At 39.8% G+C, this 288,358-nt stretch overlaps 8 protein-coding genes across 24 annotated transcripts; 5 read left to right on the top strand and 3 right to left on the bottom strand.

The window, feature by feature from the left end:
- The first annotated feature begins 78,468 nt into the window (after window positions 1-78,468).
- On the top strand, window positions 78,469-195,345 carry fynb (FYN proto-oncogene, Src family tyrosine kinase b). 6 transcript variants are annotated; one of them, XM_079831503.1, is made up of 14 exons: window positions 78,469-78,720; window positions 107,923-107,985; window positions 157,244-157,518; window positions 160,582-160,678; window positions 166,276-166,374; window positions 167,692-167,795; window positions 169,021-169,170; window positions 172,057-172,221; window positions 174,227-174,382; window positions 177,649-177,828; window positions 179,252-179,328; window positions 185,193-185,346; window positions 191,361-191,492; window positions 193,748-195,345. In XM_079831503.1, the coding sequence occupies exons 3-14, from the start codon at window positions 157,254-157,256 to the stop codon at window positions 193,954-193,956; spliced, it is 1,788 nt and encodes a 595-aa protein (XP_079687629.1). In that variant the 5' UTR covers window positions 78,469-78,720; window positions 107,923-107,985; window positions 157,244-157,253; the 3' UTR covers window positions 193,957-195,345. The 6 variants fall into 6 exon arrangements, with proteins under 6 accessions (XP_079687629.1, XP_079687626.1, XP_079687624.1 ...); XM_079831500.1 differs by lacking the exon at window positions 172,057-172,221; XM_079831498.1 differs by lacking the exon at window positions 174,227-174,382.
- A 6,642-nt stretch (window positions 195,346-201,987) lies between these two features.
- Window positions 201,988-208,716, top strand: ndufaf4 (NADH:ubiquinone oxidoreductase complex assembly factor 4). Its single transcript, XM_079831270.1, has 3 exons — window positions 201,988-202,170; window positions 203,332-203,426; window positions 208,316-208,716. The coding sequence occupies exons 1-3, from the start codon at window positions 202,035-202,037 to the stop codon at window positions 208,622-208,624; spliced, it is 540 nt and encodes a 179-aa protein (XP_079687396.1). The 5' UTR covers window positions 201,988-202,034; the 3' UTR covers window positions 208,625-208,716.
- Window positions 208,717-210,959: 2,243 nt separating this feature from the next.
- On the top strand, window positions 210,960-216,898 carry gpr63 (G protein-coupled receptor 63). The gene is made up of 2 exons (XM_079830303.1): window positions 210,960-211,422; window positions 215,053-216,898. The coding sequence occupies exon 2, from the start codon at window positions 215,139-215,141 to the stop codon at window positions 216,372-216,374; it is 1,236 nt and encodes a 411-aa protein (XP_079686429.1). The 5' UTR covers window positions 210,960-211,422; window positions 215,053-215,138; the 3' UTR covers window positions 216,375-216,898.
- Window positions 216,899-236,996: 20,098 nt separating this feature from the next.
- On the bottom strand, window positions 236,997-239,098 carry LOC307134587 (uncharacterized protein). Its single transcript, XM_079830446.1, has 5 exons — window positions 239,021-239,098; window positions 238,720-238,839; window positions 237,924-238,019; window positions 237,426-237,542; window positions 236,997-237,300 (listed from the first exon to the last, which is right to left on the bottom strand). The coding sequence occupies exons 1-5, from the start codon at window positions 239,049-239,051 to the stop codon at window positions 237,215-237,217; spliced, it is 450 nt and encodes a 149-aa protein (XP_079686572.1). The 5' UTR covers window positions 239,052-239,098; the 3' UTR covers window positions 236,997-237,214.
- Window positions 239,099-239,297: 199 nt separating this feature from the next.
- Window positions 239,298-242,116, bottom strand: LOC307134755 (E3 ubiquitin/ISG15 ligase TRIM25-like; the record flags this gene model as incomplete). The annotated part of the gene is made up of 5 exons (XM_079830752.1): window positions 239,298-239,354; window positions 239,448-239,603; window positions 240,949-241,182; window positions 241,331-241,426; window positions 241,538-242,116. The coding sequence occupies 5 exons, from the start codon at window positions 242,114-242,116 to the stop codon at window positions 239,298-239,300; spliced, it is 1,122 nt and encodes a 373-aa protein (XP_079686878.1).
- A 4,454-nt stretch (window positions 242,117-246,570) lies between these two features.
- Window positions 246,571-260,603, bottom strand: LOC307135229 (uncharacterized protein). Of its 2 annotated transcripts, XM_079831489.1 has the most exons (17): window positions 260,347-260,603; window positions 259,523-260,182; window positions 259,316-259,411; window positions 258,932-259,165; window positions 258,639-258,798; window positions 258,413-258,544; window positions 258,122-258,217; window positions 257,908-258,033; window positions 257,703-257,813; window positions 257,350-257,469; window positions 257,111-257,206; window positions 248,150-248,251; window positions 247,936-248,055; window positions 247,696-247,791; window positions 247,488-247,616; window positions 247,240-247,329; window positions 246,571-247,146 (listed from the first exon to the last, which is right to left on the bottom strand). In XM_079831489.1, the coding sequence occupies exons 2-17, from the start codon at window positions 260,099-260,101 to the stop codon at window positions 247,121-247,123; spliced, it is 2,313 nt and encodes a 770-aa protein (XP_079687615.1). In that variant the 5' UTR covers window positions 260,102-260,182; window positions 260,347-260,603; the 3' UTR covers window positions 246,571-247,120. The 2 variants fall into 2 exon arrangements, with proteins under 2 accessions (XP_079687615.1, XP_079687616.1); XM_079831490.1 differs by lacking the exon at window positions 248,150-248,251.
- A 2,683-nt stretch (window positions 260,604-263,286) lies between these two features.
- On the top strand, window positions 263,287-268,486 carry cdca4 (cell division cycle associated 4). Of its 11 annotated transcripts, XM_079832121.1 has the most exons (6): window positions 263,297-263,393; window positions 263,643-263,788; window positions 263,901-264,010; window positions 264,996-265,020; window positions 265,477-265,563; window positions 266,255-268,486. In XM_079832121.1, the coding sequence occupies exon 6, from the start codon at window positions 266,262-266,264 to the stop codon at window positions 267,126-267,128; it is 867 nt and encodes a 288-aa protein (XP_079688247.1). In that variant the 5' UTR covers window positions 263,297-263,393; window positions 263,643-263,788; window positions 263,901-264,010; window positions 264,996-265,020; window positions 265,477-265,563; window positions 266,255-266,261; the 3' UTR covers window positions 267,129-268,486. The 11 variants fall into 11 exon arrangements, with proteins under 11 accessions (XP_079688248.1, XP_079688247.1, XP_079688241.1 ...); XM_079832115.1 differs by lacking the exon at window positions 263,901-264,010; XM_079832120.1 differs by lacking the exon at window positions 265,477-265,563.
- Window positions 268,487-269,348: 862 nt separating this feature from the next.
- On the top strand, window positions 269,349-281,293 carry LOC307134543 (cell division cycle-associated protein 4). The gene is made up of 2 exons (XM_079830353.1): window positions 269,349-269,862; window positions 279,415-281,293. Exons 1-2 carry the CDS (start codon window positions 269,714-269,716, stop codon window positions 280,112-280,114), a joined length of 849 nt encoding a protein of 282 aa, XP_079686479.1. The 5' UTR covers window positions 269,349-269,713; the 3' UTR covers window positions 280,115-281,293.
- Window positions 281,294-288,358: the final 7,065 nt, after the last annotated feature.

Here is a 288,358-nt window from a genome sequence, read left to right as displayed (position 1 = left end):
AATTAACTTTCAGCAGGAAAGTTACTAACACTTGTAATGTTTAGTGTTATGTTAATTATAGACACTAGGGGGCAGAAACGTAGTTAAGACAACGAGGAAGTTAGTTAACTGTGTTGAAATGCATGTGTGAATTGCGGTGATTCTAACATGGCAAACCAGACATTACCTGCTTTTCCCCAATTCGTTGTGCATGAGGATCACAGCTCTGTGGGCAGGCCCGGATTGGCTAATCGGGAGCACCGGGAAAATTCCCAGTGGGCCGGTCTGTTTTTTTAGCCACGAGGGCCGTTGTTGTCATGGCACTGGGTTGAAATATGGATGCTGTCCCTAGGCTGCCTGCACTCACAGCAGCCCCACTTTTTTATTTATTATTTTTACCGCAGTCCAACTCTTTTTATTTATTATTTTATCGCAGTCCAACTATTTTTATTTATTATGTTACCGCAGTCCCACTCTTTTTTAATTTAATATTTTCCGCAGAGTGCAGCATGCAGGTTAATGATGACGGGATTATCTTTTGACTCCCTGGCCCCGCCCCCAACACAGCACCTTGCAAGTTGATCAAAATAAAAAAAGTACGATAAAAATGGATGATAGGAAGCACAAAGGCGGCGCTGAAAAGAACAGAATAAAAAAGAAAAAAGCTTTGGAAACTGACGCGGCCAAATGTTGTAAACTGAGCACATTTTTCCTAAAAAAACGAATGAAGACGACGAGGACGGTAAGTAAGCTAACGTTAATGTAGTTATAGGAGCAGTGCAAGATGCTAGCGACCGTATCAAACTTTTTCTTGTAGCTCTTCAGCAGCAGCCGCCTCTAGCCCTGTTTGCTGCTAAAAGTGAAGAGCAAGGCCAAATCACTTTACCAAGCTCCAGTCATGAGCCCGACACAACAGAATGGGCAGGTAGGATTGTCATTCAGAAGAACTAATAGTAACGAAGAGCCCTGCTCAATGAAAAATGCCCTGAGATAATTAATGATACCTGATGATTCAGCAATAAACTGACTTGACTTGATTTGAAAGCTTTGTAAAAAAGGGATATTTGTGCTGAGAAATAAATGTTACAAATTTAATTTAGTGTCAGAAAGAGAGCCAGCCAGGACCCAGCTGTGAAGAGACTTATGCTCTCACTGTGAAAGACACAGGTAAGCTAAGCTGCTATTGTATACCATAGTGTGTGAATAAGCAAACATTATCACTGAAAAAATGCTTTTCTTACTTGTTTCCAGTTCAAATATCTAAATATTCTTAATTCAAGATACATTTACTAGACAAGTGAAATGGCATAAGAAATTATGTCTTGTTTTCTGAAAAAAAAAGCCTAAAAATTAAGGTATTTTTTGTTTTGTTTTTTGCTTAAAACAAGCTAAATCTAAAACAATTGTTTTTCTTACCCCATTGGCAGATAATATAGCTTGTTTTAAGCAAAAAAATCACTTAATTTGGAGGTGTTTTTTCATACTTGTTTAGTAAAATGCATTTCGAAGTAAGATGTTTTTTTTTATATATATATATTTGGACTGGAACGAGACAAAAATACTGAGTAAGAGAAGCATTTTTTTTTTCACATTAGTTACAATATAACAACTTTCTATGCCCGAGTGTTACTAGTGACCCATTATGTTTTAATCAAACGATAGTTAATATACAAAGCCCACGATTGAAAGGAATAGGATAAAAGTAATATGAATTAATAATATGAACATTATATTTTGCCATTTGGAATTTTTTAATTTTTAATTTGCTTTGATTTAATTTAATTTAATTTGAACGTGCTTTCCGTGTCAAATATGTTAAAGATTACAATATGCGTTTATTGTGATTAAATACAGGTGCGCTCGAGTCTAGGGATACAGAAGGAAGTGTGAAAGGGAGAGCAGAGTCGCCTCAGGGACAGAGAGCAGAGTCAACAACTCAGCAGCAGAACCCAGAACCACAAGCTAGAAACAAGGCAGATAAAGATGATTCTGTTGATAGTTTTGATTACTTTGCCCGACCTCAGTCACAAGATATACATACATTTTTTTCTTATCATCCTCAACAAATCCCAAATGTTCCTATACCAAAGGTTTTCAATAGCAAAGATGGAACAAACCGCAAGTGGCTAACTTACTGTGAAAAAAACCAATCTCTCTACTGTTCAGTTTGTTTGGCATTTGCACCTTTGGTAAGTGATGGCCCTTTCATAAAGGGAGGCATGAAAGACTGGAAACACATTCACCAAAGGATAGTGGAACATGAAAAAAGTAAGACACACAGAGATAGTGCAGATGCTTACTTTCTGAAAATACAAAAGGCAGATGTGAAAAGCCTGTTGACTGGCAACCAAATGTCATTACGTGCTGAGCAAGTGAAAAAGAAATGGCAGGTGATGGAGCGTATAGTGGATGTTGTTAAAGTCATAGGAAAATGTGGCCTTAGCTACAGGGGAGATAAAGAAGAGGGAGCCTTTAGCTTAGAAAACATTGCTGTTAATCATGGTAACGTCCTGGAGTTGATTCTTCTCTTGAGTAGATATGACATTTGCCTCCAACAGCATGTTAACACTTGCATTGAAAACAGCAAAAAGCAGCATGAAACTGGTGCAAAAGGCAGAGGCACTCTAGTTACTCTGCTGTCAAAAGAGACAATAAATAAAGTTGTGGATGTCATTAGCCAACTGATAAAAGTGACTATAGCAGAAGAAGTGAGACAAGCTGGCATGTTTTCTGTTCAAATTGACAAAACCCAAGATATCACCTCCAAAGAGCAGTGTTCAATCATACTTCGATATGTAACAGATGTCATCCACGAAAGACTGATTGCTATGGTGGACTGTGAGTCATCTACTGGCCAGAATTTTTTAGAGCTTCTGGAAAAAGTGCTACTGAACCTTAATATTGACATTGGCACATGTGTGGGCAACTCAACAGATGGTGCAGCTAAAATGCAGGGTCAGTTTAGGGGGTTTTCTACACTTCTCTCTGAGCATTCCCCCAATCAGGTTCATATTTGGTGTTATGCACATCTTTTGAATCTTGTACTGGCAGAGACAACAGGCAGTGTTGTGGAAAGTGCGTCTCTGTTTTCACTGCTCAACGATGTAGCAGTTTTTTTAAGAGAGTCATACAAGCGCATGCAGAAGTGGGAGGAGAAGAGTCAGGACAAGCATCACAGACGACTGTGCCCAATTGGGCCAACTAGGTGGTGGGCTAAGGATCAGGCACAAAGTAAAGCTCCTCCTTGAACTGCCACCTTAACGTGGTGGAGGGGTTTGAGTACCCGAATGAACCTAGGAGCTATGTTGTCCGGGGCTATATGCCCCTGGTAGGGTCTCCCAAGGCAAACAGGTCCTAGGGGACGGGTCAGACTAAGAGCAGTTCAAAAACCCCTTATGACGACAAGGAAAACGAGGACCGTGACGTCGCCCGGTACGGCGCAGCCGGGGCCCCACCCTGGAGCCAGGCCTGGGGTTGGGGCTCGTATGCGAGCGCCTGGTGGCCGGGCCTTCCCCCACGGGGTCCGGCCGGGCTCAGCCCGAAGGAGCGACGTGGGGACACCTTCCCGTGGGCCCACCACTCACAGGAGGGACCGTAAGGGGCCGGTGCGGAGAAGATCGGGCAGCAGTCGAAGGCAGGAGCCTAGACAACCCGATCCCTGGACACGGAAACTGGCTCTTGGGACATGGAATGTCACCTCACTGGCGGGGAAGGAGCCTGAGATTGTGCGTGAGGTTGAGAGGTTCCGACTAGAGATAGTCGGAATCACCTCTACGCACGACTTGGGCTCTGGAACCACACTCCTCGAGAGAGGATGGACTCTTCACCACTCTGGAGTTGCCCATGGTGAGAGGCGGTCGGGCTGGTGTGGATTTGCTTATAGCCCCCCAGCTCTGCCGCCATGTGTTGGAGTTTACCCCAGTGAACGAGAGGGTCGTTTCCCTGCGGCTTCGGCTCAGGGATAGGTCTCTCACTGTTGTTTGTGCCTACGGGCCGAACGGCAGTGCAGAGTACCCGGCCTTTTTGGTGTCCCTGGGAGGGGTGCTGGAAAGTGCTCCGACTGGGGACTCCGTCGTTCTACTGGGGGACTTCAACGCCCACGTGGGCAATGACAGTGACACCTGGAGGGGCGTGATTGGGAGGAACGGCCCTCCTGATCTGAACCCGAGTGGTGTTCAGTTATTGGACTTCTGTGCTAGTCACGGTTTGTCCATAACGAACACCATGTTCAGGCATAAGAGTGTCCATCAGTGCACATGGCACCAGGACACTCTAGGTCGTAGGTCAATGATCGACTTTGTGGTCGTTTCATCTGACCTGCGGCCGTATGTCTTGGACACTCGGGTGAAGAGAGGGGCGGAGCTGTCAACTGATCACCACCTGGTGGTGAGTTGGATCCGATGGCGGGGGAGGAAGCTGGACAGACCCGGTAGACCGAAGCGTACTGTAAGGGTCTGCTGGGAACGTTTGGCCGAGCCCCCTGTCAGAGAGATCTTCAACTCCCACCTCCGGCAGAACTTCGACCGGATCCCGAGGGAGGCTGGAGATATTGAGTCCGAATGGACCATGTTCTCCACCTCCATTGTCAAAGCTGCCGCTCGGAGCTGTGGCCGTAAGGTCTCCGGTGCATGTCGAGGCGGCAATCCCCGAACTCGGTGGTGGACACCGGAAGTAAGGGATGCCGTCAAGCTGAAGAAGGAGTCCTATCGGGCCTGGTTGGCTTGTGGGACTCCTGAGGCAGCTGACATGTACCGGCAGGCTAAGCGGACTGCAGCCCGGGTGGTTGTGGAGGCAAAAACTCGGGCCTGGGAGGAGTTCGGTGAGGCCATGGAAAAGGACTATCGGCTGGCCTCGAAGAGATTCTGGCAAACCGTCCGGCGCCTCAGGAGGGGGAAGCAGTGCCCTACCAACGCTGTTTACAGTGGCGATGGGCGGCTGTTGACCTCAACTGGGGATATCGTCGGACGGTGGAAGGAATACTTTGAGGATCTCCTCAATCCCGCCATCACGCCTTCCATTGAGGAAGCAGAGGCTGGGGGCTCAGAGGAGGACTCGTCCATCACCCGGACTGAAGTCACCGAGGTGGTCAAGAAACTCCTCGGTGGCAAGGCACCGGGGGTGGATGAGATCCGCCCTGAGTACCTCAAGTCTCTGTATGTTGTGGGGCTGTCTTGGATGACACGCCTCTGCAACATCGTGTGGCGGTCGGGGACAGTGCCTCTGGGATGGCAGACCGGGGTGGTGGTCCCTCTTTTTAAGAAGGGGGACCGGAGGGTGTGTTCCAACTACAGGGGGATCACACTTCTCAGCCTCCCTATGCCAGGGTACTGGAAAGTCTATGCCAGGGTACTGGAGAGGAGAATTCGGCCGATAGTAGAACCTCGGATTCAGGAGGAACAGTCTGGTTTTCGTCCGGGCCATGGTACACTGGACCAGCTCTATACCCTCTACAGGGTGCTGGAGGGTTCATGGGAGTTTGCCCAACCAGTCCACATGTGTTTTGTGGATTTGGAGAAGGCATTCGACTGTGTCCCTCGCGGCATCCTGTGGAGGGTGCTCGGGGAGTATGGGGTCCGGGGTCCTTTGCTAAGGGCTGTCCGGTCCCTGTACGACCAAAGCAGGAGTTTGGTCCGCATTGCCGGCAGTAAGTCAGACTTGTTCCCGGTGCATGTTGGACTCCGGCAGGGCTGCCCTTTGTCGCCGGTTCTGTTCATAATTTTTATGGACAGAATTTCTAGGCGCAGCCAGGGGCCGGAGGGTGTCAGGTTTGGGGACCACGCGGTTTCGTCTCTGCTCTTTGCGGATGACGTTGTTGTGTTGGCCCCTTCTAACCAGGACCTTCAGCATGCACTGGGACGGTTTGCAGCCGAGTGTGAAGCGGCTGGGATGAGGATCAGCACCTCCAAATCCGAGGCCATGGTCCTCAGTCGGAAAAGGGTGGTTTGCCCTCTTCAGGTTGGTGGAGAGTTCCTGCCTCAAGTGGAGGAGTTCAAGTATCTAGGGGTCTTGTTCACGAGTGAGGGGAGGATGGAACGGGAGATTGACAAACGGATCGGTGCAGCTTCTGCAGTAATGCGGTCGATGTACCGGTCTGTTGTGGTGAAGAAAGAGCTAAGCCGTAAGGCGAAGCTCTCGATTTACCGGTCAATCAACGTTCCTACTCTCACCTATGGTCATGAGCTTTGGGTCATGACCGAAAGGACAAGATCCCGGATACAGGCGGCCGAAATGAGTTTTCTCCGCAGGGTGGCTGGGCGCTCCCTTAGAGATAGGGTGAGGAGCTCAGTCACTCGGGAGGAACTCGGAGTAGAGCCGCTGCTCCTCCACATCGAGAGGGGTCAGTTGAGGTGGCTCGGGCATCTGTTCCGGATGCCTCCTGAGCGCCTTCCCGGGAAGGTGTTTCGGGCATGTCCAACCGGGAGGAGGCCCCGGGGAAGACCTAGGACATGCTGGAGGGACTATGTCTTCCGGCTGGCCTGGGAACGCCTCGGTGTCCCCCCGGAAGAGCTGGAGGAAGTGTCTAGGGAGAGGGAAGTCTGGGGATCTCTGCTTAGACTGCTGCCCCCGCGACCCGGCCCTGGATAAAGCGGAAGAAGATGGATGGATGGATGGATGGATAGGTGGTGGGCTAAGGATCAGGCACAAAGTAAAGTGTTTGGGTGCTTCGGGAATCCTCAGGAAGGCTTGTTTTTTGAAGTGCTCATGACTTTAGACAATATTTTACATGACAGTACACAAAAGCCAACTGTGAGGGCCAAGGCAAAAGGATTCATAGAAGGCTTTTTGAAGTATGAGACAGTGGTCACTGCTCAACTCTTCCTTCGCATTTTTGAGCATACATCCCCCCTTTCAAAATACTTGCAGTCAAAGGGAATGGATATCATCACAGCTCAGCGTCTGGTTGAGGGGACAGAGGAGGGTCTCAGAAAGTGTGCTAGGGACTTTGAAGGAGTTAAGTGTGCAGCTGATGAGTTTGTGTGGGCTAATAGAAAGTTGCAAGAGGAGGAAGAGTGTGAGCATGTAGTGCAGGCTGCCTTTTCTGAGAGAAGGATCAGAAAAAAGAAAAGAATGCCAGCGCGAGCTTGCAGAAGATGAGCATTTAGCATCAGCTGATACTGACTTTGAGGTAAAAATACACAATGTCATTGTAGACACAGTAATAGGCAGTATCCAAAGGAGGTTTTCTGCTAATGCAAAACTTTGCTCCTATTTTGCCTGTTTAGACCCTAGAAACTTTGCTCATGTGAGGAAAAATGGACTCCCCAGCTCAGCTCTGGAAGAAATAAGCAAATGTCTGCTTAAGTTTGATGACAGGGCTACAGTTGGCACATTATGTGGTGAACTGTACAGTCTTGCATCTCAGTGGGACAGACTAAAGATGTCCCCTCTGGAGGGTTACATTGTCAGGACAGCTAGTGAAATCCCACAAGGAGGTGATGAGGATCCTTCCATGGAACAGCAGGATGTAGATCTAGAGAGCAAATCTTGTTCCTCCTGTAAAAACTGTGTCATTTGTGTTCATCTCATTCTCTCTCAGTACAATCTACTAACTGATGCCTACCATGTGATTGGACTCGCCTAAAAGTTGCTATTAACACTGTCCATCACACAAGTAGCCTGTGAGAGAAGCTTCTCAACAGTGAAATTCATAAAAAACAGGCTCAGAAGCACTTTAACCCAGAAGAACTTTGAGGCATTCATGCTCATGTGCACTGAGAAAGAAATTCTCATGTCTTTGGACAATGACACTGTGATAGATAAAGTTGCAGAGACCAGTGCTCTCCTCAGGCGTTTATTAATGTTTTAGGGTTGTCCATGTTTCCTTGAAGCTAAACGTATGCAGAGGAAAAAGAGATGAAACAATCATTAGAAAGTTATACTGTAAAAAAAAATCAGATAACAGTGCAATACTTAATGTTCTCACATTTGAAGTTGTAAAGCAGCTGTTTCGTTGAAAAAGAGATGCTCCTGTCATTAGAAAGTGCAATACATTTTATTTTAATCTTTATTTTTTATATATATTTATTTTTGTTCGATATATTTTTTATTTATTTTTTTCATTTCAATGTATGGATATTTATGAATACTTATTCTTAAAGAAAATAGATTCTGATACTGTACTGTGATTTACTGTTCTGGTAAATCTTCACTGTGAAAGAAAAAAACTTAGGCTACTGTTTTTGCACTGAATTGGAAATTGATATTTTTCAAAAATACAAAGAATTACAAGGCTGTAGAGAACAGTGCGTCTATTGCAGACTTTTATTCTGAGGTTTTAATTACATTTTTTTAATATAGTCAGTCGTGAACTAAAGTGGGCCGGTCTAAGGCATGAAACTCCAGGGCTGAAAATGAGTCCCAATCCGGCCCTGTCTGTGGGTGTAAGATGGAAAAAATGGCTACAACGATTTGAGAATTTTCTACTGGCCATGGACATCAAAGATGACACGAGGAAACGGGCAATGCTCCTACACTACGCTGGAGATGAAGTTCAGGATTTATTTGACACGCTGTCTGAAACAGGCCAGGCTAAAGACTACGCTGTTGCGTTTAACAAACTCAATGAATATTTTGCTCCGAAAATAAACATTGCATATGAGACGTACATTTTCAGAGAGGCTACTCAGAAAGCTGGAGAATCGCTTGATGCGTATCATACGAGGCTGAGTGTTGAGTGCCTCGTAAATAAACCATATCAAACTCAGTGACTGTAACTCAGTATTCTTTATTATTCCTCCACATGTCAAGTACTTCTTCACTTCTCTTTTTCGTTCTTTTCACTCTCCCACCAGAGCTCCCTCTAGTGGCTTACTCTAGAACACCACATATCCCTTTCTCTTAAGAATAAACATACCATAGCAACTTTGTCTTGTTACTAGTAACAGTAAAGATAACATTTTAACATTTTCCTTTATAGCCTTTTTATAATTACTCCCAACAGTAAGACTTGGAAGCGCAATAAACTTGGGCTGGAGACATTCTGGGACTGGGAGGCGGCTGGTCCAACGCACCACACAACCATCCAGGAGTGAAAGTTCATGGCGTATTTGAAAATATGGCCATAATGCACGATCCAGTGCTTTTACACACTTTGGCCATTTTGAAATGAGTAGTCTGCGCAGCTTGGCTTGAACAGGACAAGAATCGCATGCTGCTTTGAACTCAGAGCTGGTAATTGTAGTGAGCGTAGAAGTGAGTGCTACAACTTCAACATCATGTTCCAGACTAGGTTCAGTACTAGGCAGTGGTAAGCGAGATAAACAGTCTGCAGTCACATTGTCACACCCTGGCTTATACTGAATGTCATACGTAAATGCCATCAGCCTAGCTGACCATCTGGCTATGCGCATACCTGCTCTGCCTTGACCCTTAGACGTCAAAAGAGTGGTCAGTGGGCTGTGATCTGTCCGCAGTATGAAGTGTCATCCCCACAGGTAGGTCCTCCATCTCTCTGTGGCCCAAACACATGCTAGCGCTTCTTTTTCTACCGTGGAGTACTTCCTTTCTGCTGCTGTAAGAGTGCGTGAGGCAAATGCCACTGTTTTCTCTGTGTTGTCTGCATGCAGCTGTGTAAGAACACCTCCAATTCCATAGTCTGAGGCGTCTGTGGTCACGATAATGGTTAGTTCTGGATTGAAAAGTGTGAGGGCAGCACTATTCACAATCAGTCTCTTTACAGTCTCAAAGCTCTCCTGAGCCTCAGGTGACCACATGAATGGAACAGAACCTCGTAAAAGCATGCGCAGTGGCTCCACCACTGTAGCAAAGTTTGGTATGAACTTAGAATACCATGATGTAAGCCCCAGAAATGAACGAAGACTGACCACGTCAGCCGGGGGTGGAGCATCTGCCACTGCAGAGACATGAGCAGCATCAGGCCGCAATCCCTTCCCAGACAGCGTGTGGCCCAGAAATGACAGTTCTGGCTGCCTAAAGTGACACTTTACTGTGTTCAGTTTCAGTCCTGCCTTTTCAATTCGCTGCAGCACGGATTGCAGGGTATCATCAAGTTCCTCGAGTGTTGCTCCTGCGACCATGATGTTGTCTAAGTAGCAATGAACTCCAGACTGACCTTTAAGGATTTCAGACATCATCCTCTGGAAGCAGCTTGGAGCTGAGGTCAGTCCATACAGAACCCTTTTGAAGCGAAATAACCCATCATGCGTTATAAACGCAGTCAAGTTTCGACTGTCCTCATGCAACACAACCTGATGGTAAGCACTTTGGAGGTCTAATGTGGAAAACATTCTGGCTCCACTCAGGCTTGCGAACATCTCCATATGCGGAAGAGGGAAGCTGTCCACTACGATGGCTTTATTAGGCTCACGTAAATCGACACAAATGAGATTGACGCTTTTTTTCTGGTGACCACTATTGGGGAGACCCACTCAGATGCATCCACAGGCTCGATTACATCCTGTTGTACAAGCTTCTGTAATTCCTTGGACACCTCATCATGTATTGAGAAAGGTAAGTGCCTGAGTTTCTGCTGAACGGGCTGAACCTCAGACCGCATCTTGACACGATGTACAAATCCTCTTGCACATCCCAGTCTGTTTTCAGAGCTTGCAGCCACAGACGAGACAGGATTTACACAATGGGCTGTATTAATCTGGCCATCACATAATTGTAAACACAGTCCAGTAAAAAGGTCTCTGCCCAGCACAGCTGACCCTTTTTGTACGATGTACAGGTCTGCAGTAGTGCAATGGTCACCATATGAAATGCTGGCTGGCATGCATCCTTTGACTTCAATTGCATCGCCCCCAAAACTAACTAGACTGAGTTTCGGGGATGAGAGGGGTGCTTGATTGAACAATGCAGTGTAAATGGATGTTGGTAATATAGACACAGCCGTTCCAGTATCTTCCATTAGCTGAATGTCCTGTTTTTGTCCTGTGCTTACACTTATTTGTACTGTACACATTATTTTGCCACAGTCACGAGAGGAATGTTCCACATTTAACACAATTACTTCAGGCACTGTAATTTCACTCACCCGTTTGTTTCCACGACATGCCTTAGCATAATGTCCTTTTTTGTTACAGTTCCTGCATACCGCATCCTTAGCAGATCATCCAGGAAAATTAGCTGCGTGCTGCTCGGATCCACAGCGGTAGCAGGTAAGTGAACGGGTGGATTTGTGAGGTCCGCGCATCGCGCTGGCTTTGCTTTTGCTCCGTCGGGGCTTGTTGTATTGTTGAACTGCTTGTACTGAGTTGTCCTATTCCGTTTCAATTTGCCGCACGACCGTCACAGCTTTCTTAAGGTCGAGTGGTACTTCCAGCAGCAACCGTTCTCTGATGCGTGCTGAATTAGTCTTTTCAACCAGCTGGTCACGTATCATCTCGTCCTCCATAGCGCCGAATTCGCAGGTGGCAACGAGTTCACGCAGGGCAGCAACATATTGTGGTCTCGCCCGCACGTTGACTCCGTTGGCGGAAGCGGTAACGCTCAGCCACCACATTAACTTTAGGGACAAAAAAGTCCTGCATTGCACTCAAAGCAGAAGCGTACATATCATCTCCCTGTTGGCTCACATTTAGGGTGTAGAAGAGTCTTTGCCCCTCGGCTCCAAGGCAGTGTATTAGAAGTGGCCGCTTCATAGCAGTAGATAGTTCTTCTCCCAGAGCCAGCAAGAAATTGTTGAAAGTTTTAATCCATGCTTTGAACGGAATCGGCGGTTCTCCCGGTGTTTGCAGGAACGGGGTGGGTTGGCTCAAACTAAAAGCCATCCTCGTCGCCAATATGTTGAGTGCCTCGTAAATAAACCGTATCAAACTCAGTGACTGTAACTCAGTATTCTTTATTATTCCTCCACATGTCAAGTACTTCTTCACTTCTCTTTTTCATTCGTTTCACTCTCCCACCAGGGCTCCCTCTAGTGGCTTACTCTAGAACACCACACTGAGACAATTAGCCGCAACGTGCCAATTCACTGATATTGACAGAGAGATCAAGACCATGATTATTCAAACGTGTACATAGAGTAAACTTCAGCGTCAAGCACTTCAGAATCCTGATATGACTTTAACTGATTTGTTAGCGATGGGACGAGCCATGGAGGTGGCAGAGGTGCAAGCTGCAGGCATAGACCAAAAACAAAAAAACTGTGCTGAAAATTCCCAATATGTAATGGCTGTATCCAGTGCAAGAAATTTTGTCAAGAAAACATGTTTTAACTTATCTTCAGGGGAGATCATGCCCAGCAAAAGGTAAAATATGCCATGCATGTGGAAAACAAGAGCATTTTGCCAAGTGTTGCCATTCAAAGCCACGGGGAGGCGCCAAACCCAAACGACAACTTCATTTGGTTCAAGCTGAGCCAGCTGTTACATCTGAAGAGGCATACCTCTACACAATTTCAGATGTTAAAAAAACAAAAACTCCTCACACAGACATTCAAATCAGAGGCAGAAAAATCAGAGCAATGATTGATACAGGAGCAAGTGTCAACATTGTAGATGAAGACTCTGTGTGATCCACCTGTCCTAAGTAAAACAGATGTGACTTTTTTTGCATATGCTTCACAGACGCCTCTACCTGTCCTGGGAAAATTCACGGACATACTTGAAACAAAGTCAAAATTTCTGACAACAACTTTTTACGTTCTTAAAGGGTTAGTTCACCCAAAAATGAAAATTCTGTCATTAATTACTCACCCTCATGTCGTTCGACACCCGTAAGACCTCCATTCACCTTCGGAACACAAATGAAGATATTTTTGTTGAAAGCTGATGGCTGAGAAAGGCTTCAGATAGGCCTCCATTGGCATTCAGGACATTTACACTCACAAGACTCATAAAAGGCACTTAAAACGTCGTTACAAAGTCCATCTCACCACAGTGGCTCTACAATAATTTTACGAAGCGACGACAATAGTTTTTGTGCGCAAAAAAAAATCTAAATAACGCCTTTATCCAACTTGTTCTTGTCTTCTGTGTAGGCCTCCACGACGCATGCGCGAGAATATGACGCAGATCCGGCGCTCGGACACATGACCCAGAAGCGATTTGTTTAAAAGCAGAGGAAGACGTGCGTATCTAAGCTGTTGAATTCTACATTGATTGTGCTTTAGGCCTCGGCATAGTGCTCAAAATCGGGCTAAAGTGCGCATTTCATGGATTCCCAAACGCCGGCGCTACGTCATATTCTCGCGCATGCGTCGTGGAGGAACACACGGAAGACAAGAAGAGGTTGAATAAAGTCGTTATTATGATTTTTTTTTGCACACAAAAACTATTGTCGTCGCTTCGTAAAATTATTGTAGAGCCACTGTGGTGAGATGGACTTTGTAACAACGTTTTAAGTGCCTTTTATGGGTCTTGTGAGTGTAAATGTACTGAATGCCAATGGAGGCCTATCTGAAGCCTTTCTCAGCCATCAGCTTTCAACAAAAATATCTTCATTTGTGTTCCGAAGATGAACGGAGGTCTTACGGGTGTCGAACGACATGAGGGTGAGTAATTAATGACAGAATTTTCATTTTTGGGTGAACTAACCCTTTAAGGGAGGAAGTACCACATTGCTTAGCTATGATACTGCTTCTCAGCTAGGTCTTATCAAGGTGGTGAACAGAGTGCAGTCCAAACAAGACGTGAACATGCAAACTCCTCAGGTGCCTATTCACATTTCCCACAACACACCCAATGTGACCTGCCTTCTTGCTGAGCATGACAACCTTTTCCAAGGTGTTTATTGACTTCACATCAATAAATCTATCACACCTGTTAGTCAGATGCATCGTAGGGTCCCCTTTCACATCAGAAAACTTATAGAGACTGAGCTTACACGATTGGAACAGCTCGACATTATTGAAAAGGTGGATGGCCCAACGCCATGGGTGTCCCCTATTGTTGCAGTGCCAAAACCAAAGGATCCTGATGCTGTTAGGATCTGTGTGGATATGCGCTTACCAAATAAAGCCATTGAAAGAGAAAGACATTTGACTCCTACGGTTGATGATGTAATTCATGCGTTAAATGGAGCCAGGTACTTCTCCAAACTTGACTTAAACTGTGGGTACCATCAGTTGGAACTAGAACCAACCTCAAGATACATTTACACTTTTTCCACTCATGTAGACCTTAGACGCTACAAGCGACTTAACTTTGGTATATCCTCTGCCGCTGAACTTTTTCAGCATGTCATACGGCAAGTCCTAGATGGAATCCCAGGGGTAATCAATCGGAGCGATGATATCCTGGTGTTAGGCAAAACACTGCTGGAGCATGATGAAGCTTTGAGAAACACATTCCACAGACTAAAGGAAAAAAATGTGATACTGAACAAGGCAAAGTGTGTGTATAGGCAGACATCACTGGATTTTTTTGGATATACATTCTCTAATGGAGGCTTCTCACCTGACTCTACAAAGCTCAAAGCACTGCAAGAGGCTGCTCCACCCAAAAATGTCAATGAATTGCGGAGTTTACTTGGCATGGCAAACTACAGTGCGCGCTTCAAAGATTTTGCCTCCATTACGCAGCCACTCCGTGAACTCACAAAAAAGTAGGGATGCACCGAATCCAGGATTCGGGTTCGGATTCGGCAGAAAATTTGGCTTTTTGACGGGGTTCGGTTTCTGCCGAACCTCAGAATTTTTTTCCACCGAACCCGAACCCTAGGTTTGCACTATGCGCGCTCCGCTGGTCGAACGTAATGACGCCGCCGTTGAAAGTGAAAATGAAACTCATGAACAGAAAACGTGGCAGTAGCTACTTTAAGTCAAAAGAAGGCGATTGAAGTCGAGCTACATGTTCAATTTGCAATGCCGATTTGTCTCGTGGTGGCAAGGACCCTAAACAACAGCCGCTGTTAAAACATTTGCGTATGAAACATTTCCGAGAGAATACGAGTTGAGCATGAAGGAATCTACAGACAGTCAAAATGTATTTTATTTTACCGTGCAAACAGCCGCATATAGATCAGATAAAATATAAATAAAAAGATTAAAATACATAGGCCTACACTAAATATTTTTCACTAAAATAATTACCAAATTAAGATGACAAAACGAAAATACACTGAATCCATAAGCTATGAAGAACCGGAATCGTTTTTTTTTTTTTTTTTTTTTTAAATAAAAATAGAAGGCCTAGGCTACCTCAATCCACACCTTGTATGTTTTTTGTTTGTTTGTTTGTTTTTAAGTAACATGTCTAAGTGATGTGGGTTAGTCTGGAGCACAGCCTGTTGACAGTTAAACCCGCGGCAGAAAACAACCTCAAAACTTCTGTCTCCGCAGCGCGCGAGCCTCAGCTGACAGCGCGTGCGCTCGCCTCCTGCGCTCTACGTTGTGTTCTTCTTTTAAACGACAGAGGACGACTCAGGGTATTTTTTCAATAAACCATCAGGAAACAGCAGCGAGAAGAACATACGCGACAATGTTTACTTTGGTAAACTTGACCAAAACCACACTATTAAAAGCCTTAAACAAGGCTTCAGATGGACCTGGCGTAACGCCTGGTATAACGCCTCGCTAGAGCGGCCAGCCTCGGGAAGCACCGTTCATTTGCTTTCCACCAGTCAGGAGCTTCTACTACTGCTGTATTTTTCTGTCGAAACGGTCCCACACAGTTAGCTTTTCCATTGCTTCATTTTGCGAGATATATCTTGTTTGTGGTTGCACATGTCGACGCGCTCCGTGAGTGAACAAATAACGCTATAGGCCTGCAGCATATTTTTCTTAACCATGCATCAAAAACAAACAAACAAAAAAGCGTTAAAAACTTTAAACAGTTTAACTGGTAGTATTAATCTGTCAAAGTTCTTACTTTCGGTTAACGGTTTAATGGTCAATAGCATCCCAACACTGCTGTGGACGTTGTTAACTTCATTAATGTGTTTACTGTGATAATGGACTGAGGATGGGAGAAGGATTCGGTATTCGGTTTCGGATTCGGCTGAATCTTAACCAGTGGATTCGGTATTCAGCCGAACCCCAAAAATCTGGATTCGGTGCATCCCTACAAAAAAGCACACAATCTGGACATGGTCGAAAACTCATCAAGATGCATTCCAGGAGCTAAAGCAAAGTCTCGGCAGTGACACTGTCATGAGTTATTTTGACCCTAAAAAACGGACTGAGCTAGTCGTGGATGCAAGTCCAGTTGGCTTAGGGGTAGTGTTAGCCCAAAGAGACTCTCCTCATGAACCAGCTCAGGTGGTGAGCTATGCAAGCCGTGCGCTTTCTGCTACTGAACAAAAATATTCCCAAACTGAACGCGAGGCCACGCGAGGCTTTGGCCATTGTCTGGGGATGTGAACATTTTCATATGTATCTCTATGGAGCACAGTTTACTCTTGTAACCGATCACAAACCCCTTGAATGGATTTTCAACAATCCAAAATCAAAGCCACCTGCTAGGATAGAAAGGTGGGGTCTCCGGGTGCAATCATAAAATTTCATCGTTAAGTATAAATCAGGAAAGGATAATCCTGCAGACTACATGTCTCGCCATCCCCTACAATATATTTCTACCTCACACTCAAATGCAGCTGATAAGTGTGCTGAGGATTATGTAAATGTCCTTGCTGCCAGTGCTGTGCCAAAGGCCATGACGCTACAGGACATACAAATCGCCACAAAGAAAGATCAGACTCTCTCTAAAGTTGCAGAACTCAAACATGGTGGGTGGGAGGATGCTGTAAAACAGTCAATGGATGAGAACATTGACAGACCTGCCTTTATCTCTTTGTACAAGATACGAAGTGAGTTATCTGTTACAACAACAGGGGATGTGGTGCTAAGAGGGACAAAGATAGTGGTGCCAGTGTCCTTACAAAAAAAAGCTGTTTCCCTTGCACATGAAGGACACCAAGGGATAGTGAAAACTAAACAACTGATCCGTGAAAAAGTATGGTTTCCTGGTAATGACAGACCAGCTGAGAGAATGATAGAAACCTGCATTCCATGTCAAGCTGTTGTGCCTACTAATAACAGAGAACCACTGGAAATGTCTGAGCTGCCATTCAAACCTTGGGATAAAGTTGGAGTTGATTTCTGTGGCCCATTTCCCTCAGAAAATTACCTCCTTGTCGTGATTGATGAATATTCCAGGTATCCTGAGGTTGAGATTGTTCAGTCCACATCAGCTAAAAGCACCATTCCTAAATAAGATAAGATTTTCTGATCTTTTGGTGTGCCTTCGGAAGTAAAAACAGACAATGGCCCACCTTTTAATGGACATGATTTTGCTGATTTTTCCTCATATTTAGGGTTCAAACACAAGAAAATCACCCCACTTTGGCCGCAACCAAATGCGGAAGCAGAGCGGTTTATGCGGATGCTGGAGAAAGCCATTCAAGCAGCTCATGTGGACAATTTACCATGGAAGCAAGTTTTGTACACTTTCCTTCGCAATTATCGTGCCACCCCACATTGTTCGACAAAAAAGTCACCTGCTGAAGTTTTGTTTGGAAGGCCCATACGCACAAAGCTACCTGAGCTTTCTCCGGAACGACCAAGCTGTGATGACATGTTTCGCCGTATAGATGCTGCAGCAAAAGGAAAAATGAAATGGCATGCAGATACGTTCTGCCAGTGAACGACGCCTTGTAGTGCGTTACCAGAGAGGCTTGAAATCGCTGTCACAGACCTTTTCCTGGACCGCCCCCACTTGGTGGAATGACCTGCCTATCTCAATTCGTGCGGCCGAGTCTGTAGCCATTTTCAAAAAACATCTAAAGACACATCTCTTCCAGCAGCACCTGACCAATCAAGAATAGCACTTATCATTCTATTCATTTTCTGTCTGTCTAATTTATTTAGAAATAAATAAAATAAATTAATTCATCTGTTCTGTGCTAGATTAACTGAGACTTGTTACAGCACTTGCATATTGTTGCCCTAGACTGTTCTAGTGGCTTCTATTGCCCTCATTTGTAAGTCACTTTGGATAAAAGCGTCTGCTAAAATGACTAAATGTAAATGTAAATGTAGGAAACATGACACCAAACCTTCAAACTTAAAGGTGGATGACATTGTTCTGTGTCGACGACAGAAGAGTGGAAAGCTCTGTTCAGCTTTTGAACCTCAGCCATACAAGGTGATTTCTGTAAAAGGATAAATGATCACAGCAGTCTCTGGCATTCGTAAGATCACAAGAAATTCGTCATACTTCAAAGTTTTGTGTTCCTCAAAAATTCACACAGAAGGAAAAGAAGAGGGAAGTAAAATGGATGATGGCTGGGAATTAAACATTCCAGGTCAAACCAAAAAAGTAACACCAGCAACATCGCTTTCATCAGCAGCTGGTCTACAATCACAAACTTCAGAGGTCAGGAGATATCCCCAAAGAGAGCACAGGGGACCTCCAAGAAGACTAGCAGATTATGAAATCCACAGTATATAGATTGAGGAACTTTTGGACACTTAGTAAAATGTTCATTGTTCACTGTTAATGTTTAGTTGGTTCGTATGGAAATATCTGAAGGTGAAGAGGGTTGTAATGTTTAGTGTTATGTTAATTATAGACACTAGGGAGCAGAAACGTAGTTAAGGGTTTGGGAAGAGACAACAAGGAAGTTAGTTAACTGTGTTGAAATGCATGTGTGAATTGCGGTGATTCTACTGGAGAAATAAAAATGTGTTTATTCATATACTGGCCTTGAGTGTGATAAAGACAAGAACATTATAACACTCAGTGGTGGAGGAAGTACTGAATCTCTGTACTTAAGTATAAGTACAAATACCCAGAGATATATTTACTTTAGTAAAAGTAGAAGTACCACAATGACAACCCTACTTAAGTAAAAAGTACCTGATTTTAAATGTACTTTAAGTATTAAAAGTAAAAGTACTTGCATAAAAATTTATTCTCTTAATGTCTATATTCTAATAAAATAATAATAATAAAAAAAAAACATTATGGGCTGTGGAATTTTAACTAAGTTAGTTTTGGGTTAATGTAATTGTGCTTACCATCTGAGGCCCAGTTTACATCCTGACTTACACTTCTGGTTATCTATCAGTTATCTGCAAAGTTAAATATCATTATTCTGAAGAAATATTCTCACAGTAGTGTTCAGTGTACAGCTTTGACATATTTATATCTGCATATTTATGATATTTTTACCTTTTATAAAGGGCATTTTTCCCCTAATCTTATTAAATATAGGATATGCTTCAGCTTTCCTTTTATATTCTTAAATTTTATCAATACATTAAATTAGAATAAGACAATATAAGGCTGTTACCAATCAAATTAAATCATTTACACTGGAAAAATTACAACTTAATTAAATTATGTTATGAGATTGTTTTAAATATTTTTTTGAATACAAATAAGAAATGTTGGAAAGAATGTTCTAACATGAAACTAAACTGCAGGTATTAATGAGTGAATCATTGAGTCGATTCGTTCAAACGGCTGATTCGATCAAGAATGAGGCAGTCGTTTATGAACAAAACACTGAATCATTCAGTGACCCTCTGTTGCTGTCAATATATTGCATCTGAAATGTAAGTAACTATTTGTTAATTAATTGTTTATGGACCTGTCAGTGTCATATGAAATCAGTGACACATTTTAAGTCATGATGGCATTCAGGAAAACAGCACTCTTGGTCGTTTGATGTTTTTAACTGTATTATATGTTAGAAATATAAAAACTCCACATTTTGAATCGTTACTGCAGTGTGTGACTGAGTTTCTCTGTGTGAGCGGCGCTGATTTGTTTCCATTTCTCCTCATGAGGTTGCGCGAGCCTCAACAGCGCAACCTTACCGTCAGTTCATTACAAGAGGACACGCATTAATGTCGAGCCCTGAAACTGATCAGAAAATGTAACGGAACGTTGTAAAAATGTAGTAGAGTAGAATGTATAATAATTGCTGCAAAATGTAACAAAGTAAATGTAAAAAGTATGCACTATTGATTCCACTTAAGTAAAGTACAGATACATGAAAAATGGACTGAAGTAAAGTAACGACTCGGTTATTGACATGAGAGAAGGGAACGAGTATTGCGTACATTCGCAGGGGGAACTCCTGTTTCCTCGAGAATTGAAGCAAACATTTTATCCTTAAAATTATCCATGTAAAACGCAGTGCAGCTGCACAGCAGACCAAGCAGAACGTCTGGACGCGCTGATTGGCTGTGCTGCGGCAACTGCATGAACCTATGGCGAGGCGACAGAGCAGGAAGGACCAATGAGGCGGCAGTAATGTTCCCGCCTTGAAAGTCCACCTGAATTAGCATAGCGAGACTGTAAAAGACCCTGTTACACCATAGGTACTCAGTTTACCGATCAACTGAAGCGACACACTGAGCGAGCACAAGCACGGCCAGCTGCGCAATACTCGTTCCCTTCTCTCAGGGAACCGAGGTTACGCAGGGGGACCCATGTAAAACGCTGTGCGTGCTGGATCTCGACACATTAGGGCATGTAGACACTACAGCCCCATATAGCGAGAATGAAAAAAACCCTTGAAACCGTCCTTAGAAGGCTCCGAAAAGGGTTATCATAAATAGATAAGTAGGCCGGATATGATCGGGCCCTTATATGAATGTATAATAAAACCAGAGTCGGGCTTATGGAAATTGTAATGTTTTGTGAGTACATGGGTGTGTTTCACAGTATGTTATATGGAGAGAATGCCTGATTGCAAAGCAGGAACCTCCAGATTATAGAATCTGATAAAAGTGGACGGAGAGGCCCAGCCTGCCGCCACACAGATATCATCCAGTGATATGCCACTAGACCAGGCCCATGAAGAGGCCATGCCTCTCATGGAGTGAGCTCTGATGCCTATAGGGCAGATGAGGCCCTTAGACTGATAAACCAATGAGATAGCGTCTACTATCCATCTCGATAATCTCTGCTTCGTGACCGAACTTCCTTTAGGTGCGGCCAACCGAAACAAACAAAGAGCTGTTCTGACTGCCTGAAAGCTGCAGAACGCTCTATGTATAATCTGAGCACTCTTACTTGGCAGAGTAAGCTTGCGTCTTTTTTGCCTTCCGTTGGAGGTAGCGCTGACAGCGTAATGACCTGTGCTCACTAATTGAAAGTGCGTGAAGGTCACCTACTCTCTTTACGGACGCTAAAGCCAGTAAAAAAGCAACTTTAAGTGAAAGGTGCTTTAAGCATACTGACTGTAGCGGTTCGAATGGTGCTTCTTTCATAGCCTGTAAGACTGTGGAAAGATCCCATATCGGAACTGAAGGGGGGCGAGGCGGGTTGAGCCTTCTAGCTCCTTTAAGGAAACGTGTAATGAGCTCACATTTCCCCAGGGACTGACCTGTCACCTGGATGTGATGCGCCGCTATCGCAGCCACATATACTTTGAGCGTGGAGGGGGAACGACCCGCGTCCAAGAGCTCTTGTAAGAAGAGAAGCACTTCTGAAACCTCACGATTGTGGGTTTGTGTTCTGTGCCCTGCACCAGTCCGCGAAGACTGACCATTTTAAAGCATAGAGCCGCCTGGTCGTGGGGGCTCTAGCCTGTGATATGGTATTTAACACTTTTTCTGGGTCTGGGATGCCAGATCCTCCCCTTCGCTTGCGTGAGGAGATCCTTCCTCAGCGGTATTGGCCATGGGGCTGTTTCCAGCATCTGAGTCAGCTCTGGGTACCAAGTCTGACTTCGCCACAGCGGGGCTATCAGCAGTATAGCGCATTTCTCCTCCCTTATTCTCTTGATCACTTGCGGTCGTGGGCCAGTGCATCCCTGTGTTTGGAGAAGTATATTGGGCAATGAGTATTGTCTTCTGAGGCGAACAGGTCTATTTTCGCCACGCCGAAGATACTCCATATTAGCTGAATCGTTTGAGGGTGAAGCGACCATTCCCATGGGGGAACGTTGTCCCTGGATAATATATCCGGCCCCTGATTAAGGATACCTGGCACATGAGCTGCTCTTAGCGAGCTCAGGTTTCGCCTTGCCCATTAGAGAAGGTTATCTGCCATGGAATGCAGACTGTATGATCTAAGGCCACCCTGGCGGTTTATGTAAGACACCACTGCCATGTTGTCCGTACGGACCAGAACATGGTGGGGCCTTTTAACCGCGGGAGGAAGTCTCTCAGCGCTAAAATGACCGCTTTCATCTCTAGACAGTTTATGTGCAGCCTTTTCTCTGAAAGTGCCCAACGGCCGGAGAGTGGCTCGACCTGGTGCAGGGCGCCCCAACCTAGGTTGGATGCATCTGTCGAGACTACTTTCCACCTCGTGATAGAGCCTGTGTTCACGCCCGACTGGTACCAGTCGGAAATATGCATCTTTCAGATCCACTGTGAAAAACCAATCCCCCGGGCGAATATGCACGAGGATTCATTTCATGGTCACCATTCTAAATGTGCACTTCATTAGTGCTCTGTTCAGCTGTCTGAGATCCAATATGGGTCTGAGTCCGCCATCCTTTTTTGGGATAAGGAAGTAACGGCTGTAGAAACCAGATTCGCTTTGCGGCGAATGCACAGCTTCTATTGCTCACTTCTCCAGCAGCCTCATAACCTCGGCGCGAAGCACGTAACTCACGCTGCTTCTCACCGATGTCTCTACCAGAGCGCAAAAGCGCGGGGGTCTGCGAGTGAACTGCAATGAGTAGCCTCATTTTATGACATTTAACACCCATACTGATATGCCTGGGATGGCCTGCCATGCCTGTAGGCTCGCAGCTAGAGGTTGAATTATGTTCAGGGATGGGCCGCTTTGTAAAAGGGGGCCTGAGACTTGATTGTGTTGTGTCTGTGACCAACTAGTGGTATTGAAAATGCACACTGTGTGGTGGGCGCGTGCATGACATTCATGGCGCTCGTAGCGCGGGACAGCGGGGGCTGTGTGTGTATACTGTGTAGTTGGCACATTGCCTACATAGAAAACACTCTTTTCGTGCTTTACGCTTGTGTGCAGGCGAGCGCGCTTTGAAACGGGCTCGTTGGCTGCGTATAGTTTGACTCCAGTCACCTGGTCATGGGGAACTGAGAGACTGATGTAGGGAGAGAGTGGTGGCGGTCCGGCCGCGGCGGGACTTAGCCACCCTCTCTTTCTCATGGCCGTTAGGATGGCTTTGGTGGTTCGGGGGTCGGCACAGTCTTGGGCCGAAGACCCCGTTGTTCTGGCCGTCTGTTGCGGCTGGCTGAGCGAGAGCGCTGCCTGTTCCTGGAGGCTGAGCGGGGCCGCACATTCGCCGGCGCTGCCTTTGACTGCTGGGCAGTCGGAGGCTTTGCCTGGCGGTTCGAAGCGGAGTTGGACCTCTTCGGGAGGAAGTGATTCATAGCTTGTGAAGCCTTTTGCGCCTCAGTAAACCGCTCCGCGAATCCCATAACAGCGGGACCAAACAGGCCGGAAGCTGTGATGGGGGCGTCCAGGAAGGTGGTTTTGTCTACCTTCTTCATGTCAGTTAAGTTTAGCCAGAGATGGCGCTCAAGCACGGTCAGGCTAGCAATGGACTTTCCGATCACCTGGGCAGTAGCTTTGGTCGCTCGCAGGGCTAGAAGGCGCTCCGTGGCGCTGCGAAGATCCGTCAAAGCTTCCGGGTCCGGGATATACTCGTCCAACGAGCGGAGGATACTCGTCCAACGTATGCTCGACTGGCGAAGACTGGTGCGGCAAGGATTAGATGGATGTGCCGCCATCCTCTGGAGGAGAGCAGACAAAGGTGGGCGGCAACGGCCACTTCGAGCGGGGGAACGCCCTTGTAGCATTTTTCCTTCGCGCCGTCCACTGAGGAGAGCGCTGGGGAAAAGAAGGACTTGATGCGAGCAGAATATGAAGCCTTCCAAGCCTTCGTCAGTTCGTCGTGAACTTCAGGGAAGAAGGGGGCAGGCTTTAGAGGAGAAGAATGGCGACGACCTTGGAGAAACCATTCGTCCATTGTGCTCCGCACGGGCTCCTGAGGCTGAGACCACTCGAGCCCGAGGTCTGCCACCGCTCTCGTGAGCACGCAGTCCAGTTCCGCGTCCACGCTAGCCCTGATGCTCGTGGCGGGCTGCGTCGAAGCTGAGGGCTCTGAGACAGAGCCCGACCAGGTGCTGCTAGATGCTGTCTGCGAAGCGCTGTCATCGCCCTCATCTTCCTCTTCCCGTTGTGGTCCGCCAAAAGGAGACCACACAGGCTGCAGCGAGGGAGGGGCGTTGTTCCTTCTGTGTGAACGTAACAGGAGGCGGCGGTACAAGCGGGGACTGACCCGACGTGCAGAGTCCTTTGCTGAAACGGGTGAAAAACATCCTACTGTGTCGGATGCGGGTGCGGATCGGGTCGGACAAGGGAGAAACACGGGTCTAAACACAGTTTTTAAACAGTCACGTGCAAACGAATATAGGCCTATCTATAAACAATATATGCAGGTATATTGTAGATGTGTTCCTAAAAATACAAAAATATGCCTTGCCTGTATTCCAAGTTGATAAAATAATTTCAAATCCATATCAGTTCATCTGTGGCCGCGCGGCGCGCGCGTGCCCTCACAGAAGAATCACAACCGTGCGCGCGCTCTGCCTGCACTGCAGCCGTCAAGATGAATCATGAGGAGTTTAAGAAAAGATAGCCGCAAATGTGGAACTTCATCGCTGAGGAAGCACGCAGATAACTGTGGTAACAAACCAAGCACACGCAGTTCAATCGAACAGTATTTGTGTTATATTTCCTGAGTTTGGTCTCTTAATAACACTGTCTTAGTAGGCCTACATTAAGCCACGTTAAGTGTTTTTTAATAATGGTTTTCTATGGTAGGAAAACGTTTAACGTGTAATTATACGCGTTGCGTTCATATTCTGGGCTCATCTGATTTTCTGTACATAGTATACGTTATTAGTATTATGTTTACTGAGTTTGGTCTCTTAATAACAGTAGCTACATTAAGCCACGTTAAGCTCCCGGCAGAAGTTATCTTTGTGTTAATGGTCGTGTAATAACTTCTGTATGCTGGCAATAAACATTTTTGTAAGTGTGTCAATAATGTGATATGCTAAACTGATTTTATTGCGGGTGCGGGTCGGGTGTCGGTTCTATTTTAAGCGGGTCGGGTCGGGTGCGGATTTTAATTAGTGCTGTTGTCGGAAAACGGGTCGGATGCGGGTTTAAGCACTGCGGGTACGGGCGGGTGCGGGTTTTCAAAAACGGACCCGTGCAGGACTCTGCCGACGTGTTCCCGCTAGGCTGTTCAGATTGTCTCTGGTCGTGGCGCTCTTTCTGCGCAGTCCAGACGAGAGAGCAGTCGGAGAGGGATCGTTGCTGAAGATGGCAAGCCAAGCCCGCAGGGTCTGCAATGCCATCTCGTCACACTCTGGGCAGCCGCCCTGGGAGAGTGCAGCGAGGGCGTGTTCTCGGCCGAGACACGCCACGCAGATGATGTGCCGATCCCCACCGGGAGGTTTTCTGCACGTTGCGCACGAGGAATGAGGCATTTGAAACAAAGCTCGTAGAGATAAAAAGGATATAGTAACGGCGGATAGCGCAGCTGGAATGACGGCGTCTGAAGGCGGATGATTCCGACGTCCTCAGAAAGTGCACGGGTTCCGCTGAGGTGCTCTTTCGACGGCGGCTTCAGGTCCAGAGATCAGCGAAGTGAAGAGTCGCTGAAGGAGATTTAAACTGAGTACCTATGGCGTGACAGGGTCTTTTATAGTCTCGCTATGCCAATTCAGGTGGACTTTCAAGGCGGGAACATTGCTGCAGCCTCGTTGGTCCTTCCTGCTCTGTCGCCTCGCCATAGGTTCATGCAGTTGCCGTAGCACAGCCAATCAGCGCGTCCAGACGCTCTGCTAGGTCTGCTGTGCAGCTGCTCTGCATTTTACATGGATAATTTTAAGGATAACATTTTTGCTTCAATTCTCGAGGAAACAGGAGTTCCCCCTGCGTATGTACACAATATGAGTGATTCTCTCGAAAGGGAACAAAGTATTTGTACTTTGTTACATTCCACCACTGCTAAAACTGATATCAGACATGGAATTGTTTTCCTCAAAACGATCACCATTAGATGTCATAACACGCGCTCGATGAGTTCATCAACTCTGGGCATAGGATAAGCATCAAAACGTGAGATTTCATTTAATTTTCTAAAATCATTACAAAATCTTATACTGCCATCAGGCTTGGGGACCAGAACAATTGGGCTTGACCACGCACTGTTGAACTCCTCAATGATGTTCAAGTCTAACATCTTCCTTACTTCCTCACGGATTGCTTCTCTTATGGCTTCTGGGATGCGATAGGGCTTCAGTCGCACTTTTTTTCCAGGTTCTGTGACTATGTCATGGTACACCACTGTGTTCTGACCTGGAAGTAGAGAGAATACATCTGAATCACTGCATGAAAAGTGGGATTTTCGACCCCGTAAACGCCTGTATACTCCCGGAAATCTCCCTAATTTTCGGCAGTTTTCGACAATTTAGAGGCAGCGAACGTCGCGTTTTTCTGTGCCACAAATTGTCGTAAACGAACCATGACGTAGGTGGAGAGCCCCCCGCTGAGAGACCACGCGGAGGTGCGACGCCTCTAATTTGCATATGAATAGCAGCGAAACCAGAGAGTCAACGGCCAGACTTGAATTTACTCACTCACTATTGGCTGAAGCCACTACATTTAAAAAAAAAAAATCCCTCGTCATTGGTTGGCAGATCACTGCAAACCAATCATTATTGGTCCCCCTGGCTCATTATAAATGTAAACCCCAATAATAATAATAAATATATAATTTATGTTGTAATAATTTGTTTTATATTAATGTTATTGTGCTATGAAGTATTCATACCATCAAGGAATATATGGGAAAATTATACGGACCGTGCCGTTTATCCAAAGAAAGAGCTTCATTTATAAACACACAGCTGTTCATTCAAAGAAAGGGCTTCATTTATAAAACACAGCTTTTTATTCAAAGAAAGAGCTTTATTGTTAAAAACACAACTGTGTACAGTGCAGCAGTAATGTCTCGTAATGTAATGTAAAGTTCGGCGTGCTCCGGGCTGCGAGAGGGCGGTGGCCGCACAATCCATCCAGACACCCCGTAAACAAAGCCGTCTTCCTCGTCAGACATGAGTTCAATGGTCGCGCACTTCCAAATGTCCACCTCATCCAGCACACTCTCGCTTCCAGCAACTGTAATACAATCCATAAAGACAATAAGCAACCTGAAAAATACTCACATTGACAGTGGATCTAAAACGGATCTAATATAATAAATCTTACCCTTTTTCTTCTTGATCGACTCCGAGCTAAACTTCGCAGTTTCCGCCTGCGATGTAAGTTCAGGTTGTTTGTATCTGAAGCTCCGGCGTGTCGATTCATAATACGTCTTACAGGCAGCTGGAAAACAATTACATGAGACTGGTATTAATAAAAACAGTCACGGTAAAATTAAACAAGGAATGAGAAACACATTAGAAGTTACTTACACACAGTTTCGTCGTGATCAGCGGTTAAATCTGGACTCGCGGAAATCGCTCCAAGCAGATAAGAGCTCACGGCTTCGTTATGAGGCGAGGATAGTCTGTGTAAACAAAATGTGCAGTTTTAAGCTCGGATCTATTAACACATCCATTTCCTTATACAGCTGAATAAAAGCATATTCTTTAAATCGTACGTTACATTACGTGTAACATGCTGTGGTTCATAGCTTCTGCAGTTTGCCTCAGAGTTGTGAAGACGAAGACAGCCTCCTGAAAATTAGTCCAAAAATTTGGTCGCGTCCATGCAGAGATTGAGTTGAAGACGGAGTCCTGTCATTGTTTATCACGAAAAAGGAAAGCAGCAAAAAACATAGGAAATGTTAAAAAAAAAAAGTTTAAAGCTCGTCTTCTACGCGTCATGGCCATGATCTCGACCTCGCACGTGATTGGTCTAGGGCTCTACTATGGAACGCGCCCGGGGCCAAATCTCTTTATACGAAACGCGTGACTTATGCCTGTTTCAACACGCCCTGTTTTCCGCGTCAACGCAGCAATTTTTTTATGTGTTTCTTTTGTATGTGTAGACACGCACATTCTGGTCGTGTAACAGGCATACACACACAGTCGACGCACAGTTTTAACATGTTAAGAAGACACATTTGAACGTGTTTCTTAACGCGCACATTCTGTAGGCTACATGTCGAAGTGTAATATATATATATATATTTTTTAAAGCAGACTTACCTTTTAGATGTAGCCTAGGCTACATACATATTCATATAATATATTAATTAATTGCTTAACTGACTACTGTGCTAGAGTAAAGTAGCCTAATGTTACAATGTATATTAAGTAAATGCTTAATATTATACAATTATTATAATTTATCTATATGGGTTATTGTTTGTTGTATAGTTTGTTTATACTGTTCTGTCTCTGTTTTGTTTCCAGGAACATCTGATGAGTGCTATAATAAAATGACTTCATTATATTTAAAATATGTTTTGATATACATTTTATTTATATTATTGATATTTTATTTACCCATAAACGTGTCTCTAGGAAGCCATAAGCTATAGAGACAAGAATAACTTTTGCCATTTAAATGCCACATTAATTTACTGAGGACCCATACAGCCAATGATCATGTGTGAAAACACTTATACATAAATTGATCACTTAGAAATCAAAACTTAGGTTTGAGAAAGAAAGAATATGCATACAACAAAATATATTGTTTCATAGCAGCTTCAGTAACAAGTTCAAAACAAATTCTGCTGTAAACCGGCTCTAACAAGCCAATATAGTGTCAATATTCAGCTCAAGTGACTTCAGTGTTGATTCAGTTCAGTTGATTTCAGTTCAACTGTAAAATTCCTCAGTTGTGCATATTTGTGTGTAGTTAGATATATGCAAAAACAACATTTTTGGAAGAGTTAAAATAGTTTTGCACAAAGTGTTGCTTTTGCAAGAGATGTCTGATGTTTTGCATGTTGTGTGTTTTGTGTGTTACAAGAAATGGAGCCATATTTTCAGAAATTGTGTGTAAGCAATTAGATAAAACTGTAAATGAATCCAGTTTATTTTAGTTCAGGACTCATAGTCCAGGTGTTAGTAATCTGTGCTTAATCTTTGTTCCAGGCAACAATTTTTTAACTCGCGATTTACTAGATTAGGCCTACTCTTGGCATAATTTAAACCCTGTCCAGGAAACCACCTCTTGAAAATCTTTATTGATAATTCATAAAATGTGGTGTGAGCTCAATTTAAATGACAATTACAGAAAAACACAATCTGACTTAACTATAAACACACAAACTTGTACTTTTCACATTTATGATTAATAGCCATTTAAAAAATCATTCACAGTGCAGGGTGGAAAAATTAATTTTGATATGTAAACTGTATGCTTTACTTGATTTATTTGTGTGCTTTGGTTCATTGTCTTGTTGCATCACATAACCTCTCTAAAGGTTGAAGACATGAACTGCTGTCCTGTATTTTTTTTTTTTTTACATAACATTGGTTATTGCTAATGACATACAGAGTAATTAATCTACACTGTGAGCCCGGACAAGTTGAATCTACTTAAAAAATTGGAGCAAACTGGTTGCCCTAAAAATTTAGTAATGTGAACTAAAACGAGTACATTTAACTTAAATTTAAGTTAACATTTTAACTTAAACTTTAAACTTGTTTTAGTTAAAAAAAATTCAGAACCTAGATAAAACTCCCCCTGCTGCTACTCTGATTTGCATTTGTGTAGCTCACAGCATGTTCATTTACATGATAAAGCCTCCCCTAGAATTAAGGGGAGGGGGGATCATGGGGGGACAACTGCCAAGCAAGGCCCACGTCAATTTCCGTCAATTTACGGCAGTTTTCGGTGTTGCCTGCAAATTGCCTTGCACAGTCGTAAACCTGAAGTTTCACGGCAATCTACAGTGCCACATACTGACGAAAATCCCACTTTTCATGCAGTGAATGTTGGCTTACCAACTCCCGGAGGTCTTGTTTCTGGTTTGGGGTCAGTTGAGCTCCCATTTCCATTTCCATGGGTACTTGGGAGGAGACCTTGGATGACAGGGTGGAGAGGAGACATCGTTGTGGCTCACACCACTTCTTGAGTAAATTCACAGGATACGTCTGGAGGACCTTGCGCCGACCGGGCTGCCTCACCTTATAGTTCACTGGACCTACTCGCTCAACCACTTCATATGGCCCATGCCACTTGGCATGAAACTTGCAAAACCATGACCTTTTCTCATGGTTGAAACTCTCTTAGTTGGGCTCCCCTGTTGTAGATTCGTGCTTGGGCCTCTTGAGCCTGTTTCATGTGCTCTCTAACAATTGTCCATACCTGAGTCATTCGCTGGTGCATCTGCTCCACATGTTCAACCACAGAGCGATGTGGCGATGGTTGGTTCTCCGAGACCTCTTTGGCAATATCCATCAACCCCCTGGGGCTTCGTCCGTAGAGAAGTTCAAATGGCGAAAATCCAGTGGAGCTCTTTGGAACTTCCCTAATAGAGAACAGAACATAGGGCAGCAACTGATCCCAGTTTTTCCCATCCACCTCAATCAGTTTCCTCAACATTTGCTTTAAGGTCTGATTAAACCTCTCAACCAACCTGTCTGTTTGAGGATGATAAACAGAGGTACGAATCTGGCTCACCTTTAACAGTTTACACATTTCTTTCAGGACTTTGGACATGAAACAGGTACACTGGTCAGTTAGAACCTCCTCTGCAATGCCCACTCGGCTAAAAAGTTGGAACGTCTCTCTGGCCACTGCTTTAGCAGTTGCTGACCGCAGGGGTATGGCCTCTGGATAACGCGTGGCATAATCCAGGATTACCAGAATGTATCGGTGGCCCTTGCTAGATTTAGGCAGTGGCCCCAGGATGTCCATTGCAATTCTGTGAAAGGGGACATCGATAATGGGTAAAGGAATCAATGGGTTGCGATAGTTTAACTTGGGGCTGGTCTTCTGGCAGGTTGCACAATGTCTGCATAAATCTTCAACTGCACGCTTTACCCCTGGCTAGTAAAACCTCCTCAGTATTCATTCATATGTCTTTTCTGTACCCAGGTGGGCACCCAGGAGGTGGGAGTGAGCCAAGTACAAAACACGGGAGATATAGGGTTTAGGTACCAACAGCTGTTCAACAACCTCAACTTCAATCTTAATGACCCGGTACAGTAAGGTATTTTTCACAGCAAAATGAGGATAGGTTAGTTCACTTACCCCCTCTAGTAACTACTCGTCAGCCACCTTGATGCTTCTCCAAGCCTGTTCGAGGTTAGGGTCTTGTAGCGGAGCGGTTGCAAATTTCCCTGGCCGGTCACTATCTATAACTTCTGCTTTGGGGAACTCAGAAAAGGCTTCACTAGTGGTGGGATTCTCTGCTTCATTTTCTGATTGGCCATTTAATTCTTTTTCTGGGTTTACTGATTCACGCTCTGATTCCAGGTCTGAGGGTGCTGCAAAAGCCCGGAGGAGCTGGGGTTTCTTGGAGCTTGGCTTTACTTGACTTTTAGGCCTTCCCGGGGGTTTTCGGTTGACTAGCGGCCAGTATCGCTCATACACTGGGCAGTCCCTACCTACCAAGACGGGTACTGGCAGGCTGTCGAGAACCCCAGCTTTGAAAGTGCATACTCCTCTGGGAGTGACCATCTCTACCTGGGGTAGCTTTTCTGATCTCCATGAATGCAAGACACCACAATGGGGGGACCTTTCTGGCCCAGTGCAAATTCTGGATGAACTAAGGTAACCATACTTCCCGAATCTAGTAGGGCTTCTGTGTCTCGATTGGCCAGTCTCACAGGGATGCGGGGAGCCGTTGACGCCTGACGCATCCAACAGGTTGTTCCATAGTGGCAAGCCTTACTACCCGAGTCTGTTCCATAGTGGCAAGCCTTACTACCCGAGTCTGCTGAGGGCATGGATTCTTCTTTTCCCGGGCAGCTCCAGGAGAGGTGACCTTCCTATCCACATAAGTAACACCTTCGTGGGCTCTGGTTGCTGAGGGGCTGCCAGGGAGATGGGTTCTGGCGCTGGGCTGGCATGACTGACCTTGTCACTTGAAAATCATTCTGGTTCTTCAAAGGCCCCCCTCCTCTGGTGCTGGGGCGGCCCATTTTGGGCGGATCTTGACGATTAACTTTCATTACCTTCACTGTCACTTGGTGGTTTTCCAACAGCGCTATCAGAGTCGCAACATCAGTGGGGCTTGTTTGTGCAGCATAGGGCATGGCCTCAGCTGGCAGGGAACGGATGCAACGGTCTAACACTATTCTGTCCACCCACGTGGGGCCTTCCCCGGAACTGAGCCAGGCCTTAGTCAGTCGGGTCAAGGTAGCTATCTGCGGTCTCACTGGCTGGGTTGGATCAAAAGACCATGCATGAAAACGTTGGGCCCGAGCATAATGCCCATAATGGGTCAAGATGGCCTTCTTTAACTTCCCATAATCAGCTGCATCTCTAACAGCCAGATCTTGACAGGGCCTCTGGGCCTCGCCAGTCAAAAAAGGTGCCAACAGTGCACCCCAATCTTCTTCAGGCCACTTCTCTCTGGTTGCTGTTCTTTCAAATACCTCCAAGTAAGCTTCCACATCATCCTCTGGAGTCTGCTTAGTGAGGACCCGCCCTGGGTCTAGCGGGTCTCTGGGTTTGGACATGACTTGACACATGGTCGTGACTGCCTCCCGAAGGACACTTAGCTCCTCCCTCTGTTTGGCCTGACTGGTCAACAAGGCCTTAATTTCCTCTTCCATTTTGTCCTTCTCTGGGTCTAGTTCTGTGGCAACTCAAGCACTGGCCGCTATGCCCGCATCCTCCACCATCTGTGACACGTCCCCAGTGCATGGAGAGGTTCAAGCTGCCACAAAACACAACCAAAAGAGAGGCAGGAGCAGGGTTAACATAAATGGGGTTTTATTTAACCAAGAATTGAGGAAGGCAAAAAGGAATCTAAACTGGAACTTAGGTTCTTCCCAGTCTGGGGTATCCGTAACAGTCGTGTTCTCCTCGTTTGCTTGAACCCTAGGCCACCTTGAAGGAGAAAGGCAGAACAAAGATCAATGTTGGTAAAGCAGAGGTTATAAGTTTAACCGTGTCCTTCTTCTCTTCAGAATGTCTCACTGTAGGCCTCCCTTTGCTTCTGCGCCCGTCACAAAGTTCCCAGATTTATGCAGACATCCATTAGGCCATTATTGGCTAAAGCTCTGAGTGATTCCATGCTTAGAGTGTGAACAGGTGGAAATACTCACAGTTGATGACTTTTCCTAGTTTGGACCTACTTCTTTGTTCCTTGGCTCCTTTCTCCACCATTGGTTTGCCACAATATGCTTAGGTTTTCTCCCGAATGCAATTTTTGTTCAAGTGGTGCGATCTGGATCTGTTGGCTACAGTTTTTTCAACCATAAACAAAATGTTCAAATGGTGTAATCATAAAGCTCAGTGGTCAGACTCTCCCAAGCATCATTTATAAACCATGACTGACGTCGGCGCTTCAGACCCCACTCATGTGTGTAGCTGCGGTATCTCTTTCGGCAGTATTCTCGAACCTCCCGACGACAACGCAAGCAACCATAGTCTGACATTCACCCCTGGACCATCGGACCTCCACAAAGACTGGGAATCGAAATTCGAAAATGACTGGGGGGGTCCGGCTAACATCATCAACCCCTCCAATGACTGGCTGGATAAATTGGGCTCGGACCTCGGATCACAAAACCTGACTTACCTCCCCGCTGCTAAAGCCAGTTGCGATGCTACAGACGGATGTTTCAGCGACATTGGATTCAAAATCATAAAAGCAGCGACCGTGGTGCGACTGTGGTGCTGCTGCAACATCTCATCAGCGACAAGCTTAAGGACGAATGCGAGAGGTGTGCGATTAACCATCCTAGCCAGCTGCAACATTCCTGTCTGTTTGAACCCTCCCAACTTCTTCGACACACACTTTGACGAGCCCTTTGTTCATTACATCTTCACTATTCTCCTAAACCACTGCGGGTTAAAATCTCATCCCCAGCGTATTCAAGGAACAGTCGGGACTATTCTGCACAAATTAAAAGACGAACCATTCATCGCTGCCAAGCTAGAAGAAATCAGGGCGAAACTTCTGGACAAACCCTGCAAGGAAATAGTCTACGACGTCGTTGATCTCTGGGAAGGTCTTTCAATTGTGAATGGCGAGTGATCAAGACCCCTCCAGCATGGGTGTGGCCTGTTGCCTAAAGAGCTGTATGGAATTCATGTTTAAAGACCATTACAGACTCCAGATGACCCGTCTGATGCACAAGATTATTGCGGATGCATCCAACCCCGAAATTCCAGGTAGCGCCGACACTACGCGTGAAGTAAATCTCAAGAAAAATAGGGTGTTAATAAGAGGACTGGCTAATTCATGGGACGAATTGACGGACAAATGTGTTGATGGTACCGATCCACCCGATGTAACTATAAACGAGGTTCTAGATATGATGTTTGAATCACACAGTGAGATTGGAATCACAGATATGTTGTGTACGTGTACCTATGTAGCGGATGAATGTTCGGAGCTGATGATGAGTACAAACGATTATGATTCTAATGATGAGGATGACTCTGCCAAAATTGTCGAAATGATTAACATCATTTACAAAATTGTCGTGATGTATATTGATTATATCCTCGACAAAAGCTTGATGGCCTGCCGTGATTTTCTTTTCTGGTTAGACTTTCATTGATGTCATTATTATTTTTTTTACTATCCATGTTACTTAGACTGTAACGACATTATATCCATTTTTTTACTTACTTTGTGTCCTGTAAAGTCATTTTTACTTAGATTTTGTTATATTAACATCATTATATCCATTTTACTTAGATTGTGTTGTATTAACGTCATTATATCCATTTTACTTAGCGTGTTTATCCTGTAAATTCATTATATCCATTTTTAACTTAATATGTATGTATCCTGTAGCCTTTTTTAATAAAAGATTGATTTAGACCACTTGTACTCATTATTCTTTTTCAGCGGTTGAAACGACAGCATGTCGGAGCTCATGAAAAAGACTTATTAACCACCAGCCAACCAGCCAATCTTTAGGGGGTAAAAAAAGATTAAAAGACGCCATCTTAAAAGATAGTCCGTCTAAGCGATAAAGAGGTTTCAGAATGGCTGGCTGGTGAGGATGCTTACACATTACACAAAACATCATCCCATAAAATACAAACGAAATAGAGTGGTTGTGTACGGGGTCGATACGCAGTTCCAGGCCGATCTTGTCGACATGATTGCCTACACCAAGGATAATGACGGCAATAAATATCTGCTGACATGCATAGACGTATTTAGCAAGTACTCGTGGGTTTGTGTGTTGAAAAATAAGAGCGGCTTTGAGGTTACTAAAGCGTTCGAGTCTATACTCGAAGAGGGTCGTGTGCCTCAGAAATTGCAGACGGATCAGGGAAAGGAATTTTTTAACAAACATTTTCAAGATGTGATGAAAAAGCTTGTTTTAGTGAAATGGTTAGGATGGCCTTCAAAATGTAATAGTTATGTAGATAAAAAAAACTCTGTTGGACTTGCAATCTCCTTAAAACGCACCGACGTTAACGGGTGAGATCCTAAGAGCGAAGGACCGTCATGGATGACTACGGATTCTACATCACATTACCGTGCAATGCGTCGTCGTCGATTTACCCTGAAAATCGCATATCCAGCTATACAACCAGGTTAGCTAAAGCCATAGACTTGAAAGGACAATGGGAAGTCGGACTCGCCCGAAATCGAATACCCTAGAAGTTGGTATAACTTTAATGAAGACGGATATTTCATCCTAAACACTCCCCCCGGACCCTCGGATAGCGAAACCCCCAAAGATGCAGAACTGCATAAAAAAGACTTATCACAGGGTTTTGTATCCACAAAATTATACATAAGCGGCGGGTACTACGCCAACATTCGAGCGATCCTCCGTGCTATAAATCAACTTCTCGCACCCTCGGCCTTATTGAATCATGATGAATTAAAAAACTAAGTGTTTCTGGTCGCGAAACCCAACGTTTCGGTCCTCTTCCAAGGGAGACTAGCCACTATTTTAGGAATGATACCAAATGATGCTCTCGGACGGTCAAACTACCGTAAAGAAGCTGATTTTACTACGAGCGTCATCACGTACGCTCCTCATCAATCCGATATCAACACTGGGTTCTACACAATGTACGTTTACATGGACATCATCCAATATCAAGCGGTCGGTGACTCGCACGTGCCCCTCTTGAGATGTGTACATATAACAGGTAAAGGCAACGACGCGGTCATTGCTAGATACGACAACCCCCGTTACGCATCGATCAACAAGGATCACATCAGCAGCATCGTCATAGAGTTGAAGGACGATCAAAACCGCAAAGTACCATTTTCTTACGGGAAAGTCATCGTAAAACTACACTTTAAACCAAAAATATATCTCTTCTCCTACTCTAGGGTTAGCGGGTCTTTTCAGAGGTCTGTTCAGGATGGCCATACCTCTGTTAAAAAGAGGATTTAGCATCGCGAAACCTCACCTTAAATCGGCGGCTAAAAATATAGTATCCAACGTTGTCTCAAACGTATTGACGCGTTCCCATAATGATAAAGCTCAAGACGGGTCCGGGCTGATGGTCATGCCCCGTAAGAGGATGTCTAAACCACCGGGTGTGAGGAGGCATGGTCAATGGATAGCGCAGAAGAAGAAGAAGAAAACAGCGAGCGGATCAAACAAGCACTCACTCATACGTAGAAAGCATAAGAAGTCTGTTAGTCGAAACGTGTCGACCAAGAAAGCCGCAAAATCCATATTCTAACATGGCGTTACTGCATCGTATGTCGGGAGAATGCATCAAGTCCGAGTTATTTACGGTCCCGCTGATACTATTGAGAAAAACGACTATTAGTAGTAGCCCCATTATCGGCCATATCGGACTCTGCTCCATTGGAATTTTTCATCGCAGGCAACGGCGATGATTTTATGGATCTCAATGACACAATGCTCTATCTACGGGTGAAAATCATGAAACCTAACGGAGACGTGATTGCACATCCTGCGAAGGTAGGTCTGATCCACTACCACTATATTTTCACAAGACGACGTGACCCTAGGCGATCGCCTGATATCTCAAAGTTCGAACACCTATCCTTATCGTTGCATCATTGAGAGTCTGATTAACTACGGTAAAGATATGCTGGAATCTATTTTCACCTCCGGCCGGTTTCACAAGGACACGGCGTGTCATATGGATGTCCATGACCCCGCAGGCCATAACGCGGGTCTGTTGAAGAGATCGGGCTACACCAGCGAAAGTAAGTAGGTGGAACTGCTCGTACCCATACACAGCGGTATATACTTCCACGAGAAACTTTTGATAAATGGGGTTGATATTAAGATACGACTTATTAGAGCAAAAGATGAATTCTGTCTGATGAGGTCCGACGATGTGGCTTACAAATTAAATATAGTGGCTGCATCCCTATTTGTCAAGAAAGTTACTGTATCACCGCTGGTGAGACTGGCTCACGCCCAGGCGTTACTCTCGACAATGGCCATGTACCCCATCGATAGGGTCAGTCTAAAATCGCTCTCCATACCGGCAGGCTCTTGCGTTTTGAATCAAGAAAATCTGTTTTTAGGAACGCTATGGTAGACAACGACGCATTCACTGGCTCCTACACAAAAAATCCATTCGCATTTTGTCACTTTGATTTGGAATTCTTGGCGATTTACATCAACGGTGTACAGTACCCCTCCAAGCCTCTACAAACTAATTTCGAAGCTGGTTTGGCAGTACGGGAATATGATCAGTTGGTGATGGCAACCGGGAGACACCTTAAAGACCAACCGCTCTGTATGGGCAGGAATGATTTTCTGAACGGATAACACGCTTTACGCATTTAACCTCACCCCCGACGAAGAGTGCGGTCAACATATTTCCCTCCTCAAGTCCGGCAATATCAGAGTCGTAGCTCGTTTCAGACAACTGCTGTCGAATACCATTAATTTAATCCTTTACGCTGTATTTGACTCCATCGTTGAAGTGTCTAACCGCCGTCAAGTACTGATAGACTACTATTGAGATGAACACGCTGCAACTCACGGCTATCATGGATAAAATTACATGCAGGATGTTAAGCGCCAATTCACACAGCAATAAAATGAATTTGTCGGACGGCGATTGTAAAATAAGACGTCGTTGTTTAGGAGTTGCTTTATGTAGCAGTTTTAACACCGGCAGATGTTTACAAAGTCAGGCGGACATGGTGATTTTATCACTTTCTTCCTCTTTTTTTAGGGATATAAACCACTTGACGGTCGGAAAGCAATCTGTTCTGAGGCGGTACTGCTCAGGAGTTTTTGCTTTATAGTCTATCATTATGTAACCAAAAGGCTGGTTGACCGCATTGTGATAACACTCCATAAAGTATTTTGTGTTTCCGGGGTAAATTTGGCGTCCCAGCATTGCTACTTGATTGACGTCCCGAGGATTTTTAAACAGAATCATATATATTGGCATTTAAGCTGATGGTTCGGCTGGATTTACCCTGTACAAATAAATTTTGCACTATATAAATAGTGCTGAGATTACGGTGGTGCACGTACTGCGTAAGAACCCTTTGAAGTTCCAAATTAGCGCTAGCTTGCTGCATCAAATCATCCACGATGAGAAGATTTGGTTTAGTGACAGGTAGCAAATAAAAAATAGCAATCATTCAGACTCTCTGGTATTCCTTGCACAAATTTAATGTCATACAATTTAAGTACATCGTCGTACAAAGGCTGCCAACAATCATACAACCAAACAATGTTTTCAATTTTCTTGGAAATTAAATTTAAACCTTTTTCCAACAAAAGTTTTACAAAATAAGACTTTCCAGAATTGGACGGTCCGCTGATAACGCAGCTAAATGGAAATTGAAGTCTGAAATCAAAATCGGAAACATCCAGCGACCCTCTGTGCATCAACATCATCTGATCGGTAGCCATAAGGAAGCGTGGTGAAATCGGGCAAAAGTCTGCGTTTATTATACACCACATTAAACCTTTTAACGACTGATTTGTTGTGCAACGTGAGAGCCTTTTTATTCCTCACAATGTTTTCCGTGTGAGCCAGGATGTATTTGGTGCTATCGTGGGACGTCACATAACTGTCAACCAGACCAATCAGGGATTCCAGACGGATGGATTGGGAATTTTTAGCATTCAGCGTTATGCCCTTAGCTTTCATGCACACTTTACCTTTGGCCGTACGATAGCCGTAAGATTTTGGGCCGCTAGAACAAAACTCTGTAATAAAATCCCCATAGTCTATTTCGCTCGTCAGCTCACCCAAATGATCCCCGAGAGGCGGCTCCCAGTCGCCGTCCCTAGACACGAATACGACGCTGTATGTGTCCGAGTATAGCTGACGGTCGCCGAGTCTGTCCATCAATTTGTACAATTCCTGTCGGGTGTGCACCGTGGTGAATGCGCCTATAAACACGTTAAAGTCGCAAGCCTTACAAACATCCTCTTTAAGGGGTTTATGCTGGACGAGCGCAGCGTCGTCTGAGACTAATGAGAAATACGCCAACGTGTCGGTACCAAAAACGATTCTGGTGAAATCTTCGGGGTCATTCACCAGAGTTGTTTGAGGTAAGTTCTGTCTTAAAGAGAATCGGCCCCACAAACTATTCAGAATTAATTTAGTGATTGCCCTCTGGGCGGCGTTGTACTTGATCTTTTCGGGGTCGAGTTGAATCCCCTCTTTTTCAAAATACTCACGAATGTAAGTCTCTTTCTCAGCGTCCGTGACAACATTCGACGGGTACCCCGACGCTTGTTGTTTCAAACGCAAAAACGTTTTTACGTATCCGACAAAAAAAAAAACGTGTCTGACCACTGCGGAAAATGCCAAACCTCGTCAATCTTGGCTACCACATAACCCTTCTCGATGGCTTTTAAAAGCTCTATAGACACCCAACACCCTGACAGAGATCTTTCCTCATCCGTGTGGGTACAGCTTGCGTTCTGGCTTTGATCGTGAGCGCAGGTTCTACATAACAGGAACATCAGTTTTCCTTGGCATCTGTAAGGGAGAACTGGGTGCAGTAATTTGCGGGGAGGGTACACGGTCATAATCGGTCATAAATTCTATCACAGAGGGATCTGTCTTTTTCATGTCGTTCCATTCGCATTTCCAAAGAACCTCGATTTGCAAACCGTACGCGTTATGCAGAATTTCAACCTTATCGTCAAACTGTCTCCTGAGAACCCCATAGAGTACTCCCGACAAGGGGTGCGTCTGATGGGGTTCAAAGCGACAACAGTGTCCGTGGAAGATGCACCCCGCGTATTCTAAGCCGTGTCTCACACCGTCCTGCTCGTAGTAGCCGACTAAAAAGTACTTACCGATCAATACTTCGCCATGGTTTACAGCATGGTGAACGTCCATGTTACGACTTTTTTACATACTCGAGCCATTCGATCGAACCGCTTGAGTAGGACTTATTCTGATGGACGTACGCTTTGTTATGAGAGCAAGCGTGTTTCTGTCGAGATAATGTGTTTTGAAGACCCCCATCGAACAGCCGGCGAGCGTCGTGAACCCAAAAGGGTCAAGTTTGTTGCATTCTATGAACGCCTCACGGTATTTCATGCAACCTTCGCGTAATAAAACGAAGTCGTTAACGCCTTACGCGTACAGTTCTTTCCTGAAGTCAAACCACTCGCCCTCAACCGTGCTGTACCACGCATCAAACTTTCCGCTGTCTTTATCCGACATGTTATCGTAGTTGTAGAACTTTTTGTCGGGGTATGGTCCGACATAGTTCTCGTTTTCCACCCTGTTGAATAGATGGGGGAAATAGCCTTTTCCAATCGTTGTGGTTAAGTCTAACGCCGCGGGCATTTTGGCAAGGGCCGTTGGAAAAAATGAGTAACTATCGATATATCGTTGGGCAAACGATTCGTCATACATGAAAATTATTTTACAGCCTTGCATTATGATCTCAATCGCAATCCCGGCTTTGCAAAAATACTCGAGAATTAGAAAGGCATCAAATCTGGAGGCGTAATGAGCTATGAAGCAGTAGCCATTATATCGGGGTTGTCTGAAGCGGTTGATTAGCTTAGCGATGCAGTCGGTACCCTCCGCCGTAAATTTCTTCCCTTTGAATGTGATTGCGCAAACAAAATCAGCCACATGCCTACCGTTTTCGCAACGCGTTTCAAAATCATAGAAAATGTATTTCTCACATATTTCCTTAGGCTCTAAGGGTCGTATGAAGCATTGGTGCGATCCCTCGTCCACCAGACATTCTCGGCAATGGATGCATTTGCATATGTGTTTTGTTTTCTTGCCACCCGCTTTAACGTTGTAACGTCTGTCGCATAGTTTACAGTATTTTATAATAGCACAGGAGGGGTATTCCTGACCGGGAGGCAGGTTTTTTTATGCATTTCGAAGCAATAGCTCGATTTACAGTAATGCAAACAATCGGGGCAATGTATGATTCTTATAGGGAACCTATGACATTCAACGTCAAAACAGACATTGCAGACGTGCTTACATCGATGGTTTCTGCGGTTGGTGTAACTCTTGTAACAAAATTGACAGACGTATGGCGAGCCTAAGAACCCGGTCAGACTCATTATCATGTAGTAATGATCATTATGCAGATACAGGAACACCGTTTTGGGACGGGGTTCGTCACAATTTTTGTACGTTTCTAAGACCATGGCATTCGATCTGTGAAATACAACGATTTTAATGCCTAGCCTTCAAACGATGCTATGTTGCTAAGAGCGATTCGGTCTTGGATTGAGAAGCCGACGCTGTTTTGGATGGTGGTAGCCAGTTTTTCTAACTCACTATCGAGTAGTTGGGGGTTAAGAAAACGAGCGAGACAAATAGAGAAACACAAATGATTTGAAAAATGTATGGGGCAAAATAAACTGGTCTTTTTTCTTTTGACTACCTGATCGACGGTCAGATCTGTAAGTTTACGTCGACCACCTCCTTGTCTGTTCATGGCTACGGTAGCGTCGATCTCGAAGACGTCGTCCGATAATAACCGATCGTTGCTCTGTAAAACTCGTTCAAATTGATCCATAAGCGGATCCACGTCGTAATCATTACCGGGTGTTAAAACACCGCTGATGGGTGTTTGTAGAGTGGGTGCCGACATGGTCATATTGATCACGGGGCTCACCGCCACTCACCGCCGTTGCTAGCATCACTGACTCCACCTCGCTCCATTTTTTTAGGAGGTTAAGGTGGTATATTTGATGCGCTCCGCTCCTATCCGACCGAATTACCTCATAATCGAGATCTCCCACTCGCCGTGTGACCACAAACGGCCCTTGCCACTTGGCGAGTAATTTTGAGCTGGAAGTTGGGAGTAATATAAGCACTTTATCTCCCGGTGCAAATTCGCGGAGTTTAGTTCCCCTGTCATAAAGCCGGCTTTGTTTGTCCTGAGCCTGTAACAAATTCTCCATAGATCGCCGCCCCAATGTGTGGAGTTTTGTTCTCAGGTCCATGACATACTGAATTTCGTTTTTTGCTGGCGAAGGTCCGTCCTCCCAAGCTTCTCTAAGAACGTCTAACACCCCGCGGGGCTGACGTCCATAGAGGAGCTCGAACGGGGAAAACCCCGTGGAGGCTTGCGGGACCTCGCGCACGGCAAACAACAGGGGATCCAACCATCTATCCCAATTTTTGGCATCTTCCTGTACAAACTTTCGAATCATTGTCTTCAACGTGCGATTAAATCGTTCCACCAAGCCGTCCGTTTGTGGGTAATAAACGCTGGTGCGAATCGATTTAATGCCCAATAATTCATAAAGTTCGCGTAGTGTACGTGACATAAACGCCGTGCCCTGATCAGTGAGGATCTCTTTCGGGATCCCCACTCGGGAGATTAAGCGAAACAACGCATCCGCAACACTTTTAGCCGAAATGCTGTGGAGGGCAATTGCTTCGGGATATCGTGTTGCATAATCCACCAGGACTAATGCAAAACGATGCCCTCGTGCAGATCGTTCTAATGGTCCGATGAGGTCCATACCAATTCTCTCGAAGGGGACCTGCATCAATGGAAGAGGGCGCAATGGCGCTTTTGGTACGGCCGGCGGATTTACCAGCTGACATTCACGACACGACACGCACCACCTGCGCACATTCTCGTGAATGCCCGGCCAAAAGAACCGGACCATTAAACGATTCAGTCCTGGGAGCCGGAACCGGCCTGTAAAGAGATGGGGAAGAAACAGAAGGGGTGGGGAGAGAGAGTGAAGCCGCCGGAAGGGATTCGCCGACCCCCGGGCACGCCACCAGCTGGTCCTCCGCCAGTTCGATGGCCTTCGTCAGCGATGCCGGCCGGTGGCACTGGACCCACCGCGCGGTTTCCCTGGGCAGCCGCGCAATGAACTGATCCAGCACCACTCGTTCTATGATCTGGTCGACGTCGCTCTGGTCGGCCATCAGCCATCTGCGGCAATCATCGGAGCTGCTGGGCCATCACGAAGGGCCGGCCGCTCTCCCCCAAGGTCAGCGATCGGAACCGCTGACGATGTTGTTCGGGGGAAAGACCGACCCGTTGGAGGATGGCCCGTCGAAGGTCGTCATATACCAAGAGGTTCTGGACTGGCAGTTGCTGGGCGGCGATCTGTGCCTCTCCTGACAGCAGCGGGATGAGTCGAACTGGCCAGTCCGATCGCTGCCACCCACACGCTTCAGCGGACCGTTCAAAGAGGTCCAGGAAAGCCTCCGGATCGTCCTGCGGTCCCATCTTGCTGAGCTGCATGTGGGTGGCCTGGGCCGGGGTCGATGGTGTTCCCCCGGCCGGAACCTCCCGGTCTATCCAGCTCCGGATCAGCTCGCGGTCCTGCTGCTGGGTCAGGAGGAGCGCCTGGAACCGCCGCTCCTGCTCCTCTCTAACCTCCAGCATCGTCTGGTGGTGTTCCTGGTGCAGGCCCGCGAGTGACTGGATTATCTCCGCAAATGGCGTACCTGACGTGGACGGGACTTGCATGGTGGCGGCTCTGGTCTTCTTCCTTCCCGGGTTTCGGCACCAGTGTAGTGAGGTTCGTGGGATGGTAAGGAAGAAGACAAAGGGGTCGGCTTACTGGGACTCGTAACTGGGTTTTAATAACTCAATTCTCTCAGGTTACAACACTGTGCACATCGCACAAACAAAAGTAACTCATAAATTCTCAGTATCAATCGTCGGTTTTCTTTCCAGCAGTTCCTCTCTGCTCTGTGGCCAGCCGAGTCCCAGTGTGTCACTCCGTCTCCAGCTCTCTCTCCTTCTCTCTCGTTTCCTCCTGCTCTATGTACTTTCTCCACGCCAATTACTGCAACAAGAGACAGGTGTTCATCATTTGTGCTTGATCCACTTACGTGCCGCTCGTCCTCTGACTCTCTCTCCCGTCACAGACTTTGCTAAACCACGCCCCCCTCGCCACAACAACCATAAAAGTTTAATGGATTACATCTATATTAAATTTACTCCGCTGTTCCATCTATGATGTCGAGAATAAGATGATGAAACATGAGTACCAATTCACGATGGTATTCGGTGTTTGACCCGTGTTTGTGCTCATCCAAGAACTCTGTTCCCAAGCAATGCGTTGAGGCATATTCCAGCTTGTCTCGTCTTCGGGGCTACTACCCGACCCTGCTGTGTGTAGAAATATATCACAAAATCTTAATGGTATGACTCAATTTGAGTTTAAATAAAAATAATGTAGATAGACTTACCATAAAGAAATAGACTGTCAAGACTCGTCGCAGGACTGTTCAGTGGCGTTGGACAAAGAGTTTTCCTCTCAGGACTGCTCTCGGGACTGATTGCCGGGGTAAAACAAATTGTTTTTCTCTCAGGACCGGCCAGTGAGGTGGAACAATCCGTTTTTTTAGCCTTCTTTCTCAAAGGCTCCCCGCATGGTCCGGGTTCTGGTCTAAAATAAGTTCATTTTTATAATTTATAAAAGAATAGAAAAAAGTCCTCACACGCATCGATGACATCTAAATATCATCGTCACTTTCAATATTCGAACCTGGGGATCAAAAAATCCTGTTATGAATGGAAACGATTGTGAGTCGTTTTATATGCTTGTTTGATGACACGCCTACAGACAGACGCTGAAAAAATAAATGACCAATCCTAAAATAAATATTATTTTCAGAATGTTATATCACCCCGGTGTGCTAGGGGGCACAATTTCGCCATAACAGGATGTAGTTTTAACTCCGGGACACCAGGTGGCGCCGGAGAGCTGGTTGGTTCCCATATGAGTAGCATGCTGTGTTTAAGACAGAGGCTAAAACAAGCTATTATGTTTTTAAAATAACCTGCCAATATATCAAAAACAGATCGATATGAATGATTAAAACACCGATAGCTCAATGGTTAAAACAATAATGCCGATTTTAGTTATAGTTGATAAAACACACCAATACCACATTGCATGTTTAAAGCATCATTGCATAACATCATAGCATTAAATATAGATAAAAATACACACGTTTTACTTTTTCTGATAAATGCCTGAATACTACATTTTTAGTTTTTTACGATATGCATCGCTTTAAAGTTTTAAATTAGGATGTGGAAATGTTACATGTGTGTAAAAACTTTCTTCAAATGTTAGAAAAAACTTTCTTTAATAAAAAATCACCATGATGATCGCCATGTTTACTATTCACGTTTCACGCTTTTAAAGTTTAAAGCGCATAGTTTTGAACAGTTTAAACTTTTTTATATTTTTTTTAAAGTAAAACACTATTAAAGCAACTATAATTTTTTTTAAAGTTATTTAATTATTTTGCCAACATTTAAATCTATGTGTGTGTGTGTGTGTGTGTGTATGTGTTTGTGTGTGTGTGTGTGTGTGTGTGTGTGTGTGTGTGTGTGTGTGTGTGTGTGTGTGTGTGTGTGTGTGTGTGTGTGTGTGTGTGTGTGTGTGTGTGTGTCATTTGTTGAATTATTTTACCGTTATATTAAATCTGTATGGACTGGGGTGTATTCTTCTGCGCCGAGGGGAGCGTAAGGGGGGCGGAGTCTGGGGGGGGTTTACGCACAGCTCCCCAGAGTCCATTCATGTTTCATCGTCAGAGAGAAAGGATGCATTTGCTTCTTTCCTTAACTCTATAAACATTTAACTGATAGCAATTTTTTGCAATCAAAAACAACAAGGTCAAAGGTCATTCTGACCTATACCGGAAGCCCCCCCCCCCCTAACCCGGAAGGCCCGCCCTAAATGTCAAAGGTCAAAGCCATTAATCATTTTGGCACATGGCGTAGCATAAGTACTACTTAAATGTACGAGAGTCTGGTAGAACCAGGCTATAGCCGCACAGCCGCTCTGTCAGATCTGTGTTGGGTTTTGCTCAATATGATAAGTGGCAAATCAGAGGGTTTGCTGCATACATCTAAATATCATAGTATAAAATACTATGTTGAGGACGCAAGATAATTTAATAATTATAATATGACTGCATGGTGAACCTTACTCATATTTAAACAACTATCGCTTTGTGTTGTTGGTCAGATAAAATGAGAGAGAAAAGTAAAACGGACATTAGATCCTTTTTCAGAGCACCAAAACGCCAAATAAGTACAAAATGTTTTTTGTGGCACACATATCCTTTAAAGTATGATTTTGGCTGTATTATTTGTGTCCCCTTCAAAAATTGCTCTTGAGAAATTTTATGTTTATTGTCCCCCCCAACTGTTAGATTAAATGTACCCCCTTGACCCAGTGGTTTCGTGGATGGTGCAGTTGTAAGCAAGTTAGAGATTTAAGTACTTGTGGCCATTTGTGTCACATGTCTGTCCTGTCTCGTGTTGCACATGTGGTGTTTTGTTATTTTGGGCCATGTGCTCCTATCTGCAGTCTTGACCCCACCCTCCTTGTCATCTAATTAGTGATTAATTTGCCCCACCTGTTGTCCTCGTTACCTGCCTTGTTTGTCTCCTATTTAATCTCCTTCCGTTTTCTGTCCTGTGCTGGTACTTTGTCCATGTTACGTTGTCTTTCGTCTCCTGTTGTTCACGTGTTCCTGGTATTCTGTTCTAAGTTGGTTTTTGTTATTTCTTAGTTATATGTTTACCCCTCGTGGGTTTTGTTTTGTTATCATGTTTATTTTCTATCAATAAATCATCCATTTTCTGCACTTGAGTCCTCAACCAGTTTCTCCTAATTTAAAACGTGACATAACGTACCAGCCATATGAGGACTCAGCAGAATAGTGATGTGGAAATGAAGCCTCATGAAGCAGTGAGGCTTTACCCTGACTGTTTCGGGAAAAGATTCAAAGCTTCGAGAGTGTCAAGAACAGCGCCATCTGGTGCTTATTTAAAATAAAGCAGGCAGAAGTCTGTGGAAGAACCTCTGTCAGATGAAGCAACCACAACACACTCCATCGTTTCAATGCTATGTGTACAAATAAAAGCTTTATATGTTTGTGTTTAATGTGTCCAGTAAATAAATTAATTTACCCATTAAAGTGTGTCAATAAAATATAATATGAGCTTATATGATTCAATAAGATGTAACGTAGGCCTACTCTCTCTCCACACACACACACACACACACACACACACACACACACACACACACACACACACAAAATAAGGACATTGTGTGATAGGATCATCTGTAATTAAATGTGCTTATGACACTTGGCAGTGATAGTGCTTGTGTAACAGTAGGAATGACAGTAAGGCAAATATTTTACCAAAATACAAAGACACAACTCCAACAAAAAAAAAATTATAAATAGTGACAAATAAATGTTTATCTAAATGTAATATATTATTTAACTTTCAAAGTACAGCACTCTCCTCACAAAACCATCAACCAGACTGAGGCAACAAGGACTTGTTAAGTAAGATCTGGGGGTTCGAAGCTTCTGACACGCAAAGTGAAACGCGCACGTGATTGGACAGAAAGTGAGGCTTCATTTGTCATCGGTCACGTGACTCTAGGAAACCAATACACACCCCGATACGGAGCTTCACTTCAAAATGTGTCGCATGCGCGATACGCGCATCGACGCTTCAGTGTCATACGTAACATCACTACAGCAGAAGAAGGACTCAACTTTGACGGGTCCAAGTCGTAGGGTCCCGAGTCCGGTGGTCCCAGTTCCGATGGTCCCAGTTCCGGTGGTCCCTGTTCCGGTGGTCCCGAGTCTGGTGGTCCCAGTTTTCACATTGTTGGGGCCAGTTGTGGGCCCACAGCAAGCCCCTTAAGGGCCTGCGTGGGCCCATTGCGGGTTGCCCACTGTGGGTCCAGATACCGGTGTGAAATGTGGGGCACGTGTGGGGCCATAGTGGGTCAGCCCAAAGTGTGGGCTGGCCCACACTAAGTAGAGTGGGCCCCAGTTGATGCCATTTGTGGGCCCACAGCAAGCCCACACTTTGGGCAAAGTGTGGGTATTCTGTGGGCAATGCACAGATGTGTCAGAATAGACCTGTAGCCATATCAAACAACAAGATTAGTTTGGTTCTACTTTGCATTTGCCACAATACACACACAACAAATTCACTTGTTGAAAGTAGAACAAATCAATTATAAATCATGTTTCAAATAATTTAAATTATTCACAGTCATGTAAAAAATTTAAATATACAATATATTAACATTCAAAAGTTTGGGGTCAGTAATATTTTTTAAATACTTTTGAAAGAAGTCCTTTCTGCTCATCAAGGCTGCATTTATTTGATAAAAAGAAAATACATTAAAGAGTGTAATATTATTGCAACTTAAAATAACGGTTTTCTGTTTTAATATATTTTACAAAGTAACTATTTTTCGAGTAACTATGTAAAAGTCTTTACTGTCACTTTGATCAATTTCATACATCCTTGCAAAGAATTCTCTCTCTCAAAACAATAAAAAGAATTATAAAACAGAAAAATGACCAATTATAACCACATCACAACACATTAAGTGGATTATGAATTCTCTAATAAAATATATCAATCCCCTCGGATACCAGTAGATCTTTGCCTCATCTCCAGTCTCCTGGTTCTTCCGCTACTTCCACCATCCCAGTCTCTTGCGTTATGGAGCCATGATTTAACAGGAGTTTCCCCTTCAGATGCTCCGGCCTGGCCACTTTTTGTGCCAGCATCTAAAGTGAAGGGGAAAAAAAGAATTGTTAAAATGATTAAAATGTTAACATTAAAAAAACTTAGGCTGTGTTGTTGAGAGCGAAATATAAAGATAGCAAACAAATTGAGGGCATAATGAACTGAGAACAATATACTAAAATTGTCAACACAATGTAAAGAAATTGTCAACTTAAGCTTGGTATAAAATCCACAAGAACAAAGAAATTAGTTCGTTTTCTCGAGGTGGCAAGAACAAGAACAAAGTTCGTTATGATCAGGACATTCCATACTTCACGAGAAAAGCAGAACGCAGAAAAGCAGAATGCCGAACTGGTATCGTTTCTCCGCATTCCACGTCGACTTAAAATTTCTGACCAATCACACAATAGTTCTCGACGCGAGAACTTTTTTCTTTGCTCTTGCGGAGTATGTATCAAGCTTTATACTCACCCTAATGTAATTCCAAACCTACAAGATTTCTTCTGTGGAAGATGATATTTTGAAAAAAAAATATAATAATAAATATTGCCCATACAATAAAAACATAATTGGATCCCATTGACTTTTTATTGTATTGGCTAGACGAAACATTATTCAAAAATATATTTTGCATTCCACAGAAAAAAGAAAGTAATACAGGTTTGGAACAACATGAAAAACTATCCCTTTAATGTCTTTATTAAGAAATCATTGATGACTTTAACTTGCAGCATGAATATGCAAGTTTTATTAAAATCAATGCAAACACTTAGAATGTGTCTGACAAAAATGTGAACATCAAAAATGTACTTACACAGCAAAAGATGCCGTGACCTCTGCCCGAGTGGCCTTTGGGGTTTATTTAGCTGTGGTTGACACACAATCACAAAGGAGAAAAAGAGAGAGGACAACTGATTAGTCAAATGTTGCATGAATCTATACAAATTAAAACTGTATTAATTTTTCAGGGGTTCTCAACTCTGGCCGTCGAAGTGCACCATCTTGCAGAGTTTATGTCAAGACCTGATCAATCTAACCTGCTTGTGACTTTCTATTCACTTAACCAAAAGAGCTCGATTAGCTTGTTCAGGTGTGCTGGACCAGGGTTGGTGCTAAAATCTGCAGGACAGTGGTCCTCGAGGGTTATGATGTTCTGAGCATGACAATTCAGAGATCCAGATGGAGTACGTTTACATGGACAACAATACTCCGATATTAACCTGATTTAGACCATACTCTGATTAAGAAACTACCATGTAAACAGCGATTTCCAATTACCTTAATCCGGTTAAAGTCATACTCGAAGTAAACACAAATCGAATTAAGACATGTGGAGTATGCCTATTTTAGTCGCATTATCAGAGAGCATTACAGACATGTACACACCTTAATCACACTATTATCGTTGTGTAGGAGTTTGTCACATTTTGAGATGACGCGCAGAGGGGAGGGGCTTTGGGGGCTCGAGCCCCTGCCCTTTTTAACAATTAATCAAAAGTGCCCCTCTCAACCATCATCAATAATATTGTGGCCAATAAAACAGAATTTGAATTATAATTAATATAACAACGTGTACAAAACAGTAACAAAGCGCTCAAATGTCGGAAAATTCCAGATTATTTTTCAAGTATATCTGTCAGTCTGAAATGTCGTTGCCATGATGTGTTGCTATGGTGCGTGTCTTGCTTGACTGCTCATTCTGACACTGCCTCCCCTATATTTTTTTTATTTTTTATATTTTTATTATTCTGCTCATTGTAAAATACAATAAGTTTGTATCTGTAATCCCATATTCATAATTGTGATTCATAATTCATAAACTGTCTGCTTACAACAGTGGTCGGGAACCTCTAGGCTTGAGAGCCATATGGGTCATTCAGTGATTTTTATACTTTTTAATGTTATATATATATATATATATATATAAATATATATATATATATATATATATATATATATATATATATATATATATATATATATATATATATATATATATATATATATAACATTAAAAAGTATAAAAATCACTGTTTTTTTATAAAGGAACACTGTCCATGATTGCGCTATGATTGGATGTCGGACAGCATAGTGTGGCGTGGGGACGTAATGACGTGCCATTAATCAAGCTATGTTCGATAACATGTAAAATGGGAACATAAACAGAATATTCTCAAAAGCAACTCATGTAAACACCTTAATCAGAATATAGTCTTATTCAGAATAAGGTCAATAATTACTGCTGTCCATGTAAACGTAGTCAGTGACTGCTAGATCGGTCACTTACAACAGTGGTGTCCAGTCCTGGTCATGGAGGACCAACAGCTGCAGAGTTTAGCTCCAGCCTGCCTGTAGTTTCTGCTGATCCTGAAGACCTTGATCAACCGGTTCAGGTCTGCTTAACTGGGACTGGAGCTCAATTCTGCAATCAGGACTAGATGGCAATAAATACTGGAAAGAGAGAGGACAAACAACATTTAATGGTATAAATCCAGTTTAAAACTTTTATTCATAAATATGTACAACAACATATGAGAATGTACGACACCACTGTACAGATAAATACAGTATGTTATTAAGCAATATGTTTATGAAAATACAGTTATATGGTGCAAAGAAAGTTTGTCGTCTATGACAAATCTACAATGCAAAAACTGGGAACGTGTCAACAAGAAGAATACTTACAGAGCAGAACCAATGATCTGATTACACACAAGGGAAAGAGAGAAAACAAACAAGAATTAATATAGCAGTCAAATATTGCTCTGTACGAGTGAACGTGCTGATGAACTGTATTCAAGAGAAATGATTACATTCATATTTAGCCAGAATATTATTTAATAGCCTAATTGTTTTATTTGCGCTAAAGTTGTATCTTTTCATAATTAATTAAATATTACAGACAGGTGATTTCATTTGACAGTTATCAATCATGTTCTCGGATAATATATAACGTTAGGCCAATGAGTCCTCTCTCCGCTCTTTTTACTCTCTCTCCCCGTGCACGCGCCAGTTTGTCTCTGTGTGTGTGTGTGTGTGTGTGTGTGTGTGTGTGTGAGAGAGACACAACGCGTACAAAGTAATAATTGTACAATCTGTTATTTTTAGGTCACGTTAACATGATAGCAATATGACCGTAACTTTATAAAAATACAAATCACATGTAACGTTAGGCTATGTAAATAAGTTATATGGTTTGCCGTCTGAACTGTCAGCACGCAGTGTTTGTCTATCAATTATGGCATAATCATATGTAATGAGGTTTAATAAGAGTGTGTAACTTGTGTATTGTTTACGCTGCATGAATCCTCGTTTACGTCGCTTTTTAAATCTTTAAAACACAACCATGACTGACTCAGCCCCCTGGCCATATGACTAAAGTTAACTTAACTCGTTTGTAACGTTAGTTCGCTAAAATAGCAACTGTAAAACAACAAATAAATCAAATTAACACCAAAAATGGACGTAAAACATTTCAAGGTAATGAATTCAAGCAGTTTTAAAGTATATGTTACCATTAAAATGGCCTAGTTGACCGTAATAACCGTTCCCTTTCGTTCAGTCACTACGACGTAACGTTAGTGACTAACGAATGGGGGTTTCGCTTAGAAGCCTATCATCTTCGAACTTAGAGAAAAAGCCCAATGGCGTGCCAATGCCATGGGGCATGCGGAATTTGCATACGTAACTCCGCCTCACCGCGTGAGTATAAGGAAGTACGTGGCAATATCGCATTATGTTTCTGCTTTCGGAGCCAAGAGTACCCTACCTCTTCACTCCTGCAGGCTTCTGAGACTCTGTCAGCTTATTCGAGACGAGCAGCTTTCCAGGCGGTGTTGGTGTGACGGCGCGTTCCAGTGATCGCATACTTCCTGCCTGCTGATCTGCGCAGTGGTCCGTTTGACAGCTGGTGTGTGTTTCCCTGGGCGCTTCGGCATCGACTGCAAAGTTTCCTCTCATAAAAGAGCTTGCGCGTGGCACGTCCTTTTCAGGATGTTTCGCCCGTGCACTTCTGGGTGCAGTAGATCTCTTCTGCCTTTCGACGGGCACGAGCGCTGCGTGAGGGTTCCCTCATGGTGGCCCCACAGTGGAAAACTACTGGTTGCCCACAGTAAACCCTCATTGGGGCTCAAAAGTGCAAAACTGCAATGGGCCCCGCATGAGCTAACCCACTGGGGGCCCGTGTGGGTTTTCTGTGGGCAAGCCCACAGTGGGTTGCCCGCACTAAACCCTCATTGGGGACCAAATGGGCAAATCCACTATGGGCCCTGCAAGGGCTAACCCACTAGGGGCCCGTATGGGTTTTCTGTGGGCAAGCCCACAGTGGGTTGCCCACACTAAACCCTCATTGGGGACCAAATGGGCAAATCCACTCTGGGCCCCGCAAGGGCTAACCCACTAGGGGCCCGTATGGGTTTTCTGTGGGCAAGCCCACAGTGGGTTGCCCACACTAAACCCTCATTGGGGACCAAATGGGCAAATCCACTATGGGCCCCGCAAGGGCTAACCCACTAGGGGCCCCTGTGGGTTTTCTGTGGGCAAGCCCACAGTGGGTTGCCCACACTAAACCCTCATTGGGGCCCAAACGGGCAAATCCACTATGGGCCCCACATGGGCTAACCCTCTGGGGGCCCGTGGGGTTTTCTGTGGGCACGCCCATCTGTGAGCTTGCCCACAGTAATCCCACATAGGCCCCCAAAGGGTTTCCCCTTGCCCACACTGTCCCACAGAAAACCCACACTTACCCACAGTGAGCCCACACTTGCGTGTTTGCTGGGTCTGGATCTCTGAATTGTCATGCTCAGAACATAATATCGCAGCTCTGGCCCTCGAGGACCACTGTCCTGCAGATTTTAGCACCAACCCTGGTCCAGCACACCTGAACAAGCTAATTGAGCTCTTTTGGTTCAGTGAATAGAAAGTCACAAGCAGGTTAGATTGATCAGGTCTTGACATAAACTCTGCAAGATGGTGCACTTCGACGGCCAGAGTTGAGAACCCCTGAAATATTTATACAGTTTTAATTTGTATAGATTTATGCAATATTTGACTAATATTCAGTTGTCTTCTCTCTTTTACTCCTTTGTGATTGTGTGTCAACCACAGCTAAATAAACCCTAAGGCCACTCGGGCACAGGTCACTGCATCTTTTGCTGTGTAAGTACATTTTTGAATGTCAGACACATTCTAAGTGTTTGCATTTATTTTAATAAAACTTGCAGAATCATGCTGCAAGTTAAAGTCATCAATGATTTCTTAATAAAGACATTAAAGGTCCCATGGCATGGCATTTTTCTATTATTTTATAATGTTTCCTGAGGTGTACTTATATTGTTAGTATGATTTTTACATCATAAAATGTCATAATTTAGAAATAAAAGGCATTTTTTCTATACTGCTGTTTGTCCTGTGGCTGAATGCCCTTTTTCAAGAGGCGTGTCTGCTGTGAGACTTCAGTAAAAACGCCCACTGTTGTGATTGGCTGACATCTTTGCATTTGAAATGAGCGGAGGGGGCGTGGTTTAACGAGGTCTACGACGCACAAGCTGCTGCCAGAGAGACGGATGAACCTGAGTTCACTTCACATCAGTTCTCAGCACGTCTCAGTTCAGTGAACTGTTGTAGTTACTAGAATATACTTCAGGTTATTAGTTTATTTCTAGTCGGAGGGGCTGTCACTCATGTCAGAAAGTTAGTAACTCTAGTAAATTATGGATCAGCGCTGACTCGAGACACGAACCGTTTAGAACGATTCAGTCCGATTTGGTGAACTGGTTCGGTTCACTAAAAAGAACCGATTCAAAAGAATGTTTTATTCACGAACCGGACATCACGGAGACGGAGCGATTGCTAACAAAGTTATTTATAGTAACTACTGAGTTGTGAGAGCGCTGTCTGTCAGCGCGAGTTTTTTGTGTTTGTATCTGAGAGTTCTGAATAAACACGAGTCCCAGTCACGCCGAGTCTGTCTTCATCATTATTCTACCAACTTTGTAACACATGCAATGTACCATTACAGCGAGATGAACGAGTTAGTAAGTGTTGATTATAGCATTATTTTTAGATATGTTCCAATCACATGAAAATCACAGTGACGTGCATTGAGTACACAGCGCAAACAAAGACATAACAGCAGTAATCGAATGTAATCCAGTTTATTGTGGGGATAGCTGGCTAGCCTAGCCGGATACGCTTACCCCCCTTCTGCTTAATCTCATGCCGCATTTGGTGCCTCCGCTGTGGGCCAGATGCAGTACTGGGGGTCGGGATGTTGAAGGCCGACCGATCAGTGCAGCCCGAGCCTCGGCATGCGTGACGTTGATCTCTAAAGAGATGTGAGTCTGCCGATGTTGAGCAGAAACTCATGACTGTATGCACATTGTAGAACAGATAGACGCGACGAGGACGTACAAAAACACTGACTCACAAGATAGAAAACACCGTTCTGTCGGGAGAGAGAGAAGCTGCAGTGTGTGCACGAATAATAAATAATTAGCTACACATAAGAAATCACTGATCACAGATCAGAAGGAACTTAAAAAACACTTCTGTTTTCATTTGTACATCCAAACACTGAGAAACTGCCAGCATTCACTCGTTCACAAGCCATGATCTCTCGAGCGCCTGCTTGGGTGTGCCAGATTCTCTGGGCGGAGGAAAGGGAGGTAACCGTTCCTGTGTGGACGTCAAAACAGGAGACTTCAGGATTGGCTAGTCTGGATTGTAATTTTCTCAAAGGCAGAGAAAGACAGCCAGAACTCAGTTTTACACCAATCAACATTTCTATCCACTTGGGGACAATATTCAGGCTAGGGGATCTCATATTAATGTTGAAATACCTCATAAAATGAAAATTTCATGCCATGGGACCTTAACCATGCCAAGGGATAGTTCTTCATGTTTTTCCAAACCTGTATTACTTACTTTTTTCTGTGGAATGCAAAATATATTTTTTGAATTTACATTTATGCATTTGGCAGACTTACAGTGCCCTCATACAGGGACAATCCCCCTGGAGCAACATGGAGTAAAGTGTCTTGCTCAAGGACACACTGGTGGTGACCGCTGGGATTGAACCAGCAACCCTCTGCATATCAGTTTCATGGTTAACCCACTGGACCACCATCTCCATCTATAATGTTTTGTCTGTCTTGTCAATACAATAAAAAGTCAGTGGGATCCATTGATGTTTTTATTGTAAGGACAATTCATTTATTAATTTTTTTCCAAAATATCATCTTCCACAGAAGAAATCTTGGAAGTTTGGAATGACATGAGGGTGAGTATAAAGCTTGATACATACTCCGCAAGAGCAAAGAAAAAAGTTCTTGCTTCGAGAACTATTGTGTGATTGGTCAGAAATGAAAAGTGGGCGGGGTGAACACGGAGAAACGACACCTGTTTGGCACCTGCTTTTCTTGTGAAGTATGGAATGTCCAGGCCATAATGAACTTTATTCTTGTTCTTGCCACCTCGAGAAAACTAACTCATTTCTTTGTTCTTGCGGAGTTTGTACCAAGCTTGAGTTGACAATTTCTTTCTTTAAATTGTGTTGACAATTTTAGTATATTGTTCTCAGTTGATTATGCCCTCAATTTGTTTGCTCTCTTTATCTTTCCCTCTCAACAACACAGCCTAAATTTGTTTTTAATATTAAAAAAACAACAACACCAGGAACTATTTTAAGAAAAAAACTGTTTTTTTAATGTTAACATTTTAATCATTTTAACATTTTATTATAATTTTTTTCCCTTCACTTTAGATGCTGGCACAAAAAGTGGCCAGGCCGGAGCATCTGAAGGGGAAACTCCTGTTAAATCATGGCTCCATAACGCAAGAGACCGGGATGGTGGAAGTAGCGGAAGAACCAGGACACTGGAGATAAGGCAAAGATCTACTGGTATCCGAGGGGATTGATATATTTTATTGGATAATTCCTATTCCACTTAATGTGTTGTGATGTGGTTATAATTGGTCATTTTTCTGTTTTATAAACAATTTTTTTTATTGTTTTGAGAGAGAGAATTTTTTGCAAGGTTGTATGAAATTGATCAAAGTGACAGTAAAGACTTTTACATAGTTACTCGAATAGTTAAATAGTTACTTTGTAAAATATATTAAAACAGAAAACAGTTATTTTAAGTTGCAATAATATTACACTCTTTAATGTATTTTCTTTTTATCAAATAAATGCAGCCTTGATGAGCAGAAAGGACTTCTTTCAAAAGCATTTAAAAAATCTTACTGACCCCAAACTTTTGAATGTTAATATATTGCATATTTTAATTTTTTACATGACTGTGAATAAATGAAATTATTTGAAACATGATTTATAATTGATTTGTTCTACTTTCAACAAGTGAATTTGTTGTGTGTGTATTGTGGCAAATGCAAAGTAGAACCAAGCTAATCTTGTTGTTTGTTATGGCTACAGGTCTATTCTGACACATCTGTGCATTGCCCACATTATGCCCACACTTTTTCCAGTGTACCCACAGAATACCCACACTTTGCCCATCAACTGGGGCCCACTCTACTTAGTGTGGGCCAGCCCACACTTTGGGCCCCACGTGCCCCGCATTTCACGCCGGTATCTGGGCCCACAGTGGGCAACCCGCAATGGGCCCACGCTTGTCCCTAAGGGGCTTACTGTGGGCCCACACTGTGGGCTGTCCCACTTGGGCCCCACCTGGGTCCCATAGTGTGGGGCCCACACGTGCCCCGCATTTCACGCCGGTATCTGGGCCCACAGTGGGCAGCCCGCATCGTTATAAGCTAATCTGTTTTTAGAGATAAAACTCTTTACATTCGATTTTCATGAAAACGCATCCCAGAGAACGATCTACTCGGTAACCATGTGTTAATTACCCCTAGGTTCATTTTTCACCGGAGTTGTCCTTTAAAGCTGTAGTGCTATTGGAAACCAGCTTGTTCTTATAGCTGAAGTGTTATAGGAAACACGCTTGTTCTTAAACCGTAGTGCTATTGGAAACACACTCGTCTTAAAGGGTTAGTTCACCCAAAAATGAAAATTCTGTCATTAATTACTCACCCTCATGTCGTTCAACACCCGTAAGACCTCCATTCATATTCGGTAGCGCCAGCGTTCGGGAATCCATGAAATGCACACTTAAGCCCCATTTTGAGAACTACGCTGAGACCTAAAGCACAATCAATGTAGAATCCAACAGCTTAGACACGCACGTCTTCCTCTGCTTGTAAATAAATCCCTTCTGGGTCATGTGTCCAAGCGCCGGATCTGCGTCATATTCTCGCGCATGCGTCGTGGAGGCACACACGGAAGACAATAACAAGCTGGATAAAGGTGTTATTTTGATTTTTTTTTCGCACAAAAACTATTGTCGTCGCATCGTAAAATTATTGTAGAGCCACTGTGGTGAGATGGACTTTGTAACGATGTTTTAAGTGCCTTTTATGGGTCTTGGGAGTATTAATGTACTGAATGCCAATGGAGGCCTATCTGAAGCCTTTCTCAGCCATCAGCTTTCAACAAAAATATCTTCATTTGTGTTCCGAATATGAACGGAGGTCTTACGGGTGTCGAACGACATGAGGGTGAGTAATTAATGACAGAATTTTTATTTTTGGGTGAACTAACCCTTTAAGCTGTAGTGCTATTGGAAACATGCTCATTCTTAAAGGTCCCATGGCATGGCATTTTTCTAATTTTTTATAATGTTTCCTGAGGTGTACTTATATTGTTAGTATGATTTTTACATCAAAAAATTTCATAATTTAGAAATAAAAGGCATTTTTTCTATAGCCTACTGTTATTACCCCTCTGGCTTGAATGCTCTGTTTCAAGGGGCGTTTCTGCTGTGAGACTTCAGTGAAAACGCCCACTTTTATGATTGGCTGACATCTTTGCATTTGAAATGAGTGTTAGATTATGTTGCGGAGGGGGCGTTTAACGAGGCACTGCATGCACTGGAGAGAGAGAGACTGACTGGGCACTAGTGAACCACAGACAGCTGGAGGAAGTTTTATTGTAACAGACTTCATTGTAATATATCTTATAATTTGTTATTATGATTGGCTGACATCTTTGCATTTGAAATGAGTGTTAGATTATGTTGCGGAGGGGGCGTTTAACGAGGCACTGCATGCACTGGAGAGAGAGAGACTGACTGGGCACTAGTGAACCACAGACAGCTGGAGGAAGTTTTATTGTAACAGACTTCATTGTAATATATCTTATAATTTGTTTTTGTGTACATTTTTGACATTTATGTGCGTTTAAATAGGTTTTAGGTCTGTATTATCTGTGTAAATAAGTAGGTACTTTTATTTTGATGGGTCTTGCAGTCTACGGAGCGATATGAAAAAAGAGGGAGCGCTCTTGAGAGCTTGCGGTTCATCATTCAGTGGGTTTAAGCAGATTTAAAGTTTACAGTTTGTTTAGCACCCCCCGAAAAGACAATAGGTGTGTATGTGCTTGTTTACTGTCATTTGTAATGAGTATGTTTGTGTATTTCGCTGTATTGTTTGTTATTGATAATGCTATGGAGAGTTTGTGTACGAGGTGTTTATGCGCACTTCTTTGTTTTTTGTTCAGCTCTTCAATAAACTCTGTTGTATTGTAGTTATTAATACGAAGCCAGGCACAGCAGATGAACGGTTACATGTTTTCTTTATTTCTCGTCATTAACACACACGCACACACCTCGTGCTCATCCTTCTTTTTCTACTCTCCTTTTTTCGTATTTCCCTCTTCATACCTACTTCCCCCTAGTGGTCTCAGTAAGTATTACACTGCATCACAGGACACCACATCTTCCCCATTACGTAAAACAATTTCACGTATTACCAATTAACGCAACAATTCTAGATTTCCAATCTGAACAAATAAACGTAAGCTTTCGTCTTATTACAACTAAGTTCCTTTACAGTAGTTAACAACTGTAATTACATCCGTTCACATCTTCATTCATAATTCCAACAGAATTACGGAATCATAACATGACTATATTCAATCTCCCTCTGCGCTATACAGTCAGTAATTCAAACCACTGCATGCTCTTATTTAGTCTCATAATCTTTCAACCAAAAAGGTGGTTTGCACTGTCGAACCGAACGTCTTTCTGTGCTCTGTTCAGTGTTGGGAACATTTGCAACTGAAGCCTCAACAGCAGTCTGATCTGAGGTCGGCTTCAAGACCTCTGGAACCAAAGACAAGTGAGAAGAGTGCCACAGTCTTCCATCTGACAATCTGTAAGTGCTTGGGCCCACTTGCTTCTCTATTTCCACTGGCTGTGTGAACTTTGAATGTCCTTTGGGAACATGCGTTGGTTTGCGTACACGCACTCTATTCCCCACCTGAAATGTAGGCACTCGAGCCCCACGTTTCGCATCAGAGTATTGCTTCATTTTGTTTTGACGAATTGACACTCGTTGTCTGACTTCCTGGTCCCGTGTGTAGCTGGAGTGAGATGTGAACACAGTAAGTTTGGTTCTCATTTTCCTACCGTACAACAGTTCAAATGGTGAAACACCAGTCATTGCATGTGGAGTAGAACGATACGTTTGCAAAAAGTCCAAGACTGCTTGTTTCCACGGTTGCTTTTGCAAAATGGCCATTTGCACACAGTCCTTAAGAACCTTATTGAATCTTTCCACAGCCCCATTGGCCGCAGGATGGTATACAGAAGTTCTGATGTGTGCAATGTTTCGTTCGTCCAAGAAAGCGGTAAAGGCTGAAGAAATAAGTTGTGGTCCATTATCTGTTACCAGACATTCAGGGTTTCCATGCCTACTGAAAACAGAATTCAGGAATCCAATGACTACAGGTGTTGTAATGGAAGGCGTAAACGCAACTTCAGGCCATTTTGAGTAATAGTCAGTCAACGTAATAGCATATCTACAGTCATGAGCAGCTGTCTCAAAAGGTCCTACTATGTCCAAACCCAACTTCAACCATGGACCGTCAGGAAGAGGCACCGGCTGTAATGGAGAAGCATTAGTCTTTGCTGTCCTGTCTGACTCCTGGCACAACGAACATGCTGCAATCTGAGTTTGAACCATAGCGTCGATTCCTGGAAACCAATACAGCTCACGCAACCGCTGCTTGGTCCTTACTATGCCCTGATGATTCTCATGTGCTAAAGTAACCATGGTTCTGCGCAATGTCACTGGCACCACCAATCTTGAACCCCGGAACACTAGATTGTTCGTCACACAAAGTTCATGTCTCATTTTGAAGTACGGTTGCAGCGGGGAATCCAGAGCTTTTGCTGAAGCTGGCCAACCCCTTTCAATCTGATCACGCAGGGCAGAAATCTCTGAACATGCCATAGAAGCAGACTCAAACTCCTTTGGCGTAACTGACGTAAGAGACATTGACAGCAACGCAACTAACTCAGGTTCTGCGTCCGAGTCCATGTCTGTGGTAGATGGCAAGGGCAGTCTTGAAAGACAATCAGCTGTACAGTTCAACGAACCTGCACGATAGACCACGTCATAATTAAAGCATAACAGGCGCGCAGCCCATCTAGCTATGCGCATTCCCGCCCTGTCTGCTCCTTTCGTACAGAGAAGTGTCGTTAGTGCCTGATGGTCAGTTCGTAGTGTAAACTTACGCCCCCAAAGGTAGGTCCTCCACTTCTCCACCGCCCACACGCATGCCAAAGCCTCTTTCTCCACTGTTGCATACTTCCTTTCAGTCTGAGTTAAGGATCTGGAGGCAAAAGCGACTGTCCGCTCTGTGTTGTCTGGGTGAATCTGGGTGAACACTGCACCAAGACCATAATCTGATGCATCGGTAGAGATAATGGATGGTAAATTAGGGTCGTACAATGCTAATGCTGAACTTGCAACCAACAATTGCTTCACAGTGACAAAGCAGTTCTCCGTTTCCTCACTCCACTGAAATGGTCCCTCTTGGCGGATACATGCACGTAAGGGTTCAACTACGGTAGCATAATTGGGTATAAATTTATTATACCATGACAGCATACCCAGGAACGAACGTAGGGTTGGCGCATCCTTAGGAGCTGGAGCTTGTACAATTGCTTGTAAGTGCTCCGTATCTGGCTGAATTCCTTGAGCTGTAACCAAGTGTCCCAAAAAGCGCAGGCTCTTTTGCCTAATTTGACACTTTTGTTCGTTCAGCCTTAAACCAGCCTGCTTTAGTCGGCTCAGTACAGTGTTCAGCGCAACATCGTGTTCCGCTTCTGTGCATCCAAAGCAAATGACATCATCGAGGTAGTTCTGCACGTTTGGTACACCTTTGAGTATGCACTCCATCATCTTTTGGAATGCCGACGGTGCTGAAGCCAAACCGTATGGTACCCTGCAAAACCGGAACAGTCCTTCATGCGTGATAAACGCTGTCAAATCACGGCTCTCAGGATGTAAAGGCACTTGATGATACGCACTCTCAAGATCGATTGTGGAGAAAACTGTAGATCCAGCTAAAGCAGTCAATAATTCCTCCATGTGAGGCAGGGGGTAACTGTCTATTATTACAGCTTTATTTGGTTCCCTGAGATCTACACACATTCTTATGCCACCAGTCTTTTTCATTGTAACCACAATCGGTGACACCCATGGAGATGCATCTATTCGCTCTATAACTCCAGCAGAAAGTAATCTGTCCAACTCAGTGGACACGGCTTTTCTCACAGAAAAGGGAAGGCGTCGTAATTTCTGTCTTACTGGCATGGCTGAAGCTGACACTTTGACTTTATGCATAAACCCCGCAACACATCCAACTGAGGGTGAATCCACTTGAGTAGAAAGCTGCAACACTGGTTCCGAAGAGCAAGATGTGGAGGTTGTAGCAGGATCTGGCAGTATTGTATCTCCTTTAATGCACAGTTTAAGAGCTGTTATGAGATCCATGCCCATTAATGCAGTTCCTTTATCCACCACATAGAAGTTCACTGAGCATTCGCGGCAGTCTTTTACTACGGTTGCGTGCAAGCAGCCGATCACATGAATTGGAGTACGCGAATAAGTGACTAAACATGCTACAGGTGGCTGTAAAGGTACTTCCCCGAAGTAATCATCATACATGCTCTTTGGCAGAACTGAGACAGAAGCACCAGTATCAACAGTCAGTGTAACAGGCCTCCGAACCGCGCCAGCTTCGACTTGAACAGTACAATGGAGTTTAGCGCTTACATCCCTATCTTGTAATAACAGTAGCGTGTACTCAGGCATTACTACTTCGTGCACTGTGTGAGTTTGCGTCGATCTACAGACACGTGCAAAATGTCCTTTTTTCTTGCAATTTTTACAGGTTACCTTGGCTGCTGGACATTCAACCGCATTTGCAAGATGTTTATCTGATCCGCAGCGAAAGCAGGTACGTGAAGTCACCGTCCGAGGCGATGTGAATGAAGCAGTGGAGCGCGCGCCAGCCGTTCTATTTTTAGATCCCCCAGCGCCGCGTCCATGTACTTTTGCGTTTCTTTGCACATTCACAGTCTGAACGGAAAAGTTTGTTATTGCTTTAGCATACTCTCCAGCAGATTCGACTTGTTGTGCAATTGTAATAGCATCCGCTAATGTTAACTTATCATGCAGCAAAAGTTTCTCTCTGATACGCGGATTAGTGACGCATTCCACCAGCTGGTCACGAATCATATCATCTTCATTTGTAAACTCACAGGTAGACGAAAGTTCTCTCAGTGCAGCAACATACTGGATTATAGGCTCACCAGCTTGTTGAGTTCTTTTCCGGAATGTGTGTCTCTCCATAACCACGTTCAACTTGGGTGTAAAATGAGCATGTAAAGCAGTAATAGCAGCGGCCATTGTATCGCCCGTTTCTGGTAAAGTGTAGAATATTCTCTGCCCCTCCGTGCCCAGGCAATGTAACAGAAGGGCTCTTTTCCTGGCTTCCGACCATTCCTGTCCTTCAACGTCGATCACTAGAAGATAATTCTGGAACATCCGCTCCCATGTCTTTAAGGGAATCGCAGGATCGCCCGGAGCAGGTAAGAAGAAGTTAGGAAATGGTGCAGACGATGCCATCTTTCAGCAATAGTGGGTCGCCTCGTCGCCAATTTGTTGTATTGTAGTTATTAATACGAAGCCAGGCACAGCAGATGAACGGTTACATGTTTTCTTTATTTCTCGTCATTAACACACACGCACACACCTCGTGCTCATCCTTCTTTTTCTACTCTCCTTTTTTCGTATTTCCCTCTTCATACCTACTTCCCCCTAGTGGTCTCAGTAAGTATTACACTGCATCACAGGACACCACAAACTCCTGAAACATCAGTAAAGTCTAGCCATCATTCGGACAGGGTCCTCTACATTTATTGTAACGTACTGAGTTGTTGAGAGCGCTGTGCTGTCAGCGCGAGCTTATTTGTATCTGAGAGTTCTGAATAAACAGTCCCAGTCACGTCGACTCTCTGTCTTCCACATTTTTGACACATGTAATGTACCATTACAGCCGTCGAGATGAACGAATCGTCAAAGTGTGGATTATAGCATTATTTTATGATCTATTCCTATCACATGAAAAGCTGCAGTGATGAGCATAGAGTACAGACAGTCTGTTGATCACGTGAATGCAGTGATCTCCTCATTGCAGCGCGTTTTCTCTCACAAAATGCTTTCACCACAACTAACAACAAACACGACATGGACATGAATACAGTAAGCTTAATTAATTTTCAATGGGAGCCCGGTGGCGAGCTCCGGCGAGAGCGGCGCGGCGTGTCTTGGACGATTTGGGCGTCGAGGAGAGTTGAAATCAGGTCAACTTTATGGTAATGAGCTATGACGCGGTTCGGCGGCAACTGGCGGCAATATGGTCCCCAAGTGGCTAGAAAATTTGATGGGTGTAAACCGAGTTCTGGCTGTCTTTCTCTGCCTTTGAGAAAATGAGAGCTCAGACGAGCGATCTGGAATCTTGCCTGTTATGTCGTCATACCAGGAAAGGTTACCTCCCCTTCCTCTGCTTTGCCCGCCCAGAGAATTCAGAGAAAATGGATTCAGTTTATCAGTCGCGATGTCAGCACAGGCTTTACAAACAGACTTTACGATATGGATTCGACAGCACTGCGACAAACAGTGAGTAACAGAGTTCATTAATGCCTGATCTGTGTTTTCTGATGTGTAGCTAATTATTCAAGTTCATTCAGACTTTCTTTCTAGATCATTTAATGATCGCCGTCTTGATGCCCTAAGCGTAATGCATCAGTGAATCAAGCCAGTGACTAAAACGATTGTTTCTGTTAGTAGCATGAAACAAATCCAACAACATAATTTAACACTCATTTCAAATGCAAAGATGTCAGCCAATCACAACAGTGGGCGTTTTCACTGAAGTCTCACAGCAGACACGCCCCTTGAAACAGGGCATTCAGACAGAGGGGTAATAACACCTTTTATTTCTAAATTATGACATTTTTTGATGTAAAAATCATACTAACAATATAAGTACCTCAGGAAACATTATAAAATAATAGAAAAATGCCATGCCATGTGACCTTTAAAACTACACTGTGTAACTTTTTTAGTCTATTCTTAGCTAAAAACACTTAGTTCTTTCAAAAATATATGTGCTCATTAATGTATATTTACTTCTTTCAAGTAATAAAGTATTCTCGTAAGTTTATAATATGCCATTGAAAATACATAAGGTAATGGGATCCAACGGTGGTTGCCATGTTGCCCCTCCATCTTGAAAGTGCATTAGCCAAAGAGGGACATACCCGTAAATTCAAGCTTTGCTTTTCGTGTTTTAACCGGTTTTAATACTCGATGGCACTGTACAAAATTCTCTGCCTCGCGCATGTGCGCGTCAACTTGTTCAGACTTGTCTTGTGCATGTGTAGAGAGTTTTCATCTCAGCAGCGTCCAGTAACAGAGTTATACGGAGTTTTCCTGGCTTGTTTATTCCTCAAAAGTCTGTTTTTCCTTGTGTGGTATTTTTGTGCGTTAATAACTCCGTAAGTAATAATAGTTATTGTCATTGTAGATGTGTTTCAGAGTGTGTCATCGCGTAATTCAGTTGATGTCACCTCAGAAGTATTTTTGTGTCAACATACAATAGCGTAATGCTCACCTATTTGAATAATCATTCAGTTATTTTGTTATCAACAATGTTTATTTGTTTATAGAAAATATTTGCTTGTAATGTATGTTGATGGAAATATGTATCAGGTCTGATCGGCATATTAACAATTGTTAAACAGAGCGCACTGCAGTGCTAACGTTAAAGCGCCGCACACACTTTTGTAATCCGACACCGCTTGTTAGCAGCGGCAGCTCCGCTCCTTTTAATGCAGCTGCCTTTAGCGCCTATATATGGTACAATAAGCTCTGGTTTACGGTTACATTATACAAATGTAACTTATAAGTATAGTTATACAGTTCTTAACTGTGTATGTATATTTACCATCCTTATTTGTTCTCTCACAGAAACCACATTTATGTACATATCCACGCAAACCTGTTTATGCCTTGCAATTGGATGACTGAATAAACATTACTATCATCAAAGTTCACTCTGGATTAGCTGCAGTTCTTTCTAGCCGAATAATTAGGCCAGTTGAGTTCCAACCATCCCACTGCGCACAGAATATCCCACAGGCACCGTGTCGAATGTGGACGAGGTCGAACTGGAAGCCATGTTAATCTTGGACTAAATCGGCCACCGTAGGAGTTAAAACGAAATCGGAATTGAGAGGAACAGAAACTAAAATTCACTGGATGGTCATATACCTTTTCACCACTAGATGGGGGAAAATATCACACAGTGTAGCTTTAAGCTGTAGTGCTAAACAAAACTCGCTTGTTCTTAAAGCTGAAGTGTTATCGGAAACACGCTTGTTCTTAAGCCGTATTGCTATTGGAAACACGCTTGTTCTTAAAGCGTAGTGCTATTGGAAACAAGCTTGTTCTTAAAGCGTAGTGCTATTGGAAACAAGCTTGTTCTTAAAGCGTAGTGCTTTTAGAAACATGCTTGTTCTTAAGCTGTAGTACTATTGGAATTGCTTATTTGCTATAGTTACTGTAAGAAACATGCTCCTCTTAATTAGTCAAGCTCGCATCAGCTGACTGATTACGTCTACCTATAGGAATACGATGCGTATCACAGCATGCATATAAGCTCCTTCAGTATCATCAGCTGCCTATCGCATTCTCCGGAGCTAATTACCCAGATAGCAATGAGTCGGCGGACCACCGGCGGTGATCCGGCGGCAGTAGAAGCGTCAGAATTGCGTAATCGCAAACATGTTTGACGGCGCACCGCCGGCGGCAGCCGCTTTTTAAAAGCGGCAGCCGGCTTCCTACAGCCTTCGTTCCGCCGCCGGCCCGCAGGCAAACCGCCGTTCCGCCGCCTTTATACCAAACGGCGGCCCGTCGGAGGCAAACGCTATTTTCGAGCGATCTGCCTCCGCTTATTGTGTAATAAATAATATATATATATTTATTTATTATTCATATATTTGTAACATGCAGTTTATGAAGGATAATGATTGAACAAACCAGACAAATTCCCATTTGGCGTTTTAATTCCACATTTTAAAGTACAGTCAATGATACAAGATAATATAAATGAAATATAAATAAGATGAAATATAACAGAAAAATAAATAAGCTTAAATAGGCCTATAAATAACAAAATATAAATGAAATATAAATAAGATGAAATATAACAGAAAAATAAATAAGCTTAAATAGGCCTATAAATAACAAAATATAAATGAAATATAAATAAGATGAAATATAACAGAACAATAAATAAGCTTAAATAGGCCTATAAATAACAAAAAAAAAATTTTACTAAAGAAAAAGTAATTTAAAAAGAAGTAATTTCCACAGTGAACAGTGTGGATTGAGTGTAGCCTGATACTTCTGGCTTCTTTAGGATGATACTGGGAATACTTTTAGGGTTCCAGTTGTCAGTGATGCTGGGGTGTCAGTAGTCAGCCTAGGTGTAAGAGGTCGGCTGTGGGTCCCTCTCGGCTGTGCGGCGTCTTTTTCCACCTTCACGGTCCGATGCTCCTTTCAGGTAACGCATAACGTTAACCTGGACCGCCTCATCAGTGGCATCCTGGGTTGCCGGGTTCTTCCGGATGGCTCCTGTAGAAAATACAGATCTGTCATTCCATTTGAATGGCATAAGGCCACAAACATCTACTTAAATATACAACAAATTTATATATATTACTTTGAATAATGGTCTTCAGGAACATGTCTCTAAAACATGCTTTATCCCCTACACCAGTCCAGGTTGTATTAATGGAAAGGTGATTAGAGAAGATACTCTGAAGCATTCGCCACACGGTTGTCTTTAGGTCCCTCCCACATTTTATTGCCAAAAACCGAAGCTGAAAATACAAAAAAGTGTTACAAATTACATATCTCTGAAGCTTCATACATAAATATAAAAATGTGACAGGCTGTGGATTCAGACTGTAGAATATGCAGTGTACAATCTTAAATTTTACTTTTTAGATTACCCTACAGCATTATAAACAAAACCAGCACACTTAGAAATCGTTCCTGGAGCTCTTTATCCTGCCTCATACTGTTGTCAAGCAACGCCAAATCTTCCTGGGTGTCTAGGGGGAGTAACAGACCCCCTGGCAGGGATAACTCTCCAACAGACACATTGGCACTGAAATGTTGCAGCATAGTGTCCATTTTGTTGTCCATGCTACGCACAACATCGCCAAACTCTCCAAGACGTCGCAGCATTAGGGTCTGATCTGCACCTACAGGGGTTCACAGAATAAAAGAATAAAGCAGTCAGTCCTGGTCCCTCAACTACTAAACTATGACATTTACATCTAGGTCTACTACATGTACAGGTGGCCCCAGTGGGAATTAAACCAACAACCACAGGTGTTGTTTGCAAGTTGTACCTGATTGCCCAGTACGAGCAAACGTCGTCAACATAGTCCCAATTTGCTTCACCTGCTCTTGAAGTGAGCCGCTGCCATCCGAAGCTACAAAATGAAAGGCATTTGGTAATTTTGGACCTATATCACAGTCAAAAAAGTCAAATTTAAGAAAGAGTGCATGTTCTCACCTGCTCGTGCATTGCCTTCCCTCAGGGCTTGGATCTCCTCCCTCAGGGCTTGGTTCTCCTCCCTCAGGGCTTGGATCTCATCCTGGGGTCTCTGGTAATCTACAAAAAAAAAAATAATAATAATAATAAATTATAATTATAATAATAATAATAATAATAATAATAATAATAATAATAATAATAATAATAATATATATATATATATATATATATATAAAACAACTAAAAGGCACGATTTTCCATACTGTTAAAATGTGTACATACCTCCAGCGTTTTCACCCTTATGCTGCCAGGGTAAATTTGCTGCTGGGGGTGTAAAGCTTAGTACTTGACAAGCTGGGGGAGCAAACATAACAGCTTTAATTTCACTGCATATATTGGATATTCAGTAATGAAACAATAATTGAACTGTGCAAAGCTAATGGAATGTACAACACACCTCGACACCTTTCATCCAGAAACGGCTGGGGAGAGTAACCCATCAAGTGTCCTAATGAAAAACAGATTATGGATCAAAGGATTCCTCATCTTAAATACAAGCAATAGTTTCAAAGACAAAAAACATCACTTACTTGTACTCAAACTCTTGGGTCTGTGAAGTGGAGTCTGGGTTACTGGGGAGAAACCTGGTTCAGAGAAAGAGGAAACAGAAATTTGAAAATCTAACAACGGGTATAGTTTAGTGGCAGATCTCAAATCAAGCATCACAGCAATACATACTACATACCAACGCTGAAGTCTACAGATGGCTCAACATTTTCGGAAATTGATGCAACTTCTGGAGCATCGGGCAGCACTGAAACCGTGTTACTCGGAACAATGTTTTCACAGCTCAAAAGAGGTTGCCGAAACGACAGCACTGCTGGTGCATCAGGAAGACTAGACTCCTCTTCATCAGAAGAGGCTTGGGGTCTGTACTTGGAATTTGATATTCTCTTTCGCTTTCCCTTCTTCTCATCGTCTGTCGTTTCAATGCTGGAACCTGTTTGGAAGCGCACCAAATATCTCTTCGCCTCTTGCCAAGATTCTAGAGCAGGGAATAATGAATGAAAGAGTCAGTTATCCACCATAAACTGACAAAGCAATTACACAGATGAAATGCAGGAAAAACAAATGCACAAGTCAGATCCATTTACCTGCTCCCTTCATGAACTTAAAGTTATGTTTCTCCCAGGTGCTGTGTGGAGGCGTGCAGCGGATGGCTAAATTGTTGCCTTTTTCTTTTTTGCGGAGGTTGAATGGGGGCCAATAGCACATGCCCTCACTGAGCCACACTTGCGGAACCACTGCAAATGGCAGATCCTCCTCATCAATAAACTGAACAATGGCAAACAGCATCTAAAATAGAAGAAAAATTAGCATAAAGTCTACATTTTGATTAATTTCCAGGCAAAATCAATAACATTAAAATTCTCACCCCTTCAAAAAAGCAGTAATTTTTTATGAGTGGATCAACGGAAAACCAGCCTTTCCATCCGGACAAGGAAGAAGATAATATTTCTTCTGCACATTTGCTGTATGCGTAAAGCGGAGTGTATCTGATAGGCCCGATAAATGAAAAATGCCTAGCTTGGAGGATTCCACAGGGTAAGTAAAGAAATCGACCATGTTCCGGAACCTCTTGTAGATGACAAGTGTTGTCCATTTCATCCACGACGACATTCTGTATAACAACTATGTCCTTATTTTCCAACAGGACACAATTGTCTCCCTCTAAACGTTTCACAACAAAGTCTTGAAAGTAACACTCCTCATACTGCTTTTTCACAGAAAGACCGTTGAGGAGTGGTCCATGGTTGTGCTCTCTCAAGGACCTTGTTTTGGAAATGTTTGTTCTTCTGTGCTGACTTCTCTCCGACAATCGGCGAACAACCTGCTCCAATGGTTGTGTAGGCTTGCGCAACAGTTTCTTCAGGCGCCCAAGGAAGTTTTCAAATGGGAAGCATGAGATGTTATCAAGGACACCATACTTTTTGGCATCTTGGCTGAGGTGCACTAATCCATGCATGTTGTATGTCACATGTTCTTTCCCATAAAGCTTGCTGCAGTGATCAACAAAGAGAACCAATATTCTGTGTGCATAGTCTGCTAGGTCAGCACACAGGGACACATTCAGTAGGATGGTGATGCCAACTGAAAGCAGCATGAAGTTGTTGTACACTTGAATTGGTACAAGGCCTTTTAAGCTGACTGGTCCAGTGTACAAGAGGAACTGCCTGAATTCTGTAGCTTTCCAACGCTCAACATCTTCCATGGATCGTTGCTTCCTGTTGAACTCGCACGGAACATGAGGTGTGAAGGTCAGAAGTACTCTGGAGAGCTCTTTTACCATGCTGGGCGAAAATCTTGTCAGCCCCCGTCCCTTTAGCCAAAGATGCAACAACTTTCTTGTCACTCCAAGGCATACCAGATGCATATAATCCAGTGGGAACTGGGTGACCAAACCAACAGACAACGATGCCAATGGCGTTTCTCCACACTGATGACTGTCATCAGAAAGTTCGTCACGGACTGCATTGTCTAATCTTAGAGTAGCATCTGTTTGAGGAAAGGTCATCCTGTTCTCATAGTGGACCCCCTTTTGAACACACTTGTCACACCCATAATATCCACTGTGACCTTTCACATTTCTAACAAGTGCACGAGCAGGGGCGTCACAGATGAATGTTGATATTTTGAAAGGAAGTGCTCTCCCTTCAAACAGAACTCCTTCCGCTTCAAGTCGCTGTGCCTCTTCAACAAAAGGATTCAAAAAGTGAAGGCTGGTTGGCTTCTTCTTCCCATAATAGAGACCAATGACAAATGGAAGTTTGTTTTGCTGGACATTACCCACGTATTGCTCAATTAAACCAAGAACTGGACAGAACTGGGCATTTGAGCTTTTGAAAAGTGGAAGTCCATCAACATTAACTTGCATTGAAACTGACGTCAACTTCTGCAATTCAGGAGACACTAACAACTGCAATAGTACTCCACTTTCAATTCCAGAGTGATGGTACACACCACCTGAGAGTTCTGTTGTTTTAACACAAGTCACTGTTCTCAGAAGGGTTCTTGGGTCTTTAGGAAGGGTTGGATGATCCTTGGACAAAATGGTTAAAAGCTTACCAAGTGCCACATGGGGGATCATGTTGTTAATAGCCCACCCTGCCAGTTGTGTCCTTAGGCAATCATCTTCACTATCTTCTGTGCTTGAGGAAAATTCACCAGATTCATATACCTCATCAACAGTAAAATGTATTCATTCGGTGTAGTGATTCAAGTAAACTGCATTATCCTCAAACATAAAAAGTACAGCAGTTCAGAGAAATAACTCATAAATCACCGTAAATGCTAAGACGAACAGTAGCAACACAGCACGTTAGCTAACACTTGTTAGCCACTGTAACTACATTGTGAACTGACCTAGCAGCATGCTTGTTCGGACTAACAAAATCATTTAAATAACCTATATACATCATTCTGTTTTGTTAGAAAACACCAAAAGTTATACTTAGTCTTTCTATGTGTAAAGCTTTGGCTACCTACCGTAGCTAGTTACATTTCTAACATGTACTAGCAACATTGCTTAACCTCAGTGTGTAACATTTCTCTAAGGCAAAACAGCGCGTGTTACTGCTAGCCACTCTTGCTACTGGACAAGCAGCATGTTATTTTTTCTAAGAAAACACCAAACGTTAAACTTAAGTCTTTCTAGATGTAAAGCTTTGGCTAACTTACCTACAGTAGCTAGATACATTTTAACATGATTGAACTCAGTGTGTAAAAAAGGCGAAACAGCACGTGTTAGCTAACACTGCATTGTACACTAGACTAGCAGCGTGCGTGTCGGAACAAACAAATTAAAACAACCTACCGGTATATACATCATTCTGTTTAGTTAGAAAACAACAAGTTATTCTGATCACTCTTTGTCGTAAAGATTTCGCTATCTACTGCTGGGTCTACATTACCACATAAGGGGCAGAATTGTCCATACAAGAAGTTCAGGGACTTGTTACGTATTCGACCAAAACTAACTTAAAACACATACTGTACTCACACTCGTATAAACATATGTATCTTAGAAGAAGGGGAAAAAAAACTCAATGCCTGGAAGAAACTATGTAGCTTCTTCAGAAAGTTAATAGTAACATTAACAATAGGCAACTATGTAAACAAGCCTACTTTAGCTTGACCAACGTTAGTTGGGCAAGAAAATAGATGACTAAGATAAACTAAAAACTATGTAAAAAAATGAACATAATATTGCGTTACACAAAAAGGAAACATGTACTTACTTAAACGCTCGTAGTCGATGATATTTTCTGATCTTCTCTCTTCAAATACTAAAACCATGTGATGAGTGGACGGCCGCTGTTGGTGAATCTGTTTCATATGTGAACTCACGCAGGGTAACTTCTTCCGGTTTGTCTTCCGTCTTTTTTAGGTATACTGCCCCTCTCGGCCGGTGGAGGTACTTCTCTTTTTGTTTTTATTTAAATTAGTACATTTATAGACAAGTACAATACAAAAAGTACAATGAGAGAAAAATAAAAATAATAAAGCATTGTGGTACAGTTCCGAATATGTAGAACAAAGAATAACAACAACAAATGTAACACTGTATATAAAATAAATAATAAAAATAAGAATTCTGAGATAGAAAATACTTTATAATATTAAGGCAGTCACATGAAATTGAAAAGCTTTCAGGTTTCTGTTTTTGTAAGCTTTTTGTTTTGCGACCTCATGTTTGAAAGGGTTTCAAAGTATATTGTAAAAATAAGCTTTATAAAAGGTAATATTAGAGGGCTTCTTTTGAGTTATTCTTGTCTTATGAATGTAGAATTTTTCCTAAATAATTAATAATATATTTTTGTTTTTCAGAAAAATATGGGTTTTGAAAAAGTAAAATGTCATGAAGTTCTAAGTTCTAATTTTTTTTATGTCTATTTTAAAGTCAGTCCAAAAAGAAATAGAAAAAGGGCAATACAAAAATAAAAGTGTTCAATATCCTAAAATGAACTTTCAAACTTTCTTAACCCTCCTATTATGCTAAAAAAAAAAAAAAAAAAAAAAAAAGTATTACATCCATTATGGGTCAAATTGACCAACACTGTTTAAACACACTCGACATGCAAATAATCAAGTGAAAATTTAAATGTAATTTCCTAAACCTAACCTTATCATGGAATCAAGAGTCAAGAATCTGTTATAAACCCTAATGGCTTTGGAGCAAAAAAAAACTAATATTTGATATAATTCACATATAGGCTATTATGATTTTATAATCGCTTCAAATGTGAGAACTAGTTAAAATGCTGTCAGTTCCACTCTATTTCCCAACAAGCCAAACCAACGTGGATGGTCGATTTTGAGAGTAGAAATCCTTGTATTTCAAAGCGGCTTGCCGCCAGCCGACCGCGGTCCATTAGGCGGAGGCAACCGCCAGAGAAAATGAAGCAGGCGGCCCGCCGGCTAGTCGGCCGCGGCATCTCGCAAGAAATGGGAGTGACGTATTCGGCGGCAAACGTTTCATCACCGCCAGCGGGACGCACCTATAGCCGACAGCTTAGGGCCGGCGGCAAAAAGAAGCCGTGCCGATATTTTTTGCTATCTGGGTTAGGCCTACCCTCCTCCATCCCCAGCTCGTCCAGTCGTCAGTCAGGATTTGGCATTCTGATTCCCCCTAAATCAGACTAATTTCGCGAATTAGGTTGTACATTTTAACATTGACATTAATGACATCTGCAATACATCGTTGCTTCTGTTCTGTTTACCCTAAGGGGGGGTTATCACTGCTCTCCCTGCTATCCATAGGCTACATGGATGCGCAGGGAGTTCTTGCCCAGAACAGAACCATACCACCAATCTAAACGATATGTTAATTGTCTATCACTTTGACATTAGTGATCCTGACTGAACCATGGTTATTATAGTTAAACCATGGTAACCACAAATTAACCATGGTTTTGCAACTCTAACCATAGTTTTGTCACATGTCTGTCTTGTTTAGCACATGTGGTGTTTTTGTTATTTTCTGTGTCATGTGCGCTCCTGTCTTTTGTCTTGACCCCACCCCTCTTGTTATCTTGTTAAAAATGCCAAGACTTATCCCACAACTATTTACAGAAACTATTACACTGGGATGACTGAGTTGATATGTTAAAGCTGTTTCTGCAGACACTTCAACATTTTTTGTATAAAATATAGAGGTCGACCTATTCATCGGTTCTGCCGATTAATCGGCACCGAAAGCTGATTGGTGGTACAAAATCACTTATACCTTGTGTTGTTTATATTGACACGTGAGGCTGCACGCTGCACAGAGAGCGCTGACACATCAGATGCGCATTTAAAACACAGACAGCGAAACGGTATGAATACAGAACACTACAGTACTTGTTGCCAAATCATTATAAAGTAATTAATTTATTGACTAGATGATGGATTAGCAGTATGTACTGTATGTACTTTGTCGTCGAGGCTGAGAGGACGCTAACATTAGTTAAAATAATGTGACAAAAACACACGCAAGTCTGACCCAAATGTTGCATATATAAAACTAGTGACGTTAGAAAGCAAACTATATCGTCACGCAGCCAACAGAATTATAAAACAATCAAAAACGCATTCAATTTCAATACTTTATTTGTTATTTTGATTAGATAATTGTCAAGTGTTCTAAAAAAGAATGACTGTTTGGATTTATATGAAATGGTAACACTTTACAATAAGATTCCATTTGTAACATTAACTAAGGTTAATAAATGCCGTGGAAGTATTGTTCATTGTTAGTATGTTAATTTCAACATTAAATTGAGTTATAATTTTATTTTTATCTGTTAACCTTGTTTAATGCACTATGAACTAATATGAATGATCAAGCTACAATTGTATTGCTCAAATATTAATACATGCGGTAAAAATGTATATTCATTATGCATAGTTGATGTAAGCTAATGCATCCTTGAAATTTACACACGTTTCTAGGTTATAGCTAAAGAAACACATTTGACCTCTAATATTTTAATTTAAATAATTTTCTGTTGAATTTGTTCTGTTAGAACTTGTCATTTTAATATATTTATATATGTATTTAATTTAGCACATTTTCATGTTTCAGTACTTTTTAATTTTTTTTTATTTCTTGTAATAAAGTTCAGCCCTGTTTTACTTCACTGTAAAAAAAAAAAAATTTGGAAAAATTGTGACAATTGATCATTACATTTTGGCCCAATAAATGACTTCCAAATAATTATCCCAATGCAAAAAGATGCATTGTACTAATCATAGCTTAAGGTCTTAACTCAAAATTAAAATTGTATATTCACCAAACATATTTAATTGTGCTCAGTCAATCTATGAAGTCGAAATGAAAAATCCATGTTGGCTGAACAAGTCCTACGTCCGAAAAACGGTATAGGCATGCACAAAATGCGCTTGAAAAAAACCGTTCGTGTGGCGATTTCAAATGCGGAGCGCGGGAGCGGCAGCGCGAGTGGAGCCGAACCAGCAGGTGCTGAAGACCGAAACAGACATTCCCAAGAGAATAGAGAGATATTCATCACACAAAGACGTTGGTGAGTATTTAGCACTGAAATTATTCTCCAGAGTTTTGCTTTATGACCCGGTATGAAGTTTAAAAGACATTTTGTAGAATCACGAGTTCATGCATTCATTGGTTTCATGCGTGTGTTCTCGTTTACTCTAAGGGTAGCCAATAGTTTTATTTTCCTCATGTCTTATATGTCTAAAATGATATGATTGAACACGGTGCCGGAGATTGCATTTGGCGTCGGCCTCTCTCAGGGCTTAAGTTATTGCCTTTTAATATCAAACACATCAAGCTCGATTTTCTTATTCATCCATTAATTCGTCTCATCCTCATTATATAATGAAGTAACTTCTGTTCTGTCATTTGCCAGATGTGATGCAGGGAAACTTTGCCATTAATGTTAGTTTTTATTTTTATTTGCAGGTTTTTAGCTTGCAGTGCTGTGTTTTCTTTACCACATTAAGACATGCAGAAGACTTCTTGAATATTCAGAGTTTTCCTTATTGAAAATAAGGTCTTTTCACCAAATATCCTGTGTTGGAATTTACTTGTTAATAAAGTAATGTGATAAAATGTCAACCCTGTTGTCTGTGTTAATTTTGCTTAAAATATTTATGTTTTTAGTCATTTTTGTCTTTTGGGACAGTGAGAAATAAACAATTGTTACTACAATTTAAAATATTTAATTGGACCAACCTCACAGTTTCACTGTAAAACATTTCTCCAATTCAAAATTTTTTAGTGAGCGATCACATCTAAATTGTTTTGTTGGCCAAATTGAAAAATTTAGATGTGCTATAGAAAATTTTTAATTGGAGAGGCCTGACATTTTTTACAGTGTTGGTAAATTACATTTTTCCATTGGCTCAACATATTATTTCTAATTGAGCCCATGTTAACAGGCTGTTGCCACAATTGATAAAATTACATTTACAGAATTTCACTTGGGCCAATTGAAAATTTTAGATGTGACCAGTCACTAGAAAATTTTGAGTTGGGAAGATTATACATTTTTTACAGTGTTCGAGTGTTATTGTTTTTTGTTGTTTTGTTCACAATGAGCAGGAAATAGGGGTCTTCAGAATTAAAGATGACCATGATATTGCCTGATTCGTTCAGAATTATAAAAAATACTAATGTAGTTGACGCAAAGTGAGGACAACTTTTGTTAGGCATTTTTAAATGGAAAAAAATATATAATTAAAGATTTTTTTTTGTGCATTTTTTGATATATTACAGATCTCTGAATTTCAATGTAAAGTTTTTTGTGTTTTTTTGTGTTTTTTTGCATTTGCATTTTAAACACTTTGCTTGGCAGTTTTACATTGTGACCTCATGCCGAGGACAGGTTAAATGACATGAATTTTCCAAGTATACAATGTATTTAAAATAATACTAAGGAAATGATTTATAAATAAAAACAATGAATATCCAGATTTTCTGTAGATGTAACTTTCTATGTAAAAGTTTTGTTTTTTGTTTTTTTACATAAAGAGGGATTTTATGTGTATGACATGTTTTGTCCCTTATCTCAAAAGTGATTTTTTTTTAAATAGCCCACTTAAAGTGTTTATTACAAATAAATTACTAAATGGTAAAACGGAATAAATGTAAATGAACAATTTGCGTTGCACTTACAATCCTGTGAAAACAGGGGGTGCTGCAACACCCTAATTCCCGCGCCCCTGCAGTTTATTCATCAGTGCATTAGCAGATATGCTTGGATTTTGTCTCACAAGGAGGATTACAGGAGAGGAGGTCACCTCATTTGATGCAGATCGTTTCCGATCCACAATTCTTTGTAAATTATTTTAACACTTCCCAACTGACACGAAAACCATCAGTCATAAAACCGACTCATGTGTCAGTTAGTCGCCGGCGTGTTCGGTTCAGCCCTTCACCTACCCCCGGGTGGGGGCTGATTGACAGCTTTATCGGCCAATGAAATGATCAAGCTCATGTTGAAAGCGATCCAGAGCATTCTTTTGGCTGAAGGAGCTGTCCATCAAAACGCAGCGCCATTGAGGTTCATTATGCTCATGCTGCCGCTGCGCCATCGTCATCAGCCAGCCGCTTGGAGCAGTGAATAATATCCTGCTGAAAACGCTATTTACTCGCCGATCCCTGGTCGTCTGTTATTCTTTACACCATCACGGAAGTATTTGTGATTGGGTTCTGTACCATGGAAAACATAAAAAGAGGAGTTTAGGCTATCATCTGGGTAAGTGCATTATTTGTATTGGTTATTGTAGTTCATTCGAAATGGAAGCGTGCTCAACATCCTTTGCATTTCAATACACGCCCTCATTCTCTACATAAATGTACATATTGTTAATGAGTCTATGTAATGGGATTTGCACCAATGATGCTGCAGTTGTGATTTTTTTTTTTGTTGTTGCGTGCAGTGATTTGTAACTGCAGACACAATGTTGCCTTGATTCTTTTATTTTTAGATGCGACCGATAGTTTGCACACTCCTGACTTCAGTTATTCTGCTGTGTCGGCATAAACCTGCAGTCCGCATCCTTCACTTCAGCTCAAACCCTCTCCTGCTATTCAAAATTTGTTTATCAACGTCTACTGTGTTGCTGTTGCTTAAACTGCGTTAACTAGGTCATCCTTATATCTTTGAGTAATGTTTCTTAATTAAATGTTCTTGTTTGTGTGTGATATACACATACATACATACACACACTCACTCACTGTGCCTAATTGTGAGTGATATTGTTTCTATACAGCCGTTAAATAATCAAGAAGTTATTATTTAGTAACTTACATTTTAGACAGTATTGACAGATACTTTATATCAAGTGTTGCATGATTTCTAGCAGTGGTCTTTCACTCCTGAGTGAAATAAGTGCTTTTGAGCTAATCAAATAATTGATTCAAGGATTTATAATATCCCTGTCTGGAATGCCACGAACACAAGCAGTGATACAAATGGTGAAAAGTCACAGCTAGTGCTGTCGAATTGTGACATTCACATGTGTGTTATATAGCCCACAGTTGCTATAAACAAAAATATTTGATGACTCATTTTGCATTAATGGGTGTATTCAAATTTGTGTCGTTAAATGCTCCCTGTCCCTCCCCTAATGTCCCCTGCTCAAATTCTCATTCAGCTCTATGGCAGTTACTCAGTATGCAATTTCTATTCTTCCGTCTTTGCTCATGGGCACTTTGGATACAGATTTCTGAGCTAATCACCTGAGCTGTAAATGCCATTTGACTCATTCTGTAACCACAAAATTATTTCCATTCTATATGTGATGTTGAAAGCAGTGTTTTTCTTTAAACATCAATTCAACTGTGATATTGCTACTCAAGACTAAGTCTCCTGAATCCATATGATAGATTTGTATGAGGAACATTCTTAGGTCATTATGCAATAAAAAGCATCCATCATACACTATGTATTGGCAAAAGTTTTGGGACATGAACTTTAACCTCTACGGGTCTGCACAGTTTTGGGGCCCTTTGGAAGTTTTGATATGCTCTGACATTTGTGTTTTTTTTTCAGTCGCTTGTAAACATATTAATGGCAAATGTGTAATTGCACTGTATTCAGCACAAACTGGGCTACCATAATATGTGAGCAACATGTATTTTGAGAAAATAACGTGCATGGTTTTAAAAAACAATTTAAGACACTGAAATAAGGCCACAAAACACACAATGAATGTGTGTCCACAATACTTTTGACTAATGGGTGTTGTTGCCTAGAGTTTTTGCTTCAAAATTATGTGAGACTCATTGAGCCTACTAGGGATGCTCATTTCGGTAATTTTTTAAAGTGTCTGTGACCCGTTAGAAAGACAAAACATTTTTTTTCCACAGGTTTATTTTACAGTGCAAGCAGCAGAATACAGAACAGCTCAAAAACAGAACCTGGATTCACATTATCAAATTCCCACGCACCTGCAGCGTTTTTGACAACAGAGAAAAACTGAATAAAATAATATAAATAGAAAGCATAACATAAATTAGGTCTACACTAAATATTTTTCACTTAAATAATTAACATTAAGATGACAAAACGAAAATACACTGAATCCGTTTGAAGCTTTGAAGAACCAGAATTTTTTTTTTTCCATCAGACTAAGTTTTTTCGTTAAATAAAAATGGCCTTGGGAAGCGCCTTTCATTTGCTTTTCACACCAGTCAAGAGCTTGTACTACTGCTGTATTTTAATACTGCGTAACATATTTCGCAAGTAACTTCTTTGCCCTTTCTGTCGAAATGGTCTCACACAGTAGGCCTACTTCTTTTCCATTGCTTCATTTTGTGAAATATGTCTGTTCAGGCATGTGTGGTTGCACGTGTCTGTCGACATGTCCCATGAGTAAACGGAAAAAAATGTTGTGGTATTAGTCGGGTCAACGGAACGGAACACATACCGCAGCCACAGGTGGTCCGCTTTGTCTTTTCTGTAGTCACTACCGATGGGATGGCCGTATCCTTAAGCCCACGTTTCATGATCCGTGTGGCAAATTCCATTTTTTTCAAAATAGTCGTCCTCGGTTAAATGTTCGGAGCAAACCTGATGGTAGGCTACTTGATGATGGCTACAGGTGTGTTTGGATCCATATCCAGAGCAAGCAGCTGCGGTAAGTACTTCCTTTATGTTTTTAGATGACTAGCCTCCTGTAACAGTGCCATTAGCTATATCTAATGTAACGTTAGTGACACTATTAAATGAATAGGGTGGTCACTACTGTATTGCAGTTGTTCCCGTGCTCCATGTATCCCCTGTAATGTTAGTGTTGTGTTGTCACGAACGTGCTCTGACTGTCACAGTAACAAATGAGCGGCGCTAGAGGTAATTCGGCGTCTTGTCTATCAGCTTCCAAAGTTTGTAACTCCTTGTCTGTGTATTCTGGCTCAAAACTATATGGTTCTGGATTTTGGTTTGATACAAAGTCAAAATCCTCTGACAATTCCTCAAAGTCAGCCATGCAACAGTCACGCTCGCTACTATCTTCCTAGTCATGTTGGTTTTGTTGACAGACGTAACAGTGGGGCTTCTCTGGTCCTGCGAGCAAATCACTCCGCAGAAGTAGAGCAGTGCTGCGCCTTCTGAGAATACAGTCCCCAGTGTGTAAACGTTTATAATATGGCTGTGTCTCATGTAACCTTGTTATTTGTACACGCTGTGACTATACACATCACAACATGTCAATAGGAAAATGTTGGTGTTATTTTTAGGGATGCACCGAAATGAAAATTCTTGGCCGAAACCGAAAACCGAAAAAGAGGAAACCAAGGCCGAAAGCCGAAAGCCGAAACACCGAAAGAAATTATGCCAATTATTAGTACCATTGCATTTATGGCCATGACTGTGTACTAACTTTACTAAAATCAAGGCATTGCAATTGCATACATTAATATTAAAGTTTCAAAGAATAAATCAATTACAAGTTATGCCAATATTTATTTAGCACATTGCAACAATGCACAGTATAAAATAAAATTCAAACTAAAATGTTTAACTTGACCCCACTCATTTGTACATTAAATAATAATGTACAGGCCTACAGAAAGGTTTTAAAATTAAATGTTCTCTCATAAAAACAAAGTGCATTTAGGTCTAGTGCATTTAAAAATTTTCTCTGTAGGACTACTACAAGAAAGTGCATTCAGAACAAGTGCAACTGCTTAAAGATACAACTATTTTCTCTGTAGGCCTTCAACATAATAGTGTATCAAAGCAAAGACTGCCATAGTCCATATTAACTGAATAGGGGTGTTGCGGTGCTCAAAACTGACGGTTCGGTACAGCAGTTTTACAAAATGGCTTTTTATTTATTTTTATTGGTTAACTGGAAAAAAATGTATCTGTCCTTAAATTATTTAAATATAAGTAAAAGTTAATTGAATATATTGCTCTAAACTATATAGGGAGCCCTTACTTGCAAATTGATATTAAAGGTTAAAAACAGAGCCCAAACTATTAGCCTAAATTCAGTTGCTATGTATTTTTAGGTCTAATAATCAACACTCAAATAACATAGTACACAAACATGTACACTTCACATAAGGCAGTTTTTGCAATAACTTCTAAATCTAATTATAAAATATTTTTTTATCTAATTCGTTGATGAAATATAATCATTTATACACAGTGTCTGTCCTTTTATTTAAACATACATGAAATAATCAAGATATCATTAACAGGTTAAGTAGAATATAATGAATATAACGGCTAATATAGGTCATATGTTTAGTGAAAGAGTTGATTTTTCTAGTGAACTAACAGCTGTGGACATTGAGGTGCCTGAGGTAAATGTGATGCTACATGACTGTTTAGTTTACAGCAGTTATATTGAGGGCTTTCTGCCGTTGAAACACTGACTGAGCGATTACATCACATGATACGTGACAGTAAGTTGTAATGTATCCTCAACACACCTTAGATGTTCATTCATGTTTATTCTTAAGGAAGAGATGATCGATCGCGCTCACAGATGATCGTGTTCACGCGCGCGCGCCGCCGCCAGATTGAAGTGTGTTCCGCGCTTAAAACATGCCCACTGTTAAAGATTGCGTTCGGTTTCACAGTGAAGTCTGGTCCTTTTCTCATCGAGAACATGAGCTCTCGCTGTCAGTGCTTGTGCATGGAGTAGACGTGGGTGTTTCTTAGGGCTGTAAACGAATATTCTAAATTCGAATATATATTCGAATAGTTTTTAAAAAACGAATTTCGAAGGTGAAAATTAATATTCGAATAAATAAAAAAATGGGGGGAAAAAACGCCCGCGATAGTAGAGGCATGGCTGTCTGCTTTGCGAGTGGGCGCTAGCGCGCCAGAAGCCTTGTGTACTTTGGCCTGTCTCCGCAGCGCGAGCCTCCGCTGACTGCGCGCGCTCCTCCCCAAACGCCGCATTCACACGGGGCTTCGGCGTCAACGCTTGACGGAGGGCGTGGCTGAAGCTTGGTGCTGACGCGACCGTCATAGTGACAACAGCTAATCACATTACTTGCCGCTTGGACCACAACACAACACAAAAAAAGCGCCTTTTTTTACTATTAGACTATTTTGTGTATGAAAACTGATCACTTTAATATTTGATTCCTCATTTGGCTGGGGGATAGCGCCTATTTGAACCACACATGATATGATATGCTGCCTGTCATTCAATGATAAACAGAGTACACGGACGGAATACAAGCATGATACACTCCAGATTCTCCAACCGTCTCTGCCACCTCCTTCCAGGCCTGGTCTCTCCAGTTTGTGTCCCGGTATGTAAATAATGATTGGTAGTAAAGGACCGGGTGATTATCCACCGCAATTATTAGCTTTTCCTCCATTTTAGATCGTTCTTTACTCTTCATTCACTCTTCATTCACCGGTGTTTTAAACGAACGCGATTGGCTAGCGTCTGCTCTAGGATATTTGCATAGGGTGATCTGATTGGATGACGCCTGCGTTGGCGCTTGAAAAGTTGAGAAATCTTCAACTTTTGCCGCTTGCAACGCGAGTGAAGCACCGCGACGGAACCCACAATTCAGTTCGGCAACGCATGACGTCACCCATTCAAAGTAAACGAGAAGCGTTGACGCCGACGCCCCGTGTGAATGCGGCGAGGCGTTTATACTTGACGAGGCGTTTATACTTGACGTGCTCGCCGTTGTGCTTTTCTTTGAAACGACAGATGGCGACTCGGAGTAATTGTTCTATAAACTATCAGGAAAAGCGTCGAGAAGAAGTGGGCTAATGTACACAGGTGACGATATTTATTTTAGTACACTTCAACGAAAACCACACCACAAAAGAATCATGTAAAACAGATAAAAATAAACCTTGATATTACTTGTGACATGAGAACAAAATGTATGTAGAAATGTAACGTTAACTTATACAACTCAATTTATGATATCTAAATGTTTCCTAATTTCACTAAACACTTTAGTGAGTTTTCACTTAGTTTCGTGAACTTTTCTTTATTAAACGAGCTTTTTTATGCTTTTGTAGGCTCGTTTTGTACATATAAGCAACTAATTTGTATGTGCAAACTGGACCACCCTTACTTTACATCGCCCGCCACAAGCTCTCTGTCTGCAACACACGCGAGGCCATAACGGAGAAATTAATTTTGTTCATTTGTAAGGACATGAGAGCGATCAGTGTCGTGGATGGGGCAGGCTGGAGTTCTGTCAAGCAATGGAACAGGTACTGACTGAATATATATTGCATGAATGAAGGATAAATGCACTGCTTCCACTGGTTTGATTATTTACCGTTTCATGTCAAGAAAAAGTTCCATGTTTACCACAGAACAGCTCGCTCGGAGCGTTCAATAATATGCTGTAAAACTTATATTAATATTTGTTTCAATCACTGAATGAAGCCTGCTATATTTGGGACAAGAGTCGCGACCTTAAATTGCTTGCACAAAACTCTTGATCAGCTCTCAAAATGTGTTTGTTCATTTAAGCCGTTATGAGCAGAGAGCATGAGGGCGAGAGAGAGTGAGGTCTGCGGTCTTTACCCATTAGTTGATTTACTTGTTTTTGTGTAGGTAATACGTTGTCAAATATGTTTAAACTTAAATAGACTACCTATATAAGTAGTTATGTGTCTTTGTATTCATTTGTCCTTTTATTGACGTAATGCGCGTCATTGATAAAATGCGCAACCAGATGTTCGAATAGTTCGAATATTCGTGCTTTTTTTAGAGGGAATATTCGAACGTCAATTTTGAGCAATTTTGACAGCCCTAGTGTTTCTCAGATATACTGAAACACGTCCACACCGCAGACATGTTGCTTCAGACAAGCACGTTCAGGTCGCGGTTTCTGTTTGCGTCATCACAACATTTCGGCCATGTTGTTTCGGTGATAAAAGTCTTTCGGCCGAAAACCGAAAATGCCCTGCCGAATATTCGGTGCATCCCTAGTTATTTTGTAACTTATTGAGCAGTAAGCTAGCTGGAGCCATATACCTCCAGTCTTTGTGCTAAGCTAGGCTAACGGTGGGTGCGTCAGACAGAGTTATGGGATGCACGGAGATGAGACTGGTATGTATGGACTTATCTAACTCTGGGGGATACAGTGAATAAGCTAAAGTCCCAAAAAAGTGGAGTGTTCCTTTAAGCTTACAAAAGCTATTCAATTAAGAGCAGAGAGTAATGTCGTTGTCTTTTGTTGTTTGACATTAAATAGACAGCAGTAAAGGCTACTGCCCCTTTAAGACCTAATGCTCGGATATGCGTCGTCTTTCTCGACTGTATAAAGTTCCCTTAAGGCATATACAGACTGTCTGCTAGAATACTCATCAAGATGGACATGTTGACATACTTTTTGCGTGAGTTTGTCCGTTCAAGAGCAAGACTTGAAAGGGAACTCAATATTTGCACGCTGTGAGACGTGTGCGCGCTTTTGGATAAGTGCACAGAGACGAAGGGTGTGTCTCAATCAGTTCCCTGGTTCAGTAGTCAGGGCACTGATCGGGACATAAGTCAATGGGCTGACTCCCTGATCAGTGCCCTGACTACTAAACCAGGGAACTGATTGAGACCAAACGACAGAGCCAAATTTTCTCACAGTGCGCGCGACTTCTCATTTGCGTCTTCTGGCACTACACCCGGGTGATGACGGCGAAAATGACTGGTCATATTCGAACATACGGCATGCAATGAACAAAGTTTACAAAGAGAGAATTATTTGAAAAATTTGAACAAAAAAAAAATATTTTAAGGACTTTTACACGGCACCCCTGCTCTCGTCAGACGGCACCCCGGTTGGGAAACACTGGCATAAGCTACTGTCTGTGTACTGCCACCTGCTTGACTGGAGGTGTAGCAACCCAAATGCAAGCCACTTCACAGACACAGATCGTTGGCGTGTTCTGAGTAGGGATGAACCGATACCACTTATTTTTCAGACCAAGTACAAGTACTTACATTTGGGTACTTGCCGATACAGAGTACTGATACGAGTACTTAATGATGCCATTACAGTTCTTATAACAATGTTTTATTTTCATCAGATGTTTTTCACTTTCTGACTGTAACAAAGTAAATACACAAATTGATGCTGTTGCTGACATTTTAACATTCAACTTGTTGTTTTCCTAAACAAACATGGCATTGCTGCCCATTTCACATAAATGTAACCTGTAACATTCAGTGGATTCCAGTACCACACAAAAGTAGCAGAACAACTGAATTAAATTGTTATCATAGCCATACAGCCCTTTTCGGAAAAGTGAGAGGCAGGTTCTTTTTGATGAAAAGAAGCTTCTCTGCATTATAAGCTATGAGCCTGTTTCTGTTTTCATCTACAATGTGTGACACTGAGCTAACTTACGGCCATTTCACACCGCAAGCGTGAGCGGCGCGTATTTTTTTCGGTGCCCATGTTAATCAATGAATGCATTCACACCGGGAACAGGAGCAGCGCGTGAGCGTCAAGCAGGAGCATCGCGTGAGCAGCAGTGAAGCGGGGGTTTCGGCATCGAGCCTATTTTTGCTGCTCTGCTGACGCTCAATTAAAGTGAAAGCACACGTTTGATGACAAAATAAATATGATTTCACACAAAAAGTGCTCAATGCACACAAGAAGCATGTGTAGTGTGTTTTAACAAGAACTGGAGTATGTCAGAAAAGAAAATGAAGAATAAAATATATTTGTAGAACATTTACCCCTTTTAAATTGTTTTAATTATTCAGTTTGTGTGAAAGTATAGTGTGTGTACTGTATTAGAGCTGGGTGATATGGACAAAAAGTAATATCCCGATATATTTAGGCTGAATATCGATATACGATATATATCCCGATATTTTTTCCGCAAAGTGAGAGCAAATGTTCACAAGTAGTTTTATTGAACAGTTGCAAAATCAAATGAATAAATAGTAAACAGGTTTCTTCACCTGGTTCATAATTAAATGCTCAGCTGTTCAAATAACAATAAAATGTAAAAAAAAAAAAAAATACTGTATAACAATAGGACAGGAGTACCTTTTTTGAAATCAAAGCTCCATAAGGTGCACATTTAAATAAAAAAAATATCTTAAAAATAGCCTATAAAATAAAATAGGCCAATCTTTTTCCGAAATAAATATATTTATATGAGAAAAGTACAATATCAAAAATTATAAATGGCTTATTAAAATCCAATAACAGATTTTATTCTCCTTTCTAACAAATCCACAGATGCAAATAACGAACATTACAAAAGAATATGACAAACCCTAGTAACTTAAGGGCAGCATTTACATATAAAGAAAGAACAAAATAAAGTGCTCCGTTTAAGAATTTTTTTTTAAACATCAGCTTGAGATTACCTTTTCCTTTTTGTTAACTCAATTTCTTATCTGAACAGTCTCAACCAGTTGCACAAGAAACAGATTATCGACTCAATAAACATTTTCCCTCTCTTTTTTTACTTTGATAAACAGTAATGCTGTCTAATTTTCAGTGTACATTTGTGGCAGTGCTTCTCGTGCAAAGTAGTTGCGACTGGGAAGCTCATATCTCGGGTCCATAGTTTTCAGTAACTTTTGGAATCCGACTTGTTCCACAGTTGCAACGGGGACCATATCTTTAGCAATGTGATAGGACACTGCTTTAGTTATAGTACACCACTTGACACTTTTCTTTTCATAAGGCACATTGCGGGAAAATTAAGTTTGCAGTGAGCTTTTTTTCGGGGCTGGAGCTTTTTCGATGGCTTGCGGCTGTGGCTTCTGCAGCACGCAGTTTCAAAGACTCTTCGTACTGCAGTTTGTGCCACTGTTTTAGGTGGTGAAAAAGATTTGTAGTGCTTCCACCCCTGGCTGTAACTTGTTTATTGCATTCCCTACAAATAACATGATGTTGTTGCTCATCTGATACTTTGAATCCGAACCATCTCCAAATTTTATTCTTTTTTTTTTTGCTTTTTCTTTTACAAACCAATTCCTCCGCGTGCTTCGCAGACGTAGTTGCTTCCTCCATGTTTGTTGAAGAGTGGCTCTGTGCCTGCCCCCTCCCCCCCTCGAAGAGGAGGGGCGGTGGCGCGGGGAGCAGCACAAATTTGAACTATATCGATATATGCGATATGGTCTAATTCCATATCGCGTCTAAAAATATATTGATATATTTTTTTATATCGATATATCGCCCAGCCCTATACTGTGTGTATATATATATATATATATATATATATAACTTAAGATAGCCAGCAAAGATGATATATAAACATTAGTTTGGTTTATTATGTAGGCTACACAGACAGGTCTAGGCTCTAGCACTACCCAAATCAAGTCGGCGGAGTTTGCGGTCTTGTAAACGTATTGAAGTTAAGTATGAATTAAACCACATGATTGGAGCTGTTTTCTTGGGTGTGTTTATCGTTTACCATTTACATGCGAATGTTGTAGTAGGCTAGCCTACGCCTCCCCATGTTAACAAAGTTTCAAGACTATCAAGTTTTATAAATGACCAACTTCTACTCTAACCTCTAGCACTAATATATATATATATATATATATAATTAGCAATAATAATAAGTATTATTAGTCATAATATATAAGTACAAAATGATATATATACAGTGAGGGAAATAAGTATTTGAACACCCTGCTATTTTGCAAGTTCTCCCACTTAGAAATCATGGAGGGATCTGAAATTGTCATCGAAGGTGCATGTCCACTGTGAGAGACGTAATCTAAAAAAAAAAAATCCAGAAATCACAATGTATGATTTTTTTAACTATTTATTTGTATGATACAGCTGCAAATAAGTATTTGAACACCTCTCTATCAGCTAGAATTCTGACCCTCAAAGACCTGTTAGTCTGCCTTTAAAATGTCCACCTCCACTCCATTTATTATCCTAAATTAGATGCACCTGTTTGAGGTCATTAGCTGCATAAAGACACCTGTCCACCCCACACAATCAGTAAGAATCCAACTACTAACATGGCCAAGACCAAAGAGCTGTCCAAAGACAATAGAGACAAAATTGTACACCTCCACAAGGCTGGAAAGGGCTACGGGGAAATTGCCAAGCAACTTGGTGAAAAAAGGTCCACTGTTGGAGCAATCATTCGAAAATGGAAGAAGCTAAACATGACTGTCAATCCCCCTCAGACTGGGGCTCCATGCAAGATCTCACCTCGTGAGAGGAGCCCAGAACTACACGGGAGGAGCTGGTCAATGACCTGAAAAGAGCTGGGACCACCGTTTCCAAGGTTACTGTTGGTAATACACGAAGACATCATGGTTTGAAATCATGCATGGCACGGAAGGTTCCCCTGCTTAAACCAGCACATGTCCTGGCCCGTCTTAAGTTTGCCAATGACCATTTGGATGAACCAGAGGAGTCATGGGAGAAAGTCATGTGGTCTGATGAGATCAAAATATAACTTTTTGGTCATAATTCCACTAAACGTGTTTGGAGGAAGAAGAATGATGAGTACCTTCCCAAGAACACCATCCCTACTGTGAAGCATGGGGGTGGTAGCATCATGCTTTGGGGGTGTTTTTCTGCACATGGGACAGGGTGACTGCACCGTATTAAGAAGAGGATGACCGGGGCCATGTATTGCGAGATTTTGGGTAATAACCTCCTTCCCTCAGTCAGAGCATTGAAAATGGGTCGAGGCTGGGTCTTCCAACATGACGATGACCCGAAGCACACAGCCAGAATAACCAAGGAGTGGCTCTGTAAGAAACATATCAAGGTTCTGGCGTGGCCTAGCCAGTCTCCAGACCAAAACCCAATAGAGAATCTTTGGAGGGAGCTCAAACTCCGTGTTTCTCAGCGACAGGCCAGAAACCTGACTGATCTAGAGAAGATCTGTGTGGAGGAGTGGGCCAAAATCCCTCCTGTAGTGTGTGCAAACCTGGTGAAAAACTACAGGGAACATTTGACCTCTGTAATTGCAAACAAAGACTACTGTACCAAATATTAACATTGATTTTCTCAGGTGTTCAAATACTTATTTGCAGCTGTATCATACAAATAAATAGTTAAAAATCATACTTTGTGATTTCTGGAATTTTTTTTTTAGATTATGTCTCTCACAGTGGACATGCACCTACAATGACAATTTCAGATCCCCTCCATGATTTCTAAGTGGGAGAACTTGCAAAATAGCAGGGTGTTCAAATACTTATTTTTCTCACTGTATATACACTCCCCTAAAGGATTATTAGGAACACCTGTTCAATTTCTTATTAATGCAATTATCTAATCAACCAATCACATGGCAGTTGATTCAATGTATTTAGGGGTGTGGTCCTGGTAGTGCTGGGCGGTATACCGGTTCATACCGAATACCGGTTTTTATTTTTTTATGATATGAATTTTGATGATACCGCAATACCGGTATATGCAACATTCGGAACGCGGCGCAGCGCGTCATTGTTTGAGAGGGGACCCATTTCATTGATGCACTGTAGTAGGAGCAGTCAGAGCACAGAGATCGCATTACAGCACAGCCTATGGCTGTATCCTACTCTCATTCACTATTCCCTACGTTATCACTTTATTTGAAGGAGTGAATGAAAAATGGCGTGAAGTCGGACAACAGTTGTGTGTACATCGGGTGTACACTGGTTATTGCGGTGCAATGGGATAGAATGAGTGCACTCAATAACGTCCACTAAGGTTTTGGACATCACTACAAAGCGCTGTGCCCTCCAAATAATGCTATATTTGAGGCTATGGGAGCGATGTCGGATTCAGCCCTTGATTATAGTTGAAAATTCAAACTACACGCGGCGCGCGAGAGAGAGCGGTTTCTGCACGGAGCGCTACGATGAGTTTAACAACGCTCACCACATGGATCATATAGCACTGGTATAGACCGGAGCGAGCGCGTTTACATTTTTTATGGACTTATTTCATAAACTCTAGTGCTCTAGACATGAACCAGAAGCGTGTATGCGCGCATATTTCATCACGTCTTATTAAAATGAAATGTATGCACTGATTACACTAGGTGCGTTTACATGGAGCACTGTAATCGGTTTAAAAGTCCAATCCGAATAAAAATACTCCATATAAACACCTCAATCGGAATAAAAATGGCCAAACCGAATGAAATTGTAATCGGTTTGAGAGGGGTGGGATAAACCTTTTCATGAACCGATCAAACGAAAAATTCCACCATGTAAACGATCTGATCCGATTACTTTGAGTGCACGTCTTTCTGTGACGTGATATACAGCGCGCGCCTCCTCAACTGAAGAGCGCGCGCCGCGCTCACACCAGTCTAATGTTGACAAGAAAGGAAAGTAAATTTTTCTGAGGTATTAAACTTTTTATTTCGTAACATGTTATGAACATGATGTTGGAATAATGACACAGACATAGCCTGGCTACAGCATCTCATCTTGGCAGCGTTTGTCTGAGGCTTCAACTGCGCCTGACAGAATACATTTTTTTTCTGAGGTGATTCTTACACTTTACGACAAATAATAAATAGCTTTTATAAAACTCTACAAGTCCTGGTGGCCGTTGAGAGCTGCCATTTCAACGGGGAACATTCAAGCTGCTCTCTGTTTCTCGTTAGTTAAGTTAGCTATAAAAAAAAATTGAATCAACAACTGCTTCAAATTGGTTAAGTAACATTACCCACAGTCTACTTTAATTACTTTTGTTAATATTTATACCTTTGTGATTATGGTATCTTTCCTTAATCATCTGAAATATATATGTTTAGTACTACTAGTAATGATGCTGAGCACGTCTTTAATGCTTCATTCATGTTTCACCGTATATCCTATGTTTTTATTAATAATTTGAGTGCATTTTATTGTTAATTTTGTGTTTTTCAAAATAAATGAATTGAATTAATTTTTGATTCCGCATTCATCATTCACAGCTGTTGAAATAGCCATTGTATAGGACATAAATTAGGTTAAACTACTGCATGTCCGCCTACAGAAAAATAAATAAATATAAAAATTACCAACACAGAACTATTGATCCACGATACGTAACGAATCTGAGGCGGCAGACAAACTGTGTGCGCATGTCACAAAATGATTCCTACTGAAAGTCAGCACATGTAAACACCAGATCGGTTTAGATAACGTCTCATGTAAACAGTCCACCGAATCTTTCAATCAGAATGATTTTAATCGGAATGACAAAAAAGTGTGCATGTAAACGTGGCTACTGATAACCTATGTCTGAACACGAACGCGCTGACACGATGGATTATTCAAAAGACAATGTTGTAAGTTAATAAATAAACTGACAATTCAAAGAAGAATGGGCCAAAAAGTAACTGCGTTATTCTTTCTGTGTTAAACTGATGTGTGTCATTCGTTCAGAGAGTCCTCTTAAATGTATTGCAAATATCCACGTTTCTCCTCGTTTTGTCAGTTTGTTGTTATATAGGGTTAGATTTTTAAAATGCTTAAGGTGCCCTCAACTCAACTTTTAATATTCAGGTGTCTGTAAGTATAATTCTGAGCGTGTTGCATGTCTGTGTTTTATTGGTTGTTGTCTCTCCACAGCATCATTTTGTAAACCTGTAAACCTGTATTAACTCTAGTGTGGAATTTTTCTACAATATTCACTCATCATGACAGTAAAACAGGGTATTCTAGTCAATCCCCTGCAGTATTTCCTCTCTTAATCAGTAGAAAATGTGATTAACACCCTGTCATGCATAGGGGAAAAAATACCGTCATATACCTTGAAACCGATATAATTTAGAAAAATACTGTGATATAAATTTTTGTTCATACCGCCCAGCACTAGGTCCTGGTCAAGACAATCTCCTGAACTCCAAACTGAATGTCAGAATGGGAAAGAAAGGTGATTTAAGCAATTTTGAGCGTGGCATGGTTGTTGGTGCCAGACGGGCCGGTCTGAGTATTTCACAATCTGCTCAGTTAATGGGATTTTCACGCACAACCATTTCTAGGGTTTACAAAGAATGGTGTGAAAAGGGAAAAACATCCAGTATGCGGCAGTCCTGTGGGCGAAAATGCCTTGTTGATGCTAGAGGTCAGGGGAGAATGGGCCGACTGATTCAAGCTGATAGAAGAGCAACTTTGACTGAAATAACCACTCGTTACAACCGAGGTATGCAGCAAAGCATTTGTGAAGCCACAACACGCACAACCTTGAGGCGGATGGGCTACAACAGCAGAAGACCCCACCGGGTACCACTCATCTCCACTACAAATAGGAAAAAGAGGCTACAATTTGCACAAGCTCACCAAAATTGGACAGTTGAAGACTGGAAAAATGTTGCCTGGTCTGATGAGTCTTGATTTCTGTTGAAACATTCAGATGGTAGAGTCAGAATTTGGCGTAAACAGAATGAGAACATGGATCCATCATGCCTTGTTACCACCGTGCTGGCTGGTGGTGGTGGTGTAATGGTGTGGGGGATGTTTTCTTGGCACACTTTAGGCCCCTTAGTGCCAATTGGGCATCGTTTAAATGCCACGGCCTACCTGAGCATTGTTTCTGACCATGTCCATCCCTTTATGACCACCATGTACCCATCCTTTGATGGCTACTTCCAGCAGGATAATGCACCATGTCACAAAGCTCGAATCATTTCAAATTGGTTTCTTAAACATGACAATGAGTTCACTGTACTAAAATGGCCCCCACAGTCACCAGATCTCAACCCAATAGAGCATCTTTGGGATGTGGTGGAACGGGAGCTTCGTGCCCTGGATGTGCATCCAACAAATCTCCATCAACTGCAAGATGCTATCCTATCAATATGGGCCAACATTTCTAAAGAATGCTTTCAGCACCTTGTTGAATCAATGCCACGTAGAATTAAGGCAGTTCTGAAGGCGAAAGGGGGTCAAACACAGTATTTTTAGTAAAACAAATAATAATCGCTTCTTTTGCAAATTGCAATTTTAATCAGAATTAATCGCAATTAGCAAAATATTCTCAAATCGCAAATATTTTCCCCAAATCGTGCAGCCCTACTGACAATATAATGTTTCATTTAACAATTGGGACTTTTATTTAATTTTATTTCTCAACCATTCTCTCAAGAAGAGGATACAGTCTGTCCATTCTCTCCCTGCTCTTTCTTTCTTTTTTATCTAGCTTTTTTCTGCATTTTCTTTAAATACAATATTATTAAAACTAATTTAATGATACAAACTAATATTAAAACAATTGCAATTATGGGAACAATGGCAATATTATCTCCCTTTTTGGCAAAATATCATTCAGAGTAAAAAAAACATGGTCATTCAGCATAACACATTTTTATGTCAAAATGTAACAATATAATTTTATTCTAACCTGTAATTATAAATATATATAAAAGTATATGTGATCATGCTAAATTATTATATTTTAAATTATTTCCACTTCCTTAAAAAAACGTATTGCTGACAAATGGGTAAAACTTAATGGCTTGAAGGATATTAGCAAAGTTAATTAACATTTGAGAACTGCACTGTAATCCTTAAATAGTTTAACATGTCATCAAATGATTCCTGTTTTATATGTGCCTAACAAGATTTTCTGACATAAATCTTGATGAAATAAAAGATTGTACTGCATGTTAGCTTGCAGGACTCCTGAAAATTTTCACATTTTGCCACCTTTTTTCCTGCAAGTAGTAGTAGTAGTAGTAGTGCCATCCCAAAGTCATGCCATTGGTTGAGCCAGTGTTGCAGTGTTTTGAGCCACAGTGTTTACACTTCTCAGAGAAATCATCCTACAAATGATTTATTGTAGTTGCCCTTGCATATTAAGTTGGGAAAGGAGAATTGTTTTTTTTTAACCTCATAATATTACACCCTTCACCAAGTGTGCAGAAGGAAAGAGTCTACCAATTATAAATACAGACCTGCAAACTCATTCAACAGTGGTTGAAGCAAATTCTACAAATTCTGTCATTATTTACTCACCCTCATGTTTATCCAAACTGGTGTTTACTTTATTATTATTGTATTATTATTATTAAAGCTACACTGTGTGATATTTTCCCCCATCTAGTGGTGAAAAGGTATATGACCATCCAGTGAATATTAGTTTCTGTTCCTCTCAATTCCGATTTCGTTTTAACTCCTACGGTGGCCGATTTAGTCCAAGATTAACATGGCTTCCAGTTCGACCTCGTCCACATTCGACACAGTGCCATCGAGTGTTAAAACGCGAAAGGCGAAGCTTGAATTTACGGGTATGTCCCTCTTTGGCTAATGTACTTTCAAGATGGAGGGGCAACATGGAGACCCGCATTCGAACCCCTCACCCTTATGTATTTTCAATGTCATATTATGAACTTACGAGAATACTTTATTACTTGAAAGAAGTAAATATTCATTAATGAGCACATATATTTTTGAAAGAACTAAGTGTTTTTAGCTAAGAATAAGCTAAATAAGTTACACAGTGTAGCTTTAAGGAACAGACTGAAATTTAGGTTGTTAGTCAATACAATCTTACCAGTTAAAAACAAAATTATTTTTGGTTGCACTAAAATCTTATCTTATCGCAATATAATTGAAAAATCATGCTGCAGATGAGCTGAACTACTGGTGAACTACTTGCAAGACAAAAGTCATATCAACGTGAAATGGCATTCTCAATGCAATTAACTTCCATGATGTGGTGTATATTTAGCTGGAAATGCTATAAGACTTGACCACCAGGATTTGATTGGATTCATTTCCATGTGTAGAAAATGTCATCTTTTGATCCAGCTGTTCTTTCAGACCCTGTAATTGACCAGTGGAAAGTCTAGAGTGGTTCGGAATTATAATTTTTTTTGTCTCAGCTGCCCCACTTCCAGCCTCTGCTGATGTCATCACTTATCACCACGGTCCACGTGCACTGCTCTGCCCTTGCATAGGGAGCGTATGCCTGTTCTTTGAGAGAGACCATCAGCTAATCCATAGAGACACTTAACAATTGGCCACTTTGTTGCCTTAAAGGAGCTGTATGTAGGACTGTGGCCAAAACTGGTACTGCAATCACTTTCAAATTACTGTTGAGCGGTGTATCCCCTCTCCCCCTCCCCCTGACTCGAGGTTACCAGATAGGCTGCAGGATCCAGCAGGAACGTAGGCTGCTACAAGGAGCTTTCAATGGCAAGTGACAAGGTTTTTTTTCTTTCTGTAAATTATGTTTATGCTTCAAGAGTGATGTTTTGTGAAGTAATTATGAATCGCAAAAATTTACTAATGGCGATTAGTAGGCTTGCTACGATAGTCGGTGTTGCCGGTGTTACCGGTGTTCAGACTCAACACCGCTTACATCACTTGCCCACCGTGGCACCGCCCCACCGTCGTTTTTTTGTTTTTTATCCTAATTAAATAATTTAGTTCAGTTAGAGAACAGACAATACAAATTAAAACTGAACGTGTCTGCTTAATAAAGCATGACCCGATCGTGAGTCTCGGAAGGAGTCATTCATCAGATTTAAGAGTGAGGAGCTGAGATGATCGCGGAAGATTTGGTTTCAAAGCGAAACGTAAAAGCGCCTATTTAAGGGAGTTTGTCATTTGTTTTGTTTTTGTGTTTTTCATATAAAATAATAGGCTAATGAACCCACAATTCAAGCAACCCGCCACCGAATTGGCGCTAATTCAAAACCGAAAGTAAAATGTGCACGGCCGCACAGAGCGCGCATTGTTTACTTTCGAGTCCGACACTCTGGGATGACGTAATTTGTCACACGTCGATTAACCGGTGGGAAAATTTCCTCATCGTCACATCCCTAGCGATTAGCCAAATATAATCGTAAATATGAACGCTCGTATGTGACAGTACATACCCACGTAAAAAAAAAAAACTATAGTAAAATTACAGCAAAGCTAAATAACATTTGCAATGGTCATACAGGTCAACTTGCAGCATGTTCTGTCCACTATATATGCAAAGAACGAATGAGGAATAATTTTTACAGAGGTAACGTTAGGCTACTGTCTCAAATACGTTTTCACATTGCCATAATAGGCGTGCTAATGTTGTTTTCCTCAGCGTCCCAGCATAATGACAGAGAAACGGGCTCTGATAATGCATTACTAATGTTAGCAATGACGACTCGCCGTTTTTATTTACCAAACAATTCCTTAACGTTACCTTTTCAATTCAATGACCCACCTCCTCCATCTGCGCTAACCTAACGTTACTTTGCACGAACATGCATAACTTTGTTCGACTGTCATGAATATTTGAAATGTTCATTTACATTAAAGGTGAACTATGTAGGATTTTTGCAGTAAAATATCCAGAAACCACTAGGCCAGTGTTATATATTTTGTTCAGTTGAGTACTTAGAATATCCCAAATGTTTCCAACTATTTGTAAATCGTGAGAAATTGCTATTTTAACCAAGGAGCCGGGACGTGTGAGCTATGCGTGTGAGGGAGTCGATTGCGTCATATCTGCGTCACCCTCGGTTTCCGGTTTTATTCAGTGAAACACTTTACTCTCACTGCAGTGTGAACAAGTGTCATAGCAGCCGCAGAGAGAACGTCATAACTTCCTTTTCAACACACTCAGATATATCTAATACGATAAACAGAGTTGCGTTACCTCACTCATGACTGGAAAAGAGGAAGTTGCGCCGGCAACCGTGTCATAATAAAAGTCCCGCCGGCAACTATGCCATAATAACAGTCCCGCTCTTCAATCGCTCCTGCGGCCTTGCTCAGCTCCACAACACTCGGCCCTGCTCTGCTTCACTACAGTAATGTTAATAATCGCATCCATGAACATGATTTCTGCCCGAGTCCTATCCTGATTGTTTTCCACCGGCTGTGAGCTGAAGACCACATGTCCCAAGATTCTGCGCTCAAACGTGGCGTCATCAAACTACGCCTTTGTTTTGAACAGGCGACCTCTAGTGGACGGAAAAGTTACATCGTGTAGCTTTAAGTACAAGTTAGCCAAACATAGATGAACCTTACCTGTCCAGGAGAAAATTAGCAACGTTGGCATCAGTCTTCAAATTATTCTCAGTTTTCAGCCGTCTCCGTCTTTCAAAGGCATCTCTTATACAAATCCTTGTTTTATTTTGGACACGGTCACAACGTTTTTCTGATTCATAACGAGGTCGTTTAGGTTTCATAAAGTTAGACATTGTTTATCCAAAAAGTTTGCAGCTGCAGCTGTGGTAACTAGAGCAGAGCTGGCAACCCGAATGCAGAAACACTACGGACTTCGTGATTGGTAGATAGGTGGAGGGTGGCGCTTCAGGCCAAAACACATGTCAACATCAACATCAGTTGAGGGCTGCAACTTCACTTTTAAAATGACAATATCTTGGCCGGACAACCGTTGTCAGTGATAAGTATTTGAAATTAACATGATTTCTTAATGTCTAGTGACATATCATGGCCATTTTATGATTAATTGAAATACATTTCTTACATACAGTTCCTTTAAGCTAGAAACATACTTTACAGAAGTATGCAAATGCAGACGTGAAATGTTTGGCCAGGGCATATTAAGTGTGCCGTCCCATTGACCGTATTTAACATTTCTTCTTGCATTGTCAGATGTTGTTTTTCAAGCAGTTCGATATAGACATGAAGGTGTATTTAGCTTTAACTACCTTACCTTTCTCAGCAAGATTGCTGAGTGAGCAAGAGTGTATTGTGAGTTTTAATGCCATGGTGTGTCTGCAAACAAGTTGTGTAATAATTCATGACATCATTTTCTGAAGAAGTTCAGTAGCTCTGTGTAAAAATACCATGCGGCCAGCCGGCCACATATGTTCCTATTCTGGGAAATTTCCTGTGAAATTTACACCAGCAATGCATGTTCAAATGAAGTGATCAAATTAACTTCTTGATCAAAATACATTTTATGTAAACAGTCAGTTTAAAGTAGTGATTCACGATCATGATTTTACATGGCCGATTCCGATACCGATTTTTTTCAAGAAAACTGTCCGATTCCGATACCGATTTCCGATTTTTTTTTTTACACAATAAAGTAATGAAAGTGTACATGAACAAGATGTTTGTTTGGTATTTAACAGGCTAAATTGGCTTTTGGCTAATGAAAACAAGTCCGCAATCTGAAATTAACAGGAAATTTAATTGGAAATGAAAAGGCTGAAAGGTGAAATTAAAGGCAACAACTGCATATTCTGCAATCCAAACAAAGATGTTCCTTAAATCAGCATTTGTTTTTAAATTCAGTGTAAAGAAAAAAAGTCTTTACCATTGAAATTCAATAAAACCAAAGTATATTATTGTTCCAAAATGTTAAATCAAATAATGTTTAGTGCAACGAAAAAAACTAAGATGCTACAGCAGGTGCTTTTTAAATCAAATTAAGTCAATGTAATTTTAAGGTAAAATAAAAGGTAACACTTCAGAATAATGGTCTTTAGTTAACATTAGTTAATGTATTAACTAACATGAACTAACTATGAGCAGTACATTTGTTACTGTATTTGTTCATCTTTGTTAACGTTAGTTAATATAAATCCAGCTGTTCATGGTTTGTTCATGTTAGTTCACAGTGCATTAACTAATGTTAACAAGATTTTAATAATGCAGTTATCTCTCATTAGTAAATGTTGAAATTAACATTAACAAAGATTAATACACGCTTTATAAGTGCAGTTCATTATTAGTTAATATTAACTAATGTAGTTAACTAATGTTAACTAATGACCATTATTCTAAAGTGTTACCAAATATAAATGATCATCCTATAGGCTACAGAACTGATAGTATTTCATTTCTAAAGTGCAGCATGTTCTTCTTTAGGCTACAAAAAGAAGTATTTCGGCTTTGTCACAAGTTAGTCTGTTTCGTTCTCATCCGATCCAATACGTGAGGATCTGAGCTGAACAAACGCTCACGATCTACACTTGTGCAGGGCGCTGAGAGGTAAGCTTGCGCAGGAAAGCGGCTCTTCATTCCCTTCAGCGGATCTTGTCTCTTCCCTCAGTTCTCCAGTTTCCGTTTGTAACACACAAGTGACATGTTCGCGAATGATTGCAATATAGGCGTATGTGCATGCGGGCGCACTTCCGGATAAATCGGCAGAAAAATACAAAGAAAACCGGCCGGTTCCGTTTTTTTGCCGGTCAACCGGTGCATCCCTAGTTTAAAGTAAACTAGTGGGGAATTTTTTTTGTAATGTAACAAGCTACTGGATCTGTGTATTAGGCCTTGCAGTTTACAAACAGACCTGCTTATTTATATTGTGTTATTAATAGGGCTGGGCAAATTAACGCGTTAACGCGGGCGATTAATTTTTTCATCTTAACGCATTAAAAATATTTAACGCAAATAACGCAGCGTCCGTTTTTATATCCATTTTTGCTTAGCGTTACATGATTGTTTTAAGTTCACTTAAATTAAAAGTTGTTTTTTAAAGCCTAATAAATGTTGAAATTGGGAGCTTTCAGTTATACTGTAATGTAATGTCATTAATGTTTCATAGAGACTTTAGTATCAGTGATACTGGCCTTCATTCATAAAAAGATGGCAATACAACACATATTTAAAATATGCTGTCTTTAAATTGTTTATACATTAATTTGGAGAATAACTGAAATTATTACAATATCAAAATATTAAAATATTAAAAACTTGCGATTAATCGCGATTAATTACAGAAAATTTTTTGATTAATTAGTAAAAAAAAATTAATCGATGCCCAGCACTAGTTATTAATTAAACAACGTTAACAAGAAATAAGAAAACATTACTTTTCTAGAAAAATACTTTAATGCTTTCCTTTTAATTATTTAATTTGTTAATGTGTACATAATGATATTTAACTGCATGGAACAACTAAAGTTGTTACCCTCAATAAGTTTGACTTTGTAATTTGTTCAGAATTAATTTTTTAAATATCTACTTGAGGTTTGTCGGGTGTAAAATTTGTTTGTTGAACAAATTTTAAAACTTGAAACTCTTTATGTGCTGCATGGTTACATACACACATCCACACATTTGATGGCCAAATATGATAGCCGTTTAGGGTGTTCCTTGTGTCTGGATTAAATTAGACGGTCTGGAGGCGAAATATATAGCGCATGTCTTGGTGGGGAGCTTAGCCTACTAAACTCAAAATATTAAAAAGGAGATAGATTTGCCACTCTGTCTTTAGTGATATGGTGTGTAGGGCTGTCACGATTATGAAATTTGGCTGACGATTAATTGTCCAATAAATAATTGCGATTATGACGATTAATTGTCTGTTTTAGGGCTTTGGCGATTAATTGCCTGTTTTAGGGCTTTGTCGATTAATTGTCATACAAATTGTTGTGATTATTTAATTGAATCCCTTGTAAGTTGTCACTTGCAATAACACATTAATACACTTAAAGCCTTTAAATATTAAAGTAATTTAATCAATGAAAAATATGTATTTTTCAGAAATGTGTACATTTAAAGAAACAATGTAAATGTATATGAAAGTATAAATAATAGAAACAATCACCATAAATTTACCATAACACATAAAGGACTGTCAATATCTCATACCAAACTAAAGTAAAATATAAATATATTTTACAACTTTGAAAATTCTGTAAATAACAGAAACAATGAATCACAAATATAAACTATGACCATAACAGAACAGGCCATAAAAATCAAATTATGAAATAAAAACAATCATGCTCCTTAATGGCTTGGTAGATTACGGGAAAGAAACACTAGCATGTTGACTTTTTCTGGCTTAAGACAGCATCTAACTGGGGTGACAATGTTGCCAGCTGTACTGAACATTCTTTCAGAAGCAGTACTTGTTGCACATATGCACATGTAGGCTACTTTCTCGCCAACTTGGAAATTAAAGGAAACCTATGTATGACACCCCAATTCGCTATGCCATTTTGGAGTGCTATCAAGACGCATAATCGCTTTTTAACGTGTTTATCAACGCCGTTTCATTCTATCCCCCTACACTGCCCCTACCCATCACACACACACACACACACACACACACACACACACACACACACACACACTTAAACCTAAGCCCCTAAACCTACCCATCACAAGAAACATTCTGCACTTTTACATTTTCAAAAAAAAAAACATAATTTAGTATGTTTATAAATCCATTTACATTCACGCGGAATCACACGGCGTAGACATACACGCGGAGATGATGGTTCGTTTCGGCGTACACATACAAGCGGAATCACACTGCGTAGACATACACGTGGAGATTATGGTTTGTTTCGGCGTACACATACACGCGGAATCACACTGCGTAGACATACACGTGGAGATTATGGTTTGTTTCGGCGTACACATACACGCGGAATCACACAGCGTAGACATACACGCGGATAGCTCAAAATGCGTACAGATAACACGCCATTTGGCTTTAGAAAGTTAAGCAAAGCCATGATGTCATGTTGATTGGCGTTGTCGTTTTCGGCTTTGAAACTAAATCCATCTTTGTTGAATAACTGGGCTGCTCTAACTCAGGATGGAGAAATCAACAGGGCAATATAATTTGAACGTAATGCTCAGCGTAATGAATTCAGAGGGAGACCGGTAGAAGTAGAGTGCTGCAGGTACGTCGTTCATGAACGAATGATTCTTAATATGACTCGGGACTACCGAGTTGTCTCAGAGAGTGATCCGTTCATTTTGTTGGCCGCGCGTGTGCGCAAAATCCCATAGGTTCTGTACATGAAACAGAAAATGTTAGTTCATCCCTCGAGTTCGGGTTGAGTCTTTCGTTCTTCCTGTCAGTCCTATGCTGTCAGAACCGGAAAGAGAAATTATTAGTTCATCTTTCGAGGTTCGCATTCCGCGGGGTCCGAGTCTTTCGTTCTTCCTGTTATGCTGAAATGACTCAAATTTTTTTTTTTTTCATTTTGCTGAACGAGATTCAAAGATCCGAGTCTGTAAAATGATCCGAACTTCCCGCTACTAACTACAGGGCCCCCTTGTGTCTTCTAATAGTGGGCAATAATAACGATCACCTGTAATGACCGCGATTAGACCAATTAATCGCGATCAAACGATTATTTTTATAATCGTGACAGGTCTAATGGTGTGTCATTATAACAGACTTTGTGTGTTTGTGGCTGATTGCGATTGCTGTCTGGGGAGCAGACTTTCTAGAGGAATTAAATTAGCTGGAACAGTTTGATCCTCACAGTCCTCATGGCCAAAACTGAATCACACAAACACAGCCACATTTGGTCTCTTATCAAACACCCTTTTTACCTAAACCATTGACTTGTTTGGGTTTGGGTACAAAACATAAACATGTAATGATCTTATAGGATTGCCAAAATCGCACAGTCTGTATCAGGCATTAGGAAGGTAGTTGTGAGCATGCAGAACTCAAGAAGCATACACATTTTGAGTGAATTCTGACTAACTTAGGCACGTCTGATTGACCATTGGATTAAAGCAATCAACAGACATGTCTGTGAAGGCAACAGCACTTTAAAAAAAAAATCATGTTGTAAATAAAAAACTTTGACAAATATACATTTGGAGCATTTAAAAATTGCTGCCTATCAGAGGCTACCGAATTGATCTAGTACTCTATAATATTGGTACTGGAGGTAAGCTGGTATCTTTTGACAAGACTACTTGTAGCGTTTATTTATAATTTTTTACATGTGAGTCTTTTGCTCACTTTTGTCCTCTCTTCTGCCAAAAAGGTGGCAAAATGTCCAATCTGTTACAAATTTCTTAGATTCATTACAAAAAAATGGGGGCATAAGTATTGATATACACAGAAAATGCACCTTAAACTAGTCTGAGGTTGTCAGCTGCTTTTACACTGGTCAGATTGTTCTAGTTCGATAGTTTTAGAAGAGTTTTGGTAACTGGTCAAGCTCTGAGATTCTGTCAAGTTTTGTGGACATAACCAAAACACAGAATAGCCAGGGAGTTTTCAAAAAGGTCTTTATTAACAAGCACACTTGTGTTGCATTATTTTCGCTCTCTCGTTAGTGCTGGTTTGTCTACTCTCTTATGAATCGATAATGCATTCACCAAAAAAAAAGATGGCTGCATATATTTGCTAGCTGGTAAGTAAAGACCAGTAATAATTTCCTTTTCTCAAACTGTTTAGGCACATACACTCTTCTGCATTATATCAGTTGCTAACACAACATAACGTGGAATACATAAACCAATTTGAGAGTTCCTTGATGTTCTGTTTGTTCTGATGTTCATTATAGTTAAAAGGCAAGATATCTGTTTGAAATAGTTCTAAGTAAATATTACGATCAACACTGCACAAACATAAGTTAACTACACTAACTAATAGAATTGATTATTCGAAACAAAGGCCAATTTAAAATTGACATTTTTCATTTATGGTTTCTGCTTTCATCAGATTTTGAAAAATGTCTGTTTCAACCAAGAATTTCAGTTCAAGAATTTTGGTGCATTACAGGAATTAATGAAATCCTCTATTCCTGTTGAGCTCTGCTACGTCAAGTATTTACATTGTACAGACTCAAACAAAAGACATCTGTATGTCTCTGGAGGTTTTTGGTGCATAATTCATGTTGTGAATTGTCTTGCTGTGTTTTAGATCATTCATACATGTGCATATGTGTTGTTTGCAGGCAACAGTGCAGCTTTGTGCCTTCAGCAGTGAATATCCCGCCATGCCACTATCAGTCAGTAAATAACATTCATTTGAATCTGAGATTTTTTTTTTTTTGCTCTCTCTCCTGTTGCCTATGGTCTGAGCTGCCCTCTCTCTGACATATAAAGAGTGTGTGTGTGACGTGTGTGTGTTTGTTTATATTACATTGTGGGGACCAAATGTCCCCACAAGGATAGTAAAACCTGAGATCACCTACATTGTGGGGACCAGCCAGCGGTCCCCATAATGTAAATAGATTCATAAACATACTAAATTATGTTTTTTGAAAATGTAAAAATGCAGAATGTCTCCTGTGATGGGTAGGTTTAGGGGTAGGGGCAGTGTAGGGGGATAGAATGTACAGTATGTATGGTATAAAAACAATAACGCCTATGGCGAGTCCCCAGAAGGATAGCGCACCAGACGTGTGGGTGGGTGGGTGGACTGGTAATCCCTACGTTATGGGGACAAAATGTCCCCACAAAGATGGCAATATCCGAAATCCTCGTCCTTGTGGGGACATTTGCTGGTCCCCATGAGGAAAACATCTTATAAATCAGACTCAGTGATGTTTTTTGAAAATGTAAAAATGCAGAATGTCTCCTGTGATGGGTAGGTTTAGGGGAAGGGGCAGTGTAGGGGGATAGAATATACAGTTTATACAGTATAAAAACCATTACACCTATGGAAAGTCCCCATAAAACATGAAAACCCCACGTGTGTGTGTGTGTGTGTGTGAATGTTGACACCCTCAGGACTGCATCTTCACGAGAACCCCACATGTTGATAGAGATGGGGAGAGAAGAACAAATTGAGGATTGAAAAAGAGAGTAGTGTATGCTTGGGAGCTCACTAGACCTAGAATGAGGAAGACTGAACATGTAGAGTGAATAAATGACATACATCCTGACACATACTAGTGTAATTGTGATTTTGAATTTTAATCTCTCTCTATCCTATCTATCTGTCTGTCTGTCTGTCTGTCTGTCCGTCCGTTCGTTCAGACACTGATTTAAGAAGGATGTGTAGGTGGGTTTTAAAGGGTTTCCAATTTTATTTACCATGTACTAAAATAATTAAAAATAATTCAGGTCAGGTTTTGAGTCATGTATTTGAGTCTAGTTTCTGTTATCCCAATACCAACTTATTTCTATTTGCATTACTTGTAGTTTTCGTATTAGTCCAATGCACATACTCACAAACAGTCCTTGTGTAACCGGCAGAAAATGAAAGGTTTTCTTTTCTGTGAGCCATACAGAGCGATCGCTTCCTTTAGTTTACATCTAAGCTGTTCTAAAAATACAACTCAACCCTCAATTATAGATTTCCCTCTGCCTTCTCTACACATACAATGTCTGGGTGAAGATCTCTGAACCTCAAGGTTGTTTTTGGTATCTGTTTTGTGACAAAATGGATATTAAGACGGCACACCAACATATTTTCTTTAACTTTTTTAAAAAAGAATGTGATGTGTGAACACGAGGGACATGCTGTCTGGTTACAATGAGGCTGGGTCTGAATTCATTCGGAGCCTAGCAGCCTTCTTCAGTGTACCTTATTTTTTTATTTATACACAACAGGGAGTATTATCAGGTGTTCATAATCAAACAATCCACAGATTGTTCAACCCCATCTTAAAACAAATAATAATTGGAACAGTAACACAGAGGCCCATTGCAGGAATTTAGTTGAACAAACTCTGAGTTTCAGAGTAGGTTTAGAGTTGAAAAAAACACACAAACCAACCTGGTTTAGATCAGGTTCAGCAGGCTCACAACACCTGGTATAAACATTCTCTGTCAACTCAGAGTTTGATCCAGAGTTTGTGATAAACAACCAATCACACAGAACATGATTGATTGATGTCAGTTTGATTGAGAAAGCAGCACAATTCACTTCTCTGCTGAAGATTAAGAGATCGTTATAAAAAAAATATAATGAATTTAAATGCATTTTTCAAGGCTGAAAGAAACACTGCTGCTGCCGCGAGAGTTTTAAAAGGCAGCTGGAAAAAAAATATATATATTTATTTAGTTTAATATTAATTGCAAATTAATATAATAATTTAATAATATAATAATAATAATAAATTAAATTAAATTAAATAAATTATACACAATTATAATTCATATATTATGTAATAAATAATTTGCTGCAAAATATGTGCAATTTTGTCTCTAAAGCCACTCCCCCTGTATCTCTTGCTCCAAATTACAGCAATTTAGTGAAAAAAATGTATGGCATCAGATACATGTCACTTTACTCACAGCTGATTGGTACCATTTTGGTTTGCGATCTCTAACCCAGAATAAAACCTGCTCTAGGTTTAACAGGTTAGTCATGTTGCTTAAGTTACCACGGCAATGAGAACCGCTAAAAACCAATCCACCTTCTCAATTTTCAACTTCAAAATCATCCGATATCGTTGTTTTACCTTTTTTTGCTAAAGGGCATTTGTATTAGTCTTCGCACGAGCGCTTGTAAACATGGGGGCGGTACTTCTGCCTACGTCTGGCAGGACTTTTCCTACGAGAGAGAGCATGTTAGAGGCTATACCCATAGGTGCACCCTTGGGTTGATGATAAGTTAATTTGAAAATTGTAAACATTTTATATATCGTGCAGCCCTACAGATTTTCAAAAGTCTAGATATAGTTGACTAGGACTGTGTTTATTTGCGATGTGTTTGACTCTGTCTGGTGAGGACCATCGTGATGTAATCTGTCACTAAAAATAGCAGCTGAATACTATTGAGTACGGGGATGTAGAAAGGTTGTTTGTGATTAAACTGCCCCAAAGTGATTGAAATGTGTCTCTTATTATTTTTTGGCAGTTCTTCACAAAAGTTCCATAATCCAGATCAAAGCGGTCCATAAAGCTGTTTATCACATTATACATGTAATATTAATCTGTTTTTCTCTTTCTTTTTCTCTCAGGATTCTCTTTTGAACGCAAAGAAATGTGGAGGAAATAAGGATTGTGCTGTGCTCTAAATACAGGTGTGTAAAACACTGTGTATTTTTAGGTGTGAAAGGCTTTAGGCAGGCGCACATGAATCTACACCCACAGAACTCACTTAAGATCTACACAAAATTTCAAAACCCAACATTTATAACTAGAGGGAGAACTTTAATTTTACCCATAATCAAACTGTTGTGCATTTTTGTGGGGCTCCAAAGAATAGGACTCAACGAAACAATACTACTGTGTGTTTAAATGGAAATAATGGTAATCACGAAAAGAAAGTTTATTTTATTTAATTTTTATTTTTTTGTTGCTTACTCAACTTTTTACTTAACAGCCATTTTTACTCACATGAGAAATGTATAGTGTCCTAAACCGTTAACAACTGTAACCAACTAACCAAGGCTATTCGTAACCATTTGTTTTGGCGAATTGATGGTTAAAATCATACAATCTTATTTGTATGTTTCCGTACAATTTGCAGTTTAGGCATTGGTTTGGGGTGGAGCTTCATGCTTAATTTTTTCCTAAAAATTTTATTTCAATATGAATCACATCATATGAATTGATATGAAATTGTAAAATAGTTGTATTCTCACGAGATCAGGTTGGCATAAACATGTTAAAATGTATTTTTTGACCACTTATATCTTCTAAAACAACTAGTAATATAAGAATAATTAGTACTTGTGGTTGTTGTCATTAGAATATTCATAATGTGTATTACTGTTTATTGTAGTCCAACAATTTATTATTATAAGTTAACATAAATTCTGCATATTGATTATCACACACTTACACTAAAATAAATGGCCCACAAATTGGTTCTATATTCCCATTCCATGCTTGTTCATGTATTAAATATTTTGGCTAAATGGTTATGTGTAGTACTTAGCTCTGTTTACACAGTTCACCATGTTTCAATCTGTTCCACATAGTTCCACATAATTCCACAGATTTCCCCAAAATCAGCAAAGAAAATGGGCAAAAATTTGTTTGTAGGGCAGTAAAGGTCTATTGTATGTCGTCATTAAGATCATTAAGCATCATTTAGTAAACATGTGTGATATAATGTTGGATAGAGTTCAGTGTAGGGTGTGTCTTCTCTGTGGAAAGAAAACATGAATGTGTGTATGTGAAGTCATATGAACTGTGCTGAAAACTGTTTAAAAGGGGTGTGTGTGCATTTGACTGTGAGAGAGTATATGTGTTTTTGTGAGGTAATTTGGGCTAGCTAAGACATACTGAAGTGATTAGACGTGTGTGTGTGTGTGTGTGTGTGTGTGTGTGTGTGTGTGTGTGTGTGTGTGTGTGTGTGTGTGTTTGTGTGTGTGTGTGTGTGTGTGTGTGTGTGTGTCTGTGTCTGTGTCTGTGTGTGTCTGTGTCTGTGTCTGTGTCTGTGTCTGTGTCTGTGTGTGTGTGTGTGTCTGTGTCTGTGTCTGTGTCTGTGTCTGTGTCTGTGTCTGTGTCTGTGTCTGTGTCTGTGTCTGTGTCTGTGTCTGTGTCTGTGTCTGTGTGTGTGTGTGTGTGTGTGTGTGTGTGTGTGTGTGTGTGTGTGTGTGTGTGTGTGTGTGTGTGTGTGTGTGTGTGTGTGTGTGTGTGTGTGTGTGTGTGTGTGTGTGTGTGTGTGTGTTTGACCTTTCAGTGAGTCACGTGTTCCATACGTTATAATAGTGGAGCTGCTTACTACTGTCCTATGCCCCTTGGGTCTCTCTCTTTTGGTCTTGTTTTTCTTTTTTTCTTGTCTAAGAAGAGAAACACACTGGTCAGCGTTTTAAACCCAGGGCCTGCTGGGTAGTGTCTGTGGGTAGCTGCACATCAAAGATATTTGGAGTGGGCATCTCAGCAGGCCTGACACTCCTACTGAATAATAAAGAGAACCCAGGGCCTACTTGCATTAAACCAGACCTCTGGCTCCAATAAGCACATTCTGAATGAGTATTATCAGTATAAGTTTCAGTAAGAGCTTTATTGCCAAGTGTGCTTGCACACACAAGGAATTTTTCTTGGTGCTGAAGCTTCCAGTGCACATATACAATACAAACACAACAAGAACATAGTAATACAAATTCTATATGGGGGGTGGTATTTAACTGTTCAAGGGGGAAATGGCCTGTGGGAAAAAACTGTTCCTGTGCCTAGATGTTCTAGTGGCCAGTGATCGGAGTCGCCGTCCTGATGGTAACAGTTCAAACAGGCGGTGCCCAGGGTGAGCGGAGTCTGTGATGATTTATGCTCTAGAGCTAGATGAAGATTGAAACAGCATCATGTAGGAATGAGAACCGTAAGGAATTCAACAGTTCTGGTTCTGTGCTGGTTCAGTGTAATTTCTGTGCCAAAATTGTCAATGAAGACAAAGCTCTGATGAAATGAAATGGAGCAGAAGGAACAGGCGCTGACTCAAAAGGCAACTTTTAACCCTTAAGCTGGGGCCACACTAAAATAGTTTTGAACCTTGACCTTTTCTTCAGCAGAGCGATGACATCTCAGATCATTACCAAGTATTGTGCATACTTAATTTAGCAAAGGCTGCAAAGCCACCCCCTCGTTTCAAATATGGCAGGACTATCACCGCTGCCACTAGAGATTGCTTTGTAAATAATCTTCCTCATCAGTTTCATCTCCTCAGCATCCCAGATAGCTTAGAAGAACTCAATGTTGCAGCAGAAACTGTTGACTCTCTTTTCGAGCACTTTAGACACAGTTGCTCCTCTGCGCTTAAAGAAGATTAAAGAAAATAGTCCAACGCCGTGGTACAACGAGCACACCCGGGCCCTTAAAACAGCAGCCATTTCGTGGAAAGAGAGCATGATCGGATACAGAAAGGCGGTAAAAACTGCTAGATCTGCTTATTTCTCGACTCTCTCTTAGAAGAAAACAAACACAACCCTAGGTATTTATTTAATACAGTGGCTAAATTAACAGGAAATAAAGCTTCAACTTCTGATGTTTGTAAACAGCTCAGCAGTAATGACTTTATGAACTTCTTTACTTGCAAGATTGATAATATTAGGAAAAAAATTATAACCATGCAGCCGTCTACTACAGTATCACATCAGACAGAGCATTGTAGTGTCACTGAGGAAAAATTCCACTCATTCACTGCTATAGGAGATAAATAATTGGCTAAACTCGTTAAATCATCTAAATCAACAACATGTATGCTCGACCCTATACCGACTAAGCTACTAAAAGAGATGCTTCCAGAGGTCATAGATCCTCTTCTTAATATCATTAATTCATCCTTGTCATTAGGATATGTACCTATCATACTTAACTGACCGTTATCAGTTTGTAGCAGTAAATTAAGAGATGTCACACCGAATAAGTTCAGTAATGAGTACCGTAACGCTCAGTGCTAGGACCGTTGCATTTCACCCTGTACATGCTACCCTTGGGAGATATCATTAAGAAGCATGGCGTTAGTTTTCATTGTTATGCTGACGATACTCAGCTCTATATTTCTTCACGCCCTGATGAAACTTACCAATTAACAAGATTAACGGAATGCATAGCTGATATAAATAATTGTATGACCAGTAATTTCCTGCAACTTAATTCAGAGAAAATCTTAATTTTTAATTATTGGACCAAAAAAAACTCCACAAGTAGTAACCTAGAATACTGTCTAACACTTGATGGCTGCTCTGTCAAGTCCTCGTCGTCAGTTAGGAAACTGGGTGTGCTCTTTGGTACCAATCTCTCATTTGAAAGCCACGTTTCTAGCATCTGTAAAACTGCATTCTACCATCTTAACCCCTAGGAGTCTGAGCTGTTTTGGGACCCTTTAGAAGTTTTGACATGCTCTTACATTTGTGCTTTTTTCAGTTGCTTATAAACACATTAATGGCAAAAGTGTAATTACACTGTATTCAGCACAAACTGGGCTACCATAATATGTGAGCAACATGTAGGTACATGCTTGTATTTTTGAGAGAAAAATGTTTATGCAAGGTTTTTTAAAAATCCCAAAAAATTGTTTTAAAGAACTCAAAACACACAATAGATATGTGTTCACAAGACTTTTGACCAATGGCTGTTATTGCCAAGAGTTTTTGCTTCAAACTGATGTGAGAATCATTGAGCCTATTCATTCACATAAAACAATATATTCATATACAATTTGTAAGACCGTTTTTCTTCACAAAGCCCGTATGCGAGGAGGTGTGATAGCTAATGAATAATGCTGGAATCTCACCTGAGAGGACAAAAGAACATTATAACCCGCATAATGAATGAGCTTCTGACTGAGAGAGCAAAAAAATGCTCTTCTTATTTAGTTGAAATTATACTTATCTAGTAAATGCATCTTGATTTAAGAATGTTTAAATATTTAGACTAGAAACAAGACAAAAATTTAAAAAAGCATTTTTTAATTTTTTTTTTACTATTTTTTTGTTTTTAAAAGTTCTCATGCAAACATTTTTTTAATAATAAATAATTAAAATTAAGATACAATTTATACAAAACGAAATTCACTTTAAAGAAAGCTATTCACTTTCTACAAAACAAAAAATCACTTTCTACAAAACAAAACAAACTTTGATATTAAACAAAAAAAAATACCATTAGGCTATAACATTTAAACATCAATATGAAGCAAAATACGTTTGACTGATACTATATTTATAGCATCTGAGCAGACATGTGCGAATAAAAGCTTTATTGATGTGACACTATAAGCTCTTTTACAATAAACACATTATAATCTGTCCAAAACAATCCAAATAAATCTTGTCTAAACAGTCTTGCGTGTATGACATTTAATGTTGCTGCAGGATTCATATTTAAACAGTCTTTTTGCATTTAATATTCACAGATGCTAACAGAATAAACTTACAATCAGTTGCTCTTAGAAATGAACAGCTTTTCATGAGGAGAATAAATCCAGGATTACTGCTAAACACTTTTCAAAAGATGTAGCTGAAGTAATGTTACAGCGCTTCACTATATGTGTTTGTATGAGTTGATGTGTGGGCGTTGATGCGGGGAACATCAGTATTTGAATCTGAAAGAGCGCACTTTGTGTTCGGATCATTTTACTGACTCGGATCTTTGAATCTCGTTCAGCAAAATGAACAAATCTTTTTTCAAGTCATTTCGTTCATTTCAGCAGAATCTAATTAAAACGTTACATGCTACATTTTTCAACACATTTAGTACTTTTGGAATAAAAAATAAACTATAAGCTAATGCAGTCATGGCCAAACTTTGAGAAATAAATTATTAATGAATTGCTTAAATTGCTTCAGTCTATGTATGCAGTCTGTTAGTTCACCTCACCTCCCGATCCAAATCGTGCTTTCCTTTGTCACTTCATATTTAAACACGTCTGTTCCCTGGAAAGTTTAGTTCACCTCTCTTCGGGTATGAGCCGTTAGTTCCGTCATCATGTCTGATCTGGGCCGTGACAGCCTCATGTAATACATGCGTCCGGAAACAGAATTGATTAGTTCACCAGTCTCGAGTCTTCGGGTTTTAGTCATTCGTTCATCAAGTCCCAGACCCATATGCAATATGCAGTCACCGGAAACAGAAAAGATTAGTTCATCTCTCGAGTCGTTTGTTCAAGTCCCCATAGGCTGAATGCAAAAACACAAATGATTAGTTCATCTCCCGAGTCTTCTCGTTCAAGTCGTTCGTTCTTTTTTCACGTGACCGCTTTCGTGTTCAGTGTCTCGCAACATATACAATATTACAGTCGTATTATTGACTGCATGTTGTAATATATTTATTATTATAAAGTCATCAGAAGATATGTGCAATAAACATTTGTTATGCCTATCCGTTCTGAACAACCCAATGTGTCCAGGCTTCATAGGAAAATCAACTAGCTAAAAAACCTGAACTAAACAAACATAAAAAAAACTACTCACTTGTTTGTAAAGAATTGTGAATTAACCATAGACTGTAAAGGAATTAACTAATTTCTGTATCCAACACCGCTGTCACGTGACAAAAGAACGAGACTCGAGAGATGAACTGTTTCTGCATTCAACCAATGGGGACTTGAACGAACGATTTGAACGAGAAGACTCGAGAGATGTACTAATTTTTCTGTTTCCGGTGACTGCATAACCTTGCCTATGGGCTGGGACTTGATGAACGAATTACTCGAAACTGGTGAACTGATCAATTCTGTTTCCTTTACAGAGCATATGGGATGTTGCGCATGCATAGTCAACACAAAATGAACGAATCGCTCTCTGAGACAACCCGTTGTTCTCGAGTCATATTAAAGATTCGTTCAAAATGAACGAATCGTTCATGAACGACACATCACTAGTGTGGGCGTGGTCACATTAGCGGATAATGAAGTGTCTCGCGGGTGACTGACATCAATCTCTTTTCACACAGATTACATAAACACAGAATATTTGTTTTCGATTTGGTTTACATTGTTTAAAACCTGACATTTCAGCGTTTCTTTAGACATATGTCTAATGTTTGTGAGACAAGTATTCACTAAGCTATAGGTCCTTTTCTGAAGACTATCTGAATGAATGTCTTTGACAGAGAGGCTGCAGATTGCGCATCATGTTTGTTTTCTTTATTTAGCAAAAAGCTAAACATTTTGTTTTTATTGTGACTGTACACAAAAAAAATAGAAACTTAACAGATTATGATGTATAACACTTGCCTGAATGATAAAAACGACAGAGTTAATTGAGTCACTTGGGCACTGATAAGAAAAAAAGAGAGCCGGTTAAAAATATATCTAAATTACGGCACATGCTTTCAATGCAAAATGCTGAACAGTTAGTTCATGCATTCATGACCTCACGGCTAGATTATTGTAATGCTCTACTGGGTGGTTGCCCTGCTCGCTTAATAAACAAACTCCAGCTGGTCCAAAACACAGCAGCTCGAGTTCTTACTAGAACCAGGAAGTATGACCATATTAGCCTGGTTCTGTCAACACTGTACTCGCTCCCTATTAAACATTGTATAAGTTTTAAAATCTTGTTTCGTTTCACGTGATAATCTCCAGAGCGTGTGCACGTTTGTCATCTGGGTTCCCCCCACACAACAGGATTTCTGATCAACATGTTGAAGATTTACGATTTGAGATTGGGACGGCTCCAACGTTCTTCCGAGCAGATTCAGTCACACTTAACACACTTCACACCACAGGAAAATCTGATAAGATGATCTGTAGAACCATTCAAATAATCAGGAATTTACCTAGGATTGTCGCAAGGGGAGAAATCGGCCCAAAATCGCCCCGATTATCTTATGGTCACCATAAAATGGTGTGTACCCAGCATTAAAAATGCAACATTCTGGGTGGTATGCTGCAAGAGACAAAAACTGCAAGAGACAATGCAATAGATAAGGTGTGTCTGAATGTCTCTGTGAAAGACTCAACTTTTCTAAAAGGGGTTTAACAACTAAAGCTCAGCATGATGTCATCTCACTAATTAAAGTCGGCATGAAAATGGAAGTTTTCTTCCCTATCGTGACGTGTATCCGAGGGAGTGGATTTTGTCCATGGGGAATTGATAGATATTTGGATTGTTGTGGTTTGCTATTGCTGTGATCTTATGTGAGTGACAGGTTGTCCTGTCCTTAGCCAATATTACAAGAGCACATTAATTTGAAAAAATTATAACAAATACTGTACAATAAATAAATACTCAAATTTTGCATTTAAAAAAAAGAAAAAGAATTGTCAATATTGATTTCATGGTGACTTGAAAAATACTACTACAGCCTTTATTAATATTACCTAATGTTAATTTTTACATTTACTTATACATTAAAGGGTTAGTTCACCCAAAAATGAAAATTCTATCATTAATTACTTACCCTCATGTCGTTCGACACCCGTAAGACCTCCGTTCGTCTTCGTAACACAAATGAAGATATTTTAGTTGAAATCCGATGGCTCTGAAAGGCCTCCATTGGCACAATGCACGGTTCACTCTCAAGACCCTTAAAAGGTACTAAAGACGTCGTTACAGAGTCCATCTCACTACAGTGGTTCTAATATAACTTTATGAATCGGCGAGAATAGTTTTTGTGCGCAAAAAAACTAAATAACGACCTATATAGTGATGATGATTTCAAAACACGGCCTCATGAAGCTTCGAAGCATTATGAATCAGTGAGTTGAATCATGATTCGGATCGCGTGTCAAACCGCCAAACTGCTGAAATTTGGCGATCCAAACTGCTCATTCGACTCACTGATTCATAACGCTTCGAAGCTTCATGAGGCCGTGTTTTGAAATCGTCATCACTATATAGGTCGTTATTTAGGGTTTTTTGCACACAAAAACTATTCTCGCCGATTCATAAAGTTATTTTAGAACCACTGTATTGAGATGGACGTCTTTAGTACCTTTTAAGGGTCTTGAGAGTGTCCCGTGCCATTGTGCCAATGGAGGCCTTTCAGAGCCATCAGATTTCAACTAAAATATCTTCATTTGTGTTCCGAAGACGAACGGAGGTCTTACGGGTGTCGAACGACATGAGGGTAAGTAATTAATGACATAATTTTCATTTTTGGGTGAACTAACCCTTTAAGATAAAAGTTGTAGCTGTTAACATTTCTTAATGAACTGTGAACCAACATGAACAGTTTTAATAAGTAACATTAACAAAGGTTAATAAATGCTGTAAAAAAATGTATTGCTCATTGTTAGCTCATATTTGTTAACAAATGAGACCTTATGTGACCTTAAGTGCTATCAATTTATAACATTTTAAACCGATCACATTTCTAAGACAGAACAAAAGATTATGTAGGTTTATCTGTTAGCAGTATTTCAGAAGAGTTAAAGGATGTTGGTAACCTTTTTCTTGGATTTGGCCGTGGGTTTGACACCAGCACATGTGCATGCATCACCCCAAATAAACTCACCCTGCCAACTCATACCTTCCACCATAACAACCCACATGACCTACATGAACACCCACCTTCAAAATATCACAGACGTTCCTTTTAACCCACACAGTCTCAGTGGAGCTGCAGTTTCGTTGTGTATAATTAAGAGCGAAGCCTTTAAATCGAGTGCAGTCTGTCACGTTCTGCGCTGTGGCATCTCTAAAGAGGTTTATGGGGCAGCATTAATACCTTTTAATGGGCAGATGAGGATTGGATAGGCCCAGCTGTTCCTGTTCTATTGTTCCCAGTCAGAGCTGTGACACACATTGTGTAGCACTCGGAGGACACATGGTTCTTGTTGGCGTCTTCACACACCACAGAGTTCATTCAGATAGAATTCAGCCTTACAAAGATCCTTTATCTGGCTGTTGGCACTTGCACACCTAAAACCACAGCTGAACATTCCTCTAATTCTAAATCAATACACACACACACAAACAAATCATGATGCAGGGGTGAGATATAATGGTCAAGTAATCTTTAAAAGTTTTTTTTTGTTTTGTTTTTGGTCAGTGTTATGAGAGGAGAATTCATGTTTCACATCAAAATTGCATTTTAAGTTGTTTTGTCACATTACTTTTAAGCACACAACTCTGTCTCATTCAAAATGATTTACTGTATATATTACACTAATGAAAATTAGATTTTGTTCTCATTACAGTAGGCTGCTGATGGTTTCTTCACGCAAAATATACATTTATTATTTTTAATTGAGTTTAACCCTCCTCCGGTCTTCGGGGTCTTTTCTGATCCCAAAAGGACGTTTGCTCAAATAAAAATGCTCAAATGCTCAAATTGTTGTAGTTGCTTCTATTGCTCTCATTTGTAAGTCGCTTTGGATAAAAGCGTCTGCTAAATGACTAAATGTAAATGTAAATGTAAAAAAATAAAAAAGTAAAGACCAACTGATAAATAAAAATTTGCGATTTTCTACACCTATATAGCTAGGAACTACTTTCTCATTCCTGCATAATAGTCGCGGATCTTCGCGCCCATACCATGGCTGCAGCAGCGCAATGATTTTACAGTGCCTGAAAGTAACCCCCAGCTAGGTAACTTTCAATGTGACTGGCACTAAGTTCGTGTAGTTGCAGAGAAAGTTTCAGGCTTGCAGCCGACAAATTGTGTTGTGGATTTACGTGTGATTAGCCATGGTTCTGTGTGTTGTAAAGGGCTGTGATAGTAAGTCAAAGGTGTATACTACCACCATGTTTCACAGAAAACCAACGAATCATTGCGCCGCTGCAGCCATGGTACGGCCGCGAAGATCCGCGACTATTACGCAGGAATGAGAAAGTAGTCCCATATAGGTGTAGAAAATCGCAACTTTTCATTTTCAGTTGGTCTTAGCACACGATGTAACTGTAGAAGAGTCACGTTTTAAATAAGAAAAATATTGAAAGTGTCTTTGGTCATTTTTTGAATGAGATGCTAATGGACTGTTTAGAATCAATGATGTATGCTAAGCTATGTTAAAAGTGCTACCGCCAGATACAAAGATCGGCTGAATGGATTCAAAAACGGTAAAACTCAACTATTTAACTCTAGGGGACTTGTAAAATGAGCCTATTTTCAAAAAAAGTGGAGTGTTCCTTTAAGCTTACAATGCTTTTTTTAGGGACTTGGAGACAGTTATTCACGCCTTCATTTCCTCAAGGCTTGATTACTGCAATGCCTTGTGCTGGAATCAGTCAGTCATCGCTCTCACGATTACAGATTATCCAAAATGCTGCAGCTCGTTTCCTGACTGGGACAAAAAAGAGGGAACACATTTCACCTATTCAGGCTTCTCTCTATTGGCTTGATACAAAGAATTGATTTTAAGGTTTTTAATTGTGTTTAAAGCTTTACATGGACTCGCCCCTATTTACATATCAGAACTTTTAAGTATTTTTTCTCCACAAAGATCACTTAGATTAAATGTCCTGAAATCACGTTTGAAAACTAAAGGAGACAGGTCTTTTTCAGTCTATGCTCCAAAACTTTGGAACACACTACTTTTAACAATTTGAGCTTCTACTACATTAAGTGTTTTTAAAGCATCACTTAACCTACCTTTTTTCACAGATGTTCATGTAACTTGGTTTTACTTTTGTATGCATCTCTTTAATGCCAGGGGCTGCAGTTTTTGAGACGCAACAGGTTATGATTTTGTTTTTTATTATTTTATGATTATTTATTTTTCATGTTGTGTTTTATTATATGTGTAATGTGTTCTACTGAAGCACTTTGGTCAACATTCGTGTTGCCCGCTTGGAAGCGGTGGGCCAGAGCGCGGTTTGGTTGGGCTCAAGCGGGGTTCACGTGCAGTGTGAGCGCTAACCGTGCCAGAGCACAGTACAGCTGTGCGCTACTGTCATCATTATGACCGCAAAACCCAAACTATTACTACTTGGATACACTTTTCGGTTAAATCCAAGTATATCTAGTTTTATAACGGACCTGGTTCTCACCTTAATGATGAACAGAAATTGTAGTTTTTGAGTAAAGGCTGCAAATTCCTCCTTAAAAGTCAACTGTCTCCGTAATAATCTTCTGATACGTGCAGTGCAGTCATGTGAAAATCGCTGCGTGGCCTAAATGAGAAATCTATTAGGAAGAAAAGTGCTTTCACTAATAGACTGCCTGTCTTATATATATATATATATATATATATATTAGTGCTGTCAGTTAAACGCGTTATTAACGGCGTTAACGCAAACCTATTTTAACGGCGTCAATTTTTTTATCGCGAGATTAACGTTCTTTTTGGTCTAACAAACTTTGTAGTTTTTTCACATGCTGTTGCAACAACTAGTAACGTTAGAAAAACTACAACACCACTCCGGATGTAGCTAGACCGGAAACAAAACATCAGGCACGCTGCGGCTGCCCGTCTCGTTTGGGCCATTAAAAGAGTAGACGTGGATGGCAAGCGTGAGACGCCGAAATGAGAAACGTATTAAGCCATGGTTTAACTCAGGGGTCTTCAACTAAAAGTGCTTGTCTTGAGCGCTGCTTTCTGCTCTGATGGTGCGTAGCCTACACACCAGACGCGAATGAAGCGTTTTGCGCGAGTGATTTAAGTCAATGCAAAGACGCAAATAGACATTCTGCGGCGCGGATTAAGCGGCGTGCATGTCGCGTCATTCGCGTCCGGTGTGAGCGCACCATCAGTCTCTTCTTCACTGCATGCTTGACCGCGCGTCTGGGTCTGAACGTAGTAACAGAGAGCATTGCAACGTTAACTGTTTCATTATGTCAAAAGGCTTCGCGGTCCGGATGGACGCATCTCGCGGTCCGGATTCGGTCCGGAGTCCGCTAGTTGGCGACCCCTGGTTTAACTGCACTATAGGCGGAGTCCTAGTTTACCTTGCATGTGCACTTTGTAATTTTATTTTGTATCACCCTGTTTTGATCCCTTAGAAAGGGCTGTTGAAGGGGCTGTTTGTGCAACAAAGTATTTGTTTCACCCTTTTATTGATGGGCAGTGTTACATTGTGTGAGATTATTTGCTCCAAGTGAGAATGTTGGTGTGAAATCGAACACTAAAGTATGCCAATGTTGTTTTCAATAAAACAAACATTTGAACAAAGCAAGCCGATCCACTTTTCTATGTTGATAAGAGCATTAAAATAAGAAAAAATAATGGGACAAAAAGAAATCAAGGGACATTTAGAATAAATAAAAATGTGCGATTAATTGTGATTAATTGTGAGTTAACTATGACATTAATGCGATTAATCGCGATTAAATATTTTAATCGTTTGACAGCACTAATATATATATATATATATATATATATATATATATATATTATATTATATTATATTATATTATATTATATTATATTATATTATATTATATTATATTATATAATATTATATAATATAATATAATATAATATAATATAATATAATATAATATATTATTTTTTATTTATTTATTTATTTTAATCCCTGGCCTTCCAGCTAAATCTTTAAGCTGGCTACAGTACATAAAAAATATGCTGCTCGTGTTCTAACTCATACCTCTCATTGAGAACACATTACACCAGTGCTTTCACAGTTACAGTGGCTTCTCATTAATGCTAGAATTGATTTTAAAATTCAAATTTGTACATATTAAGCATTACATGGGACAGCACCAGCGTATCTTTGTGATCTTATTAGTCTATATACTCTTTCACATTCTCTCCATTCAGCCAACACTTTTTTTACTTCATCAACCTTCATGTAAACTTAAGACCATGGGGGAAAGAGCTTTTTCATTTAAAGCCCCCAAGTTATGGAATGCACTTCCCTTCAATATTAGAAATGCTTCAACTTTGGTACATTTTAAAAAGTTGATTAAGACGCATTTATTCAATGTTGTTTTTAATGAATCTATTGTTTAGTTGTTTTACTAGTTGTTGTGTTTTATTTATCACTGTAGTGCTTTGGGTTTAAGAAAAGGTCATTACAAACAAAATGCATTATTATTATTATTATTATTATTATTATTATTATTAGTAGTAGTAGTAGTAGTAGTAGTAGTAGTAGTAGTAGTAGTAGTAGTAGTAGTAGTAGTAGTAGTAGTAGTAGTAGTAGTAGTAGTAGTAGTATTTAAATAGTATTGCCTTATGTTGAACTTTTATTCTTGTATTAAGCAGTACATTAAAGGAACACTCCACCGTTTGTAGAAATAGGGCTTATTCAACTTCTTTCCTGCATTTAGATATGTGGGTAAATGCATTTTTGTCTCAGTGCATGCATTGTTTTAGTTTGGCAGGGTCGCCGAGCTTAGCTTAGCATAATGAATGGAATCCTATGTTGCCAGCTAGCATGTCCCGAGTAAAAGTGATCCAAAAAAAACCCAAAAACCCACCTAATTACTTCTTGTGGCCTGCGTATTCACAACGAGTACAAATAGCGATGCAGATTAAGATTAGGTGATTTCTTAGGCAGATATTGATTTGGGACTATATTATGGGGAATCACAGGCGAAGCTCTGCTACTCTGCTTATCAAACAAAGACAATGATTTATCTCTCATCCACCCGCAAATAATATGAATGTTATTTTATATTACTTGGCCCGCCCGATCGTTGGATATACGCGCGCCAATGTTGCAGACAGCGTGATCAAAACTTCCATGATTGTAATTTCCTTCAAATATCATACAACGTACATCAAGAAAGGAATGTTATTTCACTATTTAAGATGATAAGTATTGGTAGCCCGTCTGGAAAACACATAGCCCTGGGACGTTGGACTTTGCGAGCCCTGTGACAGTGGTAAGTTATGTTTAGTTAGACATGTACACAATGTAACATTCTATTTGATCTGTATCAATGCAATACTCTCACTATCAATACTATCAATATAAAAAAAACATTTTACTCACATTAGTGTAATGCTTCATTCATTCATATAATCTTATCATGTCTGCAAATCCAGTCTCTTGTTTACAAACAAATCTGTGGTTAAATGAACATACGTGCAATGTCTTCCCCACGTGAGCTGGATATTCATTAAAAATAAAGTTCAACCACACATTTCCAATATTAGAATCCGAAGGAAGCTTATGCAGCGACTGTGCTCTTCCACAACCAGGCACAGCGCAATATCTTGCTATCTTCGGCATGTTTATTGCTTGGTAGCGCGATCAGTTTAGCTCCACAAGTCGGTGGGCGGGGCTACAGAATCAGGCGTACATATTTATCTGTTGAGGCGGCGTTTCAGCATACGATGATGTCAAGGGTCGATATATTCTGAGATCGAGTGTTTTTTGGGCCTGGTGTCAATAAAAGCTTTTATTTGACTAACAAGGAAGTTTTTAGCTCCGAAGTTAAGAAGTTAAGAAAATAAGAGCAGTTAAGAATAATTTCAGACCTATATCTTTTCTTCCTTTCGTTGCAAAGCTGCTTGAAAAAGCTCATCTCTCTGCTAACAATCTTCCTGGTCCCTTTCAATCTGTCTTTCGGTCAGGCCACAGTACTGAAACAGCGTTGGTAAAAATGACTAATGACTTGCTAATGTCTGCTGATTCTGGTTGTCTTACTGTTCTCATCATGCTTGACTTAAAGGAGAACTTCGGTGAATTTTTAAGTTAATCTTGATCTTTATACCTTTGTGAGTACTGTCTATAGAAAAAAAAACGAACCGGTTTGGTTCCTCCCCCCTGGACTATTTACATTTTACCGGCTACAACTGAGTTCCCATGGGACTTCAGCGCGAGACTACAGCTTGCCATCTTAAACATTATTTCGGTGAGTTTAAACAATGGCTAAGTTGCTAAACGCATCTCGTTGTCATGTAAGGGCCCTGTTCATGTTGGACAGACATTTTAATTGCATTTTGTGTCTGTTAAGAGGCACAAAGACACTCTTTATGTATATGCCCCCATAGCTGCCGTGTTAGCTGAGTGGGAGCTCTGGGCATTAACTGTAACAGCTCCGTATTGCAAGCACCACGTGTTTTTTTTTTATATAGACAGTACTCACAAAGGTATAACGATCAAGATTAACTTAAAAATTCACCGGAGTTCTCCTGTAACAGCTGCCTTTGACACTATATATCATCATATACTTACCTCTCAGCTATCAGCTATCGGCATCACTGTAGTGCTTTATCTTGGTTTATATCATATCTCACTGATAGACAATTTCTTATCACTATTCATAACTTAAAATTTTCTCTGTGTTCTCTCTCTCAGGGTGTTCCTCAAGGCTCTGTTCTTGGACCACTTTTGTTCAATATTTATCTGTTACCTCTTGGTCATATTATCCATAGTCATGGTCTCAGCTATCATTGTTATTCTGATGACTAGCAAATGTACATATCAGCCCGCTCAGTCGCTGCTCTTCCCCTGGACTCATTGAATACCTGTATTGCTGACATTAAAATCTGGTTACATAGAAACTTCTTTAAATTTAATAACGATAAAACTGAGGTTACTGTTTTTGGTCCACCATCCCTTTTGAAAAAGTCTGAATTGAGTCTACCTATAATTCCATCTCACATTGTTAAAAATCTGGGTGTAACATTTTACTCTTCGCTTGCTTGTCAAGCTCATATAAGTTCTATTACCAAGACTGCATTCTACCACCTTCGTAATATTGCCCCACTGCGACCTGCTCTCAGCACTAAAGATACAGAAACTGTAATTAATGCTTTAATAACTTCTCGTCTCGACTACTGTAATTCACTTCTTATTGGGCTGCTGCTAGAACAATCACTAGACTACAATATGTACAAAATTCTGCTGTCAGAGTCATCAATCAAGTCAAGAAATCTGATCACATTACACCTTTGCTCTATAATCTACATTATCTACCTGTTTCTGTCCGCATTCCATGGGCGTCGGAATCATTCTATGTGGGTGGGACAAGACCCACCCACTTTTTACGATCAATGATATCGGACCCACTCACTTTTATCGTCTCTAACATTCAGCACATGTCTGTTTACCTACCCCTAATCGATAAACACTTATTATTAAACACATATTAGACACTTTATTTCCACTTTTCTAATATTTTCTTAATTTGTATTGAAAATAAATGCCTTTCCGATTTGATATGTGATGGGAAAACGGAGAAGATTTAGTTGGACGAAAGCCGAAATCGAAAAGCGGGTCGATTTGTGTCAAAACTAGATGCTGTGCGTCTTACCCCTACACTACTGCCGCTCTCAATGATATGGCGATTTCCGTAATTTTGTCTTTCCGAACTATACGTTTAGCAAGTAAAGCGGTATATTTGTACTTAATGTAATTGGCATCTACCCCAGTAAAAAAATTCTGAGGACCCACACACATTTTTTTTGCTTCCGATGCCCATGCCGCATTCAGTATAAAATTATATTCAATCAATCAATCAATCAATCAATCAATCAATCAATCAATCAATCAATCAATCAATCAATCAATCAATCAATCAATCAATCAATCAATCAATCAATCAATCAATCAATCAATCAATCAATCAATCAATCAATCAATCAATCTTTATTTGTAGAGCACCTTCCAACAACCAAAAGGAGGACCAAGGTGCTTTACATTTAAAACAGGAGAACATTTGCAGTATAAAATATATATATAAATACGTTAAAGAATAGCCAAAGGAAAATGACACAATAATACACAAAGCAAGGCTAAAAATCTGAAAGTGACACAGTGCTACTACAGTGTGTTAAAAGCCAGTCTAAATAAGTGCGTCTTTAACCTGGACTTGAACAGGGCCAGGTCTGTGAGAACACGCAGGTCTACAGGTAAAGTGTTCCAGAGTTTAGGAGCAGCAACAGCAAATGAACGATCGCCCCACTGCTTGTACCGGGACCTCAGAACAACTAGTCTCATCTGATCAGCCAATCGGAGGGCTCTGCTGGGACGGTGGACACCGTTAAAATTTCAGATAAATAAAGTGCCGCAAGGCCATTAAGAGCGTAAAAGCTGCAGTAGGTAACTTTTTTAAAAATGTATTGTTTGCATATTTGTTAAACCTGTCATTATGACAGTAGAATATGAGACAGACAATCTGTGAAAAAATCAAGCTCCTCTGTAGGGCTGTGTTGAAAAAATCGATTCACCAATTCTGAATCGATTTTCATATTAATTTCTAAAGATCGATCCGTAACTCAGAGGATCGATTTAATAATAGGCCTACATTTTCCCCGTGAATTTTTATTTGCCGCGTCATTGAATTCACGCATTCGCGCGAGGTGGAAGGACATTAAAACAACGAACATGTGATCTTTGAAAACTCCAGAAACGCTAAAAGCTGCGATCTGGCAGATTGTGGTTTCTCTTGATTTCAGGCGTTTATCCTCCGAAGCCGTACAGGGTGCGTCCCTGCCGCTTCAGCGCGTACACAACATCCATGGCGGTGATGGTCTTTCTCTTGGCGTGCTCGGTGTAGGTCACGGCATCGCGGATCACGTTCTCCAGGAACACCTTCAACACTCCGTGGGTCTCCTCGTAGATCAGACCGGAGATACGCTTGACACCGCCGCGGCGAGCCAGACGACGGATGGCGGGTCTGGTGATTCCCTGGATGTTATTGCGCAAAACTTTACGGTGACGCTTAGCGCCTCCTTTACCTTTGCGATCTTAATGTCAATTCTTAATGTCATTTTTAATAATACATCAGGTTCGCGTCTAAATAATTGGTCTACTGCTGCTGATATACCTCTGCGTCCTCTGTCGTCTACACCAGTGCAAGTTTGTGAAAGCAGTTGTATCAACACTCTGGAAGGGGGATTGTTCTTTGCATCCATCAATACTCCATTAATTTGCAGTTGAATGTCTATAATAATAGTATCAATATGTTGCATAACTACAGTCCAGTAATTCAGGTAACAGCTGGAAAAAAATGCTTTCTTAAAAAACACTTATCTAAATCTCGAAGATCAGATCGGATCGAATCGGATCGAATCGAATTATGATAATCGATTCAAGATCTTGAGAATCGGAATCTAATTGATTCTTGAAATTTGAATCGAAACCCAGCCCTACTCCTCTGGCTCCTCCCAGTGGTCCTATTGTCATTTGCAGAAATACACCGGTAAGAAACAACCAATCAGAGCCAGGAGGAGTGTCTTAGCAGTGTCAATCAAGCTTGTGTGCGCGCTGATCACACCCCTCTCATGCACAGCGCATACAGGCGTTCAAATTCAAGATTACCGGTGTGCCGCAGCTTCGCTTATGGCGGACAAACAATCCAAACTGCCAATTCCTCGAGTGGCACCTGTTCATAAAATAAAGACGGGTAAACGGAAAAAGACAAAAAGAAAGAATTAGATAGAGCCCGAAATAAAACGATGGTAAATATCGGAGCGGCTTTTCTGAGGTGGAGGGAGCTACGTGTCCTGAAAGGATTAAAAACTGATGCAGAGTTAGCCAGAATTCTGCTTGACAAGTAACTCGGAGTCCATTGACTCTGTGTCAAAACTCTAGCCGCATAACATACAGATAAAATGTAACGCACTGTGAACTATTGAAAGCTACTAATTCACTGGCTTGTCATGTTACTGAAATAATGTACTAGCAAACCTTATTTAGCATTACATATCGATAGAATAATTACTTGCATACTGTAACGTTAGTTACCGTTATATTATCTTACTAGCTATTTATTACTTATAGAAATAGTGCAACTTCATATAGTTACTAGTGTTGTTTTCATCAACGAAAAGTATGACTAAATATAGTCGTCAACGAACCTTTATAACGTGACGAAAACGAGACGAGACGCAACCTAAATGCTGGTCATGTGACGATGACGAATAAAAACGAGACTAAATGTGGTTCACATAATAAAAACTATGCTAAAATGTCTCTTCATTTTCGTTGACGAAAATGAGACGAGGCGAAAAGTCGCGTTTTTATTATTATTTTGCAGTATTTCTGTGCGTCTCATTCAGGGGCTGCATCAGGTCTCACTGCGCAGACGCAGGCGACATCACTCTCTTCAAGCCCGACTCGCGCGGCATTTTAGAAGATTTAGCTCCGGTGAGTGAACGAGACTGATGGGCGGGCAGTCGGGGTTCGTAAGCACTATTCGGACGGTAATTGTTTGTCCAGCGGTCGTAAGGTGTCTTTATCATTTACAGGGGCTAGTTAGTTATTTTATTGTCGTCTTAATCCAGAATATCAGTGTTTTTCTCCCACCACCCGTGTAAAAATCTCCGGCCGAATGACCTAACTTACTGTTTGACAAACACCAAGGTCGTGTGGTGCCGTCTGAATCCACATCTCTGAGTTTTCAATAATATATAACTTCAGAATTCATGGTTTATATCCTTTTTGGCCACTGCAGAGTACCGTGTGGTTGTGCTTCGCTGTTATTTGGATGCATTTGAAAGATCTAGACTTGTATTACTGAAATATTGACAAGTATTTACAAGAGCAAGATATTTCATCACCGCTCAAAAAAAGAAAGAAAAGCACGTAAACATTTGAAATGTGCCGTTATAACTGCAGCAATTAGATATGATAAAATAATCGCAGCATCATGATTACCTCTTAAGCGAATAAGAGGCTGTATTCACTTATTTCCGCTCATTTCCATGTGGAATAAAATTACATCCTTTATTTTGAGATAAAATACAAGACAGAAAAACATTTTAACTATAATGTGGGTCTAATTTTAAACAGATTTAAAGAATTAAATAATAATTTGGATATAATTTTCCTATTATTAATTTAAATTAAATATGCATTTATTCTTATTAAGACATTTGGAAAAACTTTTATTACATTGAAGTGGAAAATAAAATGGGTGTTGTGGAAAAAGATGGGGAGAAATGTGGCCACAAAAATCACAGGAAAAAACACCACGAACTTTAAGAGACATCTCAATGTTTTTATTTATTTTATTTAAATGTATGTGTGTGTACTTCTAACATGTTTAGTTGGTAAAATAAATATGTTGTAACTTCAAATCCGAGTGTCTTCCGTGTCTGGAATGGATGTATTCTTGAGTCTATAAGGTAACAATAATATAATAAGATAACATTGTTTGAAATGGGTTTGAAAAGAAGATTTTGGTTTTGTCTATAATATGTACTTATACTATATTGACTGGGTTAAATAGAATTGCATTACTAAAAAGAGACTAAAATACAATTTTCATTGACTAAAACTTGACTAAAACTTGACTAAAATGTCATCAGTTATCGTCGACTAAAACTAGACGAAAATAGTCATAGATAATTCTGACTAAAATAAGACTAAAATGCTCAGACTTTTAGTCGACTAAAACTTGACTAGACTAAAAAGAGTATGACTATGACTAAAACTAATAAAAACTAAAACTAATAAAAACTAAAATGACAGCTTGACACAAAGACTAGACTAAAACTAAAATTAAAACAGGCCGCCAAAAACAACACTAATAGTTACATTACATGTATTGCAAAATACGTAATGTTTTGAGGACCAAGTTTGTAGTCAAAAGTATGGGCAGGCCATAGTCAATGTAAATCATATTGTTGATGTTTCATCCGTACCAGTGAATGTGCCATAACTGTTTATCCGCTGTCATCGGTGGCCTGCTTGCTTACTAGCCTGCACGTTCAGCAGAGAGCAAGGGGGAGTGACCTGTGAGTTGTGCTTGTTCAAATTTTCTGGCTAAGTCAACGTTTTCTAAAAACTCCCTACTGCAGCTTTAAAGGCAGACATTAAATTTTTTAAATCAACACGGTAACGAACTGGGAGCCAGTGGAGGGAACAGAGAACTGGGCTGATGTGGCTGTGTCTGGGTGTGTTGGTTAAAAGGCGAGCAGCTGCATTTTGTACCAGTTGGAGACGATGGAGTGAGGACTGTGTGATGCCAATATAGAGTGGATTTCAGTAATCAATGCGTGAGCTGATAAAAGTGTGAATTGCCTTTTACAGATCACTGCGGCACAGGAAGGGCTTCACTTTGGCTAAAAGTCACAGCTGGAAAAAGCTTGTTTTAACTACAGCATTAATTTGTTTGTTAAAATTCAGATCTCTGTCAAAAATTACCCCCAGATTCTTTACAGCCTCACTGACTTGAGTGGTTGTGTTTGGTGTTGTATTGTGGTGGAAAACCGAGGAACCAAAAATAATGTATTCCATTTTACTCTCATTCATATGAAGAAAGTTTTGTGATAGTCATTGTTATATATCAGACAGGCAGCTATGCAGGGAGTCTAGAGCTGAACCATCATTTGGAAGCATGGGCATATAGACCTGGAGGTCGTCTGCGTATAGGTGGAAGGAAAGATTGTGCTTAGCAGTAATGGAACCAAGAGGCAGCATGTACGGTGAAAAGAGAACAGGGCCAAGAATGGATCCTTGTGGCACTCCAGATGACAGAGGAGCAGCGGACAGCGAAAAGTCCTCGACCATAACAGCAAACCTCCTGTTGTTCAAGTAGGAGCAGAACCACTGCAGGACTGAGCCCTGGAGGCCGACCTGTTGAGCAAGGCAGACAATAAGGACCGAGTGATCCACAGTGTCAAAAGCTGCTGTCGGATCCAGCATCACCAATAGAACAGATTTTTTGCATTCAAGGGATAAAAGGATGTCGTTTTGGACTTTCAGCAGCGCAGACTCAGTGCTATCTCCTGACCTAAAACCAGACTGAAACTGAGTTATTTTCTTAAAAAGGCTGTAACAGAGATAAAACAACTTTTTCTAAAAAATTTGATAAAAATGGTAAGTGAGAGACGGGTATAAAATTAGATACACTGTAAAAAATGTAAGGCCTCCAATTAAACATTTTCTAGTGAGCGATCACATCTAAATTTTTCAATTGGCCAAATTGAATTTCTGTGAATTGATAAAAATTTAATTTACAGAAATTCAGTTTGGCCAGCTAAAAAATGTAGATGTGATCGGTCACTAGAAAATTTTGCCCAAAAGACAAAAATGACTAAAAACATAGCCTAAATATATTAAGCAAAATACAGAACACAGACAGCAGGGTTGACATTTTATCACATTGCTTTATTAACAAGTAAATTCCAACACAGGATATTTGGTGAAAATACCTTATTTTCAATAAGGAAAACTCTGAATACATTCAATAAGTCTTCTGCATAACAGGATGTCTTAATGTGTTGAAGAAAACGCGGCACTGGATAGGCTAGAAACCTGCAAATAAAAATAAAAACCAACATTAATGACAAAGTTCCCCTGCATCACATCTGGCAAATGACAGAACAGAAATTACTTCATTATATAATGAGGATGAGACGAATGAATGGATGAATAAGAAAATCACGAGCTTGACGTGTTTGATATTAAAAGGCAATAACTCGAGCCCTGAAAGAGGGCGACTCCAAATGCAATCTAACGGCACCGGGTCGCATGGCACACATATCACACAAATGACTTAATTTACCTATTACCTATTGTTTTAGACATACAAGACATGAGGAAAATAAAACTATTGGCTACAATTAGAGTAAACGAGGTAAACGAGAACCCACGCATGAAACCAATAAATGCATGAACTCGTGATTCTACAAAATGTCTTTTAAACTTCATACTGGGTCATAAAGCAAAACTCTGGAGAATAATTTCAGTGCTAAATACTCACCAACTTCTTTGTGAGACTGAGATGAATATCTCTATTCTCTTGGGAATGTCTGTTTCGGTATTCAGCACCTGCTGGTTCGGCTCCCGCGCTCCGCATTTGAAATCTCCACACGAACGGTTTTCTTCAAACGCATTTTGCGCATGCGTATACCGTTTTTCGGATGTAGGACTTCCTCAGAAAGGCGTGAAAGAGACACGGGCTCGAACAGTTCAAACACTGCAGGGGGGACAGGGGGAGGGTCAGTGTAAAAGGTAGGCTACTGTTCATATTCTGCCTAACAGAGGACACTTTCTCAACAAAATAATTCCGAACGTTTTCACAGGTGGATTCTGACACTTTTTTTCAGGACATTGCAAGGTAGTTTTATTACAGACTGTATTGTGTTAAATAATGTCCTAGGGCGATTGCAGCTTTTAAATGATTATTGTTAACTTTTAAATGTCTTCAGGGACTTGCTCCCCATTATTTACCTGAACTTCTGCACTATTATTCTCCTCCTCGTTCTCTCCGGTCATCTGACTTAAAACTGCTTACTTTAATCATTTCCGTCTTTCAACTATGGGTGGTAGATCATTCAGTGCTGTGGCACCCTCTTACTCTGCGTGACACTGCTACTTAGGGGTGTAACGGTACACGTATTCGTACCGAACCATTTCGGTACGGGGCTTTCGGTTCGGTGCGCATGTGTACCGAATGGTTCCGAGTGCAATCTTTAACAGTTAACAGTCGGCTTGTTTTAAGCGTTGAACACACTTCACGAAGTCCCACACGAACATATAAAGTATTTAGTCCATTTTATCACAAAATTTAAACGATAAATGCCGTTTTGGCGCTCTTTAATGTGATGTGACTGTATAGGTGCTGTATAGACGCATCAGTTCAACTTCAAGCAGCTGCACGCGAGTGAACGCAATCATCTCTTCCTAAAGAATAAACATAAATTAATACATCTGAAGGTATGTTGTGGATACATTACAACTTACTGAAAAGTATCATATGTCGTGTTATTGCTCAATCTGTGTTTCAACCGCGGAAAGACAATAAAACAGCTTGTAAACATGTCACGTAGCATCACATTTACCTCAGAAGTCATTCAGTGTCCACAGCTGTTAGTTCACTAGTGAAATGAACTCTTTCGCTAAATATATGCACTATATTAGCCGTTATATTCATTACTACTTAGCCTGTAAGTGATGTCTTGTTTATTTATTGTAGGCCTGTTTAAAGGGTAACTAAACCCCTGCTCAGAGCTTAACTCCACCCACTGGCAAATTTTGAAAAATGCTGGAAAAGTGGGCAGAGCCCAGCGGAGACAGAGGGGACGAACCGAGGGCGGGGCTGAGCGGAGGGTGTGCACCTGAGACCCGCAGTGACGGATTGATTGACAGCTGTCAGATTCGCGAGTCGCAAAGATGGAGAATGACTGGAGTGACGCCAGCTTTGCAACAGAGCGGTAATTTCTCCTACCTTCATCTGAAGTGGAGGAGGGTGGATTGTCTGTAGACACAAACCCGGAGCCTTATCAATGCGAGCCACTGGCTCAAACTGCGTTAACTCCCGATGCAGACGATGCTAGTGAAGCAGCCGCGCAAGAGAACTGACCTAATCTATCTGCGTCCGCGGCAACCACTTGTGTGTCAGGGTTTGAAAGCGCGTCTCATGTATGAAAATTATCTGTACACATGACGAGCGGCAATAATATCGCAAGAAAAGCCTGACGTGTACTGACAACTGCATTATTTAACCGTATTTTCTTCAATACAATGTTAAAGCAAGTGTCAAGTCAGTTTCATTCATAATGTTTTTACTTCATGTAATATGACAGTTCATACTGGAGTGAAGCCGTTCTCATCATGTGATTAGGGGAAACATTTCTGAGGGCGTGGGGAGCTTGTGCTATGGGCGCGGGGAGCTTGTGCTAGGGGCACGGATAGTGAGCCGTTGGAGGTACCATCCTACGTCACAATGTACCACAATGTCCAATAGGAAAATTCAACTGCAGTAGCCACCGTTCAACCTTAAGAGGGCAGCACTTTGGCGGTTTTACACCATATTTTATAGAATTAAAACACTTTATACTCAAATGTCAAAACATTTACTTGAATCAATGAACAGCATTAATAAAGCCCCATTATTACAGATCATTAACTAAAAAAGTTGATTTAGGGTTTAGTTACCCTTTAAATAAATCTGTCATGAAAATGACAGCCGCTGTGTATGATTATATTTCAACAACGAATTGGAAAAAAACACACACACACACACACACGCATACTATATATATAATATAATATAATATATATATATATATATATATACTCACCTAAAGGATTATTAGGAACACCTGTTCAATTTCTCATTAATGAGCAGCTTTGACTGAAATAACCACTCGTTACAACCGAGGTATGCAGCAAAGCATTTGTGAAGCCACAACACGCACAACCTTGCAGCGGATGGGCTACAACAGCAGAAGACCCCACCGGGTACCACTCATCTCCACTACAAAGAGGAAAAAGAGGCTACAATTTGCACGAGCTCACCAAAATTGGACAGTTGAAGACTGGAAAAATGTTGCCTGGTCTGATGAGTCTCGATTTCTGTTGAGACATTCAGATGGTAGAGTCAGAATTTGGCGTAAACAGAATGAGAACATGGATCCATCATGCCTTTTTACCACTGTGCAGGCTGGTGGTGGTGGTGTAATGGTGTGGGGGATGTTTTCTTGGCACACTTTAGGCCCCTTAGTGCCAATTGGGCATCGTTTAAATGCCACGGCCTACCTGAGCATTGTTTCTGACCATGTCCATCCCTTTATGACCACCATGTACCCATCCTCTGATGGCTACTTCCAGCAGGATAATGCACCATGTCACAAAGCTCGAATCATTTCAAATTGGTTTCTTGAACATGACAATGAGTTCACTGTACTAAAATGGCCCCCACAGTCACCAGATCTCAACCCAATAGAGCATCTTTTGGATGTGGTGGAACGGGAGCTTCGTGCCCTGGATGTGCATCCCACAAATCTCCATCAACTGCAAGATGCTATCCTATCAATATGGGCCAACATTTCTAAAGAATGCTTTCAGCACCTTGTTGAATCAATGCCACGTAGAATTAAAGCAGCTCTGAAGGCGAAAGAGGGTCAAACACAGTATTAAGCCCTATTCGCACGGGATTAGTATTATCTGGGTACCTCTGGTGATTTGTAATAATTGCAGAGAATGTCTGTGATCTTAATCCCGTGCGAATCGGCCATGTCTGTAATATGTAAAGTAAAAATTCCCCCGCAAATGACCTACCATATTTCGCCAAACACTGAGGTCCTGTGATAATATTAGTCCTGTGCAAATCGGCATCTCTGTGATTTGGCCGGGATTAGGCGGAGCGTATATTATTTTTGCAAGGTTTTTGTTTCCTGTGCCGTGCGGCCGCACGGATTATACTTTCACTTTAGAATTAGCACCAATTTGGGAGTAAATTGCTTGAATGGTGTGTTTAATATTATTCTTAATGAAAAACACAAAAACAGAAAAGGACAAAGACAAACTCGCTTAAATGGGCGCTTTTACATTTAGGTTTGAAACTGAATCTTCCGCCATATATTGTTATTATTGCTCAATTCAGTTTTTAATTGTTGCGTCTGTTCTCTAACTGAAATTATTTGTATTACTATAAAACAATCAAAATTTATATCGATTCGACTGTTTATAATTTCATACAGCTATATCTATAACGAAAAAACATTTACAAGTCTTGACATCATATCCGGGAGATAAGTCAGTAAATTAGAGTAAAATCACAAGCTTGCTTATTCCGTGCGAATGCGCCACACAAAATTCAGATGTGGGGGAGTAATTTCTAATTCACACGAGGTCCCCAGATAATACTAATCCCGTGCAAATAGGGCTTTTGTATGGTGTTCCTAATAATCCTTTAGGTGAGTGTATGTTCTATATTGATTCTGTGTATGTGTTATTTTCTTGTACAGCGACCTTAAGCTTGGGAAAAGCGCTATATAAATAAAAAATATTATTATTGTTATTAAAAATGTTAAAAGAGGAAACAAGTCTTTTTTTTTTTTTCTATGTTTAACCACAGCGCCAACCATGGAACATTTCATTTGACCTTGAGGCTGCATTTCTCAGATCAGTGGTTGGTGGTAAAGATTAAGGCCAGAGACGTGGGTGGGGGTAATCAGTAGTAACCAAACCGTAGTATCTCAGAAGCTATGTTCTATTCTTACATTTTGAAATAACCAGCTAAGCAGATGCCTTTCATATACCTGTGGGTAGACTTTTAGGTTGATGCATATAGCAGAGAATATAATGAGCACATGACTGTTACTTATGTGACTTGCTTGACGTTGAAAATAGTTATTAAACGCAATAACTTGCAAAAAACAACTCCTTGCAGTCTCGTGCTGTCTGTTGTCTGACACGCACACGGAAAAGTGCACATAAGCCGTTCTTTTTTTCGTGCCTTGTTACACACTCGAACTGTCAAATACACACTCAGTTATGTCTTGATGAGTATTCGTGTAAACACAGTCGGTTATGCTTTAAGTGAAAGATATCAGTTGGGGAAAGAAATTGATTTTACACACTTAAAGCAATATCGTATCGCAAATATCGCATTATTTAACAAGGATATCGCATATCGCATTTTTCTTCAATATCGCACAGCCCTAGCACTCATCACCTTTCTTAATGCTACTGCAGAATTCAGTTAGATCTGTTAGAGCGGATATTTTACTTTGGATGTACAGTAGAGTAATGACCTAACACACTAGAATTGTTTATTATATAAAATTTAACCACAGGCCTGTTTACACTGACAACAATTTTATCAGTTTTCCTTCTGGTTTTCCTTCTGCTGCTTTTATTGCATTACTGGTGGGCTGCACAACTGGCTTTAGCCTTTGAAATCACACATGTATTCCCAGTAATAATATGATTTCATTCTAATTTGACTTGGAATTAATTTCTTGTCTCCAAAAATATTAACATTCTAGAAGGGGAAATGTTTGTGTATTAATTACATCAGTGCGTAATACATATCCCCCGAAGGTTTATGCTAGTCTCAGACTAAAGTGCATGTTTGAGCTGTTTTAACTGAAAACAACTTGCACTGACATATCTTAAAAATATATCAGTGCCATTGATTTGTCTCAAGATACACACCAGTATTGTTTTTGTTTTAAATAAAAGGCACGTTTATAAAAGATATATAAATGTCCTAATTGAACTAATGCCTAATCCTGGCTTAATCTAAGCCCAGTCTGTGAAACCAGGCCCATATATTTAACGTAATATTGCAGTTTTCCACCGTTGCATTCTTGCATCAAAAATTATATCACTGTGAAATTGTTTGCAATTACACTCTCACATTTGTAAAGCAAAATGTTCTAGTTTTGTTATGTGTCAGCGATACCAAGATAGATGCATGTGCAAGCACAATTGCAGAGGCATCAAAACAAAAGCCCCAAGGTTTTTGTGCATGCAACTTGGATGCAGTGACCACATATGCATACGCACATTGAAGGGTCTTGTTTCCTGAGAAGTTCTACTTCAACTGATGTTGTGATTTGAACAGTGCTCAGATGAAGTTTGTGGTGAAGTCACATGTACACTATTGTTCAATAGTTTGGGGTCTGTAAGATTTGTTTGATGCTGTTGAAAACGCTCTAAAAGCAGTAATATTGTGAAATATTACAATTCAAAATAACTTTTATATGAATATATAATTTATTTGTGATTAAAAGCTGAATTTTCAGCATCATTACTCCAGACTTAAGTGTTGGATTAAAATCATTCTAATATGCTGATTTGATGCCCAAGAAACATTTCTTCTTATCAATGTTGAAAACCCTTGTGCTGTTTCAGATTTTTGTGGGAACCATGATACATTATTTACCATGATTTTTGATGAATAGAAAGTTCCAAATAACATTTATTTGAAATCGTAATGTTTTGAAAAAAGATTTAACTGATATTGTATATGCCATATGTTTGGTCAGTAACTGCAGAGGAACGGCTAAGTCAAAAAGGCGATTGGCTCCTTTGACTAAAATTCAGACCATGAGCTTTGCTTATTTTTTGCTAGTTACTTACTTACTTAAACTTTGTCGCCAGAGGGGACATTTTTTTCCAAAGAACTGCACTTGTTTAACACACACAACCAAACCACTTTTTTTTAATTGTAGTTTTTCCACAAGTGGTCCGTCACCTCGCCCTGGACTATATTAGATTATATTAGATTCAACTTTGTCATTACACAAGTACAGGTACAAGGCAACGAAATGCAGTTTAGGTCTAACCAGAAGTGCAATAGCAGCAAGTGCAGGATATACAATGGCTGAATAAGTGCAGGACATGGATATGAACTGAATATATATAAATATATAGAGAGAGAGATGGTTATTACTATGAACATAAACATAATTTACAGGTGAATATGTACAGTGAATAAATATACAGATGGCTATTACTATAAACTGAATTTTACAGATAAAGGTATACAATGATATGTTAGGCTAAGATGAGGAATATAGCAGTGGATTAAGGTAGTGCAATAAATGATGGACAGAAGCTATCCGAAAAAAGTGTAAAAGTGCAGTGGAAAGTGATTGCATATTACCGTTAGAAGTAATACGGTGCAAAATGCATATGTAAACAGTTGGTACTGTAAATAACAGTCGGCAGTGCAAATGAGCATAATCCAGTTAAGGTATGGTAGTACAAGATGCATAAGTAAACAGTTGTTACTGTAATAAACAGTCGGTAGTGCAAATTGACATTCCAGTAGTGCAAATAACAAGTGAAGGCAGATGTGAGGTGGGAGAGGAGAGTTAGCAGTATATGAGGGAAGTGGATCAACAGGGGTTCGAGTTCAATAAAGAGACAGCTCTGGGGAAAAACTGTTCTTTAGTCTGCTGGTTCTGGTCCTGAGGCACCTGAAACGCCTGCCGGAGGGCAGGAGAGAAAACAGTGTGTGGGCTGGGTGAGAGGAGTCCTTCAGGATGCTGCGAGCTCGATGCAGACAGTGTTTCCTCTGGATGTGCTCGATGGCAGGTAGTGGAATCCCTGTGATGCGCTGGGCAGTTTTCACCACCCGCTGCAGTGCCTTGCGCTCCGCAACAGAGCAGCTCCCATACCATACTGCGACACAGTTGGTCAGGATGCTTTCTATTGCGCAGCGATAGAAGTTCACCAGGATAGCCGATTCTTCCTCAGTGTCCTCAGGAAGAAAAGGCGCTGGTGAGCCTTCTTGACCAGGCTGGAGGTGTAGGTGTATATGGGTGAATGTATCTGCATCTCCATATTGACCCTTTACAGTGATTTAATAGGTTGAGTACTTTTTTCTCATGAACTTGTATCGTATGTACGTACTTCAATTTTAAGTGATTCGTTGTGGACCATTTGAACTGGTTCACTTAAATTAATCAAACTTACCATTTTAAGTAATATTTGCTATTAAAACTTACTTAACAGGCACTATTAAAACATTTGTCTTAACACTGATACTTGCAAGATAAGGAAAGATTGTACAAGTCTAATGACACTGGCTTTAGGAAACTTTATAACAAAATAAAAAGCACATTAAAATCATTGATATTCACAATGTTGCATCATAATATTATATCACCAGCAAAATCAATCGGAATATATTATGAATATGTGCTCCCCACACATACACATTTAATGAGAGAATAGACTGTTCTCTCACACTGTCGCTATTGTGCCGTGCGGAGGAATCTGGTCTCCTAGCAACTGTGCGGGTTTGTCTGATGGGTCTCCAGAGCCCGTTTCTGACTGGCAGGTGTGTCACTGGAAATCCCTCATCACACATAAACACACATCAACTAAGAATCTTTTAGTTGTCAGGTTTTCTTTGAGTAGAATTAAGCATGATCACATCTACAGACATATAATTTCATGAATCCTTTCAATTTGTTGAATTTTGTGTGTGTGCGTGCAAAAATGTTATGTCTGTGCATATTTCTGTAGTCCAGGTATTTTCTGCGTTGTGGGGAAGAAATGTTCCCCCAAGGAAAGTAAAACCTGCAATTTTGGACAAAATTCAGTCCCCATGAGGAAAACTACTTTTAAACCATACTGAACAATGTTTTCTGAAACGGTTAGATTTAGGGGATGGAATATATCCAAGTCATCTCAATGGCAATAAGTGTCCTAATCAACCTGAATTCACCCTATATGTTGTCTCTAAATATATTTATAATATACCAGGAGAGAGCTATCAGTTAGCATTTTCATTCATCTCTATGGCAGTTGCTTGGCTGGTGCAGGAACCCCGAAAGTACACTGAAACAAATCAGTTGAGTTGAGAGAACTCCAAAACTTGAGGCAACCAGCTTTAGGAAATTTGAGTATACTGAACTTATGGAGAAACATTTTATAAACTTAACAATGAACTATTTCCCCGCCAAACACTGAATTTTCCATGTTTTCACTGTTAGACGCTAGGGGGGTGCTATTGCGCATCTTCTGAATGAGAACAGAGTGTCCTGATCAAAACACAGATGAACAAGACACAAAAAAATAAGCGATTGCATGTAAGCAGATGCACATGTAAAATAACGTCATCATCAACATTAAACATCATATAAATCAAAACTATCTAATGTTACTGAATGAAATGTCATCCCAGGACGAGCTACAGGACTGTGCAGGCATCAGGGGTGTTGATGGACTCGCTCTACTCCATCTGTGTTTTATCATCGTTCTGAATCTGATCTGGATGTAGTCTTGGACAAAAACTTGATTTTCTCAGCTTTTTGTTCAAAATGTTGCTTTTTTTATGAAACTTACCCATATTCAAGTGTTGATAAAAAAAGGAATGCACTAAGCTAGAATTTCTTTTTTGTTGAAAAGCAGAGGGTCTATTCTTCCTTTTGATATATTGCATGTTCAGATATTCGTACAAAAAAAAATATTCTATGGGCCATTACATTTTAGTGAAAATGATCAAAAACCCTGGCGGTGTCTGGCAACGTAAAAAAAAAAAACGCTGGCAGGGAAAGAGTTAAGGTTGGTCTGTGCTTTCATCAAACATAAAACTAAGAAAAGAAGTTCTACAAACTCAACTTTTTTCTTGAGAATTTGAAGCTTTGAACAGAGCATATCTGCTGATTATTTATTGCCATCCTCATTAGTCTTTCTGACTAGTTAACGGTTAAGACTTTAATGTCCTGGTATTTGTTTAAAGAGGCCTTGGCTGCTCCTGCTGCCCTCGTAGGAGAAACACCTCTGATGGAAAGTTTGTGTGGTTGTGTGTTGCTTTGTCATTGTCATTTCTCAGGTTAACCACATCCTCTGAAGCTAAAACTACATACATGCACACAATCATAGCAGCACTGCAAACAACGGTGTTGAGTGTTACAGCAGAGCAAAACACTGATCACCACACCCACTGACTTCTAGTTTCTTCTTCATGTGACTAGTGTAGCTTTATAACTAGTGCCATTGTCTGAAAAGTTATAAGGAAATCCTTACAAAGCTTGCCTTTCTGTATGATCTGAAACCTTCACCCACACAGAAGAGTCTCTCAGCAGATTCACAGCTACTTCTTAGCCTTGTTTGGTCAGTTTAATATACTAACATTCATTGCCATTCCTCCATGGGTGTAATTTTTCACATTTCACGTTTTGTTAGTCATATTCCAGCAGGAGTAACACGACCATCTTTTATTGTTTAGAAATAACAGTTCCTTATCCTGCGTCTTCCTGGTTACTTTACTTTGAATGAACAGGCCTTTACTTTGAATGACCAAGTTTTTGAACACAGAATCGGCATCATTATGTGTGTTTGACTTTGGCTGCAGCTGGATTTAACCAAAATCTGAAATTATGTCAACGCAGGGTAAAATTAGTTCCGCTACAGCTCTGCACCTATTATATTAATATACTCTTTTCTTAAAATATGCTGCTTACCTTTTATGTTTTGACTGTTTTACTTTTCAGCTTTGTTGAGTTCTGAAACTTTTTTCATAGTGCATCCAAAATTTAATTCCTTATGGTATGGTTTCTTTTCAAGCACATCTCCATTGGACATAGGGGTGTAAATTTAGATTGTGTCGGGGGAGTTGACAACACTTGTAATTTTAATGGTAAAACCTGAGGATTACTAGCTTATACCTATTGATTTAATTCATTCTCATGAAGTCTTTATTTAAAAAAAAATCCATATCTTGGAAACAAATGAGAATTAATTTGGTCAGAAGATGAGGCAACCCAGTTAAACTCTTCAAGAAGTCAACTTTCTAATGGCTTGCTTATAGTCGATACTGCACATTAAACTAGGAATAAGGAAAGTGTTATAAATTAGCATTAAAAAATCACTTCACCTCTAAGATGTTTGCATAACCTATAGCCTTTGTGTATTGGGTTACTAGAGCTTAAGGAAACTGTGAAAATCCAAGCGTTAATCTGAACAATGCCAAACTTCCTTTTTCCTCACAACAAAAGCACAAATGCACATGAATTGATGATGATGTGGCATCATGTGCTTGAGGGTCATGTGGTGACCTACATGTATAATCACTACCACATGTTCAACCTTACATGTGTGAACATCAATCAATATCTCTGGCCTAAAAATTAAGCTTTCATTGATCTGTATGTGCAGAGTTTAATTGATTTTGGAGTATGGAATGACTCGTATGTTGTCCATATGTAAGACTGATTTTGTTGTTGTAACAGTCTTGTTCTGTTTTGGTTTTGTTTTCATTCTGTTCCTGTTAGATGTATTGATTAAAGACTGCTTTGTTGTATTTCCTGCGCCCTGTGATTGCAGCCACCCATTGCTGACAGTTGTCTCAGACACATTTCAGGAATGATAAAAGCCAAAATCTTCCGTTTTTGATGGCTTCTGTGATGTGCTCACTCATTGCCTAGTTGTTGGTGGAAGGAATGTTATTTATATTGGGATGCAGTGCTACAGAGTTACTTATATACGATGTCTAATGAAGATGTGGATTGAATAATGAAAATGTTCACACTAGTTATGCAACATGAATATTGTGGTATTTTAGAGTTCCCTTCACGTTACGATCATAATATAAAATGTTACTTGAGCTTGCTCTGAAGAATGAGCCAAAGTCCACAAATTCGACTTTCACCTAGCAATGACAGACCCGAGACACTCCAACGTTTAATGCAGAGATAAAGATTTGAGAAGCTACTGTGCATATGGAAAAGAAGATTGTGTCAGAGGAAGTTCCCTTTGTTTCTATCTTTAAACTTTGACTAACAGCAAAACAGTCAGTTCACAGTGGATACAGCTTCACTATAAAGACAAGGTCATCCCTTATTTGCTTCACTTCCCATCACTTATGTCCTCATTTAATCTTAGAGGGCCACTGTTTATTTTCGGAATCCATAATGGCCCCCATTGCTGGACATTGAAAATGCAGCTGCGATCAGGTAAGATCAGGGATTTCTTCTTCTTCTTGTGCCGTAGATGATGTCAGTGGTCCTTGATCAGTCTACTATCTGATGTTCCTAAAAATTATAAAGTTAAATCTGCCCCACACATATCACATATTTTTCACACTAATTTTAGATTGAAATTAAAATGTTTAACATACGACTATTTTAGTTAATTAACAATAAAAGCATAACATGGGAACATTACATTTTTTTTATGTTCTCATGATATTTTTTTCTTCATTCATGAATATTTCTCTATATGTGAAACATGGATAATTCTTGAATCAGTTATAGGGCATGGAATATGTTTTTTTTTCCCTTCAGTTTCCCTATGTGTCCCTGTTGGATGTATTGATTTAAAGACTGCTTTGTTGTATTATTTTTTTATTATTATTATTATTATTATTATTATTATTATTATTATTATTATTATTATTATTATTATTGATTATAAAACATGTCACATTTTGATTTAGCATGGTTTGATGTGTATTACTGCCTGGCAAAAATTAAGAAATTGCTTTTGATGTGGAACAATGATTTTGATATTTGAAAACCTGGGTGAAGAATCAATGTCTATCTATCTAATTGTACATATCTCATTACCTGGTATGCATCTGAAACAGAAATTGAACAATTAATTATAATAACAATTAATTATAACAAAATATGAAATCTAGCTCATGGATAATTTGTTTTTATAATTAAAATTTTTAGTCTGTAAAAGTCTATGTTTGCATTCAGCTTCAGCTTTAACTCAATCAAATTCAGAACAGCGCTAATGTAAGAAGGCCAGTTTGATTACATCAGAGATTCATTCCAGTGTGTGCTGAAGAGTGCCATTTTGGTGATGTACAAGAGTCGTACAGTAAGCATGTGAGATTCAGTTATATTGATACACCTAGAAACATTTTTAGTTGCACCCTTACAAATTTTGGTCGCATGTGCAACTAAATTGGTCGCACTCTAGAGCCCTATATTGGCATGACATGCATAGGTACATAATGCCAAAGCATGCCACAAAGCAAAACAAAAAACAAACAAGAACATGCATAACATTCATTCATTCATTCATTCATTATACACACATATTAATTATATTATTAATGCAGATGTGTTCACTCAGTACATCTTAGTTTGTGGCATTCATAAATATGATGTGCTACCAAAGAGGAAGCAGGTCCTTCACCAAGTAAGACTTTCAGTTTGTCATGTTCATGGAGTGACTGGAACTCAGGAATAATCTGCTGTATTTGACTGTACAGTAGAGCCCTGCGCGGGACTGTTTTCTTCATCCCGCTCCCGCCCGCACCCGCCGAATTTCTGACCATTACCGCCCGCTCCCACAACGTATGTGTTACACTCCCGCCCGCTCCCGCAATATGTATGTCCACTCCCGCCCGCACCCGCAAAACTCTGAGAATTTATTCCCGCACAATAATAGAGATGCATTGATTTTGTGTCTTCTCCCGTCCCGCAGGGGAAAAAAAACATGTTATTTGTATTGATATTATTAAAGAGATTCATGGGGTTGTTTGTTTCGTTTCCCTGGCCTGCATGTAAAAAAAAAAAAAAGACAAATACATTCAAATATAATTTAGTTTTTATCAAAAACTTTGCACATAAAAATAGACTGCTTTGCAAAACAGAAAAACAGATTGAGAAACAAAAAACAGATCCCAATTCGTCGGTCAGTTCCGACGTACGTCGAACGTGACCGACTGAAAGGAAACCTGAGAAAACATGCTTCAACAGAACGTAATGTGAACACAAAATAGCAAACGGACATTTAGAAACAATCAATTTCCACTCACTAAACTTCTATGTATTGTTTGTCAAAAACACCAAACAGTCAACTTGACCTGCAGGGAGTGCTGAGCGTTTTTGGTGAGGTATGATCAAGTAGCTATGTATTTGCCAGCTGCGCAATATGTGGATAACGTTATACCGCATGATTTTGCCTACCAAAACAATTGAGAAACTTCTCCAAACGTCAGACTTTCCTTGCTTAGCTTTTGTGCTGTAAATACCTCGTTTGAGGTTCTTTTCTACATCATCTATTGACATCTTCTCCATCATATCGTCAGGCAACCTCCCTATCCCGCCGATTCCCGCGGTGTTTTTTTTAGCCGCCCATTCCCGCCCGCAGCAAAATTCAAACCGCCCGCTCCCGCGAGATTTGCGTTGGGTCCCGCGGGACCCGGCGGGACTCAATCCCAATGCAGCCCTCTACTGTACAGTGAGTCTCTTAAGGGTGTGTATTTGTCACAGTGGAGGAAGTGTGCATCCGTCTCAACTGCTCGTGATCTACATTCGTTACAGATTTTTTTCTTCTTTAGGTAACCACGTCTTATGTCGTCCTCTTTCTATGGCCAACATTTGGTCACTTTGGTCTGTACTCGATTAATAACTGTCTGTGTGTTGGATTCCTGACTGAGATGGTCAGCCAGACTGTACTTTCTATTTAGTCCCAGATAACACTGGAGACAACTTTGCTCTTTGGTTTGTTCTTTCCAATGCTGCATGTTATGCTCCAATGCTCCACCTCGGTATGGGTTCGGTACAGCAGGGGAGAAAACACTAAACCTAAAATTGCCTTTTATTTATTTTATTAAAAAAATTGTGTTTGTCCTTAAAGCTTCAATCCGTAACGTTTTGCGCTCTAGCGGTTAATAAAGAGAACTGCAAGCATCTTGCGGAAGAACATTGCAGCCGGAGCTACTTCTCTCTGTTTATGTCTATGGCGAGTCACGCAGGGACTGTGCTCCTCCGCAGCGGTTCCTACCAGACCTGTTTGAAATAGTCCCAATATAAACACTTATTATAAGTGTACCATAAGGATTCGGGGTAAGATAAAAACACGGTTTCATGTTGTACATTCTCATTATTTAATTTTTGTGAATCTTGAACACAAAAAAAAGTTACGGACAGCAGCTTTAAATAAATTCAATTATATCTAAAAGTTTCTTAAAGATAATGGCGTAAACTTAAGAGAGCCCTTACTTGCACATTACTATAATATTAACTGAGTGTCTATTCACACCGAGGGCCCTATTTTAACGATCTGAAACGCAAGTGTCAAAGCGTGAAGCGCAAGTAACTTTGTGGGCGGGTCTCGGCGCTGTTGCTATTTTCCCGGCGGGATAAATGGCTCTTGCGCCCGGCGCAAATCTAAAATGGGTTGGTCTGAAGTAGCTTCATTATTCATAGGTGTGGTTTGGGCGTAACGTGAATAAACCAATCCGAGCGTCATCCAACATTCCCTTTAAAAGCAGGTGCGCAAGTTCCATTATGGATTGCTATTATTATGGCGTATTTACCAGGCGCACGCCAGGAGCGGTTCACAGCCGAGGAGACTGATGTTCTTGTAAGAGCAGTGAAAGACAGAGAAGTGAAGTTGTAATGTTGTACATTATGGTAAAGGTGATTTCACAGTCTTTTTTTTTTCAGTCTTTCAGTTTTTTCAGTTTTTCAGTCGATTTTTTTTCCTGGTTCTTGACGGACAAACCAATTTGTCAGATGTCCTTATATACATAAATGTCTTGCCACTATTGGGCAAACAGGTCTTATCCTTAATTATTACAATTAGCCTGAATCATTTGTAAGCTAGATTTATGCCTATTTTTTTCACATCTTCGTGGCACACCACAATGATTTCCGTCATCTCATGTGTTAATATTTTTTTAGTGTAACAATTTATGATTTGCAAAAATAACTGTTGCATCTGTGTAGATTACATGAGCAAAGTGTATGCGCGTTGTGCACGCTATACATTATGGTCAAGCATGCGCCCTTAAAATAGCATAATGAACAACGCGCAACGCGCCACTGACTTTAGACTAGGTTTTTTCTGGTCAGTGGCGCAATTGTTTAATGGAACAGCAAAATAGCACCAGGGATTGTTTGCGCCGGAACACGCCTCCTTTTTTGCGCTGAACCGCCCAGGTAGCGCAAGTTCATTCACTAGTTTAGCGACGTGCTTCTGTGGAGGGAAAAGCGCGCTTTGCGTGGGTGCAAAATAGGAATGACACATGCGTCGGTGTACAAAGTCAATTGCGCTGGGTGCAAGATAGGGCCCCAAGTGCGAATAGCATGCCTTGTTGGCAAGTGCTATTCGCACTAGCTCTGCCTAACGATGCCTTGTTGGGCCAAACAAGATAAAAAACAGCTTGCGTATTTTAACGTCTTCAGTGGTGCAATCAGTAAAGCGTAAGGCTTAAAGATCTAGGTTTTGACGCGATCAACCCGGGTTCGAATCTGCCCTTTGCAGAGCTTGCTCTTATCCCTTTTCCCATCACAGATCACATCAGAAAGCCATTTACTTTCAATAAAAATTAAGAAAATGTTCTAAAAGTGGAAATAAAGTGCCTAACGAAATGTTATTATTGCATCCTGTTAATGTACAACAATGAGGTGCAAAGTAAGTATCTGTCAAAATAAAGTGTAAATTGCATGTAATTTCTATTTACACATATTGTAAAGAACTGCTACTGTTATATGGTGTAAATAGAATATATCACTATTTTCACTTAGTATGCTATTTCACTTAGTAAATAGCATCTACAGCTATTTGCACTTAGTGTAAATTGCAATCTAGTTGCTATTAACACTTGCCTAATATTAAAGGTTAATAACAGAGCCCAAACTATTAGCCTAAATTCAGTTGCTAATTATTTTCATATATAATAACATGTAAACTTCACGGAAGGCAGTTTTTGCATTTAACTTAAAAATAATGTTTTTACTACAATTTGTTGTTGAAATATACACAGTGGCTGCCATTTTCATGACCGATTTATTTAAACATGCATTAAATAATCAAGACATCACTAACATGTTAAGTAGAATGTAATTAATATACAGGCTAATATATTGCATATATTTAGCAAAACAGTTAATTTCTCTAGTGAACTAACAAGCTGTGGACACTGAATGACTTGAGGCTTGAGGTAAATGTAATGCAATGTGACATTGTTTACAAGCTGTTTTATTGACGTCTTTCCGCCGTTGAAACATTGATTGAGCGATTACACGATGATACGTTTCAGTAAGTTGTAATGTATCCTCTCAACATACCTTCAGATGTTAATTAATGTTTATTCTTTGACTAGGAAGAGATCACCGTTCTGCCGCTTGAACTGTTAACTGTTAAAGATTGTATTCGGTATAGCTCGGTACACACATGCACCGTACCAGAAGTCCTGTACCGAAACAGTTCGGTACGAATACATGTACCGTAACACCCCTACTGCATATATGTCTCTTTCTCTTTATTCATAATTTCTTTAATTCTTTCAAGTTTTCCAGGGGCATTAAATGCTTTGTTCATCAGTTCTGACACCATTACACAAAGATGACTTTTCTGAGCACTCAATTCTTGTGTTTTAGTGCTTTAAAATGAAGACTGTCTTCAGAACTAGATTTTAAGTGAATCCATAACTTTAAAGCTCTTTTTTTAATCTCTTTTTTCTTCTCTTTTCTCTCTTTAACGTGTAACGTGTATTTTATGTTTTAGTTTCGTTTTCACTTTGTTTGCTCTGTTCCTGTTCTCCTTAGTTCCTAGTTAGTTTCCCTGTTTGTTAATTTGTTTCCATAGTTTCTGATTCTGGAGGAGTTGTGCCTGGCCTTTGGAAATTATTTAGATGAATTGGAGTAAGTTATTTTCTTGATTCTCACGTCCCCTTTGGTTCAGCCCCTCAGCTCTTCCTCTCACACCACTCCACTGTGTGGATTCACCTCGAGTCACTCTAGTGTCGCCCAGGCAAGTAAATCCCCCTGCTCCTCCTCCAGCCACTGTTCCTGTAACTCCACCTTGGTCCGTCGGCCTGTCGGCTTAGCCTTGGCTTCTTCCTCCCTCTGCTCCTCCAAATACCATCGTCACGGCTCCACCAGGCTTCCTTATCTTCTGAGCCATTTGCTGCGCTTCGTTTCTCCATCCCATCGGGTCCATCTGGCTCAGATTTCTCTCCGACTCCACCTCGAAAGTTTAGGTTTTAGCATGCAATCCATAAAGAAATGTCAAATTTAGATTTAGGTTGTGGTTATCGTCATGGCCGATACATCGGCCTACACGTTTTTCTTTGTGTTGTAAGCGTGACAGCGTTGAGAACCCCAGTGCCTGAGATCAGATTCACAGTAGTGGCATTTCTCCATCTTCATTCCGAAAATATGCATTTATGTGATTTAAAGCTGCAGTCCGTATGTTTTTGGATTACAATCAACGAAACAATTGAATGATTAATAATAATAATCAATAATCAGTATATCGACTTATCACACAATATATGGACCTTACCACGGTAAGTTTTGATGACGCAATATATTGCCCATTGTGTTTAGATGCGTATTTGTTTACATAAATGAATTTGAGAAATATTTTAGCCTATCGTGCTGCCTCTGTCATCTAGTCTGCTCTTTGTGTCTGAGGCAGGGCTCAGGGAGCTCCTCCACAAACAGAACAGACAAGGAAACTGAGCCCATGAGATTACCTGCATCTGTCCTTCATTAGATCAAGGCATATATTTGTGTAAAACATTTTGCCAGCAGTTGTCAGAAGATAAAAGATATCTTTGTCATAGTATCCTTTCAATGTTTAAGGTGATTTCCAGTGACTAGCGTCAGCGCTGTTCAATGCATTGAATCAATGCCATTGATCTCTATGATGTAAAAAAAAATCATCTTCAGCGTTACCCAGGTGATGTGTTGATCGATTGAGCCTTTTAAAGCAGCGCTCAAACTTAAATTAATTTCGACACCTGAATTAAGTTCAACACTTATAAATGAATCAGCATTTAAGCATATTATGAACAATTTAATGATGACTCACTCATAAAGACAGTCCTCTGTCGCCATATGCTGGCGTAACAATGTAATTGTACTGAATGACAGCCCATCTAGTGAGCACAGAGACGTGCCAGTGCTGATACTTCTGAAATTTCAGCACTTTTGGAAAGCCTCTTGTCCAGTCATATTCGAGAGTCAGAACTAACTTTTATAAATATAAAAATAGCCCAATAAGCTTATTTATAAAGCAAAAAAAAAATAGTAATAATTATTATTATTATAATATGATGATGATATCGCATATCGTGATATTGAACCACTCAAAATCACTGCAAGGGAAATTCCTTTACCGCGACAGCCCTACTCATATAAGTTATTACTGCAACACTCCACATCTCTCTCTCACCTCTCTCTGTCTTTTTGTCTGTCTCTCTCTCTCTCTCTCTCTCTCTCTTCCTAAAATATAAAATTTTCCTCAGTCTCTGCAGGCTCTGCTGTCTTTTTTCATCTGCCCTTTCTTCTCTTCATTTCTCTTGCATCTCTTTTCTCATCTCTTATTACAATCGTTCTCTTAATAAAGCAGTTCACTTGTCTTCTGCAGAAACTCAATATTCTCAATTCTCGTTTTGTCTCCATCCCTCACATCTTATACTCTCCACTGTTCTTCTCCTATCTCTTCTTGCCTTTCTCCTCTCTTCTTATCTTGTCACCTCACGTATCTCATTCACTAACGTGTGTAACCCATGATTCCATATAAATTATTTTGGCTGAAAATAGGGTGTCAAAGTATTAACATTTCAGAAGTAAATACTAATACCACAAAAATTTCTCAATTCTTTATACTAATTTATATGCAACAGAAAAACTTAACTCAATTCTTAATTAAACAAGTTTTCAAGTAATTAATTATTAAAGAAACTATAATAAAATGAAAACAAAGACAGAGCACAACCAATCGAATGATTTTGTATGCTTCCATGTGAAATTTAGTTTTTCAGCCTAGATCAAGTTTAATCGATTATGATTATTCCAATCATAGAAAATCACACAGAAAGAATGAATCAGTTATCAGACAAAATAATAATAATGCATAATCTTTGTTGGCTTCTGTGTGTTGGCAAACAGTGGTTCGTTTTGCAAGTTACATTTGGTGTCATCGACACTTTGCAACTTTATTACAGTTTTTCTAAATTGTTTTCTCAATCGTTTTCTCTCACAACACTAAACGCATCCAAATCCTCAAACTACATTCACAAAACCCCTGACTCTTCTGGCAAAATCAAACAATTGCCTCAAAACTATTTCACCTTCTTTCATTAGACACTACATCAAAAAAATTGAGAATACAGCATCCAGAACATGAGGTTACAGAAACAAAAATGTATATTGCATGCAGTAAAAACATTTTTTGCAGTTATGTAAAGTATAGTAATCAAAAGCTAGATATGGTGAATATATATTGTATACTGTGTACTGCAAGTACAGTATTGAATATTGTATGATAATGAACACTTCAACACTTTTACTGTAAAAATACAGCAGTCTAAATGCAAAAGGTCAAATAAAACACTAAATGAAAAGTATGTTACAGTACTCTAAACTCAAAGTTGTGCAACTGCAAAATCAAGGTCAGTGAGAGATTGATTCTGCCTCATCATCATGTCTTTGTGCTAGCTCCAGCCTGAGTCAAGTCAAGTCTTTATTTTTAAAGTGCTTTTATACAGTACAGATTGTTTGATGAAAATGATGATCAGTGATGCAAATTCTGCTATACATTTCGGCTGCACAGCAACAACAGAAAATAGTGTGATTGTTTAGCTGAAGTCAGTTCAGTGTGGATTCAGTTCCGTTGTAAAGATCATTCATTATTAAATTAGTTTTTCATCTATAAAGCAGGTCTGCCATCTCTTACACATACTCTTCCTCATCTCCCTCTCAGACGGTTTCCCTCTATTGCTGGTATCAACATTCAGTGCACCTATGTCACCTGTGTCACCGTTTGTACAGTTGTACAGATGCTTAATCACATCATTAGAAATAAGTGTGAACAATTTTGAGTTGTTGTGTGTAAACGATGACAACAGTGTTTTAGTTGTGTAACTTTTGCCTCTTGTGTTTAGTGTTTTGTGACTCAAATGTATCACAGTGTGAAATGTGTTTTAGTGAGTGAGAATGTTTAGAGTTTAGCAAAAAAGAGTGCATGAGATTTGCAAACACTGTCTAAATGCATGAACTTGTTTAAGGTTTTGCAGAAAGAGTGCTTTATTTAAAATTGGTTTAGGCTATTAAGAATTTGGTTCAGAGAATGGGGGTTAGTGTTTTAGCAATTCAAACTGTAAGATTCAGATTTAAGTAGCTTTATAAGCATAATGCAGTGATTTACATTGCAAAAGCATTTTAAAGTAAGGTTAGTCCATGCAGGTTTTTTTTTTTTTTTTTTTTTTTTTTTTTTGTCACACAATGAGCTTTTTACAATAGATTTCCTGCAACATAGGCTCATTGGAAAAACATGCCTCTAACTACATTTTTCAAAACTGTACCTATACATAAAATACACTGCAGTTTCCAGTTGAAATAAACACTAATGGCAGTAAAACAGCAACTACTTCTATTCCTTTTCACACAAATTATGACTACAGAGGTAGATTATTGATTAATAATTTTTATTTTTGTGCAGTTGCACAATACTATGTTATGATTTGTAAACAATTATATTTTGATTTTTGCATTACATAACCAGCTCCATATGTATGGCTTCTCTGACATAGTAAACTTGCTCTGTAGCTCACCTGGTACAGTGTTGCACTTGCAATGCGGAGCGCTCGGGTACAAGAGCACAAAGACCTCGAAAAGCAAATGCATGTCTATCTGACGTTTGCTTTTTACAATAGTTAGGTTTATGTTAGGGTTTAGTATAAGTGTTGTTATTTTCAAACTTGATAGAGCATTTATCTTTTTAACGCCACTTATCCGACATAACATTTCCGAACTGCCACAATACATACAACAACCACCGTAATAAAACTTTTCCAGATTTGCGTTTATCTGTTTTGGATGTAACTGAACATGCTTTTAGCGCCACTTACTGGACATTATGAAACGTGCAAGAAGCAACAAAATATCATACAGAACAGCAAAATGCCACCGTCAAGTTTTTCCAATGAGCCTGGTTTGAATTTCCTGTGATCAACATTCTGTACCTTCAGTAAATCCTGTGGAGAGCTTTGGGTTCATGTTTGCAGTAAGCTGCTGTTGTTGTGTTCTTTATGGGCATTCTTGAGCTGTAAATGAGAGGATATGGGCTGAACCCGAGTTAACGCCACTGACAGCCTGCAGGTGGTTTTGCTTAAGGGCAAGAAAGCCATAAATTATACCTGGCAGATGTAAACAAATATAAAAGATATGGAAAGAGAGCTTTGTTGATTAGCAGAAGAGTGAAACGACAAGAGACATACTCGTAGGTAGGCCTGTCACGATAACAAATTTTGCTGGACGATAAATTGGCCAAGAAATTGTTGCGATAAACGATAATATTGTCGTTCTGAGACCATTTTCATCTAAAATAATGATAATTGCATAATAATGCAGATACACCTTTTCAAAGACCAATACACTTTTATTTCTAAAGACTATTTAATACTGAAAACGGAAAGCATTTTAAATATCCACAATAAATGAACAAAACAACCAAAACAAAAAAAGCAATGGACTCTCAGTCTGTTAATAAACAAATGCACTTGAATAAACAGCTGGGAAAACTGCAACGGATGATTGTGTTTTAGGTAGTGCTGGGAATCAATAAAAAAAAAAAAACTAATTAATCACATTTTTTTCTGTAATTAATCACGATTAATACGTTTTTAATGTTTTGATATTGTAATAATTTCAGTTACTCTCCAAATTAATGTAGAAAACAATTTATTGACAGCATTTTTTAAATATGTGTTATATTGTCAATATGTTGTTTTTATGAATGAAGGCCAGTATCACTGATACTAATGTCTCTATGAAACATTAATGACGTTACATTACAGTATAACTGAAAGCTACCAATTTCAACATTTATTAGGCTTTAAAAAAACATCTTTTAATTTATGTGAACTTAAAACAATCTTTACATAACCCCATTATAAAAATATTATTTTACATGTGCCTTCACTGTTAGACATATACAGGAATGTAATAGTTATCAAACACCTTTCTTAACGGCATAAATAATACATGAAATCTAGATTAATCATCATTAAAGCTACAATTTTCTCTGTTCCCGTTGTTCTTTGATGAACATTAATGACAGGCATCATCAATGCTACTGTCACTTTAAGATCGGCCGCGGATCTCACGCGCTGTCCCGTGCATCTCATTTCCTCACAACTCTTTAAGTTCATTTAAGACGTTATTTAACTAATTTAAAGGTCCCATGGCATGAAATTGTCATTTTATGAGGTTTTTCAACATTAATATGAGTTCCCCTAGCCTGAATATTGTCCCCAAGTGGCTAGAAATTTTGATGGGTGTAAACCTGAGTTCTGGCTGTCTTTCTCTGCCTTTGAGAAAATGACAGGCCAGACTAGCCAATCTTGAAGTCTCCTGTTATGAAGTCATAACAAGAACGGTTACCTCCCTTTCCTCCGCCCAGAGAATTTGGTACGCCCATGCAAGCGCTATATTTGTCCTCGAGAGATCATGGCTTGTGAATGCTGGCAGTTTCTCAGTGTTTGGATGTATAAATGAAAACAGAAGTCTTTTTTCAGTTCCTTCTGATCTGTGATCAGTGATTTCTGATGTGTAGCTAATTATTCAAGTTCACACAGAACTTTATTATTCGTGCACACGCTGCGGCTTCTCTCTCTCCCGACAGAACGGTGTTTTCGTGTTTTCTATCCTATGAGTCAGTGTTTTTGTACGTCCTCATCGCGTCTATCTGTTCTACAATGTGCATACAGTCATGAGTTTCTGCTCAACATCGGCAGACTCACATCTCTTTAGAGATAAACCTCACGCACGCCGAGGCTCGGGCTGCACTGGCCGGTCGGCCTTCAACATCACCGACCCCCAGTACTGCATCTGGCCCACAGCGGAGGCACCAAATGCGGCACGAGATTAAGCAGACGGGGGGTAAGCGTGAGGGTATCCGGCTAGGCTAGCCAGCTATCCCCACAATAAACTGGATTACATTTGACTACTGCTGTTGTATCTTTGTTTGCGCTGTGTACTCACTGACGCTTTTCATATGATAGGAAAATATCTAAAAATGATGCTATAATCGACACTTACTCGTAACTCGTTCATCTTGATAGTTGTAATGGTACATTGCATATGTTACAAAGTTGGTAGAATAAGGAGGAAGATGGGCTCGGCGTGACTGGGACTCGTGTTTATTCAGAACTCTCAGATACAAACAAAATAAACTCGCGCTGACAGACAGCGCTGTCACAAATCAGTAGTTACTATAAATAACTTTGTTAGCAATCTCTCCGTCTCTGGTCTGTGATGTCCAGTTCGCGAACGAATCATTCTTTTGAACCGGTTCTTATTAGTGAACCGAACCAGTTCACCAAATCGGACTGAATCGTTCTAAACGGTTCACGTCTCCAGTCAGCGCTGATCCATAATTTACTAGAGTTACTAACTTTCTGACATGAGTGACAGCCCCTCCGACTAGAAATAAACGAATAACCTGTAGTATATGCTAGTAACTACAACAGTTCACTGAACTGAGATGTGCTGAGAACTGATGAGAAGTGAACTCCGGTCCATCCGTCTCTCTGGCAGCAGGCTCGTGCCTGCTCGTGCCTGGTAGACCTCGTTAAACCACGCCCCCTCCGCTACAAGATTTGATACTCTTTCAAATGCAAAGATGTCAGCCAATCACAACAGTGGCCGTTTTTACTGAAGTCTCACAGCAGACACGCCTCTTGAAACAGGGCATTCAGCCACAGGGCAAACATCAGTATAGAAAAAATGCCTTTTATTTCTAAATTGTGACATTTTATGATGTAAAAATCATACTAACAATATAAGTACACTTCAGGAAACATTATAAAATAATAGAAAAATGCCATGCCATGGGACCTTTAAGACTCCTAATATGAGTATACTCAAAATTATCTGTGTTGTTGTTATTGTTTGTACATGAGCAAAAGAGAACTCGATGTGAGCAGGAGACGGACTGTACGTCGAGTGTGTGTGTGTGTGTGTGTGTGTCAGTGTCCCTCCATTAGCTGACATGAGACGCAGCCACACAAACACACACACACACAGACAGGACATTGACAAACGACACATTCTCTTGTCTTGTCGCGCTTAGAAGCATTTACATGTATAAGAGCGTGATCATATAATGTAATGCTCTGCAAAAATGGATATAAAAACAGACGCTGGAAATTATCACGGCCGGAAAAATTATCGAGCTCATTTTTTTTATTGTGCGATTAATTTATTTATTGACTATCGCGACAGGCCTACTCGTAGGTGTAAGAGTGTGTCATCCACTGGCAGTGCTGAGTGCTAGTCTGCTCACTGACACACAGCAGAGGTCCATCTAAGAGAGATGGAAAGGAAAAAAAGAGCGAGAGTTGCTGGTCTGGATGTTCCTTTCATAAACAGGGAAAAAGTGACCCAGCGAGTTTGTCTTGTGCTATCTTCCATTGAGGGACTTTTGGAGACATAACTGCAGATGAGCAGCTCCTGGCATAGCTAAGAACACTGAGATCCATGTGTTCTCACTTTTGGCACAGTTATTGAAATTCAGAGTGTTGCCAAAGCAGTGAAGAACATCAGTTAAATTAAAAACAATTTAAATAATTTCTTTGCTGATCTCAATCCAATACAAATCTAGATAACAGGAAGAATGGCTTTTATATACAAACACATTATCATCCCTTTATTTCTCTCTTTCAAACCCATGCACTGATTTTTTTTTTAGCCATCTTGATCACAAAAACAACAGTACAGACTGTCCTTAAAAAATCAACTTTAATTTCTGTCTATTTGGATGGAGTTTAAAGTGTGTGAGTGTTCGTTATTACACTGAGCACTTAATCTAGAATAAGGATTTATCCAATAAATGTGACTTTTCTGTATGTTTGTAGAGAACAGTTTACTATAGTAGTATTAATGCTATATTTGGTCACTTCATTTCATTAATATATTATCTGCAAGTAAAAAAAATGTAAACACTACAATTTTAAGATTTAAAGTACACTTCAAGTTCATATTTAACAAAATTAGGCGCACTTCTTCACAAGGGTCTTCTTGCTCTTTGTTTCACTGTGAGGGCCTTCTGGAAGAGGGATATAAGATCTTGAAGTTTCCTGATGGGAGTTTATTGTCCGTCAGACAGTTCAGCTGTTGTGCTGTTGATGGATCATGGGCAGAACTTCCGAGTTCAGTAAAATCGTGCACTGATGAACGGAAGAACACACTCACACACACACATTATCTGCTTGTGTCTCGAGCTGGATGGCGCCTTGCATGGCTGACACCGCCGTCGATGTATGAATGAGTGAGTGAATGGGTGAATATGAGGCAATATGTAAGGCGCTTTGGATGGCCATGGGTCTGTTGAAAGCGCTATATAAAATGCAGTCCATTTGCCATATAGTGCTTAAGTGAGTGAATTTCCTGCACCCGACAAAACAAGCTTGACAAAAAAAGAAAGTTAGTTTATACTTAATTATTTGTGGGGGGGGTTAGATAATCACTATGCAAAAAGAAATTCTTCCTCTGTGCTATATTATATATTTCATAACACTGTACCTGCAGATAATATCATTTTAATGTAATTAAAGGTTGCTAGACTACACTTTAATGCTTAAGTACACATGCTTTGCACTTTGTAATAATATCAAATTAAAAGTTTTACTTATCTTTTGTCTTAGTTTAAAAATGTACTACTTATTTTTAAGTGTACACTAATATACTAAAGCACATGTAAAGTACTTGTAAGGGGTTTAAGCGCATAATTTCCAAGGATCAGCATTCTCCCCTTAAAGTGATCGGGCAGACCAAACCGTAAGTGGTAGAGACAATCGGCCTGATGGTGGCACTACAGCGATCAATGTATGCAATGGCTCATAACTCCTAAACTGTTTGTTGCAGGTGATTTTTCCTAATCTCTCTCTGTCTTCATATCATAGATCATAAAGGATGGGCTGTGTGCAATGTAAGGACAAAGAGACTGCTAAGTTAACAGAGGACCGGGACACCAGCTTGTCTCAGAGCGGAGTAGGTTATCGATATGGCGTCGACCCCACACCACAGCATGACCCCAGCTTCAGTGGGGTCACTGGGGTCACTGCCATTCCCAACTACAACAACTTCAATGTCACTGGGGTCACGGCAGGCGTAACTGTCTTTGGAGGGTTCAACACATCAACACACCAAGGAACGCTCCGCACGCGAGGAGGGACAGGTATACACACTTCATTAGAATGAAAATGTGTCTGACACACTTTTCATACAATTCCACAACTGCCCAAACCTCATTGTTTGAGTCAATGTTGCTATTTCTATGTGCGCTCACACCAGATTTGACTAAATCATGCTTCATTCGAGCGTGAAATTCACTACACAACAGATGCAAATTCGCGTCGTGGGAGGGGCTTCTGCCAGCCAGCTCGTCTCGTTGCGAAATGGCTGACATGGATTGTTTTAAAATACGGCGAATAAGCTCAATTTGCCGGCTTTAACTAGCTTGTAGTCTCAATAGGGTGAATTCAGGGTGATTGGGACACTTTTTCCAAGTCATCTCAATGGCAAAAAGTGCCCCAATCACCCTGAAATCACCCTATGTATAGCTCAAATTGAGTAAAGAACGTTTTTTACAACTTACCAGATTGTCTGACTTCCTCACTCACTTTCTTCCAAGCAAGATCCTTTTTATTCCTGTTTCTATAAAGTATGAAGATGTATCGTACAGCTCCGGGTATTCACATATGATTTTGTCCTTGTTGTTGTCATTACTAGAGCAAGCTCCTGATTGGTTAACGCGGAGAAAATATCCGCCAAAGTTCCGATTTTTCAACTCAAACGCTCAATTCGCGCCATGTCATTTGCCCCACCTCATTTGCGCGAATCGCGCCGCAGAATGTCTATTTGCGTCTTTGCATTGACTTAACATGTAAATCACTCACGCAAAAACGCTTAATTCACATCTGGTGTGAACGCACCATTAGGCTGCTCAAATAAAGTGCAGTGTTTTCATCACACCGTAGTCTTTTTAGGGAAGTTAACATAGAAATTGCTTTGTTCTTATCAAAGTTACTCAATTATGGGCTCTCTATTGACATCTGTTGTTAAAATTTTTTGTCTGCCTCCGTAGTTGCCAAACTTCCTCTAAATGGGGAGGCTGCAGACCTGGAGCAGGCAGATATACGGCCCTGACAGTTTTACGCCCCTGTTGTTCCTGACGTGGCCAATAGGGGGATATACGGCAAAATAGCATCATTAAATCAAGGCTTGAAACTTACACAATAAGTTATAATGTCCATATACGTTGACGAATTGCGTGGTTTTTGTGAATTTAAATATAGATGTTGCATTAATAAATCAGATAGACAGTGTAACGGCTGTACGACTTGTGCGGACTTGAGCAAGCGTTAATAGCAGAGGAGAAAACCCGCGTAATTAAAACAAAATAAAGTTATTGTGTCACGAAATGTAGTTTTAAGAGTTTTTCAGGCAAGAATGTAGTTGTAGCTGCGACTAAGCTCAAGTCTGTGGCTTATTTATAAAGATAGCGCTTAATTTGATCTGACGTTTTTGGAGTTGTGAGATCCAGGCAATCTCTGGGTGCTCAGCGATCATTAACCCCCGCCGAGAGCAGTCTTACCTCGGCTAGTCTTTCTGACGATTGCCGCTGGCTCTGATGTCTCTGTAGTGTAGTGGTTAAACATGAGAATACCTAGTTGTCTTTTTCTTCTCAGATGGCTAAATGGCCCTTGGAATTTTAGAAAGGGGTGAATTGTGTATATTCACTTACGGTGAAAATAACTAGACTACAGTAGATCATATCCTCCTGGGACCCAGGAATAGACTTTTGTTCACTGTTGTGGACATTGCGCAACGCAAAATATTCATTAACTGGAAAATTGAGTAATCATTTTTCAAAAGTGATTTCCATCATTTGACTGATAAAAAAAAATTGTATTTACCTGCTTTAGAAACATTCCAGCAAACACTGCTTATAGTAATTAGAAGTAAAAATGTGAGACAGTCCCTTTTTAAAGCATTCGTTTGAAAACAAACTTGGAAAGAGATGTGAGGATTTAGGGAGAAAAGCGAGAGATTCTCAGTTCATTTCATTGAATCATTCATGTGATAAATCGTAAAGTAAATTGGGAGAGCGGAACACAAATGCGCAGTATGTTGTTTTTTGTTGTCTTCATATAGTTACTGTGGAATACAAAGAAAATAATCAGGAGGAAATGAATGCAGCGACTGAGAAGAGCTCTTGTTGCCATAGATATTCTTGTGATCATGTCACATTAAAATACCAAGCGTTACATTATTCTTCTTCTGATATCTGAAAATAAAATATGAAGAAAATTGACTGCCAATTCAGTCAAACTGATGGATAAGGATTATGTGTATTGCAACCTTATAATTTAAAATTATTCGTTTCAGTCTTTTTGAGTGGAACTTCCTCAAACTGGAATAATTCCCATAATTCAAAACACAGAAAGCTCATCAGGAAAAAGATAGATAGTGGAAAAAGTGGTTCTTTTAAAGAACTGTTCTATGGCCAAAAGAAATATAGGATGGGACACATCAAATACTTTATCAATGACTTTATCCTTTCAAATCTAGTGTGACCTCTGATTGGTTATGAGATGGCCAAGATGTATAAAGACCTTTTTAAAGATGGTTCATCGCTTATGGTGTATGGCCTCAGACTGCCAACTGTTGAATGTGAGCCCATTGAGGTTGATTGTTTTACATTCCTGTCTTACTGAGTATGTACTTAATGACAGATGTAAGGTTTGGGTTCCATCTAATGAAGGGCTTGGTTTGCTTGTGTCCCATTACTCTGGTTCTGTGTCATGACCAAAATTCTCAAATCTTGTGGGAATCATTTGAGGCAAAGTGAAATCAAAATGACAATAGTGAAGATGACTTTGCACTGCCAGACCAGGCAAAAGTTCCCCATCCCGATTCCACACAGCATTGTTTATAATATCCCATTGGGAGAGGTGTAGCTTTCGGCTCATCCCTCTAGACCAGACATCATTCTATTGTTTATCAGTGGACTGGTAGACCAAAATGGCTTTTTCTTTCTGTTGTTGTCCATTTCCAGGATAAAAAGTATGCTTTAATTTATTCTTAATCCTCATAGTGCTGATGTGTTCTCTCTCTCTCTCTCTCTCTCTCTCTCTCTCTCTCTCTCTCTCTCTCTCTCTCTCTCTCTCTCTCTCTCTCTCTCTCTCTCTCTCTCTCTCTCTCTCTCTCTCTCTCTCTCTCTCTCTCTCTCTCTCAGGTGTGACTCTATTTGTTGCTCTCTATGATTATGAGGCTCGTACCGAAGATGATCTTAGCTTCAGGAAAGGAGAGAAGTTTCAAATCATTAACAGCACGTAAGTCTAAAACCTGAACCATAAGCTATGTTCGGAATTAAATACCAGTTCATTACTTAAATGATTTAAACTGAATCATGTTAAAGTCCCTTAAGCCAGTTCACTCTCTATTTAAGTAACATCCCCAGGCAATAATTTTCAGCCATGCAAGAACAAATTCTACTGTATGCACTTGAATGGAGAAACACAGAAATCCACCCCAAAGCCCACCCCTAAACAAAACCATTTGTGGGGTCATAATATGTATGAATGAAATCATATGAATTTAAGTGTTACATTTAAAATGGTTATGAACTGCAATGAGAGTGTGTTGATTAAATAAATGTTTAGGCAGGTCCAGATAACATGCATACGCTTTATTGAAAAAAACAAACAGACGATTGGCTCTTTTAACTGTAAATTAGGACTTCTATTCCAACAGCCAGCTAATCGAGTGTAATTCATACGCATGTATACGGTATATTATCGCCCTCCTCTTTACACAAATTTGATATATGAAGTATGTTCAACTTTTTCCGCATACATGCAGAATACTCGTGTAGGGTAATGTATGCTATTACTACACTGTAATAAAAATCAGGTCTCCAATTAAAAAAGTTCTAGTGACTGATCACATCTAAAAAAATTTGTTGGCCAAATTTAATTTCTGTGAATTAAATTGCAGTGAATTTTTTTTACAGTTTATATAGCATATCTCCAATGCTTGTATCGTTGCAAAATGTCAATGTTTTATTGCCCAGTTCTAATCTGCTAAATGCAACTATAAGGCTTAAAGATATTAAGATATTATTAAAATCAACATCATGATTTTGTGTAAAGCTGCTTTTAAAACAAAATGTATTGTGAAAGTTGCTATACAAATAAAGTTGACTTGACTTGACTTGATAATTTCTTCCATTAAAGGGGTCCTATTATGCTTTTCCAGATTTTCAAATTTAGTTAGTGTGTAATGTTGCTGTTTGGGCATAAAAAATATCTACAAAGGTTACAAACCAACTAACCAATCACAGCACATTTCGTATTTCGGAAGAAATAGCTTAATCGAAATCGGCGTGTTCGAGGCAGACTGGGGATAGAGGTGCTGTAATAATGTAAAATATGCGAACAATCAATCAAGCATGAAAACATATTCTACAGCCTAAAAACAAAATCAAGACTTAAAAGGGCATAATAGGACCCCTTTAATAGATATAGAGTCGACTGGATTTACACATGTACAATGTTGTGTAAAATCTCTTAAACAGTTTCAAATAATGGTTTGCTACATTGTCACATGACTTTATTACAATGTATGTACCATGTAGGAAATAAATATTGTTTTTATTGGCACCCAATCAAGTAATAAGTTGTAATAGGGATGTAAAAAAATCATGGCTGAAATTACTTCTATTCAACACACTGGATATGAAAGGTCAAGTTGGGTGCATTGCATTGTGGAAAACTAGATTCATGTGCTCTGTTGTGTACTTCACATTAAAATAAATTGCACACTTTATATACTTTATAATGTACAAAATGGACATTTAGCACTTAGCCATACTGCATTCATACGTTATGGTTATATTAATGGTTATATTTACTTCATTGTTTTAATTCTACCTCCTTGAATTCAAAGGTAGGCATCAAGCAAGTTGGTAATGCTGGGTACACACTAAAGCCGGGGACACACCTAACGACTGTTTGGCCGATTATGAATGGAATTTGGCTGCTACGACTGATCAAGCTCAAATGCGCCAAATCAGGGACAGTTGCATTCAGTCTGTGTTTACAGTCGTTGTGAAAAATCATGCAGTGTGATGCAGTTAGAATTTAACCAGCTGTTGCCAGTCGTCCTCACAAAGATTTTATTAAACATGTTTAATATTTGCGACTGGCGCAGAAGGAGATGCGTTCCCTGTCAAACATAATTCTTGTAATTTTATCAAGCACAATCTTTTTGATGTTTCTTTTGTATCAATTCATAATTTAACATTGCACGTTAACTGTTTTAGGCTATTCCTTTTGTGCTGCACACGGAAAAAGTGAAACTGTATTCTGTAAAGATTCAGAATAAGCAGTGATTTCTCATTTTAAAAATAGAATAGAGGGAGTTTTTACACTGGCAGTTTAGTTCAGAACAGGGCATGGTTTGCATGAAAAATTGGTAATGTAAAAGCTGGGAGCGCACCAGGGTACCGAACCCGAGACTGCCTGGAGGAGGTGCTCTGAGTTCGGTTGCACTCGAACTGGGCCGCAATTCACGTGAACAGTGTGAGAAACACGGACTCGGATGCTCTTGTTCAGAAAAGTAACCTGTGCATTCATTTTAGCCGATTATAATGTATTTAGTTCAATAAAACACATGTTAAGGGATGATAGTGTTGATGATTTACCTTGGATACGAGCGAGAGCGAGCCTGCAGTGTATTTGCGCATTGCGAGTGCAATCAGGGCAACAAATGAATGGCAACCCACTGTCTCCTCACAAGTCCCTTTGCAAGCAAGCAGCAGAAAGCCGTCTTCATCCAACACACATCACATGCAGTAAACCCAAATGTAATTTACTCAGCTGTGCATAATAGCACCAAATTCCAAATAATAAGATATTGACCCGCATTTTCTATCATGCCCTGTGCATGTTTGTGATTATGTAAGATGCACGCAAATGCACCAGGGGTTCAATAGAATCAAGTTGACCAGCGCTGCGGGGTAAAACTATCACGCTCGGACTTGGACTGCAGCAAACGTGCCCAGTGTAAAAACGCCCTTTTCTTTTATTTCAACTTGGAGTCTAAAAAAAGTTAAACAGAAAAAAATGGTAGCTTATATAGGCTATATAAAGTCACTTGTTAATGTTAATCATTGATAGTCTAATGTTAAATTAAAAAGTCTAACGAATAAAAATAAAAAAAATCACAAAATATATCTAATATATCTGATTAAATATGATGCGGAAATACAGTTATTTGAATATCTCTTCAGTTCTCCAAAAGAGTTTGTGTTGCCAATCCCGTTAAATGGTTCTGGCAGCGGTGTACACTTACTGTAGACTGATAAAATGAAAATAAAAATATAAAAATAACATTTTGAATGACATCTATTTCAGAATAAATAAAGCAGTATTTTTTTTCGTTATAACCGGTAACTCTGGAAACAGAACAGAAAAATTGCTTTTTTGCTCATACGAACCAATTTGTTTTTAATTCCTTGCGAATAACAGTCTAGCCTACATTATTGCTTGATTTATAGGTTTAAAAAATAGCACAACAAAATTTTGTAATTAATGAATCAGGAAAAGCATAATGAAATGTGTCTGCTCAGACAATAACGGCAAAAAGAAAACTAAAAAAACAGGGCTTTATGATTTATGTTTAATGTTTCATTAAAGAAATAAAGAAATAAAAAACACCAGTGTTGTTGGCAGGGTTTTCCCTTTTTTCTTTTTTTTACTGCACAAATGGAACTGCAAATAAGTAGTGGCGGCTGTCTGTTGACATCCATGTTTGTTTCGGTATGTCACGTTGTGACTCACTTATCGTTAAGTGTGTTGTGTGGACTTAAAATCTGCTCCAGTCGAAGGGAACAGTCTTTAAGTGTGTTAAGTTCAGTCTTAGAATGTTTCAGCTAGTCGTGATTTTGGGTCGATTTCTCCCCTTCCGACAATCCTAGGTAAAGTCCCAATTATCTTAATGGTTCTACAGATTATTTTATCAGATTTTCCTGTGGTGTGAGGTGTGTTAAGAGTGACTGAATTTGCTCGGAAGAACGTCAATGGTGCCCCGATCACGAATCCTAAATATCCAACATGGGGGGGACCCCGAGGACAAGCGCGCACACGCGCTCTAGAGATTATCAAGTGAAACGAAACAATACCCAATCAGAAAGCAAGCTGATGACAGACTCACCTCCAACTCGCGCTGTAACATGTAAAGTCCATCTTCACACTGTCTACTCTCCATGACTTCATCTAAACATAGCCTATTCCTGTTACTTCGCTCTTGTGATGAATGAAATCTGACTCCTGCTGCGTTTGTCCCATGACTTTCGTTCGCCTCACTCACACTTTATTGATAAGACACGTTCAGTTTTTAATTGTAGTGTTTATTGTCTAACTGACAAAATTATTGTATTATTATGAAGATCCAAATGACGGTGGGGGCGGTGTAGGGAGTGGCCTCGTAGGGCAGCGAAGCAAGTGCATTCTGTGAGTTGTTGTCTTTCGTCCATATGAGACAAAAATCAATTTTCTAGAAGGCACCAAATTCAAAAATAATTTCACATTTCTACTACATAAATGACACAGTTTAAATACACATTAATCTTCCCAGTGCTGAAGTACCCCTTTAAGTTAGAAGCCTGTATTATTGCATTGTTTACATTGCCAAAATATTTTACAGTAGAGCACCATCTGCTGGCGGTAATGTAACCTACACTGCTTAGTGTAGGAGGTCTTCTCCAGCCATGCTATTACTATAATAATAGCGTGTGTGTGTGTGTGTGTGTGTGTGTGTGTGTGTGTGTGTGTGTGTGTGTGTGTGTGTGTGTGTGTGTGTGTGTGTGTGTGTGTGTGTGTGTGTGTGTGTGTGTGTGTGTGTGTGTGTGTGTGTGTGTGTGTGTGTGTGTGTGTGTGTGTGTGTGTGTGTGTGTGTGTGTGTGTGTGTGTGTGTGTGTGTGTGTGTGTGTGCGTGCGCGTGCGTGCGTGTCGCTGGGGAGGTGGACATAATGATTGAGAAAGATGAGAGAGGCTTTTCTTGGAAATTAAGTTTTGTGTGAAGAGCACAGGCTATTTGAGAGAGGAAGAGATTGGTTAGTGGAGAGGGGTATTACATGAAGGGCATGTTAAAGAGAGTAGGGCGTTATCGAATAAATGGGACATTCACAGAAGTACAGACCAGCTGTATAGGCAGATCGTTTTTCCACTCTGTTCCCACTGTGAAAGAGTGCGTGTTGTGGATGTGGTTGTTTACTTGTGGGGATTTTGCTTTGAACGTTTTGTAGGGGACAGATGTGAGGCAATGACAGATCCTGTACACTGTGATAGAGAGGCCATTGTAAATATTCAAGGAAAAGAGGAATGGTCTTTTCAAATACAAACAATCTCTCTCTACTTCAGAGCGATTTCTCTAGCACTCCAACTGAAAAGGCCAGCAGTGATCTCTTCCTTTCTTATGATGTTTCTATTTATTGATCCATCTAAGCAAAGGAAGAAAAGAAACATTAGTAATACCTGCCTCTGGCCTTTCGGTCTTTCACACAACAACCTGTTTCTGTTTGTGTGAAGAGATAGAAGTATAGTGTGTGTTGAGTTTGACATTGTAGTAAGACATGAATGACGGATGACTGAATAAATGCCTTAACAGATGGATGGTTAGATGGAAGAACAAACTGAAGACTGGATGATTTGGATAGATGAACAAGCAGATAAATGGTTGCTAGATGGATGGATGAATGAACGGACAGATTAATGAATGGATACATTGGATGAACAGATGGATGAACATATGGAAGAACAGATTCATGGACAAGTCTGCTAAAAAAAAAAAAATTGTTAGTCTCGCCATGACAAGAAAATAATCTGTGTGTATGTGTGTTTTCTCTGTCTTTGTCTCTTTATGTCAGTGAGGGTGATTGGTGGGACGCCCGCTCTCTCACTACAGGAGGAACCGGCTACATTCCCAGCAATTACGTCGCCCCTGTGGACTCAATCCAGGCTGAGGAGTAAGTGTGTGTGTGTGCGTGTGTGTGCGCGTGTGTGTGCGCGTGTGCGTGCGCGTGTGCGTGCGCGTGCGTGTGTGTGTGTGTGTGTCTGTGTGCGCGCGTGTGTGTGTGAGTGTGTGTGTGTGTGAGAGAGAGAGAGAGAGAGAGAGAGAGGGGGAGAAATACACTTGATCTGAACAAACCGGCTGTGTTAAGGGTGGGGGTAAAGTGATGTCATTGTGATGACTCCTACTTTAACCTAGAGTCCCCTCAGTAGGATGCTTGACAAACCTCAGCTCACTGTAAATAAATCCAGAGACAGTTGCAGTACAGGGTGGTGCTTTAATGTTATTGCTAGGCAACATTTGTGTTGTTGTTGTTGTTTGAGACAAAATACACTTCCCAAAAACTGGCCCATGTAATACCATTGTATCAAGCTCAACCGTATCTGAAGCATAAAGGCAGGGCTTTTTAGGCATAGGTGAACTAGGTGGTTTTCAAGGGCACCACCTGCTGAATTGGGCACCAGTAAGCGTCTCAATCAAACCCTCAATTTTAGCTAAAATTCACCACATGCTAAGAACATTTGAGTAGTAAAATTATTTAGAAAGACGACAATAAGAAATCCAAGTATTTAGTGTATGAAGTTATATTTATAAAAAATGAATGACACCAACAAGTGTTGGGTTGGTATATATCAGTAATATACCAACATCTTTCTCATGAAATATTTTAAATCATATAATTATCATAATCCAATGCACCATCTTAGCTGTATTATATCTCATAGATTACTATTGGAATGGCAGAATGCCTTTGAAATTCCACTGAGCAACAGTAAATGTGATTGCATCTTGAGTTATACCAAAAGTGACACCACATGAAGTTTAAAAAATAAAATAAAAATCCTGTCAATTCCCCTTTTTTGTTGTTTTAACAACCTTGTAGTCAACCTTGTAGTCATCAACTTAAGGGTTAATGGTTAATGATGTAAATAAAAAAAAACAGACTGACGTCAGAAACTGGCTCTGTCTAACACACTTAACTTTAACCAGAGGGAGATGTTTGAGTGATGCAAGTTTGCAGATGTTTTCAGAATTTTTCTAATGTCATTTGTTCTTTTTTTTAAATTAAGTTTACATATGTTCCTAGATAAACATTCTCTTAATTTTGACATTATGAATAACATAAATAGAGTAACATGTCCAGAAAGAATGCATTCAATCTGTCATATAAACAGAAATATCCAAACAGTCCTGAGTTGTTCAACAGTATTAAGATGATTAAAAATGTACAATTCTGATATTTGAATATCTGAAATTATGAATCCTCTTTCAGCTGGTATTTTGGAAAGTTGGGGCGTAAGGATGCAGAGAGGCAGCTTCTTTCAACAGGGAACCCGCGTGGAACCTACCTGATCCGTGAGAGTGAAACCACTAAAGGTAATAAACAGCACTTGCTTATTGCACACCATATACTGGGTTATGCAAATGTTCACTGAGATTTCATGAAGAATTAAAAAATTCTTCTAAAAAATGAGTCACCCTCATATCTCAAAGTTTTTTTTCCCCCTTTCCATATTTTGAAGGTCTATGGGGCCCAGTGTTTAAACATTCTTCAAAAAATCTTCTTTTTGTGTTCTTCACAAGAAATAAATACATAAAGGTTTGCACAACATGTCGATGAGTCAATTAATTCAGAATATTTATTTTTGGGTGAACTATCAATTTAACATTTCTGGTTTCTTAACAGTTCTATCTACAGTTGTTTTTAGTACTAAAATAATGTTTTTTAACAAAGAAGAAACAATTTCATTGACAAATGATGAGATAATTTCATAAAAAAGGATTTAAAACAATTCCTTTTTAGAGGTGGCATGAATGCAATCCAATAATTGATGTTAACTATGTGTTATACAAAATGTGGTAACATATTTCATCAATTAATATTCATAAAATACTTTTTAAAGAAGCCACTGAATAAGTAGAGCATGGAAACCCCCTCACTTCCATGAAACATTATGATGTAATCGAGGCAGTCTCCCTACAATCTAAAACCACTTAAATGGGTGTATAAATGTGCATGTTTTGCAATAAACATAACATATATTATTTCTATGTACATAAGCATCTTTATATTAATAGTTTTTAAATTAAATTATATCATTCACAATGCTTCATAGGATTGTAGTTATTTTCCTCATTAAAGTACTGATTTTCAACTGCTTAAAATTAAAGTTTGTAATGTTTTAATTCACCTCATAGCTGATTGGTTTAGTTTATGGCTTATAACGCTTTTTATTAAAGACTTTTTTTATCATTCCTACTGGAAAATTATTGGGGACTTCCAGATACTTCTGGAATCAAGGCTGCTAAAAAAGTGGGGTGGCACTTTACACTCTATTCTGTCCACATCGTTAGAAGAATGAATGTGCGAGAATAATTTACGGAACATCATTCTATTACAGTACTCTTTGAACAATGGAAAATAATTGGTTCTCTGTTCTCAACCGTAAATGTGCTACACAACAAAATGTCTTACTCAACACAATATTCTTCGTTATACAACACCATCTTCTGCACTGTACATTACTACACAATTTTTTTTATTACACTGCACAAAATTACTGCACCACAGCAATGCTTCTGTTGTGTGTCTGTTTGGCAGGTGCCTTCTCTTTGTCTATCCGGGACTGGGACGATGTGAAGGGGGACCACGTGAAACATTATAAAATCCGTAAACTGGACAGTGGAGGATATTACATCACCACTAGAGCTCAGTTTGAGACCCTTCAACAGCTGGTCCAGCATTACACGGGTAACACGCATGCAATAGACATGCTTCTCATTCCACAGACCCAATACACAGAAGCTCTGACATAGACACAGATCATTCTGACACAGAGTTATTGTAGGTAATTATTTTTTAACTCAAGATCATTGTTAGATGCCTGTTAGAGTTGCAAAGTCATGGTTATATCCCATAATGCCATTCACAGTGCTTTTGCAGCTCCCACGGAAAACCTCAACTGAATAGCGCTCACTCTCTCTCAATAGGATGTACTTTGTTTGTCTATGCTCCAGTTAACATATTGTCCGTTAATGCATCTAGAATGAGTCGTATGGATTTTAGATAGCTTGTACATTTTGCTTCTTACATGACCTCCCATATTGAGCCCAGAGAACAAACACACAGATACTCATAATAATACATTCATCAGGATGACCTTAACTGTGTGTCAGTGTCACTTGCTCTGTTGATGCTACGCTAAGATGGCTGTTTGCTTTAGCTTAACACTTCCTCATTGTTGACCGGCTTCAGATTCAGCAGTAGAGCCTTGTGTTTGTCTTGGTAATGCGCCCTGTTACAGCAGTGCATTTAAAACCAGACTCTGGAGTCTGTTTCACATTTGCTTCGGTTGCTTGGTTTAAACCTTAGCACTATTCCACCACCTTACTCTTGTCCCCTAGGATTTAGATTTAAACTAGATTTAAACTAGTTTTAAACAGCGCTGACAAACAGGAGAAACACTGTGCACAATGATACAGTCAGAAGGCTTTTCAATCTACAAAACACCATCATTTACCATGCATTTACTGTAGTAATACTAACTGCACCATGGTATTGTGGCAGAAATGTTGGATATTCATATTGAATTTTATTATATCATTAATGTAGACATGTATACATGTATTAAAGGAGTAATGGAATATAATTACAGTATTTTTTGTGATTTAAGCTATAGCGTTTGTGCATTTATATTAAATGTATTTTGCTACAGTTTTTTCATACAAATACCATAGAAACCATATAGTTACATTTTACCATGGTATTGCTATATGTATGGTTTTAATTGTGGTTATCTTGATATAAATGTATGCTACTATGAAAGACAAATGGTTAATTTTAATAAAACTCAAACAGTCAGAATATTTAAAATGTACCATATAAAAATGAGGTTGTTATAATTTTTACAGATGTTACTGTTTACATATGCATCCAAACTCAAGCTACTACTACGATCAACTCAAGCTACTGTCAAATGTGCACAAAAACATATAATATTATTAATATTGCTGCCTGCACTGCAAATTGTGCCGAAGATACATGCCATCAAATACAGGCAACATAAATGAACTAAGAAATTATTTATTCTATTAAGATATTTATTTTGCAAAGGAAAAATGGCTGAATAAAATGTAAAAAAAATCAGTTTGTGAAGTAATTTAAAACCACAATTAACGATATGGTTTCTACAACATCTCAAAAATGCATCTCGAGACCCTCGCATTCCACGCTGGACTTTTTTAAAAACAATTCCTGAGTGTTTTTAGACGTAAAGACGCAATCTGTGTGAACTTTAAACCTTACACTGCAAACAAAATGAAAATTCTGTCATCAATTACAAACCCTCATGTCATTTCAAACCCATAAGACTTTCATTCATCTTTGAAACACAAATGAAAAGATTTTTAATAAAATGTCCATTACACTAAAAGTTTAACACTTCAGAAAGTTCATAAATATATTGTAGCGGTTTAATCTATGCCTTATGAACAGACATGATCGTTTCATATAATAAACTGTTTTAATGCATACATAATGTGTAAAAAAATTAATGTAAAAAATGTATATGTTTTATTCACCTATAAACAAAACATTGAACAACACATACATACATTAAAGCACATCAAAGATGGCAAACAGAAGCTCAAATGTGCTTGCTTGATGCATAGGAACTATGAGATTTGTTCTCATGTGTCACACATGTAATTACTTTTACGAATAATAAGGTTTTGGACTTTCAATGGAGAGATAGAAATTCAATTTAAAATATCTTTTGTGTTTTGAAGATGAATGAAAATCTTTTGGCTTTGGAACAGCATGAGGATATTGATGACAGAATTTTAATTTTGGGGTGAACTAAACCTTTATGTAATGCATTATACTATAATAGGATAATTATATGAAAAAACATTAAACCCAAAGCATTAAATCAAAGTGCTTTCCAAACAAACTTTCAAACTCGAAGTCTGCACCAAAAAAAAAAGTGTGAAAACACTCTAGCCCGGAGATCCAGTGAACCCGATGTCGTCATCACACTTTTATTGCCATGTGTGAGAGGATCATGGTGTTGATGGCTGATGAGGCCGGATACATGCTCGGGTTCCTCAAGCTCAAAGCAGATGGTACTCAATGACCGATTCCTGAAATGATGTGCCTATTAGTGCAAGTATTCTGTTATCTCCGCTTTACAGTCCGGAGTAAACTTTACCTTTGTTAAATTTCAAAACAAGTCCAGTTGGCATGCCCAAAACTTTTGCCAATCATCAAGGGGCAAACAGCTCAAAAGACGCTATAAGACAGTTCAGACCGAATGTTTGATTGATAATCATCACAGTTTTTTTCAATCAGTTACCAAGGTTAGTTGTTGTAGTTTTTGTTTTCAAGTTCATGTAGAAAAATGTATTTGTCGCACAGTAAAGAGTATTTTTCATTGAAGAGCGTTCAGTACCATTCAATGTTTCATACACAAGTGCATAGGCCACTGGAAAAAAAAGCAACATGGCTCACAAGCTACACTTATTGCACTCTGTTTGCAGGTGTCATGCTGAAACTCTGTACTGCTTACTTCTGTGCTTCTGATGCTTTTTTCTCTCTCTGGCATTGTATATGTTTCTATGTGTCTGTGTATGTGCTCAGAGCGGGCAGCAGGGCTTTGCTGTCGCTTGGTCGTCCCTTGCCACAAAGGGATGCCAAGGCTCACTGACCTATCTGTCAAAACCAAAGATGTTTGGGAGATTCCACGGGAGTCACTGCAACTCATAAAGCGTTTGGGCAACGGCCAGTTCGGGGAGGTTTGGATGGGTATGGCCCCTCCCACTGTGTTTAGCAACAACCGACCAGAGAGGGAGATGGAGTGAGGTCAAAGTGAGTGCGGAGTCACTTTACAAATGTCTGGATATGCAAGCTAATTTATTTACCGATCGTCCTGGTTCAATACATGTTCAGCTCTAGCGAAAGCATTTGTGCCAACTCATCCTTCTGGCTTTTTAAAAAATACACAGTGAAAGTAAACTGGGCCAGTGTTCTGGAATGTTTAAAATTCCAGAGTTGAATGTTTTATTTTTGTCATTTTACAATTTATTATATTTACAATTCATCATGTGCCCTCATAATCTTTGATCAAAAACTTTAACTTTCCCTCCCCCTTGCAACGACATCTCTGATGACGAGGGCAGAACAGTAACCCCTCTCCTCCAGCATCCTGTCACTCACATGAGATCACAGCAATTAGCAAGCAACAACAATCCAATTCATTCCTGTTAGACAAAATCCCGCCCAACATTTTTTTTTTTTTTCAGCCAAGAAGCTTTTTCACTTAGAAATACATCATAGTAGAGAAGTAAAGGGGAGTACAATTTTCTTTTCATGTCGAATTTAACACTTAGGCCCTGTTCACACCTGGTATTAAGATGCATATTGGTCGATCAGATCACAAGTATGCGATGCTAAGTACAGGTTTAAACAGGGTCTAAAACGTTTTTTAGCTTGTCCACTTTCGGCCACTTCCAGAGGTAGTCAAAAAACGCATTTTGACCGGATTGCTTTAGTAGTGTAGACACTCATGTGGTCGAATGTGTTCGAACAGCCACGAAAGACCGCCTACTGACCTAATGTGTAAACATTAAAGGGTTAGTTCACCCAAAAATGAACATTCTGTCATTAATTACTTACCCTCATGTCGTTCGACACCCGTAAGACCTCTGTTCATCTTCGGAACACAAATGAAGATATTTTAGTTGAAATCCGATCGCTCAGAAAGGCCTCCATTGGCACAATGCACTTTACACTCTCAAGACCCATAAAAGGTACTAAAGACGTCGTTACAAAGTCCATCTCACTACAGTGGTTCTACAATAACTTTATAAAGTGACGAGAATAGTTTTTGTGCGCAAAAAAACCCTAAATAACGACTTATATCATGATGACCGATTTCAAAACAAGGCATCATGAAGCTTCGAAGCGTTATGAATCAGTGAGTCGATTCAGCGGTTTGAATCGCCAAAGTCACGCGATTTCAGCAGTTTGGATTTACGCGATCCGAATCATGATTCGACTCGCTGATTCATAACGCTTTGAAGCTTCATGATGCATTATTTTGAAATCGGTCATCACTATATAAGTCGTTATTTAGTTTTTTTTTGCGCACAAAAACTATTCTCGTCGCTTTATAAAGTTATTGCAGAACCACTGTAGTGAGATGGACTTTGTAACGACGTCTTTAGTACCTTTTATGGGTCTTGAGAGTGAACCGTGCATTGTGCCAATGGAGGCCTTTCTGAGCGATCGGATTTCAACTAAAATATCATTTCTGTTCCGAAGATGAACAGAGGTCTTACGGGTGTCGAACGACATGATGGTAAGTAATTAATGACAGAATTTTCATTTTTGGGTGAACTAACCCTTTAAGTAAATGTGCCATCAGGCGGGATGTAAACTTTGTCAGCTGGAGACCCAAGTTTGGTTTAAAGAGGAAAAACTTACCAAGCAGAATTCTCTCACCATTCCTGATTTCTAACATGCACTCACAGCATTCGGCTTGGTTATGTAGCTATCAGAGCAGAAAGGGCGGGATTTGTAAGTAAGTGCCAACATCAAAACACTAATGTTTTCGTTAAAGCTGAAGTTATGTTTAACCTAAAATAAGAATAAATTCTGAAAGGATTGTATATATTACATCCATCTCTGGAATATTCAGACATCATGAAGTGAGCGACCCTCTCAGAACAATATAGCCACACTCCTTCTCTCTCATTGCATGTTTCCCCGCCGTCCTCCTTGTTAACCCCTCTACTCCTCCCCTCTATAGAGAGTGCAGATGGTTTGTGCTATAAATTAACGGGTGTATGCATAGACTACACCCCTGATACGGTGGGACTTAGCCATGATTCCTGGGAAATCACACGCGAGTCTCTGATGCTGGACATGAAGCTGGGGGCCGGGTGTTTCGCTGATGTTTGGTGTGGTAAGACAGTTGCCTCCTCTCCCACATTCTCTGACCTCCCTAAGGTTTGAATTTTATTTGGGAGAAGCATTTTCATCTAATCCAGTCATATTGGTTGCTCACCTCAGTCCTATGACAATCTTCGAGAGTCCATCAACCTTTTCCACCCTTCTAATAATAGCAGTTCAACAAAATTGCTTTTAATGTTTTTATTTTTATTTTAAAGAATCATAGCTTATTTTTAGTGCTGTTAATCGGTAAAAATGTTTTTACTAATTAATCACATTTTTTTCTGTAATAAATCATGATTAATCGCAATTAAAAAACATTGGAGTTTTTAATATTTTGATACTGTAATAATTTCAGTTACTCTCCAAATTAATGAAGAAACAATTTAAAGACAGCATATTTTAAATATTTGTTGTAATGGCATCTTTTTATGAATGAAGGCCAGTATCACTGAAACATTAATGACGTTACATTACAGTATAACTGAAAGCTACCAATTTTTTTTTTTTTAATGCTTTAAAAAAATAACAACTTTTAATTTAATTGAACTTAAAACAATCTTTACATAAACCCATTATAATAAAAGTTATATTTACCCATGGCCTTCCCTGTTAGACAGTCTACACAGAAATTGAATAAAGTTATCAACACCTTTCTTAACTGCATAAATAATAAATGAAATATAGATTAATCATCATTAAAGCTACAATTTTCTCTGTTCCCGTTGTTCTTTGATGAACATTAATGACAGGCATCATCAATGCTACTATCACTTTAAGATTGGCCGCTGCCGAACACGACGCGGATCTGATGCGCTGTCAAGCTGTCATATAATGTAACGCTGGGAAAAAATGGATATAAAAACGGATGCTGCGTTAATTGCGTTAAATATTTGTAATGCGTTAAACTGAAAAAATATATCGCCCGCGTTAATGCGCTAATTTGCCCAGCACTACTTATTTTACATAACATTGATTTTTTTTAATTGCTTTCAAACTCCAGAAAGGGCAAAAAGTACTGTAGAAGTACTGTATATGTCCTAAGTCCCAAGGTTCTTTTTGGGTGGGGTTTTTTTTTTTAATCCTGTCTGAAATTTGAAACCTTTGGAGATGGTTTATTTCAAAATTCGGTTTGGAATAGCATGAGAGTGAGCAAACAATTACATAATTTTCATTTTCGGGTAAACTATTCCCTTAACTTAATTAATTAATTAATTAGTCCAAAGCGATTTGCATCAAGTCTTGTGATCTCATCTTTTTACGGAGCCCCTAAAGGGGCATGGTAATGGAAAATATATATTGCAATGCTTTTGCATTCCCTCACAAAGTGTTTGCGTGAGAAACTTTGCGAGCGAACGCAAAAGCATTGGCATATGTTTTATCCTCCCATCTCATATTTTTTCCATCACCATGTCCCTTTAGGGGCTTCCGTAATTAAATTAGATTTTTCACAAGAACAAATTTTACATGAGACAAACAATAGCTAATTTTGTACACACACACACACATTTTACACATACCGATTAATTTGGATAATTATTGTAAGAGCTTCGGTGATACTTCTACATGTGGTTATCATGTCATTGAATGGAGGTAAGAATAAGAACAGTAAGTATCAAATTGAGTCATAGGTGTTTATTATGACTAATGCCCCAGGAGAGTTTTGTCTACTGTTCCACTTTTAATCACAAGCAATCTTGTTTAATCTCTTACTTTCCCTATAACTTCCCTGTAGATGTGCATCCCAAAATATATCCTGAATCTGCCTATTATTATTATTGCCTTTAGGACACTGCTGGCATTTCGTTTTTAATGAGCAGAGTCACACAGATCAGTGGATTAAAAAAAAAAAAAAAAAGTACCACATTTGATGTAATCAGACCGTTTCAGTACCATCTTGACATTGCCTGCAATGGATAAAAAAAAAAAAAACAAGTACCACATTTGATGTAATCAGACCGTTTCAGTACCATCTTGACATTGCCTGCAAGTAAACACAAGATCATGTTTGTTACATTGTCTTCTGTAATGTGAAGTATTTCAAGTTGTGCTGGGCCAGGTGGGATTTTTCAGATGTCTCTATTAAACCAGGATAGGAGGAAGCATTTTAATGTCTAATTACAAACTTGACATTTAGAAATAGAATATCCACCATTGCAGTGTCATTTAAAGGCAAGCAGATTCCAGTATTGTGGAATTAACAATAACCACTTGTCCACCGTCGGGCCAAATGGTTCAAGTTGTATTTCCACTTGAGCCTGGAACGGCACAGCATGATTACAAACCGTTCTCTGTTCGGAATTCTCCACACAGTTGTCTAACCGTGCTGGCCGAGATATGAAACCATATCTGGATCAGCACGGAATGGAACGTTTAAGCAACTAGAGCAGTTTGGCCCAATGTTAGAAAAGCGGCTGATGTTGTTTTCTGTCTGTTGAATTCCCTACTATGTCCTGCAGAAAAACAGCCACAAAACACAAGTACAGTATAATCTGTAATCTATTTTCTATTGACCAGCAGTAGTTCTGATCACTTTATAAATCACTATTTTTGTTGTGTTATGAAGTAAAATTACCTAAGCGTCTTAAAAATAAGATAATATACTTTAGATTGCATAAGCAATATATTAAGATATTTTTACAAAATATATCTTCAAATATGTTTATTGATTTAATATTAAATGTAACAACATAATTTTATTTATATATATAACCATTTTAAAATTAAATCGGTTAGAACCTTGTATAAAGTAGGTTAGAACAATGAACCAAATTCAATATAGAGTTTATTCTCTGAAAAGAAGTCTTATAATCTTACACTATTTTGCTTCTCAATAATTTTTTTTCAAATATAGTATTTTTCTCATTTTAATGCTTAGATATTTTTACTGGAAAACAAGAAAAAAAACCTGCTTATATTACGAAAATGTTTTTTGGAGCGTTAGACCATACAGTCAAGCACACTTTCAGCAAATTGCCTTCAGCACACATTTGGCTGCAGTTGCGTTGTTGTTACCTGATCTGTATAATTCCTCATTTAAAAATGCTAAAACAACACAGAAAGTGACTACAAATGAACAATGCTATACATTGATTCTTAGTGAATTCCCCCATGAGTGTACTTGTGTGATAATGGCTGTTTTAATTGCAAAATGATTTTGCATGAACAAGAGGATTTTAAATATTTTCTGAGCGCATGAAAGTCATTTTGTGGCATGCTGTTCTGCTAGGCGCTTTGTGCTGTTGTACTGACAGTTGACTGTGTGTTTTTTGCTGTCAGGCACATGGAATGGCAACACTAAAGTGGCTGTGAAGACCCTCAAGCCCGGAACCATGTCTCCAGAGTCCTTCCTTGAGGAAGCGCAGATCATGAAGAAATTACGACACGATAAACTAGTGCAGCTCTATGCTGTCGTTTCTGAGGAGCCCATCTACATTGTCACTGAGTATATGGGCAAAGGTCAGCAGTTGTTCTCATTGTAAAAGTGAAGAGAATCCCTTAACCAGAGGACAGACATAGAATGTATCTATTTTAGCAGCACTGGTGGGTTTTGTAGGCCTGACAAAAAAATCCAATTAAAGATAAATCAGGATTGAAGGTTGATGTCCTAACCTCAAAAATTGTCACTTGAGGACTTGGACAGAAAGAAAAAGAAATTATAGTGGCCTACATTTAAAGGAACACTCCACTTTTCTACTTTCTCATTCCTGCGTAATAGTCGCGGATCTTCGTGGCCGTACCATGGCTGCAGTGGCACAATGATTCGTTGGTATTCTGTGAAACATGGTGGTAGTATACACCTTCGACTTACTATCACAGCCCTTTACAACACACAGAACCATGGCTAATCACACAGGTAAATCCACAACACAATTTGTCGGCTGCAAGCCTGAAACTTTCTCTGCAACTACACAAACTTAGTGCCGGTCACATTGAAAGTTACCTAGCTGGGGGTTACTTTCAGGCACTGTAAATCATTGCGCTGCTGCAGCCATGGTACTGCCGCGAAGATCCACGACTATTACGCAGGAATGAGAAAGTAGTTCCTAGCCATATAGGTGTAGAAAATCGCAACTTTTAATTTATCAGTTGGTCTTAGCACACGATGTAACTGTAGAAGAGTCAGGTTTTAAATAGGAAAAATATTGAAAGTGTCTTTGGTCATTTTTTGAATGAGATTCTAATGGACTGATCAGAATCAATGATGTATGCTAAGCTATGCTAAAAGTGCTACCGCCAGATACAAAGATCGGCTGAATGGATTCAAAAACGGTAAAACTCAACTATTTAACTCTAGGGGACTTGTAAAACGAGCCTATTTTCAAAAAAAGTGGAGTGTTCCTTTAATTTGAAGAGCTGTAATGGAGGAAACAGACATTTAACCTAATACTGCAGGAAAACCTAATGGACAGTGGATGGAAAAATTACTGAACTCCACGTTATTCAGCATCAAAAACATAATTTAGTTGAGAGCATAATCCACCCTCTCTCTCTCTCTCTTTTTTTAGTTCTAAATGTAAATGGACACTTATGATTGGCTAATCTCTCTATAATGTTATTGTCATTCATCAGCTAAGTCACTGCTTACTAAGAGGTGTTGATATGTAAAGGAACTGCTCATGGTTAAATGTTAATGTGCTCATGGTTGTAAAATCATGCCGTTTAGTTTCAATAAAGGGTATGGGGGGCCTGTGGAAAGAGCTTTATTTTTTTACATTAGAAAATGTTAACAGCACATCAGACACTTTTATTTCAGAACAACAAGGGATTGTGATTTTAATTACAGTTTATAAATGATTATGCTGGCATGTGTATACATGATCTTGTAGCAGAAATGTCTCTTGTATCCGTGAAGCTAACATGTGCATGTGTCATGTTTTAGGAAGCCTTCTAGATTTCCTGAAGGATGGGGAGGGACGGGGGCTGAAACTGCCCAACCTCGTCGACATGGCTGCCCAGGTACAACAACATCACTCTCTGTATAAATAGGCCTTCTAAGGAATTTCTCAGGTTAAATACAAATGAAACCTCATCTACAATGGTCCAGAAAGTATTTGGACACACTTAAAAATCACTGAATGTTAGGAATGCACCAAAATCTAAATTCTGGGCCGAAACAGAAAATTTAGGATGCACTTGGCCGAAATCCGAAACAGAAAATAAATGATCAATTAATTATTCAAACTTATTTTATAAACTCATTTTGTTGGTGAAAACATTTAAACGACAATATATTGTAATAACTTTACATTTATACATTAAAGAATGACATCACTAACAGTTTAAGTAAAAATATAATGAATATGTAATACAGTGCATATACAGGGAGTGCAGAATTATTAGGCACGTTGATTTTCTGATCATATTTTTTTTCCAGGCACATTTGACCAATTCCAAACCACAGTAATCCTAATAACTACTATTGATTTAGTATTTAATAATGTATAAGTGATATATAATTGTTCATGAAGGCTGGAAATGAAAATCACCTTATATTCAGGTGTGCAGAATTATTAGGCATGTTTTCTTTTACAGATAAATTGAGCCAAAAAAGAGATTTAACTCAGACTGAAAAGTCAAAAAGTATTAAATGCCCATGAGAAGGATGCAATACTAATGCAATACTAGACATTGCAGTTAAGGCGTGACCATTGGACAGTGAAATGCTCGTTGGGTCAGCAGGATCTGACAAAAACAGGTGGTGAAGAAAAGACACCTGTTAACTGCAAAAGAATTAAGAATTAAGGTGAAGAATTAAGGGTGAAACCATCAGGAACCCTTTAGACTCCAGCGCCACCATTTTCCAAAGCTGAACCTACCTGGAGTCTCCAGAAGTGCAAGGTGTCAGGATCTCAGAGACTTCAGTTAGGTAAAGAATCCTAAAAAATGACCCCCACTAAATAAGAATCATAAGCTGAAGTGTTGTAAAATACATGAAGCCTGCTTCTTTATAGGTTTTATAGGTTGAGAGTGACTCTTGAAGGACCAGCACCACATCCTCTTGCACCACTGTTTAAAGAATTCATCTTCCAGAATCTGGCAGTACGTTTTGGGAGTTCATTTTAGTCCATCCTGAAGTCCGTTTTTGCAGAGATGGACTAAAAATGAACTCCCAAAACGTACTGCCAGATTCTGGAAGATGAATTCTTCAAACAGTGGTACTAGAGGATGTGGTGCTGGTCCTTCAAGAGTCACTCTCAACCTATCTGTCCATAAAGCCTATAAAAAAACCTTCTTCATGTATTTTACAACACTTCAGCTTGTGATTCTTATCTAGTGGGGGTCATTTTTTAGGATTGTTTACCTAACTGAAGTCTCTGAGATCCTGACACCTTGCACTTCTGGAGACTCCAGGTAGGTTGCAGCTCTGGAAAATGGTGGCGCTGGAGACTAAAGGGTTCCTGATGGTTTCACCCTTAATTCTTCACCTTAATTCTTAATTCTTTTGCAGTTAACAGGTGTCTTTTCTTCACCACCTGTTTTTGTCAGATCCTGCTGACCCAACGAGCATTTCACTGTCCAATGGTCACGCCTTAACTGCAATGTCTAGTATTGCATTAGTATTGCATCCTTCTCATGGGCATTTAATACTTTTTGACTTTTCAGTCTGAGTTAAATCTCTTTTTTGGCTCAATTTATCTGTAAAAGAAAACATGCCTAATAATTCTGCACACCTGAATATAAGGTGATTTTCATTTCCAGCCTTCATGAACAATTATATATCACTTATACATTATTAAATACTAAATCAATAGTAGTTATTAGGATTACTGTGGTTTGGAATTGGTCAAATGTGCCTGGAAAAAAAATATGATCAGAAAATCAACGTGCCTAATAATTCTGCACTCCGTGTATTTAGCAAAATACTTTTTCTCTAGTTATTATTTCTAGCTAACCGAGTTTGACATTGAATAGTTTTAATCAGGTACATGTAACGTTAAGTGACATTTTGTAGCCTACAAGCTGTTTTAATGACTTCTTTTCCCAAGTTGTAATGTATCTTTATGATTCCGATTCTTATCGATTCCTAATTTCAAGTCCAGTAAGGTATAAATAAATAAAAATATCATTCACATTTATTCTAAGTCTTATTGCAAAACATTTCATTGTAGCTAAATATATAATACCATGAACAAAAATCAACAAGCTAAAGAACACTTACACAAGAAACTTTTGCCTATGGTTTAAAAAAGACAGAGCTTTGGATATGTGTGCAGCACAGAAAACAATGTGCGGGTCTAGCGCTTGAGTTGTTTGAAGTCATATTAGATTGCACACAAAAGTAAAAGATAAGTGGAACTGAAATTTTTATTTTATAACAAGTATCCGATTCCTGACCTTAAGTATTCGATTCCAAAGCTAGTTGTCACCCATGTGTATTTTGTGTTGTACAAGTACTAAAGAGGGGATGAGATGATTGGTTCATTTACGCTTGATCCGTGCTGAGGCTTGAACAAAGGTGACTACACTGACATGTCACAATGTATGAAAGAGCACCAAAACAACATTTATTCTTTGAAATTCGTAATTAATTAGACAGAATTGAGACTTTGCTATTAAAAGTAACAAAGCACAAAGCCTTTTGCGATTGTAGTGTGCCTGCCATCCAATAAATGTTTAGTGATGTTTTGTTCATGCATCAACAGAAAACAGCACAAACTAAAAGATTTTAGCTTTTAGAAACCATATCATTACTGATTAAAATGGAGAAATTAATATTGTCAATCCAGAGCTAGTCCACACAGCTGACAGGTTTAAAGGGGGTCGTATAATGCCCCTTTTTACAAGATGTAAAATAAGTCTCTGATGTCCCCAGAGTGTGTATGTGAATTTTTAGCTCAAAATACCCCACAGATAATTTTTATAGCATGTTAAACTCACTGTTTGAGGCTGAGCAAAATGTGCCGTTTTTTTGTGTCCCTTTAAATGCAAATGACCTGTTGCTGGCCCCCTTTCAAGAAGAGGGCGGAGCTTCAAGAGCAGCTCCAATTACCTCAAGCAGACTTTCACTGAAAATGTCAGAAACTGTTCAGCCTTTTATGTTCAAACCAGAGTCAGACAATGAGGGAGAGACTCAAGAAGAAGTGACAACATGTAGAATGCAACAGGGTGTTTCTGAATGTTTAGTTGATGAATTTAATTAGCTGATGTGGTGTTTACTATATTGAAGTCATTAATTAGCATATTCTGTCATGATAATCTATACATCGCTCCTGTGGGAACTGTTGTAAAATGCCTTCAGAGCCAGAGAATATATGCTGCATTAAGATAGAACAGCTACAGTTTAGTTGAATTATGATTATATAACATGTTGTCATCTTGCTAGTATGACATGCATGTTACGTACTGTATTGCAATAAATGGGAAGAGATTGATGCGACAGCTTGAGCAGACTCCCAAATGTGCTCTATTACAACACTTCCTCTTCTCAACGTGGCCTTTGTTGTGTGTTCCCGGGGGCAGGGTTTATGTAAATTTTAGGGTTAGTGATGCAACTAACCCATGAATAAGCTTGTGTCCCTACCAGCCGTTGGTTGTAGTCCTTAAAGCAATTTCTTTAAAAGAAAATGTCTTCCTTTGAGCTTTGTAACTTTGCAGGTGTTGTTTATGCTCAAACAGCAACATTACACACTAACTAAAGTTAAAAAAGTGCAATAATAATCAACCACCCCTTTAACTGTTGTTTTGTGCACAAAATAGTCACTTAACACAATGAAAACGTGTCATCAGAGAAGCGCTAATTAAACGTCTTCTACTGTTAGATTTCGGCCCTCCAAAACCAATTCGGCCCGAAACCGAAAATAGCTGTTTCGGCCAAAAATGTTTGTTAGCTGAAATTTTGGTGCATCCCTACTGAATTTCATTGCATTTGATAAGAAAACAGCTAACCACCATGTATTTCAAAGCATCAAGCAAAACCATTCACAGATAAAAAAATATATACTGTACTTTAAATGATGCAAGAATAGGTGTACTGCATAAAATACTTTTTGGGGCCACTGTAGATCAATTATGTAACAAATACAGCAGGATGAAAATAACTGCTTTGGGTCAGTCTGAAAAGAATCTGTCCAGGCCCCTGTTGTGTTCATGAAGTTATATCATTTCTATGCAGGTACTGTATCAGTACTGTAATACGCAGAAGGCTTTCTTTCTTAGTTTGGCATATACAGGTGCTGGTCATATAATTAGAATATCATCAAAAAGTTGATTCATTTCACTAATTCCATTCAAAAATTTAAACTTGTATATTATATTCATTCATTACACACAGACTGATATTTCAAATGTTTATTTCTTTTAATTTTGATGATTATAACTGACAACTAAGGAAAACCCTAAATTCAGTATCTCAGAAAATTAGAATATTACTTAAGACCAATACAAAGAAAGGATTTTTAGAAATCTTGGCCAACTGAAAAGTATGAACATGTACAGCACTCAATACTTAGCTCCTTTTGCCTGAATTACTGCAGCAATGCGGCGTGGCATGGAGTCGATCAGTCTGTGGCACTGCTCAGGTGTTATGAGAGCCCAGGTTACTCTGATAGTGGCCTTCAGCTCTTATTGTTGGGTTTGGCATATCGCATCTTCCTCTTCACAATACCCCATAGATTTTCTATGGGGTAAAGGTCAAGCGAGTTTGCTGGCCAATTAAGAACAGGGATACCATGGTCCTTAAACCAGGTACTGGTTGATTTGGCACTGTGTGCAGGTGCCAAGTCCTGTTGGAAAATGAAATCTGCATCTCCATAAAGTTGGTCAGCAGCAGGAAGCATGAAGTGCTCTAAAACTTCCTGGTATACGGCTGCGTTAACCTTGGACCTCAGAAAACACAGTGGACCAACACCAGCAGATGACATGGCACCCCAAACCATCTCTGAGTGTGGAAACTTTACACTGGACCTCAAGCAACATGGATTGTGTGCCTCTCCTCTCTTCCTCCAGACTCTGGGACCCTGATTTCCAAAGGAAATGCAAAATGTACTTTCATCAGAGAGCATAACTTTGGACCACTCAGCAGCAGTCCAGTCCTTTTTGTCTTTAGACCAGGCGAGACGCTTCTGACGCTGTCTGTTGTTCAAGAATGGCTTGACATAAGGAATGCGACAGCTGAAACCCATGTCTTGCATACGCCTGTGCGTAGTGGTTCTTGAAGCACTGACTCCAGCTGTAGTCCACTCTTTGTGACTCTCCCCCACATTTTTGAATGGGTTTTGTTTCACAATCCTCTCCAGGGTGCGGTTATCCCTATTGCTGGTACACTTTTTTCTACCACATCATTTCCTTCCCTTTGCCTGTCTATTTATGTGCTTGGACACAGAGCTCTGTGGACAGCCAGCCTCTTTTGCAATGACCTTCTGTGTCTTGCCCTCCTTGTGCAAGGTGTCAATGGTCGTCTTTTGGACAACTGTCAAGTCAGCAGTCTTCCCCATGATTGTGTAGTCTACATAACTAGACTGAGAGACCATTTAAAGGCCTTTGCAGGTGTTTCGAGTTAATTAGCTGATAGAGTGTGGCACCAGGTGTCTTCAATATTGAACCTTTTCGCAATATTCTAATTTTCTGAGATACTGAATTTGGGATTTTCCTTAGTTGTCAGTTATAATCATCAAAATTAAAAGAAATAAACATTTGAAATATACCAGTCTGTGTGTAATGAATGAATATACTATACAAGTTTCACTTTTTGAATGGAATTAGTTAAATAAATCAACTTTTTGATGATATTCTAATTATATGACCAGCACCTGTAGTAACCTCAGCATAAGGAGGATTTGACTTTGCTCAGCAGATTTCAATGTAAGTGTTTGTATATTCAGGTGGCTGCAGGCATGGCCTATATCGAGCGGATGAACTACATTCACAGAGATTTGCGCTCTGCTAACATTCTGGTTGGCGATAACCTTGTGTGTAAGATCGCTGATTTTGGCCTGGCCAGACTCATTGAAGACAATGAATACACTGCCCGACAAGGTAAGAGACACTTGCCACAAAGCACATTTATCCACTGTAAACAAATTAACATATTTCAACTTAACTTAAATTCATTTCCTGCCTTTTTAAGTATATTCAAATTGGCCGTACAAGTCATTTCAACTTAAATTATATTGAACTGACTTTAAAAAAAATCAAGTCAAACTTTGCTTAAATTATTTTTGATGAGTTAAAGTAATGTAAAATCATAAGCTGCCATTACTTATTGATCATATTTTTACAGTGTTCACAGACCATTTAGAAACATGCGTATACTTATTGTTTTGGATGCTGGTCCCCAAGCATGGGGGAACTAATTCTTGAAGAGAATTGTCATTGTCATTGTCATTTCCCCTCATGTTGTTCCAAACCCAACTTATTTAACAGAACACAAAAGTAGATTTTTGAATATATTATTTATAATTATCTAAATACCCTGAAGACATACAATAGCTTAGTTCAGTGTTTCTCAACTCCAGTCCTTGGGACACTGTCTCCCCAGAAAAGTTAAGCTGTAATTTGAATAAATTCCCTCCCACATTTTTGGCCTCTAGTAGATAAAGAGACTTTTCTCATTGACAGACCGCTTATCCTATTTCTGTGGTGCAGAAAGATAGCAGCCAAAGAGGTTGTGGCAGAGCAGGGAGCTCGGGAAAAGTCTGAAAAAGTTACCTGAAAGGTCACAATTTATTCTCAATAAGAAGGGCAAACGGAAGGAAGACCTGGGACAATCCTATGAAGCTGACATGAACATGAAAAGTTTGACGTGCACTGAACCTCTGCCACCCAACTCCTATTGTTGGTGCCAGAATCTGCCTCTTCTCAAAACAAATAGTTTCAATTTATTTACAAATTAATAAATTTTATAGAGCAAAAGAGGTCATATCTTACATGTAAAGATATCATTTTGAGGCACAGTGGGCAGGGATGTAGCTACGTGGTGGCCACCCCTGACTGAAGCTTGAAACAATGGAAAAGTAGCACTGTGGAATGTAAAAACCCATTAGAGTTTAGCCCAACAAAATGATCAAATATACTGTATTATACATAGATATAGACGCTCACTCACCGTATATATTTTCTCAAATATACACATTTCCTGTGATAGCATAAATATATATGCATCCATTTGTACTCTGCAGTGAAAATATAAATGAACATGCTGTTGCATTTTAAATTACTCTTAAGACTTTTATTTTGCAGTGTTGTATTATAGTGATTGGTTATAGGCTACTGAAGGAGCTCTATTGGTTACACTTACAGTATGGATGGGTTGCGTTTGTGTCTGAGACTCAATGTCTATGGAAGATAATTAATGCCACACAAAAATGCAATCATTACATAGGAACAATGATCGCGTGGAAAGCCATGCAACACGTTAAAACAGCAGCACAGTAACAAACACTCATTGAGACCTGTTAAATGTGTCTCTCAACTACTGTATGTATGGTCTCTCAGTTTGAAGCATCTTTCATATGAAAGCTGTAGTAAACTCGGAAGTGGAGACCGGGAGACTTGGTTGAATCTTCAGCAGGATACTTTATTGAGAATGTGCTGTTGCAACAGGGTCTGCAGTCATCAAGTCCAACTAAGGCAGTGATACATTGTAGTTTATATAGATTTTAGATCAAAGCACCTGGGTGAAGACCTTAAACAAAGCATGCAATTAAAGTATACAGTTATAGGAACCCATCCCAGACTCTAGAGCAGAGATGGGAACTTCCAGTCCTGGAGGGCCACAGTCCTGCAGAGTTTAGCTCCAACCCTAATCAAACACACCTGAACCCGCTAATCCTCTTCAGGATTACTTAAGACCATAGGCTTTTAATCAGGGTTGGAGTTAAACTCTGCAGGACACGACGAGTTTGCCCATCATTGATCTAGAGCAGGGGTATCTAACCCTGCTCCTAGAGGGCTACCGTCCTGCAGATTTCAGTTCCAACTCTGCTCCAACACACCTGTCTGTAATTATCTAGCACCCTGAACACAGGTTTTCAGGTGTATTTGATTGAGGTTGGAGCTAAAATCTGCAGGGTGGTAGCTCTCCAGGACCAGGGTTGGACACCCCTGCTCTAGAGTATCACGAGTCCTAATCCAATCAGCATAACTATTCAAAGAATGAGACAGGGGCTCCAAGAGCCATTAAAGACAAAAAGTGAGATTCTCAGTAATCTGGCTCATTTGATTTACAATAAAGAGAACAGGAACTGGCAGAAACCTCTTGCGGGAAACTTTGCCTAACAGAATCATTCATCCATCCATCCATCTTCTTCCGCTTTATCCAGGGCCGGGTCGCGGGGGCAGCAGTCTAAGCAGAGATGCCCAGACTTCCCTCTCCCTAGACACTTCCTCTAGCTCTTCTGGGGGTACACCGAGGCGTTCCCAGGCCAGCCGGAAGACATAGTCCCTCCAGCGTGTCCTAGGTCTTCCCCGGGGCCTCCTCCCGGTTGGACATGCCCGAAACACCTTCCCGGGAAGGCGTTCAGGAGGCATCCGGAACAGATGCCCGAGCCACCTCAGCTGACCCCTCTCGATGTGGAGGAGCAGCGGCTCTACTCCGAGTTCCTCCCGAGTGACTGAGCTTCTCACCCTATCTCTAAGGGAGCGCCCAGCCACCCTGCGGAGAAAACTCATTTCGCCGCCTGTATCCGGGATCTTGTCCTTTCGGTCATGACCCAAAGCTCATGACCATAGGTGAGAGTAGGAACGTAGATTGACCGGTAAATCGAGAGCTTCGCCTTACGGCTTAGCTCTTTCTTCACCACAACAGACCGGTACATCGACCGCATTACTGCAGAAGCTGCACCGATCCGTCTGTCAATCTCCCGTTCCATCCTCCCCTCACTCGTGAACAAGACCCCTAGATACTTGAACTCCTCCACTTGAGGCAGGAACTCTCCACCAACCTGAAGAGGGCAAACCACCCTCGGATTTGGAGGTGCTGATCCTCATCCCAGCCGCTTCACACTCGGCTGCAAACCGTCCCAGTGCATGCTGAAGGTCCCGGTTAGAAGGGGCCAACACGACAACGTCATCCGCAAAGAGCAGAGACGAAACCGCGTGGTCCCCAAACCTGACACCCTCCGGCCCCTGGCTGCGCCTAGAAATTCTGTCCATAAAAATTATGAACAGAACCGGCGACAAAGGGCAGCCCTGCCGGAGTCCAACATGCACCGGGAACAAGTCTGACTTACTGCCGGCAATGCGGACCAAACTCCTGCTTTGGTCGTACAGGGACCGGACAGCCCTTAGCAAAGGACCCCGGACCCCATACTCCCCGAATACCCTCCACAGGATGCCGCGAGGGACACAGTCGAATGCCTTCTCCAAATCCACAAAACACATGTGGACTGGTTGGGCAAACTCCCATGAACCCTCCAGCACCCTGTAGAGGGTATAGAGCTGGTCCAGTGTTCCATGACCGGGACGAAAACCAGACTGTTCCTCCTGAATCCGAGGTTCTACTATCGGCCGTATTCTCCTCTCCAGTACCCTGGCATAGACTTTCCCGGGGAGGCTGAGAAGTGTGATCCCCCTGTAGTTGGAACACACCCTCCGGTCCCCCTTCTTAAAAAGAGGGACCACCACCCCGGTCTGCCATCCCAGAGGCACTGTCCCCGAGACTTGAGGTACTCAGGACGGATCTCATCCACCCCCGGTGCCTTGCCACCGAGGAGTTTCTTGACCACCTCGGTGACTTCAGCTTGGGTGATGGACGAGTCCTCCTCTGAGCCCCCAGCCTCTGCTTCCTCAATGGAAGGCGTGATGGCGGGATTGAGGAGATCCTCGAAGTATTCCTTCCACCGTCCGACGACATCCCCAGTTGAGGTCAACAGCCGCCCATCGCCACTGTAAACAGCGTTGGTAGGGCACTGCTTCCCCCTCCTGAGGCGCCGGACGGTTCGCCAGAATCTCTTCGAGGCCAGCCGATAGTCCTTTTCCATGGCCTCACCGAACTCCTCCCAGGCCCGAGTTTTTGCCTCCACAACCACCCGGGCTGCAGTCCGCTTAGCCTGCCGGTACATGTCAGCTGCCTCAGGAGTCCCACAAGCCAACCAGGCCCGATAGGACTCCTTCTTCAGCTTGACGGCATCCCTTACTTCCGGTGTCCACCACCGGGTTCGGGGATTGCCGCCTCGACATGCACCGGAGACCTTACGGCCACAGCTCCGAGCGGCCGCTTTGACAATGGAGGTGGAGAACATGGTCCATTCGGACTCAATATCTCCAGCCTCCCTCGGGATCCGGTCGAAGTTCTGCCGGAGGTAGGAGTTGAAGATCTCTCTGACAGGAGACTCGGCCAAACGTTCCCAGCAGACCCTCACAGTACGTTTGGGTCTGCCGGGTCTGTCCAGCTTCCTCCCCCGCCATCGGATCCAACTCACCACCAGGTGGTGATCAGTTGACAGCTCCGCCCCTCTCTTTATCCGAGTGTCCAAGACATACGGCCGCAGGTCAGATGAAACGACCACAAAGTCGATCTTTGACCTACGACCTAGAGTGTCCTGGTGCCATGTGCACTGATGGACACTCTTATGCCTGAACATGGTGTTCGTTATGGACAAACCGTAACTAGCACAGAAGTCCAATAACTGAACACCACTCGGGTTCAGATCAGGGGGGCCGTTCCTCCCAATCACGCCCCTCCAGGTGTCACTGTCATTGCCCACGTGGGCGTTGAAGTCCCCCAGTAGAACGACGGAGTCCCCAGTCGGAGCACTTTCCAGCACCCCTCCCAGGGACACCAAGAAGGCCGGGTACTCTGCACTGCCGTTCGGCCCGTAGGCACAAACGACAGTGAGAGACCTATCCCTGAGCCGAAGCCGCAGGGAAACGACCCTCTCGTTCACCGGGGTGAACTCCAACACATGGCGGCAGAGCTGGGGGGCTATAAGCAAACCTACACCAGCCCGCCGCCTCTCACCATGGGCAACTCCGGAGTGGTGAAGAGTCCATCCTCTCTCGAGGAGTGTGGTTCCAGAGCCCAAGCCGTGCGTAGAGGTGATTCCGACTATCTCTAGTCGGAACCTCTCAACCTCACGCACGATCTCAGGCTCCTTCCCCGCCAGTGAGGTGACATTCCATGTCCCAAGAGCCAGTTTCCGTGTCCAGGGATCGGGTTGTCTAGGCTCCTGCCTTCGACTGCTGCCCGATCTTCTTTGCACCGGCCCCTTACGGTCCCTCCTGTGGGTGGTGGGCCCACGGGAAGGTGTCCCCACGTCGCTCCTTTGGGCTGAGCCCGGCCGGACCCCGTGGGGGAAGGCCCGGCCACCAGGCGCTCGCATACGAGCCCCAATCCCAGGCCTGGCTCCAGGGTGGGGCCCCGGCTGCGCCGTACCGGGCGATGTCACGGTCCTCTTTTTTTTGGTCATCATAAGGGTTTTTTGAACTGCTCTTAGTCTGACCCGTCACCTAGGACCTGTTTGCCTTGGGAGACCCTACCAGGGGCATATAGCCCCGGACAACATAGCTCCTAGGTTAATTCGGGTACTCAAACCCCTCCACCACGTTAAGGTGGCAGTTCAAGGAGGAGCTACACCCCTGACACTGACAGTAGCAACACAGTGCTCCATGATTAATACAGAATATTCAGCTGAAATTAATGTAGGGCGGGACTTGATTTTACAATTTGAGATTTGATTGGATTGTGAAAAGTGAACTTTGATAATGTTGGTCAACACACACCATTGGTAACATCAGCAGAAAATAACTGTTTTTTCAGAAGATCTAATTAATTGTGCACAATACAACCAGATGTTTAGAAAATACATTTAAATTCAGAGCAATAGCACATATTGGGTGGTTTGAGGTCCTTTCCATGTCCTCTTCCTCTCTCTTGTCTCTTGTTCTGTCCAATAAAGGTGCGGGAAAAAAAGACATTTAACAATAAAAGTGAATTTTGATGTCATAATTTCAAAGTCTTTAATGATGACTGACTTTGCACTGGAATTTCTTAAAGAAATGCTCTCACATTCATTTTAATGAAACTTCTTTCTCCCATGTCTGTATTTTAGGGGCTAAATTTCCTATTAAGTGGACTGCTCCTGAGGCAGCTTTGTATGGGAAGTTCACCATTAAATCCGATGTTTGGTCTTTTGGAATCCTGCTTACGGAGCTGGTCACTAAAGGCAGAGTTCCATATCCAGGTAAATCTTAAAATTGCTTAGCTAGAGTGATCACTAGATGTACATGTATTGGCCATGTACAGTCATGGCCTAATGGTTTGTGCGTCAGACACCTAACACCTACCTTACACCCAATCACTCCCCAGGAGGGCAAAAATGGCTGTTCCGGGTGTTTGTGTCCACGGTTTTCAGTGTGTGTGTTCACTACTCACTACTCCTAATGTTTGTACACTAAGTTGGATGGGTTAAATTCTGGGTTACCATTTCACTTTTTTCACTTATTTGTGAAATTACTATTGTGACCCTTTAAAACTTTAAAATACATCAAACTAAAAAAAAACAAGACAGCTTGTGATATTTTATTGTCTCTGTAAACCAAAAGACATGTCTAAACATTAAAAGGTGTTTAAATATATGTGTTGCCACATACCTTGATACATACGTTGACTAATTTCTGAGAGGCATGTCCAGTCTCAGATTTAATTTTTCCATTTTATTTCAAACGGGCTCTTTCCACACCTTTACGTTTTTCAGAACTATGGGAATGCATTAGGTCGGTAATTAGATCAAGTATTTACCAGTTTCTGTGTGAAATTTGTGAACCACCCTTTTAATCACACTCAGACAAAAAATACTGAAGATGGTGATGCATGGGTGAACTAGATCCGCACAAATTCTAAAAACAAAACAAAAAAATTTGATCGTAGCTTGAATGAAGGGGGAGGTGTGAAATGCCATTTTGTCAACACAGTATTGCGTCATCCACAGATGTTTGAGGCGTTTCTCTCTCAGTGTTCTTGAAATGTGGTCATGTCCCTCATGATGATGAATCTTCTGGCTTCAAAAGTGCAGTTTTGTTCCAAGATCCCTAATCTTTAGAAGCAGGTCTTATTGTCCTGCCCTCAAAGCTTCAAAAATGCTGATCTGATATTGCGTTTTCTAGTTTGATTGATAGTTTTGGTCTGTTTTTATCTCCCCAGTCATTGTTGCAAAACATGTCTTTGGAACATGAGACTAATCTCTTTATTAGTCCTTTTCAAAAGCAATTACATTTCTTTAGCACTAAATGTAGCACTCGTGACTAAAAACTTTAGAAATGTGCTGTGAAAATTAGATAGGATATAGGACAGTAGGTAAAATGAAAGTGACAAAGCAAGCAAACAACAAAAACAACTTCATCTTATCAGAGCATTCCAATAGGTAAATAATATACATGGCCGTATGTAGCCTAATTAATATAAGTGAAGACAAACTGATCAGTACGATTAATATTCAAAATGATAAGCGAGCGCTGCTTTGTTTACGCATTCCTAAGTCACGTTCGCTTTTTCGAATGACGAATACAGACTATTGTCATCTGCTGTTGTGGACAGTTATCTCTTACACAGGAGCAGAATCTACATGCTAGTTGGTCATCGGCTGTAGTTTTTGCAGTGTTCAAGTACAACTTTTACAACAAGTACAATAAAAACTTTGAAGCTTGCACCTAACCCAGGATTTCTTATGTCAACGTAACCAAAGTGTATTCATGTTTGGCCCAAGCACTAAGTACTGTTGCAGATAGTAGTTAGAGCATAGCTGTCTAGATAGAATCTATCATTGTTTAATTACGAATACAAAACACAGAAGTGAACTCGACTGTATATTGTCGTACAACATTAAAATACAAAATAACACAAAAGAGATCTGATTTTCAAAACAAAACTCCTGGGCTTAAAAAGTAAAAAAGTGCTGCCATTACCTGCGGGCTGGTGGATGGGTTCTCAACCGTACTTTTTTTTAAAGTCATAACCACATTCACTGGTACTTTTTTTAAATAATGTTTTATATAATTTTGCTAAAGCATAGCTGCTGATTTTCTTACACACAACTGCAAATAATAATGGAATGGATGAACACACACAAACTCGCAGGCGCAAAATGCCTGAGACAGCCTGGATAACACCTAATTGCCTAACACAGATGTCAATCAAACTCATCAAGCATTACACAATTATTATACAATATTTTAGGTGTTACAATATGTGAGATGTAATAATAATGTTTGTAGTTGTATTAAAATCAACTAAACAACAATAATTTAATAAATATAATATTTGTAGAATAACTGGGGGGCCTATTTATCATAGTGGGTGAGTCTATGGTCGTCAGGCCCATCCGTTGGCTACGCCTGGTTGGCACCCATAAAAGCTCTGCTAAGATGAACATACTGACAGCATTGTTCTGCTGAAATTTACTCTCATTTCTCTTATTGAGTTTTCTGTTGTTTTTGATAGGGATGAACAACAGGGAGGTACTAGAACAAGTGGAGCGTGGCTACCGGATGCCAAGTCCCCAGGACTGTCCAAGCTCTCTACACGAGCTGATGGTTCAGTGCTGGAAGAAAGACGCAGAAGAGCGGCCCACTTTCGAATACCTGCAGGCCTTCCTCGAAGATTACTTCACGGCAACCGAACCTCAATATCAGCCTGGAGACAACCTTTAAACCCAGCCTCCTGGACTCACCCTGATCTCCTCCTCCCCAGGCCATCTCAAGTGCCCTCTACTCCCTCCTGACTGGAGGCATTACAGCTTCATTAGTTCACCCAAGCTCCTGTTGCTCCCCTATGGCCTCACACCCTAGTCAACTGAAGACTGAACAATTTGCACAGACTTTCAACTTAAGTGGGGGTGTATACATGAGCGAGCTGGGGAGGTAAACAGAGGGAGTTGTGGGTAAAGTTGGGAGGGAGGCGGGGGGGGGGGGGTGTTTTGTTCAGGGTTATGGCCATAACCATTATAATGAAATGATGCCTGTATTTAGTGTAAATACAAGGTGCTTGTTTATGGTTTGTTTGTTTTTTTGGTTTGTTTTCCTTCATGCTTTGTTTTGTTATCCCTGGTCATCTTTTTGTTTTGCTTTGCAAAGTAGCAATTATGGTTGCGTTGAGGGACCCGTTCTTCGTGAGGGATGAACCAGACATCTATGAAGGATTTGGCTCTGTGCCGATGCATAAAACAAATCTCTATGTCTGCGTGTTATATTTGAGATTTGAGAATGTATGTGCTTTATTCGTCCTCTCCTCTGCTGATGAGATCATGTTCCAGATGGAGGAATAAAGATCCAGTGTCTTTCATATTCTAGTGATTTTAAAATATCTCAAGATTAATGGATTCCTTACATTTTCTTTAATTTATGTTCTTTTTTTATTTTTCTACAATGCTTAAGAAACTAAATTGATTCAACATTTTGTTAATCTCTGAGATATATGTCCTCTCCAAAGTACTAGAGGTTATTCTAATGTAAAGAAAATATATTATTTTACACATAATGTACATTACAGTTTTGTATTTCCAGCCAAATGTTAAAGACTGCCATACGTCAGCATATCTCCATGGAGAAAATGTATCTTGTTAAGTTTCCCCGCTACCATTTTTTGGGTATACGAGTATGGATGTTTTTCCATGGTGGGAGAATTGGTTATTCAGGTCCTGTTACCCCAAAGGTCCATTAAAAGGTCCTGTTACCCAATACTTCGGCTGTGTCCAAAGCCTGAAAAATGCTGCATTCACATACAGATGTAGAAATTCATAACATTCTCTTTACTAGAGGTTGAATCATACTTTACACATATGTGTGGTTATACTGTAGCCACGAAAGCTTGATTCCATGCATTGCTGCACAAGATAATCTTGCAAGTCAGAGTTAAAGCTAGCTAAACTTGCTTATAGCACTGTCAGAAAACATGCAAGATGTACAACAGCTTGTCACTGGGGCAGGACCCTCAAAGGGAAAACTTTCTACCTTATCTACTCCTAAAAGGTGCATTTTAGAAACCGAAAGTAGTAATATAAACCTTTTAAGGTATTGCTAGTGACAGTGTTGCCAAGTCTGTGGTTTTCCCGCGAAATTGGGCTACTTTTATGTTGTTGATTTATTTATTTTTTTATTCTGCAGGTTAGAGCGGCACAATTCTGGATAAATTGAAAATTTAAAAAAAAGATTTTAAATGGAGATAACGATTATCACACGATTCTAAATATACTTAATACTCAACTTAATAAAATAACATGTACATTAGCCTACTAGGTTCAGACAAAATATAAATTGCTGCAATCTATTTAAAAATGTTTAATTAATTAGAATGAATATTATTTAAAAAATGAACGTTTAAATGGCACTCACTTGTTTCATTACTGGAAGAATCAACGTTTTTGAACAAATATCTTGAATGAATGAATCAATACATTTTTAACAGTCACTTGTTGCCACCTGGTGGCGTAACAGTGTAATAGATACAATCTTTATTAGAAGCACCATTTTACTTTCAAGAGGTGATTTGCTCTATTTTGATCTCTACCGTAGACATCAGTGATTTTATCCAAACTATAAGCTTTCATCCCAGTATTTCTGTGACAATTTTAATAATTGTAAGATCGATAAGACGACTGTGTCGTTGAAAAGTTTGTGAACCTGTTTCATATTGCTCTCTCTGGATCAGTGGCAGCGTCTAAATAGATTTGAATGTTCCGGTATGATTTTGTCAAAGGCTTAATTGACACAGGCCAATCATTGTCATTTAGGAATAAGATCACGTTGGTGTTTGAATCGGGTTCACTGTCGCTTTCTAATTCACGATCTTGCATACACTGTGTATAAGGAGTGGCAGTACTGACCTCACATTTTACAAGATAAGATATTTGTCATATGCACACCAAATCCTTTGCCATTGTCTTGTCAGTCATCTCTCCTTACTCTTTTCATGAGTGAAATAAGACTCCTGCTTCACTGTGCTGCAACTCAGCAGCTTGTGCTGTATGGAGCAGAGTACACGCTTTCAGTTAATTGTTCAGTATAATGTTCAGTCAGTTTAGTATAATCTTATAGCATTCGTTGTCCAACTAAATACTTTTTATTTCTATAAAAAAGCAAAACAACTGTGGGGGTGGTACTGCGGTGGCCAAGTAATGTAATCGTTGTATGGCCAAAGACTGTGTAACATCGGTAACACTGACTACCGCTGCAAACCTAGGTATTACTATTAACTGCTTAATTAATAACTTGTTATAAGTTACAAAATTGTCCTTTTGAGGATATTGTCCGAAATTGACATCATTAAATATTTGACTGGTCATGTCTTAAATCCTCTTGAATTTGTTCTTGATAATTAGACATTACATTAAGGTGCCTGAAAGCAGTTCCCTTCATGCAGAAATTATGTTAGGTCATTTACTGACTGGGCAGCTAGTAAGCACAGCAGCTGTCTTCAGTTTCGGACACAGCCTCATTCAAATAAAATCAGGTTTAATTTGCTCTCAGTGGCTACCACAACAACTGGTCCTTATCTTTACACACCTTAATTTTGCCTTTTATTCTGTTTTTCCGTGGAGGATACTTTTAAGATTCCGATGTTTTAATGTATTTTATTTAACCTAACATAAATCTACGTGCAACTGTTTGTATTTGGATCAGTGGAACAGTCCAAAATATATATTTTTTCCTTGTTGGTTTGTACAGTGCTCATCAGAACCCTGTTGGTTTAACAGTATTGTAAGTGTTAGTAATCACCTCAAAGGTATCTTTGGCATTCACATTTTATAACATAGAATTTTGTTATCTCATTTCCCATTTGGAAATAAAAAGTACAATATTTTACACTTTATAAGCTTTGCTCCTCTTTCTTATTCCCAATTAAATCCTTTAAAGCTTAGGTGGTTTCATATGTAAGCAGTGCATGGTTCCCTTTCTGTCTGTCACTTTCAACATTGTGTCAAAACCAACACTAGGGGTTGCACATGGGAGCCCCAAACTCTTTTGATACTTCAGAAAAGGCCAATGAGAATTGGTGAGTGGCATGCATCCACTCCTTCAGATTCGTTCTTCTGAGCCGAGAAGACATGTCTGTGCTTTTCTCTACATTCACCTCTGCCTAGAAGCTTCATTTGATTCTTACGGCACATTTTATCAGCTCTCCCATACGAAAGGATAAGTGGGAGAGTTTCCCATGGGCACTTCAACAAGCAACTAGAAAAGAGTTCTAGACACTCAATATGAGGTGTGAGCACTGCTGTCCTGCGGGCAGATAATGACACATCACATCCTTTTTTTAAGAAAAAAGGATGTGATAGAGCCTGTCCCAGCCGAGATGAAGGGGTTTACAGTACTTACTTCATCATGCCCAGGAAATGATTGGTTGTGACCAATCTTAGACCTGCGAGTACTGAATCATGTTCTGCACACTCCAGTTCAAGATGCTTACGCCGAGACGCATGCAGAAGAACGTGTACTTTCATGTCTCTACCTTTCCTCGGCACAGTCCGTTCCTACAGTATGCCTTCGAGGGTCAGGAAAAGCTGAGAAACCAGTTTTCAGCCAAGGACCCTGCCTCAGTCTGGACAGGCCTGAGGAACATCACCAACTACAAGTCACCATCCCCCCGTTCTGTAGAGAATCAACAACTGGCTGAGGAGCTGAATGCATTATACTGCAGGTTTGAAAAGCCCAGTCTCACACCACTCACCCGCTGTGATCTGCAATTCACACGTCCTCCATCACCTCCTGCACCCCCTCTCCCCCTCTGGCCCACCTGAAGGACATCACTGGACCCTTGCTGGATCCTCTTCAATTTGCCTACAGAGCAAACAGGTCTGTGGATGCTGCAGTCAACATGGGACTGCATTATATCCTGCAACATCTCCACAGACCTGGGACTTATGCAAGGATCTTATTTGTGGCAACAGCTCGTGAAACTGGGGAAACTCACATCCAGGACTCTCACTACCAGCACTGGCGCCCCCCAGGGGTGTGTTCTCTCCCCACTGCTCTTCTCCCTGTACAGTGTACACCAATGACTGCACTTCTAAAGACCCCTCTGTGAAGCTCCTGAAATTTGCAGACGACAGCACTGTCATCGGCCTCATCCAAAACGTTGATGAGTCTGCCTACAGACTGGAGGTTGAACAGCTGGCTGTCTGGTGCAGTTATAACAACCTTGAGCTCAACATGCTCAAAACGGTGGAGATGATAGTGGACTTCAGGAGGAACAGTCCAGCTCTCCCCCCACTCACCATCATGAACAGCACTGTGGAAGCAGTGGAGTCATTCAGGTTCCTGGGCACTACCATCTCTCAGGACCTGAAATGGTATAATCACATTGACTCCATTGTGAAAAAGGCCCAGCAGAGACTGTACTTCCTTCGTCAGCTGAGGAAGTTCAACCTCCCACAGGAGCTGCTGATTCAGTTCTACTCGGCTGTCATTGAGTCTGTTTTATGCACTTCCATAACTGTCTGGTTTGGTTCAGCTACCAAATCTGACATCAGGAGACAACAACGCACAATCCGGACTGCAGAAATGATTATTGCTGCCTCCCTGCCAACCCTCCAGGACATGTACTCTTCCAGAGTGAGGAAGAGAGCAGGGAAAATCATCAGACTCCACTCACCCTGGACACCTCCTGTTTGAACTGTTACCATCAGGACGGCGACTCCGATCACTGGCCACTAGAACATCTAGGCACAGGAACAGTTTCTTCCCACAGGCCATTTCCCTCTTGAACAGTTAAAATACCCTCCTTCTAAACTCAGGAGATATTTATATTTATTCATACTACTCACATACTGTAAATGTTTATAATCTGTAAATGTATATTCTGACTAAACGTAACTGTGACCTAATATTTTTTAAATGCTATTTTCATATTTTTATTCTTAGAATTTGTATTACTATGTTCTTGTTGTGTTTGTATTGTATATGTGCACTGAAAGCTTCAGCTACAAGAAAAAATCCTTGTTTGTGCAAGCACACTTGGCAATAAAGCTCTTTCTTATTCTGATTCTGATTCTGATTCTGATACCAGTACAAGGTCCTCGCTTTTGGTTTGTCCCTATCTCCTGAAATACTTTCAGAGGCTCCTGGGGAATATAGCTTCCTTCAGCCGCAGTGCTGCCACTGGGGTTAATGCATATAAGACGGCTTCAGCACTGGCTTCAGATGATCAATCTGTCATCGTACTCTCAGCCCTTGGTCAGACCTCAGGTTTCTATGGGCAGGTGTTCCCGTTGAACGAGTGTCTAGCCATGTTGTTGTCTCAACAGACACCTCCAATACATACTGGGGCACTATGTGCAATGGGTGTGCAGTCTCCGGGGCCTCGTCTGCACTGGCACATCACCTGCCTAGAGTTTTTGGATGTACTATTAGCCACTGAGGTGGTTTTGTCAACTGATTCAGGGCAAGCATGTGTTGATCCGGATAGACAACACTGCATGTCAACACTAAATCAACAGCCAGAGAACCAGGAATCTTCCCATTGCATGAGTGCCCTCCCTTTCCACAAGGTGGAAAAGTGCCCCTTTTCGTACCAGAGAAATTTCCCCAGGTTTGGTGAACTCAGGACACCTATACCCTACCCCAGGTTTGGTGGGGAATTCAGCTTAGGAATACCCCATTACTCGTGGTATGCCCCTTTTAGGTGAGCCTTGTGATCTGGCTTGAGCTCCAGTGGTTCCCTAAAGGTGACACCATATGATGTATTCTTCCGCTGTTCGGTTTCCCTATCAGTGAACCCTATGTCTTCCCCTGGGTGGTGCTAGCTCCATCCCCAGTGGCCGGTAGACTCCCCCTCATCATGTGGAGCCAACGACAGGGACTCTTCCCTCTTCCCTATTAGGTGAGTTCTTAGGATGTATATTCTGTATACTAGCCTCTCCCTTCGGGTTGGATGTGATCACTGCAGTGTTCCCTTCTCTGAAAAGAGAACACTTCCCTAACATAAAGAACCAGGTGTACTCAGCTGTAAGTAAAAAAATCTTTTGTTTAAAAAAAGCAGAAGAGGCCCCAATGGCTGGCGTGACCCCTCCCATGAGGTAAGGAGGTCCCCTTGATAGGTAATTTACCCTGGGTTTATTACCACCAGCTCTTGTGACTCCGTTTTGTAGTTGTGGTGTTTAGTATAATAATTAATAATTTGTTACATTTATATAGCGCTTTTCTGGGTACTCATATGGAATGGGGGAATCTCCTCAACCACCACCAATGTGCGGCATCCACCCGTCACGGTGTGTTTGGGTTTTGTTTCATGTTCATGTTTTCTGTTTGAGTTTTCCTATCAGTCATGTTTCCTGGTCTTGTCATCTGTTGCTGTTTGTCATGTGATTCCCTTGTCCTCATGTGTTATGTTGGCATTGGTTGATTTAGTCATGTGTTCTTAGTTCATTTCTGTCGTTAGGCTTGTTCGACTTCACCCAGCGATGCGCAGACCAATCGGCTGCTGACTTGAAGCAGTGCATGCCGGTTAGAAATTTTGTCCGACTTGAGACAGCACCGACTCCACGTGACAATGACGTATGTCAACAAAGTGCCACGAATGCGCACAAATCTGTTTTTTATAACAGTAAAACCTCCTTTTAATGTAGTCGCAATGTTATATTGTCATGTTTATCAAAATAAAACTGATTAAAAACGTAGACCTCACTTCAATGATAGTGTAGGCTTATATGTTGAACTTATTAAGCAGTGCATAAAGTATTACATGACAATAATGTCTCTAAAACATCTGTGTATTGACAAATATTGCATTTATTTCATTTCAGCTGATAAAGTATGCAAACACAGCGCAAGCGTCACTGTGTGAAGCAGAAAGTGTCCGACTTCACGTCTCCGTTTGCAGCTCCTCCCCGCCTGCACGCGGCTACTCTCGCCGATCAGTTGCATCCGGCCACAGCCAATGTCGAACACACCTATTGGTTCATTGTCTAATCATTGTTCACAGGTGTCCCTTGTCCAGTCATTAGTCTCAAGGTGTGTTCGACATCGGCTGCGGCCGGATGCAACCGAGTGAGCGAAAATATTTGCAAGCGAAAATATCAGAGTCAGGAACTGCAAAACAGATTGGCCGTGTAAAACCAACCTTTGTGTAAAGAAAATAAGCTGATGCAAATGCCTAAATGACTTGTTGTGTACGTAGGGCAAAAAAGTTCTCGAAAGAAACCGATTTGTACAGTTCCGAAAAAATTAAGAGACCACTTAATATTGAGAAATCAATGTTAAGTGGTCTTTTAATTTTTTCCAGAGGTGTGTGTGTGTGTGTGTGTGTGTGTGTGTGTGTGTGTGTGTGTGTGTGTGTGTGTGTGTGTGTGTGTGTGTGTGTGTGTGTGTGTGTGTGTGTGTGTGTGTGTGTGTGTGTGTGTGTGTGTGTGTGTGTGTGTGTGTGTGTGTGTGTGTGTGTGTGTGTGTGTGTGTGTGTGTGTGTGTGTGTGTGTGTGTGTGTGTGTGTGTGTGTGTGTGTGTGTGTGTGTGTGTGTGTGTGTGTGTGTGTGTGTGTGTGTGTGATCTATGCTAGGCTTTATTTTATTTTGTCTTTTAGGTTTTTTTCTACATATAGAAAATATATTGCACTACACTTTTTGTAATTATATTTATATATATATTTATTATAATTGATGTTTATTACATTTTAACAAACAAAAACATTCGGGGAGTCAACTGCAGAATCAGCCATTCGAGGGCAGTAATGAGCGAGCTGTGTCTATTAGTAGAGTTAAAAGAAGAAGAGGAATGTCCTTTGTGTAGAGATTTCAAGTATGGGCTCCAGAGTAACACGCATGATTAGAAACTTTAATTTGGAGAATCGCGCTTTCCGAGAAATAAGCAAAGCCAAACCTCAAGCTGCACCGAGACATCCAATATCAGGCAGTTTTCCACAAGAAGGAACTGCGGGTAAGGAAGGCTATTGTGTTGCTAGATTACAGTCATAACCTGTGCTCATAAGAACTGTTTTAGGGGTGAGTGACCATGCCCACTGTCTTTTATAATAAATATGATTTATAATCACAGCCGTTTCCTAAATTAGTTAAACATAAAAAATGTTTAATTTATGTGATTGTGTTGCTTACACTGAATGGGCATCCACTTTCGATAAGGTTTCATTTTTCCCCCAATGTTTTTTTTTTTTTTTACAACAACAAATATAATGCGTCATATAAGTTAATGACAATCCCTTTGCTGTAGAGTGGACGCTGTTATATCCATCTTTTTCCTCTTTCCACTACTAAGATGTGCGTCACGTTGCAATAAATAAAATAAAAATACAGAAGTACAAGCCCAGCAAACACGAACGTTCCCATTTGGTTATTTTTTGGTGGAACCAAATCCAAATAAGAACTTAGTGGGAACGTTATCTTTTGGTTCTGTATACGATCGTTCGTTCGATCGAACGTTCCCTGCAGGTTTGTTTTTTATTTTTATTTTGTTTTATTTTATTTTTAAAACCTACAAAGAACGTTCCCTACAGATTATTTGTAGATTTTATTTTGCATAACCATGTAAACTATTAGAACGTTTTAGATTATACCAACAGGCTCCATTTTACTATGGTAAACCTGTAGTCATATTTTTTCAATCTATTTATTTATGTCCTTGGATATCGACAAAATCTCTTCACTTATTTTTTAACAGGAATATTATATATTGAAACAATAGGGTGAACATGAATGGCCATTTGATTGCACTTTAATGTATTTAACTATAAACCTAATGCTTTCACATAGCATTCTATCCATCACATTCTAAATTCTAAAGATTACATTAAAACTATACCACTGCAAACATGACAAGTGGTTTCTTTTAAGAGAAATAAGCATATTTTGTTTTATTTGCATTTGTTTGCCATGTACGACATCGGTTTTAACCCTTTTTTTCCTCACTTTGCGATTTGGTTGGGTCAGATTCAACACCTTGTTCTCTGTTGCTTGTAGATCCAGAGGTGTCCATTGAGTAGCTGTGAGAAAAGCCAAATCCGTTAAAAGAGGGTGTCCACATACTTTTGGCAATGCAAGTTACATGTTTCTGCATGATCTGACATGTGTGTTTCTGTGACAGAGACCAGCATTGCAGAAGAGATTCAACAGAGGAATGACCCACTGCTGTCAATGCTTAAGGACGTTTATGTGGAGTCTAAAGATCCAGATCCTCAGGTTTGAAGTTTAGGATAATTTGACCAACATTAAAGTCATCAGTTGTATTACTGTGGTATAACATTAATTCAGATTCATATGCCCAGTTTCATAGACCAGGCTTAAAGGGCTAGTATATTTGAGCTGTTTTAACTGAAATCAACTTGCACTGACATATCTTAAAATATGTCAGGGCCATTGTTTTGTCTGAAGATGCATGCCAGTAATGTTTTTAAGGCACATTTATAAAAGCTACTTAAATGTCCTAATTAGATGAGAACGTGTATCCGTCCCAAAAACAATAACAAAATTTAGCCTATATCAGTGGCGTTTTTTTGACTGTATCAAGATGCATGTTGACTAAATTCAAGCATTAAAGAGAAAACAGTGTCTTCACTTTGATCTTTTTACACATTAATTTCTAGGGATGGGCGATATCTTATGGTTATACCGATTATGCGATATACCGGTAAAATTTCTCCCCACGATAAGAATTTGACTTCCCGCGATAATAACGATAAAGCCTAGTTGATAGCGCGACCCATCTGCACCGTGCCACCGCTGGCTGTCTCTTAATGCTTAAAGCTTTTACTTTATGATGGCCGCGGTGGCTGCGTTCTTCAATTTGTATAGCTGAACGGGGGTTGGAGAGAGAATTTTCTTGTGGTGCCCCCCGCAGCACTCGGTGCCCTAGGCACTGAATCCGCATCTCACGTGCAGAGCGAAAACAACTATGGCGGAAGCTGCGAAAGAGTTCATAGCTAAACGAGGGGCTACCTGAGGGCAATCTGAACCTGTACATACAGATGTATTTTCACTCGCTGAGCACTTGGACTGAGCGCTTAAGAGATTCGCTCTGTCTCAATCGATCGGTAAAGCATACTATTTCAGTTAATCTCAATGAATGCGCAGTGCATTTGACGCACATTTAACACTAGTGTGAGGTGCGCGACTGAGAGCGCTCAGTGTTTCACACACACTCAAAGAGAGAGCGAGAGAGTCTTATCACACAGAATTGACGTGCTACATGTAAACAATATCCTTTTGTTGTATTTTCCTGTAAAATAATGGCGTTTATTTGGAATTATTCTGCCTTTCGTGAACAGGAAGAAACGAATGCACAAACGGGAATCTCATTGGCTGGCGTGGACCTATTACTGTGCCTGTTTTGATTTCAGCAAATCAGTTAGAATGAGCGCTGACAACGTGATTAATATTCATGAACCCAGAAGCTCATTAATCCTTAGTGCAGTTTATTTTTATTAGTAGAAGAATTCGTGGTATTATCTTATCAACTCAAATTACCGAAGTTCTATCATTAAATCATTATTTTAATTATAAATTCTTTTCAACTTTTTTGTAATCTGAAGACATTTTTGGGATAATTACTTTTGCTGTTTCTGCTATTTTTACCACTGTTTGCACCATGTATGAATAAATACAGAATCGGTTTACATGTAAAACTTGTCATTGATTTCAAAATTATTATTGTTTGTATTGTGTGATGTTTTTTAGTAGAGTTGCACTATTTAAACATTACCTGCACCTTTACAGAAGACAATTATATCTGCAACTTTTCCATTTCTGAAAAGGCTGGTGTGGAATTTTACATAAAAAAAAAAAAAATAATAATAAATAAATATTTTTTTTTTTATGTATTATAGGAGCCTATTTGATGACATGTACGTTTTACTTTAGATCATTGTTTTTTTTTCTGAAACTCGCAAGAATGCATGCAGCTTTCACTTGTATCCAAAAACATGGGGAATGATACTACATTTATCGTCATTGATATCGTTATCGCAATAAATACTAGAAAATATCGGGATACATTTTTAAGTCCATATCGCCCATCCATATTCATTTCCCACATATAATTGAATGAGGAAAGGAAAAACAAAAGAAAACAGCAACAACAGACTAGCATGTTGACTACTTGAACATACATTTTGCTCTCCTTTCTTTCTGGCCAGCAAATTTCTCAATGACTCTCTGATCAAAGTCAGTCATCTCAGTAGTGTCATGACGTTTGTATTGTTCAGTTAGATATTTGAGGTCTCTTACCCCTGTTGTTGTCCACAAAACTTCAGTACCGACACTTTGAAATAAAAGACAGGGAAAGCAATAAAGGGCATTACTAAACACATCCAGCCAGCCACCTACGTTTCTCATAACAAGCGCGTGAAGCTCCGAGTGCAGCTTCATCCTCTGTCACTGGCCTGCTGCTGGATGTGTAAATCGCATTGGTCCGGGATCCTTTATCCTTTTTTTTTCTTCCAGCGAACACCTTGTGAAAGAATTTGGTTTAACTGCTGCCATCTCTACAAAAGTGATCATCCTAAGAAGGTTTTGGCGGAGTCGGAGTGTCTGTGTCGCCCGCGCACTTTCGCTTTAGTTGCCAAGAACGGAAAGTTGAATGACAGGTGACAAGAACCAATCAGATTGGATAAAATAACACTAATCCAATTCTGATTCGCCAGGGACGCAGCGACCTGTGTCCGGAGGAGGATCTTTAAGAAACCAATTAGAGACCAGCTTCAGGTCACATGCTGCCCGTAGATTTTTGTACTCCGATAGACATCCATTTGTCCGGCGTCCCTCGCACATGAAACCGCATGAAACATATTGAAGAACAGATAAAATAGTTAACCCATCAAAGCCAGTTTTTATTAAATGCTGAGACTCTTACTAACAGCTGGCACATCGTATGAGTAAACTTTTATTTTTATTTCATTTTTATATCATTTTTGTATACATGTATATTTCTGGAATTTTGATGGGGGCGGCGCCCCAGCGCCCTCTATTGACCAGCTGCCACTGGCCTATATGTGAACAATCTGCACATACAGGCTATATTGAATGTGCATAAATAGGCTAGCTATATGCTGATGCTTAGAGGTTTGCCTCTCCTTAAACTTTGCAGTGAATATGTGGACATTGGTCCTCTTAGCAGCATGAAAAAGAAAACTTTTATTCAGATTGAGAAAAGGTTCTATACAGAAAGTGAGTAAAGAGCACTCCCTTTGTAATGATTGAAGCTGTCAATCACTTCAGTTGCAGGCTTGCAGCGTGCAAACACTGCTGTGCTCAACGCTGCAAACCACGTTGTAAATAGAAACATTTTGACGTTTTCATACTACAGAGCACAAACGCTTATGTGTTTGCATGGGGCACGGGAGCAGCTGACTATCAGTGGGTACCAAATTGTGTCTAAATAGTCTCTTGGCTATTGGACCCGCAGTGCTCCCATGCCTATTGATTCCCGAAATGCACCCGCACCGCAAATGATAACTTTATTATTATTTCACCCATTACATCAAATATTAGTGGGTAGCTGCCCGTGTGCAGGACTCAGTTGGTGGATAAAGTTTTCTATGCACAATTTGATCCAAACACGATAGATAAACATCTAATTAAAACAAGCATGTAAAGAGTGACAAAATAGCAGAGTAAAAGTACAGAAACCACTTAAAATGTACTCAAGTAAAAGTACAAATTTTTTAAAGTACATTTTCTGATTTAAAAACTACTTCGTTAAAGTAGTTTTTTGTACCGAATAGTAACGAAAAAGTAACACATTTTTTGTAATTCGTTATTTCACACCCCTGTTGGTGGGTGTTCATTTCGGTCTCAATGTTATTAAACTCAGTGGCCTGTCAATTTCAGGGCCTAGACTAAGCCTCAGTTCAATTAGGACATTTAAGTAGCTTTTATAAACGTGACTTTTAATCAGTAATATGTGTATTAAATATTAACATTGTTAAAATAGAGTTGTTTAGTATCTCCAAGATATTTTCACCCTGGTTAATAAGTGTAGTTTGCAAGTTTAATTGATATGATCTCAAAGCTTTGCAATTGTCTGCACTGAAGGCCTGCATGAAATGTAATGCTTATGTTATTTAGAGGAATGCACTTATTTTATTTATGTAATAGGTCTCTAAAACATTTATAAGAAATGCTATGTGTGCACGCAGCACACTCACTGTTAGAGATGATGTAATTGATTTCATATTTGAAATTTCACACATAATGTGCATGTGCAGCTTATTGCCAGACAGATTTCATTACTAAAAGAGTGCTGCAGGGGTGCCGTATTTTTGTAGGGTTTCCCTCAACAAAAGGATTTTTTTCCATTGCCTTTTCTGATTACTGCAGAAAATAAGCTCTGCGACCTACAAAAGTTTATGATTCTCCAAAATTCAATCGGCAGAAATAAAAAGCTAACCTTAGGCTATAAACAAACTACACAACGGTCGCTCAACTTCAACGTCACCATCACTAAGCTTCCGACAACTTTCAGTCTTTATTATTTATTTTTTATTTCCTGAAAGTTTGAGTTATAATAGTTTGCAACAGCATCATTATAAACACAATGAGGCTGTGAAAGCGCACTGGTGAGCAGATGAGTTTACCTGTTTGGCTGTTGACGTTTAACGTCCCAGACAACCCCTGTAGTCTCATTTAGCCAGTTGTTAAAAAACTGCCTTTTTCAAGATAAGAAAAAGCTTTAAAAAAAAATCATAAGGGGGTATTACTGGTTTGTTTTATGTCATAGAAATATCTTGTAGCTTTTTGTGTGTTTTATGTCATGGAAATATCTTGAGCTTTGTGTTCACCACATACCTTATTTCACGGTGGAAAAGCGGCTATAGATTTTAGGACGATGGAACAGCAAGTGCTAAAATGCAACTCGTTTCTGGCTTTTGGCCTACAAAAACACGTCATCCCTGCAGCACTCTATAGGTGCTGTGAGAAATTACTGGACTATGTAACAAATAAATAAATAAAAAGAGTCCATACTTAGAAACTAGACTCAGTAACGCTTTCTGTCTGTGAGTCATTTATTATGTTGCTGACATGTGCACTGCCCTCTACTTTTGTGACTGACACTGTGCTCTGTGCTCCTGTAGGGTGAAGCAGTCGATGCGGTGAAGGTCAAGCTGGAGACTCAGCGCAGGCTGCTGAAGTTTAGTCTGCCAGGCGACCCCTATGGTTTCTCTGATGTCACTGATGTTCCCAAAGGCAAATTGTCGCTTGTGGAAGCTTTAACTGGCCTGAACAATCACAAACGCATGCCTAAAACATGGACCCCAGAGAAGCTGGCACAAGAGTTCTCTCTGGACCCAAAAGATGCCAAAGCGCTGACAGAATTCTTTTTTCCCTTTGACGTCAAAATCATCCCACCAAAATCAGAGACGAAGCAGATTAAGGATTCTTAGCTGATTTGAACGCCGTTCCATACAGACTTGAGCCGTTGCTGAAACATGCACAATGAATAATTGCCTCAATACAACTGTTTTTGACACTTTGATTGTAGTGTATATTATTTGTTTTTGAATGGCCTGTCTATTTATTAGTTCGTCTTATTTAAGCATAGTATATCCCAATGTTTATTTTAAGTATTAAGATTAGCATCAGATACATTTCTCGTGTAAAACATCAGTACAGATTATATTTCTCAATAAATTGGCTCAGAAATGCTACATTGTTGTGAACACCAGCTTCAAGCAATGCATTTGTCAGATGTCATATTTATTTTTAGACGATAAATGAGCTGCCCCTGCATTGATCATTTTGATCCAATTAACTGAATTTAACAAGGTGAAACATTCTATAAAGTTACTCTCTGCCATACTTTAATATTTTATATTAACTCTTTCCCCGCCGTTGATGGAAATTTCCGGCTTTCCCTGTTTTCACTGTAGGGAGTGCTATTACACATCTGCTTTTTGCTCAAAATGTTGATTGTTTTTTTTGTTTTTTTTTCCAAACCAATTACCAACATTCAAATGTCAATTAAAAAAAAGAGTGCATGAAGCTAGAATAAACCGTTAAAAAAAAAAATTATATATATATATATATATAAAAATAGGCCCACAACATTAAAGATCCAGTGGTATTTTCAACCGTGGACATGGGGTACTTTTTATCCCTGTTTGCACCAAACCCATCTGGTGGGTTTGCTGTCAAAAAGCTCTTTTTATAGTTTCATCTGACCATAGAATCAGATCCCTTTTGAGTTTCCAGTCGTGTCTGACAGCTGAATATGCTGGGGTTTGTTTCTGGTTGAGCAAGAAGGATTTTTCTTGGATTTTTCTTGAATCCCTCCCAAAGACATGTGGTGATGTAGGGTTTGTTTGGTATATTTTTTTAAGGCTTTCTGACCCCAAGACTAAACTAATCTCCGCGATTCTCCATCTGTGATCCTTGGAGAGTCTTTGGCCACTTAAACTTTCCATGCATTAAGACAATATAGACACATGTCCTCTTCCAGGCAGATTCGTAACATCTTTAGTTGATTAGAACTTCTTAATTATTGCCCTGATGGTGGTAATGGGAATTTTCAATGCTTTATCTATTTTCCTACAGCCACTTTCTATTTAGTGAAGCTCAACAATCTTTTGCTGCACATCAGAACTATATTATTTGGGTTTACTCGTTGTGATGAATGATTAAGGGAATTTGGCCTTTGTGTTTCCTCATATTTATATTCATGTGAAAGAAGACATCATAGCTAGACAATTGTATGTTCCTAGTCACCTGGTGTGCTAAAAAGGAAAATATAAATGGGAATATACTTCAGAGATATTTTACTCATAAAAAAATTCTAGGGGTGCCTAGAACATTCATTTTCATTAAAAAACATTTCATGTGATTTTCCCCAGACTTGCCATTCTCTTACTTCAGTTTTGCGTATATTTTATATATATATATATATATATAATGTTCAGATATTCATACAATAAAACAATTTGGGGGCCATTAAATTTTAGTGAAAATGATATTTTTTTTAAATGCTGGCAGTGGCTGACAACTTTTACCTTTTTTTTTTTAACTTTTCCCTGGCAGGGAAAGTTTACTTTTACTAAGATAATACTTTTTTTGCACTCCTAATGGTGTTTTATGCAGTTGTGAATTATTTTGTGGCTTATTATTAATAATAGCCTATAATGCATTAATTTATCAGGGGTATCATTATGGAGGGGTTTTTTTGGGAGGGACGGGGAGAATTGTGTTTTTTAGGGATGAAAATATCATTAGGTCTGTCCCGATTAGCGCAACTGATGCGGTTTTTATGGCCTTCACCCTCGATCATCTGTAAAACCTGGACATTCAACACGATTAACGTGGCTTAATGTACTGAGGGCAGTGACAACGATATCGTTTTTTTTTTTTTTCGAATGTCTCGATAGCGTTTACAACACGCGTCAGACCAGCAGATGTCCTCCGTGCGCATTTCGAGTGAAAGTTTCAGATGGCCTCGTTTCGCTTATCACTGAACCAGAACTTTAGACAAACACTATACTGTTTTGTTGTTTATTTCATAGTGTTTTATATTTCAAAACCACTGCTGACCAAAGTACTACAGTGCAGCGGAAGGTGATTAATTCCCGGCCCATCCATTAACACCCGCAACCAAACCCAGCTGCACTGACTACGATCATTGGCCACAGTGAAAACACCAGCAGGAGACTCCTGCATTTTCATTGGTGAATGGCGTGTCAATCAAATCCGGCACAGAAATGTCGTTGGTTTGGTTTACTCTCAGCGTTCGGTGAAGGCGGACAACACGAGCGTCACGGTGTGTTTGGGATGCATATGAGAAACGAGACGCGGGTACAAAATGTATCATGCATTTCTCTGGTTTTAAAATGAGCGTTTGCAGTCGGAAAAACAGCGATGTTTCAAGGCAGTTTTCTCAGGGCTTTTTAGATTAGACATCTGTTTACACCAGGGTTTTCTGATTGATTCATCAACCTAAAACGGACAATACAAATGGACATTTTTTTTAAACGTTTAGTCTTTTTTAAACCTAAACGTGTCAGTCTGGTTTTATACCAATACTCGAAGAAAGTGATCGCTTGAGATCGGCTGTAAGTATATTTTAGGTGGGAATGTTGGGTTGTCGGAGCTTCAAACATCTGGCGAGAGAAGGATGTGAATCTGAATCTCAGCGAATAATGATGTGAATGATGCTGCATCATTTATTTCAAATAAGCCACAGAGGAGAATCAAGGTAAAACACCAACTTCTTTAATGATTGTGAGTGCAATATGAATATGATTGTGATGTTATCTCTTTCCTCCATTTTAAATCAGTTGATCCACTTTCAAGGTGAATATTTCAGATTATGTTTTGAGGGATATAAATTGAAAGAAATTTGAAAGGCAATATTTTTTTCTGGATAAATATAACATCAGTGCAAAAAAAAAAGTGTAAGGACCCTATCTCTGCAATTGTTTTCTCATGATCTTAGGTGAAAGTCTTTGGAGCCTTTGGTCCAAAAAGTATCTGGAATTCAATGAGCTTTACATTTTGTATCATCCTCTCCTGATCTGGCCTAGGGCCTTTCTGTCTCAAAACTGTGGATTTTAGAAATGGAGGAATGTTCTAGGTTCCAAGCATCAAACAGTCTTGGACTTCTGTCGAGGCCCCTTGAAGTGATTGTGCTTCACAATGGATAGATACATTTTCCAAGCATAGATGAAGAGACACTTAATCATTTTATTCCTGTTGCTAGGATCCACAACTATTCAGTATACATCACTGTCATTCGCTCACAAGTTTGCCTCGGCTGTCACTATGGTTTCAGCTTATACTGTACCACTGATAGTCTCTATTCTGTAAGATGCTTTCCACTTCAGTTTGACTTGGAGCTTTTAAACAAGCCTATTATACCCTCCAATGCAGAAACCCTTTGGTCTGATATCACGTGTTACCTACTTCATGGATTCTTCTGTATTAGTCTCAAAAACAGGTTCTTTCTTGTTACTTTGGTATAAAATCATCAGCCAAGACAGGTGAATGTAGGTCAAGGTGGAAACTCTTGTGCCGATACAAGCCTGTTGCAAGATTGTGGTGAAATAATTATCTGATTTCACCTGATATGCCGGTCTGTGTGTCTGAAGATAATTATGTTTGTGTGAGTATGCATGGGTGCTTGCATGTGGGTGGGTGAGTATCTTTAGCATAAAAGTGTCTGAAGACCATTGCTTTATTCACTCGTTGTTTTTTCTAGATGCAATTGGGAAAGTGTTACCTTGAAAAATCTTTTACGCCTTGCCTTTATAAAGAAACCTTTTGTCAGGTTTCCAAATAAAATGCTCTCTTTGTCCTCTATAAAATGTACACTTTAAGCCAGGGCTTTTCAACTCCATAAACAAGTGGGCCAAATGGGAAAAAATATTTTGGGCATACATAGGCAGAGTTCTATATGAATGTGCCCAGTTGCTATGTTGCTTGGTAACTGCAGTCTTGCCTTTAGTTAGGCTAAAAATTGTTTATTCTTATTATTAATACATTTTATTTTAAGTTTTAGACTTTGGTATATTATATTTATGTTACAGCTGTTATATAATGTAATAGGATGCTCAAAGCTGTGTGTTAAAGTGAAATAGTTTTTTTTCTGAGTCTCTACTTTATGCTCTGCATTATCAATGGTAAAATTGCCTTACCCACAAATTTCAGTACATGTTGGGGTGTACACTTTTGTGGACGAGTGACCTTTCGACACGCAGATGCGTGTTAGCCTAGAATTTGACTGTAAAAGATTGAAAATAAAAGTAATATTCACAAGCATGAAAACCAGAAAGGCTGTTGAGTGTTGACTAGCTTAATCGATTGCAATCAGTTGAAATCAGAAATCATATAGCGCAGGGGTATTCAATTAAAGTACCAAGAGGTCCAGTCTCTATATTTACTTATTTTACTATATACTATATTTACCAGTAGAAGTCCGGACAATGTGTTCTTGGAATATTTATACATTTCCATCTGGGCTGCAGTTGTACTTTGTAAAAGAAAGAAATTATAAGCAGTCAAAATTGTGATCTTTGAGTATATTGGGCCATCAGTGCCAAAGCAGTGGTGTTTGATAATGTTTCAAAAAAGAAAAGAACAAAAAATTGGATATGAATATTAAAAGGTAAGATCAGATGTTTTATTAGGCTATTATTTTTCACATTTTGATAATTATGTATGGCAGAAGGCCATGTGACTGAAAATATACTGTATGAGGGTTCAGGATTTTCCTTGTGCAGCCTGGACCATTTTTTTTAAATTTTGTTTAAAATAAGTATCTTCTAACAAACAAAAAAACAATGCAAATAATGAAAACACTATCATCATGAGCAGAAAACAAAGCTTTGACTAGTAATATTTAGTGGTCTTTCCTTGCAATCTGAAAATAATTTGTTTATTATGAAATGCTCTCAACATGCTGCTTAATAATTCTGAATGTAGATTAAAAAAAAGATGTTGTGCTTATTTGAACATTCGGAGTCATATATGTATGACAGATAAAAGTAATTGTATTTTCTGCATTCTCATTTTGTAGTAGTGAACAGCAATATAGATAGCAAAAACACTGGGAACACACACAGAACAAAAAGGGTTTGAATCAAGTACGTTTGGCTCTAGATTAAAAATATTAGAGAATATAATGGCGAAAGATCATTACCATAAACGGCCCTGAGCACTTGTGGTGTGTACTGCTCCGTTGTGTTGATGCGCTGCTCACTTTAAACAGTAAAACAAGTGCTTCCGTTGTCATTGTGTCATGCATTAAATAAATTAAAAGTGATAGTGTTAAAAGTAAGACATACAATGTTACAAAAGATTTCTATTTAATAAATGCTTTAATAAATTTAATACATAAATGCAAATAAATGCTGTTCATTTAACTTTCTATTCATCAAAGAATCCTGAAATATAAAATGCATCACAGTTTCCACAACCATTTTAAGCAGCACAACTGTTTTCAGCATTAATAATCAGAAATAATCAGCATATTAGAGAATGATTTCTGAAAGATCACAGGATTAATGATGCTAAAAATGCAGCTTTGATCACAGGAATAATTACATTTTAAAATATATTCGCATAGAAATATGTGTAATATGTAATTATGTTTTGCAATATTACGGTTTTTCATTTGTGAGCATAAAATACTTTTTAAAAATAAAAATTTTAAAGTTGTCAGTTAGCACTGTATTATTCATATACTACTTTATTGTCAAAATAAATACCTTGAGAAAACACACATAATCCATATATTGTCGCAATTGTGTGTGTATTGTCAAAACATTTCTGCTTTTTATTCAGCTGTTGCTACAGCGAATAGCTGGATGCCTTTGTCCATAAGGGATTTCCTGAGTATGAATGAAACATGCATTACACAAGAGAGTTAGCGCTCCATAAGGTTCAGATCACCTCTTTTTGGATAAGAATAAAACAACAGGTCATGCATAGACTATCTTGTCTCTTTAACTTTAAATCTATATTTATTCACATTGGCCTCTACATGAACACACTTGCCCGAAAAACGTGCAGGGGACGAATTTATATTTTATTAAAAGTGCCCTTGTGTCTGTATGTCAGAAGCTGAACAGGCATCTGTATACTGTATCCAGTGTAGACGGCGTCAGTGATTATAATGGGTTCTATTTTGATACGACGCTCACATTTGGTGTGACACCATTGGTGGTGTGATGATGTAACTATTTTTCAATAAACCTACTTTAAACCTGTGGTCAGCAGGCAGCTTTGCTTTACTATTACTCTATATTGTGTTACATGTTAGATTGATAAGAGTTTTTGTGAATTCTTGCACAACTGATTTCCTAATTACTTTCCTCTGCTTCCACAGGGTCTGCCTCCATGCTGAGATGTGTGCTAGCGACCTGTCCAATAGACTGAGCTTGCTCTCTTTACCATGTAACTGCAAAAAGAAGAATGCTTTATTCCTCCACTAGTCTGCCTGTGGCTTCAGGGCAGCCTAGCGCCACCCTGCACCCCCCACCTAGGGTGCTGACCCAGCCAGCGGATACAAGAGCCATGGAGAATTCCTCCGAAAAAGTCAACAGCTCGCTGGAGTTCCGGACTCTATCAGAATACATAACACCTTCATCTGTTTGGCAGGACCCCGTTCAGGGCCTGAACCGGCCACTTCAGGTGTTCTTTGGATTAGTCATCATCTGCGTGCTGCTGCTGGCCTTTCTTGGAAATATGGTGGTCTGTGTCATGGTTTACCAGAGAGCCGCTATGCGCTCCGCTATTAACATCTTACTGGCCAGTCTTGCCTTTGCCGATATGATGTTAGCGGTCCTCAACATGCCTTTTGCCCTAGTCACCATGGTGACCACGCACTGGATCTTCGGAGAGTTGTTTTGCCGCGTATCAGCCATGTTCTTCTGGATGTTCGTGATGGAGGGAGTAGCTATTTTGATGATCATCAGCGTGGACCGTTTCCTAATCATCGTGCAAAAGCAGGACAAGCTTAGTCCACGCAGGGCCAAAGTGTTAATCGCAGTCTCGTGGTCTCTGTCTTTCTGCTTTTCTTTCCCTCTTTCCATTGGCCATCCTGCCCTGGACATTCCCCCCAGAGCACCACAGTGTGTTTTCGGGTACACGGTTGATCGTGGTTACCATGCCTATGTGATGCTGTTAATGCTGGTGTTCTTCTTTGTACCATTCCTGGTGATGCTGTACACGTTCATGGGCATCTTGAGTACACTCCGCCACAACGCACTGCGTATCCACTCCCACCCTGACTCAGTGTGCCTCAGCCAGGCCAGCAAGCTGGGTCTGATGAGTCTGCAGAGGCCCTTTCAGATGAACGTTGACATGAGCTTCAAAACACGTGCCTTCACCACGATCCTCATTCTGTTCTCAGTCTTCACCGCATGCTGGGCTCCGTTTGCCACCTACAGTCTGCTGTCCACCTTCAGTCGTGCGTTCTACAACAGGCAGAACTTTTTTGAGATCAGCACGTGGCTGCTGTGGATTTGCTACCTCAAATCAGCTCTGAATCCTCTGATCTACTACTGGCGTATCAAGAAGTTCCGTGATGCCTGCCTTGACCTGATGCCCAAGTACTTCAAGTTCCTGCCGCAGCTGCCTGGCCACACTAGGAGACGTATCCGCCCCAGTGCTGTTTATGTGTGTGGGGAGCATCGTTCTGTGGTATAGTGGAGGACTTTTTAACCCTGGAGCTTCTTTTGTAATTCTTATGGTACAATCTTATCAAGCTGTGATATGTTTGGCCTTTCTTAAAACTGCAGGACGTTTTAGCTGTAAAAGATTGTACAGATGAAAAGGTTTACAGAGCCTGTACATTAAAATACTTTAATTGCACAGTTTTTATAGGATTTAGAGTTTATTAGAAGTTTGTTCAGTACATATCAGTCAGGTGCTGCTATATTTGGTGAAAATGTGCAATCTTCTGTTTTATGCCATGAATGTTATATTTTGTGCTGTATTTGTTTTTTTTCTGGCTTTGTGATCCGGTTTACACTTTAACATTTCTACTTAATTTTATTATTGATTGTTCAGCTATTCTTTTTTCAAAAAAATTTCAGTGTGGGAAAAAAAGGAAAAAGGCATTTGATAAAGGCTTAAGCATGTTCCAAACTGATAAGTAGATATTTTTTTTATGTGATTTTTAAATTATTTCCCTTCCTGGAGGTGAATAAAATCATGAAAATTCCATTGTCATATATATTTTTCTAGTTATTGCTTGTTGTTAGTGTAATCTTCAAGGTTTTGGTCAAGTCGAGTCACCTTCATTTATATAGCGCTTTTTACAACACAGATTGCTTCAAAGCAGCTTTACAGTGATAATAGGAAATTCATTTTGCTATAGGAGAAAAGCTAAAGTAGGTTTTTGACTGATTAATTTCTGTTGTAAAAACTGATTAGTTATTTAATTTGGTGCCACCACCATCCTCAACTAAAATAGAAAACTTCCAATGCATTCCGGACGCCCATTCGCACAACAAAAGCACTTGCTGGCCGGAGAAAGCAAACCATGAAATAGGTTTTAAAATAGTTTTGAAACTATACTACCGGTATACCATCATCAACCCCGGGCAAACCCCAAACAAGGCGAATCTGCGAAAGCTGCCACCGCATGTACGCAAGCATTACGTATTTAGCCTATAGGCAAGTGCATTTTGAATACGTATGTGTGCATATGGGTTTTTATCTGTATGGAAGGGAAGGGAAGGAGGCCTTCACAGGGGAGAGTTTAGTTGTTGACACGGTCTCTGCCGACACTTCAGGGATGTGTTGTGGTCATGTCAAGGCGCAGGTCCACCATCTGATCTGGATCCAGCAGACTACAGTAAACCTCGGGATAAACAGAGACTAAGACGCTATTCTTTTTATGATGTAATGACAGGGCTCGACATTAACGCTTGTCCGGGACAAGTGGATTTTTTGAAGGGGCAAGTGAAAAAGAATTTTACTTGCCCAACAGACAACAAGTTTCCTGTTGAAAAAAAAAGTCTAAAGTCTTATCAACTAACGAAAGTCTATCAACTAACGTTAGCTCGGCTTCACCTTCTTGCAGAGGTAATTTGAAAGACAACCGTTTATCCCGCCCCTCGGAGTGAGCCCTGTCAATGTTGAGTTTCCAGACCCAACATCTTGATGTTGGTCTGGCTTGTCAGGCTAACCCATACCACCAAACCTTACCTGTATCATACCTCAATAGCAGCAAAAGTGTTTTGCAATATAACATCAACAAAATAACTACACTGTACTTGTTTTTTTTATTTAAGTATATAGTAGTTAAGGACACTGAATATAAAGTGTGACCAAGGTTGTTCCCCCCTTGTTACAAATTAATGGAAATGTCTCAGAAGTTTATTTGGTGAAAAGGTGGGAGAACCCTGTCAGTATTTGTGTACAGTACAGGTGCAAGGTTGTTGTGTATATTATCATATGAACAACAGCTGACCAACTGCTTTTTAGTGACATGGCGTCAATAAACAAAAACAACAACAAACAACCAGTCATAGATATGTTTCTTATCTTTTTGTGCTCCAATGTTAAATGGCAAGCATTTGAGGATCTGTTTCACCCACCTGTCGGTTGTGACAGGGGAGGGGGGTTTACAGCTTGTTTTGCTTTATAGTGTCCGTGTGCCTTTGTAGTTTGCCGGCTTCATTCAGATGATGATTTGTTTCGGGAGGTAAACCCTGAAGCTTTGTGAGTCTGAAAGGTAATTTTCCTTTACTAGTGTCCCTCGTGGGGTTCATTATTTCTCCAGCCACCGCTAATGAGGATGCTGTGGGCTTTAGAAGCTCATCAGAACCAATGTGTGGAACTCTATTACTTAGCAACAGTGTGTATTACTTGGCAACAAGCTTGTATTACTTAGACTTGGTACACTCTCTGGTGGGAGTTTTTGTTTTTTGGAGAAGCTACTATAACATTGACATTTAACATGGTTTCTCAGAGGCACTTTGTGAACTTGTATTGTCAGTAACATAATAATTAGATATTAGATATTTAAATCACCCACATCTCACATACATAGTTACATTTAGTAAATGATAGTAGACAAAATATTTTAAAAATATAATGTTGCAAAAATATGCAGTTGATCCAAAATGTAATATTAGGAAAACCATTACATCAGAGGTTATTATACAGTTGTCAGTCATGATAAAACATGTTTGGCAAAGCCTTTCTAAATTCCTCCAGAAGTTTTGTTCATGTCCACCATATTCTTATTCCAGTCTTTCAGCATTTAGGAAAAAAAATTAATGTTAGGCTAGGCCTAGGGTAAAGGCTAAATGTAAGAATTGGTTTTGATACTTGATCTGGAATTTGAATTGAAAGGAAGATAAATTTGCTAAATTCAAAGAGATAAGGTTTCCATCTTGTAAACATTTTGAAGATTTGAAGGTAAATTAGAGCTTTCTGAGCCAAGTGATGGACTGGCCATGTGTCCAGCGTGCTCCAGCATCCCCGCAGCCCTACAGAGGATAAGTGCTTTGGAGAATTGATGGATGGATAGAGCATTCTGGGAAATGGAAAATTCTTCCCATGGTTCATTAAATGAAAGTTATTAAATATTAGGCTAAAGGTATATTAGGGTATATATAAAAATCTGTTTTATCATGTTTCTGGAAATACCATTGTGTATATGAATTATTACTTGCATCAGCTATGAATTTCTTTGAATGATTTTATTCTTCTTTCATTCAATTGTAATTGTATTTTTAATTGTCAATTTGAACAACAAATCTGCATCTTTTTTGTCACCTCACTTCAAATTCAAGAAATATAAATACAACTACTTACGACTGAATAGTGGTTAAATGTGGCAAGGTTGTTTACCCTGTTCAAAATATAACACAACATTTACATTTGTGAATTTCATAGTATATTTGCTAATATTTAAGTGTAAATTTAAAAATGTTTAAACCACATTTATCACTTTATCACACAGAACAAAAATATAGAGCAGTTATTTAAAGGTCCTGTTCTTCGTGATCCCATTTTTCAAACTTTAGTTAGTGTGTAATGTTGCTGTTAGAGCATAAATAATACCTGTAAAATTATAAAGCTCAAAGTTCAATGCCAAGCGAGATATTTTATTTGACAGAAGTTCCCTTTCAAAGCCTACAGCGAACGGCCGGTTTGGACTACATCCATGTACATCCTGCTTTAATTACGTCAGTAGATCAGTTTGTTGACTAACCTCCGCCCACAAGAATACGCAAAAAAAGGGGGCGTGGTCTTGTTGCTCCCACGTGGAGAAGAGGAATTGTTGCGTTTGTATAGTGTTTGTCGCCATGTCGTCGAGATGCTGTTATTTTCATCCCGGAGTCAAATCAACTTTTTTTTGTTTTTCCCAGGGACGCTGTACTTAGAGATCATTGAGCGCATGCATCCCCGTTAGGATAAGAGGAGTGACCTTTCCGGTAACGTGCACTCTGCGTGCGCTAAGCTGCTGTCGAATCACAACACGGGATCCGCTGGCACAATCAGAACTCGTTACGTATTTCTGAAGGAGGGACTTCATAGAACAGGGAAATCTTTCAAGCCGTTTTGAGGACAGTGAAAACAGCAGTATACAGATAAGTAAATTGTGTGAAAAATACTGTTTTTTTACACGTGAAACATGAACACATGTTATATTGCACACTGTAAACACAATCAAAGCTAATCTCTCAAACCTGATCTCACAGGAAAACGTAAATATGTTATGAGGTGCCGATTTCGTATGAATTACAATGCAAATTGTAGGGGCACCACTCAGGAGGGGGGCGCCATTTTGCCAAAATCATTCTTTGAAAATCTTCATTAAAGGTACAGTATGGGTGCTTCTCATTTCTAATTTGTACTTCCTCGTTTCCTTTCCTGGATTCCTTTCCTCGTGTCTCAATTTGAGTATTGAGAAGCACCCGTTTTGGCCTATAGCTAAAAACCAAAACTGCATGCATTTTGCAGAAGATTAGCTTTTTGGCTGCCTCGCTCTGAAAAAACATTCACTAGTATTAGGCTTAAAGGTAGGGTAGGACATTTCGGAGCTTTGAAAGCATACACTCTAAAAACGTTTACAATTATTTACTCATAGTAAACTTTGGGTTTGGGTTGGGGGGCTTTGGGTGCTCGAGCCCCTGCCCTTTTTCAAAATGAATCAAAAGTGCCCCTCTCAGACAAATATCAATGATAATATCGTGGTCAATAAAAATAAATAAATGTGATTATTGTAATCCGATGAGACCAAGATCAACTTGTACCAAAGTGATGGGAAGTGAAGAGTATGGAGAAGGAAAGGAACTGCTCATGATCCAAAGCATACCACTTCATCAGTGAAGCATGGTAGTGGTAGTGTCATGGCGTGGGCATGTATGGCTGCCAATGGAACTGGTTATCTTGTATTTATTGATGTGACTGCTGACAAAAGCAGCAGGATGAATTCTGAAGTGTTTCCGGCAATATTATCTGCTCATATTCAGCCAAATGCTTCAGAACTCATTGGACGGCACTTCACAGTGCAGATGGACAATGACCCGAAGCATACTGCGAAAGCAACCAAAGAGTTTTTTAAGGGAAATAAGTGGAATTTTATGCAATGGCCAAGTCAATCACCTGACCTGAATCCGATTGAGCATGCATTTCACTTGCTGAAGACAAGACTGAAGGGAAAATGCCCCAAGAACAAGCAGGAACTGAAGACAGCTGCAGTATCAATCAATCAATCAATCAAGTTTTATTTATATAGCGCCTTACAACAACCAAAAGGAGCACAAGGCGCTTTCCAGAAAAACATCATTAGACAACATAATGTAACAACATTAATATACATAAAATAGCAGTCCAGTCAGAGGCTACGTGTTAAAAGCTTGTATGAATAAATGTGTTTTCAACTGTGATTTAAAACCACTCAGCACAGTGATGCTTCGTAAGTGTGCTGGAAGTGCGTTCCACAGCTTAGGTCCCAGGACGGCAAATGACCGGCCTCCAAACTTTTTGTACTTGAACTTTGGAATAACCAGAGAGGTATATTTAGAGGAGCGGAGAGTTCTGGCTTGCTGGTAGACCGTTACTAATTCGGCGATGTAGGCCGGGGCCAGACCATAAATGGCCTTGAACACGAACAGCAGGACCTTATACTCCACCCTAAGCCGCACCGGTAGCCAGTGAAGCGAGCGGAGGACAGGGGTGATGTGTGAACGTTTGGAGGTGTTGGAGAGAAGACGTGCTGCCGCGTTTTGTACCAGTTGAAGCCGACTGAGGAGTGAAAGATTTAGTCCAGCGTAGAGGGCATTGCAGTAATCTATCCTCGAGCTGATGAAGGCATGAATTGCTTTTTCAAGGTCAGCTTGGGACAAGAATGATTTGACCTTACTGAGTAGCCTTAGCTGGTAAAAGCTCGCCCTCACAACTGCACCAATCTGTTTATCGTACTGCAAGCTTTGGTCAAAAATAACACCCAGGTTACGTGTTATTTTTAGTAGAGGCCTGGCAGAGCATCACCAGGGAGGAAACCCAGCGTCTGGTGATGTCTATGCGTTCCAGACTTCAGGCTGTAATTGACTGCAAAGGATATGCAACCAAGTATTAAAAAGTGAACGTTTGATTTATGATTGTTAATCTGTCCCATTACTTTTGGTCCCTTAAAAATTGTCAGGCACATATACAAACTGTTGTAATTCCTACACCGTTCACCAGATTTGAATGTAAATACCCTCAAATTAAAGCTAAAAGTCTGCAGTTAAAGCACATCTCGTTCGTTTCGTGTATAGAGACAAAAAGATTAGAATTGTGTCGATGTCCCAATATTTATGGACCTGACTGTATGTATATATATATATATATATTTACATATTGCCCCTTTTTTACATTTGAGCCCCTGCCCCTGAAGAACTCTCTGCACGGCCCTGTTACATACACCATATGAGCTGAGCAAATGCAAGTAAAAAAATTAAGTAGATCTGAGTAAATTGAGTGTTAGCGTCAGTTCTGGCTGGCCAAGTAGCCAAGACGCTGCTAACGCTATTGGTAACAACACTCTCATCAGCTGATTTGCATCAGCTGTTTCAACTCCCTTCGCTGCTAACGGCTACGCTAAAAGCAGGGTGCCTATTTAAAGAAGATTCAGTTCGCTCCTACTACTTGCTGCTCGCTGCTTTGCAACTCGCCACCTCCCCACCTCCTCCTGTCGAGTATAACTTTATGTCATCGTTGCTGCTCTGTTCATAGGGGGAATAGTTAAGCTATCCCAGTCCTAAACTGTGTGAGCGTTCCCTAATGCTGCTGCTGTCCTCGGACTCTCTGCTATTTCATGGTGCTCATGAAAGGTCAGAGGACTCCCTGAACAGAGCCATAACGCCAAAAAACGAATTTAATTCAGAATTAATCAACTGATTGCAATTCAATAAAAATTTCTAAATAATTTTTATTGTCATGTGTGTTCTTGACTTAATGGACCTGACAGAACTACATTTGGTACATTTACAAATAAAATTGAGTAGAAAAAAAAATTGGGGGGAAACATTTAAAAACCAATATTTATGAGTAATATTAACTGTTTTTATTTATGAGTAATATTAACTCTTATAGTATAACTTTAATATTAACTTTTATTTCCTCTAAACCTTTGTAAAATACTCCACACAACCACACTTATACATGACATTGGCCTTTATTGTTGATGAGTAAAGCAATACAGCATATATTGCAGTTTTGACATGTATACAATATTGGCAACATTTAAACTCATGTAACAAACATTTTAGAAGTAAAAATTAAACAATTAAAAGTAATTAAAGTGTAATCAACCTGTCTGTTATCCCATTTCCACCGTATCAGTGCTGTTTCTCGAGCCTGAGATGGACTCGCGCTCTGCGGGTGGACTTTGAACTCCATAACCTGTCAATAAACAAACAGTGCACAGTTTTAAGAACATTTTATCATCCATATTAATTATGTTCATTATCATAAGGAATAAAGCAAGGCACCAGGGGCTTCAAAGAAAGATGCCGCACTCGTTTACTCACATTGCATCCCTATATGTTGTTTGCATTAAATAAAACGATTTTACAGTTTTTCTCAATTGCTTAAACACTAAACCCTATTGTCTGAACCAAATGCTCAGTTGCCTGAACCCACTGATTGAATCAATCACTCTTTTGGCTAAACCATAAGTACTTTTCACCTGTTTAGACACAACTTGCCAACACATTTTCATTGTGATGCACCCATGCTGCATAATGGTGAGCACAGGTGACAAAAGTCAAACACAATTAAAGCACAGATGTCACCACTTGAACACAACAACTCAAAATTGATCACACTTGTGGCTAATGATGTGAGGGAACATACAGTAAGCCAGTTCAGAGAGCACTGATTTGTGAGGCCCTACAATGGATATAAATCTGAGAGGAAGAGTTTGTGTGAGAGGAGGTCAAGGTGGTCGAGGTGGTCAGTAATATCTGATGAAACCAGAGCTACTGTGATTGACCATGTTCTTGTCCATGGTATGAGCATGAGGGAGGCTGGACAAAAGGTACAACCAAACATCAGTATATTCACTGTGTCCACCATAATCCGAAGATTTAGAGAAGAGAACAGTATACTGTAAGTAAATATATGTTTCAGTACATCACTGTACCAATATACTGTAATATTGTAATGGAGGGTTGGTCTAACTGTTTGTAGGCCTAGTATTCCATGTATATTTTTGTACTTTATTTTTACATGGGCTTACTGTACACAAGTGGCAAACGCATAAGATTTCTGTTTTGTCTTTTTGTACAAGTGCTAAATGCACAGGGTTTTTGTTTGTTTTGCAACATGCATTTAGCCTACAGTGGACAATAAACATTTATTTCTCCAGCTTCATGTCCTGAGCATTGTGTTTTCTATTTTTCTACGTAGTGTTTAGTGACTGTTCAGTAGTGTTTTTAATTTTGATTGACTCGGGGCACGATTTGACCACATAGTTCAGTTTTGAGCACAGATTGAACTGTTTTGAGGTGAAAGTTTGGTTTTGCAAGAAGAGTCTGAGGTTTTGTGAATGTAGCTTGAAAATGTGGTTTTGTGTTCACAGTTCAGAGAAAAGGAGAGCAGCTTTCAAGAAATGTGTCTTAGCAATCGAGAAAAACTGTAAGCACAGTAATGATTTTACAGATAAATTAAAAGACACAAACCTGAATTTCACAGAGGAAATGTTCCAATTCTGCGACGCTGAGAAGAAGGAACTGCTCTGGAGACTGAAGAGAATTCAAACAGCCCACGCTCAATCCAACGTCGAGCTGTCGTCGCATCAAGGGGCGGGGGTGGGGTGCAATGTTTTAATCGAGTAAACTTACTTAATTTCTTTAGTGTGTTAAATATTAATAATCTTGATTTGAATTAAGTAATATTTGTGGTTCTTGAAACAGATCGATTTAATTCTCCTTTCTCAAATATTTTGATAGAAATTTTACAAATATATTAAGTATATTTTAGGGCTGTCAAAAGATTAATCGCATCCAAAATAAAAGTTTGTGTTTACATAATATATGTGTGTGTACTCTGTTAATTATTATTTATATATAAATACACACACATTCATGTATATATTTAAGAAATATTTGCATGTATATACTGTATATACATTTATATAATCTATAATATATATAAATGTTTTATATATAAAAAATAATATTTTTTTCTTAAATATATACATGCTTGTGTGTGTATTTACCTATTTTAATACTGCTCTCACGAAAATCAACCATGGTTTTACTACAAAAAAAAACATGGTTATAGTAGTTTAACCATGGTATTTGTAGTAAAACTGTGGTAATACAAATGGTAATCAATCCACACAAAAAAAAAACAGTTACTACATTTTTACATTTTTAATTTTTACAAGCATGTCCCTCCCGGGTTTCGGCACCAATGTAACAGAGTTTGTAGTTATGGGAAGAAGGAAGCGGGCAACGGCGAATGTTTAAAAGACTTTAATCAAATAAACTAAAAGTGGACTGCCACGCACACACATAACAAAACACAACGTAAACTCCAGGCGTGGTCCTCTCTCATCCTTCACTGTCGTTGCTCCTCCTTTTATGCTCCTGCCACTCTGTGAGAGATGCGAGACCGGTTTGACGCGCAACTGGCGCCCAGCTCTCTCATGGCTCTCGCTCGCCCTGCTCGTCACAATGTATTTTTGATTGTTTGATAAGTTGGTTTATTTGATGTTTGGGTGAGAAGTGCTGGTCTGAGACTAGTTAGTGTTAGTAGAGTTATGCTGCGTCCCAATTCGCATATTATCCGTACTAAATAGTATTCCAAAAAAGAAATATAGCTGCAAGCAGCAATACCGGGGCCAAGCGCAAAGAAGAAGACAAGACATGCCAAAATGGCTGGCAGTGTCAGATCAACTGGAGCAATGAGCAATTAATCACGTTTTAAGATGATTTTAGGCAAAAGGCTGAAAAATGCATTGTAGTCTGACAGTGTCAGACCAACTGCAACAATGAACAATTATACAGTTTAAGAAGATTAGGCAAAATGGCAGAAATATCATATATAGAGTCACTGATAATATAAGTTAATGGTTTATCACTTTTGACCAATAGGTGGCGCAGTTACAAAATTGATATGGTGTGGTCAGAATAACGGAACAATGACACATGCAAAGTTTGATACCAATATGTCAAAGCATTGCAGAGATACAGCCTCAAGAGTCATTTTGGCATCATGCCTCAAATTCGTCGCTGCGGTTTACAAAAACGGTTTCATCTATTGATGCAAAATCCCTAACTTTTTGTTGACATAGTCTGAAGATGATACGATTCGATTTTGGTGGAAATTGGACAAACGGTCTAGGATGAGTTTGAAAAAGTAGGTTTTGATCAAATAAGAACATTGAGGACAAGATGTTTGACCAAACATGGCAAAATTAGTATCTATATTCTCGGCATGAGCCAATAAATGTATTATGACCCGTTTCATTAAACTAGGCTAATTTAATCAAAAGTTATTAGCATTTTTGTAAATTTTGTTATAACCTTTGACCACAAGGTGGCACTACCCCAAAACTTTTTGAGTACCTTCAAAGCATGGTGCGGAAGACCCATACCAAGTTTCGTAACGATAGACTAATGCGTTTGTAAAATATAGTATTTTAGCACATAATTCAAATTGGCCGAGAGCCAAAATGGCCGATATGGTAAAATTGAAAATCAGACAACTCTGAATACCGTCCTGAATCTAACGAGACAACTTTTATGATTTTTGGACAAACGGTTCAAAAATTATAAGCAAAAATAGCCATTTTTTTGTATCTCCGGACCAGTAGGTGGCGCTGCGCCGAAAGGCTGTATGTTGCCTCAAGTCATGCTTGTGATAACATGTACCAAGTTTGGTTTGAATACGATAAAGCATTGCGGAGATATTGCCTTAAGAGTGCTTTTGCAACCGCTACGTAAAATTTGTTTGCGCGTTTATCGCAAATGATTTGACAAATCAACTTGATTTGCAAGATTTTTTGTCAGCATGGTCTGAAGATGATCTGGTTCAATTTTCGTGCAAATCGGACAAACCGTCTAGGACGAGTTTGTAAAAGTAGGTTTTTTCGAAAATTAAAAATGGCGGGGAAATTATCATGACCGAAAATGACTTCATAGGGTGCAATTAAATCGGCATGAGCCAATGAATGTATTATGACCAGTTTCATTTAACTAAGCTAATTTAATCAAAAGTTATTAGCATTTTTGTAAATTTTGTTATAACCTTTGACCACAAGGTGGCACTGCCCCAAAACTTTTTGAGTACCTTCAAAGCATGGTGCGGAACACACATACCAAGTTTCGTAACGATAGACTAATGAGTTTGTAAAATATAGTATTTTAGCACATAATTCAAAATGGCCGACAGCCAAAATGGCCGATTTGGTAGAATTTAATATCAGACGACTCTGCATGCCTTCCTGAATATAACGAGACCACTTTTATGATTTTTGGACAAACGGTTCAAAAGTTATAAGCAAAAATAGCCATTTTTCATATCTCCGGACCAGTAGGTGGCGCTGCGCCGAAACACTGCATGTTGCCTCAAGTCATGCTTGTGATGACATGTACCAAGTTTGGTTTGAATACGATAGAGCGTTGCGGAGATATAGCCTTATGAGTGTTTTTGCAACCGCCACGCAAAATTTGTGTGCGCGTTTATCAAAAACGATTTGACAAATCAACTTGATTTGCAAGATTTTTTGTCAGCATGGTCTGAAGATGATCTGGTTCAATTTTCGTGCAAATCGGACAAACCGTCTAGGACGAGTTTGTAAAAGTAGGTTTTTTGGAAAATTAAAAATGGCGGGGAAATTATCATGACCGAAAATGACTTCATAGGGTGCAATTAAATCGGCATGAGCCAATGAATGTATTATGACCAGTTTCATTTAACTAAGCTAATTTAATCAAAAGTTATTAGCATTTTTGTAAATTTTGTTATAACCTCTGACCACAAGGTGGCACTGCCCCAAAACGTTTTGAGTACCTTCAAAGCATGGTGCGGAAGACATGATTTTTGGACAAACAGTTCAAAAGTTATAAGCAAAAATAGCCATTTTTTGTATCTCCGGACCAGTAGGTGGCGCTGCCCCGAAACGCTGCATGTTGCTTCAGGTCATGCTTGTGATGACATATACCAAGATTGGTTTGAATACGATAAAGTGTTGTGGAGATAGAGGCTTATGAGTGTTTTTGCAACCGCTACGCAAAATTTGTGTGCGCGTTTATCGAAAACGATTTGACAAATCAACTTGATTTGCAAGATTTTTTGTCAGCATGGTCTGAAGATGATCTGGTTCAATTTTCGTGCGAATCGGACAAACCGTCTAGGACGAGTTCATAAAAGTAGGTTTTTTGGAAAATTAAAAATGGCGGGGAAATTATCATGACCGAAAATGACATCATAGGTTGCAATTGAATCGGCATGAGCCAATGACTCTATTATGACCAGTTTCAATATACTAGGCTAATTTAATCAAAAGTTATTAGCATTTTTGTCAAGTTTGTTATATCTTTTGACCACAAGGTGGCACTGCCCTAAAACTTTTTGAGTACCTTCAGGGCATAGCAAGGAAGTCACATACCGAGTTTAGTAACAATATACTAATGCATTTGTAAAATATAGCATTTTTTGACAAAATTCAAAATGGCCGACAGCCAAAATGGCCGATATGGTAAAATTGAATATCAGACGACTCGGCATGCCGTCCTGAATGTAACGAGACCACTTTTATGATTTTTGGACAAACAGTTCAGAAGTTATAAGCAAAAATTGCAATTTTTCGTATCTCCGGACCAGTAGGTGGCACTGCGCCGAAACGCTGTATGTTGCCTCAAGTCATGCTTGTGATGACATGTACCAAGTTTGGTTTGAATACGATAAAGCGTTGCGGAGATATTGCCTTAAGAGTGTTTTTGCAACCGCTACGTAAAATTTGTTTGCGCGTTTATCGCAAATGATTTGACGAATCAACTTGATTTGCAAGATTTTTTGTCAGCATGGTCTGAAGATGATCTGGTTAAATTTTCGTGCAAATCGGATGAACCGTCTAGGACGAGTTCGTAAAAGTAGGTTTTTCGGTTAATTAAAAATGGCGGGAAAATTACCATGGCGGAAAATGACGTCATAGGTTGCAATCGAATCGTCTTGAGCCAAGGAATCAGAGGAAAAAAGAATTTTGTTTCTAGCCCTTATGGTTCAAAAGTTATTAGCATAAACATGAGTCAAATTTTGGACTGATGGTGGCGCTAGAGGGATTGAGTTTGAGACTCCAAATTTGCTACGGTGACATGCCAGACTGTCCTCTATTAGTGTGCCAAATTTCACAACTTTTTACCATACGGTTCTATGGGCTGCCATAGACTTCGTGGCGGAAGAAGAAGAAGAAGAAGAAGAAGAAGAAGAAGATGAATAATAATAATAAGAACGGGAACGGTTTCAATAGGTGCCTTCGCACCTTCGGTGCTTGGCCCCTAATAATAATAAGAACGGGAACGGTTTCAATAGGTGCCTTCGCACCTTCGGTGCTTGGCCCCTAATAATAATAAGAACGGGAACGGTTTCAATAGGTGCCTTCGCACCTTCGGTGCTTGGCCCCTAATTAGTATGTCCCAAATCTTAGTATGTTGAAAAAAGTATTCCAAAGACTCCCGGATGGTTTACTATTTCCGGTCAGAATCCGAAGTGCAGATCGATGCGCACTCTAACGGCTGATATTGCCCACAACCCATTGCGAGATGGACGAGGATTCGATTAGAACTACAAACGCGGATAAAAAGTGTTTAAAAAACTACAAACATGACGGTTACGCAAGTCTGATGGTTAAGGCGAGACACGGCAGGTGAAAACATCGTTTTTTCATGCAGTGGTCAATTTTGAGATTTTGGGCCAGTTTGCTTCCTTAACATGTAAGCTTTCATGTCAAAATAAAAAAAATGTCAACATTACACATTAAGGTGGTTATTTCATTATATTTCGTCACCGTGCGCCTTTAGATTTCTACCCGAAATCATCAAAAGTTATTCTAGCGCGATCTCTCGTGCCGTCTCCATTCACAGAAACGTGTCATGCTTGGTATCATTGTAAAGCTCTCAGTCTCACACACAGCGCTGGCTAATCCAAATATGGACATTTCCTTTGTAGAACTGACCAACCGCGAAAGTTTGCAGCCGAAAACCACATCTGATTGGTCGATGTGAATTTCTCACGCGCTGCCGCTTGCTTGTGTATTCTCCGCCTGAGAGAAAGTGCAGACAAGCTGAAATCGGCTCATAAACGCTCACAGAAAAGACCAAGTAGCAAGAGCTAGTAAAAAGAAAGTAAACAACAACAGATTAGACAACGAAACCCCGTCAGAATTAGATTAAAATAGTTATAGATGGACCAATACAACAAACAGGGACAGTTCGTCTGCAGTTTTTGTGACTGGTGTTTGTTAAGGTAGTTCTCTTAAGGTAGTTCTCTAATAGCTATTGCTATTAATAATTTATTCATTTATCAATTTCCACGTGTTTTAAATATTATACACTACTGATATTAATTAACTGAATATATATTTTGTTTGTAGGTTGGGGGTTTTATAGAAATGTATGCAGTTATACAGTATAAAACTTTAAAGGCCGTTTTCTCAAAATGAGTTTTTCCTCACACTCAGAGTCAGATTTATCCACTTCAGTAGCACCTACAAGCACCAACTTTTGCAGTCTTATACTGAACTATATTCTGAAGGCTTTTACAGAGGGATTTGTTGATATATCATTCCTATCCTGAGTTATAGGTCCTTTAACTCCAAAAAACATGGCGAAAATTGATTTTTTAAGGCTATTGTCAGTATTCTCTAATTTACTAAAGCACAAAATAAGATATCCAGAATCCCCTCTGTAAAAGCCCTCTCATCTAACATGTCAACAAATAGAACCAAGAATTTTAAACATGGTCCTTTCCAATTTCCAGATTTTGTTTTTGGAAAAGTATGCAAATGAGCGTATATTTAAGTATATAAGGCCTTATTTGCATATTAAAACATTAATTTACACAAAACTTGTAATACATTTTTTTCTTATGTTTATGCCAGTAATAAACTGGAGAAGTTTCACAGTGATATCTTGTAATTAAAAAAAAATCCCTATTCACCTGTAGTGTCTCGCCTTAAAGGGTTAGTTCACCCAAAAATGAAAATTCTGTCATTAATTACTTACCCTCATGTCGTTCGACACCCGTAAGACCTCCGTTCATCTTCGGAACACAAATGAAGATATTTTAGTTGAAATCTGATGGCTCTGAAAGGCCTCCATTGGCACATTGCACGGTTCACTCTCAAGACCCTTAAAAGTACTAAAGATGTCGTTACAAAGTCCATCTCACAACAGTGGTTCTAAAATAACTTTATGAATCGGCGAGAATAGTTCCCTTACGAGAGTACTCTCGTATTGCGTTTTGCTAAAACGCTATGGGGGAATTCCTTTCCTCGAGATATTGAAGCAAATTTTTATCCAAAAATACCTTTTATACGCAGTGCAGCTGCACAACTCTCAGCAGGAAGCAGCTGCGTGCTGATTGGCTGTGCCGCTGCAACTGCAGCAACCTATAGCGAGACCGTGGGGCGGGACGGACCAATCAGGTCCTTCCAAATTCCCGCCACAAGGGGCAACAGAATTTGCATAGCCTAGGGTATATAAGACCCACTCTCGCAAGGTTAGTCAGATTAATTCTTCTTCAGCGACTTGCAATCGTTGAGCTCCGGATCGAAGCCTGCCGTCGACACGCACACAAGCACCAATACTCTATGTCCCCCGGCCCCCTGCACTCAGGCGGCGGGAAACAATTCCCTCATAAGCGCCAACTTAGCGCAAGGTTATCGGGCCACCGAGTCCCTGTTACTCAGCGACTCGCCCCACAGATTAATTCAGCCCCTGGCTTCGAAGACCGAGGCCTGGCGGGCCATTCCCGGCATTTCGAAATGGGTGTTGAACATAATAGAATGAGGTTACTCGCTACAGTTTGCTCGCAGACCACCGCGCTTTCGCGCCGTGGAAGAGACAACGGTGAGAAGCGACAAAAGTCACGTGCTTCGAACCGAGATATCAAAACTGTTAATAAAGGGAGCGGTAGAAGCCGTACACCCCTCACAGAGCGAGTCAGGCTTTTACAGCCGTTACTTCCTTGTACCAAAAAAGGACGGTGGTCTAAGACCCATCCTAGACCTCAGACATTTGAACAAAGCCCTTATGAAGCTCCCGTTCAGAATGTTGAGAATGAAACAAATCCTCGCGCACATTCGCCCGGGAGATTGGTTTTTCACTGTGGATCTAGAGGATTCCTATTTCCACATACAAATAGCCCCCCATCACAGGCCATTCTTGAGATTCGCCTTCGAGGGGAAAGCATACCAATACAAGGTGCTACCTTTTGGTCTATCTCTAGCCCCTCGCACGTTTACAAAGTGCATGGAAGCGGCGCTAACCCCGCTGAGGCTTCGGGGAATGAGAATTCTCAACTATCTCGACGACTGGCTCATAATAGCTCAGTCAAAGATACAGTTATTAAACCACAGATCTTGGCTTCTCAACCATTTACAATGCTTAGGACTCAGAATCAACGTGGCAAAGAGTTTATTGTCTCCCACACAGAAAGTTTCGTTTCTGGGAACAGTATTGGACTCACTGCAGATGAGCGCGCGGCTGACGTCACAGCGCGCGCTCTCTGTTCGGAACCGAGCCGTTTCCCTCAGGTCCGGTGCACACATTCCTCTCAAACACTTTCAGAGGATGTTGGGTTTCATGGCCTCGGCGGCGCCAGTTCTCAGACTGGGTCTGTTGCACATGCGCCCCCTACAGCACTGGCTGAATCGCCGCGTTCCAGCTCACGCATGGCTTTCGGGCCGACTGCAAATCAAGGTAGACCACAGCTGTGTGTTGGCTCTGGCTCCTTGGAAAAATCCCGTCTGGTACAAGACGGGCGTGAGTTTGGGCACTGTTACGAAGTGGAAAGTTATCTCGACAGATGCATCCAACCTAGGTTGGGGAGCCCTTCACGAGGGCAGGCCGATCTCCGGTCTCTGGTCAGACTCGGAGAAGAGCCTTCATATAAACTGTCTAGAGATGAAAGCGGTCACAATATCGCTAAGAGCTTTCCTTCCGTACCCGCGACCAGGCGGCTCTATTCAGGCAAATGGTCAGTCTTTTCGGACTGGTGTAAAGCACGAAGTCTGACCCCACATGATTGTGAAGTGTCAGAAGTGCTCACTTTTTTACAAGAGCTTCTGGACGCGGGTCGTTCCCCCTCCACACTCAAAGTTTATGTGGCCGCTATAGCAGCGTATCACATTCAAGTGAACGGACTGTCACTGGGAAAGAACGATCTTATTGTTCGCTTCCTTAAAGGGGCTAGAAGGCTTCACCCACCTCGCCCCCCTTCAGTCCCTATATGGGACCTGTCCACGGTCCTGGATGCCATGAAGAGCTCTACATTTGAGCCTCTGCATTCGGTGAGCTTAAAGCTCCTGTCACTAAAGACCGCTTTTCTGTTAGCGATCGCGTCAGTTAAGCGAGTGGGTGATCTGCACGCGCTCTCAGTGAGCGCCTCTTGTCTGGAATTTGGGCCAAACGACTCCAAAGTCGTCCTCAAACCAAGACATGGATATGTACCTAAAGTGCTTTCAACTCTGTTCAGAGCACAGGTCATTTCACTTTCAGCACTTTCATCACCGTTAGATGAAGAAGATTCACATTAAGGGCCCGACTCAGGTCTGGCTCATATTGGGACTTCATGATATCATATTACGGGCCCACCTAGGTTGGCCTGGGTTTGGTGTCGTCGGGCTTTAGAGCCATTAAGCAAGCACTGCGTTTTGCATTGGTCCCCCATAGCGTTTAGCAAATGCAATACGAGAGTACTCTCGTAAGGGAAAGTTTCGGTTACTAACGTAACCTCTGTTCCCTAAGATGAGGGAACGAGTATTGCTTTTGCTTGCTGTGCTTGCTTACTTGCTCAGGAGTCGCTTCAGTCGATTAACCTGACTAACCTTGCGAGACAGGGTCTTATATACCCTTGGCTATGCAAATTCTGTTGCAACTTGTGGCGGGAATATAGAAGGACTTGATTGGTCCGTCCCGCCCCGCGGTCTCGCCATAGGTTGCTGCAGTTGCAGCGGCACGGCCAATCAGCACGCAGCTGCTTCCTGATGAGAGCTGTGCAGCTGCACTGCGTGTATATGGTATTTTTGGATAAAAATTTGCTTCAATATCTCGAGGAAAGGAATTTCCCCAAAGCGTTTAGCAAACGCAATACTCGTTCCCTCATCTCAGGGAACCGAGGTTACGTTAGTAACCGAAGAGTTCTCAGAGAGATTGTTTTTGGAATAGCCTATAATATAACAATGCACAATCACAGGGACGGCGACTGGGTTAGGCATTTACGTTACCGTATGTTGCAGTGCGTAGGCCTATCTGCCAATCTCTTCAAAGGAAGATTACAAACGGCGAACGCCAATTGATTAGTACACACGACGATTGTTATTTCGGTGGTTTGCTTGACGATGTGAGTACAGGAGTGATTCTATACAATTTCACAGTTTCATAGCTGATCACCCCTTGATTTCCTTAATTTCTTCAAGTACAACCCCACTAACAGCATCCTCTTCCTTGGCAGATTTAGAGGCCCATCCTAGAAACATGGTGTTTTTCTCTGTTACACCATAAAGAAATGTGTTTTAATCTGAATGATTTATCAAATAAAATAAATCCCACCATTTGCATTTTTGTGTGTGTGTGTTCCCAAATAATTGCAGATCACTTGTTGCAGTGTTTCTCAACTGATTTAGATTTTTTTAGATGTCTCCCTATTTAATACACCAACCCACTGAATAAGACCCACTTTTAATTAGTTAGACACCTAAAACACTGACTTACAATAATATCCTTAATGAGTCAGAGAATCCCATTTTAACCATATCAATGTTTTGAGCATGACCCTTAAAGTTTTATGCAGTTTTCTATTTTTGATCTCAGTCATTAATGGATATCTTTTCCTGCTCAAAGACAAATAATAGACAACATTGAACAATGACCTTCAATTGAAAGGGGAAACAGGTGAGGTGGGTTTTGACTTTGAAATGGATGGATGAGTATTTTTTACACAATGCACCTTGCCCATTTTTTATGCAATTTACACAACTGAATCTCAGCTGACCAAGTGACACAAAGGACACAATAATAGTGTTTTTGTTATTTTATTTTATTATATTTAATAAATGTATATTTAATTTATTAATTTACATTTATATTAAATGTATCATATTATAAAAAAAGGATTAAAAGAAATAGCTAAAAAGTCAACCTAATTTCAAACTGTTTGAAAATATGGCATCAAATTAAGAAGGGATGCAGATTACCTGACACTGCTATTTTTGCCCCAGTATATCGCAATCACGCATTTCCCCCCTCTCTCTCAGATGCAACATTCAACATATGGAGGCTGAATGGTATTGTTACCTTAGAGGATTTATATATTAATAAGCATTTTGCCTCTTTTTCTCAATTAAAAGAGAAATTTTCCCTTCCCACAACACACTTTTTTCGACATTTACAGATTCGAAATTATGTGCGTCATGCAGTGCCTAATTTTGAGACCCTGCCGGAGGAAAAAAGGATATATAGGCTATTGTTGGGCTCACCTGATTCCAAACATTTGATTTCAGATTTTGTAACTGTATTTTCTGAAGAAATTAGTTATTCTACGCATTCTTTAAAAGCTGCTTGGGAGGAAGAATTGGGCATACAGATAGGAAATGAAGTGTGGGAGGAGAGCCTTAGCAGGATTCGGTCTTGTTCTATTAATTCTAGGCATCAGTTAATTCAGTTTAAAGTGATGCATAGATTGCACTATTCAAAATCTAAATTACATAGAATTTTTCCCACCATTTCTTCTACGTGTGACCGGTGTAAATCTGCAGAGGGCTCTCTTACCCATCTCTTCTGGACATGCCCTAAACTTTATGATTTTTGGTGTGAAATATTTAAGTGGTTTTCTGACATGTACGGTTTTGTGTTTAAGCCTGATCCAGAGATCGCACTATTTGGATTTTCTGTCTCTGTGTCAGACTACAATGTCTCTGTACAAAGTACCATTATTTACGGAATGATTATTGCTAAGAGCATCATTCTAAGACTCTGGAAATCCGTTGAAGTTCCTCAGTTCAAGAACTGGTTGACCTATATTACTGGAATATTGCACATGGAGAGAGTCCGGTATGGAATTATGGGTAACCTTGATAAATTTTACAATATATGGCAACCATTCCTGGATCATCTTAACCAGTTTAACAGTGACTCTGATCAGTAATGGAGGGAATAGTATGCTGTCTGCTCTACCCTACGAAGTGCATTTTTGTTTGTAGTTTATCACTGAAAATGCATATACGCCCTGGTTGTTCTTAGTTCCTTTTTATTTTTGTTTTATGTTTTCACTTTTGTTTATTTAAATTTGTATTTAAATTTTTATTATTAATGGTTGATGAGGATGATGATAATTATTTACCATTTATATTATTATTGCTATTATACTATCATTTATTAATTTGTATTGTATCTTTATTTTTTTTTATTTTTTTTTTTTGTTTTCTTTAAACCTTTTTGTAAAATGTTAAAATCCTAATAAAAATACTATTAAAAAAAAAAAAAAAAAAGTCAACCTAAAAACCAAATCCCTGTGAGCACTCATACAAACATTTTACATAAACACACATATTAGCATATATTGTTAACACATTTAGTATATTATGCCGGTGGTAAATTGCCTTTTTATGCAATCTTTATGTAATAAACTACATTTAAAATAGGTCTTTTGAGACTGTACGGATCAGGCCAGCCTGGTGGGCATTAATAACCTGTGCATTAAACTCGACATGTGTTAACAGCAAACGTATTATTCCTAAACATCTCTATATTTTAAACCCTTTCAGAGTGTAAATGTAATCAACTGCTCCTGGATGTGGTGTATCATCATTAGGGTACAGCCTCCATCTCGGAGACAATGCCAGTCCAATCTGTCTGCTCAGGGAAATCCACAGTCAAAGAATCTCCCTGAATTTCTGCAGAATTAGAATGTCAATAACCTCTAAATGATTTGATGTGTATATGATGCATAAATGATTGTGTAATTTAAGATATCTCACAGTATATTAGCATTTAGTAAAATCATAAGGAGTGTATTCACTTTTGATTACACCGATGCTGTTGTGAGTGACTGATCCCCATCCATGTTTTGGATCTTTCACTGAAGATCTCATTCTGACTCTGTTTCCTATCTTCAAGCAGTTATGAGTGGGGAACCCTAAGAAGTAGTGTTAGAACAAAGTTAGACTATTAAATTACACAAGGCAAACCTATATTTAAAACATTTGTGTATGGAAAAAATAGGGAACAAATGCACTATGGTGCCATTCAAATGAATTAGCTCAGACATAAATATCAGGCCACTGATTTTCTTAATAAAACAATGGGCTGTGTTGTACAGATTAATCTCTTGAAGATATTGTCATTGTGCAAAAAACAAACAAAAAAACCCTTTTTAATCACTGATTGGACCATGTACTAAAAGTAGAGCAAACTGAATGGAGTGACGCACATTGAGCACTGATGAATTATTGAAATTGTACATTTAAAAAAACGTATCACTATATACAGGCATCTAAATATATTGAATCAGTAATACCTAAATCAGCACTGACTACAAGCTCTATTTCAGAAACTTCGCCAATCCAGCCTTCCTGCTCAGGGAAATCTACTGTTACAGTCTCACCCTGCACATCTACAGAGAGAAAATATTTTAATATCCTAAAAAGGAATGTGCATGCCTAATACAGTCCAACCAAAATGTATTCAGACACCTTCAACATTTTCTCACATTATCAGAGTTTATTCACTATAGTTTAGAAAATGGTAAGAAAATATGACAAGAACTCAGAGTTAAACTGTCAGAACAAATTAATCTCTATAATATCAGATAACTTTGATAGAAAGGTATGTAATGGATTACAATCAACCAATCAGCTGTCATCTGTAAATGTAACTACACAATTAGGTAATACCTTTTTACGTCAAACAACTGCAAGCAATGCTTAATTTTGTTCAGTCTGTCTGTAGTGCAAAAGGTCGCATTAGCAATTAAAGAAAAAACCCTTAAGCAAAACATGGTCAGGTCAAAGTGTCTGAATAATTTTGGTCCCAAATTTTTATCAATTTTACTGGTAGACCACTGTATGAAGAATTTTTATAATGTCACAGAACATTTATAATATGTCACAGTTTACTTTATTTTGCTATCCTCACTTACATAAATAAACTATAGTGTCCTGTACACACTAGTAAACACTAGAAAACATTATATCCGGTGTCTGAATAATTTTTTGTTTGACTGTGCGTGATTATAATGAATAATAATCTGAAAGTTAGTGTATCAAAAACTGTATCAATCTTGTCAAATCAGTGACAGCAGATGATGCCCTTACTTATAACACTGCCAATGCTCTTGTAGTTGACTGAACCCCATAGATATTTTGGAGTTTTAACAGATGACTTCACACAGACCTTGTCTCCTATTTTAAGATTGCTGTTGAGAGTTGAAGATCCTGAAATAAAATGAGCAGAATTTAATCTCATATAGGCTATCATTTACTAACGTGACAATCTCAAACTCTTAATGCCTCACTATAGAGCTGGGATAAAACAGTATAGCATCTCATATGTAAATGTCACATTTCCAACTATTACTTAGATGACAAAAACTCTAGTTCTACTCTGTATATTTACCACATTCATCATCATCTGTTACTGGCTCCATTTCAGAGAGAATCCCTTTCCTGCACGCGGATCCAGGAAAGTCGATGACCAAACTCTCATCACTGTTAATATCTAAAAGAAGAACATGTAAATGAGTGTGCTGCACTCACATATTCATTTGTGATGCCTTGCACCATAATGTACCATTTATGACCATGAGAATAATAGATCTTGCCTTTTACCACACCCAAACTTTTATGTGTGGCACCTTTATCCCAATCATATTTTGCCGTTTTAATAGAAGGCTTCACTTTGATTGTGTCTCCAACCTTAATGCAAACTGGATTGTTCTTTGTAGGCAGATCTAAAACTGGTACAACATGTTAAAGCCCTATTTCATCATAGGTAGGCCTACAATAAAAATACGACCAGTGAAAGTAAACCTGAGTAATTTTACCTTAAATGTTTCATTTATTTCCTGGTTGAAAACAGTCTCCAGTCGATCTTTAAGTTCACAGACAAGTTTGTTAACATCCGTATAAGAACAGCTAGGCTTAAAAGAACAACTGGGGAAGCCATTAGACCCAGAAGAAGAGGACACAGACTCATAATTCTGCAGGAAAAAATAAAACATTACTAAGCTAATTAATAACAATTGAGTTTAGTTTTTCTCATGTGTCATATACTGGAAAACTTAAATGTAGTGCAACATGTAGAAAATATCCATATCTAGCAACATTCCAAGGTTACTTTTTATCACAATCAATTACTGAGATGCCAATTATTTGAAACATAAGAGCACAGGTCTGCGGTGTGATACAAGAGTCATGAAAGTAGCACCGGTTTCAATTATCTGAATAAGTGGACTGATATACAGCGTTGACAGAGAATATTGCGAACTATCTGACCAATGACAGTCGCAATAGACCAATCAGAATCAAGTGCCAGAGAGCTGTGTAATAAAGTGCAATAGTCACTTTTTCAGTGTCCTTTGTTAAAGACCCTTGCAAAAAAACCACATTAATTTTACATGTGCAAAGATTTTGCACATGTGAATTTTAACATGGAAAAACATGTTAAAAGCACATGTGAAATATCTGGATCACATGTGAAACATGTTTTGCACATGGAAAAGTTGCGCTTTCGGAACATTTTCGTGTGAATCCCATGTAAATTCCCATGTGAAACACGTGACCACATGCAGAAAACGTGAAATTCGTGTGCTTTTTCTGTAAGGGTTATAAGACATGAACCAAACCAAGCAGCTATGAGGAGAATCACAAAATTACCAACTTTGATCTGAAACAAAAGAGTATTTGATAATTGGACAAACAGTTAAAGGTACAAAACCTTGTCCTTGATGGCTTTATTGAGATAAAGATCTACAGCCCCTTGAAGCATTGCGAATGACATAATTGAATGAAAAACGATGGAAAAATATGAAACCATTGATTAAATGTTGTTGCTTGTGTATATGTGTAGAAACAGAATATTTTAGGTTTAAAATATATACAAATATTTAAATAGTTTGAGAGTGAAGGTGGATTGACTATTATAACAGTCGCAGTGTTTCATGGGAGTGGGCGGGTGCTATGGGCTCTTTTGGCACGATTTGTTTCCGATTTTTTGATTGGTGGAGATTTATCTGCAGAATCATGGGCAATGTAGTTTTTCACCAGGAATTCCTCTGTTGAACACGATTATTAAAAAAAAAAGTTGGAATAATTCGGACTGACAGCTTCAACAGAAGCATACTATCAATTTACAACCTAATAGCTTGCAGTAAGTCTGCCTATAAAGGTTATCATTAAAAATCAAATCCCCTATGAATTAATGGGATTTTTATTTTCAGAACCTGACTGCTGCACTCAAGAATGTATAACTCAGAGTCTGTATATTATAACACATAGTATATAATGTAATATAATATATAATCTGTTTGATAATAGTGGTTGTACCTGAAGAAAGTGGACGTTGTCATATGTCTGTAGAAGTGTCTCTAGGACTCCTTCCCTCTTCTTCAACTCAGTAATTTCCCCCTCCAGATTCTGTTGTAGTTTTGCACCATGATCCAGATCAGCCTTTTCTTGAGCTTTTATCTTTTCAATCACCTCATTGCTTCTTTTCTCAATAAGTTTGACTAAATCAGTAAAGACTCTCTTACTGTCCTTCACAGCATCCTTTGCAGAATCCTGAAGAGAACCAAAGAAAAATCTAAATGTTATCCCTTCAATGTTGTTTACAATTACAAGATCCATCATCCCAGTGATTAACCCTTGTGTCAGCTGATTAATGCAGTCGTTCTGTTTAAATGTTAATGTTATTTGAACCAGAACTTACTGAATGGGATGTGATGTCCATTTTCATCTTCTGCAGCTCTTTTTCTTTTGCCTGGATTGTCTGCTTGACTTCTGTCTGAGTGTCTGTGAGTTTCATCTAAGGGCAAAACAATCAGTCTGTTTAATCTCACTGAAAATGTTTGTGAATAGAATTTTGTAATTAGGTTAAGTTATGGGTCATTGAAATAGAAATGATGGATATCTTCACCTGTTTGTCATTGCGCTCTATTGTAGATGGCACTGTGTCGCGGCCCTTATGGTCGTCCATCAAGCAGTGCATGCAGACACAATTCTGGTCTGTCCTACAGTAAACCTCAAGGAGCTTGTCATGTTTAGGGCATATTGGCATGACGGTAGCTTTCACCAGCTTGTGTTTCTTCAGGGCTGGAACGTTATAGTGTGGATGTACGTGCATTTCACAGTAAGAGGCTCGACACTCCAGACAAGACTTGACAGCTTTGAACACTTCTCCAGCGCAGAAATCACATGCAATCTCTCCAGGTCCAGCAAGACTTTGAGCAGCGTCTGACACTTGTAGCTTTGTGCTCCTCAGTTTCTCCATTATTTCACCAAGTATTGTATTTTTGTTGAGTTGAGGCTTTGAATTGAAGGCCTGCCTGCACTGTGGACATGTATAGGTCCCTTTCTTATCCTTTGTATTCCAGCATTCATTGATACAGCTCGTACAGTAACTGTGTCCACAAGGAATTGTCACGGGATCGTTCAGCAAGTCCAAACATATCCAGCAGCTGTACTGGTCGTGATCTCCGAGTATAGCCTCTGCCATGTCTTATACTTGTGTCAGAAAAGAACCGTGAACTTAAGTGAAAGTAAAAGTTAGAGAAGGAAAGTAAAAGCAGGCAATGATTCATCATAGTAGCCTTTGCACAAATACAGAAATAAAAGCTAGCCCATACGTAGCCTATTTATGTAAGCTGGGAAGTGTAAAAAATACAATACTTTGTATTTTCTTTATAAAAGAGACCAGCGTGTTTCAGGTTAAGGTGGTAGATCTTTGAATTTTGAACTTAAGTGGTTTTCAGTATCCCCACTAGATGGAGACACTTATAGAGTCTGGGAAACTACGTCAAGTCAAGTCAAGTCAACTTCATTTATATAGTGCTTTTAACAATGCAGATTGTTTCAAAGGAGCTTCAAAGAGTTAAACAGGAAAATAATGCAACAGAATTTTATTCAGCCGTATAGCCGCTCCGGAGAAAACGGTGATGTCATCAGTTCATTTCAATTATCATACAGTGACAATGTGGGCTTTAGAACAGCAATTGGATCAGTAATTTAGTTTATATGGTTAAAATTGCTCAACTATTTACAGTATAATTATATTGGAGAGTGATGGAGATGCAACATTGTTAACATTAATTTTAATATTTTTCTTGTATTTAGCCCTCAGGTATTCCTTACTAATTGCTCACACTCATACTCATTGGTGGTCAAATGTGACCATACACCTTAACTATTTTTCAATTAAATAAATGTTCTATATTTTAGTTTAATAATATTTATTGAATATTTTGACGAGATATTTTGGTACTAAATAGGCCTACTATTTGTGCAATAATTATGGTCCATTAATGACCATTTAATGAATTAAAATATTTTTCTCCTAATATTTTTCTTATTTATATTACAATTAGTGTAATTAAGGTTAAAATAGAGAATTCCAATGCAAAGAGGCAAATTAGAGTCATTTTGTGGCTGGAAAAATAATACATTTAATTTGTAATGCCATGGTTTACCTACTAGGTGCCTGTATGGCTCTTTAATAAATATACATGTGTCTAGTTGCTCAAAAAAGTATTGCAGATCATAACTGCTTACTTATTTTTAGGTTTTGCATTTTAATAAATATTTAGATATGATCAAACACTAGATTTCTTTAAATGTTAAATTTTAAAACGTTAATAACTTACATCCTAATATTTTTTAATGATACTTATATAAGCACACACACAAGTGAATATTAATGAATGCGAGCAAATATAATTGAACCCAAGAAAAGTTTAAAATAGTGCTAAAAAGGCAAACTTGTTTTTCCCTATATGTACAGTAGGCTATATACATAAGAATTGATACTGAATCAATATCGAAATCGATATTTGTGCCAATCACCAACCCCCAAACATCAACCCCCACCAACCCCCGCCCCCACCTCCACAAATTGGTTTCTAATCTGTGGGAAACACTGTCTTTAATCTTCTTTAAGCGCAGGGGAGCAACTTTGTCTAAAGTGCTGGAAAAGAGAGAGTCAATAGATCCTGTTGCAACATCGAGTTCCTCTAGCCTCTAGGCTATCTGGGATGCTGAAGAGATGAAACTGATGAGGAAAATTATTTACAAAGCAATCTTTAGTGGCGGCAGTGATAGTGCCATATTTGATGCGAGGGGACGGCTTTGCAGCCTTAGCTAAATTAAAGGGTTACTTCAGCGATTAGCATTAAGCTTTGTATCAGTAGAAACCCGGTAGTATAATCAAATTATAGTACTTTCATATCCCCCTGAGATGAGAGAATTATGAATTTTATTTCTGGAAAAAAATCCTCTGATGATGCAAATATCGTCATTTTGCGTCATTTGAGTATTTTTTTTCCAGAGGCTAGAGATTACAGGAGCTAGTTCTGCATGTTTTCAACCCACCCACAGGGGAGGGATCTCACTCACAGAATGTAAATGCGCACAGCCACTCGGCTCGGGCATTAATAACGGAGCGATAGCAAAGTGAGTGTTTCAACTTTTCAATGAATTCCTATTAAAGTTTAGCTTCCATAGGCATGATCTAAAAACGTGCCAGACTGGACATGAGCCGAGAATGACTGCCACGCTTACCTCAGCTCTGCTCAGCTCTTCGCTCTTGTGATGAATGAAATCTGGCTCCTGCTGCGCCTGTGCCGTGCCTTTCGTTCGGCTCACTCACACTTTATTGAAAAGACACGTTCAGTTTTTAATTGTAGTGTCTGTTCTCTAACTGAACTAAATTAATCGCTCTGCTGCAGAATTTCAACGGCATCAACATTTATTCCATGTGACAATATTAGGTCTAAAGTATGATTATGGCGATGAGTGGGTCCTGACACGTGTTGCCTAACTCCAGTAGTTTAGAAGGTCTCTAAATGCCAATCCCAATGTGTCAATGCTTGTCTACATGGATATTAAAATCACCAACAATTAGTACTTTATCTGCAGTCAGTACTAACTCTGATAGAAAATCTGCAAATTCTTTGGTAAAGTCTGTATTGTGCCCTGGTGGCCTGTATACAGTAGCCAACACAATTGTCAAACGGGATTTATCAATTTCACTACATAACGTTACATAAAGCACCAAAACTTCAAAGGAATTATAAAGTGGAAACTAGACTTCTGAGTAATACTGAAGATATTATTATAAATTACAGCAACACCTCCCCCTTATCTTTCAGATGTGGCTCGTGTTTAAAAAAAAATTATTTTGGGGTGGACTCATTTAAAGTAATGTAGTCGTCAGGTTTTAGCCAGGTTTCTGTCAAACACAGCACATCTAGATTATTATCTGTAATCATATCATTAACAATAAGCACTTTTGGGGAAAGGGATTGAATATTCAGCAACCCAAGCTTTATCATTTGTTCATCTGTATTATATCTGTTGTTTATTTGTTGGACATCAATTACATTTTTACCGTTGAATGGTTTTGATGTTTTTTTGTATTTAGTAATTCGGGGAACAGACACAGTCTCTATGTGATAATATCCAGGTGAAAGAGTCTCTATGTGTTGGGATTTATCTGACTTCTGTGACGTGAGACAGCTAGCAGACGGTCGGTTTAGCCAGTCTGTCTGCTTCCTGACCTGGGCCCCAGTAAGTCAAGGTTTAGCTCTAAGACCATGTGCCAAATTACTAGAGAGAAGAGCGGCACCACCCCAGGAAGGATGGATGCCATCTTTTTTCAACAGGTCAGGCCCCAAAAGCTTTTCCAATTGTTCCAATTAAATTTGCTTTGATGTCAGGTGCTCTGGCTCCCGGTAAACATGTGACTATGGTGGCTGGTGTCTCTATTTTCACGTTCCGTGTAATAGAATCACCAATAACTAGGGCACTTTCAACAGGATACTCAGCAGGTGCGTCACTGAGTGGGGAGAACCTGTTTGATGTTCTAATCGGAACGGAAGAGCGTTTTTTTGATCCGCCGACTATGCCGTCTCACAGTCGCCCAGTTGCCCTGCACGGGCTCTACAGCCGGAACCGAACAATGTACAGAGTTTGCTAAACTAGTCGCATCCAAAACAGTGTCTAAAACTTTTACATTCTCACTATTCTCAAGTAAAGTCTGGATGTGTGTCTCTAATTCTGAAATCTTCTCCATCAGCCTGACTATCTCCTTGCATTTATCACATGTAAAGCCCTGTTCGCTGACAGAGAAGGATATGCTAAACATGTAACAGGCAGTGCAAGTGACAATAACAGGAGAAGATGACATGGCTTACTGTGTTTGTTGATTAATCCAACTCACCACAGTTGTTTGATGGACTAGTAAAAGGCACAGGAGACCCGGATGCACGGATGGCAGGCTAACAGGCTAGTGAAATGCTAACACGTTGTGATAGTGATTTAGATTAAAAGCTAGCAATGTCAAATTTAACGTGATAGGCAATATTAAACAATATATGGTGAAGAGCAAGTTATATTTAGCAGTATAAACAACAAAGAAAAGTAGTCCATAACACAGCAAGCGTTCAGCATTCAAATGTGTTTTTAACTGAATAATACAAGTTTTGACGTCTACCTCCACTACTCTCCACTAATTCTCTAATGTAGAGTCTGTGTCCTAAAGTCCACGAATGCATTGCGTTGCTGACGTCACGTTCCCATTCTCTATTAATATCTGCTGTAAATAAATGTGAACATTAAAAACTCCTCTTAAAATGAGTACTTACGAACTCCAAAGTATTTAACCTACATGTTACATATTCCTTGTCCTCTTTTCCAAACACCAAACAATATATAGTTTTAGCGTTTATGCCACACAATAAAGAGCGTAAATACGCAAGTCACGCAGCCACAGAGCAGGATGGGAAATGGGAAAATGCATACAAACTAAACTGTTGGTCAACACAAATAATTTATTAGCAATAACAATTAGCTTCTGCATGATTGTTTATTTGGCACAACCAATTAGTGGGGGGAAACAAGGCACAGGTACATTATGTATGGGGGGGGGGGGGGGGGGGGCACTAGTTTTGACCACAGGTTGAATATAAGAGCACAGTTTATTAAGTTCAATCAAAAGAATATAAGAGCACAGTTTATTAAATTCACTCAAAATACAAAGATAGTAATAGCTGCACTATTTGCATTTGTTTATGGTATTTTGACAGTTAAATTATTATTATTAAATGTATAATTAATTAATAATTTGTTAAGATTATTATTAAAGTAAAGCTGAATGAACAAAATGATCTGTATGCACATTCCCTGAGCTGAATCAATGTCTGTCTATATACCTCTTAAGAAAGACATGTAAAATATATTTGTTCTAACTACAGCACCCATGTAGCTACATTAAAATATGCAATCATATGAGTCAACATAAAGAACAGAACAAAATGTGAACAAGTCTAATCAAATAACTCTCCTTAGTTCAGAAGGCCTGTAAGACAGATGTGAACAAAAATGAATTGTCTGGAAGAGACACGTGACTACAAATTTGCAAAAAAAGACATGGGCACGTTTCTGTGATCAAAACTCAGTCACAAAAGCAAAAGGTGAGCAGGGAAGTCCATAGTCACATCATCTTGATCTAGGAAGATCCTGAAACGTCAGCCTCTAGACAATTATAACAGAAAGGCTTAGGAGTTTAGTTGCAGGTTGGTCACAAACAAAAACTAGTTCAGAATAAAATGTCTTAAGGTAACTGACCTGAATCATTTATCAATTCCATCTCAGAGAGAATCCCTTTCCAGCCTTTGTGTTTTGGGAATTCCACAATCACATCCTCAAATTTGATATCTAGCCAGATCAGAGGAGAAACCTACTTAAAATAAAAACTTTTCCAAGAGCAAATCCATGTATACTAAATGTGAATGTACTGTGAATATGTAAAAAATATTAGTAGTTTATATCTCCTTAAGTTTGTCCCGTCTATGAGAATAATACACAGATCTTGCCTTTCACCACACCCACACTCTTGTGTGTGACATGTTCGCCCCAATTATGTTTTGGAGTAATTACGGAAGGTTTCACTCTGACTCTGTCTCCAACCTTGATGTCGACTGAAATGTTTTTTGTTGACAAATCTGAAATAAGTAAAATATTACAGAAACCATTTTCACTTACAAGTACAATCAGATGTAAAAACTTGCATAGGAAGATTACCTGTACCAGTGCCAGTCACAAGCTCCATTTCTAAAACTATACCAGTCCAGTTTTTATGCTCAGGGAAATCTACAATCAAAGACTCACCCTGAATTTCTGCAGAATTTAAAAATAAATTATCAAAATCATCATCAACTCCTCAAACATATGTATTTTATTCTCACTCTGTGAAATACTGTGCGTCAACAAAAAAATTTGATCATTTGATTTATATTAAATTAATACAATCACATCACCTACTTTTAACAACACCAATGCTTTTGTGAGTGACTGCTCCCCATTTGTGTGTTGGAGTAACAACAGATGGTTTCACGCAGACTTTGTCTCCAATCTTAATATTAGACTCCAGACTTGAAGATCCTAAAATGCAAAGTGTTACGAAGGTCTGAGAGGATATTTAATAGCTACTACTTACATGTCACTGACACAATGTAATGATTCTGTGTATTATTACCAAACTCATCATCTTTGGTTACTAGCTCCATTTCAGAGTAAATTTCGTTCCAATTTGTATGTTCAGGGAAGTCAACAATCAGACTACCATCACATTTGATGTCTAAACAGAGAACAAGTTCATATTGTGAAGCATACACTTGAGTGAGGATTGCTTAATAATAGATTAATTATTTGAGGGGGAAAAACAGATCTTGCCTTTTATCACACCAACATTTTTATGTGACAAAGGGGTGGGCGATACGATCAAAATCTTATATCACAATTTGAGAAACTTTATTTCATTGTAACGATACATATTACAATATAGTTACTTTTGAGTTAAATACGTTTTTTTTATTATATCAAAATTTTTGATACTACTGAAATTTTCATAATTCTATGAACCAAAAGTCAATATCACAAAAAAACTAATAGTAGCCTTAGCCTAAGTAAAAAAGCCCCTCTCAAGCTTACAGAAGTAAACAGTCAGTGATAAAATAAGAACAAATAAACTAATTACAAGCAATAGGACAACAAACTACAATAGACAAAGACGCAAATGAAAAAACCTGAAAAATTTCAAGCACTAGAATTAAGAAATTCTACATAAATTGTATAAAGAAGGCCTAATCAAATGTATAAAAATTAAAAAACACTGCATAGTCTTCACAGTATTACAAAGAGTTGGAAAAGTGATTCAGTCAAGAGCAGTGAGATTTTCTCTCTTTTGTTGAAACAGACCACAGCTGGTATATTAGGCTGCTGTCACTTTAAAAGCGAATGCATGAATCCAATATACTGTTACACATGCATTTTCTTTCCCAACTGATTACATTCACTTAAGACTTAAATGACTGTTTACAAGGATACTTGCACGTAACTATGGCTACGTTCAGACTGTCAGTCCAAATCTGATTTTTGTGCATATCCGATTGAAATCCAATCAGATTTAGCAAGCTTGAATGGCCAAAAATCACATTAAATGTGAAAGGGGCGGATTCTGAAATCCACTGCCGCTTCAATATACCTATACCTCTATATATATATATATATATATATATATATATATATATATATATATATATATATATATATATATATATATATATATATATTAGGGATGCAACAATACAGTTAGTCCACGGTTCAATACATACCTCTGTTTTTAACCACGGTTTTCGGTTCGGTTCGGTTCGGTTCTGATGGCTTGTCACATACATTTTTTGTTATTCTATTCTTAGGCGACAGGAACAGCAAGAGGTTAAAGAGAAAAAAGACAATTTTTTATTGCAATACTCTTTCTTTATTTTACCTAAAATAATTAAAAACCCTTGTACACATTCCTAGTGTATTGGATAATATAAAATAAATATATATAAAGATTTACACTGGCAGCTCAGAGCAGTACAGCAGCATTTAAGTATGAAATTGAATGAATGAATGTAAAAATAAAACACTACATAGCCTTCACTATAAAATATACACTGATTCTTAGCTACTGTATTACTATTTCAGTCAAGAGCAGTGAGTGATTTTCTCTTTGTCTTTTGTTGTTGTATTAACATTAAAGGGATATTTCACTCAAAAATGAAAATTCTGTCATCGAGAAATGAATACAGGTTTGGAACAATATTAGAGTGAGTAAATAATGACATCATTTTAGAGGTGAACTGTCCCTTTAAGGACCGCGTGTTCACTACTGCCCTGTTGTCAATTTAAGACCTGCGTGCATCTAATATACAGACACGCATGCGATTTTACTTTAATTTTAGACATAACCGACTGTGTTTATGTTAACCTTGTGTGTATTTGACAGTATTAGCGCAGTAAGACGACTACTTAGTTCAGTGATCACGTGTTTGACAGGCTTTTAGTGCGCGCGCTCTGAAAAGCGCATGTTAAAACCGTGCACGTAATTGAGCCGGCAAGGCTTTAAAACTCATGCAAATAATGAACTTTCGTGATTGTGAAAAACTATAGTGTTCCGTGAGTATAACTCTACCACTAACGTGTGATGTGAATGTATGTCGCGTTGTTCAGTATTGGGATGGAGGCAAATTATAGAATTTGTAGAAAAATAATTAATGAAAAGCAAAACCGTTTAATATTATATTGAGAATTGTGGCGTCCCTATATATATATATATATATATATATATATATATATATATATATATATATATATATATATATATATACATACATACATACACAGTGAGGAAAATAAGTATTTGAAAACCCTGCTATTTTGCAAGTTCTCCCACTTAGAAATCATGGAGGGGTCTGAAATTGTCATCGTAGGTGCATGTCCACTGTGAGAGACATAATCTAAAAACAAAAATCCAGAAATCACAATGTATGATTTTTTTAACTATTTATTTGTATGATACAGCTGCAAATAAGTATTTGAACACCTGTCTATCAGCTAGAATTCTGACCCTCAAAGACCTGTTAGTCTGCCTTTAATCATTCAAACTTTGATTTTCATGCTAAAAGTTCATAACATAAACATTGATTCTAGAATTTAGCCAAAATATTCAGAAAATAATATTATATATAGAGAATATCTGCCAGATCAATCTTTAGGAATCACCAATATGGTGTGTCTAACCCCTAGTGGATTTTGGAGGTTATGCAGCTAAAAGTCTTACAGAAAACTAATTTTTTGAGTTTTTGACCTAAAATTTTGGTTAGAATTTTGGCTTTGACTTTCTGTCTTTTTTAGGCTGAAACCTATATTAATTTATATATTTTTTAATAAAATAAATAATATTTATTTTATTATATTTTTATAACAATAAACTTAAATTTCAATAACTTTTATATAATTTAATTCTATAATTTTTTCACTTCAGCAATAATCTGCCAAGTGTCTTCTTTTAAAAGAGACCAAACATAAGTCTTTAGTCCAAAGGGTTCATGAATTACAACCATTTAAGTTTGGGTAGTGCATTTTCACGAAATGCTCAAAAAGGGGGGTGACAGGTATGGGGTTAAAATGTCCACCTCCACTCCATTTATTATCCTAAATTAGATGCACCTGTTTGAGGTCGTTAGCTGCAAAAAGACACCTGTCCACCCCATACAATCAGTAAGAATCCAACTACTAACATGGCCAAGACCAAAGAGCTGTCCAAAGATACTAGAGACAAAATTGTACACCTCCACAAGGCTGGAAAGGGCTACGGGGAAATTGCCAAGCAGCTTGGTGAAAAAGGTCCACTGTTGGAGCAATCATTAGAAAATGGAAGAAGCTAAACATGACTGTCAATCTCCCTCGGACTGGGGCTCCATGCAAGATCTCACCTCGTGGGGTCTCAATGATCCTAAGAAAGGTGAGAAATCAGCCCAGAACTACACGAGAGGAGCTGGTCAATGACCTGAAAAGAGCTGGGACCACCGTTTCCAAGGTTACTGTTGGTAATACACTAAGACGCCATGGTTTGAAATCATGCATGGCACTGAAGGTTCCCTGCTTAAACCAGCACATGTCCAGGCCCGTCTTAAGTTTGCCAATGACCATTTGGATGATCCAGAGGAGTCATGGGAGAAAGTCATGTGGTCAGATGAGACCAAAATATAACTTTTTGGTCATAATTCCACTAAACGTGTTTGGAGGAAGAAGAATGATGAGTACCATCCCAAGAACACCATCCCTACTGTGAAGCATGGGGGTGGTAGCATCATGCTTTGGGGGTGTTTTTCTGCACATGGGACAGGGCGACTGCACTGTATTAAGGAGAGGATGACCGGGGCCATGTATTGCAAGATTTTGGGGAACAACCTCCTTCCCTCAGTTAGAGCATTGAAAATGGGTCGAGGCTGGGTCTTCCAACATGACAATGACCCGAAGCCGAAGCACACAGCCAGGATAACCTAGGAGTGGCTCTGTAAGAAGCATATCAAGGTTCTGGCATGGCCTAGCCAGTCTCCAGACCTAAACCCAATAGAGAATCTTTGGAGGGAGCTCAAACTCCGTGTTTCTCAGCGACAGGCCAGAAACCTGACTGATCTAGAGAAGATCTGTGTGGAGGAGTGGGCCAAAATCCCTCCTGCAGTGTGTGCAAACCTGGTGAAAAACTACAGGAAATGTTTGACCTCTTTAATTGCAAACAAAGGCTACTGTACCAATTTATTAACATTGATTTTCTCAGGTGTTCAAATACTTATTTGCAGCTGTATCATACAAATAAATAGTAAAAAAAGCATTTTTTTTTTATTATGTCTCTCACAGTGGACAAGCACCAACGATGACAATTTCAGACCCCTCCATGATTTCTAAGTGGGAGAAATTGCAAAATAGCAGGGTGTTCAAATACTTATTTTCCTCACTGTATATATATATATATATAGATGTATCCTGATTACATTTTTAATCAACGCATTCATCAATATTTATCCTCCTATATTTTTATAATGATTTTTAATGATTATTTCCAGTTATGATATTACTTAATCAATAGAACCACTGATTGTTTCTTCATATATGTTTTCTAAAGTTTGTATTTGGTCTCTGAGGAGTGACTAAGGGTCTGGCCCATGCCAGGATTGCAGTAACAGTGCTTACTCACTTGGTTTGAATATTCCTATTTAATAATTGTTTAATCGACACGTCATCCTCAATAAACCCGTCTCCGGCATGATGACTCCGATCTTTCGAATACATACATCAACTAAATTACTGATCTGCCAACATTGTCAATGTATGTGTCACAATTCACCAGTGTGAGTGCCCATGAGAACCACCTGAGGGCACTCCACTCCAGACTGTCACTCCATCAAGGACTACATCTCCCATAATCCTTTGCCCGGACTCTTCAACACCCATTGATTACATCCACCTGCACCCCATTACCTAGTTAGCTCACCCTATATAAGCCTGTTCATTCTGTCAATCATTGCTAAGTCTTGTTTAGTGTTTCTACTGCAATTCTGAGCAGGGCCGGCCCGTGGCATAGGCGGAATAGGCAAATGCTAGGGGCGCCACTCATCCTTAGGGGCGCCAAAATGTATTACCGATATTTTATTAATATTCATTTGAAATATTACCAAATAAAGCGCAAAAAAAGCGTCCCCCGCCTCTTCCCAGTCCGCCGCATCAATCTCCCCCCGCCGAGCTACTTGAAGTGCGTCAGAAATATAACGTGCAATCAGTTTAACGTTAGGGGAATTTGTTGTGTCGCGCCGCCTTTCGCCGCATCCAAAGTAGACAGGATTGCTTTTATTTTTTAGGGTGCTTGGCCGCTCGCGCCAGGTGTAGACTCAGTGAAAGTTGCCTGATTATTTATGACGGATGGCCGAATTGTAGTGTCAAAAAAGACAGAAGCCCTCTGAAGCAGGGAAGATAAGGGATACACTGCTCTTCTTACTTAGTATTTGTGTCTTGTTTCTAGTCTAAATATCTAAAAATTCTTAAATCAAGATGCATTTACTAGATAAGTTAAATGACATAAGATATGTTTTCTTGAAAATAAAATCAAAATGAAGTGAGTTTTTTGCTTATAACAAGCAAAATGATCTGCCAATGGGGTGAGAAAAATAATCTTGTTCCTGATTGAAATCTTGTTTCTTTCCCAAACAGAAATAAGATTATTTTTCTCACCCCATTGGCAGATAATTTTGCTTGTTTTAAGCAAAAAACTCACTTCATTTTGATTTTTTTCCCCTAGAAAATAAGAAAAAATATCTAATGTCATTTTACTTATCTAGTAAAGGCATCTTGATTTAAGAATTTTTAGATTTTATACTGGAAACAAGAAATAAATACTAAATAAGAAGAGCATTTTTTTTGCAGTGTAAAGACCGAAGTAAAGTGATGTAGGCTAATGAATGAACAGTGTATCTAATTGCATAGTGGTAAAATACTAATGTTCGCTAATTTAATTCGTTATTTTTACCTTAAACTATGCAAGCAGCTGTTCTGGGTTCTCCAGAGGCCACACAGCCAGTGTGATTTTGTAAAAAAAAAAAAAATTTTTTTTTTTTTTAAACGCATGTAATATCACTTTTTTTAATAGCTTAATGTTTTTACTCTGCAGTTTTAAGGGGATATATAGCCATTTTAAAATGTATTTGCCAAAATTAGTAATGATATTTATATACAGGTTCATTTAAAATAGTCAAGTCAACTTTATTTATACAGCGCTTTTAACAATGTAGATTGTTTCAAAGCAGCTTTACAGTGTTAAACAGGAAAAAAATGCAACATAATTTTATTCAGCTGTATAGCCATTCTGGAAAAAACGTTGATGTCATCAGTTCATTTCAATTATCATACAGTGACAGTGTGGGCTTTAGATCAATAATTCGATCAGTAATTTAGTTTAAATGGTTAATTTAGTTTATTATTTAGATTTATTTCGATGTTTAGTTGAAAAATTTAGTGTCCCCAACTGAGCACGCCAAGCCAGAGGCAACAGAATAACAAAATAGCAACATTTTAGGTAAAATTCACATTAAATATCTAAATTTCACAGTTTAATTCCTGGTGAAAACATGAATGCTCATAGTCAAGTGTAAGATTGCTGCCATCTACTGGAAAACAAACACTTTTGCTAGTTCTCAATGAATAGTTTGTGCATGAATGCTAGATGCACTCTTGCTCTTTGTGTTTAGGCTGTAATGTGGCGTAGGTGCTATTTTTGTATAGTTTAACTATCATCAGCCTTTAAAAAATAAAATAATAATAATAATATCATGAACATAATGATGGGGTAGAATGAACTGGACATCATATAAAACAACAACAATAAAAATAAAACATCAATGCATTACAAAAATAAAACTGTATGAGTGTTTCCACAACTTAGACTGATAACGTGTAGTGCTAAACCTTGATACAAGGGGCACCAAATAAAATCTTGCCTAGGGCAGCAAATTGGTCAGGGCCGGCCCTGATTCTGAGCGTTTCCCTGGTTTCATGTATCTTGGTCTTTAATTACTTGCCCGTTCCGTGGATTACCCTTTTGCCTGTCTCTCCTGCCTTGTTTGCCTGTTTGGACTGCTTTCCTGTGTATGACCTTTTTGCCTATGTCACAATTCACCAGTGGAGTGCCCTCAGGTGGTTCTCATGGGCAGTATGATAATTGAAATGAGCTGATGACATCACCGTTTTCTCCAAAGCGGCTGTACAGCCGAATCAAATTCTGTTGCATTATTTTCCTGTTTAACACTGTGAAGCTGCTTTGAAACAATCTGCATGAAACAATATATAAATAAAGTTAATTTGATTTGATTTGATTAGCCCGGCTTCCACATATGAAATATCTGGAAGGTCACTATATGGAAGGTCACTATGTGCCTAATTCCGGGGTGAAAACATCCATAGATCACTTGTTGACACGTGAATCTGATTAACTGACAATGTGTGGAAATTTACCATAACTGTCTATTTTCTCTTAGCCAATCAGAATCATTCAACTTGCTGTAATAACGAGGCTAGACCTTGAAAAGAGTAAAACTGTTGAGAAATTGTAAATACGAAAATCTGGTAGAGTGGGAGCGCGGCCTACAAACTCCTTGTGAGACTTGAAGCTGGCTTCTGCTGATGAAACTGCAAACTATTCTTCAGTAAATTTGTCTTTAAATTTGTCTTGGTCTTAATTTTTCATTACTGGTCCTGGGTCCTAAACTGTTACCCCAACAAATGTGATTTTTACAACATCTGTTTCGAGCCACATTCATATGTGGTTTGAAATCCTATTCAAATTGGATTTCTGGAAATCCGTTTCCGTCTGCCTGCTCTGATCGGATTTCAGTTTATGTGACTTTCTCATGCCACGAAAAGCGTAAATGTCAGTGTGCTGGGGGAGGGCGTGGTTTAGCGAGGTCTATGACGGGAGAGAGAGTTGGGAGGCAAGCTAGGCATACAGTAAGTGGGTCAAGTGCAAATAATGAACACCTGTGTCTTGTTTCCAGTAATGGGCGTGGAGACAGCATATAGCCACCTGGAGGAGGACATGCGGTGGAGAGAGACTATCTGGAGACTTGGGCAGCACGAGAGAGTTTGGAGAGCTCTGGAGAGCGTGTGAATACTATTTGTGAGAGTTTAAGTTATTGTGAGGGCCAGTGGTGTGTTTATGTGTTGTGGAATCAACAATGTTAAAGATAATAAAGTTTCCCCGAGTCTCCATTAAGCCAAACCTGTCTTAACATGTCTGCGGTTTTGTTGTTGCAAAGTGCCGGTCGAGCAGAAAATGACAATATAACGGAGACATGTTTTGAAAACGGCGGAAACGACAGCACGGAATAAAGCTGCTCATCCAGCCTCCTACGGTTCTGCCGCTGCCTCAGAAGGTGCAGTAGTACAGCGCGGCGGCTGCACAATGTCATGTTGAAAATAAGACAACATCTGTATTGCAAACCCCTCTATACTGCAGCTGATGCACTAAAATGTATAATTTTAGATCAGATTCCAATCGGATACGCAAATAAGCGGATTTGGACTGACAGTGTGAACATAGCCTATGTGTATTTAACCATTGAAGCCCAATTGTGCGACCAAAAGAACTCAGAGAAAGAGTTCAGTACTCACACACTCTATGAGCAGCGGCTTTATGTGCTCGTGTCTCTCTGACAGTGCGTGCAAATAGCGAAATTAGTTCTCTTTTGCTACTTATTGCTTAAAATCACTTTCTTTTAAACCGCAATGCTTAAAAACGCATGTAAACGATAAGCTTTTGTGACAATGCAGCACAGCAACACTTGTAGTTGAGTGAGCGTAACCGCGATAGAGATGATAGTCCAAAATCTCTACTGGTTGACAAATTTCTACCGGTAAATCGCTCACCCCTGTGACATAAGCACTCAGTTATGTTTTGGGGTGGTAATAGAAGCTTTCACTCTGAAATTTGTCAACAATATTCACTCTAGTTGACATCAAGGTTGGACCTTGATGACAACTAGAGCGCTTATTGTTGACAAATTCGAAGAATATGTCTGCAGTTATTTGAATGACAATGTCTTTAAATACAGTAAATTACCTGAACCAGCGCTGGCCACAATCTCCATTTCTGAAACCATACCAGTCCAGTTTTTTTGCTCAAGGAAATCTACAGTCAAAGACTCATCATGAATTTCTGCAAATGTAAAACAAATTATTAATATAAAATATGCTGCTTTTTCTTACTCTTTCAGTGATCCTACAATCATTTATGTCCCCATTTATCATTTTGAGACATTTGCATGACTACATATGAATATAAGTGATGTATGCTCTTACTTTTAACAACACCAATGCTTTTGTGAGTGACTGCTCCCCATTTGTGTGTTGGAGTAACAACAGACGGCTTCACACGGACTTTGTCTCCAATCTTAATATTGGAGTCTAGACTTGAAGGTCCTGAAATGTCACATAGAGGTCTGAGATGAGTGTTTGATGGAAGACTCATAGATTATTCTCACAGATCAAATGTGGTTGTTTTAAACACTTTAAGCCTCATTCTTCAGATGAACAACTGATATTTACAGATATTTAGAGTTATCTAGATATCAACAACTGATATTTACAGATATCTAGATATTTAAAGCTTGGACTCATATTTCTGCTTGAGCTGACTTTTCAAACCTATTTACCGTTCATCATTAGTTCATCATCATTAGTTACTCGCTCCATTTCAGAGAGTAATCCCTTCCAGTTTGCATGTCCAGGGAAGTCAACAACCAGACTGTTATCACCTTTAATGTCTAAACAGAACAAGGTTATATTGTAACACTTGTACTTAAGGGAGGATTTTTTGATAAAAAATGATTTGTGCAAGGAAAATTGTATATCTCTTGCCTTTTACCACACCCACACTCTCATGAGTGACGTTTCTACCCCAGTTGTTTTTTGGGGTAGTTATGGAGGGTTTTACTCTGACCCTGTCTCCAACATTGATGTCGACTGAGTTCTTTGTTAACAAATCTGAAACAAGAACTGCTCAGTTGCCATATGTAATATTCTAACAGTTTGATGTTGCACATGTTTTTGTGTCATGAATACAGTATATTACCTGAACCAGCACTGGTCACACGCTCCATTTCTGAAACTACACCAGTCCAGTTTTTCTGTTCGGGGAAATCTACAGTCAAAAGCTTGCCCTGAATTTCTGCAGAAGTAAAAACAAAAAAATAATTAATATACACTATGTCCCATTTTCTCACTCTGTAGTAAGATAGGCATTTAGTGAGACTGCAATATATATTTTTATATATATATATATATATATAATATATATTGCAAATGGCAGGAATTTTTCAAGCCTAATATAAACTATCAGATCAATATCAGTCTCTGCTCTCACTTTTGACAACACCAATACTACTGTAAGAAACTGATCCCCATTTGTGTGCTGGAATAACAACAGATGGCTTCACGCGGACTCTGTCTCCAACTTCAATGTCAAATGGAGGCCTCTTTGTTGACAAATCTGACACTGAAAATAAAAGATTACAGGAAACATTTCAACACTCATAAATACAATTAGATGCAAGAAATCATGAAATTAATTTATTAATTAATAAATTTACCTTTATTAATTGTTTGGTTTATTTCCTGTATGCAAGTAGTCTGCAGTCTCCCAGTAAGTTCACGTACAAGTTTGGATAAGTCCTCAAAGGAGCAGCCAGGCTGAAATGAGAGACTGGGGAACTCATCAGATCCAGATGACGAGGACATAGACTCATAATTCTGTGGGGGTAAAATATTCAAAAATGAATTAATAGAACTGGCAATAGTCACACTTTTATAAATGTCAAATATTTGAACAGCCCTTATAATGCTGGCTCTTCATATATAATCACATTGCTTATGGTGGTTGTACCTGAAGAAAGTGGACGTTGTCATCTGTCTGTAGAAGTGTCTCTAGGACTCCTTCCCTCTTCTTCAACTCAGTAATTTCCCCCTCCAGATTCTGTTGTAGTTTTGCACCGTGATCCAGATCAGCCTTTTCTTGAGCTTTTATCTTTTCAATCACCTCATTGCTTCTTTTCTCAATAAGTTTGACTAAATCAGTAAAGACTCTCTTACTGTCCTTCACAGCATCCTTTGCAGAATCCTGAAGAGAACCAAAGAAAAATCTAAATGTTATCTCTTCAATGTTGTTTACAATTACAAGATCCATCATCCCAGTGATTAACCCTTGTGTCAGCTGATTAATGCAGAGTCGTTCTGTTTAAATGTTAATGTTATTTGAACCAGAACTTACTGAATGGGATGTGATGTCCATTTTCATCTTCTGCAGCTCTTTTTCTTTTGCCTGGATTGTCTGCTTGACTTCTGTCTGGGTGTCTGTGAGTTTCATCTAAGGGCAAAACAATCAGTCTGTTTAATCTCACTGAAAATGTTTGTGAATAGCATTTTGTAATTAGGTTAAGTTTTGAGTCATTGAAATAGTAATGATGGATATCTTCACCTGTTTCTCATTGCGCTCTATTGTAGATGGCACTGTGTCGTGGCCCTTATGGTCATCCATCAAGCAGTGCATGCAGACACAATTCTGGTCTGTCCTACAGTAAACCTCAAGGAGCTTGTCATGTTTAGGGCATATTGGCATGACGGTAGCTTTCACCAGCTTGTGTTTCTTCAGGGCTGGAACGTTATAGTGTGGATGTACGTGCATTTCACAGTAAGAGGCTCGACACTCCAGACAAGACTTGACAGCTTTGAACACTTCTCCAGCACAGAAATCACATGCAATCTCTCCAGGTCCAGCAAGACTTCGAGCAGCGTCTGACACTTGTAGCTTTGTGCTCCTCAGTTTCTCCATTATTTCAGCAAGCATTGTATTTTTGTTGAGTGGAGGCTTTGAATTGAAGGCCTGTCTGCATTGTGGACATTTATAGGTCCCTTTCTGATCCTTTGTATTCCAGCATTCATTGATACAGCTCCTACAGTAACTGTGTCCACAAGGAATTGTCACGGGATCGTTCAGCAAGTCCAAACATACCGAGCAGCTGTACTGGTCGTGATCTCCGAGTATAGCCTCTGCCATTTTGCTGACAGCACGTTCTAAAACACTGTAAAAGATTTGTCTTGATGTTGTCGTTGTTAGAAAAGTAGTGTGTTGTGAAATCTAAAAAGAGAGTGAAAGTGAAAGTAACAATTGGTGTAAAACTTAGGCTTCCGTGATAAAAAAAGAATCATGAAATACACAAAGAACACAAATACAGTTTAAATACAGGATTTAAAAACATATTTTTGTAAATACAGGATTTAAAAACATATTTTTGTATTTACCTGATGACAATCCGTGTGTGCTTCATAGTCAGAGGAAACGTTCAAAGAATTCTGACCTTTGGTCTATTTTACAGCTTGTTTGTTCAAAGTGCACGTTTGTCACAATTCCATTGCGTTTGAAATATAACTATTTAGAAATAGTCTTGCGCGCAGACATGAAAAGAAAGAAAGAAAACGCGTAAAATAAGATTCGAGGCTACTGTGTAAACGTAAGGCTATGAACGCGTGTCATTTAGTATGTGGGTTTTCCCACCAATAAAACCACTAGATGGAGACACTAAATAGAGAACAATTAATCTAGATTCAGTTTCGATCTTAAACTTTCTTCTTCTAGTAGAGAATATAACAGAGATGTTTTAATCAGATAGGCCTACTACACTAACCCATTTAATCACAAATTTTTCCCAGAGAGATGACATTATATTTGTAAGGATATTAAACAATCAATGTCAATTATGTAAAAAAATATTTTTGAAAAGTCCATGAAAAAAAAACCTGTTTTATGTCTGGTCACAATTGTGACCGGTGGCAGAACACAGGGAGGTTTTTTGTTTTTTGTTAAGGCACTTGTAAAAGGACAAACCTCCAGCAATTTGTTTAAAGACTGGGATAAATAGTTGAAATTAGTGTTTTATTCCATTAACAAATAAGTAAACAGTTTCAAAAAGGACACAATAGCATCCAGATAGATATATAGTCAAGTTTATTTATATAGCACATTTCATTAACAATGGTAATTCAAAGTGCTTTACATAGAACAGGTGTTAAAATAATGATAAAATAATCACAACATAATATATACATAAGAAATAAAAATACCATGCATAAGAAATAAAAATCCTGATTCACTAAATTTGGGTTGCCTGGTATATGGGAGAGATTGAGTGTCAGGTTTGTGATTTTACACTAGAACTTTTCGGTGGTGTCTAGTGTCTTTTCGCTTTTCACTCTCAGAGGTGGCAACCCCAGCTGAAACGTGATAGACAGACAGACAGGCCATGGATCACCAATGTCAAGTAAATCCAAAACTTGACTCAAGTTCAGTCTGAAAGAGAGTTCATAAGAATAACACAGAATAACATATAGGGGACATAGACTCCCTGTGCTATACCACTGGTCACAATTGTGACGTCTTCATTTATCTGCAGTCTGACAACAGAATAAATGTATTAATATAATTTCAATGTGTATGTATGGATAACCCTTACAAAATAATGTGTAAAAAAATGCATGAGCTATTCAAAAATTAACTTTTGAGCTTTGACGTCATCCTTGTGTTAAGATGGCAGTATCAGGAAATAAATGTGTGTGGTCACATAACCAAACTACCCAACAAAGTTAGACCTGCCCAGAACTCATGTACATCTAAAATTTGCATTATAAATGAACATTTGCTTCATAATACAAGTTGCTTTTTAATACCACACAATGAGGTTCATTCTTGTGTGTTACACAGCAAATTTGAGCTTCCACAAGAGGTGTGTTCTTGCGCGTTAAGCAGGTTCGGTTTATATGTAAATAAAATCCTAAATTAAATCTGTACTTCATATAAAGCGATCAAGTTTCTTCAGAAAATTTGGACTAAACTGCTTAATTCATATAGATTAGTTTTATGATCTCTTTATGAACTTTTTGTGAAGTGTCAAAGTGGTAGTTGCATAGCTGAGGGACAGAAAGCTTTCAGATTTCAGTAAAAAGATCTTAATTTGTGTTCCGAAGATGAACAAAATTCTTACGGGTTTGGAACGACATGAGGGTGAGTAATTAATGACAGAATTTTTATTTTTGGGTGAACTAACCCTTTAAGACAGTCACTGTTAGTCACTGAGGAGGAACGCAAATTCACTGCAAACTGGCAAAAAAGGGTCTGTCCTTTTGATTGAAATTGAAACAATTTAATGGAGTACCAGAGACTAACCTCACAGTATTATAGCAATGAAAGTCCTAGCTCACTTCTTCAGAATATGGAAAACCATGAATCATGTTATTGTTTATACTGCCAGACCACTGAAGGCAGACGGCTTAGTATTTTCCAGTGCCCCAGCCAAATTAACCAAATACTTATAATAAAATAATACTTGCATTTTGTACATTTAAGTCACAGTTGGGTGTTATTTTCCATTAGCATTTGGTCAAAATCATGTGCAGAATTACTATACACTATCATTTGAAAAACAGTAAACTTCACCCTTAGCAGAACTGTAAAAGTGAATGCACAAGATATTACAAATATGTTATAATAATTTATAATGTATATAATTTATTATTATATAATAATGAATCTGCTTTGATTTAATTTAAATCATTCGATTTGACAAAGGGCAGTGACATAAAAATACCTCTGAAAATTCCCAGCTGTTTCCCAAGATTAAAAAAATACGATATTTAGTTTTTCCTCAGTATGTTGCTTTATTTTTATTTTCATAGTTTTACAGTTTGTATCTCTTCCAATGTCCAGTCTCTCTTAGCTTATAGCCTACTAAAGGAATACATCTTAACAAAGGTTAAAAACAACCCTGTTTAAATTAAACGTTTAATTAAAACGTGTATATTGTGAAAATATAGACATAATATTAAGTTAATTTCTGGCACTGTCTTCAATTTACTGTAACTTACTTTCAATAAAAAGTTAATCTTTCAAATGTAAATGTTAATTGATTTTCTGAATGTCTTTGGGCTGCAGTTTGAATGGTTGAGAAATAGAACTAATAAATAACTCGTGTGTAGTTTGTGAAATCATAAATTCGTGCATGTCCATTTGATTTTCAAGATTCCTCAAAAACAAGATGTGCATTGTTGAAGTTGGGGCCCATGGGTAAAATCACAGACGCTTTTGTTCGGGGCTCCCCGTTTCTGCGATGGCCTGCTGTCGATCAAGATGCAAGCGTCCGCCCCCATCGGCCCTTTCACTGCTGCAGCTGCCTCTTGCTGCTTGCCGTATGCTATGCTCACTGCAATCTGTGCTGGAGAGGCCGAAGGAGCTGCAGCTTCAGTATTAAACCAGGCCTACGAAACGCTTATGACGCTCGCCACCAAAAGAACACGAGGTAAGTCTTAGCCTACTGAGATGTGTGATTTAAATAAAATCTATTTGATGTAGTCGCACCGCTTTAGAAGATCTCGATCCGCGGTGGTTAAATGCGCGGTCGATTTCGAAAAGCGGCATGTTTGCGGAAGTGACCGTGCGGTCCATGTTTAGCCGCCCCTGTTATTTGCCTTTACATGTCATGTGTGTTTCCGAAGTATATATTTCACTCTCATGTGCATTTTGTCGACACGGTAAACATGTGGAAAAGTTGAAGATGCTGTTTGGGTTGGCCGTAAACGAGGCGAAGTTGACTAGCCAGCGGACCCGTTTGAAAAATCAAAATGGCTTCCATCTTTGTCGTCTCAGCAGAGAGGTTTATACCTTTGTTTCCCCGTCTCACATGTCAGGGAGTCTGTGAGTAACCTCCTTTTTATATTCATTTAGTGGATTATTGTTTATCGAACCTTCGTATTAAGAGTTTGGGTGTTTATTTCACTGGTTTTTATTTATTGTGTTACTTACCCAGTAGCGCACTTTTGACCACGTCAGTGCGGTGGGGGAGGGGAAGTGAGTCTGTCTGGGTGGAGCCTGTATGATACGTTCACTGTGGATGAATTACCCATTGCCCCCTTCGCTGTAAGTTTGATGTAGTTTAGACTCCAGCTACTGGAAGGATTGTTTACTGATTTTTAAAATATATATATACATCTCTTTTGATTAATTTTGTGTCACAACTTAAAATGTAGAATACCAGTTCTGTAGAAAACCGTAACTCTCATACCTAAGGGCACATATCTCCTGAAAATCTTTCTAGATATAGAGTGTTGCAGGGATAACTAGTCAGATAGACCAGTCTAGATGTTAGCAACTTAGCATTACCCTGGTTTTCTTGACAAAAAACGAGTAGGATGTTTACATTGACGTTTAGAAAATTGCATAAAATAAGCTCTGTGATGAACAAAAGTTAATGATTCTCACCCGTTTTGTTCTTCATAATCATCACAAATGAAAACAACCTTTATGGATTTTGATGCCTAAATGCAATTGACAGAAGTAAAAAGCTAAAGTTAGACTATAAACTTAACTATACCATGGTTACTTGACTTCAACGTCACCATCACTGAGTCTCAGACAAATCTTTTATTCTTTAAAATCTACAATTTGGAAAGTTTGAGTTCTAATGGTTGAATATAAATACAATGAGTCTGTAAAAGCAGTAGAGGAGTTTTCCTGTTCGACATGATGACGTTTAATATCCTTGGCAGCGTATATAGGCCCATTTAGCAACTTGTTAGCAACCACCTTTTTCAAGACGCACAAAAGCGTAAAAATCATGAGTGGGGTATTACTGATATATTTAATGTCATAGAATAAAACGTGAATGGAGATATTTTGCGCTTTTGTTAACCAGACTTTATTTTTTAGGCATTTATCCAGAAACCTAATGACTTCTGGATGATGGAACCAGAGGTTAAAAATGCTAACTCGTTTCTGGGTTTTAGGACTCATTCCTGCAGCACTCTATTATAAACAGAATACAGTGCTGGTGTACGAAATGTTGGTTGTAGTTTTAGTTGCTGCGGATATGTGTCAGCTTGCACTCTGGTCTTTTTTTCAACAGTGTTGGGATGTCACCCATGCTTCAGGTAGGCAAACCACCATGCCATTAATATATCTGGTTAACAATGTGGTTATGGGTTAAAAATTATTGTGTGTGATCTTGGTAACTGTCAAGCAAATCATCTCCATTATGTTAAGTCATCCCTCTTAACATGAAATGACTTTGCAATATATGTGGTGGATTTTTTTGTGTGCTTGCACTCAATGGATTTGTTGGTTTGCTTGTTTTGCATAAAGTTTGATGTGTAAAATGTAACTCATTACCATTGTTTAGCTTTCGTCTTATGTCTTCCCCACCTCTCACCTACCCACCAGTATTTGACAAAAGTAGCTGATCAGAGGTCCCTGTGCCCCCTCCCTACTCCCTGCATACATACACACTCAGTCGGTCAAGAGCTGGTGTGATGACAGATAATGTGCTTTGTCATGCTGGTTGGTGTCATGTGTTTTTCCTATACTGGATGCATGTTTGTTACTTTTAGGCTCCTGTAACCCTGGTTGGCTGGCCACGGAGACAGGGAGTCCTCGTCTCAGTACTGTGGCTCTCCACATTAGACTTTCTGTTTGGGGTATCTACTTTCACCTCCATTTTTATTCATATTCAAAGGCTTGAAGCACAATTCCAACATTTTATTAGCTAAATCAGTAATAGTGATAAAGATTAGTGTAGATTACTTTTTTAAAAATTGATCCCCATCATGGGCAAAGATCTACATTACAAAATGCATTTTCATAATTTAGGTGGCTGAGGATCATGAATGTAAGGTTATCTGTGGCCTTAAAATTGTATGAGTTTATTGTTGCTATTGATCTAATTTTCAATTAGACTAAAGCTTTTTTTTTTTTTATCCGTAGTTTATTAGGCTCTAATTACCACGGTCCGGTATATAATTTAGAATAGAATTTATCATTCTAATATGCAAGTAATTAGTCATACATTTAAATTTCCATGATTATATATATATATATATGTGTATGTATGTATGTATTTATTTATTTATTCACTGCACATTTTTATACTATTTAAGTGTTCTAAGAGAATAATTTCACTTTGGATTTGTTGTTTGTATGTTTTTTATTTAGGCTGAATGCACTTAACTGCATTTTCATAGAATATTGCTTCTTGAATTTAACCTTTGCCATTGACATTTCTATTGTTTTTATACTACAGTTCTGATATTGTCAGGATTAACTTTGATTCCCTTAACAGGAATGGATGAATGTGAACTGACCGTCACTCCTTTTTTTTTTTGTCTGTAGGCTAAACATGTTCTCCAAGGGCACCAAGCGTAAATTCTCCGATGGTGGTGAAGAGATATCCGACGAAGGCCTGGTAGGTGCCAGGGTGGCGTCTTCGTACAGCTTGCAACGGCAGTCGCTTCTGGACATGTCCCTTATTAAGCTGCAGTTATGCCACATGCTGGTGGAGCCCAACCTCTGCCGCTCGGTTCTCATTGCCAACACGGTCAGGCAGATTCAGGAGGAGATGACCCATGATGGCAGCTGGCATATGGTCACTGAAGCATTCTGCAATGCAAGCCAGAGCCCCTCTGAGCGTTTGGTGGCCACTGAGGTCCTATGCCGGTCACGGGAGCAGGATGCAGAACCTAAGGTCTTTTCTGTCATCAGCTACGAAGGTTGCCGTGAAGAGGAGGTGGTAGCTGATGAGACGCTGTGCTCCGTTTCAGTTAGAGATACTGTCTCTAATGTGTACCTGGCAGGGCGTATGGGCCAGTGCTGGGAGAAGAATGAGCTCAGTGGCATAGAGAGGGACGAAGAGGTCCTTGAAGACTCTAGACTTGGTTCAGGGGAAGATGAGGAGATAGATACTGAGGATGAGACTTCCACAGAGGGTCCAAAGACCATTGGACAAGTTTTTGGGACATTTGAAATAAAAAACGGTTCACCGGGTCCAGACTCTGCTCTTGAGGAGCTATTCTCAGACGTGGACCCTTCCTACTATGATCTGGACACCATGCTGACCGGCATGCAGAGTGCACCCAAGATGGGCCCTTATGACCTCCTTGACAGCTTGGGACCTTCACACGGTTCCCCTTCTATAGTGTCCACACCAAACTGTCGTTCTGATCTTAATGAACTGGATCACATCATGGAAATCATTGTAGGATCTTAGGTTAGACCTTATTCAGAGACTTACACACTTGTCTTAATGTTAATGGCTTTTCTGTTCCATATGGAAAGCAAGTAAAGTCTGGAGTCCTTTCAGGGAAAAGAGTTGATGTCTTGTGAAGGATGGCCTTGATTTTATGAGCTGACCATAGTCATATTATTTGCATACCCTTTGTATGTTTTAATATTTTTTTTCTGTATTTGTCTGTCCAGACATGGTGTTTTTTTGTTTTTTTAATTTATTTGTTATACTCATGACACTACAGAGAGCAGAACAAGATGTATACAAACGTTGTAAAGCTTGGGATATTTTCATAAGGAGACAAAAGATTGTCTAAAATGTGTACATAAATATATATTTTTTACAATAGATTCTTCTTGTATTATGTTACTGTACATTATGTACATGTTCTGCAAATTGATTTTAAATGAAGAGATAAGATTCTTATGTGCAACTCAACAACTTTTCTGTTTATCAAAATCCATAAACTGAAGGAACTTAATTGAATACTACAGTATGCAAAAAGCACCAAATATACATACAATGATGCATGTTTTACATTTATGTGCTTGTTTGCACAAGTATTTTTTTTTTTCCTCTCAAGGTTTGATTGCAGTTGGCTGTCAATCAGCTCAGCCGTAGGTTTTGTTTGTTGTTAGATGTCAAAGTTATTATATTTTGTCTAACCAACAAATGAAGTATAATGGGGCCAACCCATTCTATATTGTGACTTAATTTATTTAATTTATTTACTGCAAACGGTGAGTGTTGGCTGTGGTCAAACTCAGGGTGGCTTTTTAACTCTAGGGGACTGATTGGCCGAAGCCTTTTGCTCATAGTAAATCGGTCACAGAATTAGTGCTTTGTAAGTTGATTTGCACCAATCATTGGTTTAAGTATTGATTTTAAGCAAGTTAACTGTTTTAATATGGGTGAATGGCTTAAGTATATCTGTCTATTAGTCCTCTAGACCCCTCATAATGAGAAGGCATTTGTCTAGTTCTATGCATTGAGTGTCATAACACACTTTCTATGTATGAAGTGTTTAAAATGCATTTAGTACAGTATTCTTTTTTTTATACTTTAAAATCAGTCAACAAGAGATGGTTTTATGTTATCCAACATTTTCCCCAGTTGTTACATATATATTATTTGATTTTGTCTAAAGTAGAGTTTTGCATAAACTATGTTTGTGCAAATTATAGGTTATGTTTTGATAATTGTTTTCTTCTACATTGTGTCTCACTTAAATTCTAAGAGGTTTTTTTTTATTGTATGATCTTAAACTAGTATAGAGTATAAACATTTTATATGAGCATTGTAGCTTTTTTAACGTTTTTTAATAAAAGGTACAACTTATGAAAACAATTTTGTGTGGGTTTTTCTCCTGTATCAATGAAAAAGCTGCCTGTCATCAACGTCTGTAGAAGAGCACTGAGAATATTTGTGGGGTGAGAAGTGTGACATTTGAAGTGACAAGATTACCCAGTAACTGTGTTGGGTATAAAGTGATGTGGTTTTGGTGTCGATTTATTTTTATAAACTGGTTTTAACGTTTTCATGTAGCGAAGAATTGACACAAACGTATATATTAATATGCACATAACCTTTAGCGTAAACGTACAGTAAAACATTCATTGCTGAAATCAACGTCATGTTCATTCTGTACGGAGTGGATTCGCAAGCAAGTGACGTCAGCAGATTTGACTCAGTGAACGTCAATGTTTAAATCCCTCCGCTCGCTCGCTCGGTGATATTATTAGATTGTATGTCAGAAAATGTTGTATTATCCAACCTACATAGTTTTGAATTGGTATTACCTAATGTATCATATTCAATTGAAAAAGCAGCTTTACCAAGCATCATTTAGAGAAGTCTACTAAAACTATAGTTGTTATCATCTATAGCATTCAGATCGTTTTCTTAATATAGATATGGGTTGCTTGGCAAAAAAAAAAAAAAGGAAACGAAAAGCTACACACGTGCCATTTACAATGCAGATGTACAGTAGTCCGGTAGCCTGTGCTCCAAACAGTCACGTTTTCGGTCTGTGGGCATGTTATAGGGACGAATGTGATAGACTAGGTAGGTGGGGGCAGAACACGCCATCGACCAATCAGGGGTAGTTACTAGGCGGGTCTGAGGTCGCGTTCGACCAATCACAGCCATGCCACCTGACGACCGTCAATCAGCTGAGTTCTTTTCCCGTTGATTCTATAGTGTAGTGAGAGTTCGGCTCTCGTGCCTGCGCGATCGGTCGCGTAGTAGGTTTGCGCAAAATAATGTTCAGACTTTGGACCAGAAGCTCAATGTGGAGTTCAGCGACCGATGTAAGCAAATGTACATCTTATTTTTATCAGCAAAGAGAATGTAGCGGTCGTTTGAGTAACTCATGTAAATTCATTTCGTAGTTCCATATAGACGGAGACCGTACTTTGCCAAGTACGAACTAGCTAACTGGCTAATTCGCTGCGCATCACTGTGAGCTTAGCCGCAGAGGCTAGCAGTGCGCGCTCACGTCTTGCGAGAGCAGTTGGTTGTAATAAACGCTAAACAACGAAGCAACTGGTTGAGCCAAACATAATGGTATGGGTCAAAGGGATATCAAAGCGTTCGAGGCGTCCATGAAAAGAAAAAACGGAATTCCCACTGTATCTATGTGTCGACTGGATGTGGAGTCCGCTGTTGTGAAGAAGGAAGTTGAGCCCTGCGGAGATGGTGCCCTTTCCTCGTCAAGGTAAAGACTACTAGTCATACACTGGCCTTTGAGGCTGGTAACTTATGTATATATAGATATAGCAATGTCCCGCTTTACATAACATCTCGAGTGTATGTTGATGATACTTGAGCTTTGAGTAACGTTAGCTGCCACACCGTTACACTTTAGTTTATTTACAACCGTAGTCCTAGGAAAATACTTAATTACTAATGTTTTATACGTAATGTTTCTTTATTCTAATTCGCTGTGAGGCTATAAACACAGAAACTTTGGTACCTCTCACTTTCTCCTGTAAGTCGTACGTGGTCTCGGTTGCGTAACGGGGTCGATTTTGCACCCTGATGTTTGGACCCCACAAACGTTCTCTCGAAATGTGACTGGACCTTTTTCTTTTATTATTATTATTATTATCATTAAAAAGAATAACACATTCTTATGATATTCCAGATGCATTTTGTATAACTGAAGAAGCAAAAGCGAAAGTCAATGGTAGCCTATGAATGCAGATCAAGAGTTTTCGGTTTTACCAAAGTTTTATAATTTGAATGAATGATGTGAATTTTAAGGAATAATTATGTTTCATACGAGGAGTGATTTAAAGTGCCGTTTCAGGTTCAGCCATTCTCCGGAAAGAAAATGCCATAGTTTTCAGTAAAAGCAACTAGCATATGAAGTGTCAGAAATTAATAAAAGTTTTATTTGTTTATAATTTACATAGAAAGAGTTGTTTTTTGGGTTGGTTGCTTCTGGGCATTTCGTGGATGATTGACAACAACCAGAATGCGTATTGCCTTCTGTGAATACTTTGTTTTTCAAAAATTGTGCTGGTTTATAACTAATATGTATTTATCTGCAGAAACGCATAGCAAGTCAACTGTGCATAAACTAGGTCCTTCGATCTCTCAAGGTTGTTCAAGCAGTCAGTTAATTATTGGTAAAGAGTTATTATTTTTTTGTATAAAAATATTAACACATTAAGCATTTAATAAAATGTAAAGCAGGGTTGTCAGCAACTTAATTTCTTGACCATTGCATTTATTTAATTTAGTCATATTACTTCTTAGTCAAGTATTCAGATTAATTGAATCCATCTGAATCTTCCCTTACTAAAGTGAAGTTGCGCCACTAACTAATTTTTTATTTACACCATTGATAAGACAAGCAGGCTGAATATGAGCGTGTATTCACGTTTGTCAGCGTGACTAACACCCTGAGTCACGTCAGTCTGTTGGAGCCGCCCAGTTACAAAGCTGCCCAAACTAAGACATCCGGCCTGTCTTCCCAGTGGTTCATTATTCAAGATTTAGTCAGCTTGTCAATGGCATTTGCCACCTACTCCCTCCCTCCTACTCAGTCAACCCCCTGTGCATGTACACTCCTCAATTCAATGCGTATTTCTCCTCCTCTTTTCTTTCTGACTAACCTTTCTTGACTCTCCTGCTTGCTCTGGCTTAAGTACACCCTCTCTTTTTTTATATAATATAATATAATATAATATAATATAATATAATATATATATATATATATAAATAAATAAATAAAGACTCTTTCCTGCTCTCCACTTTGTCGTGACTGCATCCTTTGGGGCAGTGGGAGGGCCATGGGAAGGAAACCAAAAGATTGAAAGATGACTCGACCACATCAGTTTGATTTGCTCTTTTACTGAAAGTATCATAATGCAGACCAGTGTATGAGTTGAAGAAACTTTTATCTTGGGCTCAGAGTGTGACTAAATATTATATCAGTGCCGTCTGTCACTTTGTGGTCTTCTGTTAATTTATTTATTGTAGGTAGGTACTAACCACACAATGATGGAAATGAAGTCCTTACCTCTCAACCTCTAGAGAAACTGGTGTATCTATTTGAGTGGCACAAGGCTGGTATTCTGTTGTGCTTTGGTGGTATGCTGCTTTAAGTAGAACAAATTATGAAGTTAAATTGTAATGTAGACGCATGCATTTTCTGTAAACACTGCTTTGAAACGATATGTATTGTGAAAAGCACTTTGCAAATACGTGTGAATTGAATTGAAGTAATCTCATTTAAGGACTTGTGTAGTAAGATTTTACCAGAAAAGGTTTTCAGAATTTTTTATCTTATGTTAATGTTAATAATCTTGTTTCTTGTATGATATTAATTGATGTATTTTGTAATTGCTATTATGTAACTTGTTTTTTTTGTCATTCAGTTATTGCCATTAAGAAAGCCACGGATGCTGACATGGCATTAAATAAAACTATACTGGTACCGATACTGGTATGCTGCTGTAATTGAAAGCAGCAGTATAAAGTACAGTACACTTCTCAGTAGTGCTGGTTCATCCGGTAAACCGGTTTCAATTCCGCGACCGATATGATTTGTGTCAAAAACCGCCATACCGGTGCGTTGCTGAAACAGCTGCTGTATCTATTAAGTGAGAGTGGACCTCTATTAACTGCATGTCCTTCTTACACTAATGGTAATAACTTTTTAACACCACAATAAATAACTCTCAAAACTAACTCTCTTTAATACTGGAAATACCACTTACAGCTGAGCCATATGATTTGCCTTTCGTATATGTCATATGATCCATTGGGCTGGATGTGGAGTAGTGCGTTTTGTCAATAAAATAAAAAATGGGCTTTTATCCGATTAATTGATTTAGTGAAAAAATAATCAGCCAACTAATTATCAGAATAGTCGTTAGTTGCAGCCCTACACAGAAACATGTCATTTAATCCATAAACTAATGAAAATGTAAATGTTGTTATTAATATTTAGTTTTATTCAATAATTAATAAATAATAATAAAATTTATTATTAGATTATTACAGTGATATTTATTATTAACTAATAACAAACATGTAGTTATTATTGTCAAACTGCAGAAATGCTCCAGATGCGCACCACATTAACAGAGATTAACACTCAAACGCAACCCTGTACTGACGGTTAGTAATATCATTTAAAATGTAATTATCATTAAAACATGTTTGATTATCACGATTTTGAAAACTCGTGCTAAATCCTGTACAGTGTACAAAACAATCGTCCAGGCAAGATGATCACAAAAAGTTATATAAGTAATAATTATAGTAGTATTAAGAGTAAAGTCCTCTGATTTCATTTTCAATACAATTAAAAACAGAGACACAAGTTGCATTTGAATGAAACGAGAGCACGTCTGTTGTGATTCCTGGATGTGCAGTGTTATAATGCGTTGCTATTGATTACGATCATTATAAAGAAGGAAATGCCACAGAATAGAATCTTGGCATAAAAAAACTGCATGGAGCTGCTTGTTTTATTTGTTGTTTGTTGATTTTCAAATAAAAAAACTTGTTGAAATGCTTTCAGTGTGTGAATCAGTTATTTTTGAACACTTTCATCTCATTTTTACAAAACCGTGATAATTTGCGTCACTATAATCGTGATATGAAATTTTCATACCGTTCCATCCCTACTAGTGTATATATATTAGTGGTGGGCATAGATACATTTTTTTAATCTAGATTAATCTCACTGTAATCTTGGAATTAATCTAGATTAAAATGGCTCATTTGAATTCTGCTGAAGGCATTCAGAATGTGTGTGCTCGTAAGTATTTGAATAATAAATTATTTGAATAATAAATCACTTCTGTCCCTTTAAGACCTGACGCACGCATGGATCCCAAACACTGTTCCTGTGAGCTGGTTACGACTGTGTTTACGTTAAAACTCACCAAGATGGGCATTGAGACATTTTTGAGTGTATCTGACCATTAATAAGCTGGAAAAAGGAGCACATTTTTGCACTTGTATGTCAGAGGCGGCTTTATTACGGTATGTGTGTGCGCTTCAGATGCGAGCGCGAAATCTGCGGGAATTAGTAGAATTAACGCAATGTTCAGAGGATTAAACGGACTGATTGAGAGGAGGTGGGTGCGTGTCAACTCGCTGTCGGTCGGAGAGGAGAGCGCAGCTGATACCGATACTGTAGAAAATGAGTATCGTATTCTTTCAGATATTTCAGTATCGATACATAGCGAAATATCTATATTTTTGACAACACTAGTAGGCATACACACAGGTTTGAAGACTTGTTCTCTCGCCCCCCTACAGTGCTATTTGGCTAGGTATACATCCACACTAAAATATCAAGGTGAAAGTCATCATAGCTTGCGTAGTACCTATAGACCCAGCTCCCAACCCAACTTTGAGAATAGATTAACGGCGATTATTTTTTTTTATCGCCCGATAAGAGTCTCACGTTAACGCAGCACGTTAACGCCGATAACGGCCCACCACATATATATATATATATAAAATAGTAGTTTCATTGTATTGTATAGTCAAGGTGGGGCTTCCATGGAGGGCCTAACTTCTGATTCACCTCTAGGTGTAAAACAAACAAAAAAATGTTTTAAAAAGCGGAAGTACCATCATGCATGTATGCAGACCTGAACTGATGCAACCCAGCATACTTCACAGCAATGCTGCCTCTTCTATGGATCCTATTGTGTTCACCCACTTTGATGGTTGTCTCCGTAGTTGTGCTTATTGTCTTTGAGCTGCAGACTCTGTGCCACTCAAGCGCCAGTCTCTCATCCACCGCTGTTGCCATGGCAAGCAGACCACAGTGGCCAGTCTAACCAGAGGGGCCCAATTTCAATCATGTCTTGCTGCTTTAAAGCTGGGAGACTTTATAGAGACCAGAATTCCAATTTATTCAGTTGGCCTTCTTTAAAGAAGCTTTATAAAGCAAATTTTAATGTCCAATGATCAGCCATTATAACCTTTTTCACAAGCTTTAACACTTGTTTGATGTCATAAGCATAAACCATATGTAATAAGTTCTTCCACATCATAATCTAATTGGTTATATTGTTTTTGCGTAGTGGTTTGCTCGCTCTCATTTCATTTTTACATTTCTGTTGCTGTTGAGAGCCTACAGACCCTCAGTGATGGTGTATGTGTGCTCCTGCCGGAATTCAGCTGTGAAATCTGCAAGAATACAAAATGTCCCTTTTGAAGCCTTGTGACTGCTTTGTGGGAAAGGCACCTATAGGGCTGAGCAGGAATCTAGCCCAGAGTGCTCTGCTAGCGTGGATGGTTATATAACTGCTAGCCCCAGCATGACACATTTGAGCGCTGCAGTCCATGCATGCATGCGCACACGTTCGGGCTGTTTCTGGGCATTGAAAGTGTTTAATCAAACTTGTTTTGACACAAATGGTGCAAGTTGTTCTTTTAATTAAATATATTCTTCCTTGCCTTTCCCTTCATGCTTCATTTACCGACTGGTAGCGGTATCTATTACCTAAACTAAGACTTCAGACTGCCCATTTTTCTACATGATGGGATGGAGACTATGCAATATAATGCGTTGCATCCGTCTCACTTCTGAACACAAGAGGCTCTTCTTGGCTCTTGCAGCTTGCTGTGCTCCCTGCGGTAGAGAAGAGCAGTCAGTGACCAGACCTGCGGGGGATGTCTGCCTTCGTTCAGAGTGATGGATGTAGGGAGGGGGCGCCTACACCACAGAGAGCGTAGAGGTGGATAGACAATCTCTCACATTTACAGCCCATTCCACTCAAACTCCAGCTCTCTAGATCCGAGGCAGCTATCTGACAGAGCAGTTATGGCCGGGATTCAAATCGTGTGCCCTCAAGCCACATTTTGCTCTTGTTTGTGCATAAATGCATGGCCTAAACAAAAATTATGGCTTGGAATTTGGGCTGTTAAACAATTAATGGCGACTAATCGCATCCAAAATAAAAGTTTGTGTTTACATAATATATCTGTGTGTGCTGTGTATAATTAATTGTATTTATAAATACACACACATGCATAAAGATTTTTTTAAAATATATTTTTATATAATATAAAAGATATAAATAATATACATGCAACTATTTCTAAAATATACATGTATGCGTGTGTATTCAAATATACATAATTATACACAGGACACACATGTATATGTAAATACAAACTTTTATTTTATTTAATCATTAAACAATAGTAGCTCTACTTGGAATAGTACCTTTGAGTGTGACATTGTATAGTTTAAATTAACTGACAAATTGCTACCTATTTCTGTGATTTTTAGATTTGACTGGCAAGGGTCATGGCATATACTCTTTAAAGGGTTAGTTCACCAAAAAAATTAATTCTGTCATTAATTACTCACCCTCATGTCCTTCTTTCATCTTCAAAACACAAATTAAGATATTTTGGATGAAAACCAAGAGCTCTCTGACCCCTCCATAAACCCTTATCACTTTCAAGGCCCAGAAAGGTAGGAAAAACATTGTTACAATTGTCCATGTGACTACAGTCGTTCAACCTTAAAGGAACACACCGACTTTTTGGGACTTTAGCTTATTCACCGTATCCCCCAGAGCTCGATAAGTCCATACATACCATTCTCATCTCCGTGTGTGCCATAACTGTCTGACATACCCACCACTAGGCCTAGCTTGGCACAAAGACTGGAGGTAAACGGCTCCATCTAGCCTACTGCTCAATAAATGACAAAATAATGGCAACATTTTCCTATTTACAGGTTGTGATGTGTATAGTTACATCGTGTACTAAGACTGACAGAAAATAAGTTCAAATTTTCTAGACCGATATGGCTAGGAACTAATTGTGCCATACCATGGGTGCAGCAGGCGTAATGATATTACGCAGCGCCTGAAAATAGTCCCCAGCACGCTCTCTGTGTAAGGAGGTTGTCACGTTGGTTATGTTGATGGAAGTAAGCCTATTTTCAGGCGCTGCGTAATATCATTGCGCCTGCTGCACCCATGGTACGGCACAAAGTTCCTTGATTACTACACAGGAATGAGAGTATAGTTCCTAGCCATATTGGTCTAGAAAATCGCAACTTTCCGCCGGTCTTGGTACACAATGTAACGTTAAATATACACATCACATGTAAATAGGAAAATGTTGGCGTTATTTTGTCACTTATTGAGCCGTAGGCTAGCTGGAGCAATTTACCTCCAGTCTTTGTGCTAAGCTAGGCTAGCGGTGGGTACGTCAGACAGAGTTATGGATGAGAATGGTATGTATGGACTTATCTAACGCTGGGGGATACGATGAATAAGCTGAAGTCCCAAAAAGTCGGTGTGTTCCTTTAAAGGGATAGTTCACCCAAAAATGAAAATTCTGTCATTAATTTTATGAAGTGGCGAGTATACCTTTTGAGCTCAAAAAACAAACAAAAATAATGACTTTATTCAATAATTTCTTCTAGCCTGTGTCAGACTCTTGACGCAGTGTAAACAGTGCAGCACTTCCAGGGGGGTATTCACAGTGCAGTGCGTCCAAGTTCTACGGCAGAACAATTCTGACCACTGCAGACCGGGAACACCCCACAACAGATGCAGTTTTGGAGATGCTCTGACCCAGTCATATATATATATTTATTATATTTATAGTTATATATATATATATATATATATATAAACAAGGTTTGGGTTAATCAACCAGGAGTTCAGGGTATATGTGATGGTAAGTTAACCTTGCTTTCTGGAATACCCCCCTGGAAGTTCTGCACTGTTTACACTGCATCAACAGCATAAGAGTCTGACACAGGCTAGAAGAAATTGTTGAATAAAGTCGTTATTATATTTGGGGTTTTTTGCGCACAAAAATTATTCTCTTCACTTCATAAAATTAAGGTTGAACCACTGGAGACAAAAGGACGATTTTAATGATGTTTTTACTACCTTTCTGGGCATTGAAAGTGTTAATTAAATAGCTGTCTATGGAGGGGTCAGAGAGCTCTATGAATTTCATCAAAAATATCTTCATTTGTGTTCCGAAGATGAATGAAGGTTTCATGGGTTTGGAACGACTTGAGGGTGAGTAATTAATGACAGAATTTTCCTTTTTGGGTGAACTAACCCTTTAAAAATAAGGTTCTTTTATTAGAACTGGAAGTTCCATGCATAACATTTTAAAATGCACAAAATATTCTGGGACAAAAAGGTTCTTGGATTATTAAAATGTTTCTGACACATGGAGAGAAAAAAAACGTTCTTCAGTAGCACAAAAAATGGCTCTTCTATGGTGTTGCTTTGAGAAACCCTTTTTGGAACATTTATTCTTGAGACTACTAGACTTGAAGGAGGTATTAGCTTGTAAGTATCGCTCGCAGGATAGAAAGCTTTGGAGAGCTGCAGCAGTAAGCATTGCGCTTCTGTGCTGCGTATCCTCCTCCGCTGTGTGAAGGGAGCGCTAATGAAGCATGAGCTTATTCTCAAGTGTGCTGCAGTCGCAGACAGGAGGAGCTTCAGCTAATGCATCCACCTCTCAGGAATCCCCACTCTGGGATGAGAAGGAGCAGGAGGAGAAAGAGCTGTGTCAGGTTAAAGCTTTGTTATCAGTCATGTATCAGATAAGTCAAATTTCAAGGTGAAAGTGTCTGTCAAGAACCGAGTTCAGCAATAGTCTGTGGCACAGATGACTGTCATGGTGCTGTTACATTCACAGTTGGTTTATTCCATGCAAAATAAAGAACTGGAGCAAACTGCACAATGGACACTGCAGGAAACCGTAGAACATGGCGGCATTCTAGTAAAGGTTCTAGATCACATGTATTTTACAAAGATTAATGGCTCGTCATCTCCACAGTAAAGTGGATGTCTATAGAGAGAAATGCATGTTACGTTAAACATGTCATGCAATAAGCGCTGTACTAATTTAGCTTCCACACCAATTCCTGTGGAGTTTTTTTTTCTTCTGTAACTAACCAACCTTCAATCTTACATCGAAAAGAAAAGTACAGGAAGATATTGTCTTCGCTCAGAGGACTTATTATTATTAACTGTCCCTCAAGTCCGGACAGAACTGGGAAAAGGGGCTTTCAAGTATGCGGCCCCCTGCACTTGGAATCAGCTGCAAAATGTGCTGAATCTTAAGGAGCCAGTTTCGTTGGTTGATTTTAAGTTACTTTTAAAAAACATGGAAGCTACACAAACTGACTGTAGATGTTATGACTGACTCAGTTATGACGGACGATCCTTGCTGTTGTTTATCGCTTGCGATATGTGAAATTCTGATTTCTTATGACTTTATAATTATTTATTACTTGTACAAATTGTTATATGTTGATGTTATACGTTTTTATGTCTGTAACCTTGTTAAATGTGCTGCTGCCTGTCTTGACCAGGACGCTCTTGGAAAAGAGATTTTTAATCTCAATGAGTTTTATTCTGGTTAAATAAAGGTAATAATAATAATAATAACTAACTTCTCTTCAAATTAAAAATGCTGCTACCGACTAAGGTCTATTCAACGTGCAAGGAAAATATTTATGTTATAAATGTCTTCTTTTTACTTGATTAATCAACAACTTGGCCCATTTGCTTTGAAAATGAACCCCCCCCCCCCCCCCCTTATTGTGGACACTTGCATAATGATACATAACATCCATCTGATGTGTCCTTGCAAACTTTATTATTGGATGAAGCTTGAAGTAGAATTAATTGTCATGTGCCCTTATGCATTGTTTGACCACTGCAAGGTAGATCAGTTAACAAAATATTCTTGTCCAGTTTTTTTCCCTAACTTTCCTTTCTGTTCTCGACTGTAGGTACATGTTGGGCAGGGGGGTGAAACGTAAGCTGAGCACGTGTGAGGACCCTGCCCAGGACTTGCCATATCCTCAGCAGAGGCAGCTGGTGCTGGACTTGTGTCTGGACAAGTTACAAAGCTGCCAGCGGCGAGCTGAACCCAGCCTGCACCGCTCAGTCCTGCTGGCCAACACCCTCCGCCAGATTCAGCAGGAGATGAGACAGGAGGGGGAAACCTGTTTGCCACCAACCCTGCTTGGCCCCTCGCTCCCTCATGCCTCAACCCCACGCCACTTCCCCGACCTGCCACCCGTGCCCTTAGACTGTCCTCAACCTCTAACCGGAGCACTGTCCCCTTCGTTTCCCCTCACAACGGCTGAGGAGGTCCAGTTGGGCGGTGCCGAAAATGAGACCCTTTTGCCATCCTTCGCTGGTGAGGTCGAGACAAGGTCATCGGATTCACTCTTCGGCTCATTTGAGATTACAAATTCCACCAGCTACTTGACAGACTTGGCACTAGATGACATATTTGAGGACATCGACACGTCAATGTACGACTCCTCTGACATCTCTGTTCTGGCGTTTCCTGTGCAGAGAAGTGGTGGGGTGGATGATGGCCCCAAGAGCCTTTCCAGCTGCACCTCCAACAGCAGCCTGCAGCTATGTCTCTCAGACCTCAACGACCTGGACCACATCATGGAGATCCTGGTGCGCTCCTGAACCACAGCTCGCACCACAGTGTCCTCATTCAGCCATCCCCATGTTTTCTATGGAAAATGAATACAATGTGTTTTCTTTTTTTAAACAAACAAATATTTTATCTATTTTTATACAAAGGACTGCTATATTTATATATAATAAAAGGAAACTGCCTGACACACTCTCACTGTAGGATAAATGCACATTTTTAAGACTTTTCAGATGGTTGAGCTTATGCTGCCATCCTTCATATTTAAACAAACTAAGATATGAATATGCAGGGACTTCGGAAACAAATACAAAGTATTACCATTGACACTTATTTATATTGAATAGTGACTTTAAGAGGAAGAGATGGAAGAAAAGTGGATCATAATGGACGCGCTGTAGCTTTTGATGAGCTAAACTTTTTTTTTTTTTGGTGATCTCCACTGTATTCTGAAGCATTACATTTACTGTCAGTAATTACAATTATCAGATCATGTCATGCACATGCAGCACTCACACTACCTCTCAAGATACCAAGAGCTCTTTCTCTATACAAAGACTGTCATTGTTACAACTGTATTTGAATGGTTTCTCTCCAATGACTTTCAAAGAACTGCTGATTGTTTTATATATGGCTCTGTGTTCACAGGAAAGCCTCTCCTCAAATGGTAGGATTCAGTCCAAAGCTATAGCTGTTGAAGAATTGCTTGTCTCAATCTTTCTATTCAGTACTTTTTTCCCGAAACGTTTCTTGACTTTTGGTTTCAGAATGAGCTGTTGCTTGTGTAAAAAGTGATGTATATTTTCTAATCACTTGGAATTTAATGCTATTTCTACTTTTCACGTTAATGATTGTCAGACACATGGCCACCGTTGAATCCCTCGTATGAACATAGTGCCTACAATGGAGAATGAAGACTGCCGACGATGAACTGCACACTGTGGACCCACACGTAGACTTGCCCGAGTTTCTTGCTCTACCCTATGAACTTCCCTATGGGTTGTTTGCCGCTTTTTTGAGCATTTAGCACGACCCTCTGTCCTCTAAAGAAGCCATTACCCGAATGTGGGTCCACATCTCCTACTGTTCTTTATTGTGATCTACACTGCAAAAAGCTGATCGTGGATATCTGTGGATGTCTCTTGTGCTGTGGTCTCGAAGACCGTTTCTGAATGTCCAAGCGTACTCACGAGAAACAGAACTGAAATCCGAACTGATGTCTCACCTGCTTACTTTATTTCTCTCACCACAAGTTTTAGGCCTATTTGAGCCATCTCATCCACAACTTTAAGTTATTAGTTACTGCTACAACACAAGATGGTAGACCAGAGCAAAGGCACTTCATTTTTGTGCTGCATTAACATTCACTAAACATCAAGATGCTGCAATCGAATGCGAAGAGCCACAAGCTGTGGTCTGTATTAAGACAGGGCAGAGACAAGGGGGAGGGGAGGAACTAGAGAGCGAGATTAAGGGGGGAGGGGGGAGTTAAAGCAAACAGCTCCTGTCACGTGGAGAGCCGTGCTACTGGTAAATGCTACATTGAGAGTTTGACAACAGCTGGGATGTGTACACTCGCATTGGTGGACTCTCAATAAGCCCCGCCCCCAGCGAGCAATCGTTTTTATTCAAGGGAGGAGCTTTGTTCTTTATGTGCAATAGAATAACAAGTAGAAGCAGTTCACTTTGGTTGGAATGTGTTCCCTTGACTATGGATGGCTCTCTTTTACCATAACTGGTTTGAGACATTTTACAGTCTTAATTTGGCTTAAATTTAGGCATTCCAACTAAAATACAAGGAGATATTCATATAATAATAGTAAACTAATTATAGAGTTCAAGGTGGCAGCAGAGAAGGGCTTCTTGGTTTTCGGTAGAAACAGGCTTGCTCGTCCTCCTCTAAACTCGGGCTCGCAAACGCCCCAGCCTGCCTTCCCCCTCTCAAGACATGCACCGCCGCAGAGAATACCCGACACTCACAAAGTTTACACTCTGATTTTTAGAAAACATGCTCGTGTTAGATGGTAACCTAAACCAGAGAGGTTATGATGTGGCTATCGGCGTTACATCAGCAACCTGTTTTTAATGCTGAGAACTGTGGATCTAATGAGTGTGTAGTTTAAGCTTTGTAAGCTTGATCAGTTTGTTTCCTTCTCTTTTTATTTGTGTTGTTTGTGTGTATATATATATATATATTTGTATTTATACATTTTCTTTTTTGTTGACTGAAGATCATGAGATAATATATTGCTTTTATTTAAGAGTGAAATATCATCAGTAGACTTCGGTCTTTAGGAGGGTTTATTTGTTTTTTGAAGCGTGATTTGTACTTCACCTCCTCTTCTTAGTAATAATTAACATGTACATAGATGATGCAGCATTATGAAGAGATGTTTATCATTGAAATATTTGTAAACGTTTCGATCTGTGCTGACTCTGAACTGAATAATGATGGGATCTTCTTTGCTGTGTGTTCAGTTCCCTTTGGACCAGGCAGTTTAGGCAGCTTTTAACTGTTTTTATGCTAAAGTGGTTAACTTAATCGAGGACAGCTTTCAGTTGTTGCCCTCATTTAAATGTAATGTCTCCTGCTGCTTAAATTTCAGGACATTTGTTGAGCCCCAGGAGTTTTCTGGTTTTAAGCTAATGTTCATTATGGTTTAGTCTCAGCATGTATTGCAGTAATGCACAGAGCAGCAGTGAAAAGTGGTTTACGCTGTGTTGTAAACTTGTTAACAGCCTACTCAGATAATGTACGGTACGTTTAATGTACCGGTTGCACAGAGAATACAAAAAGCAGCAAGAGTTTGTATTTTCATTGTCCTTCTCAAATTTGCTTGGTTGTGAGGCACAACATAGCAAGAATAGCAAGCTTTAAACATCACATCATCTTGTTAATTTGGCCGTTTTTTTTAAGCATAACTTTAAAAAAAAAAAAATATCCTATGGAAATTGTAATATCAGAAACCTCAAAATGTCACTTTGTCCTAAGTGCAATATGAAAATATGATTATAAAGCGCTGTTTTGCCTTGCAAATGACACAATGTAGTGAGCCTACACTTTGAATGAATACATGGCTAGATTATTATTTTTCTTTAAAACAATTACTTTAATTTTTACAATGTACAATTTTTTCTTCCCCCGGAAACTGTCCTTTGATCTGTTGCTATATCTGTTTTGACCACAGGTCTGTAAATAATAAAGCATTTTCTTTTGCAGTCATATTCTATGCAATACATTGTAGCAGGTCAGTATGTCAAATAAAAAATGAAATGGAAACGTGTTGCATATTTACTCAGCATCCAAAACAATGTAGTGATAAAAATGACAGCCAATGTGGAGTAAACAATTAAAAATATAGAAAAGATGGACATACATTGCCCCCTAAATGCAAACTTTTAATGCATGTGAATGGAATAATGATATAAAGGGTACCACTTTAGTCTCATATGATAAGAAGCTGTGGGATTTTACACCATGATGCATTTAATAGATAGAAATGAATTAACATTTAAACTGAAACTCTAAGATGGCTTTCTGAAGGCTGTCTGCACATGGCTCGAATTGCCTGCAACAAACGGCTGCATTAATAATGCAACAACATGTATGAAGAAATCTGCTGTCGGCCCAATAGAATGTCTCAGCCATCTTTCTCTTATTTTATTTCTCTCTTAAACAGCTGGCTAATTAAAAGTGTTTAAGCATTTCAAATGGCAGGTTCTTCATAAACACACCAAGGTCATAACAATGTATTGAACACTGGGGGGAGCAAATTTTTTTGTTTTGTTTAGGGTGATGTTTCTTATTTAAAGAAATTACATAATTAAAGAATTATTACATAGAAATGTAAAGAATTTACAAGGCTATTTAAAGGATTAAAATGGATTCAAGTGAATAAAGAAGAAATAAGGGTAAGAGAAGTTGTGAAGTAGTCCATTTAAACTCTGCAAATAATAATTTATTTAAAAATATGCACACATTCACTCTTGTTAGTATGTCTAATTTGTCAAAAAAGGGTATGTTTCTTGTCTCAGTTAAAAGATTGCATAATTTTAATTAAAAATACATTAAAAAAGTAATTTGCATCACTGTATGTTACTGTGGGGCACTAAACGTACCCATCATAAAAGAGTTGTCAAATGTTAAATTTTTAGCTACTATATCTTACCACGCACGCAGTCTTTCAGTGTAAAAACTAAAAGCGTCACGTTGGAATTCGCACGCTCCACACCATGGCCATCCTTCAGGTGTTCCAGGCCAAACTCCTCCGCTCACTGGACGAGTCTGTTCCTGACTCTGAGACTCTGAGGGACCTGTGCAGCGCTACGGATCTAGCCCTACGCGCTACTAAATCCACAGCGCAAGCCATAGGTAAGAGCATGGCCAACCTGACTGTTTTGGAGCAGCACCTTTGGCTCAATCTAACTGAGATGAAGGATTCGTACAAAGCCTCCTTCCTAGATGCCCCCATCTCCACCACTGGTCTCTTCGTGAACATTAAGGCCCACCTTCAATGTTCTGATCGGCCATCATTTTGACATTAATGAGTGCTATTAGCATCTTAACAACAAACAGAGTAGTGTGTAATGGAGAGCAGCATTAAGAAACATAAAATATTTGGCCATGTATTCATTTTACATTTACAACATAATGCTGTCACGGACCTTTTCCTGGACCACCCCACTTGGTGGAATGACCTGCCTAACTCAATTCGTGCGGCCGAGTCTGTAGCCATTTTCAAAAAACATCTAAAGACACATCTCTTCCAGCAGCACCTGACCAATCAAGAATAGCACTTATCATTCTATTCATTTTCTGTCTGTCTCATTTATAAAAATTAAAAGAATTTAAAAAAATGAATCTGTTCTGTGCTAGATTAACTGAGACTTGTTACAGCACTTGCATATTGTTGCCCTTGACTGTTCTAGTTGCTTCTATTGCCCTCATTTGTAAGTAGCTTTGGATAAAAGCGTCTGCTAAATGACTAAATGTAAATGTAATGCTGCATACAAAGCAGAGCTACTGAACACTTCCTGTTCAGCTAATCTGGTCAAGTGCAGGAGAAGCTTACCTGTCAGTTTCCTCTGAATAATTCATTTGATTTCATATGTGGGCTTTTAACCTCCAGAAGGTTTGAAAGGAATCAAGGATCTTCGTCTTCTGTTTATATCTTTTTTAAAGGCATTTCTTGTTCTTTTAATTTGCTCAATACATTTCCTGCCAAGAATATACTTTTATAATATACCAAATCCTTAAACAACATACACTATATTGCCAGAAGTACTGGGGCACCCTTCCAAATAATTGAATACAGGTGTTCCCTTTCGAGAGGTCTCCCATATTGCGTATGGGAAAGGATCCCCTTTCTCGAGAATATGAAGCAAAACTTTTATTCATATAAGTATCTATGCAAAAGCAGTGCCGCTGCACAGTAGTACAACAGAGCGAGCTACACGCTGATTTGCTGTGCTGCGGCAACTGCAGGAACTATGGCGAGGCGGCTGAGAGAGCGAGCCAATAAGGGTCACCAGAAAAAACGCCGAAAAGGGTCTCTAGAATTAGCATACTGAGGCTATAAAAGACCATGCTTCGCCATAGGATTCAGGTTTAATCTCCTTCAGCGATACCTTCGCTGACCTCCGGAATTAAGCAACCGCCGTCAAAAATGCAACCAGCAGAACTACTGCAGCCTTGAGGATGCCCCCTGAGGGCTCGCCTCGCCATCTTAGACCAGGTTCCCACCCGCGCCTCTTGGACCACGCAGGAAAACGCGTCACGTCCAGAGGCCACCTGAGCATTTGAGCGACTGCACGCCGGTTAATTCCCCATGTGCCTCGCCCTTGCCCGTCATGGTCACCCAGGAGGAACAGCGCCCCTCCCTTGCAGCGGCCTGTTCTGTTTCCTTCGGTGGACCAGCACAAGAGGAGGAGGAAGACAGCCTTTCTATGGCTGCATCTGACAGTGAGTGGTCAAGCCCTCCGCTTCGACGCAGACCGCCACAAGCGCCAAAACCAGCATTGACGCAGAGCTGGTTCGTGTGCTCACCAGGGCCATGGGAGACCTCGGGCTCGAGTGGTCCCAGCCCCAGGAGCCAACACAGAGTAGGCTGGACGAGTTCCTGGAAAGTCGCCGCCTTTCCACCCCTCAGAAGCCCGCCCCCTTCTTCCCGGAGGTACACGACGAGCTGACGAAGTCGTGGAAATTGCCTTAGTCAGCTCGCGCCAAATCCTCCTTTTCCCCGGCACTCTCGACTATTGCCGGCGCAAAGGATAAAGGCTACAAGAGTTTCCCTCCCCTCGAAGAGGCCGTTGCTGCGCACATCTGCCCGCCCTCCTCCAGGGGATGGCAGGCCAGGGCGCAATACCCCTCGAAACCTTGCCGCACCACTTCAGCTTTGCCGGTCGAGCATATGCCTCCGCCGGCCAAGCTGCTTCGGCGCTCCATACCATGCCCATCCTTCAGGTGTTCCAGGCCAAACTCCTCCACTCACTGGACGAGTCTGTTCCTGACTCTGAGACTCTGAGGGACCTGTGCAGCGCTACGGATCTAGCCCTACGCGCTACTAAATCCACCACGCAAGCCATAGGTAAGAGCATGGCCAACCTGACTGTTTTGGAGCGGCACCTTTGGCTCAATCTAACTAAGGATTCCCCCATCTCCACCACTGGTCTCTTCGGTCCGGCAGTAGTGGGTTTCGCTGAGCGTTTCACGGAGGCGCAGAAGGCGTCACAAGCGATGAGACACTTTTTGCCCAAACGCTCCAGCTCTTCCTCTGGCCGTCAAGTCAAAGCGCTGCTCCCTCAGCCTGCTAAGCGCTCACGTTCAACAAACCGCAGCAGGCAGCCTGAGCATCGGGGACCTCGACCCATCCTAGCGACAGGGAGAAAAAGAAGGTGGTTAGGTCCCGCACTCGGCGACCCAAATAAATCTCAAAAAGAGCTTTTTCTCTGTAGTAAACGTGCCCACCCCTCAGTATGCACTCCTACACTCAAACATCCCTCACATAGCGCACACGCTGTCTTGTGCCATGAATGTAGCGGCGCTCACTATACAGAGCGCGCCGCCAAACACAAACACTATCCCCTCAGTGTTACAAGCACAAAGCAACCGGGCTGCCGGGTCCCCACTATTAGGCAACCCTCCCCCGTGTCAAATCCAACACCTGGCTTCTCAGGCCCAGGCCTGGCAGGCCATCCCCGGTATATCAAATTGGGTGTTGAACATGATAAAATTGAACACCGTGGTTGAGACCTCGGTGAAAAGCAGCGTCAGTCACGTGCTTCGCACCGAGGTGTCGAAACTGTTGGAAAAGGGAGCGGTGGTATCCGTACACCCATCACTAAGCAAGTCAGGCTTTTACAGTCGCTACTTCCTCGTCCCGAAAAAGGACGGAGGCCTCCTAGATCTTAGTCATCTGAACAAAGCGCTCATGTTTTGCTCATTTAAGATGCTTACGGTGAAACAAATCCTTGCTTACATTTGCCCGGTGGATTGTTTTTTCACGATCGACCTGAAAGATGCCTACTTTCACATTCAGATAGCCCCTCACCACAGGCCATTCTTGAGATTCGCCTTCGAGGGGCAGGCTTATCAGTACACAGTCCTGCCATTTGTTTTTTATCGCTGGCACCCGCACTTTTACGAAGTGCATGGACGCGGCTTTAGCCCCACTCAGACTAAGAGGGATGCGTATACTCAACTACCTCGACGATTGGCTTGTAATAGCCCAATCAGAGACACAGTTGATAACCCACAGGTCCTGGCTCCTCAACAATCTAGAATGTTTGGGTCTCAGGATCAATACTGCCAAGAGCTCACTGTCTCCCACCCAGAATATTTATTTTCTGGGGACAGTCATAGACTCAATACACATGACAGAGCGGCTTACGTCACAGCGTGCACACTCTGTCCAGAGCATGGCGGCGTCATTCAAGGTTGGTGCTTGCGTTCCTCTAAAGCATTTTCAGAGGATGCTAGGCCTTATGGCCTCGGCATCAGCAGTACTCAAACTGGGTCTATTACACCCGCACCCCCTTCAACGCTGGCTGTATTCCCGTGTTCCGGCTCACGCATGGAAATCAGGCCAATTTCGCATCAGAGTGAACCACAGTTGTGTCAAATCTCTGGCTCCTTGGAAAGCGACCACCTGGTACCAGAAAGGTGTGTCTGTGGGCACGGTCACGAAGCTGAAAGTGGTCTCGACAGATGCCTCCACCCTGGGGTGGGGCGCCCTACACAAGGGCAAGCCAATCTCCGGCCTGTGGGCAGAATCAGA

Source organism: Gobio gobio, assembly GCF_949357685.1.
Source record: "Gobio gobio genome assembly, chromosome: 12".
Lineage (NCBI taxonomy): Eukaryota > Metazoa > Chordata > Actinopteri > Cypriniformes > Gobionidae > Gobio > Gobio gobio.
The sequence above is the reverse complement of the archived record's forward strand: the minus strand, read 5'-3'. Positions and strand labels throughout refer to the sequence as shown.

What these genes read in the sequence shown, in the direction of transcription:
- fynb (XM_079831503.1), top strand. Translation starts at nt 157,254, where the DNA reads ATGGGCTGTGTGCAATGTAAGGACAAAGAGACTGCTAAGTTAACAGAG. An exon ending in GACTCAATCCAGGCTGAGGA is followed by an intron (nt 166,375 to 167,691) that starts GTAAGTGTGTGT and finishes ATCCTCTTTCAG; the next exon opens with CTGGTATTTTGGAAAGTTGG. An exon ending in TGAATACACTGCCCGACAAG is followed by an intron (nt 185,347 to 191,360) that starts GTAAGAGACACT and finishes TCTGTATTTTAG; the next exon opens with GGGCTAAATTTCCTATTAAG.
- ndufaf4 (XM_079831270.1), top strand. Translation starts at nt 202,035, where the DNA reads ATGGGCTCCAGAGTAACACGCATGATTAGAAACTTTAATTTGGAGAAT. An exon ending in TCCACAAGAAGGAACTGCGG is followed by an intron (nt 202,171 to 203,331) that starts GTAAGGAAGGCT and finishes TTTCTGTGACAG; the next exon opens with AGACCAGCATTGCAGAAGAG. An exon ending in CTAAAGATCCAGATCCTCAG is followed by an intron (nt 203,427 to 208,315) that starts GTTTGAAGTTTA and finishes GTGCTCCTGTAG; the next exon opens with GGTGAAGCAGTCGATGCGGT.
- gpr63 (XM_079830303.1), top strand. Translation starts at nt 215,139, where the DNA reads ATGCTTTATTCCTCCACTAGTCTGCCTGTGGCTTCAGGGCAGCCTAGC.
- LOC307134587 (XM_079830446.1), bottom strand. Translation starts at nt 239,051, where the DNA reads ATGGAGCCAGTAACAGATGATGATGAATGTG. An exon ending in TGTAGTCAGTGCTGATTTAG is followed by an intron (nt 237,543 to 237,923) that starts GTATTACTGATT and finishes ACTACTTCTTAG; the next exon opens with GGTTCCCCACTCATAACTGC. An exon ending in CAGCATCGGTGTAATCAAAA is followed by an intron (nt 237,301 to 237,425) that starts GTGAATACACTC and finishes CTAATTCTGCAG; the next exon opens with AAATTCAGGGAGATTCTTTG.
- LOC307135229 (XM_079831489.1), bottom strand. Translation starts at nt 260,101, where the DNA reads ATGGCAGAGGCTATACTCGGAGATCACGACCAGTACAGCTGCTCGGTA. An exon ending in TGATGAACTAATGATGAACG is followed by an intron (nt 257,470 to 257,702) that starts GTAAATAGGTTT and finishes GTGACATTTCAG; the next exon opens with GACCTTCAAGTCTAGACTCC. An exon ending in AACCAAAGATGATGAGTTTG is followed by an intron (nt 248,056 to 248,149) that starts GTAATAATACAC and finishes TTTGCATTTTAG; the next exon opens with GATCTTCAAGTCTGGAGTCT.
- cdca4 (XM_079832113.1), top strand. Translation starts at nt 263,716, where the DNA reads ATGGCTTCCATCTTTGTCGTCTCAGCAGAGAGGTTTATACCTTTGTTT. An exon ending in TCTCACATGTCAGGGAGTCT is followed by an intron (nt 263,789 to 264,995) that starts GTGAGTAACCTC and finishes TTTTTTCAACAG; the next exon opens with TGTTGGGATGTCACCCATGC. An exon ending in GGATGTCACCCATGCTTCAG is followed by an intron (nt 265,021 to 266,254) that starts GTAGGCAAACCA and finishes TTTTGTCTGTAG; the next exon opens with GCTAAACATGTTCTCCAAGG.
- LOC307134543 (XM_079830353.1), top strand. Translation starts at nt 269,714, where the DNA reads ATGGGTCAAAGGGATATCAAAGCGTTCGAGGCGTCCATGAAAAGAAAA. An exon ending in GGTGCCCTTTCCTCGTCAAG is followed by an intron (nt 269,863 to 279,414) that starts GTAAAGACTACT and finishes TCTCGACTGTAG; the next exon opens with GTACATGTTGGGCAGGGGGG.